Source organism: Neofelis nebulosa, chromosome 15 (genome assembly GCF_028018385.1).
Source record: "Neofelis nebulosa isolate mNeoNeb1 chromosome 15, mNeoNeb1.pri, whole genome shotgun sequence".
Taxonomy (NCBI): domain Eukaryota; kingdom Metazoa; phylum Chordata; class Mammalia; order Carnivora; family Felidae; genus Neofelis; species Neofelis nebulosa.
Window position 1 is genome coordinate 73,862,020 of NC_080796.1, and position 249,553 is coordinate 74,111,572.

At 58.4% G+C, this 249,553-nt stretch overlaps 15 protein-coding genes, 5 long non-coding RNA genes, 1 other non-coding gene and 1 pseudogene across 48 annotated transcripts; 9 read left to right on the plus strand and 13 right to left on the minus strand.

Annotated features, from left to right (window-relative positions):
* Positions 1 to 12,507: 12,507 nt before the first annotated feature.
* RHBG (Rh family B glycoprotein) lies at positions 12,508 to 23,130 on the minus strand. The gene is made up of 10 exons (XM_058699999.1): positions 22,852 to 23,130; positions 17,378 to 17,564; positions 16,902 to 17,052; positions 16,621 to 16,768; positions 15,061 to 15,227; positions 14,652 to 14,789; positions 14,395 to 14,528; positions 13,953 to 14,074; positions 13,082 to 13,155; positions 12,508 to 12,883 (listed from the first exon to the last, which is right to left on the minus strand). Exons 1-10 carry the CDS (start codon positions 23,036 to 23,038, stop codon positions 12,815 to 12,817), a joined length of 1,377 nt encoding a protein of 458 aa, XP_058555982.1. The 5' UTR covers positions 23,039 to 23,130; the 3' UTR covers positions 12,508 to 12,814.
* Positions 23,131 to 27,902: 4,772 nt separating this feature from the next.
* Positions 27,903 to 30,971, minus strand: LOC131495249 (uncharacterized). Of its 2 annotated transcripts, XR_009253856.1 has the most exons (3): positions 30,800 to 30,971; positions 28,313 to 28,403; positions 27,903 to 28,214 (listed from the first exon to the last, which is right to left on the minus strand). It is a non-coding gene; the product is annotated as an uncharacterized LOC131495249 (long non-coding RNA). The 2 variants fall into 2 exon arrangements; XR_009253855.1 differs by lacking the exon at positions 28,313 to 28,403.
* Positions 30,972 to 32,234: 1,263 nt separating this feature from the next.
* TSACC (TSSK6 activating cochaperone) lies at positions 32,235 to 38,894 on the minus strand. 3 transcript variants are annotated; one of them, XM_058700003.1, is made up of 4 exons: positions 38,828 to 38,894; positions 38,017 to 38,067; positions 33,753 to 33,875; positions 32,235 to 32,506 (listed from the first exon to the last, which is right to left on the minus strand). In XM_058700003.1, the coding sequence occupies exons 1-4, from the start codon at positions 38,844 to 38,846 to the stop codon at positions 32,283 to 32,285; spliced, it is 417 nt and encodes a 138-aa protein (XP_058555986.1). In that variant the 5' UTR covers positions 38,847 to 38,894; the 3' UTR covers positions 32,235 to 32,282. The 3 variants fall into 3 exon arrangements, with proteins under 3 accessions (XP_058555986.1, XP_058555985.1, XP_058555983.1); XM_058700002.1 differs by having other exon boundaries at positions 32,235 to 32,463; positions 38,741 to 38,893; XM_058700000.1 differs by having other exon boundaries at positions 38,741 to 38,893.
* On the plus strand, positions 33,231 to 33,315 carry TRNAQ-UUG (transfer RNA glutamine (anticodon UUG)). The gene has a single exon. It is a non-coding gene; the product is annotated as a tRNA-Gln (tRNA).
* Positions 36,416 to 36,511, minus strand: LOC131496655 (U6 spliceosomal RNA; annotated as a pseudogene).
* A 189-nt stretch (positions 38,895 to 39,083) lies between the features above and the next one.
* CCT3 (chaperonin containing TCP1 subunit 3) lies at positions 39,084 to 54,562 on the plus strand. 2 transcript variants are annotated; one of them, XM_058699997.1, is made up of 14 exons: positions 39,084 to 39,241; positions 41,003 to 41,064; positions 42,097 to 42,147; positions 42,235 to 42,297; positions 43,059 to 43,155; positions 45,876 to 45,993; positions 47,534 to 47,720; positions 48,594 to 48,743; positions 49,726 to 49,858; positions 50,026 to 50,107; positions 50,953 to 51,133; positions 53,230 to 53,475; positions 53,762 to 53,893; positions 54,232 to 54,562. In XM_058699997.1, the coding sequence occupies exons 1-14, from the start codon at positions 39,211 to 39,213 to the stop codon at positions 54,334 to 54,336; spliced, it is 1,638 nt and encodes a 545-aa protein (XP_058555980.1). In that variant the 5' UTR covers positions 39,084 to 39,210; the 3' UTR covers positions 54,337 to 54,562. The 2 variants fall into 2 exon arrangements, with proteins under 2 accessions (XP_058555980.1, XP_058555981.1); XM_058699998.1 differs by lacking the exon at positions 39,084 to 39,241 and adding an exon at positions 39,513 to 39,620.
* Positions 54,563 to 58,188: 3,626 nt separating this feature from the next.
* On the plus strand, positions 58,189 to 61,050 carry GLMP (glycosylated lysosomal membrane protein). 2 transcript variants are annotated; one of them, XM_058700458.1, is made up of 6 exons: positions 58,189 to 58,365; positions 58,780 to 59,037; positions 59,233 to 59,430; positions 59,546 to 59,764; positions 60,177 to 60,430; positions 60,555 to 61,050. In XM_058700458.1, exons 1-6 carry the CDS (start codon positions 58,204 to 58,206, stop codon positions 60,718 to 60,720), a joined length of 1,257 nt encoding a protein of 418 aa, XP_058556441.1. In that variant the 5' UTR covers positions 58,189 to 58,203; the 3' UTR covers positions 60,721 to 61,050. The 2 variants fall into 2 exon arrangements, with proteins under 2 accessions (XP_058556441.1, XP_058556442.1); XM_058700459.1 differs by lacking the exon at positions 60,177 to 60,430.
* Positions 61,051 to 61,300: 250 nt separating this feature from the next.
* TMEM79 (transmembrane protein 79) lies at positions 61,301 to 67,903 on the minus strand. Of its 4 annotated transcripts, XM_058700464.1 has the most exons (5): positions 66,544 to 66,717; positions 64,948 to 65,750; positions 64,547 to 64,760; positions 63,552 to 63,676; positions 62,153 to 62,267 (listed from the first exon to the last, which is right to left on the minus strand). In XM_058700464.1, exons 2-4 carry the CDS (start codon positions 65,705 to 65,707, stop codon positions 63,577 to 63,579), a joined length of 1,074 nt encoding a protein of 357 aa, XP_058556447.1. In that variant the 5' UTR covers positions 65,708 to 65,750; positions 66,544 to 66,717; the 3' UTR covers positions 62,153 to 62,267; positions 63,552 to 63,576. The 4 variants fall into 4 exon arrangements, with proteins under 4 accessions (XP_058556444.1, XP_058556443.1, XP_058556447.1 ...); XM_058700461.1 differs by lacking the exons at positions 63,552 to 63,676; positions 66,544 to 66,717 and adding an exon at positions 67,649 to 67,903 and having other exon boundaries at positions 61,301 to 62,267; XM_058700460.1 differs by lacking the exon at positions 63,552 to 63,676 and having other exon boundaries at positions 61,301 to 62,267; positions 66,544 to 66,688.
* A 100-nt stretch (positions 67,904 to 68,003) lies between these two features.
* On the plus strand, positions 68,004 to 93,249 carry SMG5 (SMG5 nonsense mediated mRNA decay factor). 3 transcript variants are annotated; one of them, XM_058702457.1, is made up of 22 exons: positions 68,004 to 68,250; positions 71,903 to 72,001; positions 72,513 to 72,636; positions 73,039 to 73,157; positions 75,189 to 75,278; positions 76,119 to 76,303; positions 76,975 to 77,053; positions 79,139 to 79,264; positions 79,336 to 79,404; positions 79,550 to 79,758; positions 80,415 to 80,552; positions 80,687 to 81,271; positions 82,947 to 83,122; positions 84,092 to 84,167; positions 84,738 to 84,913; positions 85,953 to 86,111; positions 89,278 to 89,337; positions 89,767 to 89,926; positions 90,343 to 90,433; positions 91,262 to 91,336; positions 91,645 to 91,783; positions 91,974 to 93,249. In XM_058702457.1, exons 1-22 carry the CDS (start codon positions 68,177 to 68,179, stop codon positions 92,055 to 92,057), a joined length of 3,093 nt encoding a protein of 1,030 aa, XP_058558440.1. In that variant the 5' UTR covers positions 68,004 to 68,176; the 3' UTR covers positions 92,058 to 93,249. The 3 variants fall into 3 exon arrangements, with proteins under 3 accessions (XP_058558440.1, XP_058558441.1, XP_058558442.1); XM_058702458.1 differs by having other exon boundaries at positions 68,005 to 68,250; positions 73,001 to 73,157; positions 76,214 to 76,303; XM_058702459.1 differs by lacking the exons at positions 68,004 to 68,250; positions 71,903 to 72,001 and having other exon boundaries at positions 73,001 to 73,157.
* Positions 93,250 to 94,144: 895 nt separating this feature from the next.
* On the plus strand, positions 94,145 to 98,851 carry PAQR6 (progestin and adipoQ receptor family member 6). 6 transcript variants are annotated; one of them, XM_058702312.1, is made up of 8 exons: positions 94,274 to 94,376; positions 95,559 to 95,634; positions 96,061 to 96,188; positions 96,264 to 96,469; positions 96,698 to 96,824; positions 97,195 to 97,291; positions 97,371 to 97,521; positions 97,825 to 98,781. In XM_058702312.1, exons 2-8 carry the CDS (start codon positions 95,584 to 95,586, stop codon positions 98,097 to 98,099), a joined length of 1,035 nt encoding a protein of 344 aa, XP_058558295.1. In that variant the 5' UTR covers positions 94,274 to 94,376; positions 95,559 to 95,583; the 3' UTR covers positions 98,100 to 98,781. The 6 variants fall into 6 exon arrangements, with proteins under 6 accessions (XP_058558293.1, XP_058558298.1, XP_058558295.1 ...); XM_058702311.1 differs by lacking the exon at positions 94,274 to 94,376 and adding an exon at positions 94,843 to 94,964; XM_058702314.1 differs by lacking the exon at positions 95,559 to 95,634 and having other exon boundaries at positions 94,275 to 94,376.
* A 26-nt stretch (positions 98,852 to 98,877) lies between these two features.
* On the minus strand, positions 98,878 to 99,784 carry BGLAP (bone gamma-carboxyglutamate protein). Its single transcript, XM_058702316.1, has 4 exons — positions 99,648 to 99,784; positions 99,450 to 99,488; positions 99,284 to 99,353; positions 98,878 to 99,144 (listed from the first exon to the last, which is right to left on the minus strand). The coding sequence occupies exons 1-4, from the start codon at positions 99,715 to 99,717 to the stop codon at positions 99,015 to 99,017; spliced, it is 309 nt and encodes a 102-aa protein (XP_058558299.1). The 5' UTR covers positions 99,718 to 99,784; the 3' UTR covers positions 98,878 to 99,014.
* A 1,367-nt stretch (positions 99,785 to 101,151) lies between these two features.
* On the minus strand, positions 101,152 to 133,576 carry SLC25A44 (solute carrier family 25 member 44). 3 transcript variants are annotated; one of them, XM_058702307.1, is made up of 8 exons: positions 133,413 to 133,574; positions 128,435 to 129,072; positions 122,876 to 123,003; positions 121,157 to 121,344; positions 104,547 to 104,652; positions 103,820 to 103,920; positions 102,737 to 102,932; positions 101,152 to 101,611 (listed from the first exon to the last, which is right to left on the minus strand). In XM_058702307.1, the coding sequence occupies exons 2-8, from the start codon at positions 129,057 to 129,059 to the stop codon at positions 101,558 to 101,560; spliced, it is 1,398 nt and encodes a 465-aa protein (XP_058558290.1). In that variant the 5' UTR covers positions 129,060 to 129,072; positions 133,413 to 133,574; the 3' UTR covers positions 101,152 to 101,557. The 3 variants fall into 3 exon arrangements, with proteins under 3 accessions (XP_058558290.1, XP_058558292.1, XP_058558291.1); XM_058702309.1 differs by lacking the exons at positions 121,157 to 121,344; positions 122,876 to 123,003; positions 128,435 to 129,072; positions 133,413 to 133,574 and adding an exon at positions 118,527 to 118,723; XM_058702308.1 differs by lacking the exons at positions 101,152 to 101,611; positions 102,737 to 102,932; positions 103,820 to 103,920; positions 104,547 to 104,652; positions 121,157 to 121,344 and adding an exon at positions 122,080 to 122,605 and having other exon boundaries at positions 133,413 to 133,576.
* LOC131496569 (uncharacterized) lies at positions 101,611 to 105,511 on the plus strand. The gene is made up of 2 exons (XR_009254552.1): positions 101,611 to 102,430; positions 103,281 to 105,511. It is a non-coding gene; the product is annotated as an uncharacterized LOC131496569 (long non-coding RNA).
* On the minus strand, positions 105,104 to 108,891 carry LOC131496570 (uncharacterized). Its single transcript, XR_009254553.1, has 3 exons — positions 108,006 to 108,891; positions 106,164 to 107,963; positions 105,104 to 105,212 (listed from the first exon to the last, which is right to left on the minus strand). It is a non-coding gene; the product is annotated as an uncharacterized LOC131496570 (long non-coding RNA).
* Positions 133,577 to 138,673: 5,097 nt separating the features above from the next.
* SEMA4A (semaphorin 4A) lies at positions 138,674 to 161,395 on the minus strand. Of its 4 annotated transcripts, none has more exons than XM_058701844.1 (15): positions 161,327 to 161,395; positions 153,547 to 153,711; positions 151,862 to 152,022; positions 150,898 to 150,960; positions 150,590 to 150,688; positions 150,263 to 150,368; positions 149,382 to 149,498; positions 148,691 to 148,815; positions 148,344 to 148,516; positions 147,153 to 147,303; positions 142,340 to 142,520; positions 140,849 to 140,967; positions 140,601 to 140,758; positions 140,285 to 140,385; positions 138,674 to 139,893 (listed from the first exon to the last, which is right to left on the minus strand). In XM_058701844.1, exons 2-15 carry the CDS (start codon positions 153,680 to 153,682, stop codon positions 139,301 to 139,303), a joined length of 2,283 nt encoding a protein of 760 aa, XP_058557827.1. In that variant the 5' UTR covers positions 153,683 to 153,711; positions 161,327 to 161,395; the 3' UTR covers positions 138,674 to 139,300. The 4 variants fall into 4 exon arrangements, with proteins under 4 accessions (XP_058557827.1, XP_058557826.1, XP_058557825.1 ...); XM_058701843.1 differs by lacking the exon at positions 161,327 to 161,395 and adding an exon at positions 159,052 to 159,130; XM_058701842.1 differs by lacking the exon at positions 161,327 to 161,395 and adding an exon at positions 154,406 to 154,639.
* LOC131496359 (uncharacterized) lies at positions 158,417 to 164,528 on the plus strand. 3 transcript variants are annotated; one of them, XR_009254456.1, is made up of 4 exons: positions 158,417 to 158,615; positions 160,147 to 160,202; positions 160,403 to 160,546; positions 164,350 to 164,528. It is a non-coding gene; the product is annotated as an uncharacterized LOC131496359 (long non-coding RNA). The 3 variants fall into 3 exon arrangements; XR_009254455.1 differs by lacking the exon at positions 158,417 to 158,615 and having other exon boundaries at positions 159,321 to 160,202; XR_009254454.1 differs by lacking the exons at positions 158,417 to 158,615; positions 160,147 to 160,202 and having other exon boundaries at positions 160,211 to 160,546.
* Positions 164,529 to 166,628: 2,100 nt separating this feature from the next.
* Positions 166,629 to 192,353, minus strand: LMNA (lamin A/C). The gene is made up of 13 exons (XM_058701846.1): positions 192,167 to 192,353; positions 183,535 to 184,125; positions 173,422 to 173,578; positions 172,035 to 172,160; positions 171,602 to 171,772; positions 171,387 to 171,512; positions 170,377 to 170,597; positions 170,056 to 170,278; positions 169,537 to 169,644; positions 169,310 to 169,429; positions 168,792 to 168,881; positions 167,850 to 168,119; positions 166,629 to 167,559 (listed from the first exon to the last, which is right to left on the minus strand). Exons 2-13 carry the CDS (start codon positions 183,888 to 183,890, stop codon positions 167,533 to 167,535), a joined length of 1,995 nt encoding a protein of 664 aa, XP_058557829.1. The 5' UTR covers positions 183,891 to 184,125; positions 192,167 to 192,353; the 3' UTR covers positions 166,629 to 167,532.
* A 10,405-nt stretch (positions 192,354 to 202,758) lies between these two features.
* LOC131496360 (uncharacterized) lies at positions 202,759 to 206,523 on the minus strand. 2 transcript variants are annotated; one of them, XR_009254458.1, is made up of 3 exons: positions 205,651 to 206,523; positions 204,972 to 205,111; positions 202,759 to 204,577 (listed from the first exon to the last, which is right to left on the minus strand). It is a non-coding gene; the product is annotated as an uncharacterized LOC131496360 (long non-coding RNA). The 2 variants fall into 2 exon arrangements; XR_009254457.1 differs by having other exon boundaries at positions 204,934 to 205,111.
* Positions 206,524 to 206,820: 297 nt separating this feature from the next.
* MEX3A (mex-3 RNA binding family member A) lies at positions 206,821 to 217,450 on the plus strand. Its single transcript, XM_058701847.1, has 2 exons — positions 206,821 to 208,236; positions 211,825 to 217,450. The coding sequence occupies exons 1-2, from the start codon at positions 207,783 to 207,785 to the stop codon at positions 212,931 to 212,933; spliced, it is 1,563 nt and encodes a 520-aa protein (XP_058557830.1). The 5' UTR covers positions 206,821 to 207,782; the 3' UTR covers positions 212,934 to 217,450.
* A 783-nt stretch (positions 217,451 to 218,233) lies between these two features.
* Positions 218,234 to 224,510, minus strand: RAB25 (RAB25, member RAS oncogene family). Its single transcript, XM_058700807.1, has 5 exons — positions 224,196 to 224,510; positions 221,334 to 221,529; positions 219,932 to 220,125; positions 219,020 to 219,100; positions 218,234 to 218,592 (listed from the first exon to the last, which is right to left on the minus strand). The coding sequence occupies exons 1-5, from the start codon at positions 224,236 to 224,238 to the stop codon at positions 218,465 to 218,467; spliced, it is 642 nt and encodes a 213-aa protein (XP_058556790.1). The 5' UTR covers positions 224,239 to 224,510; the 3' UTR covers positions 218,234 to 218,464.
* Positions 224,511 to 225,611: 1,101 nt separating this feature from the next.
* Positions 225,612 to 228,520, minus strand: LAMTOR2 (late endosomal/lysosomal adaptor, MAPK and MTOR activator 2). The gene is made up of 4 exons (XM_058702482.1): positions 228,302 to 228,520; positions 227,892 to 228,054; positions 226,005 to 226,094; positions 225,612 to 225,800 (listed from the first exon to the last, which is right to left on the minus strand). Exons 1-4 carry the CDS (start codon positions 228,367 to 228,369, stop codon positions 225,744 to 225,746), a joined length of 378 nt encoding a protein of 125 aa, XP_058558465.1. The 5' UTR covers positions 228,370 to 228,520; the 3' UTR covers positions 225,612 to 225,743.
* Positions 228,521 to 229,274: 754 nt separating this feature from the next.
* On the plus strand, positions 229,275 to 243,224 carry UBQLN4 (ubiquilin 4). Of its 5 annotated transcripts, XR_009254588.1 has the most exons (12): positions 229,275 to 229,447; positions 230,873 to 231,024; positions 231,345 to 231,562; positions 232,136 to 232,398; positions 233,970 to 234,128; positions 237,548 to 237,773; positions 238,782 to 238,921; positions 239,371 to 239,454; positions 239,575 to 239,690; positions 239,835 to 240,058; positions 241,453 to 242,562; positions 242,927 to 243,224. XR_009254588.1 is itself a non-coding variant. In XM_058702478.1 (11 exons), exons 1-11 carry the CDS (start codon positions 229,340 to 229,342, stop codon positions 241,602 to 241,604), a joined length of 1,842 nt encoding a protein of 613 aa, XP_058558461.1. In that variant the 5' UTR covers positions 229,275 to 229,339; the 3' UTR covers positions 241,605 to 243,224. The 5 variants fall into 5 exon arrangements, 4 of the variants coding, with proteins under 4 accessions (XP_058558461.1, XP_058558464.1, XP_058558463.1 ...); XM_058702478.1 differs by having other exon boundaries at positions 241,453 to 243,224; XM_058702481.1 differs by having other exon boundaries at positions 229,277 to 229,447; positions 241,511 to 243,224.
* Positions 243,225 to 249,553: the final 6,329 nt, after the last annotated feature.

The following is a 249,553-nucleotide window of genomic DNA, read 5'->3' on the forward strand; positions in this document are numbered from 1 at the left end:
GGGGAGGAGGGGTGAACGGGGACAGAGTCTGGCCTGGGGTCAGCATGATGTGCCCAGTTCCGGCCTGAGCACCAGTCTTCACAGCCTCCTTCTCCTCTGGGTATTGGGGACCCTGTGCGGGGAGAGGCAGCCAGTGGCCTCCCGGCTCGCAAAGGAGGTTCCCGGTGAAGGCAAGGCGCTGGGACAGACCGGGTGGGCTGCCTTTTGGAAACAGAAAGACCCAGACCAGACAGGGGCAGAGCGGGTGGGGGCTCTCCTTCGACAGGGATGCCAGCACTGGGGTGGGAGGGTCCAGGCGGGACACTTCGGAATGTGCTCTCAGAGTCCCACCGAGCTATGCAGATGAGGCCTGTCTGTATGCAGATGAGACCGTCTGTATGCAGATGAGGAGAAAGGGCATTCTCTTCTCAGGGTTACCATAGAGCCCAGCCCACCCCCGGCCCTCCGGGCCCCAGCTGCAGGGCAGCCTGGGAAGAGGCCAGGCTGGGGAGAGACAACCTGTGGTAGGTTAGACTTCGGGAAGGACTGACCCAAGGAAAATGGGCTGTTCTGGGGAAGGAGCTGGTGATAGAACTGAGAAGGCAAGAGGGACGGCTGGGAGAGCCGGGCCGAGATGATGGGACGAGCCATGACAGAACCCGGCAGACAGCTGCGAGCAGGACAGGAAGGAAGGACCCTGGGCTGATCTTCCACTCCACGCCAGGTCCGCTGGGTCTCCTGGGGTCCTGGCGATGCTCCTGTGAGCCTTTCACAGACAGAGAGGCCCCGACAGGCTGACGGACGTGTCTAGGACACAGTTTGCAATGGCGGGGCCCTGGCCTGTCCAGCTCCGTGGCGGGCAGCCATAGCCTGGAACCCTCCTACTCCTTCCGGGCTGGCAGGCAGGCACTCAGACGGTTCCCTCTGCCCCGGGGGAAGGGGACAGTGCTCAGGGTTAGGGGGCTGTGCCCGGCCCAGCCCAGGGGCGCTGACTGGGTCTCGGGCCCAGGGAGGGCCTGTGGGGGGCTGGAGGGGGTAGCTGAGGGCAGATACCAGGAAGGGGACAGCAGGTTGAGGAAAGATGCCAGGGATAACCCAGTGGGGGAAACTGAGGCCAGAGAGATTGGGAGGGTTGCCGTCCTCACTGAGCAGATCCAAGCCCGAGCTGGGCCTGGACCCAGGGCCCCTTCCTGGGGGTGCAGAGGCCCAGAGTGGGGGTGTCTTTGAGAACGGCCTCTCCTCTTCCTCCGGCGGCCCCCGGCCCCTCCACCCCCACCCAACGGGGTAGCCAAGGCCTTTGTGGGGAAGCGGCAGGGAAGAGAGGCCCCTTGTAGGCCCTTCATCTCGCCGGAGGTTCCGCCGATGCCAGCCCCCCGGCACCGGCTGGGCTCTCTTTCCTGGGGGTGCCAGCCGCCCCCCGCCCGCTGCCACTGCCCGCTCCCCAGCCCTGCCGTTTCCTGGAGCCTCAGGGCTTTGGCCCCGGGCCCGGCTGAAGGATGGCGGCGGGTGCCCCGGCCCCAGCGCCTCCCGCGTCTCCCCTTTCACACGCTGGCACCAGAGCCGTGGGAACGACGGGCGGCAGCTGGGCACCGGTGCCCAGCTCTGCCCACCCCCAGCCCAGCCGACCTCGGAGAGGGGAGAGCAGAGCGGCAGGCAGGCTGCCCCAAACAGCCCCTTCAGGACGGGCCCTAGAAATCCTTCGCACTAATTATGAATCTGGGGACAAACAAGGCATTTGCAAGTCAATTAGTGACAGAACTTTCCCAGGAAAGAGTTTCGTCCAGGCTCTGCTTCAGACAGGGCCACATGCTGGGTCATCTTGTCCCTCCTCCTGTCTCTGCCCTGCTCAAAGCTCAGGGAGAGAGGCCGCCCCTCTGCGGCCGAGGGTGCCAGAGCCCAAGTGGGCAGGAGGCTGGAGGGCAGCTGGAGGTCACTCGAGGGCTGCCGCAGGGAGGCGTCCTGTCAGGGTCCACCTGCCTGGACAGGGTGACGTGGGTGGGTTGACAGGAAAGTGGACGTCATTGTGAAAAGGCGGGGGGGGGGGGGGGGGATCTTCCCTGAGCACAGAGACACCAGGACAAGAGGAGGCTGAAGCAGGAGGCACGCAGCCCAAGGGGGCTCAGCCGCATCCATGGGAACTTCAGGTGGGCCTAGGGCCATCTGGGGCCACTTGTCACAGAGAGGGAGGTAGGGCGTGGTGTTGCTCTCCGAGGCCTGGGAAAGGCGCTCTCTCTGCCTTCGGGACCCCTTAATTGGGGGACGAGGGGGAGGGAAGGGCTGCTGGGGCAAACGCCCCTAGAGCCGCCCCGCTAGCCATCTGAGGGAGATTAAGGGATTACAATTAAAAGGCGTTTGCAGCCGAGCAGGTGGGTTGGGGCTGTGCTAACGATCTAATTGCGCAATTGCTGTGCCTGGGCTCTAATGAGTGGGGGTGGGCTTTTCGGGGAGGGGAGGGCGGGGCCTGGGGGGTGGGGCCTCACCTCGAACACACCTCGGCTCACGGGGGGTCACGCCCACAGGCTCCCCTGCTGCCCTCCCTGAGGACTCTAGAGGAAGCAGCCTGACGGGGCTTCCCGGGCTGGAGAAGGGTTTTCGGGCCAGAAATGAGCAAAGAGGGTGCTGAGCTCCCGACCAGAGGCGCCCTTAACACGGGGGATGGTTAGGGCGGACTCTGTCGAGCACTGTGCTAAATACTCTGTAAGCGTAGGTAATCCCCGCGACCACAGTAGAGCCTGTCTGCGCCTCTGCGGGGTTCCCGCTGACCGGGGGCGGCTCCCTTCACACCCACCCTTGCCAGGAAGGGACAGATGGACAAACCCTCCCTAGACTCTGAAAGGCCCCAGGCTGAGGCTCCAAGCACGCCCGGTTCCGCGAGGGCCACCCCTTCCGCTCCTGTCCTGCCCCTCGGAGAAGCCTTCTGCTCCCCGCCATCCGGGGCTCCCCGCTCTTGAGGGTTATCTCTGGCGAGGGGGTGCCTAGCACGCATTTAGGAATTACATGAGTGGCCCGCAGGCCGGCAGCCCTTCACGTTTAGACACTAAAGGCCCTGATGGAGAGCAGCTTGGGGATCCCCCCCAAAGCTCTCTCCATCAGGGCCTTTAGTGTCTGGGGGGGATCCCCAAGCAACCGGGATGTGAACTGTCTCTGGCAGGGACCTGGGGGTGGACCCTGAGGCACGAGGGGGGACTGCCTACTGTGCGCCGTGGCTCCCGAGTGTGGTGAAGAGATTACTTATTCAGAAACAATTACATTTAATTTAAAATAGTAATGATTGCAGCTTTTTAAAAGGTTTATTTATTTTGAGACAGAGAGAGAGCACAAGAGGGGAGGGGCAGAGAGGAGGAGAGACAGGATCCCAAGCACACGCCGCACCATCAGTGTGGAGCCCGACTTGGGGCTCGAACTCACGGAACCTCGAGATCATGACCGGAGCCACACTCAGGAGCCGGACCCTTAGCCAAGTGAGCCACCAGGCACCCCAACTATTGCATCGTTTTTCAAGGCTGGGGAAAAACGTTTTGGCGTCGTTTACCCCAAAGGCCAGGGCAAGAGCAAACCTCAAGACTCCTCATTTGGGAGGAAAGACTGGGATTTCAGTTCCTCCTGTCCCCCTCTTCCTTCCTTTGGCCCGCCCTTGCTTCCCCACCCAGGCCATCTGGGTCTGGTCCTTGTGCCCCACACTCTGCCCAGGCCTTTCGAGACCGGCCCGGAGCAGAAGCAGCGTCTCCACGCACGCGGGCTGGCTGCCGCCCCTGTGAGGGGCCAGTGGTGGCCTGGTCACTCCCCTACTGAGGGCACGTGCCCAAGGGACTCTTGCTGCCCGGCCCGCGTGGGTCTGCCAACTTGCTGTGTGCCCACTTGCCCTCTCTGTGCATCGGGCCCCGGGTGCCTCCCTGCCCGTCCTCCCCCTGCACGGCCGCGCTGAGCGTAAAGGACGTCTGGCGGTGGGGTCTTAGCATCTCACCTGGGACATGGGGCTACAAACGGTAATGATTTGCCGGAGCTGCGGGGGGATCAGCTGCGATGACGTCTGTGGGGTGCTTGGCACCCCACGGGCGTGAAGCGGGGCTCATAAATGGTAGCTGTTCTTACAGTTATTAAATGGGAGGGCCCCGCAAACGGCCCGAGCCTGCGGCAAGGGCTCCTCATTACTGCTCTGGCTGGGGGTAATGAGGCCTGTGGTAATGGCCCCTCACACTCCCAGGCCCACTGACAAAAGGCCCAACAAAGTGGGAAGTGAATGCCTAATGGGACCCTTGGGGGCTCCGCCCAGGGCTGGGGGGCGTCGGGAAGGACCCTCTGGCTGCAGCTCCAGGTGCCGAAGAACCCCGCAGGCCAGAGACCCTGCCAACAGGCCGCCCCTTCTCTGACCCAGGTCTGCTCACCATCGGGGCCTTGGCTGAGCGGGGTGTGCACCCCAGCACCCCTGACCTCTCGAGGCTAGCCTGGGAGACCGACAAGAACCCAAACGAATAAGTGAAGTGCACCTGATGTCAGCTGGTCACGAGTGATCTGGAGAGAAATAGAACAGGAAAAGCGGACAGGAAGGGCAGGGGTCAGAAGGTGAGTTGCAGGGGCGCCTGGGTGGCTCAGTCGGTGGAGCATCTGACTTCGGCTCAGGTCACGATCTCACGGTTCATGCGTTCGAGCCCCGCGTTGGGCTCTGTGCCGACAGCTCGGAGCCTGGAGCCTGCTTCACAGTCTGTGTCTCCCTCTCTCTCTGCTTCCCGCATCCCCCCCACCCCTGCTCACACTCTGTCTCTCAAAAATAAATAAATGTTAAAAAAATTAAAAAAAAAAAAGTGAGTTGCAGTATCAGATAAGGTGCTTAGGGACAGCCAGATTTTGTTCAACGGCTTCTTGTGAAAAATTGTAAATAGACACAACACCGGTCAGGACAGTAGAGCGAGCCTCGGCCTCCATGGCTCCTGGAGGCTCCTGGCCACAGCCTCCCCTACTCCCTCCCCGCCACCTGCCTCCTTTGGTAGGCCCAGAGTTGTTTTCAGCAAATCCCACACCTCTCCTTTGGCAGAGGGTGCGGTCTGAGCGGGGACAGAGGGACGGACGGGCAAGGCAACACTTGGTCACTTGGGAGGCGGGCTCCCAGGCAGACAGACTGCTACGGTATGTGGACGGGTGGCCTCCAGTCTCATCTTTATAACTGGCCGTGTGACATTTCATGAGTCTCCTAACTGCTCTGAACCTCAGGCTTGCCGTCTGTGAAATGAGGCTGGTCCTTTATCCCACAGGGAGTTTGTAGGAGGGGAATGAGTATCCCTGTGTGTGTTTCATAAAAGTACAGCAACACAGCAGAGCCAGGGTCTGGCCCCAGAGAGACTCAGTGACTTGGAGGTGAGACAAGGCCCCAGGGGACCCAAGACCAGGTGGGGGCTGGGAAGTCTTCTGCAGGAGGTTACCCCTGAAGGGAACTCAGTTCAGCAGGCCTCCTCGAAGGGTGAAGGGGAGGGGGCTGAGCCCAAGCTTGGCCATGTGTGCTGGTCTGCCTTTCAGCCCCACCCCCCATGGATGGGCCACAGGATTCCAGGCTGCTGGAGACAAGGAGGGCCGGAAGGCCTGAATGGCCACTGTTCTCTGAAGAGGCTTCATCCCCTTTAAAGACCCTTATCACCACCTCCACCTCCCTCCCAGGGTGATTATCACCCAGAGGGGCCTTTCCTAGGGGACATAAAGAGACCCTCAACTCCCATCAGTTAGGCAGGATAATGGGCCATTCACTCAGAGGGGACCCCAGCCCCACACCTGGCCCTCTCGGGCAGCCCTACTCGACCGCCCCATTGTCCCAGGCTGCCTCGCACGCACACATGGGCGTCAGTGGCAGGGGGAGCCCGAGTCCCCAGCTGGAGCCATCCTGGCCCTTCCCCCACCTCTCCAGCCGCCTGGACTCTGGGCTCGATTTGGGGGAGGTGGGCCTGCCATTCATCACACCCCCCCACTCGGAATTTCACTGCTCTCGAAAGCCCTTACAGAGTGATGGGAAAATGGGAGGGAATAATTAGGAAAATCATTAGCGTCTCAAGGCCCATCTGAGAGGGATTAAGGGATTAAAAGCCTTGCAGCCAATCTCTCCTACTTTAAGGTTGTTGTAGGGGTTTTGTTTTCAGGACTTTCTTTTTCCTCTTTTCTTCTGAGTTGGGGCAGACTGAAGTCTCGGTGGATTCTTCCTTCAAAAGCTATAGGAAAAAGTCAAGACATTGAAGTCCCGGTGGGGAAGAATGGGGGAGGCAGGTGTCTGGGGAAGGGTCCTCCCCAAGCTCTCCTGGGCCGCCTTGGGCCCCTTCTCAGGGCCTGAGTGGTCGGGGAGGGGGTGCTGAGGTCATGTTTGCTGGTCTGCCTCTCAGCGCCACCCCCCATGGAGGAGCGCCCAGCCCTGCCTGTGGGCCACCTTCCACCTGCCCCGAGTGCTGGCTGAGGGTTCAGCAGGCCCCCCTGCCCCCCACTGGGTCCGTCCTGTTCTGGTGGCCTGAGGCTGGAGGTCCAGGGGGAGACAGTGAGGCAGGAAGATCGGGCTGTAAGCACCACGCAGCGCTATCCTCGGGCGGCCCAGGATCCAGTTGGGGCCAGCAGATAGACGGCTCCTTACAGCACGCTGTGAGGGGGACTGAGATGTAAAGGGGGGCGGGGGGTCTACAGAGGAGGCAGGCCCCGTGCAGTCTGGAAGGGTTAGGGACAATCCCCTGGAAGAGGTGGCTGTATTTATTTATGGGCATTCGGTCATTGTGAGGTAGGTGTTCTACTCGAACACATCATCCGCTTTCACCGTGTGTCACTGTCTGCCTGAAAGGGTCCCTGTGTCCCCCGGCCACAGGAGGAGGAATTCAAATCCCACACCACCTGGCTTAAGGCAAACAGGGACGCTGAGGCCTAAGGGTTGCTGGGGTGCGGAGGCACGCGTCAGGTGGACACCCAAGCTCGCTAGAGTCTTTCTGCCTCCAACCCAAGCCATCCCCCCCCCAGAATGTTCCAGAGAAGAAAGATACAGGCCTCACGTGGCTCCCACAGCTCCCTCCCCCGATACACACAGCGGCCTCCCTGGTTCCAGTTCTGGGGCTCCCTCCACTTCTCAGGAAGCTACCCGCCCGCCCCCCCCCACCCCCAGCCTCTGTGCCCACTGACACTTGCCTGGAAGGGCCTGGGGCCAGGCAAGGCGGGCTTCCGAGCGGCCCAAGACGGGGGCGGCCAGAAGCCTCCCGCAGCCAGCGCCTTGCCAGGGGTGCGGGGGGTAGACGCTGGCGGCTGTAGCCTGCCGCAACATCAATAATCGCGTTTATTAATGGTCTTAATTAGCAACTGCCGACAAGAAGCCCGGTGCTAATTCCACCAATAATCTAGGCTCGCGGGGCGTGGACAGAAGGGCGGGTGCAGGATGGATGGCAGGCGGCCACCGCGTACGGTCGGTCCGGCTACGGCGGAGCCTGCCTGAGAGGCGAGAGGGACGGGGAGGAAGGGGGACCCTGCCCCCCACCACCTCCCACACCAGGGGTCCGTAGCCCCCCGTGGCGGAGCCTCCTCAGATGGTGTTGGGACAAAATGAAGCGTGAGGAATGGGGGTGGGGGGAGGGGAGACCTCTGTCTGCGCCTCCAGGGCCAGAACCAGACAACAGCCCGTGGGATGAAGGCAAGTCTATAAAAGCCTGAGTGAAATGAGCTAGAAGGCGATTGGGAACAAGCCCCACAGTGTCCTGGAGCCACATTCCTCGCTCTGGGGAGGCGGAGATGGTTGATGCGAGCAGGGACACTGGGGGGGCCGCCTCTCCAGCTGAGCCCTCTCCTGCCAAGAGGAGCAGGGTGGGAAAGGCAAGTTGAAGAATCTAGACGATGTCCTGGCACAACAAGGCCACTTCCTCTCTCAGCCCCCGAGCCAAGCTGGGCCCGCTTGGGGCCCCAAAGACCAGCGAGCGGCCCCGAGAGCCCTGGAGGCCCAAGCCAAAGAGAGAGGGCCGTTTGGGGGGGGCGAGGAGCTCCGGTCACGCCTCTTCCGGGGACCGCCTGCCCCAAGGGTGCCTCCTGCAGGTGCCCACGCGGAGGGAGGGTGTACCCGGGGTTCGGGGGGTGGACGCTCCAGCCACGTGTGGACTTGTGTTGAGGATGTGGGGCCAGAGGAGTTTCCCTGGGGCTGGGCAGCCCGGGTCAGAATGTTCTAGAGGGGTTCTGGGTGGGGCCGGAGGCCTGGACGGAAGATCGGCTGGCTGAGGAGTTGCAGCAGGGCCCATGTCCAGAGGTGGGGGTCTGGGGGCAGGCACCTCGGCTCCCAGCCCTGGTCCCCCACCCCCAAGCCTGACTTTCCAGAGGCCAGGCTCCCTCCCTCCCCCCTCACGACGGGGTTACTGCACCTGCATCCCCAGGGGAGCCAGGGGGCTGGAAGGGAAGAGCTCCATCTGAGATGGGGGGCCGCCCCCCCCAGAGGAACAGGCCTATGACGTGGCGGTAGGACCCCCCCCTCCAGGAATACCAGCGTTTCCACCAGCCTCCTCTCCCTCCTCCTCCTTACTGGGACGGGGATCTGGGCTTCCTGGGACAGTTCTTTTGGGTGTTGCCCGATAGATCGTGCCCTGAGAACATGATGAGTCGCGGAAGCGTCACTGTTTCAAGGGCCCAAACACCATCTCTATACAGCTTCTCACCTGAGCGGCGTCAGCCCCTGGTCAGGAATCTTCGTAGAAGTTTGGGGAAGACGAACTCAGGAGGCCCTGTGCCTTGCCGGGCTCAAGCCCAGGTACTGCGCGCGCCCAAGAGCAGGGCTCCAGGCTCCTCGCCAGGATGGACTCTGCTCCTAACAGAGCTCCCGTGCCCACTATTTTTTTTTTTTTTAAGTGAACTCTGTACCCATCATGGGGCTCGAACGCAGGACCCTGTGATCAGGAGTCACATGCTCTACCATCAAAGCCAGCCAGCCATCCTCACTGAGCATTTCTGTCCAGGGTTTGACCCGTTCCATCTGTTAGCCCGACACAGGCCCCTGGGCTGGGGTGGAGGGTCGTACCGCTTTCACTTGTGGGAGGGGACTTTATGTGGGACCCCTATGCCTACATCCCTGGAGAAGCTATTTTAGTCCTGCCTTGGTGAGCCCTTCTCCCAGGCAGAGGCGGGGCCCCTAACTGTGGCAACAGCAGAAAGAGGCAGGAAGGGAGGCCTGCACTAGGCCTGGGGCTCCCTGGGCAGAGAGGATCCCTTGGGGAGTCTCTGTCCAGTAAGCTGCTTTGGGGAAACCATGAGCACTTCCCCCATGGCTCTGGACGGGAACGGGCTCCAGGAACACCTGTAAGAGTCCACTGGGTCAATGCAGTGTGAGGAAATGGACGCAGATGGGGACTGGGGTTTGGCTAACACGTAGGGAGGGTAGGAAGGACAGCGACCGCAGCCAGGTTTAACCCCCCAGAGACAGGTTCAGAGACAGGGACGGACTCCTGCAGACCACGGAGCTAGTGAGAGGGGGAGGTCAGCTAGGTGCCCACCGCGGTCTGACCCCTAAGTCAAGCCTCTTTGGGGCAAGGGGTAGGTATGGACGGGACCGTTTTGGCCAAGGCTGGTGATCAGACAGTGCCGTGGAGACAATGGCGCTCTGTCCCAGGGCGCTGGGGACGCCAGCTCATCCCTATGCAGTGACTGCCGGCCCCTTTCAGGCGGTGGAAGCCGGCGGCGGCGGAGGGGAATTCTCACAGGCCGGTGGCATTTGCATAGCCGGCTCGCCCGCCTGCCGGAGACATTGGCCCGCATTGTTCCCACCGGCGGTGGTGGCGCACGGGCCGGGACGCGCAGGGCGCAGGCGGCAGGGCCAGACAAAGGGGCCGGGGCGCAGAGCCGGGAGGCGGCGGGTAGGGGTCCTGACGGTGGGAGAGAAATATCGGGGTGAGGCGGGGCGCCCGCCGAGCCCGTCTGCCCCGGTACGGCCACCGGCCCCCACTTTGGACACCCAGGCCGTGTCTAATTCCTCCCTGAGCCGGTGCCTCGCGCCGTGATGTGAATCCCAATGGCGCAGCTCAGGCCTTTCCCAGGCTGCGTGGTTCAGGCCAGGTCCTCCAGAGGTCAGAGGAGCCACTGTGGCCAAAGGGTTCCAGCCCCACAGACACAGAAGCATGGGGCAGAGGGGGATCTTGCAGACACCTTTGTCACAGACACACAGTTACCCGAAGCCAGATCAGTGGCCACTTCCCAAAGCCCGTCCCTCAATGCCCCGGCTCTGCTGTCTTCCACGCTGACCCCAGTGCGGCCCGTCTCTCCCATCAGTGGGGCCCTGGAGGAGAGCGAGGCCCCAGTGTCCTTGTCCATCATTGTCCCCAGAGCTCAGGCACTGGGGCCGGACAGAGTTCATGAGTGGACAAGTGTCTGATTGTCCTGCATTGAGAGTAATAATGATGGTGATCAGAGGGGCTGTCCCTGAGGGGCAGGGGCCTCATTGTCCTCAAGGGGTAAGGAAGGTGCCCCCTTGGCCCCTGTCCCTGCCATCTCCTTGACCTGCTCATTGTCACCCTGTTGACCCAGCCTGAATGGATGGGCCACCGTGCAGAGGACCAATGGGGCTGAGCCGGCTGTAGGGAAGATGGGGGAGGGGCTCCATGTTGGTTCAGCAGAGGGGCTCCAGGGACACCTGTATTTCCTGCCCTCTGAGCTCCCTCCCTGAAAGCAGTGATGAGACCGTGATCCCCGTCCCCCCATCCCCAAACCACAAGGGACGGCTTGCTTCAATCAGGGCGCGGTCTCTGGGGTGCCCACCAGCTTGCTGGCACCCAGGCACCGGTGGGGAAGGGAGAGGAGGGAATGTGTGACAAACCAGGCAGCGGGTTCAGGAAATCTCGGCCCCGGACAGAGTCCCCTGAGCCCAGGTGTTGGGTCCTGTAGCAGAGCTCAGCACCGTCTCCAGGCCACAGGGGACTTTGCGGGGATGATGGAGCTTGGAACGAGTTGCAGGACCTGTAAGGCCGTGTGTTGTGGGGCAGCCCACGCCCTGCCCTCCTTTCTCAGGGGCCTGGGGTGGGCGTCCCACGTCTCCTCCCTTGGAAGCATGTCCCTTCTCCGCTGAGGTGGGAGCAGTGGCCAGCCTGGGCTGGGGCTGTTCATGTGCTCGCGCCGGGAGGAGATCTGGCTGTGGTCAGTCAAGGAGGGACAGGAAGCACAGGAGAGGAGCCGGCATCAATGACTCCCCAGACCGGGCCAGGGCAGGGAGGGTCTCCTCCCACCGCGGAGTCTCCCTTTCCTGGCAGCCTTTCAGATCCCTGTAAGGACTGCTGGGGACTCTAGTTCAGCACAGGGGCTGGGAGCTGAGGCCCCAGAGGGGGAGGGGGAGGTAGCCTCGGCTCTCCCAAGCCCCCTCCCTCCCCACAGGGGCTGACAGGACAGGGGGCCCTGTTGCAAACTGGGCGGTCATCCTCTGCTGGGCACAGGGTCTCCCCATAGCACTCCCGTCCCAGCCAGCAATGGGGGGGGGGGGCGCCGCAGCAGGAGGAGGAAGCCGATGGGCTGGGGCATAGTGGGGCCCTAGGGGCAGGGATGGGTCCCAGGGAGCGCCTGTGCCTCAGTGGCCCTCTTCGTTCCTCCCCTTCCCCTCAGCTCCGTGCTTGGCCTCCTTCCCCAGCCAAACTCAGGGCCTCCAAACACAGTGAGGATGAAGCCTGTTCCAGGGTCAGGCCCCAGGAACCTCTCCCCAGTGGCTGGCTCCCTAGGTCCCAACGGGCTTGGTCTTGAGGGAGAGGTCCGTGGACAGACAGGCCCGGCTCCCACCAGAAGCCTGGAGGGAGGGCAGGACAGGGCCACGGGGTCCCAGCTCTTCCGGGAGGGGAGAGGCCCTCCGGTCTGCTGCAGGGGTGGTGTCTCTGATGCGTGAGATCGGAAAGCCCTAGAACCAGCCTGACATATAGTGGGGACTAAGAACTGGGAAGCAGTGTCTCCCAGAACGGTGAGGAACAGAGCAGAAGCAGACAGGAAGGCAGGAAGGCAGGAAGGCCGTCAGCCTGCAGGAAGGACGTGGGAGCCGTGGAGGGTGGAGGGTGCAGGGTGGAGGCTGGGAGGCCACAGAGGCCTGTGCCGGGTCTGGAGCGCCCTCTGGTGGCCAGAAGACCTCAGGCGACCGAGGCGCCGCCTGCTTTCCCTGTTCTCTGCAGCCCCTCTCCTGAGACTCTGGTGGGGGGGGCGGGGTGGGAGTGGGGGAAGAAGGGGTTCCTGGGTGCTGGCTGCTTCCAGCTTCTGAAGACTCGGTGGCAAAGCAGTCCCTGTTTACCTTCGTTCAGAGACCGCTCAAGTCAGGATGGGAGTGGCGGCCACTCAGCAGCAAGACCTCTCCAGCCCGATTTTCTGGGAGAGAACGAGCTGCCCGTCCCTGCCGGCAGGCAAGCCCAGGCTGGGCACCCACCTCGTAGAAGCTGGCATCCTAGAGGGGGCTCCGTGGGCCCAGGGGGACAGGACCTTGCTGGCACTGAGGTCCTCCCCACCCGAGTCTCCAACATGGTGCGTTAGAGCGAGAGAGCGAGAGACGAGCTCGCCACATTCCCAGCGCACAAAAACAAGGCGTCTGAATCCTTGGTGCCAGTGGTGTTTATCACCAGGTCAGCCGGGCTGGCGCACACCTCTCTGTGACCGTGTGGCCTTGGGCGGTGGGCTGGCAGTGGGTTGGGCACCTCGCTCACGGGCCACGGGGTGGGGCTGGGGGTGCTGAGGGGTCTCCCCCCGCCGGGTGCAGCAGGCTCCCCCATACCCCCACCTTCCGCGGCCCTGTCCCCAGTGCCAGCTTCGCTCCTGCAGCAGGAGAATGGACCCAGAAAAGACCTTCCCTGCGGTCACCATCTTCTAAAAGGAGAGTGTCCTCTCATGGGCTGGAAGCAAGTTAGGCCCGGGTGTCTGTCTCCTCTGCCCTCAGAGATCCCTGGGCTTCGTCCTCACGTTCCCCAGGCACCTGGAAGGTTGGGTGGGGGGGAGCAGGTGAAGGGGAAGCTCCAGGGGGCTGGAGACCGGAGCTGGGGGGAGGGTGTCCCCCAGCAGAGAAGAGCCAGCCAAGAAGGAAAGAGGCAGGTGGGATCATAGGAGGTGCGGCAGGGTGGGAGCTTTGGAGGAAGAGATGGCCATCGGTCCAAGGGGCTGGGGACACGCTCACCTCCCAGTAAATCCGGTCCTCGTAGCACTGGGAGTCTGGAGGGGGGTCCAGGAAGGGCAGCCTCAGCAGGAGCCCTGGTGGTGGGAGGGGAGGGTGGGTGGGGCTCCTGGCACTCCTGTGGAGGAGGTGGCCACCCCAGGCCTGAGGGCACGGGGTGGGGGGGCTGAGCAGCCTGACACGCCTGTCCCAGACGAACTGCAGCTGTATTTGGGGAGCCCCTACTGTAGCCAGGCCCCCACAGGTGCTCGTCACCACAGCAGCCCTGCTGGGCGCGACCCTCACGGTACAGTGAAGGCAGCGAGCCTCAGAGAAGTCCTGGGCACCTCATTCGTTCGGACAGTTGGCAATGGGCCGGATCGTGATTCTGTCCCGAACACGGCTCCTGAGCTTCCTGGGGCCCCCTGTCCGGGAGGGGTGCTGCACGAGTTTATTGAGCAAATAAGTAAATAAACGAGGGGATGGAATCGAACCAGTTCGAGAATGAAAATCTCAACATGATACTGAATCAGAAGGAGTAAAGCCAGACATCAGGGAGGACTGTCTGATGGGCATCGGCGGGCAGTCGGTCTCTGTGGAGGTTTGGTGTTCCGGCCCCTCCCTGCCCCTGCCTCTGCTCCAGGACCTGCCCCTGCCCCTGCCCGGGAAAGACCGCTCAGCTTCCCCTTCAGGGCCTCAGCCTGAGGTCGGGCTGCCCTCTGGTGGGTAGAATAAGCAGTACAGGGAAGCCAGAAAACTGGAGAGGGACCCCACTCTGCCCCTAGCCCACTCCCCATCTTCTCTTAGCCCCAGGAGGGAGCAAGTACCCACTTCTGGGGAAGGTTACCCTTGAATTCTGCAACCACACCCCCCACCCCCAGTCAAGGTCACTCACCTCCAAGGCCCCCGCCCACAGAGGCAAACGTCAGTGTGACAAGGAGCCCGAAGAGTTGGTACATGGCCTGAGACGTGGCGGAGCGCTGGCCCTCGGCTACGAGCGGAAACACACTGCCTAGGCTGCAGGGAGAGGAGGTCGGGGAGAAACAGGGCTCCTCAGTGCGTCACGCAGCGGCCAAAAGGGCCTCGCGGGAGCCTGGGACACCCACACACTTTTCAAGACTCAGTTTAGGATCACTTTTGCTTGCTCTCTCCTCTGACCCCTGACGGTGCAAGAATTGAGCCTAAGGGTCATTACATCCTTCTGTCGTTATTCACGAATGAATGCATGAAAATAGACACAGCTTTTTGTGCTGGTCCACAGGAGGAGGAAGAGAGTGAGGGAGGTCACCCCAGGGGGGTAAGGACCTGGGTGAGGGTCAGGGGTGGGGAGGACTCACCCATCTCCATAAGCTTCGTGGGTGGCCAGCCCGGCCACAAGGACCCCCAGGAGGGCTCCCAGGACCCCAGGCATCCCGTGGAGGTTGTGGACGCCACACGTGTCTTGGAGTTTGAATTTCGCCTCGAGGATGGGCTGGAGGATGGGACACCAATAATGAGTCCTGTGCACCGCCCCCCCGCCAGGCTGCTGGAGACATGGGGGGAACAGGTGCTGGGGGACCCCCTGTTCTGCCCGGGGCCCGAGAAGCATCTATACCGTGAAGAACTTGTACCCCAGAGTGGAGACCGTCCCAGCCAGGAAGCCGGCTGCCAGGGCCCCAAAGGGCGTCAGCATCATTTCACCTGATGTCCCCACTACGACCCCTCCGGCCAGCGCTGCGTTCTGGATGTGAACCTGGGGAAGCACAGGGGAGCGGGGCATCGGGGGCCGGTCCAGGTCGACGCCCCCATCCAACCCCACCCCGTCCACCGCAGTGGCATCTAGGGCTTCTGGAAGTCCCTCTGCCGTCTGATCGCAAACTCTCCTGCTGTTGTGTGGTCGCCTCTTGCCCCTGCCCCGTGCCTGCGCCCTCTCCTGTTCCCCTGCAGACCGGGCCTCGCAGGGTCTCGGCCCCTTCCCCCCCCCCCCGCCCGTCCCTCTGCCCCCCCAGCGCCCTCTCCCGCACCATGTCCAGCCGGCCGTGCTCCCCGACGAGGGCTGACAAGGCAAAGGTGCTGAGGGTGCTCGCGGTCATGGAGTAGTACGTGTTCAGGGTTGTTCGGTGCTGGCCATCCCCCAGCATGGTGGGTGCAGAGTTGAAGCTGGGCCAGAAGGTCCACAGGAAGATGGTCCCTAAATGACGGGCAGACCGGCAGAGTGAGAGGAAGCAAGTAGCCCCTGGGTAGCCTGGGTGTCCTCGCTCGCAAAGCGGGGGCCAGAGCACCTCCAGAGCGCGGGCCGTGCGTGGTGGCTCAGAAGGAGCGCGCAGCCCAGGCCTAGCAGCCACTGGGTGGTGCACAGCCAAGGGCCGGCTACCAAAGGGCACGGACACAGAGCCACTCGGCTGAGAACCACAGACGGTTGAGATCGGGGTATTTTTAAGCATCAGAAAAGGAAAGAAAAACAGGCAAAGGGCCGTGCATGTCAGGCACTGAACTGAGCTCGGTATTCGTATCAGGGAAACAATATGCTTTAAAACCTCAACCGCCTCCTGGAGACCTGGGCCCAGCAAGGTGCAGGTGAGGCCTCCGCCTCCCGGGCACCTGATGGGCTCCCGGCCAGTCCTGGAGGGTGGGGAGGGGCAGAGGGACAAGGTGAGGGGAAGGCTGGGGATCCTGTAGGCTCGGGCCACCAAGGCAAGGAGGCTTGAGGGACTGCCCCTCGTCCTGAGCGGTCTCAGGGTGCGTTGTGACTTCTCCCTGCAACCCTGCAGTCTGCTGTGGAACCCAGCACGCTCACACGTGTGTCCTCAGAGGGCAGAGCAGGGGGACCCAGGAAGAGGCAGGGCTCCCTGCCTGGAAGGAGGGGACAGAGGAGAGCTGGTGTGTCAGGCTCCCGGGGAAGCACGCCTTCTTGGGGAAGCCCCTGGACTTCTAGCCAAAGCATCCACCTCATTTCACAACAAATACGAATACAATACAAAGCCAGCCTCTCTTTTTAGCATGGGAAGAGGCATGGACCCACGGCAAAAGAAGGTATCAATCTCCTTTCCTGCCTCATTTGCGAAGGCAGAGAGAGGAGCTGAGGCCAAGGTAGAGATAGGTGCTTGGAGGAAACAGGTGGTGGTGATGGTGCTCGAAGGTCAGACCCTACGGTGCCCAGGGCTGACCCGCTACCTCTCCCCCTGCTCCTGGGCGTGCAGGGGCCTCTGGGAAATCGCCTGGGAGGCATGTGAAGGGCAGAGTCTTGGAGGCAGCAGGTGGAGAGACTGCAGGGGGGCAAGACCTTGCTGTGCCAGGCTGGCCTGGCTTCTGAAGGGGGAAGGGGGCGGCCACAGAGTTTTAAGCAGGGATCCGTGCAGTCAGACTCGATTTAGAAAGGCCCCCGGAAATGGGTCTGGGGCAGGCGCGTACTCCGGGGCTGAGTTCTAAGAACCTGTCAAAGAAACTGTTGGGAATGATGAGCCCAGATCCCGGGCTCTCACCAGGGACTTCCCAGCAGGGACCCCAAGGACCGTAGGCGGCCTGACATCTTGCCCGGGGTCCTCCCTGGCCCCCCCACCCCGGCCCACCCCGGCAGACCTCACCAATCATGGCAAAGAGGTCCGAATGGTAGACGGAGCCCAGACGATGCTGGCTCTTCTCCAGCTGGGGCCTGTAGAGGACCCGGGACAGGACCAGCCCGAAGTAGGCCCCAAAAGTGTGGATGGTCATGGACCCTCCTGCATCCTTCACCTGGGGAGGGGACGCGGAGGTGGGCGGCCGGCCCTCCGCGCCCCCCCCCCCCCCCCCCACTGACCCGTGCTCTCCCTGCCCAGGGCCTGACCCTGGCCCTCGCCATCCCTCACCCCTGCCCCACCCGACTCACCCCCAGGAGACTAAGGAGCACGAACTCGTTGACGCCAAATAGCAGCACCTCCAGCAGGGCCATGAGCAGCAGCTGGGCCGGCCCCGTCTTGCCCAGGACGGCACCGAAGGAGATGAGCACAGCAGCGGCACAGAAGTCCGCGTTGATCATGCTGGGGACCGGGGGTGTGATGCAAGGGTGAGAGGGGTGGGGAGGGCAGCCCCACGGCCGGGGCGGGGTGTGGGGGGGGGGGGAAGGGGTCTCGACGCAGCCTGGGGAGGTTCTGTGCCGTGGACCGCACGGCCCGCGAGGGGTGCAAGAACCAGATCCCGAGCCCTGCCCTGGGGGTGGCAGTGCGGACGGGCAGGGCGCTGGACGCGAGTCTACTGCGGGTCAGGCAGCAGACGGGAGGCAGGCCCGGGGCTGGAGGGCTGGCTCCCCCCGGGGGCAGGGGATGGGGCGGGGAGGGGGGAGCCGGGGAGGCCGCCGCTGCCCACCTCTGCACGCCAACATGGATGTGGCCGCCGTGCAAGGAGTGAAAGAAGCCCTGGATGAGTGTGGACCACTGCAGGGCAAAGGCGGCCAGGAGGAAGGTGAAGCCGAGGCTGCTGAAGCCGTACCGCTGCAGGAAGGCCATGAGGAAGCCGAAGCCCACACACACCATGACGTGCACATCCTGGAAACCTGCGGGGGCATCCGGGCCGCTCGGCCACCGCCGTCCAAGCAGCCGTCCGGCCGGTGCCCCTGGTTCTCGCCAGCCAGGGCCGCCGCCTCCGGGCTGGAGCCAGGCCTGGGAAACTCCCCAGGTGTGGCGGGGCCTCCCAGCCTGGGGCGCCCGGGCAGAGCTGGCCGGCTGGGGGCAGCGGGACCCACGCCGGTCCCGCTGTCCCCGTGTCTCCCGCCCTGTCCTTGGGTCTCCTACAACCGACCGGCGGGACGTCCTGCCCGCGCTCCCCCCGGCTGCAGTCCCTGCCCCTCCGTGCTCAAAATCATCTTCTTCGGGCTCCTTTCAAGTTTCCCTTTCTGCTGGGAAGTCCTTCCTGATGTCTAACCTCCATCCCTCATACTTCAGAATCTATACCTCTCCGTTTTGAGGATTTTAAGGGTTTGGGGGTTTTTTGGTTATGTTTATTTTTGAGAGAGAAAGAAACAGTGCATGAGCAGGAGACGGGCAGGGAAAGAGAGAGAGGGAGAGAGAGAGACAGAGAGAGAGAGGGAGAATCCAAAGCAGACTCCAGGCTCCAAGCTGTCAGCACAGAGTCTGATGTGGGGCTCGAACTCACGAACCGCGAGATCATGAGCTAAGCGGAAGTCAGACGCTTAACCAATTGAGCCGCCCAGGTGCCCCGAGAATTTTAAGGTTTTTAAAAATAACTTATGAAATAGCCTTAATTTTTTTTATCAAAACTTTTTCTTTATTTTTAGAAAGGGAGAGAGAGTGAGCACACAAACTAGGAGAGGGGTAGAAGGAGAGAGAATCTTTTTTTAAAACATTTATTTATTTTTGAGAGAGACAGAGAGACAGAGAGACAGAGCATGAGCAGGGGAGGGGCAGAGAGAGAGGGAGACACAGAATCCGAAGCAGGATCCAGGCTCTGAGCTGTCAGCACAGAGCCGGATGCGGGGCTCGAACCCACGAACCGGGAGATCATGACCTGAGCAGAAGTCAGAAGTTTAACCCACTGAGCCACCCAGGAGTCCCGAGAGACAGAATCTTAAGCAGGCTCCACGCCCAGCACAAGGCCCAATGTGGGGCTCGATCCCATGATCCTGGGATCATGACCTGAGCCTAAATCAAGAGTCGGCCATTCAACCCACTGAGCCACCCAGACGCCCCTAATTTTGTCTTAAATAGCTTCAATTGTTAACAGAGATGACCTCAGGGAAAGGAGCCGAAGGGAGGCGCAGGGCTGCAGGGGCACAGCTGAGCCGCAAACCACGCCCCCTGGAGTTGCAAAGGCGGCTCTGGGAAGGGGGATTTCGCTTTTGCATTTGTTTCTTTCTATAATTTGAATATGCTAATTTTATAGATGCATTAGTTGAAGTTTTTTGTGTGTCAGTGAGGTTTCTGGGCAGGGAGATTGGAGCCTTTCTGTTTGCTTTCTATTGTGTATGCATAAAAGACCAAGCTAATGCTCATACAAACGATACATAGTAATATTGAGAGTGAGACACATACAAATACCTGCTTCAGTATCAGTTTGTTCCACACGCCTCCCCCGATCTTGCAAAAAAGGCTTGAAACATAACCTAGTGTGACAATTCAGCCAGCGCATCTGACCCTGTTCTCTCAGCCTCGGGTCTATGTATAGAGTAAGTCCATGCTCTGTCTTTGGCTTTAATTCAGAAATGCTGGAGAAAGAGTATCGTGAGTGCTGTTAGAAATCGGGCAGGGCAAATAAGTTATTGGGAAACAGGCTCAACTCTGACCCTAAATTCACTCCCCTTTTACAGCTCCACGTGAGAAATTTCTCTTGGAGCTTAATGCTAGCATGTGTCACTTCTCCCAGGGAACCCATCTGAGGTTTACTAAGAGCTCAGGCACCAGGCTCTGGGGAGGGTGCCGGCACCACAGCAGCCACACGCCTGCCCTCACGGAGCCTGGCGGGCAGACGGCAAAGAATCGGAGAATCACTCATGTGAGCCTTCCTTGCCTCTGATGAGAACATGTAACCGGCCGCATTTCCCTTTTCTTCTTGGCTGCCTGGAAGCTCAGAGCTACCCTGGCATCGCAACCGAAAGAACTGGGGAGGCACTCCCAGTGTCCATTATCTCTATCCCGCCCTCCTGCTTTTATTTTTGCAGACTCATGTTCTTGTTGCAAACACACACCTCAAATCTCTTGTAGAAAGGGGCAGATCATAAAGAAAAAGGTCATGGTGCCTTTTTTGTTTAATCTGAAGAAGCACCTAGCAAGCCAAAAATTTATTCTTGAACTTTAGAATGCCATCAGTAATTTTGAGAGGACCAAACGTTTTTTGCCCTTTTTGTGCTGGGTACTGGCTGACAGGAGGTGAGTTTGCAAGCCCCTGGCAGAGACTTGGGTGGGTACTGGGACTGCGGGTCGGCACCTCAGCTGCCGGCCCCAGCTGCCAAAGCGGGGTAAGGGTCTAAAGGTCCACTGGCTTTGCTCCGTGTCCCGACACTGTGCCATTTCTCCAGCCCTGTGCACTCCCAAATCACCCAGATCTCCCTTCCCTCAGATCCTAACACCCAACAGAAAAGGAGGAGGAGCACTTCTATCTCAGCCCGCGGCCTCAGTTCTTCGAGACCTCTCTGCCTGGCTTCTTTCCTCCTCGTGCCAACAGTAAAGGGGATGCCGCGTCTGTCCTTTTGTCCAAGGGCAGCAGGGTGGCAAAGGGGGCTGGGTGGCAGGGCTCCCTGTCCCGGACATGCACAACTGCTCCAGAGCTGGTCATAACTGGCAGTAACATTTACGTCTCCCACCCCGGGTTTGTTTGGCATCACAACTCAGTCCCTTGACCTTTCAAATGGAGGCTAAACATTAAGAAATCTCCTTCACTGGGGAGCATTCCACAGACTCTCCATTGGCTGTGGCCACCGACCATGCAGCCTCGGTTGAAGAGAAGACAACAGCCCTGTAGCGACGCCTACTGCCTCCCCAACCCCCCTGGCTAGCTCCCGAACAAGATAACACGGGGCAAGCGGACAGTTAAGGCTGGATTGTGTGATGGCTGACAAGCCATTTCGCCTCTGTGAGCCTCGGTTTCCTCATCTGTAAAGTGGGGCTATAAAACGTAAGGAGCAGAGAGTGGTGAGCTGAGGAGGCCCCCTCCCCCCTCCCCCACCACACTCTACCCACCCCTGCCTTATGAGGGAGGTGGGCCACATTCTCCCAGAAGAGGTCACCGACCACTCTGGTCCCTGTCACGTCCCCCTTCCCTGCTTCTTCCAAGAAGATCCTGATTCCAGCTATCCTAAATCCCTCTCACCAAAAGTAAGGTCTCAGAGGTATGTGACCCAGGACCTGTCCACACTGTTTTCTTAGAACCCTTTCTCATGCTTGCTTCTGTGTCCCCTGTCACCCTGTCTTTTCTCCTCTTTCTTTCTTTCCATGACTTGCCTTGGGAGGCTTGTAATGTGGGGAAAGGCCACAGCTGGGCAGCCAAGAGACCTGGCTAACTTGCTGTGTGCTCTTGGGCAGCCCCGTGGCCTCTCTGGCTCTCTCTCTCTCCACATCTGAGGGGCTCTGAGGGCCCTGCCTGCAGCAACGACAGACCGACCCCGGGAGCAGCCGTGTCCCGGGCACCAGCTGCGCTCCCTTTCATCTCCCGAACCAAAGGGCAGTGGCTACGCCTCCCTCTGACCCTGACCCCTTCCCTGGACACAAGGGCAGGGGAAGACCCGGCTCATCAAAGCCCCAGACTCCAGAGACCTCACGCTTCCCTCCACTCCAACCTTCCCCCACACCAGGGTCCCAAGTCCACGGGGATAGAAACCTAGGGCAGCGGAGAGGTAGGATCCCCACTCCCCTCCCCTTACCACAGCCCAGGGAGAGCTGAATGCCCAAGGAGAGCCCCCCCCCCCCGCAGCAGAGGGGCGACAGGTGGGGGCGTTGCAGGGAGATGAGCAGGGCGCGGAGGCTTGAGTGGGGCCCTTGGAAGAAGCAAACGGAGGACGTGGCAGGCAGCCAGGTCACACCGTGGACAAGAGCTTGCTTCCCTCAGCCTCTGGGCTATTCCCTCTCAACTCCCTGGCTCTCTGGGCAAATGCAGGACCCAGGGGCCTGCTGTCCCAGCTCCCGGGGCTCACCTTGTGCAGACAGGGCTGAGGTGGAACACAAGAGGGAGGAGCTGGAGCCCCTCTGCCGAGGACAGCTGGGGGGCTGGGGGTCTAGCATTTCTTGCTCAGACCCAAGCCTGCATCTCACTCCCTGTGTCCTCAGCACTGTGTTGGAGTTGGGACTGGGAGACGGTCGGTTGGGGACAGCCTGCTGCCAGCTCGGTATAGGAAAAGCAGGGTAATAACAGCCTGGGATTTTATAGGAGACTCTCACACTGTAGGTCTTGTTGGAATGTGCATCCTTCAAACTGAAGCATCCTTCTCCCCATTGCCCAGATGGGAAAAACTGAGGCTGACATAAGCCCTACCCAAGCCGTGGTGATGAAATGAGGAGCTGTAGTATCCTGGGTCCCAGCTGCTCAGGGCCTGAGTACCAAGGTAGGCCCCCAACCTTAGAGGGAGAGCCTAAGGTCCCCCAGCAGGCGGCAGGGGGTCGGCCCTCTCCTTCCTGGGCCTCACCAGCAGACAGGAGAGCTGTGTTGCTTGGGATGTCTGAGTCCTAGTTCCTTCTCTGCCACTTACCCGATGGGCAATCGTGAGCAAGTCACAAGCGTTCTGAGCCTCAGCTTCCTCCCCTATGAAATGGGCCAATGACCCTGCCATGCTTCCTGCCCAGAGCTGGGGGCAGCTGCTCTGGGCTGTGGTGGGTGGTTGTGTGATCCTCTCTCGGACTCTGGAAGGGCCAGTTTTGAGTGACTGGGACAGGAATGCCTGAGCCCCACCCGCCTTGGCTGCCTTCATAGCTGATACCTGCACTACCACTCCTGCACAGCCCTCCCTACCTCCCCTGCCCAGGAGGACTGTCTTTGCCATGATCAGGGTGGAGCCCCTAGGAAAAGCAGTCGCCCTACGAAGCCCAATGAGGCCAACTGGGGGGGTGAGACAAAGGAAGCAATTAAAGCTCAGATCTGGGCTTGAGTCCCAGCTCCCTCAATTCTGACAGCTCGAACCTGAACCAGCCACTTCGAGTCTCAGTTTCCCCATCTTTGTCTGCCTGATAGACGAGATGAGACCTGGGACACCGCGGACACCAGCGACAGGGTGTTATTATAAATCTGGGGCACCTTCCTCTCAAAGCCAGAGGGTTGCTCTCCTAGGAGTAAACGTGGACACCCAAGACACCGCGGAGCCTGGGCTCTTCGCTCCCCGCGCCCTCACCCGCACTCACTTGGGTAGCGAAAGTAAAATTCATTGTCCGAGCTACTGCGGTTGCCCGAGTGCCAGACGGCGGCGTCGGTTTCGGGGTTGTAGCGAACAAAGACCGCAAAGAGGATGGCGGTGGCGCCCTGGAGGAGGAGGCACAGCAGGGGCAGCTGCAGTCGCCGGCCCGCGGCGCGGCGGGGAGACCCGGCCATGGACGAGGGCTTCGATACCCTGGCTCCGTCCGGCTCCGGCTCCGGGCGCGCGGGACACACGCTCCCGGGCAGGGTCGGCAGGTTCCACCGGCGCCAGGGCCCGCCCACCGGCGCCAGGGCCCGCCCACCGGCGCCAGGGCCCGCCCACGCCTAGGCTCAGCGACCCTCCCCCCCCCCCGCCCCTCCCTCCCCCGCCCCTCAGCCCCGCGCAGCTGGGAGCCCCAACCCGGTCCCGCGGGTGTGGAACAGGGGCGCCGAGGGCGTGGGCCCGTGGCCTGAGGCGGGCCAAGAGCCGGCGGAGAGGGGGCGTCCGGACCCCCTTGTCCTGTCTCCCTTCACCTGGCTGCCCCTGGCTGTCTTCGGGTTGGGACAGGTCCGTGGAAATGGCCCTGGAAAGGCTCCCTGTGTTCTGCCCTGATGGGGCACAACCGAGGGACCCGGGGTGGCGGGGTTGGGGAAAGGAGAGGCCCCCTCCCCCTCAAACGTAGTGTTAGTTTACAGAATGTGTCCCAAGAAATAAGAGGCTCTTTAAGACCCCCGGCCTGGCCGTCCAGCGTAAACACCAGAGAGAGAGAGTTGAGCGGTTACTCAATCTTTTCCCAAGCCAGATGCAAAACGGAGGTGCTGTCCAGGCATCGATGATTAACCTGACTGGGGGGAGGGGGGGTTCTGAGCCCTCACCTCCCCCCAAGCCTCCTGAGCCTCCCAGCTGGGTCTGCACCCCAGCCAAGCAGCAGCTGGCCACGCTGACAGCTAGGTTCCCTGCACACTTGCACCTGGATAAGGGGCCCGGGGCAGCCTGAACAGCTAGATGGAGGAGGGTCTTCTCCCCCAGGAGTCAGGAGCCACTGGTAACACAAGCAAGGCCTACATCCACGGAGGGGGTGGGGGTCCTGGGAGACAGTAAGGAGACAGACTCACTGACATCTACTGTGAGCCAGGCTTTGGAGATGAACCACACAACCCCTCCCTCCAGGAGCCACCGTCCTGTGGGGAGACAGACACCTGGGAGGAAACTGAACGCCCACCGGAGTGAATGTGTGACCCTAGCAGTTGCAGAGGCCCTAGGGGCCCAGGAGGAGAGCCCACTGTGGTGAGGGTGAGCGCAGGCACAGACGTGGACAACCGCTCCTGGGAGGTATGTCTGCAGGTGGTCTAGAAGGACCGCCTAGAAATGGGGCAAGTGAAGAAGAAAGAGGGGATATTTCTAGAAGGGACCTGTGGAGACAGAAGCCTGGCCCTGTGAGTGTCCAGTGTGTTCAGGGACTGGAGCTGGGGGTGGGGAGTCTAGAAAGGCCTCGAAGGCCCTGCTGAGGCATGCGGCCTCTACCCCGTGGGGGCCGGGTGGCTGGAGGACTCTCACAGGGGGGCGACCCCACTGCTATGAGTTCTGACACCTGCGTGCCACAGGGGCTTCAAGGAAGAAAAGCTGAAGGCCGGTCTCTGTGGAGCTGGTGGAAGGGGAGGCTCTCCGTCCACCCTGCTGCCCAGCCCAGTCTGAGGGGGCTACTGTGTGGGAGGGGCTTCTGTGTGGGAGGGGCTTGTCTGTGTTAGCAAAGGAGTCCCGACCCCTGCCGTTCCCAGAAGACGTGGTCTAGGCTCAGAGGGGCCAGCCTCTCCCCCAGAGCAGATTCGAAGTGAGCGCCTCCTAGGAATGGCGCTTGCCGGGTCTCACGAAGGGGCGGGGGGTGGGGAGTGATGGTGGAATCCCTGACCCTCCTCCTTGCTTCCCCGGCTGCCCTTTCTGCAGCCCCTCCCCTCCTCCTCCCCTCCCGCAGTCGGCTTGAGCCTCCAGCCCAGTGCGAACCCTGCGGGACAGCTGGATTCTAGGTGTCCAGCTTCCTGACTTAAGTAAGCGCCCAGCCAAGCGGGCCCGGGAGGGCAGGGGTCACCTCGATAGCACTGCTCCCAGCCGACCAAGCAGGCTCTCTGGCCCTCAGTGGCCCCTGGCCCCTGGCCCAGAGGCTGTCACTACTTGGTCAGCAAGAAGGCTGTTTTTTAGCTCCTTCTGCAGGGGCAGGGGGTGGGGGTGGGAGATATCTGGTCAGCAGCCTTTGGATAATGATTCTTGGACAATTCATCTGGGGTATCCTAGGCCCAGCCTTCTGCCCCAGGACACAGCTTGCTTCCTGGGCCCTGTCTGGGAGGGGGAGGCAGGGTCTGGACAGGCTCTGCCAGGGGAAGAGCCTTCACAAGCTGCAGAACCAGAGAGAGCGTCTTCTGGGAGCCTCCTCGCTGATTCCAGCCTCTTTGACCTCTGTCTCACCTGTTGTCTCTCTTAGTCTCTGAATGCCTCTGGATCTCTGATTTCTCGCTCCTCTGTTGTTCATTCATTCATTCGACAACTGTTTGTTTAGTACCAACTCTGGGCCAGGTCCTGGGGCCGTGACCTGAGATTCTCATCAAAATGTGTAACACAGTTGGGTCCTGGAGGCCCCTGGGCCAGGCAGGGGTTAACCCTTTATCTACTGGATGTCAAGAAGTCAAGAGGGGGCCCCTGGAAAGGCCAGAATACCTGGGCCAGTTTGTGGAGGGTAGGTATTTGGGCAACATCTATTTACCAACCTGCATGGAAAGATCGTTCTATTTCAACAACTTCGTGGTACCAGCTCATGTCACCCCTCGTCTGGCAGAGGGCATGACCCTGACAGTCCTCCCCTTCTGAAGGTACCCCCCCCAGCCCACCCCCTCTTCCAAGGGCTCTCCTGGCGGGCCTCCACCTGTGAGGACTCCTCTGGCCCACCACCTACAATGAAGAGGCTCCATCCATGGTTTTCTTCTGGAACTCCAAGTGATGTCAGGGCCCTTGTCTGTTCCCTCTTCCTCCTCTGGCTCTGACTCTGGTGGAATGGGGTGCTTTCTTCCTCCTCCCTCTGCCCCAGACTCCCCCAAGAGGCTCCTGACTCTGTTACCAGCTCCCATCCTGCTGGCTTGGGGTCTGCCCAATCCCTGACCTTCCTTGTCCAGTCTCCAGCTGGGATCAGCAGGCCGCCTGAAGGGTGGCCACGGGGAACTGCAGTCTGCCGCCTGCACTGGCCCGGCGTGGTCAAGCTGTCCGTGGGGACCGGGGTTCGGGTTACTGAGTAACTCAGGGTTGCTGGAAGCTGCTCGGCCCTGGGTCACCTCCTCCCTACTCCCTGCTCTCTTGCCTCAGGAATCCTCAAAAGAGCCACCTGGTTCCTTTAGTTCCACTGAGCTATCCCCAGGGTTATGGGAACAAAGGAGAGAAGTGACAAAGCGCCAGAGTCTTTAAGACTCTCGTTCGTTCGTTCGTTCGTTCATTCACTACATCTTCATGGAGGGACTTCGGGCAAGTTACTGAGCCCTCTTTGAGTTCGTTTCCTCACCTCTATGAACTGTTTTAAGGATTCTGCACAGTGAATGTAGAGAGTGCTGGGAGCTTCTTTTAAAAAAAAATTTTTTTTAATGTTTATTTATTTTTGAGACAGAGAGAGACAGAGCATGAACAGGGGAGGGTCACAGAGAGAAGGAGACACAGAATCTGAAACAGGCTCCAGGCTCTGAGCTGTCAGCACAGAGCCTGACGCGGGGCTCGAACCCATGAACCATGAGATCATGACCTGAGCCGAAGTCGGACGCTTAACCGACTGAGCCACCCAGGCGCCCCGAGAGTGCTGGGAGCTTCTAAGCCGTCAACAGATGTGATGATTGTTATGGTTCTGAGTGGCTGAGCACAGAGAAGAAATGACCGTGTCTGGCACACTGTGGGGCACGTGGTGCCTCTGAGGACAGGACCAGGCAGAGGGGCAGATAGTCTCCATGCATTCTCCTGTCATAGCTGGAGGGGCCAGGGGCCCGGGACAAGCACACCGGGGAAGGGCCATGAGACCAGCAGCCCCAGCGACACAACAGCTCTCGAACCGAGGAGATTTGGGGAAAGGCAGAGCCTTCCTTCATTCAGCAGACATGCCGAGCACCTGCTGCCTACCGGGCACTGTGCTTGGGCCAGACAGCCAGCGGAACAAGACAGCCCCTGCCCTCAGGAGGATGTATATGCATAGGTGGTCAGGCTGCAGAGGGCTGTGATGGGGACAGAGCCTGGGCTCACCCGTGGTGGCGGTGGTCAGGGAGGGCTTCCCGGAGGAAGCAATGCTCTCTCTGAGATTTGGCCTGATTTCACAGCTTGGGTGGAGGAGGATCCCTTTCTGGCCAGCCCTCTGGTGCGAAGAGAAAAGGGGCTGTGCTAGAGGGCCCCCTCGATGCCCTTGTTCTGGGGCTGCGCAAGCCCCAGGCCTCAGTCTCTCCTGAAGCCACAGGCGCCATGGGCACCATGCAGAACACTGTGCTCACAGTCAGGGCTTTCTCCCCCCGGGACTTCGCCGTGTTGGTGTCCACGCGAAAGATGGTCAGATCACTCGTGTTTAAGGTTACTTCGTTTGTAAAATAAACATCAGGGGCTCCTGGTGGCTCAGTCTCCCGCTCTTGATTTTGGCTCAGGTCATGACCTCATAGTTAGTGGGTTTGAGCCCGGAGTCTGGCTTTGCCCTATCAGCACAGAGCCTGCATGGGATTCGCCCTCTCCTCTCTCTCTGCCCCTGCCCTGCTCTCACGTGTGCGCTCTCTCTCTCTCTCTCTCTCTCTCTCTCTCTCAAAATAAGTAAACTTTACAAAATGTGTACTTAAGACAGATTTTTTAGGGACACCTGGGTGGCTCAGTCAGTTAAGTGACGGACTCTGGATTTTGGCTCAGGTCGTGATCTCACAGTTTGTGAGTTCGTGCCCCACGTGGGGCTCTGTGCTGACAGCGTGGAGCCTGCTTGGGCTTCTCACTCTCCCTCTCTCTCTGTGCCCCTCCCCCTGCTCATGCACATGTGCGCTCTCTATCAAAATAAATACAGAAGCATTAAAAATATAAAAAAAATTAAAGCGACAGTACTTAGAAGTTTGTCAAGAGGCAACGATCTCAAACCCCCAGTTTTTTTCATTCACGAAACTCTCTCCGCGTTCCTGCTGTGTGCCGGGGCTGTGCCGGGCTCCGGGGACTGTCCTCCACACTCCATCGCCACCGCATGGGACAGAACGGCACTCTGTTCTCCGCCAAGTCAGAGGAGATGCTGTCCCAGCTGCTAAGGCCTCACGGCAGCCCTGATTCTAAAGTTTAATCCTTGCCTGTGCTGTTGCAGGTCTGTAGGTCAACCCCCCATCAGTGAAAGTTCTGGAAGACAACAAAATGCAGAAGGAAAGGGCTCTGTCCGAGCTGCTTACCAAGCCTCGAACCTCCGCGTCCTCCCCTGTTACAGGGAGAGGACTCACCTCATCGGGGTTATGGTGAGGACTGACGTCCACAAAGCATGTGACACCCAGTATGTCTGCAGCAGCGGGAGTCGTGTCCTTACCGCTGTTACTAAGGAAACGTAAATAAACCATTCGGCCATTTCTTTTCCTCGGGCTAGCGGCCTAGGGGAGATTTGTTTACGGGAAACCGGCCCTCAGTCCCGTTACAAAGGACAGGGTGAACATAAAAGGAGGGCTGTTCTGTGAACTCTCACGTGCCTGGGTGGGGCCTCTTAAGAGAAAAGCCAGAAGGAACGTGGGGTGCAGGGGGCTCACTCGGGGCGGCGGCTCACGGGGATGTGACCGCAGCGAAAGGGGGCGGGGGGCAGAACATCATCCCCACCCCAGTTGCTCTTCCTCAGTTGGCCCAAGGACTCCACCAGCGCCACGGAACCAACCAGAACCGCACTCCACCCTGGACCAGCCAGGAAAGCTGGCTCGGGTCCCACCACTTCCCTCTGCCAGGAGCCGTTCCGGGGACCGTACCCTCGCTCCCCACTCCTGGGCCGGCCCCATCCTCCCAGCCTGTCTTCCCCAACGTGAGGCTGTCGGATGAACACCTCTCTTCTCTGGATAGGGAGCAACTGAGTAGAAATATTCTTTGCATATGGCCCAGGAAAGAACAGTAATAAAGCAGGTTTCTGCCCCGGGCCTGGTGAGACGCCTGACCCAGGGCAGGGGGCAGCCTGGAGAACGTGGGGAGGTGGGCGCTACAGTCCCGACAAGGGCTCATGGCCAGAGAGGGGCTGGATGGGGCCGGGGGCACAGGAGAACTTGGCCCCATCTAGGACACATTGAGGACGAGGACTGCGTGCTCTGGGTCTCCCTCCTGCAGCCCCAGCCACGTACTGAGCCCCTGACTCACAGGGGGGCCCTGAAATCTGGGGCTCTTACTGTTGCTAAGCAAAGTCATAGCCACTCAGCCCCTCATTTCATAGTTGTTGATTGAGCCGCACATTGCAAGGTCAAGCAGGCCCTGCTTTGACCCTGAGGACACTGGCAGTGAACAAATAGACACCGACTTTGCCCTCAAGGAGATGCTTTTCTAGTGGGGGCGTCTCAATAAACACACACACATAGCTATATAGAATGCCGTGAGAGGTTTGATGTAAACAAGGCTGAGAGAGAGGACAGAGTGATGGAAGGGGGTGGGGTGGGCATGAGACTGGCTGGCTGGGGTACGCCTCAGGAGACTCGCATTCCTCCGAGGTGGAACAGCATGGAGGGCAGGGTGGGTAGGGTGGTGAGCAAGGGGGCAGGGCAGGGAAGGGCGGGCGGCACACGTAGGGATCAAGGCCCTGGGAAGGAGTGTGGCTTTGTTGTGAGGATAATGGGGAAAAGCTGAGGAGTTAAAAACAGAGAAGTAATATGATCTGATTTATTATTTTAAAGGATCCTTCTGGCTGCCTGGGAGGCATGAGCTGTAGGGATCAGTGGAAGCAGGCAGCCAGTTGAGAGGCCACCACAACAATCCAGGCAAGAGCCGGTGGTAGTGGTCCCAGAGGAGAAGGCAGAAGCAATCGGGCTCTGGATCTGTCTGGAAGCTAGAACTGATTGGGTTTACTGAAGGATTGGACAGGGGGTGAGAAAGAAAGGAGCCTAGATTTACATTTTTGCTTGTGAATGTCCGGTTGTCCAACACTGTTGAAAAGACTATCCTTGGGGCGCCTGGGTGGCTCAGTCAGTTGACTTCGGCCCAGGTCATGATCTCATGGCTCATGAGTTCGAGCCCCACGTCAGGCTCTGTGCTGACAGCTTGGAGCCTGGAGCCTGGAGCCTGCTTTGGATTCTGTGTCTCCCTCTCTCTCTGCCCTTCCCCCGCTCGTACTCTGTTTCCCTCTGTCAAAAATAAATAAACAATAAAAAAGAAAAAAAAGGGGCGCCTGGGTGGCGCAGTCGGTTAAGCGTCCGACTTCAGCCAGGTCATGATCTCGCGGTCCGTGAGTTCGAGCCCCGCGTCAGGCTCTGGGCCGATGGCTCGGAGCCTGGAGCCTGTTTCCGATTCTGTGTCTCCCTCTCTCTCTGCCCCTCCCCCGTTCATGCTCTGTCTCTCTCTGTCCCAAAAATAAATAAAAAACGTTGAAAAAAAAAATTAAAAAAAAAAAAGAAAAAAAAAAGGAAAGACTATCGTTTCTCCGTTGGATTGCCTTTACTCCTTTGTCAAAGAGGAGTTGCCTATATTTATATGGGTCTATTTCTGGGCTCTCCATTCTGTTCCATCGGTCTATTTGTCTAGCCTTTCACGGATACCACACTGTCTTGACTAGTGTAGCTTTATATTAGTAAGTCTTGAAGTCAGGGAGCATCAGTCCTCCAACTCCGTTCTTCAATATCGTGTTGATTATTCTGGGTCTTTTGCCTCTCCATGGAAACTTTAGAATCAGTCTGTCAATATCAACAAAATAATTTGCTGGGATTTTGACTGACATTACGTTTAACCTCTAGATCAGGTTGGTGACATCTTACCAATATTGAGTCTTCCTATCCATGGACCTGGAATATCTTCCATCGAGCATGACCTAAAAACAAATTTATTGAATATATTAGACAAATAATATTGTCTAAATTTAAGGCGAACAATGTTACTTTGGTACATTTATATACTGCATTATGAGTGTCTTTGTAACTATGTCTCATTACAAACTTATAGTGTGATATTATTGTCTATATTCATTACACTGTGATTAGATAACTGTGGCTTATTTAACACTCGTTTGCCCCCAACTCCCCGTCCGCTGGTAACCACTATCTTACTGTCTTGTTTTGTTTTTTTAGGTTCTGCATTAAGTGATAATATATAGTACTTGTCTTTCTCTGACTTACCTCACTTGGCATAATGTGCTCAAAGTCCATCCATGTCTTTGCAAATGGCCGGATATCCTTCCTCCTCGTGGCTAAACTCCACTGTGTATATGTACCATAACTTTTTTATCCTTTTGTCATTTGAGGCGCGCTTAGGTTGTTTCCCTGCACTAGCTACAGTGAATGTGCTGCAGTCAACATGGGAGTGTAGATCTCTCTTCAAAATCTTGTTTTCATTTCCTTTGGGTAAGTGAACTTCTGCATGCCCCGCTCCTATTTGAAAGCTTCCAATGGCTCTCTAGTGCCTCAAATAAAATCAGGGCTTCTAATGGCTGACATTTGTACAACTGCCCAGGGAAAACTGTCTTGTGAGTTCTCAGCTGCTCTATATTCAACCTCACATCCTATTTGGGGAGGGGGGAGTCTCTTCTCTCAATTTTTTTTTCTTTTTTTTTAATAATTGTATTTATTTTTGAGACAGAGACAGAGCATGAGCAGGGGAAGGGCAGAGAGAGAGGGAGACAAAGAATCTGAAGCAGGCTCCAGGCTCTGAGCTATCAGCACAGAGCCCGACGCGGGGCTCGAACTCACAGACTGTGAGATCATGACCTGAGCTGAAGTCGGATGCTCAACGGAATGAGCCACTCAGGCGCCCCTCTTCTCTCAATTTCTAATGACTTATTCTCCTACGCCTAGGTCTTTGTCCAAGCCTCCCAAGTGACATGAAACCAGCTGACTTCATCTATCTATGGCACCCACCCCGCCCCTCCATCGCAGGTCATCATAAGCTCACCTCCTGCAGCCAGAGTCCAAGGATGACCCAGCGGCATCCTCCTCGAGGCCTCACCCCACTTCCAGTCCCCGTTTCGGTACCACTACATTTTGCAATGGATTACCTGTCTTCATTGCTTTGTTGGACAGTAAATCCCCCGAGACTGACTCTTCTGTGAGATGTATCCCCAAGTGCCTTGTCCAGCACTTTGTACCCGGTGAGCCCTTATTGTGAACATGTGAACTAACCAACCGTGGACGGGATGCATATGCCCAGGTTCCACCAGGAGTTTGCTGGGGATAAAGGAAAAAACATGCACAAGAACTTTGTTCCACAAGTCATTTACTGGATGGGGGGAAGCGATTTTGCAACAGATTACGGGGTAAGGCCGGGAGGGCAGAGTTCTTGCTTCCCCTCCCAGGAGCCAGATGTGTCATAGATGCTTGTAAATTTTCCAAAATAGCCATCTGTTGTTGGGCGAGCTGGGTCTGAAGATGGAGATTGGCATACATACGTTCCAGAAGTCCCAGGCATTCCTTGGGCTTGGGGTCGACTCCTGAAGGGAGAGCAACAGAGGTGCAAGGGGCACAGAAGAGATCCTGTAATTGTATGAGGTAGGAAGGGCTCTAGCAGGATGACCATCTAATCTTTCCAGGCACAACTCGACCCACACACACCTTTGCTTGGCTGTCACCTTCTCAGGGCCGGGGGTGGGGGGTGTGTGTGGCTACCTGGCTACCCTATTTTAATTTGCAGACAATCACAGGACTTTGTTAACCTTCTCCCTTGCCTTATTTTTTCCATACTATTTAGGATCATACAGCATATTTGGTAATTACTTATTTAATTGCTAAGTTCCCCTCTAAGCTCCGGGAAGGCAGGGGTTTTTGTCCTGATTTGCTCACTATTGTATCCCCAGCACCTGGTGCATAAGTATGAAAAAATATTTGATGGGTGAATGAAATGACCTGAGAGTGAGGCCTAACTCCCCTTTTCAGCCTCCTTCTCTTGCCTGACACAGCATCTCATCAGCAGTGACCTGCGGTCCTCCTGTGGTATCATTTCCTCCAGCCTTGCTGCATTGGCCCAGTTTTTTCTAATGTTTTCAACTATGTTACATGCAGTCGGCTCCTAGGTAACCTTGGTGGTTATTTACCTATTGTTCATGTATTTATTGGTCTTGACTTCTTTGCTAAACTCTGAGGTCCTCAAAAATTGGTGTCATGACTGTCTAGTGCCCGGGTAGGCTCCCCACAGGCACCCTAAGTACCCACCAATCTCCCCCATGGGAGGATGAATATAACTGAAATTCAAGAAACGGGCGCCTGGGTGGCTCAGTCGGTTGAGTGTCTGACTTTGGCTCAGGTCATGATCTCATGGTTTGTGGGTTCGAGCCCCATGTCAGGCTCTGTGCTGACAGCCTGGATCCTGCATCGGATTCCGTGTCTCCCTCTCTCTCAGCCCCTCCCCTTCTTGTGTATGTGCTCTCTCTCTCTCTCTCTCACTGTCTCTCAAAAATAAACATTTAAAAAGAGAGAGAGAAAGAAACTGAGCTAATAACTACCATTTCCTTCCCTGGCCCCTTTTGAACTAACATTCCTAGCAAGCAATAAAATTTTCCTCTCGGTCCTCCCTAGCCCTAGTAAAGGTGCCCGTATGCAAGGAAACCACACAACTTGTAGAATCGGGAAGAAAATGACACCAGTAGACAACCTATGGGCGAAAAACCTAGAAGTGGCTTGAGCCAGAGCTGGCACCAGATCCAGGGGAGAAGGCTGGGGCCCCTTCCTCCGTGCAACCCCTCCCGCACTGAGCCCACTTGGGAAGCCTGGCCTGCAGCCTTACCTGAGGGCAGCTTTGCTGTCCGGACGTTCAGGAATGTGGCCAGTGGGGAACTTGCTTGAAGATTAATAAAGCTAGGGGAGGGTTTGGCTCGACGAAGAGGCACAGCATTACTTTCCTCTTTGGCTGAAACAAAATCAGAGGGAACTAATCAGAGCTATTTCCAACAAGGGATGGCCATTCTAGCTAGATCCCTGCAGTTGGTCTATGAACACAAGTGCCGAGGCCCTGCCCTGAATAGCTCTGGAGAAAGTCAGGTGAGACAAACAAAAAAGAAACCACAGTGGACTAAGGGAAAGCAAGCAGGGATGGGTTCAGCTAAAATCTAGTTCGCTTCCATTTGACAAGTTCTCATGGCCCCGTGCTGCACACTTACTAGTGTGCTAGGCGACAGGGCATCACGAGATACCTAACACACGGTTCTCTCATTGGGAGACAACTGGGGCACCGATGAAACGTGACATAACAACCGAAGGACGTAAACAATGCGTCAGACAGTCTGGGTGAAAATGAGGCCTTTCATCTCGTGGCTATGCCGAGTGTGTGATTAATGTCGAAATGGATGTTTCTGGAAAAGTGCAAGAGCTCAGTAGGAGCACTGTAGTCATAGAAAACTCCGGGCAGGTAGAGGATGCTTATTGGACCTTGAACACAGGATGCTTTCGGTGAGTGGAAAAGATGCTTCGAATGGGAAAAAAGAGGGCAGGAGCGCAGGAGCACACGGTGGGCCACAGAAGACCCTTCACAATAGCGAATCTGAGACTTTAGGCTTTCTCTTGAATAGGACAATGCCATTGAGCCTTTTAGGATTAGAAAATTGTATAAAAACTGTATCTTATTAATGCATAGGTATTAAAATGGGCTGGACGTGAAAGAAGGTTCTGAATGGGAAAATAAATAAATAAGCTTTGGCAAAAACAGTTAAGTTAGAAGGAAAAATTGATTTGTAGGGAGAAGGTAATGAGTCCTATACGGACGGACGTTATCTTTGTCTAGTGAGCAACACTTCCTCTGGGAAACTATTCCTTCCCCAGACCCCAGGCCACACAGGTGGGACCACATCAGGCCCTGTTGCCCAATGGAAAACGGTGTGACCCAATCCAGGCCAACCACGGTATCTCATCCTCCGTGGCAACTGTGATTGATCCCGGGGGTAAGTGCAATGGGCAAGTTGGGCCAGGCTCATTCTCTGGGGTCGACATATGCATTCTGTAGTCAAAGAAGCTTGCTTTCTTGTGATTTGCTACGCTGGGAAAATGCAAAGCTGGGGCAGGTGAGAGCTACTGAATTCGGCCGGCATGCCGTAAGGAGCAGACACAAGCAAGACAGGAGAAAAGAGTACAGGAGGGAGGTGGATGGACGGACACCGCTCGGCACAGAATTCCGCAGTTCGGTCCCTGAGGCTCTGGCTTTTACAGGCCGTCTTCCTATTCTGTGACCATCTCGACACCCCTCCCCACTGCACGAGCCTCTGAATCTCCTTTTTTACTCAAGGGAGTCTGAGTTGGGTCCCATCCGACTAACACAACCCACACTGTGGACACACAGTCCAGACAGAAATGCCTAGAGAAACAGTCGGAGGTGGCACCGAGCCCAGGTGAAAGGTGAAACTGCCAAGCTAGCCACAAAGCGGCGATAAAGAAGCTGCAAAACTGGGGCGCCTGGGTGGCGCAGTCGGTTGAGCGTCCGACTTCAGCCAGGTCACGATCTCGCGGTCCGTGAGTTCGAGCCCCGCTTCGGGCTCTGGGCTGATGGCTCGGAGCCTGGAGCCTGTTTCCGATTCTGTGTCTCCCTCTCTCTCTGCCCCTCCCCCGTTCATGCTCTGTCTCTCTCTGTCCCAAAAATAAATAAAAAACGTTTAAAAAAAAAAAAAAAAAAAAGAAGCTGCAAAACTAAATTAGCTCTCCAAAGTAAAAGACTGAGAGGGAAAACTGGACGCTGGGGAGCCCCTCCTCGGCAGTTTGGGAGATGAGAAGGAAATGGCAAAGCAGAGAAGCGACAGGCGGAGGCGAGCGGCCAGCCCTCCAAAGGAGCCCAGGATTCACCGCCAGACTGAGGTCAAAAAGGACAGAGAAAGTTCACCCACTCGCTCATTTATACTTACGAGACAGCCGAGTGCCTGTGAAGCGCCCACCGCTGACCCCACAGCAAGCTAAACACACACGTGCTCGCGACCCTCACGCAACTGACGGTATTGCAGTGTAGACAGTCACTAAGTGATCGAGCACGCACCTTATCGCATCCCGTAAGTGCTAGAAGGGCGCCTAACCTATAACCTCGTCTGTGCAGCTGGGGAACGTGTTCCCCAGAGGCGATCCTGTCTAGGCTGGGATCCGAAGGAGGAGGGTACGGGACCTCTTCATGGACAACAGGCCTGGGGGCAGAGGTGTGGCAAGCAGGTCGTATGAAGGAAGATGTATTCTTGTCCTGAACTCTGACTGCAACAGAGCAATGGCCTGCTAAGGGGAAGAGGTAGTCACACATGTGGGGGCCGGGCCGAGGCTTTCTATTTGGAAGCTCACTGAGCCTATCGAAATTGAAATGTTTTATTCCCGATTACTCCTGGCGAGGGAAATTGGGGTTTGTTTTTGTTTTTGATGCTGGGTTTGTGGATTTTCCAAGCCCCACTGAAGGTCCTCCTTCTCCTCCTTTTTTTTAAGAGAAGTAAAAATATGCAACAATGAATTCATGTGTCATCTCATGCAGGGGCCATGCTAGTCTGTATCATTCCAGCTTTAGTGTATGTGCTGCCTGAGGAGCACGACCCTCCACTTCCTTTTCCCTTGGTCTCCTCAGCCCTTTGACGGCTCATGCAGAACGGTAAGGAGACAGAAGCTGAAATTCAGGTCTCAAAATTATTCTCACCACGGGGCACCTGGTGGCTCAGTCGGGTTAAACGTCTGACTTTGGCTCAGGTCACGATCTCACGGTTCTGAGTTAGAGCCCCGTGTCGGGCTTGTCAGCACAGTGCTCATTTCCGATCCTTTGTCCTCCTCTCTCTCTGCCTGCCCCCTGCTCATGCCCTCAAAAATGAGTAAACATTAAAAAAAAATAGTTTAGGGGTGCCTGGGTGGCTCAGTCGGTTAAGCATCTGACTCTCGACTTTGGCTCAGGTGTTGATTTCACAGTTCATGGGTTTGAGCCCCACATCGGGCTCTGCATTGACAGTGCAGAGCCTGCTTGGGATTCTCTCTCCTCTCTCTCAAAATAAATAAATAAAAACTTAAAAAAAAAAAGTTAAAAAAAGATTATTCTCACCATTGGAAAAATATAACTTCAGCTTCCATGCAAATACACTTCCCAATAATTCAGGCCCTTCCTAGGTATATGAGGACAAATTTTCTACCAGGCTGTGAGGTTTGGAGAGCACTTACAATCCATACCACAGGAACCAGATTTCTGACTACACAGTAACGGAGAATGAGGTTGGGGAGCAGTAAAAGGAAGCAGAACATAGAAAATCATAGTAAAAAGTGTTACCTACATTGTGTCGTTCTCACAATGACCCTAAGAAGTAGGTAGCGTTAGCCACATTTTATTTGAGAAAACCTAAGTTAGGAAATTTGCTTGACATCCCACAACTAGCCGTGTGGCAGTGCTGGGGTTAAATCCAGGCCTGTGGGCTCAAAGTCGTGCTCTTCATCAATGCACAACATACTCTGTGAAAAGAGCTGGTCCGTTACATGTAAGCTATGACGTAGTAGGCCTCTCGGATAGGGTCATCTACTCCACTCACAGCCAAGTGGATGGGCTCTGGAGTCAGATGGCCCCAGGCCATTTCCCTGGCCACTAGTTGGAACCTCCCACTTAAACAGAGTATCTGTTTACTCTAGTTAACACGATGTCTCCTGGGATCCCTGCGCTTCAAGTCCTGTTCTAAGTATTAAGAGGGGAAACAAAGGAAGAATAATATATTCATTCAGCATACAGTCACTGAGCATCTATTATCTAACAGACCCGGTTCTTGGCACTGGGAACACAGCAATGTTCCCATTTATTTTTTATGCAAGCTCAACTCTGAACATGGGGCTCGAACTCACGACCCTGAGATGGAGAGTCACATGATCCTCCGACTGAGCCAGCCGGGCACCGTCCCAGCAATGTTTCCATTTGATGGGCAAGTGCAGGACAGATACAAATCTTTTCCAATTAACCGAGAAAAAGGAAAAAACAAAACAAAACCATACGTAGAATCACTTCCCAAATTTCTGAGTAATTTAGGAGGTCTGCTGTTTAAGGGAAGGGGAGCAAGGCCTCCGACACACACCTTTTCTGTTAGGGTGACTAGCACGCTGCTCCATCTGAACAGGTGTGGCGCCTGGGGAAGAATCATAGCGTTACATGATCAACAACCCATGCTATTATGTTACTATTGACGGCACGTCTCCGGCTGTTCCAGTTTGGGGAGGAAAAAGTGTGAAAAATGTATGGTTCCATTTCACGGCCAAACATAAGCGCTTGGGTTACAGGTCCCTTCAGTAGTGTGGAAATCAGTTCTATTATTATCACTGCTTCCTTTTTTTTTTCTGGACAAAATAGTAATTTAACCAAACCCAGACCTTAAAAGAGTCCCGCACTAACGGGCGACTCCTGTCTGCGTCCTCTCCACGGTCTCCTTCGGCAGCATCAGCCCCTATCCTGTCCTAGGAGGCAGGTTGGAAACCTGACTCCCATCACGTCTAAAAGGCCACCGTGGCCTAGACGGGGGGCGGGGACAGAAGTCGCAAGGCTCCACGGGGAGCCCCTGGGACCACGCTTTGGGTGGGAGACCCGGAAGCCGCAGCCTGCCTCAGCAGAAAGCACCTGCGTGAGAAGGGAGAGGGCACGCTCGGCCAGGAGCCCAAGGGCAGCTAAGCACGACTCGCAGTGCGCCCCAAGGAGGGCTCGGCCAGCCGGCCAGCTCCTGGGACCAAGCTCCCGAGTCGGCCCGCGCCGCTATTCCTCCCGCAGCTCAGGCTGGAAAGGGTGGAGACGGTCACGCTTCTCCTGACCTTCGCGGCCCCAGAAGACCCGAGGCGCCGGCCAGCTCAGCGACCTCACCCTCTCTGTTACTCGAACGCCTCCTGGCCGGCACCCACCCGTGTAGTTGATACACATGCGCAATGGCGGGCCGGCCAACCGCCCCAGCCTCCGCGCTTGCGCCGACGTGCGCGCCGCACGCGGCCGGGAGCGGCCTCTCTACTGCGCAAGCGCCGGCGCCCTCCCATTTCCAACATCGCGCGCTCTCTATCTAGCTTGCCCTGCCGTTCCTGCGTAGGGAGCGGGGCTAAGAATGTCGATTGGCCAGTTTTGGTGCCGGTCACTGAGCTCGGTGCGGTGATTGGCGGCGACCCGGAGGGTAGCGGGTTAAGGTGTCAGCCCTGAGGAGGCAGCGTTTTCTGGGCTTCTCTCTGGTACTCTCTCTCCAGAAGGTTCTGCCGGTTCCCGCAGCTGTGGGTACCCGGCTCCGCATCGCGCCGCCATGATGGGCCATCGTCCGGTGCTCGTGCTCAGTGAGTTGGGGGGAAGCCGAGGCAGGGGCCCCCTTTTCGCCCCTTCCCTCCACACTTGGCCGTGTTGCCCCAGCCCAGCCCCGTCCTGGTCGGCCGCGGAGGCTTCCAGTCCTCGTCCCTTTCGAAAGCCCCTTCTGCCTCTTTTCTCTGTGCGCCTGAGCCCTTCCCTTGCCCCCGCCGAGCCCCTGGTGTGCGGGGACGCGGCGCCGCCCCGCCCCCTCCTCGCGTGGCTTCAGGGTGCGGAGGAGCAGCTTTTCCGTTTGGCCCGTCGCGGAGCGGTGTGTCCCCGGCCGACGGGGTGGATCGTGGCGCTTCCGTCTTTAGTACCGGGGTTGACAGTGTTCCCCGGAGGATTGGGAGGGTTCAGTGGCCCAAGTAGGTAAGCTGCTGAGACGGGGGCCTGGCGGACAGCCAGTGGGGTCCTTGGTCGCTTTTCAGAAGCAGCCCTCCAGGATTTCCCTTGAGCGACCCCGGTTGGTGAAGCAGCCCCGTTCCCTCGCTGGCCTGGCTTAGATGCAGCGAGCCCCTCCGTGTCCCCCGCGTGGTGGTCTTTCCCACGGAGTTGCCCCTGGTTTCTGGCTAAGGAGTACCACCTCCCTTGTCCTCCCCTGGCTTGTTTCCGTTTTAACTTCTGGACCGCATGTGCGAGCCCGCCCTGGGCGCCTTTCTCCCTCTACCTTACCGTTTTCTGTATACGAAATGCAGTAAAGCGATTTGATCCATTTTCTTCATACCTGGGAGATAACTAATACCAAAAAAAAAAAAAAAAATGCACTTAAGGGAGAAAAGGCGCCGTTCCTTCTGGTGCAGGATTTGAGTTACCACTGCCCCACACAGGAATCTAAATTCCGAGGGTTGTGAGTGTAGACTTGGTGGGACTGCATTGAAAACTTTGCCGATTTAAGTTGTACGGAGTGTGTGATTCAGAGAGAGGAGCGGAATAAGCATCGTGTCGGTTTGGTTATAGCCACTGGCCGGTCTCACCGAGAGGCCCCCAGGGGTGCGTTGTGCACTGTGAAACCCTTTTTAGGTCTGCATTAATCCCTGGCACTGGTTGGATATAACCCATTAGGCCGCGTGTTAAAATACGTGGTCGGCTCTGACCGAGCATTGTTATGATGTCCAAGCATGGAGTGACCGTATCTGGAGAACGGAGACCCTCTGAGAGGATCTTCTCACTGCACAGCACGCTGTGGGGCGCTGGCAGTAATTCCGCTGGGACTGCCTCCTGTGATTCCCCCTGTCCGAGTAGGAAAATAGGAGCCCAAACTCCTCTCTCGGGTATTTTTTTTGAGGGTCACCAGCCCTCTGAGCATCTGTAGATCCTCTTTCTGGACAGAACTGCAGTATCTCCCATTTTCTCGTATAATCTCTGCGAGTTCACCATTCCACCGAGGCCCATTCATGGATCTCAGGTTATGAGTCCTTCTGTAAATATGTGAATGTTTGATTAGTGGGAAAATGATGACCAGGGATTGTCATGGGTCGTACGTGTATCAAGTTGACGTAAAGAAATAGCTGTAAGTACGTGTACTTTTTTTGTGTTAACAGTTTTTTAAGGCATATTGGTATATAATAAGCTACACATATTTGGAGTGTACAATTTGATGAGGTTTGAAGGTATGTTACATCTGTGAGGTGTGTGTGTGTGTGTGTGTGTGTGTGTGTGTGTGTGTGGTTTGCTTTCAAAGGTCAGGGGATAAATAGTATCTATACAACGGGCCACTCCTGGTCTATTGCATTTTATTTTCTCTATTCCAGGCCAGAACACAAAGCGTGAATCTGGAAGAAAAGTTCAATCTGGAAACATCAATGCCGCCAAGGTAGGATATCTTTGTTTAAAATCTCTACACCCAGGGGCGCCTGGGTGGCTTAGTTGGTTAAGCGGACAACTTCAGCTCAGGTCATGATCTCGTGGTTCGTGAGTTCACACCCCGAGTCAGGCTCTGTGCTAACAGCTCAGAGCCTGGAACCTGCTTCAGATTCTGTGTCTCCCTCTTTCTCTGCCCCTCTGCTGCTCACACTGTCTTTCAAAAATAAATAAATGTTACAAATTTAAAGAAAAAAAAATCTCCACACCCAATGTGGGGCTCAAACTCATGACCCCAAGATCAAGTGTCTCATGCTCTTCTGACTGAGCCAGCCAGGCGCCCCTAAAGTAGCTTGTCTTTTAAGTAGTTTAGAGTATTATTTTGTCTCTAGCTGCCTTCCTTAGGATTTCTGTATCTATTCGCAAATACGCAGAGGAAATGTTGACTTCCCTTTCAGTACATGTCTCTGATGGTGGTAGGTGGAAGGAAGCCCTCCCTCAATGAGGCAGACCTAACAGTCTTCCCATATTCACTTGTGCATAATTCTGTTATTGTGTATAAGTTTTAGAGTCTTTTTGTGTTTGTCTCGCATGCTAGACTGAGTTACTTGAGGAGAAGGACCATGTTCCCGTTTGTATTCCTAGTGCCCACTGTAGAGCCTGGTTAGGTAGTCAGTACATATCTTGGGATGAAGGAACGCAACAGCCCTAGACCGGAGTCAGTGGCGTGGAGGCCAACATCGTGGAAAGAAGTATTCACGGGTAGATTTCCAGTTACCTGAGCTACTGAGAAACTGAAATTCTGGAAGGCATGTCCCCCTCTTTTCCTGGGAAAAATTATTTCTGTATACACCACGCTGAAGTCATTTCTTAAGGGGAGAGACAGCAGAATGGAGCCACACGGTGCCCTGTGTCTAATGTGGTTATCAGCCTGGCTTTAGAGGGTTAAACACTGGCTCTGCAGGTTCCTCGTGTCCCTTCTCACACACGTGTTTGCACCGTCTCCTGATTGGTGGTTGCATGTTTTATGTTTTCCTTTCGACAGACCATTGCAGATATCATCCGAACATGTCTGGGACCCAAATCCATGATGAAGGTAGGCCTCTCATTGAAACTTTGTGACTACAGATTTTCCTTTTCCGTAATCTGGAACAATTAGGTAAAACTTTTGCTTTTCTCCTAGATGCTTTTGGACCCAATGGGAGGCATTGTGATGACCAACGATGGCAATGCCATCCTTCGAGAGGTTTGACTTTTCGTTTTGCTTTCTGATAATTTTATAAGGGGCCCGTAAGTCATATATACACGATGATTAGTTTCTTAGGGCTGGTATAACAAGTTACCACAAAGCGGGTGTCCGTGAAGAACAGAAATTTGTTCTCTCGTAAACTGGAGACTAGAAGTCCAAAATCAACTTGTCATCGGGGCCCTACTCCTTCTGAAGGCTCTCGGGAAGAATCTTTGCTGCTCCTGGCATCTAGTGGTTGACCACAACCCCTGGCATTCCTTGGCTCGCTAGACTCTTGTCTCCTCAGTTGTTACATGCCATTGTTCTCTGTGTCTCTTGTTATAAGGACACTGGTGGTCAGATATAGGACCTATTTTCATATCCTGTATGATCTAATCTTAACTTGATTATATTTGCAAAGACCCAGTTTCAAAAACATCCATGTTCACAGTTTCAGAGGGTAGGACCAACACATCCTTTTGGAAAACAATCCAGCCACAACAGTGGTGCTCCCGGTAAATAAGCTGAAAGAATACCACTCCGTGTCTTCAAGAAACTTTAATAGTCAAGCTGGCAAATGCGTTTTTCCCCAAAAAGAAAGGGACTTGGGAAGAGGATTTACTTAGATATTTTGGGGGCCACTTTTACTCTTTCAAGCTGTAGTAGATAAAAGATAAGGGAGGAGGTATGGGAGTAAGAAGCCCGAGAGGACCAAGCAAGTGGGTTAAGAGGTCTTTGAGTAGTGTTGATTCAGTGGCAACCTACATTTTTATTTTAAGATTCAAGTCCAGCATCCAGCAGCCAAATCCATGATTGAAATCAGCCGGACACAGGATGAAGAGGTTGGAGATGGGACCACATCAGTGATTATTCTTGGTAAGAGGAGAACAGAAGGTTCATAAGGAAAGCTGGAGTGAAACATGAAGATTTTTGCCCAGAATAGTATTTGTGTCCTATTTTAAGGAAACTGGTACCAATCCACTGGTTATAAATATTTAAATAATTTGTTGCTAATTTTCTATGTGTTTTCTCCAATTGAGTGTAAAACATTCATCATAGTATAGGGTGAACTGTAAAGATCTGCTTGAACAAGATACAGAGCAGGTTCTTGTCATTCGAGGTAGGTTGTATTCTATAAAGTCACCACAGACACTGAATTAGCAAATGCCATTACTCCTGGGGGAAACAGGTTAGGCTGCTGTGAGCCTCTGTTCAGATACTCTTCAATTGATGAATATATCTTGTTATATGAGGCTTTTTGTGTTATTCATTTGTCTGTTTTTAATATATATATTTTTTAACGTTAGTTATTTACTTTTGGGAGAGGGAGACAGCGCAAGCAACGGAGGGGCAGAGAGAGGGAGACACAGAATCCGAAGCAGGCTCCGGGCTCTGAGCTATCAGCACAGAGCCCCATGTGGGACTCAAACCCACGAGCCATGACATCGTGACTTGAGCCAAAGTCGGATGCTTAACCGACTGAGCCGCCCAGGAGCCCCTGTTTTATTCGTTTATTTTTCAAGTAATCTCCACCCCCAGCATGGGCCTGGAATTCACGACCCCGAGATCAGCACTTGCATGCACAATCAGCTGAGCTGTCCAGTTGCCTCCTTTCTGTTTGTTTTAAAGACACCTTATGTGGTACGTGTTGCTGATTCCTTACCGTTGAATTGACAGCAAGTAGCATTATTAACTCCGGCCAGAATGGAGCTTGTCTAATGTGGTTTCTCTGTAAGGCCCATCACAGCCTTCCTGCGCTTAGGAAAACTAGGCTGTACTTCAGTGCCATACCTAGGGGTCATTTTAAACAGTGAAGTCACCAACGAAATGTGTAAAAATGTGAAATTAAATGTACTACGTAAAGTATGAGAGCTGAAACAAGGCAGAGCGTTGCCTTGGTTGACCTCAATCTGAAAATTAATGAGTCAGGTGACAAAAATTTTTCACCTGTGCACCTGTGTGTGAGTGACCAGGAAAGTGCCCCAAGTGAGTGCTGATTTGCAGCTTGCAGGTAACATTGTAGCCAGTGGTTAGGTTGACAAATGCAGAACTTTGACAACACGTCTTGACCATACAAGTTGGTAATGGTCAATCTTCACCTTTCTATAGGATTATAAAAGATCACTTCTGAAAACTTGATATGCTGCCTTTATTTGCCGTGAACAATTTATGTTGATGGTAGAAGTTTCTGATAGAGGTGTTCGGGGCTGCCTGGGTGGCTCAGTCAGTTCAAGCATCCAACTCTTGATTGTGGCCCAGGTCATGGTCTCAAGGTTCATGCATTTGAGCATGGGCTCCCAGTTGGGCTCTGTGCTGACAGCTTGGGATTCTCTTTCTCCCTCCCTCTCTCTCTCCCCCTTTCTCTCTCTCTCCCCAAACAAACTTCAAGAAATTTTATAATACAGGCATTTGTTGTGTAAAATCTGATTGCAGCAACACATTGTCAGGAAATGAGAGCTATGTTAAGGGGTGCCAGTTTATACTGTTGGCCCACATGCCTAAAGATGGAGTCCATACAACAAAATTACTATAGGAACTTTTTAAAAAGTGACACTTTGAATTAGTTTTGGAATGTGTTGATGGAGATGGACTTGAGTCATCACCAGCTAAGCACTTCAGACCCAATTCTTTTGAGGATTGAAAAGTACATGTGGCTGGTTCTGTGCTTTGAAGAAAAACTTGGAGGATGAAAGAGAGAGGACAGACGTGGTGGGATTCTGGGATTCTTTGGGTTGTTGAGGAGCACTAGATATCAGGCCAGATTTTCTAGCTAATAATCTTAGTTGAATCTCCTGGTGAGATTAGGCAGGTTAGGTATGTATTAATTTGTGTGTGTACGAAAAAGGAAAGACAAATTTTTAAGTAGGGGGACATTCCACGAATAATCTCTCATCCAGAGGATAAATTTTGTACAGTCTTATGGCTGTGTTTCTAGATATAAGGAAACCTGTGTTTTTGTTTTTAGTACCAGCAGTTGGACTGTATCCTAGGTGTTTAGATGATGGTAAACAAGTCTGTTTTCCTTTATACGTTTTTCCTTGTTTAGAGACTTTGAAACACAAGTGTTTCCTTTTGTTTAGAAAACTGGTGACAAACATTAGTTAGATCAAGAGATTAAAACAGCTTCAGTCTTCGATCATTTGAAATGTGTCTGGCAAGGGTACTTTCTTCATGAATCGCCTTGTAGAAAGTGTGAAGTTCGGGGCGCCTGGGTGGCGCAGTCGGTTAAGCGTCCGACTTCAGCCAGGTCACGATCTCGCGGTCCGGTCCGTGAGTTCGAGCCCCGCGTCAGGCTCTGGGCTGATGGCTCGGAGCCTGGAGCCTGTTTCCGATTCTGTGTCTCCCTCTCTCTCTGCCCCTCCCCCGTTCATGCTCTGTCTCTCTCTGTCCCAAAAATAAAAATAAAAAACGTTGAAAAAAAAAAAATTTTTAAAAAAAAAAAAAGAAAGTGTGAAGTTCGGCATGGTTATCAACAGCCAAATGGCATGGCTTTTGGGAGAGTCTATTTAGGAAAAAGGTATTTTTAGAAGCTTGACGAAGTTGCCTTGAAGTCTAGGTATTTGTAAGTAACCTCACGGCATCTGCGCCTTTTTCAGCGGGGGAGATGCTGTCTGTGGCCGAGCACTTCCTGGAGCAGCAGATGCACCCGACGGTGGTGATCAGCGCTTACCGCAAGGCCCTGGACGACATGATCAGCACCCTCAAGAAAATCAGGTACTGAGGACACCAGCAGTGGACCATCAGACGTGGGAGGCCTGGAAGAGCCATCTCTTCTGAGGTGACGAAGGCAGGCCAGGCACGTCCCACGGTGGTTTGTTTGTGAGGGAGACACAGAGGAGAGCAAAACGAAGAGAGGATAAGGGAAGTAAATGTTTTAGAAAATGACAAAGGGGACAGGGCAGACAGAAGGAGCTAGTTCAGTGCTTCAGGGTATCTTGTGGCTCCACGCCGTTTGCTTATTTCCGTGTTAGGCACTGCCACGGAAAATGTGTAGCAAAACCTACCCTTCCAGAATTTTTGCTGCTGCCGTGGGGAATAAACTGAAGAGTTAGATGAGTGTAATTATTCAGGACCGAATGTAAAAATGTCCCACCATCAAGTATGATTATAACTAATACCATAACTAGAGATCGCAGTCCGATCTGATAAAGTGCCGCCCTGGTGGCAGCCAGCAGTTTTCCGTTCAGATCACAAGGAGTGGGACTGGAGATGCTGTGAGAACCCCATGTGGGAATCCAGGCACTTGCTGTCCGTGCAGAGCGCCGACAGGGTCTCGAATGCGGCATAGAAACTCAGGCTTCTAATGTCAGAGGATGTTAGGTCATGACCATGCAGAATGCAAAATGTCTTCCACGAAAAATTTTTGTTTAAAAAGGGAAAGCTGTGATCGACTCTCCTGTGGTTGGGTCGTTGGGTACGTAGGGATCAAGTAGTTCGGTGAGCTTTGTCCCGTACTGCCTGTCGTCAGGATAAAAAAGCGTGTGGTAGTGTGTGTGGCAGTCCGAGGGAATGCCGTGTTTGCCTTGAATTGTTTTTACGAAAGAAGCTGTGTAAGAATGTAGGGATAACCAAAGGGTGTATTGAGTTTGTGGAGCTGAATTGCTAGAAAAGTTTGCCTTCTCATCAAGCAGTAATGGTCTAAATCCCTTAGATGATACTTGGGGAGCCCTTGCTTCTCCTCTAAAACCCATAATGCAACTGTGCAACGATTGCAATGTGTGAAAATTTGGGCAAGATGGCATCCAAGGCCTCTTACAACTTCATTTTAGGGTTCTAAGTAGACTTCTGTACAAATTTACGATCTGGTGAGGGAAAACTAAACGCGAACACGGCACTATGGCACAGCATGAAGTAAGATGCTGGATAGACTAGAATGCGGATGTTCAGGTGGATAGTACAGACTGATGGTGAGTGTCAGATGAGCTCTCAGAATTTGCTGGTTGTGGGATGAGGCTTCAAAGACCAAATGTGTCTTGACCCGAGTTAGACAAGTCGAGTATATTTGGTTGAAGCAGAAGATAAAGAACAAATTATTTTCTGTAAACTCTGCAGGGTGGTCAGCCGTGGGAACCCATGACACAGGGGTTTGAGACAGCTTCCAGGGATGGGTTAGTTATCTAACCCATCTTGCTGAAGGGCAGAGGGATGGACGGTTCTGACTCGTGGCCCACTATGGTCCCCGAGCTGTAGATCAGGCACTTCCTTAAATATCCAAGGTCTCTGCTGAGCATAGCACCTGTTTTCTTTTCTCCAGTACCCCTGTTGACACCAATAACCGAGATACGATGCTGAACATCATCAACAGTTCTATCACTACCAAAGCAATCAGTCGATGGTCCTCTCTGGCTTGCAACATTGCCCTAGATGCCGTGAAAACTGTGCAGTTTGAGGAGAACGGTCGCAAAGAGATAGACATCAAGAAATACGCAAGGGTAGAAAAGGTAAACTCTTTCGATGTGTGTGTTTTTTTAATGTTATTTTAGAGCGAGTAGGGGAGGGACAGAGAGAGGGCGAGACAGGATCTGAGCAGGCCCTGTGCTGACAGCAGAGGGACAGTTGTGGGGCTCAGACTCAACAGACCGTGAGATCGTGACCTGAGCCAAAGTTGGAGGCGTAACTGAGCCTCCCAGGCGCCCTTCGATGTGTATTTAGAAGACGTTATTCCCTAGTAGGAGCCTTCCCACTTGTGGAGGAAATGTGTTTAAATCAGCACAAGATGTCATTGTAGTTAGAACAACACTTATTTGCTGCCTTGAAAACAGAAACTTGAGAGTCCTAGGGAGGTATTCCCAAAATAGTTCTGTTCCCTTCAGTGCTGTTCTGAACGAGGTTTCCAGGGACTAGAGAAGCGCTTAGTGGTGTCTCCTTGTTTGTGCCTTTACATATGTCCGACACTTGGTGGGGATGGGACACAAAGGCTCTGCACTGTCTAAGCTTCAGAAAGCCTTCTCTACTCCTTTAAGGTCCAAAAGTAGCATTAACAGTGTGGCCTGTAGATGGAGCCCCAAGCCTGGAAATTCTGTGGGAATCTCTTTCAGGAAGTAGGAGAGATCTGAAGCCCTTTAAATCTTCGTCAGTCACTGAATTTCTTTTGAGTCTCAGCTGATCTTGAGAGTGGCTGTCATGGTCCGAGATTGGTATGCTTCCTAGAGGGGAAAAAAATGTGATTGCAACCATATTTGTTGTTGAGGTTCAAGGAAGAAAGCGATGTTGGAAACCTAGAATAGTGGTCATTTGGGGAAGATAAATGTCTGGGAAGGGAGTTGAGAAATTGTCTCCTCCTGGTCATGGATGGAAGTGGATCTTTTGCTCAGATACCTGGGGGCATCATTGAAGACTCGTGTGTCTTACGGGGAGTCATGATTAACAAAGATGTGACCCATCCACGAATGCGGCGTTATATCAAGAACCCTCGCATTGTGCTGCTGGATTCCTCTCTGGAATACAAGAAAGGAGAAAGCCAGGTAAGGTTCCTGGTCTTTTTCCTTAAAGTCGGTATGAGAATCTGACTGCTGATAGGGATAAGGGAAATAAAAGATGTGTCTGTTACGTTGTAGACTCTGTCAATTACTGACCTTTACGCATGATCTCTGATTTTACAAGAACTTTTTGTTGTTGTTGTTGTTGGTTTTGAGAGAATGAGAGTGCATCCGTGTGAGCAGGGGGAGGAGCAGAGGGACAGAAAGAGAGAGAATCTTGAGCAGGTTCCATTCCCAGCACAGAGCCTGACAGGGCTCCGTCTCACAACCCTGAGATATGACCTGAGCTGAAACCAAGGGTCGGATGCTTAGCCCATCGAGCCACCCAGACGCCCCTTTTATGAGGACTCTTGGACACAGTTAATGTTGACCCCAGTGTTACAGATGAGGGATCTAAAGCTCAGAGGAGTTTGGGTAATTGTTTGGGGAATACTACTGGTATCGACCAAGTCAGTCTTTGAACCCAGCTCTGTTGGCTTCAGTTCCACACTACCACACCACCTTTCCCAGTGCCTGAGTGGAATACCGAGTGGGAACTAATGGAGCTGGGAAACGCTGAAGAAGAATTTCCAGAGGGCAGGAGGGTCACAGGGCTCTATCATTCTCGGATAGGATAAAAGTGAGTGGAGCTTGTTAACACGAGAATTGGGGAGAAGATTCAGTTCATTGGTGGCAAGAATTAAGACCCAGAGTTACCATGCAGGGCAGATGCAACGTCGTACCGAGTGGTCAGAGACCTTGGGCCAAAATCTCCACTGGCGGCCTTTGACGTTGAATCCTAGTTGAGGAGTACTTCGGTGAAGGAGTTCAGCCGGAGTTCTTGAGCTAAACCAGCTTACAGAGGCGTGGGCTCCTGGCTTCAGCGGGACTCTGGCTCACTTCTGGGGTGCATGAGACGACTCGGTAGAGGGGCCTGGTACTGGGCACGTCTGAGATTTGAAGTCCGTGACTTTCCTTCACCACGCAGACGGACATCGAGATCACACGAGAGGAAGACTTCACCCGGATCCTCCAAATGGAAGAAGAGTACATCCAGCAGCTGTGTGAGGACATCATCCATCTGAAGCCCGACGTGGTCGTCACCGAAAAGGGCATCTCGGGTAGGACTCCGTTTGTTCTTCCAACCTCCTACTGAGGTAGAAGAGGGTGGACAGGTTGGCAGAGGCGGCAGGGTGAGCGTGGGAGTCAGTGTGCATTGAGGGCGCAGCCAGGTCGGAGCCCAGGAGTTCTGGCCTCCCTCTTGACCCCTCCGCCCTTGGATTTACAGATTTAGCTCAGCACTACCTCATGCGGGCCAACATCACGGCAATCCGCAGGGTTCGGAAGACAGACAACAATCGCATTGCTAGGTGAGTAGGCCACGTAAAGATAAGATTCTTCCTTCCCGTGGGCTCGCCTTGTGCAGCTTTATGATGTCGTCGCTGTCTCTGAGAAAGTTCAGCGCCGGATACGGTCAGCCGTGTCAGCTACAGGTGGAACCAACCTGGTTTTGCTGTGTGGTCCCTGAGAAGTTCTCTAGTCTGGCAATTATCTACTGCAGGAATCTTTTTTATACTGCTGCTAACCAGTAGGGCACAGCTTATGCTCAGACGCCTGTGGTCTCTACCTTGGGGTCCGTGACTGTCTGTCTAAACTAGCTCAGAATACAGCAGAAACATCAGTTTCCTTGAGGGGATCTTCAGCTGCTGTTAATGCAACTTAAGATTGTGGTTCCTACTTTTGCACTGATGTCTATGGTCACATATCATTCATTCTTAATATTAATTGATATTTTAAAGAGAGAGGTCTACCCCAATATCACCTACCCAATCCAGATCAAGTTTTATACTTCTGCTAACTCTGAAATGGCTCTGGGCACACATAGTTGACGACGTGCCCAGGAGTGGGTACATGTCAGGTGTACCTGAGAACTCCCTTGTCTAAATTTTATTATCACAAAATATACTTAAACTGCATCTGGTTATAACAGTTGTCTTAGGTGCATACGCTTTTATTTGTAAACCCTCGTTAGTTTAAGGAAACTTTGCCTGCATACGTGCGAAAACCAACTTGCTAGGCAGCCAAGACCTCTCTAGTTATATAGCAGCGTTTCCAGCAATCCATGTTTGGCCTTGTCCCCAGCCACAGACCCTAGGGACTAGGAAGATGAGTAAAAAGTACCTGAAATCCCCTCCCCTTCCCATCTAATCACTAGAGCCTGCGGGGCCCGGATAGTCAGCCGGCCAGAGGAGCTGAGAGAAGAAGATGTTGGGACAGGAGCGGGCGTGTTGGAAATCAAGAAAATTGGAGATGAGTATTTTACATTCATCACTGAGTGCAAAGACCCCAAGGCCTGTACTATTCTCCTCCGTGGGGCCAGCAAAGAGATTCTCTCGGTGAGTCCGCCTTCGAGGTCATTCTGTTTCTTGAGAGATTCCTAGAAGGCCTGAAATTTTCCTGTTACCCTTTCATAGCTGTTTAATTTTTGACACGTGGCCAAAACTTTAACTTCTTTTAAAATTAAAGCAATTTTGGGGCGCCTGGGTGGCTCAGTCGGTTGAGCGGCTGACTTCAGCTCAGGTCATGATCTCGCGGTCCGGTCCGTGAGTTCGAGCCCTGCGTCGGGCTCTGTGCTGACAGCTCAGAGCCTGGAGCCTGCTTCAGATTCTGTGTCTCCCTCTCTCTGACCCTCCCCTGTTCATGCTCTGTCTCTCCCTGTCTCAAAAATAAATAAACATTAAAAAAAAAAAAACTAAAATTAAATTAAATTAAAGCAATTTTGGGGGCACCTGGCTGGCTTAGTCGGTAGAATGTGTGACTTTTTTTTTTTTTTTTTAATGTTTATTTACTTTTGAGACAGAGAGAGACAGAGCATGAACAGGGGAGGGGCAGAGAGAGAGGGAGACACAGAATCGGAAACAGGCTCCAGGCTCTGAGCTGTCAGCACAGAGCCCGACGCAGGGCTCGAACTCACGGACAGTGAGATCATGACCTGAGCCAAAGTCGGACGCTTAACCGACTGAGCCACCCAGGTGCCCCTATCTTAACCATTTTTAGGTGTATAGTTCAGTATACATTCACATTCTTGGGCAATAGATCTTCAGAACTTTGTCGTCTTGCAAAACTGAGACATTACATCCACTGAACAATGACTCATCATTTCTCCATCCCCCCAGCAACCACTGCTTCCTCGTTTATAAAAGATTGTTTTTCAGGGTTTTTTTGTTTATTCATTTATTTTTTTATTATTATTTTTTTAACGTTTATTTATTTTTGAGACAGAGAGACAGAGCATGAACGGGGGAGGGTCAGAGAGAGGGAGACACAGAATCTGAAACAGGCTCCAGGCTCCGAGCTGTCAGCACAGAGCCCGACGCGGGGCTCGAACTCACGGACCGCGAGATCATGACCTGAGCTGAAGTCGGCCGCTCAACCGACTGAGCCACCCAGGCGCCCCATGTTTATTTATTTTTGAGAGAGAGAGAGAGACAAAGAGCATGAGCAGAGGAGGGGCAGAGAGAGAGGGAGACTCAGAATCCGAAGAAGGCTTCAGTCCCCGAGCCGTCAGCACAGAGCCTGACGCGGGGCTTGAACTCACAAACTGCAAGATCATGACCCGAGCCGAAGTCAGATGCTTAACCGACTGAGCCACCCAGGCGCCCTGTAAAAGATTTTTTTTTTTTTTTTTTTTAAATTTTTTTTTTCAACGTTTTTTATTTATTTTTGGGACAGAGAGAGACAGAGCATGAACAGGGGAGGGGCAGAGAGAGAGGGAGACACAGAATCGGAAACAGGCTCCAGGCTCCGAGCCATCAGCCCAGAGCCTGACGCGGGGCTCGAACTCACGGACCGCGAGATCGTGACCTGGCTGAAGTCGGACGCTTAACCGACTGCGCCACCCAGGCGCCCCAGTAAAAGATTTTTTTAATGCTTATTTATTTTTGAGAGAGAGAGAGAGACAGAGCATGGGGGTGGGGGAGGGGCAGAGAGAGGGAAACACTGAATCGGAAGCAGGCTCCAGGCTCCGAGCTGTCAGCACAGAGCCCGACGCGGGGCTTGAACTCAGGAACTGAGAAATAATGACCTGAGCCGAAGTCAGACACTTCACTGACTGAGCCACCCGGGCGCTCCTCCTTAATTTTTAAGTTAAAATGACAATTCTCGCTTTTTTTCCTCAGGTTAAGTAACTCACCCAAGGGTGCACGGCTAGTAACCGCACCACGCAGCCTCCCAGGGACACAGCTAGGGTGGCAGAATGGGCACTGCGCTGGCGAGCGTAGTGGGCGTGGCCCAACGTCGCCGTGACACGCCCACTTCTTGGCTCTCTTGCAGTTGTCATTCATGCGTTTTTCCAAACCATTGGCGGCTGCCCTGCCCAGCAGGGGTTCCGAGGAACTTTCTTATCTGCCCTGTTAGTGGGAAGCCCTCCAGTGCCTCCTACGCATTCCTGAGTCCTCGCGCTTTCTACATGCTGTGTGTTCGCTCTCCGCAGGAAGTGGAGCGCAACCTCCAGGACGCCATGCAGGTGTGCCGCAACGTCCTCCTGGATCCCCAGCTGGTCCCCGGGGGCGGGGCCTCTGAGATGGCCGTGGCCCAGGCTTTGACAGAAAAGTCCAAGGCCATGACCGGTGTGGAGCAGTGGCCGTACAGGGCTGTGGCCCAGGCCCTAGAGGTCATTCCTCGTACCCTCATCCAGAACTGTGGGGCCAGCACCATTCGTCTGCTTACCTCCCTTCGGGTGAGTCCCTCCCCTGCTTTCTCCTGACGGGGTAGGGGCACCTGCCTGGCCCGAGAGGCTGGTTCACATCTGTCCACCGGCTTCTCCTGACCTCAGGCTCGTTCCCTTAAAGTGTCTTCTCTCGGCGTTGGACTCGTTTGCCGTCATTGCCATTTCCGTTTGTCATTTCGGTCTTTTGGGTTTAGTGTTCGGTTGGTTTCGTTTTGTTTCGTTACCTAATGTTCCCTGCCAGCTCGCTTGTTCCTGGTGTTTCCCCTTTAACTGGTGATGCTCCTTCCAACCACAGGCCAAGCACACCCAGGAGGGCTGTGAGACCTGGGGCGTGAACGGGGAGACCGGCACTCTGGTGGACATGAGGGAGCTGGGCATCTGGGAGCCCCTGGCTGTCAAGCTGCAGACCTACAAGACGGCAGTGGAGGTGAGGCGCCCTAAGACCTAGACTGCGCCGTTTCTTTGCAGAGAAGCAGAAGCCAGGGTGCTTGGTGCAGTCTGGAAGGGAGGGGTATAGTATGGAAGGCAGAGTATTCTCCAGAGATCAAGGAATTCGCCCCCTGCTTCGCCCATGCGGAAAGCAAGGTGACCTAGCATAAGCCGCATCCCCTGCTGAGGGGAGGGCATCTTGCAGGCAAGTCTCTGCAAAGGTGGATTTCAGATAAAAAGCTAATTACGTAGGAGGAGCTAAGTGTTGCCTTTAGAAGAAAACAGGTGTCCCTCCGCTCTCTGCTGACCTCTGTGGCGCTGTGGTGTTTCTCCTAGACGGCAGTTCTGCTACTGCGGATTGATGACATCGTCTCCGGGCACAAGAAGAAGGGTGACGACCAGAGCCGGCAGGGCGGGGCCCCCGATGGCGGCCAGGAGTGAGTGGTGGGCAAGGCGGCCTCAACGCCAGAGCCAGCAGAGGCTCCCTCTTCCCTGAGCCAGACTGCCAGGGACACTGGATGTCTTTGTTTGGAGGGGATCAGGTTGAGGGGCGGCCCCGGCCCCTTTCTGTCCCAGCTCGGTTCGCAAAAGGCGCTGACACGTAATTCCTCTCTATTGTAAGCTTTCCACTTAGTTTGCTTCCGATGATTAAATCTAAGTCATTTGAGATGGTTGTTATGTGTTTTTCAATCTGGGTCGTATCTCTGCCTCCTGGCAAAGAGGGAGGAGGCAGAAGACTGTCCTGGGGAGGGAGGGGAGGGAGGGGAGGGATGGGAATGAGGTAAGTGCCTCCTTGAAGGTATTTTTCAGACCTTCTCAGAGATGCTGGTTGGGAAGACTCTGGGAGTTCAAGGGATCGTACCTTATTTTAAATTTTTCAATGTTTATTTACTGTCGAGAGAGAGAGCATGAGCGGGGGAGGGGCAGAGAGCGAGGGAGACACGGAATCGGAACCAGGCTCCAGGCTCCGAGCTGTCAGCACAGAGCCTGACGCGGGGCTCAGACTCACGAATCCTGAGATCACGACCTGAGCTGAAGCCGGACGCTTAACGACTGAGCCCCCCAGGCGCCCCAGAGGGTCATACGTTAAAGCTTGAAGAAGCACCGCTTTGTGTTCACCACCCCAAGAACAGGAGGAACCTGTCCAGACCGTGGGTGTTGCCCACGTGTGGCTGTGTGTAGAGCAACACCCAGTACGTGCCAGGGCTCAGGCACTTGTCCTAAAAAACAACTTGCGTTTTTTCTATCGTGTCCTATAACTTTTCAGAATCCCTCCTATCTTACCTGGAATTCTCTGCCGCTGTTCTTTCTGGCGGCAGTCTATTCTCTGTTCTCCTTGTGTCACAGGAGGGCCTCCGCTTCCCCTGCCGGCAGAAACAGAGGGTTTCGTCTCACTTCGTGCTTTGTTTTTATCCAGGGAAAAAGTGGTGGCCGTGGGATGCTGGAGGCTAGGTGGGGCTAGCCTTTGGTTTCTTCGCTGCCCTTCCTCTTGGCCACTGGGCCTTCCACATCCCCTTTGTCCTTATGATTCATACAGTCAGCCTTTATCTCCTCCCTGATCGCAGGACTTAGTCACGTTAGGTTGAATACTAGGTAGAATAATGGCACATAGTCCCTCCCGTGTGATAAACGTTCTAGCCAGTTTGCACATATCGGCTGATCCTCACAAGACTAAGACTGGCAACATCCCCATTTTACAATGGAGAATCTGCCTGACAGAAAGCCGGTGAGTGGAAGACGGAATTGCTGCGTGGGGAGTCTGGCTCCAGAGCCGTGTCCTCAGCCGGCTGTGCTCCCCGCATAGGAGGCGCGATGGGGCTCTGGAGGCCTCTTGTCTGTTCACACCCGGGTCTGGCTTCCTGCTCAGCCCACTAGGAGGTCGTTGGCTTTTCCTCTCCTCTGAGGGGATCGGAGATAAGCCTGTTTTTTCCTGAAATCCCTGCCTCTTTCTTATTTATTTATTTATTTATTTATTTTTGAAGTTTTTGCTTAAAATTTTTTTATTTTAGAGGGACAGCCCAAGTAGAGGAGAGGGGTAGAGTGGGGGGGGAGAGAGAATCAGAGCCTGCCTGACCTGGGCCTCGATCCCACATCCCTGGGATGGTGACCCGAACCGAAATCGAGAGTCAGACGCCCAACCAGCTGAGCTACCTGGGCGCCCTCCCTGCCTCTGTACTTGGAGTGCTTGTCATTCTGTCTTAGAGAAAGACAATGGATTAATCTCAAATAAGTGAATAGAAGTTGACAAAGTAGTGCTCACGGGACCTGAGAAGTTACAGAGGAAGGTAGTCACACCGTGAGGATCCCTCCCTCCCATTTGTGATTGGCCCTGACGTCCACTCTGGTTGCAGCTCTGACTTGGGTGACTGCTGGGTAAACGGGGGCTTTCTGGCTGCTGTCGGGGCCTCTCCTCTGGGAGCAGCTGTGCGTCCTGGGCCCGTGGAAATCCCTTCTGGCAAGTTCGATCTGGCAAGTCGGTTCTCCCATCTGGCTTTCAAAGGCCCTTAGTGCTGCCCGGGCCGAAACTGAACATTGGGATTGCGGGCTGCCCACACCGTGTTCTGTATTGCCTGGCGTGAGTCTCTATCGCTAAACTGTTCCGTGAACACAGCTTTGCCGCCTCCTTGACTTTGCGCATGGTCCTCCCTACTGTCAGACTCCTAGACTCCACCAAATCCTGTTCTCCCATTAAGCAACATTTCTTTGGGTGGTGGGGAGGCTTGGATTCCAGACTACTCCGGCCCTCCGTACTCAGCCAGCACTCTTGTTTTCGCTTGCCCCTGTCAGGTCCTGGAGTTGATACTCAGAAGATACAAGTTACTTGTCTCAAAAATGAGTTTTTTGAGAAAACTTGAGTTCACCGTAGAGTAGCCATTTTGGGTGAAAATGAAATTGGATTCCTACTTCATTGTTTGCAAAATTAATTCGAGGCAGCTGAAAGATTTAAATACAAGCAAGTGAAACTAGAAGAAAACAGGAGATTTTTAAACGTATTTATCACAGTGGGGAGAAATAAGGGCAAAAAAACTTACGTGCTGAGAACAAGGTGTGGGGGGGTGTGATATTTGTACCAATACAAAGGTGAATTTCTTCACAGAATTTTCAGAATGTGGCAGTCAAGACGATTGGGACTACAGAAAAATAGGCAAACAACAGCTCCAGAGTGACTGTAGAACAGGAGGTGTTCCACCTAATTCAGCGGGAAATGCCAAGAAGCCTGGTAAAGACTCAGCGAGGCTGGGGGAAAACAGGCCCTCTGGTCTCAGGCAGAGGTCAGCTCCACCTGGCAGCTCGAACCCTGACTTGATCTTACGGATTCGGGTTCAAATATATATGAAATGCAGTACATACAGGGACATTCATTTCAATGTTCGCCGTAGCCAAATGTTGGAAACGCGAGGTTCTGGTCAAACATATCCATGGGACGTCCCCCTGCAGTGTCACTGAAAGACCAGTGGACAAAGGCAGTGCCAGGCGCATCGATACAGAACAGTCCTCCATGTGCAATTGAGAATGAGAAAGCAAGCTGCAGAGCGGTGTCTGCATGCCAATGTGTGGTATCGCCTGTATGTACACACATGCAAGATGTGTATATATGTGGCAAGTAAGCTCTAGGCCCAGCCTGGCGCTTGAACTCACAACCCCGAGATCAAGAGTCCTGGCATCCCTGCATAGAATGTCTTCGGAAGGACTCCAAAGTAACAGTGGTTGTTTGAGGGAAAGACCCAAGTCACTGGGGAATGAAGATGATACCTTTTGGTACCTTATGAATTTTGTGTCCTATGCATTTATTATTAGCCAAAATAATTTTAAGCAGAAACACCAAAGAACAACAACAAGCGGGTTTGTTCAGCCAGACAGGAGCTCCTTTGCAAATACTACGTGCTGTTCTCACATCCTATTTACTGACGTCTCTCTTCTCCACAATAAAACCGTAAGCTCTTCTAGGACAGGAACCGGCGTACCCGGGGGCTCCATAAATATTAATAATTGACAAAAAGAACTATCTGGGGTCTGCCGTCTTCGCCCCGGAAGTCCTTCAAATCCCTCTGCCTTCCTCACTGGACCCAGTTTATTGGGATCCGTTCGGATCTTGAATGCAGACACCCTGGCCACTTGTAGGCAAGAGCGGGGCCAGTCGGGTAGGAGGGGCCGCGAGTGTGGCTGTGCACCTGTGCAGGCTGGGACGCCTCGCAGCCCCAGGGGACGAGTTGCTCAAGCCGGAATCTGGGTGGAAGGAGGCGGTCTCTTTAAGAGCTGCTGGCTTGGCCCCGCCCTGCAGAGAGATCAGCTGCATCTGGGAGTCACATGACTGCCGGTGGGTCTTCCGCCCTCGGAGGCTGGGGCCGCATGTGCGGCTCTGAGGGGCCCCGCCGGGGCTGGGGGCGCTGTGCCCCCAGCCCCGTGCTCCTCCTGAGTTTGCTTGCGTCTGCAGCCCCGCTTGGCCTGCTGGGGGAGGACACCCGCCAGGTGAGGGGCTAGAGCAGTAGATGTTTCGGGAAACGCAGCCCTGGGAGGGAGCTTGGAATCTGGGGCACCCGAGGCGCAGGGGTGGGGTGGCTGCTTGGAGACGAGTTCTTCAGCCAGGGCTCCTGGGACAGGACTGTGGAGGAGGGCGGGTGTGAGGGTTCCCTGTCTTCCAGTGGAAGCTGGGCCCTGACTCGGCCCTGAGCGACCCAGGTCCAGGCGAGCGTTGGGCTGCTTCTCCCCCTGCCCCTGCCCTGCGCCCTCATCCGTCCGCTGGGGGCGGGCAGTTGTGGCTCTGCCCTCCTCTCCCCCAGCCCTCAACACTCCTCCTGCCTTTCCCCATCACGTCCAAGCTGCTTTGCCCTGTGTCTCTCCCCCGACCCTGTTCCCTTGACCCTCCACTGCTCCGTGTTCTAGGTGTCTCTGGAGGTCATCCCTCCCGGGCTGGACGCCCCCCAGAACCTCCTGCACATCCGGGCGGTGGGAACCAACTCCACACTGCACTACGTGTGGAGCAGCGTGGGGCCTCTGGCAGTGCTACTCGTGGCCACCGACACCCCCCACAGCACCCTGAGTGTCAACTGGAGCCTCCTGCTGTCCCCTGAGCCTGACGGGGGCCTGGTGGTGCTCCCCAAGGACAGCATCCAGTTCTCTTCTGCCCTTGTCTTTACCAGGGTGAGGAGGTTGGGGGAGAACCAAGGGGGAGCGTGTGCGGAGCAGAGGGTTCATCCGGATTCGAGGGAGGGACTGAAGACGGGGTACGGGAAGCAGTCAGGTACGGGAGCCTGCAGGTGGGGGCCCATGGGTGGGGGTGGTTCCGGGGACAGCTGGACTCAGGCAAGCCCTGCCCCACCTCACCCCACCCGCCAGCTCTTTGAATTTGATGGCGCCAACACATCCGAGGGGGCCAAGCCTCCGGGAGAACCGTATCCCCCGTATTCCCTGGCCAAGTTCTCCTGGAACAATATCACGGACTCATTGGATCCTGCCACCCTGAGCGCCACATTTCGAGGCCGCCCCACTGACGACCCCACCGGGGCTTTTGCCAATGGCAGCCTCGCCTTCAGGGTAAGGGTGTGGGGAAGCAGAGGAACTCAGAAGGCTGGTTTATGAGGGTGGGGGTGCCCTTCAAAGCCAGGCCTGCCCCCCTGCTTCCCGTCCTCCCCCACCTCCCCCATCCCAGGTGCAGGCCTTCTCTGGATCCGGCAGACCAGACCAGCCCCCGCGCCTCCTGCATTCGGCCGACACCTGCCAGCTAGAGGTGGCCCTCGTCGGGGCCTCTCCCCGGGGAAACCGCTCCCTGTTTGGGCTGGAGGTAGCCACCCTGGGCCAGGGCCCCGACTGCCCCTTGATGCAGGAGCAACATTCCATCGACGATGAATATGCACCTGCTGTCTTCCAGGTCAGGCCTTCAGCAGAGAGGCAGGTGGGTGGGGGGATGCGGGAGAGAACCATGGAACCGTTTATCTTTTTAGCGACATAGTTCAGCTCCTTTAAGTGACGGTCACTGTGCTGACAAATCTCTGCCTTCAGTGGAGAAGACGGAAGGCGGCCCTGGGGGCCTGGGGGTCTGGGGGCAGGAGCTGAGTACAGGTTTGCAGAGGGTTGGGGCTGGAAAAGGACCCAGTGCCCGTGGCCCAACTCCCCTTCCGACAGAGGAGAGATTAAGGCTCTGTGCCAATAGCCTGTGAGTCCTTGAAGCAGACCCAGGACTCAGGACACCTAGTGACAGTTGGAGGCCGGGAAGGGTGGGGGAACAGAAGGGTTGGGCACAGACTGGTCCTCCTCAGCCTGTGGCTTGTCTTTCTCCCCAGGTGAACCAGCTGCTGTGGGGCTCCCTCCCATCCGGCTTCGTGCAGTGGCGACCAGTGGCTTTCTCCCAGAGGCAGAGGGGCCGGGAATCAACCCTGCCCTGCCAAGCTTCCCCTCTTCACCCCTCCTTGGCATACCTCCCCCAGTCACCCATAGTCAGAGCCTTCTTTGAGTCCCACAATAACTTCTGTGCCTTCAATTTGACATTTGGGGCTTCCACAGGCCCTGGCTACTGGGACGCACACTACCTCAGTTGGTGAGAGCCTGGGGCAGGGTGGGGGTGCTGAGCCGGGGCTTTGGGAGGGGACGTGGGGGAGCCTGGCCTCCCAGCGTATTCGTCTAATGTGCTCACCTCTGTTTCTCACTTGTGCTTGCCTCAGGTCGACGCTCCTGGGTGTGGGCACCCCTCCATTGGACACCTTGTCCCCACTAGTCCTAGGCATCATGGCGGTGGCCCTGGGGGCCCCGGGGCTCATGCTGCTGGCTGGAGGCGTGTTTCTGCTGCTGGGCCACAGGCAGTGCTCAGAATACCAGCGCATAAACTGAGGCCCGCTCTCTGGAGGGCTGGACGTTGATCCCCGGACTTGCCCTGCTGGTCTGCCAGACGGGGGGTCAGCTGCTCCCTTCTCCCACCTGGCTTTTCTGCAGAACATCAGGGACACCTCCACCTTTCCGGAGAACCCCCAGATGGGGCTGCCCTCATACTCTGGGGAGGGCCAGGGGCAGGGCGATGGCTGGAGGGAGGGTCCCTTGGCGATGCCTTACTGCCCCTCTTCCCCCATTTCCCTTAAATGGGACTCACAGGCCTAAACGAGAGGCCTTCTGACTGACTGGCTGCCCTGGAGGGCACGAAATAGACTCATTTTCTGCCCTGGGCTCCTCTCTCAGTGTGTGGGTGTCGCGGGCTGCTGTGTGGCCGGTCCTGGGAATGGGGGGCGGTGGGAGGGGCGCGGGAGGCACTGCTCCAGTGCGGCCCCTTCTCACCAGACATAGCTTCCCTCCCTGCATGGGACCAGGCTGCCTCCAGCCTCACTCCGTCATGTGGGGAGAGTCTGATGCAGCTTGGGTCTGACGAGGAAGGGATGCTTGAGAGCGGGGGGCAACCACAAAGAAGAGCCGAGGAAGCTGTGGCAGCCATTTATTGTCAGACACATGGTCAGACGGCGTCGACGTCGGCCACTGTGCCTTGCAGCTGCTCCCCAGCCAGCACACACGTGGGTGCTGGCGCACACATACCCCTGCCCTCTGGGGAGGCAGGCCTCCCCCTCCGCACCTCTTCCCATGGGAGGGGCGTGGCAGCTTCTGGGCAGTTTGGAGGCTGGAGGTTCGAGGGGCCTAAATAGGTTGGAAGACCGGAGGCCGCAGCTCTGGCGGGGGCAGTTTTGATCATCTCGACGGAGGCTAAAGATCCTACAAAGGCCAATCGTGGAGCCCAGGGCCCCAGGGCCCCAGGAAGGTTTTCACCAAATGTGGAAGTCCAGTTTGGTGGGATGCCCAGCCTTTATCTTGGGCACGGGCAACACTTCCAGTCTCCCCGAGGCCCTCTGCTTGGACAGTGGCGCAGAAACGGTCAGTTTGGCTGTGGCTCTGGCCACTGGGTGCCTCATGGGAGGCTGGAGGCTGGAGGCCGGGGCGGGGAGGGGGGGTGGCCACTGTGGGCACGTGGGCTAGTGGCGGTGCTGGGGGCTGCTCCTGGCCCTGGGCCCTCAGCTTCCGTAAGGGGCGTAGCTGTCCACTTCGTTCCCTGCCAGAAACCAAAGTCCCTCCCTCACGATTGCCCCAGGCCCCCAAGGTGGAGGGCAATACCGACGGAGGGCAGAGGACAGTCAGGGCAGTAGTGGGGCTCGGCCTGGGGTGGGGGCGGTGAGAGGGCGGGCACTCAGCCCCAGGGCCGGGGCCTGTGGTCCGAGGCCGAGCGGGCGTGGTCGGGGTAGTCGAGGCGGCTCTCGGCCGCGGTGAGCATGCGCTCGGGCTCCACCACGAACATGTAGTACAGGTTCCACACCAGCATGGACAGCAGGGGCAGGAACGTGAGGCCGTAGCCGAAGCCTCGGAAGGAGCGGCCCACGGCGAAGGTCAGCCAGTATATCAGCCTGGGGGGCGGGGTGGGGGGGGGCAAGAGGAAGTCAGGCCCCCGGAGAGGAGTGCACGGGCTAGCTGGCGTACAGGCTGGGGGAGGGGAGCACAGGCAGGGGGGCCCACGCGGGTCGGTGCCTACAACTGACACTTCTCAACCCCTGGCGGTTACGTGCTTACTATGTACTAGGCGCCGCACTGATTCCTCCAGGGGCCTATTTAGACTTCCCCACGTGTCTGAGAGGCCGAGGCGTCATTCCCCTCCCTCTGTCTCCTTTTTAAACTTAAGTGTAAAACTTTGGCGTAGGCACCATACAGCCACATGGTTGGAAACGCCAAGGCCGCGGTGAGTGCGGTAAAATGTCTTCCTGTCCTGACTCGCAGCCACCCTGTTCTCTCCACCTCCACTCCACCCCCTCCTCGGACGTCCAGTGTCACGGTGGCTGGCACGTCAAGGGCTGTTGTACGTGTAGATGAGTGAGCAAAAGATTTATGTTTTCCTTTTCTCAAGTTTGGTAGCATGCCGTGTAGACTGCTCTGCACGCTTTTCCCCATTGACCGTGTCTTGAGTGCAGCTCCATCGGTACAGAGACAGCCTCCTCATTCTTTTACGGCTGTAGTATGCTTCACTGTATTTATCTCTCCTTTTGAAGAAGAAACTCAGATTCCAAAGGGGTTAAGTAAAACTGGCCCAAGGTCACACATCAGGGGAATAGTAGAACCGTGATTTGAACACAAGCCCGTTCATCGCCCTCTCTCCTGCCATTTTAGAGGGGCGGGGGGGAAAGAGGGTAAGGAAGCCAGCTTTGAGAGGGCCTGAAGCCCAGAGGCATGGGACCTTCCCCTCTCGGAAGATGTACTCCAAATCCACACCCCTCAGCTTCCTCTCAATATGGGAAGGACCCCTTACTACAGAAGTGACGTGCCTCGCTCTTTTCCCGGAGCAGGGGAAAGTACCTGCTGCTTCTGTACTGCCCTGGGGGGCAGCAAAGCAGAATGAAGGAAAGGTTCCCCTGGTGAGCCCTTATCAGGCCGACTCTGGCAAGCAGGCTACGTGAATTAACTCGCTAATCCCCACAGCTCCATTTCACAGATGGAGAAGTGGAGGCCCGAGCGTGTGAGTAACTTGCCCCGTGGTAGGGAAGAAAGGGCCCTGGTGACAGACGGAGGGGCCTGTATTCCAGGCCCCACCACTGCTGAGCGGCCTGAGCCGCTGGTCTGCTGTGCCTTCCCCACGGTGAAGTGGGTGAGGCAGGCTGGACAGCCCCGGGGGTGCTCTTTGGCCCCCTGACGATTCTTACTGCTCAAGCCGACTTCTGTCTGAGATCAGCACTCCCCAAGACGCACACGGGAGGGTGAGTCACACGGGGAGGAGAAACCAGGCTGCACGCTGGTCAGGAGGCCGGTGGGACAGACAACCACTACACTACAATCAGAAGCGGCAGAGGAGACAGATTCCAGCTCAAGAGAAAGAATGTTCTAGCAGCTAAAGTGACCGGGAATCCCGTATCAAAAGTTAACAACAGGAAATACGTTAGGGGAAAAAATGGGAAGATCTCCGTGTGCCTCCAGAAATTCAGAAGTACTTTCTGGGTCAGCAGCAGTTCACGTGAAAGCAGCCCCAAGGGTTCAGGTGACTTCCAAATGAGAGCAGAGGAGTGGGGCTGCCATGAGAGCCACTGTGGCCTCGCGTCTGTAGGAACAGGAGGCCAATGCCTGTGACAACGGACAAGCAGGAGACTCCCCTGGCCAGAGGGAAGGTCACAGGAGCCCGAGGGACCCTGGGGGAGCAGGGTGTTGCAGTGCGGGGACTGGGAGCTGTGGTCAAGTGTCTGAATGGTCTTAGGCAACTCCAGAGTCAAAGTCAGGGGCGCACTTTTCAGCACAATATAAATAAAAACTTTCTAGTGATGGGACTTGAAAAATGAAACAGACACTCTTACAAAGAACTGGACACTTGGTCACAGGGAGTGTTCAGCTAGAGGCCAGTGGCCAGCTGACCAGAGGGTCACGGAAGAGCGCTCCCAGCAATGAGCAGGAGGTTGATCGAGATGACACCGGAAAGCCCTTCCAGTGTTAGGCTGGTACCTGGGTCTCTGAACTCAACTTCCTTTGGGAAGACACACCTGCTACCAGGTGAGGCAAGGTGCAAGGGGGACAGTGGAGGCACCGATGCAGGACGCACGTGTGGGCTAATGCAGTCCAGAAGGCTCCCTGCCCCCATCTCCCCAGGCCAGACGCCTGGGCCCCTCCAGCACCATCATCTCCCCCGGGCCCCACCCGCAACCCCACTCACCGGGAGACGGCAAAGAGGCCAGTGAGCAGAGGGAGCAGCTTGAGGGTCTCTTGGGGCAGGTAGGTGGCGAGCACGGCCAGGTTGAAAAAGTACAGGATGAAGAGCTGGACCGACTGGGCCACATAGCGCCGGTGGATCTCCACCTCCCGCCGCGGCTCCCCAAAGGGCCGCAGCGCCGAGAAGCACAAGAGGCTGAGCCCGTACACCAGGAGCCCTGGGGCAGGGGGGAGGGGGGGAAGGGCGCACAGGGGGTCAGCGCCCAGCGGCCACGGGAGGCGGGGGAGGGTTCGCGGTGGGGCTCCCACCCCGGCACCGGCTGGGCACACCGGGCGGTGCGGGGGAGGCCCAGGGAAGGGGATCTCCGCCCCCGGCCCCGCTCCCTTCTCCCCTGCCCGGCTCACCCAGTACGATGGGGAAGGTGGCAAAGACCCCGCAGCGCAGCGTGTAGATGAGGCGGGAGCTCATGGTAGGCAGCCGCGGGGCGTCGAAGGGCAGGAAGGCGTAGGCCCCGTACAGCAGGCAGGGGAAGAGAACGAGGGCGGCTCCCACCGAGGCCACGGCCCGCACCCCGTCCCGGCCCCCGCAGCCCCCGCAGGCCCCGCAGGAGCGGCCTGGCGGCCTCACCACGGCCTCGGCCCACTTGCGCTCGGGGGGCTCGGGCTGGGTGGCCCGGGCAGGCGGGCGGGTCCGGTGGCGCTCGCCCTCACCCGCCTCGCAGCGCACAACCAGGTCCTCCTGGGGCCGCCGCTCGATGCACTGCAGGTCGATGGGCACAAAGGCCCGGGCCGCCTTCTCGGGCAGCAGGTTGGCATCATCTTCGGACAACTCCTCTAGCTTGGTGGGTGGCTCTGAGCGGAGGGGTGCGGGCTCGATGTCCCGCCATCCGGGGGGGTCTGGGAACGGGGCACTGGGCTGAGGGCCAGTCCCCCAGGGCAGGGTGGCAGCTTCGCTTACCGTGCTGTCGAGAGCATCCTCAGTCCCCTCTTCGGCTGTGGGAGACCCAGCAGAAGACCCCGCCCTGGAGGACTCGGCTCCACAGGACTCAGCCCCACCTTCCCCTTCCGGCTGCCGGCCATTGGGGACCAAGGCCTGGGGCGGGCTCTTCTCCGGGGCCTCAGACCCCTTCACTTCCAGCAGGGCCAGGGTCTCGGGTTCTGTCATCCTGGGGCCTCAGTTCCGGGGTGTACCATGAGGTCCTATCACCCTAGAGGGAGCAGAAGAAAGCTCTGTCAAAAGTTCCTGGCTTCTGGCCCTTGGGACAGGGGGATAGACTTGGAACTCTCTGGGGCAGCTGGTCTCACGGGCTTTAGCCCCTTCTGGGGCCTTAGGAAGAACACGGTACCAAGGAAGGTGTTGAAACAGAAGGAGGTGGGAGGGAAGGGAGCGGCTGAAATGGAGACACCCTTTCGACGTCAGACGCCATCCAGCAGGAGAGGGTGAGTCAGGGGGCACAGGCGTTGGCAGTTGTGGCCTCAGCCGGCTCCCGCCCGTGCCTTCTACCAGCCCCCTCCGAAACCCCCGGGGTCACGCCCACCCTAGTGCAGAAACCAGAGGAAGGTGGGGTGTCCAGAACTTTGCCTGGAGCTCCCTTCCCACTAGGGGCCTCTTGTGGCCAGAGGCTGCGCCTTTACCCTCAAACCTCCCCTTCTTGTAGATCCTTGTTTGAAACTCTCCTGGAAACCGATACCAGTGATTTGCTAATAAATCTGTCCCAAGGAGCCCGCAACGGCAGTGCGCCCTGTTCTTTCGTCCGCAGTGTGGGTACCTGGGTGGTTTCCATGCTCTTCGCTAGTCCGTGCCCTCCATCCTCCCTCTCCAGAGGGCCTGGGGCTGTCCATTCTGGCTTCTAGGTCTAATTATGGCCGTTCCCCATGCCTCCCCTCCTGTTTTTCTCCGTTTCCCCCATCTCACTGCTTCTGGATGGGGCAGAGTCCCCTCCCTCCACCTCCTCGAGGGCCTTCTACCCCTTGCCATGTGAACCCATGACACCCTCTTACTTTCCATCTGCAGAGGCGGAGGGTCCCCAACGTTTGGGAAGGAGCTGCCCAGCTCCCTGCTGGCTCTGCAAGTATCCCTCCCAGTCTCTCTCCCTTTACCTGTGTCTCCAAACCTGTCTGACCAGAGCAGGTGGGGCCCAGATTAAAGGGGCAGGCCCTGCCCTGCTGAATCTGCCGACAGAAAAAGCATTGGAGGACGTCACCCTTTCCAAAAGTGGGGGTGCAGCTGGGCACAAGGGTAAGTGTGTGCTCTAGGCAGATGGGATGTGTAGGAGCTTGAAGCTCAGGAAAGCAGAGGGCACATCAAAGGGTGCTCGGAGTAGGTAGAAAAGGTGGAACTTCTACACTTACTCGTGCAGTATTTGGTGAGCACCTGTTATTGGCTAGGCACTATTCTAGGCACAGACATAGGAGAGAAGAGTGCAGGCAAGGTCCCTGCCCTCGAGTAGCCTGTTCTATTGCGGTAACAGGTAATAAAGAGCCTAATCAATAGGACAGTTTGAGTAGAGAAAACCTCTTTGCCAAGACAACATCTGAGCTGAGACCTGACAGGAAATGAGGAGGGCTCCAGAGCAAGTAAAAGACCCACTTAGGCTGGTTCAGGAACAGAAGAAAGGTTGGTGGCTGGAACCAGGAGCACCGAGGTGGAAGGGAATTTATGTTCCTATCACAACTTCCCCAGACTTCCCAAGATACCTTGCTTTTTTAGCCTAGGTTCAATGCCAAGAAAGCAATAGGAATCCAAGGTAATCTTTCCAAGGCAGAAACCTGAGAGAGGGGCTTCTCATTCCTGTCCGAAGTCCGAAGTCATGTCCACTCCGAAGTCACTTGAGCTTTGTGAGGGCGGGACAGGGTCTGGATCGCTCTTCGCCCGTGTCTCCAGAACCCAAGGCTGGAAGACAGCAGGCGTTCAATAAATGTTTGCTGGGCTGCTGAGAGACAGCAAGTGGAAGGCTGTGGGGTAGGGGAGCTGAGGGCGAGGCGCCTGCACGAGGGTCACGTCTTGGAGGGGCCTCACTCTTACGGTCCTCCTCTCCCCGGGAAACTCTCACATACACTTTCGTTTGTTCTTTTAAGCAACGGGGGAAAGGGAGAACTGGATCACCTGCAACCTGAGAGAGACGCGACTCAAATGGGGGGACAGGTGTAGGGTCGGCAGAGCGGACCAAATGGCCACCGCAGCACAAAACAAAGTCTCGCTCCTGGCCGTGGGCCCATCTGCCGCGACCCTTAGTTGAGCCCCAGCCCCTCGCCGGGTCCACTGTCCGTTCTCTGGCAGGTTTGTCAATAAAGTTTTTCGCAAGGACTTGGAGAGGCCGGAAAGAAGCCGCGCTGCCCAGAGTTAGTTCTGGCAACTTCCCGGGAGGGAAAACGAGCCTCGCGAGACTTGGTAGCATGCACCATTCCCCCCCGCCCCCTTCTCCCCCGCCGCCGCCGGCCCGCCGCTGAGCCGCCACTATCGCGAGATTTGGCAGGCGGAGGAGGAGCTGTCGCGGGCAGCCGCCTCACAGCGATGGCGGCCGAGCAGGGCCGGCGGCGGTGGCGGCTGCGGCTCCGGCCGAACGCGGCAGTGGTGACGGTAGCGGCGGGCGGCGGGGGCCTGTGACCGGGAGCCGCCCCGGACCCGGCCACCATGAGCCAAGGCCCCCCCCCAGGGGAGAGCAGCGAGCCCGAGGCGAAGGTCCTCCACACCAAGCGGCTTTACCGGTGAGGGGCCGGGGCGTGCGTGCGGCCGCCGGGGGAAGTGGGCGCCGCGGGGGCGGGGCCGCGGCGGGCGGGGCCCGGGTGCGGGCCGGGGCGGGGGTGGGCGCCGGGGCCGGGCCGGGGCCGGGGCCGGGCGGCCTGGGGAAGCACGTGGGCTGGGCCCCTGGCCGGGAGCCTCGGGCTGGCCCCGGCTGTGCGGCGGGCGGGCGGGTCGGGAGGTGAGGGAGGGGCGCAGACGGAGCAAACCCGGAAGGGAGTGGCGCCCCGAACCCCGCAGGACGCGGAGGGGACAGCCCTGGGCTGCGGTCCGCGGGGCCGGGCGCTTCGCCGCTCGCCGTGTGACCTTGGGCCTCCTGAAGAGGACGGGCCGGGGTGGGATGCGCTCTGAAGCCCCTCGTGGCTCTAATTTTGGGGGGAGTTTGAATGAAGAGACGGGGAGAGACTGAAGGCTCGTTGTGTTGGCTTGGACGGGCCACGAAAGGCTTTGAGTCCAGAGTGTCCTTAGGTCATGGGAGCCCATTTCAGGGCACCCGGGGACTCCTGATCCTGAGTCCTCTGCTTCCTCCCAGCCTCATGACTACGGTGTCTTGCCAGACAGCTTCCATTCCTGGTTTCTGATTTCCACAGAGCCACTGGCACTCCTCAGGACACCGCCAGCCCCCGTCCCTCTGTTGGGAACAGGCCCGCATGAGGTCTTCCCACCCAGGGTCAAGGATTGGGGGGGGGGGAGGGGAGGGGAGGCGGGGCGTTGGTGTGTGTGTTTGGGGGGGGGGGTGCAGCCGGAACATGGGCTCCAGCACTGGGTCAGAACGGGGTGAAGTTTGAGACCAAGTTGAATTTTGTGCTTTCCGCTGGGGAGTAGGGCTTGGGCTGTTGGCTGGGCTCAGGCTCTGTAGAACAGGGGTGTTTGCAGAAGACCCCCCTCAGAGCAGGGGGCCCCCTCCTGGCAGTGAAAGAGGCCAGAGCACGTTGTCTTCTCCCTGGAGTGGGCATCCTGCCTGCCGGGGCTTTGTCAGGCAGAGGCACAGGGGAGTATAGGCTGCTCCAAAAATAGAAGAGTGATCCGATCCAGCAGCCCCCGGGGCTCCCACTGCGGGCTGCCCCCCCGCCGTCTCAGGGCCAGCGCGGACTTGGCTGGGGCTGGCACGTGTGCCTCGTCATGCTGCCGAATGTCACGCTGCCTGTCAGAGCGTGGGCCCTGCCTGCAAGATTCCTTTCTGGTCTCCAGCTTCGGGTAATAGCTCTGATCATCCTGATCCTTCTCAGATCTGGTTCTTTTCTCGAGCCGCCACCCTCACAGCTCGGACTGACCGGAGGTGATGCGTTTGCACAGGCGGCCTACATCTGTGCCCCTGGGTACCCCTGCCTGGGATTGTACGCTCTTGGCTCCGAGCGGGGTGGAAATAAACGTGAGGCAGCAGGTATCTGTTTTTGTCCTTTATTAAAGCCGCGGTGATGGTTGGAAGGAACTGGGGGAGGAAGGTCTGACTGCCGTGCCCAAGATAAATGTGTTGGTAGACTATGAAACTGTCTCTCTGAGCGTCAGTAAATTTGGGAAATTCCCACAGTCTGCTTACAGAAATGAAATTCTGAAATGTTTTAAAGCCCTTCCGAAGAAAAGGCAGCAGCAGAAGGAATGCTGGAAGGGCCGCAAATACCAGTTAATTAGGCCAGTTAACGGACTTTACAAAAGATGATTTTCGGGGCACCTGGCTGGCTCAGTCAGTAGAGCGTGCAACTCTTGATCTTGGGGTCGGGAGTTGGAGCCCCACGTTGGGCCTAGAGATTACTTTTTAAAAAAGGAATTTGCAATTAGAACTTCCTAAAGTAATGGTTATTAACCTTTTATCTGGATCAAGAATCTAAGGAGAACTCTGAAGCCTGTCCATAAAGACGTATGCGCACACTCCTTACGTTGGTGCACAGCACTGACATGAAAAAGCCCCGCCCTGGGGAACTAGGCTGGCACAGAGTAAGTCACACTCCTGCCATCAAGGGCCAGGCTGGCTAAAAGGGCTCGGCCCCCCTCTCCAGGCCCAGAGGGTGTTTGGAGAAATGCTGAGCGCTCGGGTTTGCCTGTGAGAAGGCCTAGGTCACCGTGCCGCCCACTCTGGGTGCTGGCGGTCACCGTGCCGTGTACAAGGTAGCCGTGAGTGGTGAGCCACCTGAGCCCGCACAGGGTGCCATCCTGCGGTGGCCCACTTCCCCCGCCCAGGAGCACATGTTTCAGGATTCCGAAACAACCTTGGATTGTTTGGGGGATCATCACTCTCCCCTTTTTGGTAGCTTTTGTGCCCAGAGCTGTGTCTGATTTCACCTGTTCTCACGGCGGCTGTCCGTCACCCTCTGGGTTTCGCCCTTCTAGAGATGACACCTCCCTTTGGCGCTTCTTAGCCATCCATTGTAGACTTTCCTTTGTCTTCGGGTCTGTAGTCTCTTCCTTAGCCTTATAGCAGGAAAGATGGAAACTAACACTTACTGAACACTTCCCATGTATGAGGCACTGTTCTGAGTGCTTTGTGTAGTAGCTAATTTAACTCTCACAAAGTAGGTGATGATATTATTTCCATTTTGCAGATGGGAGAACTGGGACATGAGCTAGATATTTTACCCAGCACCCAGAGCCTACACCCTAATATCAAAGAATTCCTTCAGCAGAATCCAGGAGACCTTACGCCTAAACAGCTCAGTCCCTACCCCCCGCTGCCATTTTCCCATTTCCCACTATTTCAAAAACAGAATTTTATGCTACGAATGCATTTCTTTTATATCAGAGGTAATAAACCCTTGCATAATTAATTCATTCCATTGTTTATTGAATGCTTACCATATATCAATGTCCTATATAAATTCTTTCCTTGAATCCTGACAGCCCTCTGAGGTAGCTGCTACTGTTCTCTCCATTTTTATGGATGTGGCAACTAAGACTTAAAGAGGTTAGGTACTTTACCCAAAGTTACAGAGTTAGAAAGACACAGCCAGGGATCAAACTCTAGATTTTCTGCCTATCACAGTGTAGGCTCTTTGCATTAAGAGAGCCTACCTCCTAGGGCGCCTGGGTGTCTCAGTTGATTAAGCGTCGGACTTCAGCTCAGGTCATGATCTCGAGGTCCGTGGGTTCGAGCCCCGTGTCAGGCTCTGTGCTGACAGCTGGGAGCCTGGAGCCTGCTTTGGATTCTGTGTCGTCTTCTCTCTCTGCCCCCTCCCCTGCTCACACTCTGTCTCTCTCTGCCTCTCAAAAATGAATAAATGTTAAAAAAAAAAAAAAAAAAAAAAAAGAAGAGTCTACCTTCTTATGTCACAAGATTTCTCTACTTTGAGGCTGTTGATGTTTGGGGCTGGAGAGTTATTGTGGTGGGCTGTCCTGTGCATTGTGGGGTGTCTCGCAGCACCCACTAAATGTCAGTAGCACCTCCTCCCACACCCTCAAGCCCCTGCGGCAAGTGGAGACAATAAGAAACGTCTGTTGTTGCCAAACGTCCCCTGGGATGGAGAGCTGTTACATTCGGAGGGAGACTGTGTTCGGCTTGTTTTGCTCAGCCTGCAGCCCGCCCACTTCCCCTAATTCTGTAGCTCCTCCTCCAGGATCGGGGGCCCCCCAGCCTGCGTGAACACGTTCATGGCTCAGGGACTGCGTGCCTGTGTTTCCCTCCAGGGCTGTGGTGGAGGCCGTGCATCGACTTGACCTCATCCTTTGCAACAAAACCGCTTATCAAGAAGTGTTCAAACCAGAGAACATTAGCCTGAGGAACAAGTAAGCTGGAGACTGCAGAACCGCAGATCCTTACGGTTTCTCTACCCCCTCTCCGCCTGAAACTCTGTCGCATATAGACACCTGTTCTCTCTCACCTCCTGGCCTCGTGGTACAATAACGGGCTGTGAACGCTGGCCTTCCTGAGAGAAGAGATGGGGACCCCTCGTTCTCTCTGAAGCTCCTGCATCTAACGGACTGGAGCCACACGAATGGCACTGGAGCCGGGGGGCTGGCCATGCTGCTCCATGACAGGGAAGAAAGATGGGGTAAAGAGGCAGAAAAAAAGGAGAGAAATGTGCAGGGGAAGAAGAAGACTATTACAGTTCTTACTGTTCCTGCCTCTATCCTCTGGGGCTCCCACTGTCCCCCCAGAACTGCTCTTTGTCCTGGGTCGTGCCGACTGACCCTGGACGTCTCTCGGGAGGCACAGGGACTTCTCGGCCGGGTATTGGCAGATGCCTCCTTGCTCCGCTCAGGACGGTCAGTCTCTTGTGCTCCTCTGTGCCCGCAGGCTGCGTGAGCTCTGTGTCAAGCTCATGTTCCTGCACCCGGTGGACTATGGGAGGAAGGCTGAGGAGCTGCTGTGGAGAAAGGTGTACTATGAAGTTATTCAGCTTATCAAGACTAACAAAAAGGTAAGGGGAGGTCCCGGGTCCTGAGAAGAAATGCGCCTAAAGAGGGAGGCTAAGAAAGGAGGAGACAGCGAGGAAAGTGGGCCAGGACACGGCTGGAGAAAGGGGAGCCGCGGAAACGATGGCAGAAAGGAGGGAGGGGGGCAGGGGGACTTCGGATCGGGGCAGGAAAGGAGCCTCATCCCAGATGGGGAGGCCGGAGAAGTGGATCTGCGGGTGTGGGGATGACTCATGAGTGCGAAGAGGTGTGGGCGCAGTTCAGAGCCAAGAAGACAAGTTACGTTCCTCCCGGAGGAAGGGGCTAGGGAGGGGGAACCGTCCTCTGAGCATCTTGCTCAGCCGGCCCCTTCCCTTTCCCGACGCCCAGCACATCCACAGCCGCAGCACCTTGGAATGTGCCTACAGGACGCATCTGGTGGCTGGGATTGGCTTCTACCAGCACCTGCTGCTCTACATCCAGTCCCACTACCAGCTGGAGCTTCAGTGCTGCATCGACTGGACCCACGTCAGCGACCCCCTCACAGGTCGGTGAAGTCTGAAAGGTGGGCTTGAGGAGCAACAGTCTGTGCCTCCACGTCTGGCCCTCTTACTCTTCTGGGTCGGCGTAGCCTGTGACCCGGCCGGGCCGGAGGATGCTAGCGGGACCTGCACGCGGCTCGTGGAGTGTGGTTCATCCAAGCAAGCGCGTGACGTAGGGTGAAGATGCTCAGGGAAGAGGAGGGTTTCTTTTGTTCTGGGACTGTAGACTGAGGTGTAGTCGGAGGGAGGGATGGAATGATCTAGAGCGGGGCTGGCTCTGGAAGACAGTATTAATAACATTTATTGGCTTCTCCCAGTTGAGTTTGGCTGGCACTGTTTCTTTTTCTTTTCTTTGTTTTTTTAAAGTTTGTACTTCAGTAATTACCATGCCCGACATGGGGCTCAAACTCAGGACCCCGGCATCAAGAGCTGCACGCCCTACTGCCTGAGCCAGCCCGGCACCCCTGGCACTGTTTCTTTTAACTTCAGAGATTGTTTCCCAGTGTTTTTGTAAGCACCGAAGGTCTTGGAAACGTCCAGGGATTCCAGACGCTTCTGCACGGTAGCACGTGGCTCCGTGCACCTGCCCCAGGGTCGGTGGCCGTGCTGTACCTCCGTCTCTCATTGGCGGTTTTCTTTTTAGTCCGGCCACCCTCTGGCACTCCTCCCCTCCACCCCTGAGCCCCTTGCTTCTCACCTCCGTGCCCCTGCCCTGCTGCACCCTCTGGGTCCTGGTTTGTGACCCCGCCACCACACGGTAGCATTCTCCCGTCAGAAGCACAGCACTGCGTTTCGTGCATTTACAAAAAATTATTTAAAAACGAAACGGGGGGCACTTGGGTGGCTCAGTTCGTTAAGCGTACAGCTGTTGATTTCAGCTCAGTTCCTGATCTCGTGGTTCATGGGTTCAAACCCTGTGTCAGGCTCCTAGCTGACAGTGTTTGGGATTCTCTCTCTCTCCCTCCTCTCTCTCTGCCCCTCCCTTGCCTGCTCTCTCTCACAGAATAAACTTTTAAAAATAAAAACAAAACAACCTAACCTAAGACCGCCCTCACAGGCCTTGTACCAGATGGCCAGTGGGGTCCACAGTCCAAAAACAGGTGAAGAACCCTTACCTCAAAGAATCAGTTCCCCAGACTCCCGTTTTCCTCTTCATCGATGTTTTCTCATGCAGCCAGCTAAGAGGTGTCTGTAGAAAACACTAGGAAGGGCTTTTCAGAGTGGGAGTCACACAGCCAGCAGAGTGGCTGCAAGGTGGCATGGACAAGGGGACGGGCTCTGGAGCCGGTCTGCCTTTTGAATCCTGGCTCTGCCGCTTACCCGCTGTGTGACAGCTCTCCATGATGAGAGCGGCCACCTCATGGGGTTGCTGGAGGGTCGGTGAAGTTGACACTGAACAGCGCTCGGACTGGTCCCTGTCACGTGAGGAAACTGCCTCCCAAAGAGCTCAGGCTCTCTGAGGTTACACAGCTGCTGGGGGGAGGGGGGATGAGAGCCCGGCACATGGGGCTCTGGCCACGCCTGTCCTCATGCAAGGCAAGCTCACCCGTCTCCCTCGTGGGCGGACTGTCCAGTGGGCGGCCTTCTCGCGGGGGGCCTCCGCCCCCAGGTGGAAGCCAGGAGCGCTTACCTTGGCCTCATTCAGGCCATTCTTCCTGGGCGGGTCTCGTCTGTACCCAAACCTTTCAGCTTTGGTCCCCCTCACCACTCAGGCAGGACACCCAAGACTGTCCTGACACCGGAGCTTCTCCTCTTCGTCCTTTCTAGAAGCCTTCTGTGATGACCTTTCACATAGCCATTCCCCAGGGCACCGTCCTGGGTCCGGGACCCTAGCCTATCTCCTCTGGTTTGTGGAAGGACTCCTACCTGCGAGCCTCTGTCGACCTGTGTCCTGGAGGAGTGTCTTCTGTGCCCCGTAACACAGTCTTTTCAAGACTAGCGGTGGATTTCTGATCTCCTTTCTCCACCTAGGAAAGGTGTTTCCCCTCAGGTAGGAGGCAGGGGGATGCACTTCTAGGTTTCTCTGTCTTTTTCAGGATGCAAGAAGCCAGTATCTGCCTCGGGGAAGGAGATGGACTGGGCACAGATGGCGTGCCACCGGTGTCTCATGTACCTGGGGGATTTGTGTAAGAATCTGAACTCTTTGTTTTCTGTTCGGGGCTCCGGGACAGGCGGAAAGCTGCTTCGTTTGTTGGTACCGCCCTTTAGGTGCTGGGAGAGCAGGGGGACGTTTGGCCGCTGTGACTCTTTCCTTCAGTCATTCGATGTTCCCTTCTTCTCGCTGCCTTTCCGTTAGCAGAAAGGTTCAGTGAACACAGAAGAAGGCAAATGAGCTTTGAGAAAGTCTGAGTGGTAACTCGGTTTCAGTGGTGGGTTAGGAAGGTTTTAATTCGGTGCTTTTCTCCTTTGGAGTTTTCTCTTGATGGACTCCTAGAGGAGTAGAAGTTAGACTTCGTGGAGGACCTACCTGCCCAACAGATGTTTCTCAGAGTGAAAAAGTGCTCCCTTGCTTGATGGCCCCTGGGTCTCTAGTCCTGGCAGCCAAAGGTTCCTCATTAGGCTGTTGGTGGGGGGCTGTAGGATTATTTTTTATTTCCTGAGGCTCCTCTCCTTGGCCCCAGCCCACTTCTGGACCTCTGATAAGCAGTACGCACAGGGAGAGGCAAGCTGCTTCGTGTTAGACGGACCAGGTGTCCGTAGTAAGGTCTGGACGTTACAGGACGGTAATGTCCAGTTGCGTTCTGGATCCAAACACCAGAGGTCTTTGCAAGCAGTTACGTCTGCCGTGGGTCCCCTTCCTTGGGGAGAGAGAACCAAGAACCTGTTATCAACACCAAATAGTCTCTACGTTTCGAAGCTACCCACAAGCAAGAGAGAGTCCAACGATTTGTTCATGGTCACGCAGAGTTAAGATTGTGCCAGAGACCCAAGCAGCCTGCCTCCTAGCTCAGCTATCTTCCTCCCAGGCTCTTACTACAGCTGCACAGAGTGGACTCCCAGACGAGGGGACGTTTTTCTGAAACGCGGCATCACGGAGTTTTCTTCCTCCTCTCTCCTGCAGCACGGTATCAGAATGAATTAGCTGGCGTAGACACCGAGCTGCTAGCTGAGAGATTTTACTATCAAGCCCTGTCAGTAGCCCCCCAGATTGGTAAGTGGCACCCCCGCTTGGGCCTCCCTCCCCAGCCGCATTTTCCAAGAGGAAGACCACGTTGAGACAGCAGGCAGGCCGCGCCGGCTCCCTAGGTCCCCCCGCGCTCGGTCCCGCCACACTTCACCTCGGTTGTGCGTTGTCCCCCTCGTAACGCACGCTCGAGAGAAATGCAGTCTTGACCTAAGGAGGGAGGCAGAGGGGAAGGACGAGAAGATGGCTTCCCTGTCCCCGAGGTCTCTGTGGGAGGAGGAAACTCCACTTCAGCTGTTTTTCCCGTAGGAGGCACAGAGAGAAGAGCTAAGGCTCCATTATAGGGAGAGGTGAGGATTATTAGCCCGTAGGCAGGAGAGCTCAGAGGGGAGAAACCGAGCCGGGGTAGAGGAGAGGGCTCCGTGACGTACCATCACCCCTGCGAGAGCCACAGCCACCAGTGAGGGGGTGACACCCCCGCGGGCTGAAATCCCCGGTAGGCCAGGCCGGGCAGGACTAGACTGATAGGAAGGGAGTCTGCGATCGGCGATCCCCTGGAGACGCGGCAGAGTCCGCTGCTCGTCACCCGAGGCCCCGTCGTTCTCCCCCCGGGTTCGCCGCCGCTTGGCACCCGTTGGTCCTGGCAGCTCCGGGTGCGTATCGGGTCCGCAGACCGCGTGACGTCTCTCTCCCTCCAGGAATGCCCTTCAACCAGCTGGGCACGCTCGCGGGCAGCAAGTACTACCACGTGGAAGCTATGTACTGCTACCTCCGCTGGTGAGCATTCGCCCGCCCCTTCCCCGGCCCAGCTGTCACGTCCGTGCTGCTCCTGCTCGGGTTTCTCGCCTCCCTTTCTAGCTCCTGGCTGAAATAGGGGAAGCGGAGACTGAGGGGTCCCTCCCGTCAGGGGCGCTCTGGCACAGCCCTGCTGCTTCTCACAAGTCCACCTGGATGTGTAGGAACTGGGGCAGCCGGGAACACTGCCCACCGTCTTGAAGAAAGTAAATTCGATCTAGTCAGTAAAATGTTACTGAAGTAGCAGATGACGAGAACTGCAGAACTGTAGATCTTCAGTGTTTTGAGGTGACCTGATGACAGGGTGGGCTAGGGCTAGGGTGGCTCGCTGCCTCCCTGGTGCTGACGTTCCGCTCTCAGAATCAGGGACATCGTTTTCGGAGGCCTGGACTCGGGTGGGCAGTCTGCTGAGTCAGCATGCCCGAGTGGGGCCGGGTAGGTGGGGGTGCCACCGACCGGGCTGTCGTCGGCATAAACTGGCTGGGACTCACCTGCTGCCGCCTAGTCAGGGCCACCTTAAACTTGAGCAGCCAGTCACGTGCGGGACAGGCTGATATAAACCCGGCTTCAAGGCAGAGGGAATAAGCTGGTCTTCGTAACTTTGCTGATCAAATACTAAAGTATAAAATATGGTCCCGCCTCATAATTCCATGTGCCACGTTCCTTGGTTCACCTGGTCCAGGAAAGCTCTTCCTTGTATCAACAGAGTATTTGCTCTTGAGGTGCCTGTCTCCTTTTCTGAATCCGTGCAGGACACCCCCCAACCCTCACCCCCACGGATGCCACTGTATTCGTTCTTAAATATAGTTATCAGGTTTGTAGCCTTCCACTGTATCTTCTCTATGCCTCACGTGCCTTCCAGGGAATGCCCTCTTGTCCTTGGTCCCTCATCACACTCATGGTTGTGATTTAGGGTGAATCATTTCCAGAGAGCCCAGCACATCCAGGTTTGGAAGGTGCCCGCTAAGGTCCTGCCCTGCTGTGTGTGCTAAGCACATCTCGTCGTTCCTGGGTCAGGCATTTGGGTAGGGCTCAGTTGGGCGGTTCTTTTCCCCTGGTGGCCTTGTCTAGGATCAGTCGCTGGTGTTCAGCTGACCTGGGGGGCCGATAGGTCTGAAGCGAGGCTCATCTGCCCCCCTCCCCCCCCCCCCCCCCCCCCCCGCCGCCATGTGGTCTTTCTTGCAGAGAGATAGATGTGTTACATGGGAGCTCAGAGCTCCCAACAATGAAGAATGACCCAAGAGATGTGGAAATAGAATGTCAGTCCTTTATGGCCTAAGCCTGGAAGCTGGCCGAGTCACTTCCACAGTGTTCTGTGGGTCAGAGCACTTGCACTGCGTCGTCCTCTCCCCCTGGCCCTCTATTAAAGGGGAGCAGGCAGAAGACCCACATGTGGATGGAAGGAGGGTCAAAAAATTTGTGGCTACCTTTTACTCGCAAGCAGATATCCTTTTCTGTACCTTGTTCTTTATGATGAAGAGGTTTCTTCCCCCAGGAAAGACATTAGAAACAGTACAGTGCTGGTGACGTAGACGCCGTAGTGAGACAGGTTTGGGTTGGGGACTCCTCTCCAACCGTGCGTTGGCCGTGTGGCCTTGGCCGCATTCTTGTCCTCCCGGGCTCCATCTTCTCGTGCGTATATGCCGACAGGGTCAGGTGCAGTGCCTGACATGTGGGGGCCACTCCGTACACACTCCTCCTATTCAGAAGAGTGTTGTAAGGACACTCAGTTGTGTGTGTAAATACCCTTGTACATGGTCGGCCCTTGTTGACTGCTACCTGTTAAGTGCTCTATACTGTAAAAAAGACAAAGGGTATCTTAGGGACGGTGATGAACTTGAGTTTGTGAATATAGAGGAAGCGAAGGCATTAATTATATTTGGATTGATCTAGAAGTCGTGTCTGTATTTTATCTGGAAAGATGGCCTTCGCTCTGAGTGTGTCCGTGGGAGGGGAGGCTGGGGGTAGCTTGTACTGCTAGAAGCATTGCTCCCTAAAACAGAGCGGAGCACCGTCCCCCTCCCCCCGCCGCCAAGAGCCCGTAGCTTCCCTCTGCGTCTCCCACAGCATCCAGTCGGAGGTGTCCTTTGAGGGGGCCTACGGGAATCTCAAGCGGTTGTATGACAAGGCTGCCAAAATGTACCACCAGCTAAAGAAGTGTGAGACTCGGAAACTCTCCCCCAGCAGGAAGCGGTGAGTAGGGCCTGTGGGGCGCAGGGGCCCTGCGGCTGCCGGCCTTTTACCTGGGGCTCCTCTCCTTCCAGATGTAAAGACATTAAGAGGTTGCTGGTGAACTTCATGTACCTGCAAAGCCTCCTGCAGCCCAGAAGCAGGTGAGCGGAAGAGGGCCGGCACACGGAGCGCGTCCTGCCAGCCCCCGGCGGGGCGGTTCTCTCCGAAGTCTCCCTGTGTCCCCCGCTCTTGGTGCCCGCCCCAGGCCGCATCTCTGACCTCCCTGCCGCTCCTGCCCTTCCGCAGCCCGGTGGACGCGGAGCTCACGTCCCTCTGCCAGTCGGTCCTGGAGGACTTCAACCTGTGCCTCTTCTACCTGCCCTCCTCACCCACCCTCAGCCTGGCCAGCGAGGGCGAGGAGGACTACGAGGGCGGCTACGCTTTCCTCCCGGACCTTCTCATCTTCCAGATGCTCATCGTCTGTCTCATGGGTGTGCACAGCTTGAAGAGAGCAGGTGACTCCCTGTGTGCCCTGCCCTCTCCCCCCGGCATCCGGGGTCCTCGGTGCTCTTCCCGTAGCTCCTTATCCCCGAACTTCCTCCCGTGAGCAGTGCCGTCGCCACCTGTGTCACTGCTTGGCTGTGGGAGCGCGAGGGACGAGGAACCCCACCCTGAAGTTGCTCTGGTGAACGAACGAGGGCGACTGCATATCTTCACCCCTTCCAGTCCCACAGACACAGTCTTGGCCGTGACCCAGGCGGACGAGAGGGCAGGATAGTGAGCTGAGGGTGCAGACCGAGTTTAGACCTTGCTATTGGGGGCAGTCAGGCAGTTCTGCGGGCCTTCCCGGCAGAGGTGTGTGTGGGGCCGGCCTGGGAGGGCGGGAGAGGCCGGGCTGGGTGTGCAGGTGCTTGGGCTGCGAGGAGGAGCCGGTGTGAAGGCATCAGAGCCAGGGAGGACGGCGTGGCACAAGAGGGTATGCTTGCCCGAGGAGGCACAGAGCGAGCTGGCACATTCTAGATGCAGAGACCTGAGGAGTCTGTTTTCCTTAGAGGAGGCCTCGAGGGGTAGTTGGATCCTTGGAAGGGTTGAGAACACGAGATGGGATTGGAGCCGCGGGCGCCCGCTCGTCGGAGCCCTGGGCCCTAACGCCTGGCTCCCCTGGCTTTAGGATCCAAGCAGTACAGCGCGGCCATCGCCTTCACCCTGGCCCTCTTCTCCCATCTCGTCAATCACGTCAACATACGGCTACAGGCTGAGCTGGAGGAGGGCGAGAACCCCGTGCCGGCGTTCCAGAGTGATGGCACAGGTGCGGGAATGGGGGCGTGGCTGGGGAAGGGTCGCCTGGGGCGCTGCGTCGTCGAGGAGGGGGAACAAGCAGGTGTGCTTAGAGGTGGTACCAGAGAGCGCCTAGAACTTCTGGGCTCTGCTGTGTCCGCCCAGATGAGCCCTTGGAGAAGGAGGAGGCGCCAGGCCCTGAGCCCCCTCCCGCAGCACCTCAAGCTGGTGAGGTCAGAAAGAGCCGGAAGTTCTCCCGCCTCTCCTGCCTCCGCCGCCGTCGCCATCCACCCAGAGCTGGGGATGACAGTGACCTGAGTGAAGGTTTTGAGTCGGACTCCAGCCATGACTCGGCCAGGGCCAGCGAGGGCTCGGACAGCGGCTCCGACAAGAGTCTGGAAGGTGGGGGAACGGCCTTTGATGCGGAGACAGACTCGGAAATGAACAGCCAAGAGTCCCGATCAGACCTGGAAGATATTGAGGATGAGGAGGGGACACGGTCCCCAGCCCTGGAGCCCCCTCGGCCCAGGTCAGAGGCTCCCGAGTCCCTCAATGGCCCACTGGGCCCCAGCGAGGCCAGCATTGCCAGCAATCTACAAGCCATGTCCACCCAGATGTTCCAGACCAAGCGCTGCTTCCGACTGGCCCCCACCTTCAGCAACCTGCTCCTCCAGCCCCCTGCCGAAGCCCCCACCGCGGCCAGCCGCAGGCCCTGTGTCAACGGAGATGCGGACAAGCCCTCGGAGCCAGGTATTTGGGCCTCTGGTCCTCGCCCTGCTCGGGTCCACGCCATCTCCGCCGCAGTGCCTCCATCCCCGCGCTCGCTGCCGTACCTTCGGCCCTCTGCCCGTGGTGCTGTCCGGGAGCGTTTTCCCCGATTCCGCACTCCTGCTGGCTCCTCACTCCCAGCACCTGTGCCGCCCCGCCTGTTTCGTGGTCTTCCCCTCCTCCCACCCCCCCGCCCTGCGGGTGTGGGGCTTTGCTCCCCGAACGACCACTGCCATCTCCCCCTGGTGCCAGCCCATGTCTCACCGGGGCAGGTGGCTCCAGGGACCCCCGCTCTCTCCTAGGGTCTTCCCTGCATGGGGGGCACCCAGTTGGCACAGCGAGTGTTTCCTGAGCCTGTTGTCTGCCAGGCACTGGGCTGGACTGTTGTCGGTTGTTGTCTTGTTAAAATTTTTTTATTATTTTTTTATCATTATTATTTTTTTTTAACGTTTATTTACTTTTGAGACAGAGACAGAGCGTGAACGGGGGAGGGTCAGAGAGAGGGAGACACAGAATCCGAAGCAGGCTGTCAGCACAGAGCCCGACGCGGGGTTCAAACTCATGGACCGTGAAATCACAACCTGAGCCGAAGTCGGCTGCTTAACCGACTGAGCCACCCAGGCGCCCCTTAAAATTTTTTTTGAGAGGGAGTGAGCAAATGTGGGGGAGGGGCAGACAGGGAGGGAGACAGAATCCGAAGCAGGCTCCGGGCTCTGAGCTGTCAGCACAGAGCCCGACACGGGGCTCGAACCCATGAACCACGATATCATGAACTGAACTGGAGTCTGACGCTTAGCCAACTGGGCCACCCAGGTGCCCTGGGTGTTGTCTTGTTTAATTTTCACAGCAGCCCTTGTGGTGGAGGAGTTGTCCTCCCTGTGCTGTCCCTTGACCCTAGGCATCTGTGGCCCGTGCTCCTTTAGTCTGAAATGTACTTCCCCCCCCCACCCCCCACTTGCCCAGAGCCTGTTGGCTTGGCTAATTCTTACCTGCCCTCTGGCTTCTCCCTCAAATCGCTTGGTCTGGGATTCTTCCAAGGTTAGGTTAGATTTTCTCCCGTGGGTTCCTGTAGCCTCCGCCCCTCCACGGTTTCCAGGCCTTTAGTACTCAGGTGAGGCCGTCTGTGGACTGGGAGTCTCTGAGGGCAGGGCAGTCTGTGCTTGGTCTGTTGTGTCCTCAGAACCTAACGCTGTGCCTGTGTGGTTGGGACTCAGGGAATGAATCCGAGAAGCGAGGAGGCTGATGTGCGGAGGCGAAGGGGCCTGCCCGGGGCTCTGACCTGCACAGGTGGACAGCTGGGGGCTGCGTACTTCAGTTCTGTGTGCCTTGGCTCCCCCCCAGTGGCCCCCTCCTGAGTGTCGGCCCTGCTTTCTAGCACAGAGCAGGTCCTTCATAAGTACCACTCGAGCGACCAGCTACGGACTCTTCACAGATTTGCCGGGATCAGGAAGAAGCATGTTTTAAAAGGCACCAGGGTCCTTGCTTGAAAGCAGCCCGTTAGCGGGTATAGAGAAATGAGGCAGAGTGCGTAGCGAATTCCCCATCCGTCACATCAGAATTCTTCCGAAGAGTCCGGGCGAGCATGCCTCCCACCCCTGGGGCTGAAGCCTGATGCCGCCTGCCTGCGGCTCACCCCGTTCTCTGTTGCCCGCCACAGCCTCTGAGGACGGCTCCGAGTCGGAGGGCAGCGAGTCCAGCGGGCGCTCCTGTCGGAACGAGCGCAGTGTCCAGGAGAAGCTGCAGGTGCTGGCGGCTGAAGGCCTGCTTCCTGCGGTCAAGGTCTTCCTGGACTGGCTGCGGGCCAACCCGGAGCTCATCGTCGTGTGTGCGCAGGTGCGGCTCCGGGGGTGTTGGGAGGTGGGGGGAGGGGCCCCCTCACATGGTTCCAGCACGTCAGGCGCCTGCTTTGTGCTGGGCCCTTAGGCTTTTTATGGGGAAAGGGTTAGATGTGACCTCTGCTTCAAGAGCCTGTGGCCTGGGCTGAGACACAAATTCTCTGAACGGGGAAAGCAAGAGCTGCCTATTCTGCTTTGTGTCCATAGCGCTGGGCATTATGCCTGTGGTTGGGATCAGGCTTGATGAATGCGGGACGGGGCGGGGGGGTGGGGGGGGGGTGGGGACTGGTCTCTGATCCCGGGCCCAGAGTCCAGAGGGAGGAGAGCACACCGAGTGGGGCCGCGGAGACAGGATCCGGGGGCGGAGGTGTTGGGGTGGGGAAGCAGCAGAGTCAGGTGTCAGGCTGGCGCCGTGGAGGACAGCGGGGCAGCGGCGCCTTCTCAGGTCCAGGCTGTCTTGAGCCTCGATGGCCCTGCGGCCTTGGCCCGGAGGTGTTTTATCACAGCAGCGCTCCGCTCCACCGCGAAGACCCTTGGGTCAAGGCCAGGCACGCCCTTGGGTGTGTGCTTATGTCTGCTGGCAGCTGGTTACTCACCGTCCTTGGTCATCAAGGGAGGTGTGGTGAAGGCGGGGATGCGGGGTCATGTCTCCACACGGGTGCCCCACAATGGGCACGTGGGGGCTCGGAGGGGTGCCTTCCCCGCACTCGAGCTCTTCCCGCTCCCAAGATCCAGAGGGTCCTTCCTGTGGTCTCGCCCCTGCCCACGAAAGCTGCAGCTGGTGATGAAGTTCAGCTGGGCCCATGGGCCCCCTTCATTCCTCATGGGACCAGCTCCCTATTTTGCAAGTCTTCCATGAGCCCGTCCCCGGCCTCTCTCGTAAACTTTCCCGTCAGCTCCCTCCTGGCCATCGCCCCAGACCCCAGGTGTAGCACTTTCCTCTCGCTCCTGTCCGCTCCCCCCCCAGAGCTCTCAGAGCCTGTGGAATCGCCTGTCTGTGTTGCTGAACCTGTTGCCAGCTGCCGGTGAACTCCAGGAGTCTGGTGAGTGAGGCCCTGGCACCACCCTCCCTTCCCCTCTCCCTCCGCAGTGGCCCCACAAAGCCCATCCCCCCCCCTTCCTGGTAACCCAGCCTGGGGGTAAGGAGCTTAATGGGCCTCGCTGCCCAGCCACCCTGACACACAGCGGCCATTGTGGTGTCTGCGTCTCCGGTTTCCCCCGACACTGCCCTGCCGGTCGGCCAGGGAGTGTGCTCCCCGGGGAAGGCAAGGGATGGGCGGGAGCAGCGAGGGGAGCCTGGGAGCCAGCGCCGGCTGCTGGTGCCCGTGCCCGTCCCTGAGTCAGCCTCCGCCTCCAGAGCTCATTCTCTCCTGTCGCCTTCTAGCTTTCCCCACCTCTGGCCTCGCCTGAGAGACGTGCCCTCCTCGTTTCCACCTGCTGTCGGGGAGCCTTCCCCATCCGAGCCATTGTTGCCCCTGCCCAACCAGCTCTGGTCTTTCCGAGCCGGGCGGATGGCCCTGTGTGTCCACCTCTCTGTTCTCAAGGGGAAGAAGGGCCGTGTCCTCCGGGGGCTTCCATAGGGCAGGTGGTCTCACGTGTCTTCTTTCTCCCAGGCCTGGCCCTGTGTCCCGAGGTCCAGGACCTTCTCGAAGGTGGTGAACTGCCTGACCTGCCCTCTAGCCTGCTGCTCCCAGAGGACACGGCCCTTCGTAACCTGCCTCCCCTCCGGGCCGCCCATAGACGCTTTAACTTTGACACAGATCGGCCCCTGCTCAGCGCCTTAGAAGAGGTGAGGATGGGTTTTCTCATGCCACAGCTTCCGTTGTTAGTCTCACCTGGCAGCAAAGCAGGTAGCCCTACCGTCCAGGCAGGGAGAGTGTCCTTGGGCTGGGCTGGGCTGGGCGGGCTTCCTCCTGAGAGCCACGCAGCTCGCTTTCCTCTTGGCAGGATGCTCGTCTACAGGCGAGTTGGTGTAGGACAGGCCTTGCTCCACTGTATCCACCTTTTATAGAGGGCGGAACAGGGACTCTCAGGGCTGGAAGAGATAGTGCTGCTCATCTAGGCCAGTTACTCTTTTTATACACACACATATGTGTGTTTACTTGACATTAGAGAGAGCGTGCGCGTCCACAGAGGTGCGCAAGCCGGGGGGGGCGGGGACAGAGAGAGGGAGGCACATAATCCTAGGCAGGCTCCGAGCCGTCCGTGCAGATCCTGATGAGGGGTTCGAACTCATGAACCGCGAGATCATGACCTAATCTGAAGTCGCATGCTTCAGTGACTGAGCCACCCAGGTGCCCCAGGCCGGTCACCCGTGAATCTGCGTCACCACAGGGGCCATCTGGGGACAGCTGGGGAAAGCCAGGCGAGCCAGCCTCCCAGCACACACACACGAGCCTCTTGGTTGCTTCTCTCCAGCCAGAGAAGCCTGGCTTTAGTCTTTTACGTTTTAGGATCCTAGAGAAGGGTTTTGTCTGAGGGGAAGGAGTCGTCGTGCCCACCAAAAAAATAGATTGGAAATGTCAGTGTAGCTTAATGCCCTCGTGTCACGCACGAGGTCCTGAGGAGGGAGGTGGCATTAGTGCCCGGTTTTCTCGCTCCCAGTGCGGCGCCCTGCCTCCCGTCTTCACCCGAGTTCTGGTTCTCCCAGGAGTCCCTGTTCTGGCACCAGAGGCTCTGGGCCTCGGTGCTCCCCTCTCCTACCCCGCGGAACGCAGGCCCTTCCCAGGAGCCCCTGTGGGCTGAGGGGCTGGGCTGCAGGGGCCGGGGGTGGGGTGGGGCTGGGGGGCCCTGCTCAGCCCCTCCCCCCCACCACTGTGTCCCCTCAGTCGGTCGTGCGCATCTGCTGCATCCGCAGCTTTGGCCACTTCGTCGCCCGCCTGCAAGGCGGCATCCTGCAGTTCAGCGCGGAGGCCGGCATCTTCGTCAGCATCGCCCAGTCTGAGCAGGAGGGCGTGTTGCCGCAGGCCCAGGCCCAGATCCGCATGGTGAGTCGGCCCGCCTCCCTCCCTGCCTGCTCTGCTCCCTGCCAGGCTCACGGAGAAGCCAGCCCGAGGGGCCCAGACAGATGGGGGTGCCCTGGGTGGAAGAGTGTGCCGAGTGGGGTTGGGACGCCGAGCCCGGGGAGAGGGGGTGCAGGGAGGGCAGTGGCGGGCGGACCAGGGGGTGGGGAGTGAGAGGTGCCTGCGTCCAGACCGCCTGGGGGTCGAGGGCCGTGTCTGTCTGTCTGCTCCGGGTCTGAGCTGGGCACGTCACCTGACCTCGCTAAGCCTGTTTGCCTAGCAGTTACATGGCGTCGGCGGGGTTGACCTGGGGCTGTTGTGTGGCACAGGATGGCCGTGTGTCTCAGGCACCCTGCCCACTGCAGGGTGTATGCCCGGCAGGTGCTCCCAACCCTTCTTCCTCTCTAGGGGATGAAGACTGGGACCTGGGGGCGGGGGGGGGGGGGGGGTTGTCTGGCTACCAGAGGCCGTGTAGGGTCACTCCCACCTCCAGCAGCCCCATAGAGTAGGACAGTCCTGGGGTTACAGCCTCCTCTGCGTTGGGTAGTTCAGTCCCCGAATTCTGACTGAGCGTCTGCGCCGTGCCAGACGTCCTGTCCCAGTCGGTCCTGTAGGCAGTGGGGCTATGGCGGCGAACAAGGTGGTCCTTTCTGTGTGAGGCTGGCTGATGCTCCGCGAGCAACCTTCGGGGTTCTACGGTCAGGCCCGCATTGCCCCGAGCTGGAGGGGGCCAGGGCCCTGGCACTGCAGCCTGGCCCACACGTCGCGGCCAAAGCCTGGGGGCTCCTGCTTGTCCCAAGCCGGTCCCCTCCCCTGTGCCCTTCCTTTCCCCAGCCCCGGGCCTCCCCGCGTCTCTGAGCACCCCGTTCCTGCAGATGCTCTGCTTGGCTGGGAAGGGGCACAGGCTCCCAGAAACTCCCTTCGCTGTGTTCAAAGCAGGCACGTTCTGTTAAAAACAAACCTTTCGTATTGAGGCTTTTACTGTTCTGTAGAGAAAAACACAGAGTTACAAAAATAATTCTGGGGAAATTACACAGCTTTAAAAAAATGTTAGTTTTTGTAGGCATTTCCTTTAGCCTGAAGCTCCCAAAGACTGTTCCGAGGGGAGAGGGCGTTCCTGGAAGCCCCGCTCGCTCGGGTGGTTCCGGACACCAGGTCACATCGCCTGCTGGGGGCCGCGCCCGGCCCTGCCTCGGCCGCGGATGTGCGCCCTGAGGGGTGTCTCCCTCGGCACCGTGGTCTGGCCACACCGTTCTCCTCCAGCCGTGGCAAGGGCTGTGTGCAAAGCCCGCTTCGCCTGCGGCCGCTCGGTCAACCCTTGGCGCGGCTCCGTGAGGCGCGTGCTTGCGCTCTCCTGCCCTGGACGAGGAGGCACCGTGAGCCGAGAGGGAGCGACCGCGGCAGAGCCGGGGCTGGGGGTAGACAGACTGGCTCTGCCCTGAGGCTCCAGCATCGACTCGGGTTAGGGACCCATGTCTCCCCGAGGGGCTCGGAAGCCCCGCCTCTGCCTCTCCGAGCTGCCTGGCCCCGGGTGGACCCCCGCCCCCTGCGCTGCGCCTCAGGCGCCCCCCAGCCCCCTCTGGAACGTGGTGCGTCCCGATTCCAATTCCAGCCTGAGCGTTCATTTCCTGCGCTCGACTTCTACGGTGACCGCGTTAGCCGTTCTCACCGACGGGGCCTGTCGGAAGGTGGCCATCACACAGGCTTGCGCGTCTCCCTCGCTTCCGCCACCGGTGTTTCTCCAAGGGGCTGTTCTTTGTTGTGCAGGACTCTGCGGGGGGGGGGGGGGGGGGGGGGTAGGTGCGTACCGCGGAACCGTAGTGTGATTGTCAGGACAGGGTGTTGGGACCGGACAACACCGTTAACGGTAGATTTCGTTCATTTTCACTAGTTCTCCCGCTGATGTCTGTTTCCTTTTCTGGGCTCCCACATCACGTTGGGTTCTTACGTGTCCTTGTTCTGCTGCAGTCTGTGACAGTTCCTCAGTCTTCCTTTCAGGACCTTGGTGGTTCTGAAGAGTATCGGTCGCTTATGTTGTAGAATGTTGCTCACTTGACTTTGTCCAGATCCGTGTTAGCCGTGTATTCTGATGGTTGGAGTGGGATTGTGTGTTCCAGGTTAATGTGTTTTTTTTAAATGTTTGTTTTTGAGAGAGAGAGAGAGAGCGAGCGAGCGGGGAAGGGGTAGAGGATCCAAAGCAGGCTCTGCACTGACGGCCCAATGTGGGACTCGAACTCACAACCTGTGAGATCATCACCTGAGCTGAAGTCAGATGTTTAGCCGACTGAGCCACCCAGCCTTCCCCCCACTGAGGTTAATGTCTTAAAGCACGCTCTGAGGACACCCCTTTGCTCATCAGAGAGCCTTCAGTGGCTCCCCCCCCCCCCCCCCCCCCCCAGTATCTTTTAGGATAAGTCTCCATCCTTAACCTCATCTTCTAGACCCCAGTAAGGAATTGGGACATCCTCCGGAAGACCAAGGAAAGCCACCAGAGGGTTTTAGTCAGGACCACGGTGGGCACCAGACGGCGTCGGCAGCATTGCTTTGGTTGCAGGCAGGGAAAGTGGATTGGGGTGGAGGCGGGGACCAGTGAGGCTGTGCTCGGCAGGGCGGGAGGAACCGGCCTAGACCGCGATCGTGCAGGGGGTGACGAAGGAGGTGCGGTCACCGGACTGGAAAGCGGTGACTTCAGGAGCTGAGAGAGGGAAGGAACAGTCACGGCCAGCTCAGCCTCCTGACTTGGGCAGGCGGTGGCCTGTTACCAAGCTTGGGGGGCGGCAGGTTGTGAGGAGAGGAAGGGGCCGTCTGGGCTGGAGCTGGTGCTTTGGGGAAGTTGGCAGGTGGGCGGTGATGGAGGCAGCCCCGGAGGGGGGTCGGGCGGAGCAGAGATGAACAGTCCCGTGCAGCCGGCCGCCGTCCTGCTCCCTCCCGGGGTGTCTGCTCACAAGTTGCCCGTCGGAGAAACCGATTTTCTCCCAAGCCTCCCTTTCCCTCACCACCAGGAGCAAGAGCTGACTCTGTATGAGGCCCCACCCGTTTCCGACCCTGGCGGTTCCTCTTGGATGATCTCTTAAACCTCTCGATGGCTGCGGAAAGGGTTATGGGCCCAGCTCTTGGCCCCAAGCTTAGCACGTGGTGTTTTGCCTCGTAGGCTCAGGAGGAAGCGCGTCGGAACAGGCTGATGCGGGACATGGCCCAGCTACGACTCCAGGTGAGTGGTCAGGGCTCGGGTGCTCCTGCCCTGTCCTCCTATCCCCCGCACTCCCACCCCGTCCTTCTGTCACCCCCCACCCCGTCCTGCTGTCCCCCCCACCCCCACCCCTGCTCTGATCCATGCCTCCCACCCCCCATCCTGCTTTGTTCTGCCTCCCCATTCCATAGTGGCCTTTACTTTGACCCAGATCACTTCTCAGACCACCTTCCCTTTCTCGTTTCCTGAGTCTTAATGCCCTTTTCGGCCTTCATTGGTCTGTTCCGTGTCTTTCTCTTTACCTTACCCTTCTTTCTGTCTCCTTTTTCTCCAAGGCCCTTGGTACAGGAGTCCCCCCCCGTCCGCACAAGAACCCTCTTGGGTTCCATTTCCCCCTGCCTGCCCCAGGCTGCAGGCCCACGCAGCCCCACACTCTGCCTCTCTCCCCAGCTCGAGGTCTCTCAGCTAGAAGGGAGCCTGCAGCAGCCCAAGGCCCAGTCGGCAATGTCTCCCTACCTCGTCCCCGACACCCAGGCCCTCTGCCACCACCTCCCGGTTATCCGCCAGCTGGCCACCAGTGGCCGCTTCATTGTCATCATCCCAAGGACAGGTAGGCATACTGGGCAGGTGGTGGGACAGGGTGTGGCCACGAGAGGCTTTGGGTTTACAGTTGAGGGACCCTCATGGGGGCCCAGGTTACACACAGCGGCCTCAGTCAAGTCATGCCACCTTTCTAAAGCTCAGTCTCTTCAGCTATGAAGTGTGTGTGACAATCTCTATTTAACTCTGACTTATGAGACAGTTGGGAGAAACAGAAAAGTCTAAGTGAACTCACTTGGTAAATCGCTAGGTACATTGCTCGCAGCTTGTACTCTGAAAGGCCTCGGGAGCCCCATAGGAGCCACAGTCCCCGCTTTCCCTGCAGCACGTGCTAGAATGGGCTCAGATGGCCTCCTGCAGGGCCCCACGCCACCAAGGCACGGGCTCATGTGTTTTGTCCTTCCCCACCTCCACCTCCCCCACCAGTGATCGACGGCCTGGATTTGCTGAAGAAGGAACACCCAGGGGCCCGGGATGGGATCCGATACCTGGAGGCAGAGTTTAAAAAAGGAAACAGGTGAGTGGGGCCCCGGCAGGGTGACTCCTGTGCCCCGTGTCGGTCTCCCAGTCGACAGACGCATGTTTGCTCTCGCTCCCTTGGGTGAGACACACGCTTGTAATCCTGCTCACTGCGCGGGAAGGCAGGCCGGAGACTGGATGGAGGGTGGTGGTCGGTGGGCCTGGAGCCCCGTGGGGCGTTCTGACCTGCAGTGTGTCTGCCTCTGGGCAGCCGGGAGAGAGCATCACCAGGGAGATGGGGGCAGACCTCTGACTGCAGGCTGCGGGCTCCTCTGCAGGAGTCGCTCCTGCTCTAGGGTCGGGCCGGTGGCAGAGTTTCCCGGGCTGGGAGTGCCTCCTCTGGCCTGCGCACATCCCGCCGGAGCTGTGCAGGGACGAGCAGGTGGCGGTGGGTCGGCGCTCTGTCCAGTACAGGCCCTTCTTTCTGGGCTTTGGGGCCAGAAGAGCAGCAGGCGGCGGGTGCAGAAGAGGGAGAGGCCGGCCCCTGCTCCCCCCGCCTCTGCCTCTGCCTGCCCAGGAAGCTGCACAAAGCCCGCTTGTCTGGGCCTGGTCTCCAGAAGCCCTGACTTGAAAAGCATCCGCCCGCTTCTCCTCTTCCAGCTCCTCCCCTGGGAGGAACCAAACGCTCCGCTCGCTCCGTGTTATCGGGAGGAAAAGCAAGCTGGGCTCAGCCGCCAGGAAGCCACTTTGAAATGGCTCCGAACAGAGCTGCGAAGGGAGAGAGGCGCCCCTCCCCCTCCCCGGGGCCACAATGAGGTGCTTTGTGTGAGGCGCCCGCCCGCCCTCTCCTCTGACCCCCCACCTCCCTCTGCCGCCTCCTTCCCAGGTATATTCGCTGCCAGAAAGAGGTGGGAAAGAGCTTCGAGAGGCACAAGCTGAAGAGGCAGGATGCAGATGCCTGGTAAGACGTCAGCCCGGCGCTCCTGGGCCTCAGGTCGCTGCTGCCTCGCTGCTCTCTGAGCAGGGCCAGCCCAGGGCCACCTGTTCGTGTCCCCTCAGAGGGAGTAAGAAGTTGCAGCCCCAGACCCCCTGTCGCCCTGAGAGTCTTGGTGTCCTTGCTCAGTGTACGTGGGCCCGCTGGACACCTTCCAGAAACACTGCCCCTGACTGCCTGTTGCCCTCCCTGTCCCCAGCTTCCCCCGTGCCCTGGTGATCATGGAGTCCAGGTTCTAATGCGGGGCTCGACCCTCTTCCTCCTCCTCCTACCAGGACCCTCTATAAGATCCTGGACAGCTGCAAACAGCTGACCCTGGCCCAGGGGGCAGGTGAGGAGGATCCAAGCGGCATGGTGACCATTGTCACGGGCCTCCCACTGGATGACCCCAGTGCGCTGTCAGGCCCTATGCAGGTGGGTCACAGGGGGACCTGGGGGGCGGGGGTGAACGGGGAAGGGGTGCCAGGGTAGAACCCCCCCCCCCCCCCCAGACTACTCTATACGGGTACTTTTTCCTCCTCTGCCGCCCCTCCCCTCACCCTGCGAATGGTCCTGGAGTTCAGGAGGTCAGGCCCCCACCATCAGCCCCCCTCCCGTTCCTCAGGCAGCCCTGCAGGCCGCTGCACATGCCAGTGTGGACATCAAGAATGTTCTGGATTTCTACAAGCAGTGGAAGGAGATTGGTTGAGATGGACCCCCAGGCCCTGCAGTGGGGCTGACTCCAGATCTCTCCTGCCCTCCCTGGCAGCCAGGACCGCCACCTGTAGTCACCCCACCACACGCAGACTTCACTCACGCACGCACGCAGAAAGGAGGCCGCAGGGAGGGCCCGGGAGCCGCAGGGAGGGCCCGGAGCCGGCCGGGAGGGCGGGTCCCCTTGTCAAGACGTCAGGAAAGCAAGGGAAGTGCTTGGAGCAGGAGAGGCCTGTGGGCCCCCAGCCCGCCCTTCTGCCTCGGCCCCCTGCTGTCCCTGGGGGCAGGCGGCAGGCACGGGCGTCTGTGTTCCACGGGAGTGGTCTGTGGACCTCCGAGGGGGAGGGGCGGCAGGGCCCCTCTTCCTCACGGTGCAGGGTGGTCGGGGCCGGGGCGGACCCTCCGGCACTGGGGGAAGAATTGGGTAACACCAGACATCTGACTGGTTCTGTGCGGACCCTTTCCTCCTCAAGGACCTCCCGTTCTCCCTCTGCGCAGGCTGGGCAGCTCTGGAGCCTTGGGGACTCTTCGAGAAGAGGGGCCTGGAGCTGCCCGCACCGTTAGCAGAGCCAGGGCTTGCGACCCCCCTGCCGCCGCAGGGGCCCGCCCACCCAGTTGCCCCGCGTCTGCTTTCTCTCCATCTGTCCGGTTCCAGGGCAGGGAGCAGGCCCGTGTGCCAGTGAGGGCTCCTGGGCCCACCCGCCCAGTGGGCGTGTGCGGGGCCGAGTGGGATGCCAGTACGAGGAGAGGGTGCGGTGTGAGGCCGCCGGCCCCCTTACTGTCTTGGCGAGGCCCTTAAAGCTGCCCGGTCAGGGGCCCGCTGTCCTGGAGGGGCTGAGCCGGGGCTCTCGGGGCCAGTGGCAGGTGAAGTGGGAGCTGAGATCATGAAGAGCTCAGGGCGGTGGGTGGAGCATCGAGTGCAGGTTGTGGGGGGGCCCCGGCCAGGACCCCCTAGGGTCCCTTTCCCTGGGGCTGGCCAAGGGGGCCTGGGGGTCTTGGCTCTGTTGCCGCCTCCCCCAGCACTAGCCTCTCCTCCCAGGCTGTTCTCAGAGGAAAGCAGGTTTCTTGTCTCCTTCCTCTAAGACCGCGTGTCTGGGACAACCAGGGGGAGTGGGGTCACCCCCATTCCCAGTCCCTGGCAGAGACTGAGACTAAGGCATCACTTAATAAAGACCCCTCGGAGCCCACTCCCTGTCTCCTGGTGCCATTCTGTACACTTTTAATTTAAATACATATTTTTTATTTTTTATTTATTTTTGAGAGAGAGTGGGGGGGGGGGGGCAGAGAGAGAGGAGACACAGACTCCGAAGCAGGCTCCAGGCTCCAAGCTGTCAGCACAGAGCCCGATGTGGGGCTTGAACTCACAAATGGCGAGATCACGACCTGAGCCGAAATCCGTGGCTTAATTGACTGAGCCACCCAGGCACCCCTGTTCTGCACGGTTGTATTGGGATGTTGGAGGTTTCTTGCTGAAGTGGCTTTTCAAGATGCCGGCAACTCAGGAGAAAGCTCCGGAGATGCTCTTGTGAAGGACGTCGTCCAGTTCGTTGGCCCCGTGAGCTGAGCTGGCGCCTTTGCTGGGGTGCTGGCTGTGTGAAAACCAGTGAGCCCCCCCCCCCCCCCCCCGCCTGGGGCAATTCGCTGCTCCTGCTGGCCCTTCTAAGTCAGACACATGCTCTTCCTCAAGGGGGACGTGGGGGTGAGCCTGGAGAGCAGCCTCCGGGCCCTCAGTCCCCGATCCTCTGCAGGGACAGGCACCTCAACGTGTGTCTGGGGAGTGAACGTGCTGGGCAGTTCCCTTGTGCTTGAACCAGCGTTCCGTAAAGTCTTTTGCTCTAGTCTCTGCCCGGCCCTGGCCGCTGAGAGGTGCTCTCTGAAGTCACAAGTCAGGAGTGGGGTTCCGGTGCCTGGCCTCAGGCAGAGCCACCCGCTCCTGGGAGGACCTGGCACCCGGTGTAGCCTGGTCTGAGAAGATCGCGTCGCCCTGGCGGGGTCCCGGCTGGGGCTCCAGCCGGTTGTGGCCGCTTTGGTCTCAGTGGGCTTGGGTCGAGCTGGAGGGGCTGGCTGTGTCCAGGAGGCCGAGTGAGCTGCCTGCTAATGGGCCCCCCCCCCCCCCCCCCCGAGCTGCTCCCTGGGGGCTGGACAAGGCTGGGATTGTTCCCTGGCTCCCTTTTGTTTCACTCGCCGCCCAGGCCTGGCCCGCCTGCCACTCTCCCTCGCGGCAGCCTGGCTGGCGGAGCCTGGGACTCTGCCGGAGCGGCCCTGGGCCCGTGGACCCACAGGCTTGGGAGCGCCCCCTCCCCCCGAGCTCTGGGTAAGGACGCTCCCCTGAGGCTGTGACACCCGTTCTGGGGACCGGAGCTAAGGCGACTGCTCCCGCCCCTCCTCTGTCTCCACGCCTCCGGTACAAACTACTCCAGAGACCCTAGGCCCTCCCGCAAAGGGGGAAAGGGACTCAGGGGACATAGGCCCCGGCGTGTTCCGTGTTCGCTGCCACCCGTCCCCCCGGGGGAGGTGGGGAGGTGGGCGGCGTGCAGGATAGGCCACACCACCCCCATCCCACTCCTGGGGGCGCGGGGGTGCCCTCGGGGGCCTCACCTAAAAGCTCGGCCAGGGCACAGGGATCGGAGACCAGGCACCCGGCTCAGGGGCAGAGGGCCGGGCAGCAGTGGAGGCTGGGGGGGGGGGGGGGGCGGGGGCCCGGCTGGCGGCAGGAAGACGGGCGGGGCTGGGCCGTATTGTTGCAGGGAAGTTGGGGCCTGGGGAGGGAGGGTCTTACTCTCTCTCCCCCGGGGCGACTCCACCCGCCCGGCTGGCCCAGCCCCTCCACTGGTGCCAAGGAATGTGCCTGGGAGAGGCCGGCGGGGCGGCAGAGCCGCGGCCACCCGGAGGCGGCGCGCAGGTCTGGAGCCGAGGGGTACGGGGCTCAGGAGGGTCGGGGACCCCGGGGTACGAGCGTAGTGTTCAGAAGAGAGCCAGGCATCCCGGTTCCTCGCCCCTCCCGCGGCCATCTGGCCTCTCCAGGAACCTTCTCCGCCAGCGCGGAGTTTCCTCTGTTCAGCCAGGCTCTGCGGGCCGAGGGGCTTTCTGGTGGTGGCACGGGGGTGCCGGGGCCCTCCCTGCGCTGACCTCCACGAATCCGGGTTCTCCGGGGACAAAAAAACTGGGGGCTGGGGGCCTAGATCCAGGGTCTGGGGCCACTCACCGAGGCAGCCTTCCAAATGGGGAGGATCCTGCGCTCGCTCTGTCCTGGGCTGAGGCTGAGCAGCCCCTCTGGGGAACCGAGTGCTCCCGGCTGGGATGCAGAGTCGGGGAAGCGGGGCCGCCCCCCCTCCCCGGCCCGCGGGAAGCAGCTCAGTGGCCAGCTCCCACCCGCACGCGCGTAGGTGCCCACAGCCCACCCCGGGGCCCGGTGACCAGGCCCGGCCTGGATCTGGGTGAGAGGGGCCTGCGGATGCGGAGACCTGATCCCCCTCAACCCGCACTTTGTCTCCAGGTCAGCGTGAAGGTGCCGGGTCACCATGCTCAGTCTCAAGCTGCCCCAACTCCTTCGCATCCACCAGGTCCCTCGGGTGAGGGGCTTGACCCGTCGACTCCCCCTCCCCAGTGCCGACTGGGGCAGAGGCTCTACTCTTTGAGCCGCTGGGGAAGTCCTTCCTGCTGGCCGGCTCGTCCCTGCCGTCCCGCTGCTGAGGACCTGGCTGGCAACCCCTCCCGGAGCCCAGGACGCTCCTCCCTCCAGAATCCCCTCCTTCCTCAGGGCGCCCAGTCTGTGCCGCCCCCCCTCCCGCCCCCTCCTATCTGGTCCCCTCCACCGGCTCTACTGTTTCTCATCTGCTTTCTGGGTATCGGCCCGTGGTGAGATGGGGGACGGTCGGTTTGGCTTTGAGGCCTTTGCGACCTCCAGCCCATTCTCTTGAACGCTGCTTCCGAGAGCTCTCGGCGAGAGAAAGGGTCGGACACAATGACGCCCCTCTGTCCCACCCGCCGCCGCACAGGTGTTCTGGGAAGACGGCATCATGTCTGGGTACCGCCGCCCCAGCAGCTCCGCCCGGGACTGTGTCCTCAGCTCCTTCCAGATGACCAACGAGACGGTCAACATCTGGACTCATTTCCTGCCCACCTGGTGAGGGGTGGCCCGAGGGGGTGCGGGGCGGGCGGGCCGGCGGGCCGGGCGGCGGCCTGAGCACCTGCCCCGCAGGTACTTCCTGTGGCGCCTGCTGGCGCTGGCGGGGGGCCCGGGCTTCCGCGCGGAGCCCTACCACCGGCCGCTGCTCGTCTTCCTGCTGCCCGCCTGCCTGTACCCCTTCGCGTCGTGCTGCGCGCACACCTTCAGCTCCATGTCGCCGCGCGCGCGCCACATCTGCTACTTCCTGGACTACGGCGCGCTCAGCCTCTACAGCCTGGGTGAGCCCCGCGGGGCCGGGGTCGCTCCGGGGGCGGGGGCGGCGCTCCCGGGCGCGGCGGGGGGGGGCCCCCCCCTTCGGGCCTCAGCAGCTGCCCCGCCCCCCCCCCCCCCCCCCCCCCCCCCCCCCCCCCCCCCCCCCCCCCCCCCCCCCCCCCCCCCCCCCCCCCCCCCCCCCCCCCCCCCCCCCCCCCCCCCCCCCCCTCCCCCCCCCCCCCCCTCCTCCCCAGGCTGCGCCTTCCCCTACGCCGCCTACTCCATGCCGGCCTCCTGGCTGCACGGCCGCCTGCACCAGCTCTTTGTGCCCGCCGCCGCGCTCAATTCCTTCCTGTGCACAGGCCTCTCCTGCTACTCCCGGTGGGTTCTCGGCCGGTGCGGAAGGGGAAGGCGGAGGGACGGGACAGGGCACCCCGAACACACCGGGGGCGAGCGACGGGGTACCCGCGCCTCGGGGTGGCCGACGTGAGTAACAGAGCCTGTGCTTGCTGAGGATGCCACGGAGGGGGGCGGGGCGCACCCCTCGCCAGCGCCGCCCCCTCGAATTCTCGCTACCCCGCCAGAGGAGGCAGGCGTCCGTCCCCCCCACCCCCCCCCCCACAGGTGTGGCCGGTTCCAGAGGGGTCACGTGCCCTAACAGCACTGACATTCCATCCTGTCCCTCTGTGACCGCCACCCCCGCCCCCGCCCGGAGAAAGGATGGCGACCGCCTCTCCCTCCCGCCCCCCAGGTTCCCCGAGCTGGAAAGCCCGCGGCTCAGTAAGATCCTCCGCACGGCCGCCTTCGCCTACCCCTTCCTGTTCGACAACCTGCCTCTCTTCTACCGGGTAAGCGGGCCTGGGGCTCGGACCTCCCCGGAGCCCCTCCCAAAGGCCGTCCCCACCAGCTCCGCTCTCCCTTTGCCAGCTTGGCCTGTGCTGGGACCGGGGCCACAGCTGCGGGCGGGAGGCGCTGAGCTCCAGCCACACCTACCACCTGCTCTGCGCGCTGCTCACCGGCTTCCTTTTCGCCTCGCACCTGCCCGAGCGGCTGGCCCCCGGGCGCTTCGACTACATCGGTGAGAGGGGCGGCCGCCCCGGGAGGGGCGCGGGGACCGAGGGATCGAACCGAGGGGCGAGGGACGGAGGAGTGCTCCTGGAAGGGGCCCTGGTCCCGGCGCTCCCCTCCCCCTCAGGTGACCCCGGTAGCAAGGACACGAGGGGCCTCGTGCAGACCAGCTCGTTCACTGCTTCGTGAAGGTTTTCATATTCCCACTTTGGGGGAGCAGCAGGCCCGGAGGACGAGGTGACGGGTCCCAGGGTGAGTCCGGGCCGCCCCGGGAATGGGCCGTGTGCCCTGACCTGCTGCACCCTCCCCGCAGGCCACAGCCACCAGCTGTTCCACATCTGCGCGGTGCTGGGCACCCACTTCCAGCTGGAGGCGGTGCTGGCTGACATGGGGTCTCGCCGCGCCTGGCTAGCCGCGCAGGAGCCCCCCTTGGGCCTGGTGGGCACGCTGGCCACGCTGGGCCTGGCGGTGGCCGGGAACCTGCTCATCATTGCCGCCTTCACGACCTCCCTATTTCGGGCCCCCAGCACGTGCCCCCTGCTGCAGGGTGGCCCGCCGGAGGGGGGAACGAAGGCCAAACAGCAATGAGCCTGCCCTGGGGAAAGGCAGAGGCCAGGCCCCCCTCCCCTCCCCATGCCGGGGAGGAGCCCAGAAGGGGCACATCGGAGCCTGGGGCCAAGAGTGACTGAGGGGAGGGGGCACAGGAGAGGAGGGCAGGGGGCAGGGGGTGCTGGCCATGAGCAGGAGGGGTCAGTGACGGTGCTCTCAGGGGGCTGGGGCAAGTGCCGAGGGTCTGAGAAGGGCAGTGCAAGCGTCCGGGGCCGTAGCGCCCCGGCTGGAGGCTGGGAGGGGGAGGCGCTGGGCCCCGACACCTGGTCCCTTCCTGCCTGCGAGTCTCTGCTGAGCCCAGGGGGGGTCACTAACACGACTAACCTAGGCCTGCCTCGCGTGCTTGTTGCGCCGAGGCCCGCTGGCGCCCTCGCCTCCCAAACGGGCTGTTTGCCCACAGGGATGTGGTCTGTCGGTGCTGGTCACAGCCGTGTGCTCAAGGTGTCCAGGACCTTGGGTCTAAATTTGGGCGTCGTGGCTGGTGCAGGGGCTTGTGGGGGGAGGGGTGCTGGGCTCCAGGGGGGAATCCTAATAAGACTTTTAGGAAGCTGCTTTCGACGCTTCCAGATGAGGCGAGTACAGTACAAATAAATAAGTCAACAGCGGACTTTGGGAAGCACTTTCTGGGACCAAAGAGCTCATACCGCCCCTCTACTCCCGTCCCCGCCCGCACCTTCCCTTCCCTCCCCTCCCTCCACTCCCACGCCACGGAAGCCACGGACGTCCACGGGCGGACAGAGACTCGCAGCCCCACCGATTCCTCTTCTGGAGTTTATTTTGGAGCAGCGGGGATGCTGGGGGCCCCACACGTGCCGGGCAGGGAGGTCAGGGCGCCGGGAGGGGAGGGGTCCTGGGTGGGGAGCGGCAGACGGAGGAGGTGGGGGGGCGCCTGCTCTAGACCGTGCCGTAGAAGCTCCTGTAAGCGTCCTGGAAGCCGATGTGGTCAGCCAGCTCGTCACAGTCGGGGTTGAGCTCACATATTTCCCTCTTGGGCTCCAGGGGGTCCGGGTAGGGGGCTGGGGCACTGACGGCCCAAGAGAGTGGCATCAGCCTCCAAGAAACATGCCCACCCCCTCCGCCCACGGCCCTGGCAGACCCGGGTCCTGGCCTTCGCCCCCCACCCCAGCCCGGATCCACGGCCACGGCCACGGCCCAGCACTCACCCCAGCCCAGGGGCCAGGTAGCGCCGGAGCCTCCTCACCACCTCACTGCCCTCCTGCTTGGACACGAAGGCTGTGGAACAGAAAGGCAGAGGTCAGATGGCTCTGGGTCTGGGGGCACAGTGGGCAGCCCCGCAGGCACGGCCCCCCAGCAGGCCCTGCCACATACCTGCGCCTCGGCCTGCCTCTGCACGGCTGGGCTTTGCATCTGCAAAGGAGAGGGCCCAGTTCACCCCTGCTCACCCCCCCCCCCCCCCGGGCCTCCCCTCCTCTCCCTGCACTGGGACTGAGCCTGCAGGAGGTGGTTAGACCGGGAGGGCGGGAGGGCGGCGGGAGGGGAGGCGGGGGCAGAGGTGGGGGCACTCACCTGCCGGGCCAGCTGGGCAGAGGCAGAGCACAGCCAGGGCCAACAGGGCGAGGATCGTCAGGGGCCTCATGGCGTGGCTGTCAGTGGCCGCCCGGGCTGCTGCTGGACTTCAGCTGGCCTGCCTCTCCCGCCAGCACCATTTTATACCCTGGGCTGCGCCCTGGAGGCGAGGGTGGGTCAGGGGGAATCTGCCAGGGCTATTTGGGGGTCATCCGCCCCGGCTCTGTAGGCCAAACCCCAAAGGATGTTGTGGTTGGAGCTGAGCTGCCTGGCCAGGCCCCTGGAAGTGATGGAGGAGGGTGTGGGCCTCCAGCCTCTGGACAGGCTGGGCCCCTCCCCACGGGGGTCACCTCAAGTCCCCCAGCCTCAGTTTGAGCACCAGCTGGGTGGAGTAGGAGGGGCAGGAGGGGAGAAAGGGGGGCTCGAGGTCTAAAATAGACTCAAGTAGAGCTGGACTGTCGCTCTAAGACTGTGATTTCCACTGACGGCCTGTGGGCAGGAGCCAAACCCCAGGGAGGGAGGGGCCCAAGGCAGCGATGCCCTCGTTCACCCGGAGGCACCCTGCCCCGGCCAGACACCAGGGGGAGGCCTGGTGTGGGAGCTGCTCGGCTCTGCTCAGGCCTCGTGTGTCGGGACCGGAACCCAAAGCCAAGAGAGGTGGGCCGGGAGTGAGAGCAGGACAGCTCTTCTGTCTGGGGCGGTGGGGACCCTCTCCCCTGCGCCTCTGGCACATGGGGAGGCAGAGCCAGTGAGGAGCAGGGAGAGGGCCCCTCTGCCTGGCCGTACAGCCTCCCCAGTGTTAGCAACTGTGGGGACCTGTCTCCCAAGAGGCAGACATCCAGCCTGAAAAGGCCCATCCCGGCACACCTGGGAGCCAAGTTCTGCTCGGCCCAGCCTGGAGAGGAGGGAGGGTGTTCTCACGCCCGGCCCACCGCAGGTGGGGACCTGACCAGGCACTCCCCGCCCACCCCACTGCCCCGTGTTTGGATGCTGCGGCTCCACTGAGCTTAATTCAGGGCAGCAGGTGGCCAGCAAGGGCCACCCTGATGTCCGAGTGTTCCCAGTGCTCCCAGACAGACTGCACCTGGCCTCTCTGGGGTGAGGCCCTCTCTGGGGCCCTGCCTTGTACCCGTCCCCTCACCGCTGGCCAGAGGAAGCACCCATCCCACCCGTGGCCGAGCCCCTCCTGATGCCTGGCTGAGCCCTGGCCAGGGAAGGGGGCAGAGCACCAGCTACTTGGAGGGCCCACCCGCTGGCGCACATGCTCACCATGTGCACACCCCCGGGGGGAGGTGGGGGCGGCACAGAGCCTTTCTCACAATGAACCCAGACAGCAAAGAGGGGTGGAACCCAGGGGTCCAGCCTTCTGTGACAAGGTCTTCGCTGCCCTCCTGCACCTGATGGTCAGGTACGGCCTCCCCCCACCCCCACCCCAGCCAGGGCTCTGAGAGCCAAAAGGGGTCTTGGTCTGGGAGAGGCCCCGCAGAGGAAGCATCCTCACAGATTACAGTGTAGGAAGTGCAGGAAGTTTATTTACGGATGTGGGGAGAACATGGCACGGGTCCTCAGGCTGGCCAGCAAGGGGGCAATCAGTGGAGAATGAACACAGACTCCCCGAGCGGGGGGCGGGGCGGGGCGGGGGGAGGGGAGGGGCTCAGGAGCAGGCAGGGAACGACTCCTGGGATTGGAGCTGCCCAACCGTCCTAGTTACAAGAAAACAGGGAAGAATCTGAAGTGTGTGTGTGTGTGTGTGTGTGTGTGTTGGGGGGGAGCCCCCAAAGGAGGACAGACAAGCCTCATCCTCCAGCTAATTCCATCCCCACTCAGGGACTGGGCACCATGCCAGTGGTTCTCGGAGGCCAGGCCCTCGACCTCGACGGCCCTCTGCTCCTGGTCCGGCCGTCGCCTCCTCACTCCGGCTCCCCCAGCACAGCCACCAGCTCCTTCTGTTCTCTGTGCAGGGCCTGGCAGCGGTAGGAGGGAACAGACAGATGAGAAAATCCAAACCCTCTGCCTCCACTGTGCTGGACTCCGGGCCTATGTCCCCCAGGACAACACAGAGGGGGTCTTGGCTCATGTCACAGGCCCAGCAGGGGCCCCCCTATTCAGCAGGTGTTCACGGCAGGCTGGGCGCCATGGCCACTGACGCTGGGCCTCCCCAGAGCAGCGCCCATCTTGAATAAGGGTCCCCAAAGTGTCCCTGTGATCCTTTGACCTCCATCAGTGATTTCTAGTGGAGGAACTTTCTTGACCTGACTGTGCTAGTGGCTGGGCCCAGGCTGAGCTCAGGCAGGGACCAGCTTCACACACGCCTCGGGCCCGCAGCGGCACCGGGTGAGGTGGGTTATGAGCAGGGCCCAGAGAGAAGAGTGACTGGCGGCCTCGTGGTGACAGAGGGGGATGGTGGGGCAGCACCTTGCCTGAGGACTCAGCAGGGTGGCCCCAAAGTGCCCCTACACAGTGCCAGGCTGTGGGCCCTGGTCACGAGCACGCTGGGGCCTGCTTCCCCAGGGACCCCGGAGCCAAAGAGGGGGTGATGTCAAGAGGGAAAAGGCCAGCTTCTGGCCTTCGTCCTGCTACGGGCCCTCCAGGGCTCAGGGTCTTGGCAGCCAGGGATCTGGGGACCCGCTGCCCTCCGCCGCAGGAAGGCCCGCCCCAGGAGGGGAGCCATCGGGTGGGAGAGAGGACACAAGGTGGACACCTGGACAGCGGAAGGAGCCCAACGGTGTGGCCACCGCTCAAGCCCTGCTGGCAACCCTTGACCAGAGCCACCTCTCGAGCCGGTAAGAAAACCCATGTTGTCTCTACGGCCGTGCCCGCTCCCTGGATCCTCAGCCAGGTCACCCACTCACCCGCTTAGCCCCAGGGGACGTGGGCCACTCTCAAAGATTCCCTTCACCCTCAGAGAACACAGTTGTTGCACAGAGCATGTTTTATGTGTGCCGAAGGCTCTAGACGTCATCCTGAGGTACATGTTTTAAAGCTACTGGGGAGCAGTTGTGTGGGGAACCCCATGTCACCCCGACTAACACGAGGTCGTGGCCCCCTGGGCCGGGAGCCTGTGCCCGAGGGTAGGGCCGGGCACTCACCTGCCAGGCCTGCTGCCGGGCCTGGCCCCTCCGCTGGAGCTCCTGCACCTGCTGGCGCCCGGCCACCACGGCCTCCGCCAGCCGCCTGTTCTCCGCCTCCTGTTTGCGCACGTGCCGCTGCAAGGCGTCCCGCTGCTGCCGGAAGTAGGGCACCAGGGCACTGCGCAGGTCCGCCTCCGGGTTCCCGCTCGGGCGCCTGCGAGGCCACAGGGGGCACGGGGATGGGGCGAGTGGTGACCCTTTCCCCGGCACGCCACGCCCCCCACCCCGACACCCGGCCCCACGGCCGCCTCTGTCCCCAGAACCACGTGCGCCCACTCCCCAGACACGGGGCTGGAGGGTGGCATGGGCTGGGGCAGGATGACAGGAAAGGCCCCAGCAAGGGTTGGGTAACAGAGGAAGTTGAGGAAGACAGGCCTGGAGGCAAGAGTGGGGGGCGAGGCCTCTGAAGACCCCAAGTCGGGGGGGGGGGGGAGGGGGGGGGCGGGTCTGATGAGCAGCCGGGTGAAAGACACTGCAAGTTCCTCAAAAATGTCTTTTTCAGTTCTATAACGTCATTCTCTTAAGTATTCCGGTCACAAAGCATAAAAAAATTGGAAAGCACAAGAAAGGTGTTTTGTCGCTCTGGCCTAACGTGCTGTTCAGGCGGGGAGGGCGGGAGGAGGCAGGAGCTAAGGGCGCCTCCACCTTGCGCGGGACACCCCGGGAATGCGGCCCCAGGGGCAGGTCTCTTGGGTCCAGTTCACTGCTGATCTCGGGGCGTGTGGTGGGTACTCCCTAAACATTTAAGTGGACGAGCGAATAAAACCCGGATGCCCGGGGCCAGCCGGCCGGAAGATCGCCAATCTGCCCTTCCGCCTCCCGCCGGCTATGTGCCCCGCGGGCCAGAGGGGTCCCGAAACGAGTCCCCCCAGGAAGGCTTTCGTCAGCCCGCCCGCGCCTGCATTGGGGCTCCCCTTCCCGGAGGGCACCACACGGGTGGCTGCGCCCCGAGTCTCAGGTGTGTGAGCTCTTGGCGGAAGCCCCGTCGGGATGCTGGGGGGCGGCCTCTTCCCGCGTGAGCCTCGCGGACCACCTTCTCACCAGGCCGGCTCCTCCTGGTCCTTGCGGTCTTCCACGATCTTGTCCAAGGCATTCAAGATGGCTTCCAGGTTCCCCTCTGCTTTGATTTCGGAGATTTCCTCCTGAAGAGAGAGCAGCAAAGGGCTGTAAGGACACCACACAAGCCCACAGTGAAAGTACAGGACTCAGTAACATTCTGGCGAATTCCTGTTCTGTGCCTTTGTACCCACACGCCCTCTTCTCTCCAGGGGACTTTAGTAACGAAGAACAGAAAGTGTAAGATGGAAAACATCTGAAAAGAGCCTGCCCATCACCCTGGGTGCCGCAGCCCCAGGCCCAGAGCACCCCGTGCCGGTGGCACAGATGCGTCTGGGTGCTTCCGGGCCCCCCTGGCGCGTGCCGGCAGGGAGACAGAGCCCTCAAGAGGGATCACGGTCACTGAAAGACCTGAATGCAGCGGCCTCTCTTGGGCTCCCTGTCGTATGCGGTTCCACTGAATTCAACGCTTTGTTAAGTGCCCTGTCCGTGCCAGGCCCTGCACCAGGTGCCGGAGGTACGAAGACGAGACCACCCAGCGGACAGTCATGATGCAGGAGGACAAGAGCAGGGGTGTCGAGGTGCCCGTCCTTGGGAAGGAAGGGACGGCGGCCACCGTGGCCTGACCACTGGGGACCGGCAGGGGCTGAGCGTACGGCCCCTGCCTGCAGGACCCGAACCAGCACTGCCTGCCGGGCTCCCTGCCACTCACCCGGACAGACGTCTGCAACTGGGTGATAAACTTGTCGTAGACTCGTTGCGTCATCTCAGGCTGCAGCTGGGAGAGGCGCTTGTAACAGTCGGTGAATCTCTGGTAGCTGGTGGGAAGGAGAGCCAGCCCTCAGCAGCTGCCGGGGCGCCCCCCCGCCCCACCCCCCCCGCCTCCCACGGCAGGGCTCTGGGCCAGGTCAGCCTCACCGCGCTGGTTAAAGGCGGTGGGTGCAAAGCGTCTCGCCTGCACCTCCGGTCACTGCAGACGGCTCAGCCCCACCTGACCACTCACTGCCTCTCCGCAGAGCCGCAGGGGAGCCCAGGGGTTACCCTCAAGGGTGGGTCACGATGGTCCAGCCACTCAAACCACCGGGGTGGAGGGCTCGCTAAGGCTCAGCGCCAGCCGCCTCCCCGGTTTCCAACCAGCTCCCAGGTGACACTGCTGCTGGTGTGGGTAGGGGTCCCGGAGAAACTCTGGTCGCTCCAGGCCCCTTGCTGGGCTGGATTAGGACAGGACATGTGGCCTCTGGGAGAGTTTTCCTGCCTCCTCAAAGGAGCCACAGAGGAAGGAACTGATGCCCTTTCTGGAGGACGTGACCGTATCCAGATGATGCGTCCGGCTCCCGGCCACCGCAGGGGTCTCTGGCCTGAGGGCAGAGTTTATACCCTAAGGAGGCAGAACGGAAGGAGGGAAAGAACTGGGGTCTCTGAGGACATCGTCAAGCTGCCGAAGACGCCAAGCTAGAGGCCGCGCCTCTCGGGGCTGCTCGCTAGTGAAGTGATGGATGCCTCTTGTTGTTCCAGCCATTTCTAATCAGGTCTCCGGCAGCGGCGGCCGAGAGCATCTCGCTGCTACAGCCCTTATAGCTGGAAAGACCGGGGTACCCGGGACACTTCTGATGGCTGGCCGTCTTGCACAAAGACATGCCAGTAAGTTAAAGAAGTCTCTTGCCTTTTCTCTCCCCACTCCTTGCTTGCTTGTCTCTCTCTACCTTCCCCCTCAGGCCCTTCCCCTTCTGCCTATGTCCATGCTGGCCACCCACGGGCTACTGGCCACTGGGCGGGAGGGAGGCCACACGGCCCTCCTGGAGCTTCTGGCAGGGAGATGGCAGCAATCGCAGACACTCATGAGAACGTGGTGATGACCACTGTGGAGGGCACTTAGAAGGAAAAGGGCCACGGGCTTCAGAGTGTCACGGGGATCGCCATTAAGCTGGGGGCGGGTGGGGTGGGGGTTCAGTGACAGCCTGTCTGATGAAGCAGCGTTCAAATGACCTGCTGGAAGTGTCCAAGGCAGCGAGCGCTCAACCACACAGAAGCCCACGTCTGTGCTCGGCTGTGGGTCCGGATGTTCCTCAGCTGTGTGGCCAGGCTGGGATCGGGTCCCTGGAAGCCCGTGCGCAGCCCGCCCCCGCCCCCGCCACTGGGACTCACTGCTGGCCCTCGGCCGCCCCACCCCCCCATTCCTGCCCCTGAACAGGGGCTGTGAAACAGGTGACAAGGGAGAGCACACAGAGGCTTGCGAGGGACAGCCGTTACATCTTCAGGAGACACAGCCAGCACGGAACACTGAATTATATAATCTGGCAGTAAGTTATGTTAAAAACAAGGTACTAACTATTCAAAACACACGGCTTCCTAATCCTTCCAGCACATTTTCCTTGCGCGAGGCTGTTGGCGGCGTCCCCGTGGAAGCACTCTGTGCCGGTGCCCAACCACCCATCTTTCCGCAGCTCTAGTGAGTATTTACGCCTCGGAAGCTGGCAAACACAGTCAGCCGGGGCTTTGTTTTCGGAGGGCCGGCTGCAAGCCTCTGCCGCCCGGCCCCTCTGCAGGAGGGACAGTCTCTCCCTGCTGGAGGGTACACATCGGACACTGGTGCAGCTGGGGGCAAGGAATGGACGACCGGCACCCTTTGCCCTCGGCGGAGCCCTGGGCATCCTGTGGTGCTGCCGGCCCCCCTCGCCACGCAGTCTGTGGCTCATGAGGGACGTGGAGGGACGCAGGACGCCTGGCCAAGCTGTCGTGCTGGAACTGAACCGGGTAATTGTGGCTTGAAACGGGCGCGGCCTGGACACTGGAGATCCTGCTCCTCCTGCCAGCAGCCCGCTGGACGGCAGAGGGTCTGAGCTGAGCCAGACCCCCTCTCCTGGGGGAGCCTCCAGTGCCGCCGGGGAGGCTTTCCCGAGGCCCCGCTGGGCTCAGAGCTCAGCGAGAGCAAAGCACATTCGCACACATCCCTGGACACGGAGCGCAGGCGGCCACACTGGAGGCCAGCGTCAGGGGACAGGAGGACAGGGATCCTTGCTTTGTATTTTTCCAGCTTGACTGTAGAAGTTGAAGGCCGCGGCACGAAGGGCCTGGCTCACGTGTGCAGTGAAACGATGGCCGCCAGAAGTGCACTAAACATCCATCATCGTCTGGTAGAGACACAAAGTTTTCCCCTCGTGCTGAGGACGCTCCGACCCCCTCCCCACAGAGCAGCGTGAACCGTGGGCACCACGTGGTACACCTTGGGGTACTCCCTCGTCCTCCAGCCGGACCCTCGGGCCTGTGTCCCCCTTCATCCAACCCCTCCCCGCCGCCAGGAGCTCTTTTCTTGAGAGCAGGTGCGGGCCTGGGAATGGTGTGAATGCCCTTGTGAATTTCTGGGAAAAATACTCTCAGGGAGAAGCAGGAAAAGTGATGCATTTCCATGTGGCCCCCTACCGCAAAGTCAAGTTTTGTCTTGTCAGGTAAACTAATATCCCTGTGGGTGGGGACGCCATCTGCAACATCACTGGGATCTCCAGGCTGTCCAGAGCTGTGACCACCCTGCAGACCAGGGGCTGGGGCTGAGGGGAGGCCTGCCCCACCGCTCCCAGCCATCTCTCCACCCTGGACCCCAGGCTACTGGGCCCGGGCTACTTGGGCGGAGGAGTACTCCCTCGTGAGCTTCCCCGGTGGCCTCTCTGCCAAGCCCCCCTTTGCCCTCTGCTGGAGTGGTCTCCCGGCCTTGGCCTTCCAAGGGGACACAAGGGGCCACCCAGCTATGGGCTGGGCACTGCACACTGGTTCTGAGGACTCCCGGCCTGTCCTTTTGTCTGGGTCCAAATCCTGCCTCTACCACTCATCTGATGAGTGATCTCTGACAAGTTCTTCACCTTTATAAGCCTCAGTTGCTGCCTCTCTCAAATGGGAATAATAACTATATGTACCGCGCCTAGCACATTGAAAAGCTCCATGTTAGCCACAGTTATTATTTTTTTAATTAAAAAAAAAAAGTTTATTTATTTTTGAGAGAAAGAGAGAGGGTGCGCACGAGCAGGGGAGGGGCAGAAAGAGAGGGAGACACAGAATCCAAAACAGGCTCCAGGTTCTGAGCTGTCAGCACAGAGCCCGACGCGGGGCTCGAACTCACGAACCACGAGATCATGACCTGAGCCGAAGTCGTATATGTGCTGCCGAAGCGAGCACCGACCTGAGCCGAAGTCGGATGCTCAATCGACTGAGCCACCCGGGCACCCCTAGCCACAGTTGTTACTATTAATTTCAAAAGAACGGCCCCCACTTCCCCCTCAGAAGTGTCCAACAGTAAGTTGGCTTCCCGAGTCAAGACGTCTCCTCCCCCACAGAAGGCAGGCGCTTGGCAAATGCATCCTGGTGGCAACCCTGTGGCAGAACAACACACTGGCCCCACTACAGAGAAAAGGCTAAACTGTGCCCTCCCAAAGGGTTACTTTTGTTATCAATGGAAGTTTCTTCTTCAAAACAAACATGACTATATTAACTGGTTTTAATCTATTTTTTCTCTTATACTTAAAAAAATTTTTTTAAGCTTTTTTTTCCATTTATTTATTTTTGATAGAGAGAGACAGAGCACAAGTGGGGGAGGGGCAGAGAGAGAAGGAGACGCAGAATCCGAAGCAGGATCCAGGCTCTGAGCTGTCGGCACAGAGCCCAACGCGGGGCTCAAACCCACAAACCGTGAGATCATGACCTGAGCCGAAGTCAGACACTTAGCCGACTGAGCCACCCAGGTGCCCTTAAGTTAATTTTTAAGTAATCTCTATGCCCAACGTGGGTCTTGACCTTACAACCCGAGACCAACAGTTGCTCGTTCCACTGACTGAGCCGGCTGGGCACCCCTCTCTCTTAAATTCTTACTCTGCAACATCTGAGGCACCTTCACTGGTTTTGAAATGCTTCACGGAAAAAGCATTGCACTTACTGCACTAAAAACTCACTGCAGATTGAGTTATCACATAAGTTTAACTTTTAAAAACAATTGACTGCAAAATATTTAAGCCCAGCGTCCAGCCCTCCGTGGTGTGTTAACCTGCCCGCCAGCGCCTGTTCGCGGAGTGGCCAGCAGAGGGCGCTCTGTCCCAGCCCCGCCCCCCCCCCACCCCCGCCCTCCGGAGCGCGCGATACGGAGGGAGTGCCCACCCCCTCGCCCAGGTGCTTCTCTGCGTGCTTCTGCACCGCCCTGTCCTTGGTCCCCGGGCTGCCACCCGAGAAAAGCTTCCTGGTGACAGCACCGGTCCATGATTGGTGATAACTGCGGCAGAAAATTATCCTGTAAAAATTAATCTTAAGGCTGCCGCTGGCTCAGTCGGGGGAGCATGCTTCATCTCGACCCTTCATCTCCAGGTGAGTTCGAGGCCCACCTTGGGTGTAAAGATGACTGTAAAAAAATCTTAAAAAAAAAAAAAATCCTAATTTTAATTAGGTCTTTAGGTTTTTAGGCCCCTTGGGCTAACCTAACTTTTTATTACTTGGATTCTTTGGCAACTGCTAGAAGCTTAATAGTGAGAATCTGAAATTGGGATACTTTTTCTGAAAAAGACTTTTTTTTCCAATATGATTTTTACTTGTTTATTTTAGACAGAGCATGCACAGAGGGAGAGAGGGAGAGGGGTGGGAAGGGGGGGCGAGACAGAGAGAGAGAGAGAGAGAGAGAGAGAGAGAGAGAGAGAGAGAGAGAATCTTAAGCAGAATCCACACTCAGTGGGGAGCCCAACCTGGGGTTCCATCCCATGACCCTGAGATCATGACCTGAGTTGAAATCAAGAGCCAGATGCTCAACCCACCAAGTCACCCAGGTGTCCCTGAAAAAGACTTCTGATCTGGGGCGCCTGGGTGGCTCAGTCGGTTGAGCGTCCGACTTCAGCCAGGTCATGATCTCGCGGTCTGTGAGTTCGAGCCCCGCGTCAGGCTCTGGGCTGATGGCTCAGAGCCTGGAGCCTGTTTCCGATTCTGTGTCTCCCTCTCTCTCTGCCCCTCCCCATTCATGCTCTGTCTCTCTCTGTCTCAAAAATAAATAAACATTAAAAAAAAAAAAAAAAAGACTTCTGATCTGATAAATATTTGCATGCAGATAAAAATGTCCATCAAGGTAACTCTACAGTAGTCCCCCTTATCCACAGGGGGACATGTTCCAAGGCCCCCAGTGGATTCCCGAGGCTGCAGAGGGTACTGAACCCTACATACACTATGTTCTCCTCCTATGCATACATACATACCTGTGATAAAGTTTAACTTATAAATTAGGCACCATAAGAGATGAACACCAGCACAAAAATAATTGTTCTATATAACATCCCTATAACAGCATACTGTAATAAAAGTTACATGAATGTAGTCTTTCTCTCTCTCTGAATACCTTATTATTATTATTATTATTATTTATTATTATTATTATTATTATTATTATTATTATTATTATTTTGGTGGGGCAGAGAGGGATTTATTGGGGTCTCCTGGATGGAGCTGGGATGGCTGGGGTCTGGAACTACTCATCGGATGCCACCCAAGGACTGCATGGACCGTGATAAAGCCAGGAGCAGCATCTGGGGCATGGGGGAGGGTGTTCCCATTGGTGAGGGCGACCTGAGCGGTAAGGCGTGGGTGGAGAGATTATGACCTACTACTGTGGCCAGGACTTTGGTCACCAGATGGAGGTGGGGGGAGTCCTATGACACACCAGGCTCACACATCACTTGTCAAGGATCTCAGCCACCCAGAGCCTCAGGGAGCAGGTGCATGCCTCCCTGAGGAGAGAGGACGCTGTCAATGGTGGTGTCGGGGTCACTAGGAGGTCTCTCTCTGAATATGTGACTGTACTATATTCACTTTCCTCCTGTTGATGAGGTCCAGTGATGAAATGCCCACGTGACAGGTGAAGGAGGTGAAGGATGGAGGCATGTGACAAGCTGCTCTCTACTCCTGACAGTGAGCAGATGTCAGAGGGAGGAACCTCTGCTTCGGGACCGTGGCTGACAATGAGTAACTGACACTGCGGAACGCAACTCTGGATAAGGGGACTGCTGTATTCGTTCATTCATTCGACAAACACCAAGCACTGAGCACGTGCCAGGCCCAGCCATGGTACAGACCCAAACGTGCCCCAGCGTGGTCCCCGCCCTCAGAGGGGACACTGTTTAAAAGACAGATCAATCCCAAGAAAATGAGGCTGGGGTAGCCGGCGGGTGGGGGGAAGGGGTGGCTTGCAGGGAGCTCAGGGAAGATTCCCTGGAGGAAGCAGCATTTGAAGCCTAAGAGGGAGGCAGGAGTCGAAGACCCAGGCAGCACAGCTGAAGAGGATGCGCAACAAAGTAGCACCGGGCGACATTTGCTGGGCGTGGGCCGAGCACTCACACGCAGCCACTCTAACCGCCTCGATAACGCTCTGGGGCAGGTTCTGCTCTCACCATCCCCAGTTTTCAGATGAGGGAGCTGGCCCAAGCTTGCACGGCTGGGACCTGCTGGGGCCACCCGGATCGGGATCAGGTGCCTCGGGCCCACAGCCGGTGGGGAAGGCAGGGAAGGGCAGACACAGGAGCCAGAAAAGGGTTTAAGCGGGATGCAGTCTGCGCTGTAGGCAGCTCCCGCAGGCTGCTGCGGGGCACGGCGGGGTGATGACAAGACACAGGGGGGACAGAGGGCTGTGGGAAGAGCATGGGCTGAAGCCGCAGTCAGAGTCACACGTGCTTCAGGGACAAGTCACTGCCAGCAGCACGGCATGTGCACAAAGAGGGGGGGATAGTCGGGAGGCATTTATTTTGTGGGAACGCTTGATCTGTTAAATCACACTCTTTCCCTCCAGGAGCCGGTTCCTAAGAACAACACTGGGGCCGGCTCCCGCCCAGGGGCAGGCGGTCAGCTCTGCAGAAGTCAGGATCCACAGACCCGACAGGCATAGCACACCACTGGGCCAGCCAGCACTCAACCACTTTGGACCCCCGACGGACACCGCCCGTGGCATGGCACCTGCAGCAGACCCCGCTTTCTGCCAAATGGGGCCAACCGGTCTTCCCCCGGGTCCCCCACTGCCTCTAGCCGGTGGCCCCTCTCAGTGCACGGAAGGGGAACGGCCTCATCTGCCTGCTTTAGCTAAACAGGAGAAGGGTGGTTCTCAGCAGGTCCAGGAACCTGTGAGGACAGAAGAGAACCCTTCCTTTTTGACAAGGCACAGGTCACAAATGGTAAGCTCCAACAGAGCCGTGTTTCTGTGTTCTGATGCCCAAGACAGGAGAGGTGGGGTCTTTGCCATGGCCGGCCCAAGGAAAGGAAGACAGTGGCAGGGGGTCCGTCTAATCCGATGGCCCAGTGAGGCCCATAACCTTCCAGGCATTCTGGGGTGCATCATGTAACTTGCCTCTTTGTCAAGCTAATACGTACATGAAAAATACACTGAGTTGTAGGGAAAATCAATCTAGGGTTTAAAATATCCTTTTGGATACCCGACATGTGAATAAACTAGCTTGCACTATGTAGAGACTCCTGTCCCGGGAGAAGTACTTGGTCTTTGAGAATGAGGACTTTTAACTTAACGGCTTGGGAGAGGGTCAAGTATTTGCATACGTGACCTTTGTCTAGCCCTTTCTGTGTGGAAAGCAGCTGCAAGTTTCTATTTAAGCACACAGAGGGATGGAGGTCCTGGCTAGGCGAAGCGGCGGGGGAGAGCAGGTCGAGGCAGAGGAGCTCCTGTGCACGTGTGCCCGCAAGAGTGCACGTGCTGCCCTGACTGCGCTGGAGACACAGGGAGGGGCCGAGGGGTGCACGGCCTTGTGTGCTGAGCTAAGGAGCTTATGTTTGATTCTGGAAGCAGCCCTGAGCCAAATAACCTTTTTTGTTTGTTTGTTTAATGTTTATTTTTTTTGAGAGAGACCGTGAGCTGGGGAGGGGAGGAAAAAGAGGGAGACACAGAATCCGAAGCAGGCTCCAGGCTCTGAGCTGTCAGCACAGAGCCCGATGCGGGACTTGAACTCACTGACTGCGAGATCATGACCTGAGCTGAAGTCCTACACTTAACTGACTGAGCCACTCAGGCGCCCCACCAATTAACCCTTTGAAGCAGAAGGACCTCCAGTCTGAGCAGTAAGGGAGGGACAGGACTGAGGCTGGAGGGCCAGGGTGGAGGCTGCCACATCAGTCTAGGCAGGTGGCCCTGAAGCTAAGCACTGGTACACAGGTGGAAAATGAGGAGACTGGGGAGGGCGGTGCGAGCCCATGGGGCTGTGGCTGACGGGGACAAGGGACGGGTGAGGACCCTCAAACCTCTGGCCCAGACAATGGGCACACAGTAGTATCTTCAACCCAGTTAGGGAGCAGCCATCCTGTCTCCACCATGCTGAGCTTGATGGCTGTGTGGACACCAAGGGGCCATCTCCAGTGTAGACTGTGGAGACAGAGGTCTGGAGCTTGGCAGAGAGATGCAGCTTGGGAATCCTCGTGCATTCCAAAAGCACCTACTGAGCGTCTCCCATGGGCCAGGCACCGTGATAAGCAACGAGTGGAGAGTGGCCAGTGGAATAGACCAGAACCTGTGCTCAGGACCTTACATTTAATGTGGGGAAGACAGACCCTGGAGCTGTGTCCTGGGGTAAGTGCTGTGAAGAAATAACATCAGGTGTTGTGACCAAGAATAACCGGGGAGAAAGAAGGCTTTAGAGAAGGTCTGGGAAGAAATGGAGGAAACCATCCCTGGGGAGCCTATGTCAAATGCAAATGCCCTGACCTCACAGGAAAGGAGGAGGTCTGATTATGGGTGAGGGGGTGACAAGAGGCAGGCAAGGACCAGAGCGTGCGGGGTCTTGGGAGCGAACGTAAGGAGCAGTGGACACTGAAGCATCTGGACATCAGACGGGACGCAGAGGTGACAGGAGGAAAGTCCAATGCTCACATCTAAGGTCAAGGAGAGGAAGAGGAGCCCAGGAAGGGGCAGAGCCTGGTGTGGAAACCAAGGGACCAATGTCAAGGACAGGGAAGTGGTTAACGGGGTCAACTACTACAAGGAGAGCAAGGAGGATCAGGATGAGAAAATAGCCACAGGACTTACCGACAAAGAATTACACATGACCTTGAAAGGAACAGTTTCCAGGGAGTGGCGGCAAAGTGCTTCCGAGGGAGACAAACCTGGAGGTGGGACTAGAGCCTGGAAGGTGGATCTGCAGCTGCAGCCGTGGGTGTAAAGGGAGGGACGCTGCTGGTGGGGCTGGGGGGACGCGCAACCAGGTCTCTCTCAGCCAGATCCACAGTCAGAGCAACTCCTTCTGCTGACCTCAACTGTCTCTACAAACCGGGTGCCAGGGGTCATTCTCCCTGCGAGGGGCTGGGGCGGGAGGGGGGGCGCAGGGGAAGGGCCTGAGGGACGTCATGGAGATTTACAACAGCTGCCCTGAGAAGGCACCAGAACTGGCCGGGGCCCAGCCTGGGCTCCTTGGAGGCTGGCAGTGAGGAGCTTGTTTGGGATTCTCTCTCTCTCTGTCTGCCCCTCCCCAACCCCTCACACCCTCTCGATCAAAATAAAGAAAAACTCAAAAGTTTTTTTAATTAAAAAAATGGAGTGGCTTCAAAACGAAAAGTTCAGGGGCGCCTGGGTGGCGCAGTCGGTTAAGCGTCCGACTTCAGCCAGGTCACGATCTCGCGGTCCGTGAGTTCGAGCCCCGCGTCAGGCTCTGGGCTGATGGCTCGGAGCCTGGAGCCTGTTTCCGATTCTGTGTCTCCCTCTCTCTCTGCCCCTCCCCCGTTCATGCTATGTCTCTCTCTGTCCCAAAAATAAAAAAAAAAAATTAAAAAAACGTTGAAAAACGAAAAGTTCAGATAAGCTAATATTGTAATTGTTATTTTTCAATGACTATAAAATGTAACATGTCAACTACTCAACTGCAATTTTTTTAATGCTTATTTTAAAAAAAATTTTTAATGTTTATTTTTATTTTTGAGAGAGAGAGACCGAAAGAGAGAGCGTGAGTGGGGCAGGGGCAGAGAGAGAGGGAGACACAGAATTCCAAGCAGGCTCCAGGCTCCGAGCTGTCAGCCCAGAGCCCCCCTGGGCGCTTCACCTCCTGAACCACCAGATCATGACCTGAGCCAAAGTTGGCCTCTTAACCAACTCAACCACCCAGGCGCCCCTAAATGTTTATTTATTCATTTTGAGAGAGAGTGGGGAAGGGGTAGAGAGAGAGGAGAGAGAATCCCAAGCAGGGTCCACACTGTCAGTGCAGAGCCTGATGCGGGGCTCGCTCTGAAAAACCAGGAGATCATGACCCGAGCTGAGATCAAGAGTTGAACACTCGGGGCGCCTGGGTGGCGCAGTCGGTTAAGCGTCCGACTTCAGCCAGGTCACAATCTCGCGGTCCGTGAGTTCGAGCCCCGCGTCAGGCTCTGGGCTGATGGCTCGGAGCCTGGAGCCTGTTTCCGATTCTGTGTCTCCCTCTCTCTCTGCCCCTCCCCCGTTCATGCTCTGTCTCTCTCTGTCCCAAAAATAAATAAAAAACGTTGAAAAAAAAATTTTTTAAAAAAAGAGTTGAACACTCAACCGACTGAGCCACCCAGGTGCCCCTATTTATTTAAGATCTTATTCTTATAAGCAAATTCTAAACCTAACATTGGGCTTGAACCTACAACCCCGAGATCAAGAGTCACACACTCGACTGACTGAGCCAGCCAGGTGCCCCTAGTCAACTGCAATTTTAATACAATTAGATAAAAAGTATATTCAATGTGGGATATGGATGCTTCCTCCCATAACCTGATTTTAAAATTTACCATTACAATGTGATAATTTTCCCATGATTCAGTATTATTCAAAATGGAATTTTAAAGCAGCAGAGTACTTTATTCGTCATTATACTTGAGCGACCACCATTCTTCAAATGTTGGATGTTTTAGGTGGTTTTCAATTAGTTTCCACTGAACACTGTCCTATCCTTTGCAGATAAGCTTTTTTTGAACTCATTATTTTGAAATAGTTAGAGATTTGTAAGAAGTTGCAAAGAAATGGACCTTCCACAATGTGACATCTTGCACAACTATAGCACAATATCAAACCACAACCCCACACTGGCTCATTCAGACCTCAACAGTTAGGGTACCTTTGTGTGTGTGGACATCTCTGTAACTTTATCACACGTGTAACCTTGTAGACCTACTTACCACCTCAGTCAAGATACTGGACGCTTCTTAAAGACTTGACGTGAGTTGGAGTCTCAAAAAAAATCACCCTCGAGGGGCGCCTGGGTGTCACTTAAGCGTCCGGCTCTCGATTCTGGCTCGGGTCGGGATCTCATGGTTTGTGAGTTTGAGCCCCGCGTCAGGCTCTGCCGGTGTGTGGAGCCTGCTTGAGATTCTCTGCCCCTCTCTCTCTGCCCTTCCCGTGACCTCTCTCTCAAAATAAATTAACTTAAAAAAAGTAAACAAATGCATAAATAAGGAAAACGAGTCTGAGAAAAAAAAAAAAGCTGGAGGAAGTGAGCAGGCTGTTCACAAGAGAAGCCAAAGGCCTCAGGAGGATACGAGGAGACGTCTGCAGCTGTGAGGGAGCAGGGGTGTGCAAACCACGATGGCGAGATGCCCCTTTGACACCTTCAGAACGGCGGGTATTACGATGGAGGACGCTCGGCGCCGCTGAGGATGTAGGCAACGGGACAGCTTTTCTGGAAGGCAGTCTGACAGAACATGGGCAGGTGTGAACCTCGGAATCCAGGGACCCCTCTCCATTACCTGCCCGCCAGAGCTGCTAGCTAGCGCTAGCACAAGGGCATCGGCCGTGGCCTGACCCGTGGAGGAGGGACCTGGAGGCAAGCAGGTGTCCGCGACGGGCCCGGGTAAGTGCGTGATGCACATCGCGGAACGAAAGGCGGCAAGAGAAGACCCGAACCATACGCCCTCCCAGAACAGGGCTAGGGGAAGAAAAGAAAGAAAAAAAAGAAAGAAAAGGAAGGAAGGAAGGAAGGAAGGAAGGAAGGAAGGAAGGAAGGAAGGAAGGAAGGAAGGAAGGAAGGAAGGAAGGAAGGAAGGAAGGAAGGAAGGAAGGAAGGAAGAAAGAAAAAGATAGAAAGATAGATAGATAGATAGATAGATAGATAGATAGATAGATAGATAGATATTGGGTGAAAAAAGACAGATGTAGCTCAACACCACGCACGGGAACTTCGAACGTGCACGGACAAAACAACGGACTTTACAAGGATACAAACAGACTCAAAAGTCGCTTCCGTGCACTCACGCGAACCCAGGCCCCCCACCCCCATCCCACTGCTCTCTTCCTTTAGCCTGATTTATTTTTCTTTCTGGCACTAGAATGCCTGCCTACTCCATGAGAGCAGGGACCTTTCTGTCTCGATCGCCTATCTCCAGCTCCGAGAACAGAGCCTGGGACACTGTCGATGCTCAGTATGCATCTGTACACGAATAAATGGAGGAAGCGGGGCCTATGGAGAGGGGAGGGGAAGACAAGAATGAGCTGGGGGGCTGGGGGGTATCTAAGCAAACAAGGGAGGAACCCTGCCTGGACATTTCGTGGTGGCGTGTCATGACGGGCCCATAAAAATAATTACAAATTGGGGGCGCCTGGGTGGCTCAGTCGGTGAAACATCTGACTTTGACTCAGGTCATGATCTTGCTGCTGGTGGCTTCAAGCCCCGTGACCGGCTCTGTGCTGACAGCGCAGAGCCTGGAGCCTCTGCCTCGGATTGTGTCTCCCTCTCTCTCTGCCCCTCCCCCACTCGTGCTCTCTCTCAAAAATAAACATTACATTTTTTTTAACCACAAATCACTTTATCAAATTCATTACTCCATAAACTACATCTGGCATGAACAGGCCCTCACTTGCCCTCCTAGAAGCCCTCTGCCAGCTCCTAGAAGGCCCTGGCCACCTCAGGGCCTTTGCACAAGCTGTCTCCTCTGCCAAGGAGCTTTCCCCCTAGCTCTTCAAGAGCTGGTTCCTTCTCATTCTTCCAGTTTCTGCTCAGCGTCACCTGGTCAGAGCGGGCTCCCTTTCCCCACGCCGCCCTCTGTCACATCACCTGTTCAGTACCTCCTCAAGCCCAGTGATTATTTTGTTTCCCCTCAAGGGGTGCAGGCCCCGAGCCAGGCCCTCGTCTGCTCTGCCGCCTCCCCAGCTCCTGCCACCGTTCCCGGCACACGGCGGGCACCCGAGCGTTCGCTGAGTGAACCGGTGAACTGAGGGGCGATCTCAAGGGCAGGGCCAAGGCGCGGCGCCAGGGGACGGGGCGAGGACGGGGGTCTTGCAGGGATCCGAGCGCGGGCAACCCCCGCCCCCCCCCCCCCCCGAACACCCGCCAGCCTCAGCCCTGTCCGCCCAGGACACCGAGCGAGGTGGGCGGGGGGGCACCACCCGGGGAGGAAGGCAGCGCCCCTCCCGCAGTGACAGCTCCGCACTCCCGCGCCCCCCTTATTTCCGCATCCGGCCGCCCACGGGACCGCGCGAGAAGGGCGCCCCCACCGGGCCGGTTTGAGCGCGCCCGGGACCCCCCCCCCACCCCAACCCCGCCACCGGCACCTCCGGCCCGGACCACCGCGCGGTCCCGCCCCAAGGCGGCTGCGCGATCACGCGACTGCCAACGGGCGACGCCAGGCCACGTGAACAGGCCGCCGCCGCCGCGCCCTCGGGGTCTCGCGGGGTCGAGACGCGGCCGGCCCGCACGAGCCCTCCCCGGTCGGCCGGTCGGCCGTCGGGCTCCCTCCGCCTTACCTCCCGGCGGCGACCAGCTTCTGGAGGAAGGTATCCACCAGAGTGTCGAGGAGCTTCACCCTGGGCACGGTGGTGCCGGGGGGCACGGATTCCCGGGGCGGCCCCTCAGGCCCCTCTCCCTCACAGCCGCCGCCTGCGTCGCTGCTGCGCGCTTCGGCCATGTTGAAGTCGCCGCGCGAAACCAAACTGGCTCGGCCGGCCCGCCCCCCGGGGCCGGCTATTGGCCGGCCCCGGCCCCGGGCGCTCCCGATTGGAAGCGGCGGGCGTCCGTCGCCGAGCCGCGCTGGGGCGCGCACCCGCGGGAGCCCGAGGGCGGTGCGGAGCTGGGAAGGGGCGCGCCTCGCACCCGGATCCTGGCTGGGCGGGCGGGCCGCAGAGTCGCAAGGCGAGGCTGAGGGGCTCGACAAAAACTTTTAATTACGGTTCAGAGACCTTGTACAGTGCAACAGGGAGTGTCCGATCTTAATGTCTGTATCTTGGGCCCACTGCGCGCGCGTTCCCGCCCCTTCCACCTCGGGCTGCCGACCAGCCCGCCGGGGACCAGCGCGTGCGGCCGGCCGGCCACGGCCCCTGGGCTCTTCGATGGGAAGGTCACGGCCGAGGTCCCTTCCACCAGATGCGCGTCCTTTCACAACGCGCGCGCGCGCATATGTCGGTGTGTATGAGACCGTGCGTGTGAATGTCAGTGTGTGTGTGTTGTGTTTGCGTGAGTGAAGGCCAGTTGTGCGTGTGTGTGCGGGAGACCGGCGGGCAGATCCGAGGGCGGGAAGGGGGCAGGGGGGCAGGGCCGCCCGCAGACGGGCCACTGGGGAGAAGGTGGGGCGCTGAGCTGAGCCACAAGGGCCTCACTAGGATGGGCTCAAAGAGACGAGGGGTCCCCGGCCTCCATTACGTTGGTGATCCTTGGGGGATAAATGGGTGACTGCGGTGCAGGGAGGTTGAGGGTCATCTGAGGACCCTTGGGGTGACCGTCTGTGGATAGAAACTGGGAGACTCCCGACAAAGGGAAAGAAGGACAAACAAAAGTGGAGAGAGGTGAAAGGGGAAATAACCCTGGGGGGTAAGAGACGGATGGGCGCTGGTGGCGGTGCACGTAGGAACGGGGCCTCCGGGCTCTGACCTGGGCGACAACGTAGGGCAGCCGTGAGAAGCAGCGAGGCTTCAGGGAGCTAGCACCTTTCAGAAGGGCACCAGGGCCTTTCCCAGGGGCGGGACCCAAAAGACGTGTGCAGGGTCATCCCGCCAGCCGTCTCAAGTACAAGGGCAGGGTAGGGTCTGCCCTGCCTTCTCCTCGCTTGGGGGCTGCACCTGTCTGCCCACCACACAGGTGCGGGGGAGGAGGACTCGCTGTCCGCCCCTGAAGAGCCTCAACAGAGTCTCGGCAGTATCGGGCTGGTAAACGCAGTGGTCCTGGTATCGGGGGACTTCCTGACCTGCTCCTTACTCTCCCCCAGGCACCCCTCGGGAGAGCCACGACCGGGATGACTCTTCACGTGGAGGAGGAGAAAACCACAACCAGTCCCACGTCTCAGAGATTCCCACTGGGACACCTCTGTTTCTGTGAGTCCCGGTGATGGGTACGGACACGCAAGTCATGACCGCCCCAGGGCGGAGAACCTCCCCCGCCCTCTCCTAGGCCTCACCCGGTCGGCCTGGGGACATGCGCCGGGGCACAGGCACACGCACCCTGTCCTCACTTTCCAACCTGTTCTCTCCACCTCGCTCTGCAGGGTAGTTCTCCCAGTCCAGCCCGGACGGCCTGATCTACTCAGGACTGGGCCCGCCCCTGCAGTCACCTGGCCGAGGGAGCCAACAGCTCGCATGTCCTGGGGCTGCTGGTTCTGAAGGAACGTGGGGTAGGTAACTGGGATTGAGGGAAAGCTACGTTTTCCACCTGAGGAAGGGGTGGGCTCTGACTGCAGGATTGGCGCTTCAGCAGGACTGACAGTACCTAGTTCACAGATGTTAAAAAAAAAAATACACACACAAAGTAAAGTATCGACATTTGTCCCCAACCTAATAACTCTCCGAAGAGAGGACACGTGCTCTGGAGAACCAGAGGTTTTCGCTGCTCCTGCTCCCTGTGCAGAAGTACCTGGCACCTGGCCCCCAGTGGCAGGGAAAACAGAACAGTCGGGTGGCGGCTCAGTCCCAAAGCAAAACGAAGCAAGCCTACGAGATGAAGCAGGAGAGGGCTGACGACAGCTGCTGGAAATCCGGGCTGAGAGGCCGGGGGGAGGACCGGCAGTAGGAAACCAGCGCCCTGTACAGCTCTCGTCAGGGTCTCAGGGGCACAGATGGCGGGGGAGGCCAGGAGAAGGTTCCGCAGGGGACGGGGGAGTGGGATCGCTGGGGATGGGGGTTCCTTGGATCAGGATGGAGTACCGGGACTGAGCAGAGAGCCCAGTTTGGCAAGAAAATAAAAAAATACCAGGGGCAGGGGGTCCAGGTGTGGAGCCTCTTCAGCAAGAGCAGTTCGGAGTCTCTGCCCTGTCCCAGACAGGCCACCTGGCCCCGGGCAGGGCTGTGAGTGTGGCGGGGGCACCTGGAGAGGGTGCTATCCTCCCCACGCCACCCCCGCCCCAAAGTAGTGTGGGAAACAGCAGGGTTCTCGCCCTGCCGCTGGTTACCAGTGTCTTGAGTCCACCAGCTCAGGCCGGAGGCTGAGTTTCTTGAGGCTCTCGTAGCCCACCACGATGACAATGCTGGAGGGCGTGGCTGAGATGATTCTGGCAGAGAGGCCCTTCATGAGGCCCCAAGGCCCCTCTTCTGCCATCAGCTGTCTGAAGGTCAGGATGATGGAGCTCTTGCCTTCAACCTGGAAATGCAACATGGCGGAAGGCCACGGGCCACAGTCAGGGCGGCACAGCGGTTCATGTGGGCTCTGGTATCGGCCTGCCTGGGTCGAACTCTGCTCCCCAACTTGCTAACAGGGTAGCCTCAGGTAACGTACCTCAGTTTCCTCAGATGTACAACAGAAACGAAGTAGACCTAAGCCATGCAGTTGCTCTGGGCACCAGAACCGTAACTGTGAGCTGCCGTTCCTGTCATTAGCTAAGCTCCTGAGCTAGGGCTCCTTGCCGTGGGGGCTCCTCTCTGGCCTCAGGGAGCCCAGGGACTGAAGGCCCTGCTGGTCTGTCATTTCCATTCCCGTGTGTCAGTCCCTCTGAGTCCCCGAGGCTGGGCCCACCCCCGGCCCTGTCGCCCCCACACACCCCGGGACCCGTCCTCCCTACTACACTGGAAATTGGGCTGAGGCAGAAATCTCCTCTCTTCCTTCTCAACAGTCCTGCCCCCTGCCCCGGCCCCCCACACTCTGCCACCCAGGTGCACGTTTAGACACCACCCCCCTCGGACCCTCAGCCAGCGCAGGACAGATGTACTGCTTGTTGCACACCCCCGTACCGTGCGACAGTCACAGGGTGACCTCTGGCTGAGAATATTGCCCACTCATCCCCACCCCCACCCTCCTCCACGCTCCCCTCTTCCTCTCCGGTACTCTCTTCTGACCACCTCTGCTCCCCTGCCCTCCCCTGTCCACAGCCGCGTCAAGGGCTGTTCCAGCTCTGCTCTGGTCCTCACGCGCGCTTGGTCTCCTCCAGCCTGGGAGCGCTCAGAACAAGGCTCAGGAGAGAATGAGAAGGGAACCTGTGCACGTTGTGGTCTGCACACCAATCAGATGTCAATTTATTCATTTTCAAAAGCGGGGGTGGAAAGGGCATTCTTTCCTACAGACAAATACACCTAGATTTGCCAGCCATCTCCATCCAACATCCTCGGATCAGGGAAGCCGGCTTCACCCCCAACCTGGTGAGGTTCTTTTCTTTCCCTCTCCTCCTCACCACAGCCGTGACCCCGCTCTCCTGCACAGCTGTCCTCTTCAGCTACCCACATCAGATGTTCAAGCCCCCGTTCTCATACAGCAGAACCTGCCATTTGTATGTTACACATCCATTCAGATTCCATTTCCTTGGATTAGGTGCTGGGGAAGCATCTTTGAGCTGAGTGGAGACAGGGACTACGAGCTCTGGACAGCACCGCCAAGGGCTCCGTCTCGGTAGAGAAAAGCATCGGCTGTGCTAACGGGATGAGAGGCAGGGAGGAGCCAGTGAGGCATGGCGGGGACAGGTGCGGGGGCGTGCAAGGGGGCACACGTGGTGAGGGGAACGCTCTAGGCGTTTCAGAGCGCTCCGCTGCCTGCTGCACATGGTAAGTCGTAAGCACAAGGAAGGGGCCTGGCTGACCAGGACGAGGCTGGCTGGACTAGAAGGCCGTGACACAGAGAGGTCGCGGGAGCACTGGGGAGCACAGGTGACCCTTCTTACCAGGGGCAGGGAGGCCGGTCTTACCTGCACTCGGGTTCGGATGACGTCCATGGGATTGGTCAGGACGGAAGCGGTGGCCGCGGCCAGGGGCCCCGAGACGGCTTGAAAGACAATGTGCGGGCACTCCTTAGGACAGAGGTACGAGATCTGCTCTGGAAGCGAGGGAGAGACAACGGGAGAGACGTGAGGTGCCGTCCCGTCTGCCCTCACACTGCTTCTGCTCATTGGCCCAACGTGGACGGACCCTCTCCAGCATCAGCCACCTTAGATCCTGTCACTCCCATCCTCTTTTCTTTGCTGCCTTCTGAACCAAGAAAAAATGAGGACCCTCAGGCCCCTTCCGGAAGCCATGTTGGGTACATTACCCGCTGTGAACAGAGGATTCCTCTGGAGAAGGGGTTTCAGAACCTCTCTGCCTGCCAACTCCCCTCCTCTGATGAACAGAAATCCTTCCTGACATAACAACCTTACACGTGTGCTCTACTCCTCCCGACTCCCAGGCCAGGCAAGCACACGCCACGGGTTTTCTCACACGGGCACCCCATCGCTGGTAGGAAAGATTAAAGCTGGTCTCGCCCACTGTCTCTAAGGAAGGGAGCAGGGTGACCGTGGTGGGTGAGGAGTCTTTTCACCGCGTCCCTGTCTTTCTTTTTGAATTTTGAGCCGTGAGAAGATTTTTTTAAATTGTAGTTCGTTAGCATACGGTATCGTGTTAGTTTCAGATGTACAGTACAGTGATCCGACACGTCTATACGGCACTCCGTGCTCTCACAGTAAGTGGACTCCTCATCCCCTTCACCTGTTTCCCCCGCCCACCTCCCCTCTGGTGGCCAGCAGTGTGTTCTCTGTAGTCAAGAGTCTGTTTTTTGGTTTGTCTCTTCTTTGTGTGTCCTGTTTCTTAAATTCCACATATGAGTGAGATCAGATGCTATTTGTCTTTCTGTGACTGACCTGTTTCACTTAGCATAATACAGTCTAGATCCAACCATGTTGTTGCAAGTCGCAAGTTGTTTTTTTTTTTTATGGCTGGGTCACCTTCCACCGTATGTATACGCCCATGTGAATGTTTTTAAAAATAAAAACAATCGCAGCTGAAAGAGAAGGTCGTACCCTGCAGTGAGATGTTTTCTGCAGGCTCTATTAACAAAGAAGAACTCCGTTTCCAAAATGCTAATGAAGACAAGGGCATAGTGCCCAGATTCGCCCACTCCCAGCATCACTGGGAAGCTGACTGCAGTTGAATTTTTTGCTGTAGCCTCCCTAGAAGCGAGAATCAGGAGTTCACTCATTGGTTCGACCAGAGTTGACTCAGTGACTGCCGTGCACCAGCCACCTGGCTCTTGAGGATGGAATGGTGAATAAAAGAGTCTCAAATCCCTGCCCTTAGGAAATGGGAACACAGGCAATACATAAATAAAAAGCAAAATCGATAGCTATATCAGAAGGTGATGTGTGCTACCTAGAGATAAAAATAAAGCAGGGAAGGGAGACAGGGAATGCCAGGTGTTGGGAGGGAAGGGGTTGCCTTTTAAACAAGGTGGTCATGGAAGCTCTCTCCCAGGAGGTGAAGTCTGAGCAAAGGCCTGAGGAAGAGTGCACGGATCTGTGGAAAGAACTTTCCAAGGAGAGGTGACATCCAATGCAAAGGACAGGGGCAGCAAGGCCCGTATGAATGAGCGAGGGAAAGAACACTACACAAGGCCTGAGAGGTAAGTCATTAGGGCCTTGAAGCCACTCTGAGGCTCTGGCTTTCATTCTGAGGGAGGCTGGGTGTAGCGTGGGTCATCTCGAAGACTCCCTCTCCGTCCACTCTCTACAGTCCAGTTCCCATAGTACCTTCGAGAGTTTTTCCCTCGTGCCCCTAGTTTTCGTAATCTGTGGCCACCTAAATAAAGATGAGGGGCAGTGGGACGGTGGGGGCTGGCACTGAGCGTCTCTTGACGCAACGGCCTGGCGGGACTCCTGAAGCCACAACCCCCGGCCCCCTCCCTCCCCGGGGTCACACGACCCGAGACAGAGCGGCCTGCCGGCACCTCCTCAGCCATGTCCCGGCTCTCCTGAGAAGGTGGCATCTGGACGGGCGCTGCCAGCCTCCGTGGGCCTGTCGGCACTGGCCCCCAGGTCTGCCGGCCACAGCAGGATTCAGATTCCAATTGTAATCACACACACGTGCCCTTTTCCTGTGACTTAGGGACAGGATGAAAAACCAAAGCCAGGCAGTGGGGGAGAAAGCCCCATGTTTTTGCTCTGTTATTCATTCAACAAGTGCTTTCTGGGCACCTGTTATCTGCAAAGCAGAAGATAAACCCAGGCTGACTTGGGTTAAGTCCCTCCTGGCTACATGTCTGTGGACAGTAATATAAATGCATATTTATTTAATGCTACTGGATGCCACGCACTGTGGTGAGCACAGGACATACAACAGGGGAATGAACGGTGTCTTCATGGGACTCACAGCCTAATTAAGGAGCTGTGAGTGAGGGATAAAATGGTCACAAATGGTGACAAGCGCTATGAAGGAAACAAGCTGAAAAGAACAGAAAGAGCCCTCTTTCCAACTGGGTGAAGAAGTCTGTGCAAAGGTGGCAATGTCAGCCGAGGCCTGGAGCACGAGAAGGGCAGGGGGTGGGGCGTTTCCAGGCTGAAAAGAACATCATCTGCAAAAGCGGAGAGGTGGGGACAGAGCGTGGTGTATTTCAGGAACCGAGAGAAAGACAGGACGGAGCTGAGCGAGGCAAGAGAGGCCGGCAGTGAGGCTGGCCCAGCAGACGGGCCAGATCGCGTGCACTTGCACGGACCAAGAGCACGTTCCGTTTTATTCTAAGTGCCCAGACGGCAGCATGGGTTGATTTTAAGCAAAAGGGAATGACAAGAACCAATCTCCTCACTCAACAAATATTTACTAAGCACACGTGTCACAGAGCCTGGCACACGGTGCATATTCATAAATGGTAGTTTCCTCCCACTTCCAAGAAACTTCCCGGTTTTATCTCAATAAAACTAGGAAGAAATGCATTTTAAAAAAGGAACCTTGGGGCACTGGAGTGGCTCCATCAGTTAAGTGTTTGACTCTTGGCTCGGGTCATGCTCTCATGGTTTGTGAGATCGAGCCCCGTGTCGGGCTCTGCGCTAACAAGTGCAGAGCCTGCTTGGGATTCTCTCTCTTCCCCTCGCTCTCTCTCTACTCCTCCCCTGCTAGCTCGTGCGCTCTCTCATGTGCACTCTCTCTCTCTCTGAAATAAACTTAAAAAAAAAAAAAAAAAAAAGGAACCTTTCCACGTAGTCGAAAAAATAATAACATCAGGCAAGCAACACAGGTGCCCCCCAAAAGATTCAAGCACTGCCCCAGGGGCTGTAAGGAGGGAAAGATCACCTGTTGAAGGTTAAGGGCTACGTAGGGAGATGTGACAGGGGCAGCAAGGAGCACTTCAGGAAAGTCATGATTTCACCAGGGTAAGTGGGCCTGGAGGGCACCCAGGCAGAGGGGTGGGAAGAACAAAGCAGGGGTGAGGGAAACGGTGCACAGTGGAGGCAGTGTGGGTTATCTGGCTGCAGCAGACTGCACGAGGGGAGGCTTCACTGTGAAGGGAGGCTGAAGAGACAGGGTTGTACTCAGTGAGCAGTGGAGCCCCAGAGCATCACAACCAGGGAGTAAATCGTGAATGTTCGGAGCGTGTGATAGGTGGGAAGGGAGAGCAGCTAGAGGGCTGGTGCAGCACCCAGCAGAGTGAAAACTGAGGCATGGTTTCCAGGAAAGGCAGGAGGAATGGAGAGAGAGTAGGAAAGACATTCTGGGGTCACCAGGACGAGATGTGGGGACAAGGAAGAGGGGATGGCAAGCACAGTCCCTAGGGCTTTGGTCTCAGTACTGTGGAGAATGATGAGGCCACTAAGGGAAGGAAGAGGGTCAGAAGGGAAAGCCAGCTTGGGATGAAAAACAGTTAACTATGTAACATCTCAGACAGAAATGCACGCATCCAAGTCCAGAGGGTCCGACAGTCAGAGTGTCTGTCCAGAACTCTGAAAGTTAGTCTGGGGATGGAAAGAGATTTTCTGACATGTTAGAAAAGTACAACTCAATTATAAATAAAATCAAGTGAGGAGAGAAGGGTGAAGACAGATGCTAGAGAAAATGCTCCCGTTTCCTAGAGGTTTGTGGGGGTTTTTTGTTGTTGTTTTTAAGTGTTGATTTATTTTGAGAGAGAGAGAGACAGAGAGAGAGAGAGACAGAGAGAGAGAGACAGAGAGAGAGAGACAGAGAGAGAGAGACGGACAATCCCAAGCAGGCTCCATGTTCAGCACAGAGTCCAATGCGAGGCTCAACCTCACAACCATGAGATCATGACCTGAGCCAAAATCAAGAGTCAGACGCTTAACTGACTGAGCCACCTAGGTACCCAGAGTTGTTGTTTTTTCTTTTTTCTTTTTTTTAACATTAAGATGACCAGGATCCACTCCCAAAGAATCTGATGCAGAATCAGGGGTGAAATCCAGGTATGTGAACTTTACCAAATACTCTAGAAAGACTGTGTTAAACAGAAGAGAGAAACAGAACGAGCAATAAACAAGGCGCAATCAGGAAAGTAGTGGCATAGGGACAGAATGATTTTTTTTTAATGTTTTTTTTTTTTTTTTTAATACTTATTTATTTTTGAGAGACAGAACGTGAGCAGGGGAAGGGCAGACACAGAATCCGAAGCAGGCTCCAGGCTCTGAGCTGTTAGTACAGAGCCTGACGTAGGGCTCGAACCCACGGACCGTGACATCATGACCTGAGCCGAAGTCGGACGCCCAACCGACTGAGCCACCCAGGCGCCCCAGGACAGAATGATTATAGGTGAGGAAGTCATTATGAAATCTGGTTAGAAAGGTCCCAAATGGGTTGGATAGAATGTCCGTTGCCAGCAGCAGGGATCAGGGAGGTTACAAGCACAGACTGTCGTCACGGGAGTTTGGTGGCCACCTAAAGCTGTGGGTGTCGAGGGTGGCAGGCACACTCAGGTCCTGCTCTGGGCAGTGTGGTCTGACCTTTCAGAAGGAAATCTGGTATTATGTTTATCGAGGGCCTCAAAAATGTCAACCTTGGGCCCAGTAATCCGTTCGGGGAAATACTCAAAAAGAAGTAAAATGTCTTATGAACAAAAATACATCACAGGAGTGGAGAGGTTCAAGGCCCTCCACCACCTTGAACTTAACAATGCTGAGGAAAGGCATGCAAGTCAAATGCTCATCTGAAACCTGAAATTTCATGTTCAGATCCCAAGTATCCCATGAGTCTTGTGCTTCCTCGTCTTCCACTTCTCTGCCAATATTCCACTAACCCTTGTTGACTCTGATGCGCCCAGAATGTACTTTATGTCCTACAGTCATCGACTTTACTTGTGTGATTCCCCCACGATGATGTAAGCTCCCGGGAGGAAGAACCAGGTATTATGATCCGCGAACCCTCCTGGAGTCAAACGTTTGCTGGATGAACAGCCCACTCTCCCATTAAATCCTCCACCGCAGCGAGCGCAAAACCTCAGCAGCTTAGCCCCGTCAGCAGGCCCACCCTCTGCGCCGACTCTCCTGGGCCCCACTTACCTGCATAGAAGTGATAGAAGGGCCACCAGACGGCGCTATTTGGGATGTAGGTAAGCAGTGAAGCCACGTAGCCTCGGTAGAAGCCTCGAAGCCCATCAGCCCGCAAGATCTGTCTGATGATGTCCTTGGTCTGGCCGAAGGCAACCACCCCTCGTCCCTCCGGGCTCCCTCGCACTTGGAAGCGGCCCATTCTCTCGCCCTTGCGCTGCATCATCAGGTGCTGGGACACCACATCAATGGGCACCGTGATGCTCTGGGCCACCAGGGAGGCCGAGCCACCGGCCACCAGCGATTTGACCGTGTTGCTCTGGCTGTAGTCGGCGACAAACTTCCGGGTGAGCTCGTACGTGGTGACATAGCACTGGCCAGAGATGAGGGTGAAGGTATTGACCAGGAACCCCCGGTAGAGGCCAGTCACGCCATCTGCTCGCAGGATCTTGATGAAGGCGTCAAAAGTCCCGTGGTAGAGGCTCTTGCCTTTCTGAACCTGCAGCCGGGTGCGGATGAGGGTAAAGGGGTAGACGCTGACACGGATCATCATCGTCATTGCCACACCAAACACGTAGAACTTCTTCTTGTCCAGGTGTTCCCACTCGATGATCTGGATGTTGCGTTTGTCCTCCATGGTGCCTGAAGACCTGGAGATGTGAGCGGGTGGGTAGATGCGGGAAAGGAGGCCAGAACCTCGCACTCGGTCCTCCTGGCCGGGCTCTGACCACCCTCCCCCCCAGTTTCATCTCCTGGGGTACTCACGTCCCCAGAGCTTAGATTCCACCCAGTCTAGCTTGGCCAACTCTCGCCTGAGTCTTCCTTCACGGATCAGGGTGCTGCCCCTTCTCTCTCCTTTATCAGCCCTGTCCTCACTTCAGTGACTCCCTAGGCTCCATGCCCGCCTAGGCTCCCTGCCCTGGGCTCCTCAAACGGCCCATTCCGGTCTCTGCCTCTGCCTGGGCCCCGGTGTCATGGTCCGTTCTCCTCCTTCTCTGCGCACCCAGGCAGAGCTCAGGATGCTGAGGACAAACCACCTGGCCAGATGCAAGGCCTTCAAGTGGGCTAAGGGGACGTCACTGAGTGACACAGCAGGTTCCCAGTGATGAAGGGAAGTGCTCCATTTCAGGTGAGGAGGCAAGGCCTTGACCTTTCACCCTCAGCAGGGTGCCTCTTTTGTCACCATTACTAGCTGCCTCGCCTTAATCTCTGGTCCCCAACACCCCCCCCCCATCCTGACCCCACACGCACTACCCTTACATTGCTTCCAGTCCACATTAGAAGAAAGTGTGGCACCCCCCCCCCCCACCTCTCCCCTCCCTCCGATGAAAGGAGTTAGAAAGTTAGGAACAAGCCAAAGGTCGGAGTCCTCTTTGGTTATTAGATAACTCACTCTAGAGAAAGAAAAAAACCAGCAGAGAGCTGAGTAGTTTCCCTGAAGAGCCTTGAGAACGACACGGTAGAGAACGTGTCTGCCCCTTTCACCCCCAAGCATATAAATAATAACCTCCGTCCTGTATAATGAGGGGACATTTCAAAGTGACAGGGAAGATACAGATTCTGCCTTCGAGAAACTCACAGTCTATTCGAGATGACACGGTATCCCTCCGGGAATGAATGTAAGATACAGAAAGAAACCAGGGCAAATCACTGCACATGTGGCTCTCATGTCAAGTGTATCCTTCGCCTGAGTTTCCAAATAAAAGTAATACTAATAATTGTATAAAATTAGGAGCCTCCAACTCAAGAACTGTCAAATAAGAGGTCATGATATATTGGACATATTCTTCGTGACAATGCAGTGTGTTCCTGCGTAAGAAACTGGACATTTTCAGCCAGAGGGGAAACTGGGAAGTGAAACTGGTAGTGAACAGTCAGGCTGCCCAGGCTTTGAGAGAAATCCCTACAGGCTGGGAACGGAGGTGGCCACCTTAAAGGGACAAGTCTAGAAGCTGAAGTGCTCCCGCAGCCAGTGCCTTGGCAAACCTCATGTCAAGTGTCTAAACAGAATCCATCCTAAACCACCTTCTGCAACCCAAGGTCCCAGCCTAAGGAGCCTCCCGCCTTCCCATGGAAGTCAGTGGAGAAGCAAGGTTGGCTCTCTGGAATGCACCGAGCTGGACAGTGTGAATGGCGTCACCTTCACTATGTACAGGCTACCTGCGGAGCAAGCTGGCCATGCGTGGGCTGCTGAACAAGCGAGAAGATCCCCCGGAGGACAGAGGTATTTGAATGGAGGCCGAGCAGGTAGACAATGAAACAGGAGAACGATGGCTTAGAACAATGAGGTTGCCAGAATGGAGAGTCTAGGCTGTGGGAAATGAGTGAAAGGAACACTACCGTGTCACCTGCTGGGGACAAAAGTGGCCCTTCCTCCCCAGCCTCAGACTGGGACACCCACCAAGTCCAGCAGGGCAGTCTTCTCCTTTGAGGCCTTCAGGAGAAGGTGGTCACCGTCTGCCTTGCCCAGAGTGTGATCCAGGGTCCCAAGGTCATGTTTCCCAAATCACTGAGCAATGAGGAGAGAGAGAGAGAGACTCTAGGATTTACCGAATACCTATCACCTCATATAATCCGTACAGCCTAGCCTGTGCACAGTTAGACACTTCGGCTAAATGAGAAAACAGAGCATCAGATAAGTTAAAAGGAACAGGTCCAAGGTCACCCAGCTGGTCAGCAGTGAGGGCAGTGATGAGCCAAGATCTTCTACCTACACTACCACGCCTTCGACCCCACGGGAACTGAGGCTCCAGCACAAATCACACTGCTCAGTCTAAAGCCAAGTCACCCCTACCTGTGCGAGGCGGAATTACTGCCCTCATGACTGCCAGTCACCCAAGGGTTCAGCATAAGCTCCTGGCCCTGCAGATGACCAGGGCTTTCTCTCAGCTTTGTTCCAGAGAAACCAAGATCTGCCCATGTTTTCCCAGCGTGCCGGTGGAGAGAGCTGAGTGGCCAGTGGGCACATTGCTGTCACAGGACAAACACGGCTGGGCTCAAGCAGGAGGGCCTCCTGCCGGGCTTGTGCAAGCTGTGTGCTAAGCCGGGCAGAAAGGAGGAGCAGCGAAGGATTCTGTTCCAGGACCTGGTTTTGTGGGCACCTTCTCAACTCATCAAGCTGAATCACACAGTACCAGTACCTCCCGCCGAGAAACCCTAAGGCAGGACCCGTGCCCCATTTCTGCTTTCCTCCGTCTCTTACATGAGCCAGTTGATTTTAAATTCCCAAAAGGAAGGAGGACTCTCCCCTCCGAGGCCAAAGCAGATAACTCCTACCATCGCCGTGGTGACAGGAGGAGCCACTAAGGGTCATGCCTCAGAGGAATAAGCCTCTAAGTTGAAGGGGAGAGGGCACTGCACTCACTCCCTCGACCCCTTCCAAAGGTGGGGCTGTTCTGCAAAGGTGGGATCTCAACCTGCTCTTTGTTACATAACTTCCAAACCTCCTGCTGAAATATCAAAACCAGTTGCCCTCCGGAAAATCCTCTTTACAGACTCCTGCACGCCTTCCAGCCTTCCCCTCTCCCAACTCAATCCGCCCCGGTTCTTTATGGCCCTTTCCTGGCTATTTGTGCACACAGCTCCAATTCTGAATTTCCTCCCACCTTTCAGCCCTGCTCAGATAACCCAGAGCATCCCGGAATCATCACATGAGATGTCAGAGGCAGAGCCACCAGCGCAAAGGGACAAACTGGTGGTCTCGGTACACCTCCCTTCCTTCCACTTCCGCTCTTCCTGAACCAGAAACATCACGCCAGACTATTCACTAGGTTCTGACAGAAGATTCTGGTTAGAGACCAGGCAGTGTCACCTGGAAGGCCAGGTCACGAGGTGGAAAGAACACTAGTACTCAGGAGATCCAGGTTTGAGTTCTACTTCCGTTACTTACTGGTAGGGTTGGAACCAAGTCGCTTCATTGAAACTCGGTTTCCTCATCGGCGAGAGGGGGCTAGTGAAGCCTGCCACGGCTATATAAAAGTGTGGTGCAACTCATGTGAGGTAATAAGTGTGAAAGCATTTTGTAACAGCAAAGCATTTCTATCATTGCAGAAAGCCCTATTAGACAATGCTGCACAGACCACATGCACACAGACCACAGCATGGGCATTACCTGGGAGCTTGTTAGAAATACAGAATATCAGGATGCATGCTTAGACCTTTTGAGTAAGAGCCAACATTTTAACAAGTTCTCTGGGTGACCAGTGTGACCAGTGTGTGTCAGCGGTTGGACAACAGTGCTTTACATATAAAGGGCCGTCAGTATTACAACAACGATGAAAACGACTCTAAGGGTCCAGGACCATGATGGCTCCATCCTGACTCGTCACCAGAACTGGGCCCAATGATGACTAGCGGACGCATTCAGATCTTTCCGCCAACCACCCCACCAAAGCAAAAATCCCGGACACCACACCCGTGCGGTTGGGTCTCGGATTCTCAGCTGGAAACAGGATCTTTGCTTCCCCCTTCTGTTCGTCTGCTCTCCCTCTGCATGTGCATCAGATTCCGCTTCCCGGGAGCGACCCGCGACGTGAACGCGAATATATATACATCCTGGCCCACGTGTCCTCACGAATATGCCTGTCCCTAGGGGAGGTCCCTGGCGTTGCCTCCGACCCCTCCTTTGAGGGAATCTCCTCCCTCGGTCGCCGTGAGTTCCCACCCAGCCCTCCTTTGGTCTTCCACCCACGTGACCCCTCATCCTAGACACCACATGACACCCCTTTATGCAGCCTCTGTCCTGCTCCCCGCACAGCCACCCTCGGCTGGGTCTTCAGACGTGGCCCCCGCCACGCCTCTCGCCCTGCTTCTGTCGCTGGCGGCGAGCCTCACGCCCCTCCGACTGGAAGAGATGCTTCGCTGGAGTCGCCCTGCACCTCCAGAGCTGCGTGGCGGGCTCCCGTGGACCTGCAGGCAGCCCTGCCTCCCTGACAGGCCCAGGTCCTCGGAGACCTTAGTCGCCAGGCACCCCACGCCGGTGCTTTCTTACCTTCTCGGATCACGGCGGTTCCGCCGCGTCCGAGGCGAACTCCAAGCCCGGACCTCTAGGCCACAGCTCCCACTCTAGCCTCCATGCCCGGCGACCGCCGGGCTCCGCTCGCATCTTCCCCCATCTCGACCCGGCTCCTGGTACTGCCGGAACCGGAAATTGGGACACTGTCATGCCCGCCCCCTGGCGGGGATGCCCTGTGAGGCAACTCCACCAATGGAGTACTGAGCCTTGAGCCTCTGCCCCCGCCCCCGAAGAGTGGATGGGCGGGTCCTGTGGCCATGTTGATTTCGGGCAGAAGCCATGCCTCCACTGGCTTCGTTCTGCCCTCAGCTCTACGGCGCGTGCGTGTCCTTTCTCCTTCGCCGAAACCGAGTCGCCGGGCGCTTCTGGGAGATAGTGATGAAAGTGGGTCACCTTGTGTTTTGGGTCTGTTGGATATCTTAAATTCAATGTAATCTGTAATTTTTGCGTAACTTTTCTCATCTGTAAGGCCAAAATAGTAGAGGCCAGTGTGCAGGAGGAAGGACTCAAATGGGTTAGAATAACCCGTTTTGAGGTTTAAGGACTCAAAACATTGCAGGGATGGGGGACATCCTGGAGGTGCAGTAAATGACATTAGGGTCTCTTCTGGCTCTGACATTATTTGCCCATACTTGGATTTAAAAGAAGAGGGCACCCGGTTGGCTTAGTGTTGAGTGTCTGGCTGTGGCTCAGGTCATGGTCTTGGGGTTCCTGAGGTCCAGACCCGCATAGGGCACTTAGCTGTCAGCGCAGAGCCTGCTTTGGATCCTCTTTCTCTGCACCTCCCCGGATCGTGCTCTCTCCAGGAAAAAAAAAAAAAAATTTTTTTTAAATAAAAGGAGGAGATGAGGGACTGGGGGGCCAGAGTGGAGAATCAGTTCACTTCAAGAGATATTTCTAGGGGCGCCTGGGTGGCGCAGTCGGTTAAGCGGCCGACTTCAGCCAGGTCACGATCTCGCGGTCCGTGAGTTTGAGCCCCGCGTCAGGCTCTGGGCTGATGGCTCGGAGCCTGGAGCCTGTTTCCGATTCTGTGTCTCCCTCTCTCTCTGCCCCTCCCCCGTTCATGCTCTGTCTCTCTCTCTGTCCCAAAAATAAATAAAAATAAATAAAAAAGAGATATTTCTACAAGTCAGCAACAAAGACCAACAACCCAATTTAAAAATGAATAGAAGGCAGGCTGCCTCGGTGGCTCAGTCGGTTAAGTGACTGACTTCGGCTCAGGTTATGATCTCACAGTTTTTGAGTTCCAGCCCGCGTTCGCCTCTGTGCTGACAGCATGGAGCCTGCTTCAGATTCTGTCTCTCTCTCTCTCTGCCCCTCCCCAACTCGCTTGCTCTCTGTCTCTCTCTCTCAAAAGTAAATATTAAAAATACTTTTTAAAAAATAGACAAAGGGCTTGAATAGACATTCTTTTCCTTACCTCGGTTCATTAATAAGTATATTCTTCCATTTGCCCAGACCAAAAATCTGGGGGCCATCGCTGAATGTTCTCTTTTTCTCACTCATCACATGCAGTCTATCCTCAGACACCATTGGTTTTATCTTAAAAATATACCCCGGGGGACCTGGATGACTCAGTCCCTTAAGCGACTGACTCTTGGTTTTCGCTCAGGTCATGATCTCACATTTGTGAGATGGAACCCCACATCAGACTCTGTGCTGACAGCACGGAGCCTGCTTGGGATCTTCTCTCTCTCTCTCTTTCTCTCAAAATAAACTTAAAAAAAATTTAAATAAATCTATATCTATATCTATATCTATATCTATATCTATATCTATATCTATATCTATATCTCCAGAGCTTGGCCACTTCCCATCTCCCTACTGCCACACCGCTCCCAGACACCATCCTTTCCACCCGGATTATCCCAGCGGCTACCTCACAGATTTCTTTGTTGATGCCTGCTCCTGCTATGCTCTAATCACAAAAAAGCAGCCAGAATGATGCCTTTGAATTCTAAGTCAGATCATTTTCCCTCCCCTTTTCGAAACACTCCGGTGGTTCCCCATTTATTCAGAATAAAAACCAACATCTACGTGGCAATGGCCTACAGGGTCCTACAATCTCTCTCATACCCACCCCCAGTATCTTTCTCCTTTCATCTACCTCTATCACTCCTGCCTCAGGACCTTTGCATGGGCTTCTGCTTAAGTCTGGAGGCATTTCCTCTGCCATCCACATAGCCCATGCTTTCATTTACTTCATGTTCCATTGTTCAAACTCTGCCCTATCAGTGAGACCTACTCTGAATCTCCTATTTAAAATTGTACAGGGACGCCTGGGTGGCGCAGTCAGTTAAGCATCCAACTTGGCTCAGGTCATGTTATGGTTTGCGGGTTTGAGCGGGTGATGTGCTGACAGCTCAGAGCCTGGAGCCTGTTTCCGATTCTGTGTCTCCCTCTCTCTCTGACCCTCCCCCGTTCATGCTCTGTCTCTCTCTGTCTCAAAAATAAATAAACGTTAAAAAATAAAAATAAAAATAAATAAAAAAAAAAAAAAGAAGGGATTGCAGTGAAGGGGGGGCGGGAGCGCTAATTCTGCATGGTAGGTTAGAGAAGAATCTGGAGGGGATGATGTTCTAGGTGGGAGAAGAACCTCACTGTTCGTTCCTTGAGGCAGGATGGCTGTTCATCTCTGTGTGACCAAGACGTGGAATAATGCCAGGCACTCGGGAAAGGTTTCCACAAAACTGCTCAGAAGCTATAAGTAGCACCAGGGCATGTTCGGAGGAGCTGGAGGGAAGGCGCGCTGTTCCGAGGTTTTCGTTTCTTTATTCTGGATCTAGCGAAAAGCCATCTCAAGTGTTAGGAAGAATTTTTTTTTTTTTTTTCTTTTAAGCTTCTCTTGACCTTGACCAGAGAATGGAGACTGGAGGAGAGCGGCAGAAAGGTGGAAGAGACTGGTGCGGGGTCGGCTCCGGTTGTCTCGGTGAAGTGGTCGGGACCCGGTGGGACTGCAGAGGTGCCGAGGAGCTCGAGGGCGAGCGAGGGGGAGGGGGGGGGCTGGGGACCCACCCAGTGGTGTGGAGGGGTGGCAGAGAGGAAGCGTAGGGTGAGTTCCAAGCCTCCCCTCGTAGGGGGACATTGGAGGGGAGCAGGTCTGGAGGGGTTGACAAACTGGACCTGGGAGATGGTGCGTTAGAGACGCCTGGGGTTGGTCTAGTTACAGGTAAGCAGTAGCTAGAGGGGCGGGCAATGCCCTGTCCCCCACGATACCTCTTCCCGGTGGCCGGCCCTGTTGCTGCGTAGTGAGCCCTGTGAGGACAGGAAGCAGACCTGACTCCTGTGTCTCCCGCCGTCTAGGCCAAGTTCTGAGCCATAGCAGGTGCCGAGTGCATGTTCGCCAGATGGATGGGCAGATGCGCGTCCTTGGTTAAGAGGCAGGAGTGGAAGCAGCAGGCCTGGAGACCTCAGAGGGAGGGAACCCCTGTCCGAGGGAACCCCTCGGAGAACCCCTGTCCCTGTCCGAGGGAACCCTCAGAGGGAGAGAACAGAGCTCGCGGGAACGAGATGCAGAGGCAGACAGGGAGGGAGGTGAGCGCGAGGGCACCGCAGCCGGAGACCAAAGGACAGGTGTTGCAGGAAGGAACTGTCGCCGAAGTCTGCAGAGAGGTCACATCGGGTGAGACTGACCAAGGCTGTGCTCTCACAAACGGTAAGCACCCCCGAGGCCTCGGTCGCTCGAGCATAGCGCCCCACACTGCAGGCTGTGGACCTTCTTTCCGACAGGTGAGGAGCTGGGGGGGCGGGGGGGGGCAGACAGGGGAGGCTTCTGCACTGACAGCAGGTGCCGCCCCGGAGGCGTGTCCTGCCCGAGGCCCCACAGTCCCGGGGTCTCCAGGCCAGCAGGGGAGCCGCGGGAGAAGGCTTGCGGGTCCTTGGAAGAGTGGAAGCCAGGCCCGCGGTAAAAGTGCACTGGGCGGCGGAGGAAGAGGAGTCAGGAGGGGAGAGAGAAAGCCCTAGAGAAGCCACGTAAGGCCAGCAACGAAGACACGGCAGGCGGGATCTAGAGGGGACCCTTGTGCATCGAGTTCACAACAGCCAAGAGGTGCAGCCAACCGGGCGTCCGCCCACAGATGAGCAGGTGAGGACATCGAGGCCAGCGCCCCAGGCGGAGCACGCGTCAGCCTCCAGAGAGGAGGGAACGCATCCTGGGCCTGGGCTACGCCACAGTGACCCTGGAGGATACTATGGTGAGTGGAAAAAGCCAGTCGTGGAAGGCCAGACGCTGTACAATTCCCCCTGAAGCCCCTGAAGTGGTCAGACTCGTAGCGAGTGGAACGGTGGCTGCCAGGGCTGCAGGGAAGGGGGCTGTAAGACGAAAACGCCCTAGAGATGTTACACAGCAACGTGAATATCATTGACACTACTGAGCTTAAAAGTGGTTAAGAGGGTAAATGTTACGGTATTTGCTTTGTACCACGATTAAAAATAAATACGTAAATAAAAACAGTAAACCATAGGGGAAGAGAGTTATGGGAAAAGGGTGGCCAGGTGCGAAGGTGACACAGAGGTAGTCTCAGAGAGTCATTTGTGCGGAGAAAGCCAGACCACAGGGCATCGGAGAGGGCGAGGGCCTCCCTGGGGTGGGGAGGGGCAGCCAGAAAGGCCCCTCTCTGGCGTTTGGTGGGGAGGGTGGGGGGGGGGGCAGCGTTCTCATGTGTTTGGTTCCCGCAGAGAACACCTAGCACACCTGGGTGGGGAGGGGGGGAGACGGAAGGCAGGGGTCGTGGAGTGAGAGGGCAATGCCGGGGGTCTTGGCAGACAGAGGGAAGGGGCTTGGTTAGCCCGAGGGAGGTGGCACGGGGGTGTGGACAGAGCGCCGCATGTCAGATTTGGGACATAAATCCAGTCCACGAGAGTTGACACCAACTGGGGCAGTGGGGAAGGGGTGCCGAATCGGCGTCACGGGAAGCTGGGACAGCAGGGAACAGTAGCTGCGGGGATCAGAAGTGGCGGGGGTCAGCGACAGGTGAGGCACGGCCCGGTGGGTCCCGGCTGAGGCTGCCGCCCCCCAGCTGCGCTGGCCTGACAACGGGGTTTGAGCCACTCTCCTGCAGCGCCTGAGCAGAGGAGAGGGCTGGGGGGCAGGTCCCCGGTGGGGAGCCGGCAGCGCAGGAGAGACCAGTCACCCCACAAACCCAGAGCCCCTCCCTGCTGACGTCGTGGGACTGCCTGCTCACCCCACCCCCAGGGTCCTCGGCTACGGCATGCTGCTCGGACAAAAGCACCACTCATAAGCTTTGTGTTTTTAATAAAAAATAAACTGTCTGTGACAAGCAGTTTTCTGAATCCCAAAATAAAGGAGGGGAGAGGACAAAGATCAAGGGGTCAGCCACAGCAAAGGAGTGAACAAGGCTCAGATGACCCCTGTTACTCCAGCCAGGCCAGCAGAGATCACAGTCTCCCCAACCGAAGCAAGAAGGAAGGTGGTCAGACTTCCGGAAAGACTTCCCGGGAGTCAGCGGTGCATGGTTGACAAGGGAGGGGGAGGGCGCGCCTCCCTGCAGATCCCCGGGAGGGGGGCGCTGGCGTCTGAGGTGAGGTGGCGGCTGCGACCAGAGTGGGGTCGCCAGGGGTACGGGCGTGCTGTCCCGTTTGGTGTTTATTACCACAGGGTCCTGGACCACCCCCACCCCCCTAGAGGGTTCTGAAACAGCCAAGCTGGAGAGCCTGTGTGCGTGGTGGAAGGAAGGCCCACAGGGGGTCAGGCCGCTGTGTCCAGCCCCGCCGAGGGCTCCTGGTGGCACACAGTGGCAGGAAAAGGTGGTCTTTTGTGGTACTCCCCCACCAAGTCCCAGGTCCCCACAGCCGGCATGGCCAGGCGCCCTGCCCACCCTACAGCCCCGGTCTGTGCCCAGAGTTTAAGCCACCTCGGAGCCCAGACGGTTGTTGTCCGCGTCCACCTCGCCGGCCGAGGTCGTGTGGTCCTTGGGAGGTTGGAGGTGCTGCTTTCTGCTCAGGGGGGCCTTCTCCCCGGGAGGCAGGGTCTCACAGCCCCGCACCTTGCCCCGGGCTCGGAGCGCCCCCAGCGGGGAGGCAAGGAGAAGGAGGAGGGCTCCAGAAAGCACGAAGGCCAGGAGCACAGTGACCGTGAGGAAGTGAGGCCAGTAGGACCGCTGGGCGGCCAGGGCGGCCCCGCCCCCGACCCTGGTCAACGGGGCCTCCACACGCTCCCGGGGGATGCCCGCCAGTTCGGGGTCCAGGGCCAGGGGCTGATCCTGGCTGTGCACCCAGTAGGAGACCACAGGGTAGGAAAAGTCGTTCTCCGTGGCCCAGCACTGGTACAGGCCCCCCGCCCCGTCCTGCAGCAGCAGCAGCAGGGAGCCATTGTAGACCGCCGCAGAGGCCTCTGGGACCGCCGCTTTGCCGTGACTCCAGCGGTAAGACGCCAGGGCTGACAGGCGGGGGCAGGGGAGCTCCACGATGGAGTTGGGGACAGACAGGACTTCTTTAACTGGAGGTGAAGGAAGGCGAGCGGTTCAGGGAGGGGAGAGGAGGGCAGGAAAGCTGTGCCAACATTTGGACCCTGACTCCCCTCTCCCGCTTCCATTTCGACTCCCCAACTCGACTCTGACCCCTCCCCTATCTCCAGTCTGGACCCCAAACTGACCTCAGTCCCTCTGACTCCAGCTCTGCACCAAAAACAGACTGCGGCCTCAATCCTGAATCCCAGCTTAGAGCTCCTAACCTTCCTCCCTAAGCCAGGACCCAAATCCGTCCCAAATCTGGGCGTTCAGGTCTCCAGCCGGGCAGGTGCTGGGGGAAGAGACTGAGGCAGAAAGGCCCATCCCTGCCCAGAAGTCCCTGAGCCTCCCCCGCCCTCCGCCCCCTGGTTTCGCACTCACTGATTTCGGGGCGGCTCTGAGGCTGGCGGCTTCTGCCCACGGGGCCAGTGGCACAGGCGAACCGTGGGTTCCCTTGCTCCATGTCCTGCCTCCAGGACTTCCTGAGAAGGTGGGAGAGCACACTCATCCCTTGAAACAGACCAAAGTGGGAAGAGGAGGAGGAAGAGGGGAGGTGAACCCAGGATGGCTTGCTGTGACCCCTCCCCAGGAGGGACGCTGTTGGAGGGAGTAGCCCCTGGAGAGAGGAAGAACCCCGCATGATGGGGAAGAAGGTCTTGGCGGGCCAGCCTCACTGCCATCCGGGACAGGCACTCACGGGATGGGGGTGGGCAGGAGGCGGCAGGTCCGGGACTCTGGATCCCAGGCACAGTGGGGGTCCCGGGCAAGGACACAGTCCACACAGCTCTCATAGACGCTACAGTTGGCTCGTGGGACCCGCCAGATGCCCCTTGAGGAGCCCGCAAACACTGCACCCTGCAAAAGAGAGGGAGAGTGACGGGGTCACCCTGCCCAGTGAGGACCCGGCACCCAAGCCCCCCACCTCATCGGAGGGCCCCTTGCCACCTGTGCGGGGGCCAGCAGCAGGTTGCGGACAGGTTCAGGTTCAGGGAACAGCTGGATCTCCTCCACCAGATGGACACTGTTGTTTCCACTCCCCACAGCCTTGTGGAGGGACCCCGTGGCTGTGGGGAGAGAGCAGAGACTGTCACGGGTCCACAGACCCTTCTAACTCCAGATGGCCTCCCAGCTGTCAGAACGTTCCTGCTGAGTGCAAAGTGCACAGACACGGATCTGTCAGGCTGTTGCCTTCGATGCTGCGGAGATCACGTAAGTCCCGTCGTAAGTGGCTCACACCCCTGCCCCTCTGCCCCTCCTGTGCTGGAACCCAGCCCACTTTCCCCACGGACTTGGGGCCGAGGACAGCTGAGTGCTTTCCGGAGAAAACCATGTCACCAGCCACCCTCAGCTCCACCAAGTGTCCCTGCTCCGAGGCACTTCAGTGAAGTCCACCCTGACCACCCTTTTAAAAACTGCCATTTCCTTAACTGGCATTCCTCAACTGCCCTCGTGCTGAATCACTTTCTAATCTCCTAACACGCCGAGTAGTGACTCATGTGCCGTGTTTATCGGCTGTCTCCGTGCATTCCACACGGACCGAGCTCTGGGGGCGTTCTGCTCTCTGCTGGGACCCAGGGTGGGCACAGCTGACAGTGGCTGGAAACATGTCCTAAAAGAAGGAAGGAACCTGCAGGTTTCTTCCACTGAAGCTCAAGGTCACCCCCGCCCGGCCCTCCATAGACGCGCCTGGCAATCTTCCACATTCCCCGCGGGCTCTCTCTCCTCCTTTCCACAACGACTTTTGAATCTACCCCCTTTCTCTCCAAACCCCCCACCTTCTCTACCCCTCACCCCCAGCCCAAGACCCTGCGTCCTCCAGCTGCACGGAGGGGCCTGCACATAACCTGCCAGCCAGCCACCCAATCCTGCCTGTTCTATTCACTCACCACCAACCCAGCACGGGTGCTGGCCCCCACCCGTGTCCCAGGCTCCGGCTTCCTGCTCTCTCTGCAACTGTACCTGCCAGTGACCCCCTGGCCTGCCCCTTTCTTCACCACCTGCCCCTCTCCTGGATCCCACTGACCTTTCCTTCTTTAAAAAAAAGCATGCAAGCTGCCGCCCCCCCCCCCCAGTGTCCCCTCCCTGCTTCCCCTCACAGCAGACTTCCTAAGGAGGGAAGTCTGTCCTGGTTGCTCCCAGTTGCCCTCCACCTGCCCGCTCTTCACCTCTCTCCATGGCTCCTCCATGAGAGAAACAGCTCCTGCGAAGGCCCCCAAAGCCCTCTGTGTTTGTCACCCCCTCCAGCACTAAAGCTCAGAAGGCACGGGTAACCCCGCTGTATTTTTAGAGCCTAGCAGGGCACCAGGCACATAGCCAGTATTGAGAAAGCATTTGTCGAATGAAAGCATGAGCGAATGAACTCCAGGGCTTCCCTCCTCAGCCTGAAACGCAGCCCCTACGTGGTCGCCGAGGGAGGTCCCGGAGCCCTTTACTCACTGGTGCCCAGGTACATGACCAGATGGCTGTGCCCATCGACGCCCTGGACTGTCTCCACCGCGAGTCTCGTGTACTCCACGCCAGACTTCACCAGCACGGGGGTCCCCACCACCTGCTCGTCCATCAGGAAATGGTCCTTCATGAAGGTCAAGGCTTTATCAGAGGAGGGGCCCACGGAGCACTAGAGCGGGGAGGAGGAAGATCAGGTCGGCTCTCTCCTTCCCGTGAGCTCACCACTGCCTCTTCCCTCCCTCCCAGCTTCAAGCCTGCTGCGCCTCCCTCCCTCCACGCAGTCCTCATCTTAGGAGGTGGTTAAACTCCGGAGCTGCCTGGCCTTGAATTCCAGCCTCTGAACACCGCGCCGCGTATACCGCAGGCTTGCGGCGCGCACGAGATGCACGAACACGCGAAAAGTAACTAGAGCAGGTGTGACATGAAGAAGGTGCTCAGTAAGTCTCAGCGGTTATTACTTTCCTCCCCCTCGTCACCTTCATCCAGGGTGCCCGGCAGGAAGTAGGGTGACAGCTACCTGCTGCGGGGACCACGTCTCACTCGTATCGGGAGCCCCAGGCATAGCCAGCGCAAGACTGGCACACAGCTGGTGCCCAAGGTGTTTGCGGAGCCAGTGACTGCATGACGGATGCGACAGAAAGGGGTGGTGCAGCAGGAAGCGCTTGTCACCACGGTGTGGCATGAACTTGCCACCTGAGTCTGGCACAGCCCCTGCTCCATCCGGGGCCTCCTTTTTCTCACCCATAAAGCGAGGGGGACGGCGGACGCGGTGGGCCGGCTGTTCTCCAGAGGCCCTGCCAACACCAGCACGCTGTGTGTCCCGATCTCAGTCAGGATCCTTGTCCTCCACACCCAAAAGCACTATGTTGGGGCCAGCCCAACTCTGTCCCCTGCAAGCTGTGTCCTCAGGTAGGTTTCCCCACCCCGCCCCGCTATGAGCCCCCATTTCCTTGTCTGTGAGTGAGGTAATAACATCCATGTTTCATTCTGATGCCAGAATGAGCACACACACCTATTCTCACTTCCTCCCCCGAAAACGTGGGGGGTGGGTTAAGGCAGAAAGCTACAGGGACTGGGAGAACAGGAGGGGAAGCGAAGGCAGCCACAGTTTGGAAGCTGGAAAGCAAATGAACAAACAGTAAAAGACTTAGCAGGAAAAAAAGAAAGGACTTTTCTTAAGCCAGCCCTGGGGTAGCCAAAGCTGTCTGATTTACAAGGCAGAATTCCTAAAGGTCATGAGTGAGTGGCCCCAGCCACCTCCAGAAGGGAGGCAAGGGAGGCACGGAGTCAGAAGAGTATTTGGAAGTCTGTCCAGGACGGAGGCTGGTCTCCTGCAGCTCCCGTGGCTGGGGGACTGGCCCTGGCAGGGCCTGGCCCAGGTCTGGAGGCTCACTCTCTGGAGAGGGTAAAGTAGAGGGTCTCTGGGCGGAGGGCACGGGCACACCATGGAAGCAGGGGTGAAGGCAGGGAGGCTCAGTGCATGCTGAGACTCCGCCCTCACCCCCTCTCCCCCAACGCCAGCAGCCAGGCCGTCCCCCTCCGAGCAGAAGGCTAGAAGAGGGCTCCGGAAAACTGACTGGAGGTCAAAGGTAAGACTTGATGCTATTCATGTTGAGGGTCCCCAAGAAAACCGCCCAGCCAGGCCACCTCCAGGGGACAACAGTGGAGCCAAGTCCCATCCACCGGTGCAGTTTCCAAACAGCTGCATGGTCCCCACCCTCAAGTACAGCAAAGAGCCCAGGGCTACCGGACCAAAACAAACAAATGGAAAACAAACAAACAACACAGCTAAATGATTCAGAGAAAAGAGACCTTCACGCAAAGTAGTATTACCATTTTCAGAGAGCTAAGTGAAGAGAGTGTATCCACGAAACAAGAACATGATGCTACAAAAGAGGACTCTACTGCAAAGAGGGAGCCAGACACCACGTGTGTCCTGAAGGAAGACACACGACCACGGTGAAGGGATCAAATCAAACTCATGTTACTGAGTCTCTAGACCCGACCTCCAATGAATTTACAGGAATTCCTTAAACTCCACCACAGAGAGACATGGTCACCAAGATCTAGACAGTGAAAAATTCTACATGACAAGTAAATGGCAAGGGAAAATAAGAAGATGGAAAGGGAATGTATAGATTAAAAGAGACTTAAAAGAACAACGCCTGGGGGCGCCTGGGTGGCTCAGTCAGTTGAGCATCTGACTCTTGATTTCGGCTCAGGTCATGATCTCATAGTTTGTGAGATGGAGCCCCACGTCAGGCTCTGTGCTGACAGTGCAGAGCCTGCTTGGGATTCTCTCTCTCCCTCTCCCTCTGCCCCTCCCCTTCGTGTGTGCTCTCTCTCTCTCTCTCTGAAAAGAAACATTTCAAAAAAAAAAAAAAAAAAGAAGACAAAATTGAGACACTCTCCCAGAACGTAGGGCCAAACTGAAGTCTTGGAAAGCTGGACAGGATTTAAAAATGGAGAGGACCAGGGGCGCCTGGGTGGCCCAGTCGGTTAAGCGTCCGACTTCAGCCAGGTCACGATCTCACGGTCCGTGAGTTCGAGCCCCGCGTCAGGCTCTGGGCTGATGGCTCGGAGCCTGGAGCCTGTTTCCGATTCTGTGTCTCCCTCTCTCTCTCTGCCCCTCCCCCGTTCATGCTCTGTCTCTCTCTGTCCCAAAAATAAATAATAAAAAAAAAAAAATGGAGAGGACCAGTCCAGGAGGGCCAGAAAGAAGCAAGAAAACATTCTAAATTCTAACATGAACGTGTCCACTCCATGAGGGAAGGGACTTCTGTCTGCTCTCTTCACTGGTATATCCATCCCCTAGTGCTTACAACAGTGGCAGGAGGCCTCAAAAACTGTCTGTTCATTAAAAAGAAAATAGGGGGAAATAGTTCAAGAAAACTTCAAACTGCAGGAACAACTTCCCAGGCTGAAGGGGCAGCCTGAATGTCCAGCGCAATAAATGAACAGAGTCCCGTCAAAGCACAACACTGTGAAATTTCAGAACTGGGGACAAAGAAAAGGCACTACATGATTCCAGTCAGAAAAAAACAGGACATTCAGAGACTTAAGAATCAGAATGGCTCTGGGTAGCTCAGTAACCCCCTGGGGAATAACAGGGCAAGCCTTCCAAGTTTTGCAGGAAGCTTAGTTCCAGTCTAGAATTACCTGCACACATCAAACTACCAAATGTGAAAGTCGAATAAAGACATTTTCAGACACTCACAGTCTCAAAAAGTTTACCTCCCCTGTATCCCTTTCCAGGAATCTATGGAGGCCACGTTCATGAAATAAGATAGTAAAACAAGAAAGAAAAAAAAAAAAAAAAGAGGAAGTCACAGGTTGCAAGAAACACGAGAATGTCACGGACAGATACAAAGGGAAAGCCCAGAACGATGAGCAGGGAAATTCCAGGAGGGCAGCGGTGCCCTGGCCCCGGACGGCCAGCCGCTGGTCCAGGCCGCAGTGGATAGGAGCCGTTTCCAGGAACGTGAAACTGTTTGAATGCCTAACGGCTGTGTCTTCAGAAGAAATGCAGATAATTGAGGAGAGTCTGAGGTTGAATTAATGATAAGAGCTTAGAAAACAAAGCAAGCAAAAAAAAAAAAAAAAAAAGTGAGAGAGAGATAATTACTAACCCCAGGGAAAAATTTTAATTATGTAAAAAGGAAAGGTAATCATGGCCTTCTACGTGGCTCAGTGGTGCAGAAGAGTCCGATATAAATATTGATCTAACCAAAATTGTGACAAAACTGCCCTGGGAGATGAGGGGTGGGTGCAGTGGTGTGCTGGCAAAGCAGTTCCGGTGTGGGCGTCGGGGATCCCCGTCTCCTGACTCATCAGGTTTGCCAGCTGCCGTGACCTATACTCCCCCCGCGGCTGACCTCAAGCTACCAGCGTAATGTCAGTGCCCATGAATTTGGAAAGAGACGCACAAAAACAGTTCTTGCTAGCTGCTGCAGGCCACACACAACTGGGGGGGGGGGGAGGGGGTGGGGTGGCAGGGGGGAGGGGGAGGAACACAGTTAAATCCTCACCATCCAGAACGGGGAATTCAATAGATCCTGCCTGAAACCGAAGCATCAAGAGGCGGCAATAAAAGTATGTTAGAGACGGGGCGGGGCGCCTGGCGGGCTCAGTCGGTTAAGCATCTGACTCTTGATTTCGGCTCCGGTCACGATCTCACGGTTCGTGGGATGGACCCCCGCATCGGGCTCTGCGCTGACGGCACCCAGCCCGCTTGGGATTCTCTCTCTCCCTCTCTCTCTCTGCCCCTCCCCTGCTCGCACTCTCTCTCTCTCAAAATAAGTAAGTGAACATTTGAAAATAAAAGTACGTTAGAGATCTGGAGATAAATACACAAAGTATCGGCTAAGAGAGTTGAAGGTGGTTGTCCCTCTAGAGAGGGAAAAGCGTAGGGCAGGGAATAAGGCAGATTTTTACAACCGACCGTGTAGCTCTCTCTGATTCTTTAGATGGTGACCGTATAGCACTCGGATCAAAAAACAAGAGTTGAATAACAAACGCACATGAAGATGCCAGGCAGTCCTTGGCACAGCCCGTGCCCCCTTGTCTGCTCAGTGATGTACTCAGGTAAGCGGTGTGCACTTGGCGGACGGGGTGCTGCTCTGTGAGTAGGATGGGGTTGGAGCAGCGGGGCCGAGTGTGTATCTGAGCAAACAGGGCCGGTCAGGGCAGGAAGCACCAACGATTGGACACTCACTGCGCCACGACAGGTCCTTTGACGTGGGGGAAGCGTGTGTGTGTGTATCTGTGGAGGGCGGTCGCTCGGTGTCGGGGTGGTACTCACGCTGCCTGGCCGGGGACTGATCTCGGGAACCCCGTAAGTAGTCCAGCGTGAAGTCTCTTTGTTCAGCTCCTTGTACTTCCCCTCAAAGACACGTCTGAAGTCCTTGAGAGAGAAGGCACAGACAGCAGAGCTCCTGGTCCCACCGATCTGCCTGGGGACAGCCAGAGGGGACACTGTTATCCCCTCTGCTATACCAGGAAGCTCCCCCTGTAGCCCTGGCCCACCCTGGTCAGAAAGCCCAGGAGGGAAGGGGTGTGGAGGGTGGGGCTGGCCTACCGATGCCTAGTCTCCCCGAGCTGTGGTGATAAGGCTGGGGAGTCCCTTGTGGACCGTCTTGGGACCTGAAGTGTGATTATCCTTAAGGAGAAGTGATTGGGGCTCAGGCCGTGGGGGTGGCTGCTGCCTGTCTTGCCCAGGCTGGGCTGTACCCATGGGAGGGGCAGTGTAAACAGTTCCCAACAGGCTCCAGATGAAGCCCTGCTCCTTTTGGCCCTACTGATTCCTGATCCTCAGGGAACCAACCAGAGCCTGACTATGAGAATATTTGTATTCCTTCAGCCCTGGCCTGTGGACAACAGGTTTCTCTTGTTCTCTTTAACCTGATTGTGGCACACATCCTGTTCTCGGTTCTGGATGTCGTCATTGATACCAGCCTCTGCTTACAGCAGGTATTTTTGGTACCGGACACATGGTCAGGAAGTACCTAAACACCGTGTGACCAGATCACAGCAAATCAACTGACTTTTCTCAGCCTCCAAGCAATGACTATTTTAACTTTAGTGATACTGATGGTGTTTCCCTTTTTGTTTTGGCTATTAGGAAGCTCAGAGCTAAATTGTGATCAGCACCTGGCACTGCATAAATGACAAACATCTGTAATGCGTCGCCCCAGTCCCTGCCTTGTCTTATTTTTCTTTTACTCCTGTTTCCTTATCAGTTTTATCGTATCTTGTCTCAATGTTTGCCTTTGGTAAGCTGGCTCCTATTTTTTTTTTTTTTGGAACCAGGCAGGCTATAAACTAGTAAGAACCTGAGTTTTCTTTTTCCATCTACATGAAGGGGGTGGGTCTGATCCGTGGGACGTGGTGGCGATGACACGCCTTCCTAGGTGAGGTGCGCGGAGTGACAGCTCCAACCCGCCGGCCCCACGACCCGCGCGCGCAGCCCCCGCGTTCCCGCCGCTCTGCTCACCACTGGGAGCTGAAGGTGGCGTAGACGCGGGCGTCTGCGGAGGCAGTGGCGGGCAGCAACACCGCGTGGCGGACGACGTTGAAAGGCAGCTGCCCCGGCTGCGCGCAGAGCAGCTGCGCCTTCAGGAAGGTGGTCCACTTCTTCTGCAGCAGCTTGTCTCCCCCCACGTCGTTCTAGGGCCGCGTGGGCGGAGTCAGTGGCGCCCCGCCCCGCTCCGCGCGAGCCCTGCGCCCCGCCTCCCGCGCGCCCGCCCCGCTCCCATTGGGTCCTGGGCGCTCGGCCCCGCCTCTGCCATCTCCCCATTGGCTGCCCCGCGGCCAGCGCCGCCTCCCGCCCGGGCCGCACACCTTGCAGACTCTGGCCACGCGGGACGTGTGGAGCTTCTCGAAGAACTCGAACTCGCTGGCCGTCTCCTCGAAGAAGAAGTAGACGAAGTGGGTCGAGGGGATGGCTGCCACGAAGGAGGCGTCCGCTGCGGGGCGGGGCAGATAGGCTTAAGGCTGGGACTACCCCCGCCCCCACCCCCCCAAGCGCTGGTCCGCAGGCTGGATGCCTAGAGGCCGGCCGAGGGTGGCCCTGGGGGGGTGTGTGTGGGGGGGGAACACCTGGTCCCTTTTGTGTTTACTGACGCTTCGCGGGGCTGAGAACTGCATCCCCAGCAACAGTACTGCCTCGCACGGAGGAGGCCCCCTTCAAGAAGGGCACAAGGGGAGGGGCGCCTGGGTGGCGCAGTCGGTTAAGCGTCCGACTTCAGCCAGGTCACGATCTCGCGGTCTGTGAGTTCGAGCCCCGCGTCAGGCTCTGGGCCGATGGCTCGGAGCCTGGAGCCTGTTTCCGATTCTGTGTCTCCCTCTCTCTCTGCCCCTCCCCCGTTCATGCTCTGTCTCTCTCTGTCCCAAAAATAAATAAAAAATGTTGAAAAAAAAAAAAAAAAAAAAGAAGGGCACAAGGGGGAACAGCGGGTCTCAGGTTCTCAGGCCTGGCCTCCGCGCTTGCTCTGGGACGGGCCAGACCTGTGCTGGGGACTGGGGTCCTTACGCTGCAGCCAGCGGAGGAAATTGTCGGTCTTGAGGACAGGCTGGGGTCCCAGCGTGCGGATCAGGATGGGCTCGCTGCCCAGGAAGTTGTTCATGGTGCCAGAATAGAGCATCCCATCTAGGGCGGGGAGAGGGCAGGAGGCCTCCTGGTTGGAGGGGGTCCCTGCTCTCTTCAGACCTGCCTCTGCCTGGGGCCAGCATTCACATCGGTCTCTGGCCCCCTTCTGTGTTCTACACCTTCCTGTGGTGCCCAGAGCCCAGCTCACAGACCCCGCTGAGCCCCCTTCTTAGGGAATACTGCCTCAGGGGATAGTCATGCCTTGTGTCCCTCTGTGCACTGGCCTTGTCCAGCCTTCCTCTGGCTGCTCCCTCACAGGCCCAGCAGAACCACTTGGCAAGTAGAATCACTCCTGGTTCCCCAAAGGTGGCCGTGTTTTCCTCCTCCACCCCTTGGCCCTGCCCTTCTCTTCCTGGAACATCTTCGTTGCCCATCTACGTATCTTTCAAGGTCCAACTCAAAAGCCAAAGGCCACCTCTTCCAGGAAACCAGGGCGGGGAATCTGTTATGGTCTGTGTCTGGGAGGGCACAGGCCGTGATTTCTCATAAACTCCACAGAAAAAATGGCTGAGCCTCAGGCCTCTCTTCTGCCCAAGACCCTTCCCGGACCCTCTTGCCTGCGTGAACCTCTCTATACCTACCTCCCTCCACCTCCTTTGGGGCAGCTTCAGCGGGATTGGTTGGGGTGCCCAAGTCTCTCTCTGACCTGGTGCCCTGAGGCTCCTGGCTTCCCCTCCCTCCATCCCCTGCCTTTCAGAAAACTGTCAGATTCCATATTTCCCAGAGTGACCTGGGAAGGCAGATACTGGAAACCTGCTACTCACCTGCCAAGACAGCTGTGTGCTTATGGGCGGGGTCGAAGGGGCTTTGGCCTTTCCCCTCCACAACTTTGTCCTGGGAGATGGGCATCAGGTAGGAATCTTGGAGTTCCTAAAGGGGGGGGGAGAGGCTGGGGGCCAGAACGCCAGGGTCTCATGTCTGGGAAATGCAGGGCTTGAGGGAAGGAGAGGAACATGAGGGAGGGTGGGGCCAGGAAGCTCACGAGGGTCCTGCATCTGGAAGAGCAGAGTTTTCCAGAGCTCCAGAGGATGGGCCGGGAGTAGGTGTGGAAGGGATGCTTGGGTCCGAGAGCTGGGTGCCCAATAACTCACGATGAAGGTACAAGCGGGGCTGAAGGCGAAGGTGCCACATGTATATAGGTGGGTGGCGTTGAGAGAGACCAGGACACGGATAAAGTTGAAGCACTGTGTCTGGGGAGACAGAGAATTCAGGCTGCCCCTCCCTTGCTGGGGGGGGAGAGGGCGGGGCACCCCCCGACGCAGTCTCAGTACGTTTTCACAGAGGGTGATGCAGGCGTCATAGTGGAAACAAGCATCCTCTGCTGCCTGTCCAACCTGAGGTCTTCCGGTGGCGGTCTGGGGGCTCTGCCCAGAGCCCCTGCTCCCCCACTTCGGCTTACCTCATTACTCTTCTTCTTAAAGGCACATTCTCTCTTTTTTTGGTCACTGGCCGGCCAGGGTATCTGCGGTGGGGAGTGGGGAGGGAGACGAACGAAAGTGAGGTCTTCGGCTCTAGCTTTGACCTGCTGCCGTCTCCTTGGGCCAGGTGTGAAGTCACCGGAAGGCATGGTGGCCAGTGACATGCTAATGAGCTATAATAACATCAGCTTGTGACTGTGGCCACTGCTCTGATGATGCTGGCGTTCCTTGGGACACAGCTCTATGGTAGAACACGGCCTGCAGAATCAGACCTGAGTTTGAATCCAGAATCGGCCGCTTGGTGGTTAAGTGATCTCAGTCAATTGCACCAGCTCCTGGAGGGCACCCACCAGGAACATATGCAAAGTACCCTTAGGGCAATGCCTGGTGTACAGAGCAGCTGTTGTCAAACCACACGTTTCCTGGAGAAATTGTTTAAAATGTCGGTTCCTGTCTGCCACCTCAGAGAAGCTACATCTTCACCCGGCAACCCATACGCGCAGGTGGCCCACAGGCCACACGCCGAGGGGCACAACCGGGAGATGCTCAGAAATTGCTCCCTCTCTCCCTCCTTCCTTCCTTCCCCCTCTCTTCCTCACACCATTCCCGTTAGGAGGCTGACTGTAATTTAATACACAGGCTTCAGTGATTTCTGCCAGTGGGTGGATGTCATGTTACTGATATCATCGGAGTCAATGTTTCTGTCGTATGTCAATGATTTCCATTTCAGCCATCGTAGCAGTTAGCATCGTTCAAGCAGAATGCAGGGTACCAGCAAGTAGTGAGACCACTATGGTATCTCTTCTCTGTTCTGCAGACCGGGTACATCCGACCCGGTAGGATGGGTAGTCGGTCACGCGTAGGCAGACCAGGCACAGGGGTGGGGAGGCACTGTCAGCCCCCTCCCCACCCCCAGCCCATGCCCTTCACCCCTGGCCTGCTCACCATGTTCTTCAGCTTTGGCATCCCCGGATCCTGGATGTTCAAGGCCAGGATGGCCTCCCGAGCCCCCACGTAGAGAGTGCCTCCATCACCACTCAAAAGCAGAGTGTCGAAATCCTGGAGGCCCTTCTGGTGGAAGAGGCTGAGAACCCTGCGTCCGTCCCCTGTTGGGAGTTGAGGAGAAGGGGTGAGTGATGAGGGCTGGCTGGGCACAGAGCTGACTTCCGAGATTGAGGTGGGGAGGGGAAGTGTTGGCAGAGTGTGCCCCCCCCAGGCCCTGGCAGCCAGACCTACACTCCACCAGCAGCCGCCCCCCCTTCACCCACCCTGCTGGGAGGGCAGGAGTTTTGTGTTGATCCCACAGCGAAGAGAAGAGGCAGCCAGAGACAGGGTAACGACAGCCCGGGGCTGGGGAAGGGTGGCCTGAACCCAAGAGACACACAAAGGGCCAGCAAATAAAGTGAGCCACAATGGACATGCTTCCAGGCCTGGTGGGGGTGCGGGGCTGTGGGGGGCAGGGGGAGGAGCAGGGGGAGCAGAAGGCAGACAGACAGATAGGACTGTGTGTCAGGGTGGCTGTGGGCTGTGGGGTCACACTCACCAACCCCCCTTCCCTTCTCTAGCAGGACATTTCTACCACTAGAATCACCACTATGAGCTGAACAGAGAGGAAACATTCATCCCCAAAGGCCCCCGTGGGCGTGCCTGGCTGGCACCTGTGTGGGGGCAGCGAGCCGGCCACGGGAGGCAAGCGAGGCCCTCATGGTCACCTCGGGGTGGCGGTGGTGCTGGGGGGATGCTCCTGTCCCGCTGGTACATCGGCAAGGGGACAGGCTCCCCACCCCCCCCCACCCCCCCCCGCTCCCTCCGCCAGGGCTGTGTTTGCACGTCAGCCCTAGAGGCCTGTCCTGTCTAGCTGAGTGTTCCCTTTGGAAGCTGTGAGAATCTCAGGGCCAAAAGGAGAAGTCGGCAAGGTGCTGGAAGGGGTGGCCTCCCCCAGACCTGCGTGAACCCCTCGGTTACTGGACGCCCCATCCTGCGGCATGACCTCGGGCCTCGCATCCGCTTCCCGCGCAGAACCCGGAGGGCGGGCTGAGTACCAGCGTTGCTTATGTTGGGGATGCCAGCACTGGACACAGAGGAGTCCTCGCCAACAGCGGCCAGCGTGCGTGTCCTTTACCAGGTTGCCCCAGACAGATACCAGAGACACAGCCGTGCCCAGGAGACCCTGCGCCTACAACTCCTGGCCTATCCCTTCCTGAGCCTTCTGCCTGCAGCTGAGAGGGCGGGCGGCAGAGCGTCAGGGCCTGCACCCCAGCGGGCCACCCCGAGGTCTCTTATTCCTGGCGTCTGGACGTGGCGGACCATCTGTGTGGTTGTTGCAGGCCTGGTGTGTGCGGGGCCACCGGGTCCACGGATGATCTTCTGGCGTGGCTGTGGCCTTGCGGGCACGTGGGGGTGTGAAAGCAGTTAGGGGTTGGAAGTGCCCGGCTTGAGGACAGTGACATGTAAGGAGGGAAAGAAAAACCACCAGCCCTGGAGAACCACCCCGGCCCCTTCCTCTCTTCCCTTGGTCTTCCCCCTTAGTCTTCCGGCCGTGGCACATAGTTTCCTCATCCACCCCTTCCTCTGCCCCTCCCCTCCAGCTCAGCTTGCCGCCCTGCGCTACCTGGCCGTCGGACACTTACCTGCGTGGTATATGACCCTGGGTAGGGGCCCCTGCCCAGCGGCCCCCGCGGTCAGCAGCCGTGGCAGCAGAAACAGCCAGAAGAGGAAAAGGCCCGGGAGGCTCCAGGGGTCCGGGCCCGGGGGTAGGAGGGCCATGCTCAGCCAGAGGCTGTCACCAGATGGCTCTGCGGAAACAGACACCCAGACACCCTCTGGGTGAGCAGGCCTCACCACATCCCCCCCGGGGAGCCAATAGGAGAGCCCCAGGCAGCAGAAGTGCGTATGGGGGTGGGGGGTGCCGGGGAGGGGACAGTTTCCTTTCCAGAGTGCCTTCTGAGTCTCACTTCCATCATCCACGGGCACCAGCCTGCTGCCTCGAGCTCCCCTGTGGGTCGGAGTCCGGCTTCCTGCCTGCCCTTCTGATCTTTGGCCCCCAGCAGCCCTGCTCTGCCCTCTCTCACCTGAGTCTCAGGAAGTCCTTCTTGCTGTCTACCCTTTGCCTTCCCTCCCCGTCGCCCAGAGCCCAGACCTTTCCCTTCCCCGGGCCCAAGCAGGGGACTTTGTGGGGAGCAGCTTCCTACGCTCAAAATGTAGGTTAATCAGACCCATCTCTGCTGGGACTTTCAGATCTGTGGCCGACCTCTCCCCTGCCCTCAGAGGACCCAGGCAGGCCTGATTCTGCCTATGCTGACCTCTCCCCTTCCCCTGCTGGGTGCAGGTCTTGACACTCTGGCCTACCTGGCCCTCCCTTGTAGGGAGGTAATGAGGGGCCGCCAGGCAGCTCTGCGGCTGCCCCTCCCCCTGCTCTCTGACTCCCTGGGTCGCTGCATCAAGGTCCCCAGGATCATCACCCCCAGCCGCCCACCTCATCGCACATACCCTCGAGCCAGCCACAGTGCAGAACCCCAGGTGTCCAGAGTCTTGGGTAGGGGTGCATCCAAGGGAAAGAAGAAGGGGCTTCCTAGGCCCCAGAGGCAGGGGACAGGGGATGGAAGGTCAGCCCGGCTGGGCCGGGAGTGCGGCCCGCCAGGTACCCATAGCGCCAGAGCCGGCACTGAGAGCTCTGGAAAACCAGAATTTCCACCTCTGGAGTCGAGTTGTGACAGATCCCTGGCTCAGGCGGAAGTGGGGGGGGGGGGAACGCTGGGAGGGCAAGAAAGGAGACACGCCTCTGCCCCCCCCCCTCCGTCTATCCAGAAAGTTTCTGGGCCATGCCAGCCACCCCACTGCCCTCTGTCGTGCCACCTCTAGTCCAACCAGCCCGGGAGTGGCTTCTTCTCTTGCTCAAGATTTCTCAGATAGGACGTGACCCTGTCCTCTCTGTTCCTCTTTTCGCTCACCCACAAGGCGGGGTCTCTCCACGGCTGTGTGCTCAGAAGTGCCTGCGGTGGTCTCCCCTTGGGACCCCCGCTTCAGGGGGGCCGCAGTCTTGAAAGACTAAGAGGGCTGCGTTGGGCTCTCCCCCGTGGCTTGTTCCCTCCCACGGCCTGGCGTCCATCCTTCCCCGGGGCAGCATCAGGCCAGGGGGAGCCCAGAAAACTTTCCCATCTGAGCTCACACCCAACCCCCCAGTGTCTGCTCACCTCTCCCTGGAGGCCCCGGGGCGGGGGGAACCTCCTAATGCAGGGTTAACGAGGCATCTCCAGCCGGGGCGCACAACCTATAAAGTGGGTAGCTTCCGCCGCCGGCTGGCTGCTGGTTTAAGAGCACGGCCATCCCAGGGCTAACCTGACTCGAGCTGGTGACCCAGCTCCTTCTCACACTGCCGTTGCTCAGGCAGGATGGCCTTCCTGCCGTGTCACTGCCATCCTTCTGGTCGCGGTGCAGCCCGTCATTCCCTAGAATTCCCGGTCAGGGCCCACTCATCTTCCCTCAGTTTCTCTGGGGGCTGGTCCCAGCCGGAGCCCTCCTGACAACTGTTTCGTGGCGACTAGCCTAAGACTCTCCCAGACTTTCATGGAGGCTGGTGGCCAAGTCCTGGGGAGAAGCCAGGGGCCACGCCACTCAGAGAAAGTCTTCCAGACTCAGAATCCAGGGAAGGGAAGATCCCTCCTGGACTCCGCCTTCTGCGCCTCCCCAACCCCTAGTCCAGATCTGGGACCTGCTCTGCCCCTTGGCCTCTCTGCTTGAACAGATTGGCTTATCTGGGTCACAGGGAGGGGTTCTGACTGCGGGGGAGACGGGGGAGGCAGCCCAGCTCCAAACTCCCAGCCCGACGCCCTGCGTCTGCCCTCTAGAAGTGCTCAGTTCACCGGGCTGGCCCTAGTGCCTCCTGCCCCAGAGACCCGGGGATTCTCCTTCCCCAGCCCCTCCCGCCAATACGAGTAGTTCGCGTTATTAGGCCTTGGTCTCCCCAACAGTTTTAGCAGATGGGCACCACCATAGTCCCATTTCGCAGATGAGGAAAGTGATGTTACGCAGTGAGAAGCCAAGTTAGACTCAGATGGGCCTCGTTCGGAAGCCAACCCCTTGGCCACCCAGTGTGGTCCCTTCTCAGCTCTGAGCCACTTGGATGGGGAAGACACCTCCGAGGGAGGGGGTGGCCAGCTCTGGCTCTTCTGGGCTGAGAAACTGTACCTCAGGGACTCCCGACTCCGGAGGGGACAGAGACCTCTCTGGCCATCAGGTACGGACACCAGCCCCACACGCAGCAGGGCCACCCGCTTCCGCGGGAGAGCCTGCCGGGGGGAGGACACCCTGCCCACCACCGTCCCTCTTGCGTGGGGGGCTCTGGAGTTGGAGGCAAAGTCACACGGCCATCACCCCCGTGCGGCTGGGGAGCCCACGGCCAGGGTGGCTTCAGGGGCACATGACCCGGGCAGTCACGGGGGCCCCCCATTCGGAAGGGCCCACACGTGACGTAGTGCTCTCCTGCTGCCGTCCTGAAGGTGCCTGATCGCTGCTGAACGCGGGACCCCACGTCTTCACTCTGCGTCAGGCCCGCAAGTGACGGAGCAGGTCCTGCCCCGGCATCAAGCAAGCTCGTGACTGCCAGGGCTCCTCAGCTGACCTTCCTCATTGTCCACACAAGAAGCCAAGGCCAGCAGGGAAGTGTCTTGGCGGGGGCTGGGGTCTGCAGGGTTCAGGTGGGGCGGTGGCGAGAAGGGGCCAGGTGTTCAGGGCCCAGCCTTAGGGGCTGTGACATTTCATGGCACCGATGTGGGGGCTCCCCAGCTTCTCTCTCCCCAGCCTGGGGACCCTCACCCCCCCCACCCCACCCGCAAAACAACAATGTCTAGTTCCACCCTGTCACCCACCTCTTCTGGGGACTCCTCCCCTCTGGCCCCTAGACCACATCGAACAGTAGCCCCTTCCTGCCAGGCTTTCTGGCCTTTGGTAGAGATGTAGCTGTGGGGGTTGGAGTGGGGACGGGAGATGGAGACATCGTCCTCGTTCTCCACCCTACTATGTGCTCACCCCCCTGCGACCCTACCCCATGCTCACTCCCCTGCCCCCTACGCTATGCTCACCCCCCTGCACCCCTACCCTGTCCTCACCCCCTGAACCCTACCCTATGCTTATCCCCCCGCAACGCTACCCTATGCTCATCCCCCTGCCCCCTATCCTATGCTCATCCCCTCTGCACCCCTACCCCATTCTCATCCCCCCTCGACCCCTACCCTATGCTCACGCCCCCTGAACCCTACCCTATGCTTAACCTCCTGCATCCTACCCTATGCTCATCCCCCCTGCACCCCTACCCCATGCTCACTCCCTTGCACTCCTAACTGGTACGCACCCCCCTGCACCCTATCCTATGCTTATCCCCTCTGCACCCTACCCTATGCTCATCCCCCTGCTGCCTACCCTGTGCTCATCCCCCCTGCACCCCTAACCTATGCTCATTCCCCCTCTACCCCTACCCCATGCTCACCCTTCTGCACCCCTACCCTCTACTAACCCCCCTGCACCCTGCCCTATGCTCACGCCCCTGCATCCTACCCTATGCTCACCCCTTGCACCTCTACCCCATGCTCATCCCCCCTCCACCCCTACCCCATGCTCAACCCCCTGCACCATACCCTGTACTCACCCCCCTGTACCCTACCCTATGCACATCCCCCCTGCACCCCTACCCCATGCTCACCCCCTTGCACCCCTACCCTGTACTCACCCCCTGTACCCTACCCTATGCACATCCCCCCTCCACCCCTACCCCATGCTCATCCCCCCTCCACCCCTACCCCATGCTCATCCCCTTGCACCCCTACCCTGTACTCACCCCCTGTACCCTACCCTATGCACATCCCCCCTGCACCCCTACCCCATGCTCATCCCCCCTCCACCCCTACCCCATGCTCATCCCCTGGACCCCTACCCTATGCTCAGCCCCCTGCACCTCAACCCTGTACTCACTCCCCTGTATCCTACCCTATGCTCATCCCCCTGCCCCCTACCCTATGCTCATCCCTCCTGCACCCCTACCCCATGCTCATCCCCCTCCGCCCCTACCCTGTAATCACCCCCCTGCACCCTACCTTATGCTCACCCCCCTGTACCCCTACCCTGTACTCACTCCCCCTGAAGCCTACCCTATGCTCACCTCTCTCCACCCCTACCCCATGCTCACTTCCCTACACCCTACTCTGTGCTCTCCCCACCTGCACCCCTACCCTGCACTCACCCACCTCCACCCCTACCCTATGTTCACTCCCCTGCATCCCTACCCTATGCTCATCCCCCCTCCACCCCTACTCCATGCTCACTCCCCTGCCCCCTACCCTATGCTCACCCCCCACCCCCTACCCTATGCTCATCCCCCCCAACTCTACCCCATGCTCATCCCCCCTCCACCCCTACCCCATGCTCACTCCCCTGCACCCCTACCTTATGCTCATCCCCCCTGCATCCTACCCTATGCTCACCCCACCTGCACCCAACCCCATGCTCACCTCCCTTCATCCCTACCCTGTGTTCACTCCACACACACACCCTACCCTGTGCTCACCCCTCTCTACCCCTACCCTGTGCTCGCCCACAGAACTCTGGGGAACTCTGTCCCTTTGGGGCTCCTGGCAACATGGATACCTCACTGGAAGGGGCTCCAGGAGCTGGGAGAAAAGCCACTCCGGGCTTCATCAATGACCAGGTCCAGCTCCCCTTACCCCCTCTCCCTCCCAGCCTCAGGGGTAGCCCTAGAAGAGCGCAGTCCTGGGGTACATCTGCTTCCTGGCTCCCCTTCCTCAGCCCTACCTGCCCTGCCCCGTCTTGCCCTGTTTTTATGATCCAATCAACTTATATTTAGGTGCCTACTGTGTGTGAGGCGCTTCCTTAGCCTCTACTCCCCCGGCATCCCCGCACCTCTTCCCACCCACACTGTCTCTCAGCATTCTCACCACCCGCCAAGCCCAATCCCCCCAACCCTTTCCCCAGGGCCTCCTAGGCCTCCTGGATCTGAGCTGGAAGGCTGAGCTGAGTGCCGCACACAATGGCCCGACCCCTCTGTCTGCCCCCTTCTCAAGGCAGAGCCAGCACCAGACAATGGCCCGCCCCCCCTCCCCCCTTCAGCCCTCCGGCTCCCTTACCTGGAGCTTGGGGATGCACCGAGCTTCCCTCCCCCTGGAATGCCAGGCAGTTCCTGTCTCCCAGTGCCTTCGTCCGTCCGTGCCACACCCCCGCCCCCCATCCCCAACCCCATCCCGCCTCACTGGTCCTCAGTCACCATGGCGACCGCATCTCTAAGTGGGAGGGACTAGAATCTCCCCATATTCTTCCTCCTCCTACCCGTGTCCCCCTGCGCCCCACCTTCTGCTGCTCGTGGATCCACAGTGTGGGGGAGGTGGGACTCCAGATATGGGGGGAGCCCCTGGGGGTCCTTGCTCAGCTCCCTCTCCCCCTGTCAGGCAGGCACCACCTCGTAGATGTCCCCTAGCTGGGTTCAGGGGTCACGTGGGGCCAATTCTCTTTTATGGTCAATTTCTCAGGGTTTCCCTCTTCCCTGGGAACTGTGTATATGCACGGGGACAGGGGGTCATAACTGGATGCCAGCTGGCCGGACCCCGTGCAAACGGAGTTTGCCAAGGAGGAGGTGAATCCACATACAGAGATCTGTGCAAACAGGCCGAGGGACAGGGGCTCCGTCAAGCAGGCTAAGAGGCCCTCTTCCATCCTCACTATCCTGGCTTCCGGGTTGAGGTTCTGCCATTTCTTCCCAAGCCACTGTGCCAGAAGCCTTCTTTGGCCAACCCCCTGAGACCCGTTAGGAGAAGTCTTATGCTCTAAGAGGAAGGATGAGGGCAGACTTCAGAAGGGACTTTCCAAAGGTCGAGGCCAGATAGGGATAAAACAGAGCCAGGCTGAGCTATTATTGCTCCCCAGCTATGAAGGAGCAAGCAGGGGCTCTGGGGGCAGTGTTGAAGCTGGGCCTGTGTCCTCTCCCAGCCCTGACCCTGGGCACCTACTCAGCAGAGCGCCCTCCTGTCCCCGCTGGACCTCAGCTTTCTCGCTGCTAACAGGAGGAGGTGGAAAAGCCCCTTCAGGGTTGGCCCCTCTCTCGGCCTATGGGGAGACTGGGAAACAGACAGCCCGGGGCCAGGGCGCAGAAGGCCTGGGTCCCAGGCACGGCTGCCTGTAACTTGCTGTGTGACCCTGGGCAGCTTGCTTGTCCTCTCTGATTCCAGCCTACCTGGGAGCAGCTCAGCTCATTTCGAGACTTCATAGTATTTTTAAGAAGGAAGTAAGTGTGCTGGGACCAGCCCCAGGCTCAGGGGTTCAGAGGCCAAGCCTGGTTCCCTTTCAGGTCTGGGTCGGGGTGGTGGGTGAGCGTTTCCGTCTGGAGTGGGGTGGCGAGGGCAAGGCCTGGGCCAAAAGCAGAAGTGGACTCTGAGCGGAGCTCTGTCACCACCCCCACCGCCACCATCTCTTCACTGCCGCCAGCACCCAGGCCTCGGGGCTTCGGAGGGCACCCGCAGGCTCCTCTCCCCCTGGACAGGGCTGTGGTAGCGGGGGAGGAACCGATTGGAAATCCAGGTGGCCAGGCCCAGAGGGAACTGGGCTAGCGGTGGAACAGGAAGGAAGAAGGTAAGACTATGGAAAGACTTCCCGCCCGCCGGGGAGTGTCCTGGGTCCTTCCCCTCTCCTTCCCTCCTTCCAGGGGAATTGGGTGCAGTCTCTGAACGGAACTGTAAGGGCCACATCTCTGAAATACTCCAAGGGAGCAAGGTAGAGGCAGCCTGCAAGCTTCGCCCGCATCCAGGGTTACCCGGGTGAGCTTCGGGGAGCCTCTCCCAGCCTCGATGTATGGAATCAGGGCTTCCAGGAAGGAGCCCAGACGTCCTGTGAGGCAGCAGGGACCCAGTCTCGGGCAGCGGCTGTGGCTGCGGCTAGAAATGTGCCGGGGTCGAGTTGGACACCCAGTGCCCTGTATCTTCTTGTTCCAGGTGGGGGAAGAGGGAGAGGCTTTCTGCAGCCTAACCTCCACTTCCCCTGCACCTGCTCATACACTTCCCTTTCCTGTGGCTGGCCTGGCCTCAGTTTCCCCACCTGTCAGGGCCCCATGTCTTTATTGCAGGAAGGGCAGCGAGTGGGTGATGGAGTTGATCAAAGGAGAGTCCCAGGAAGACAAAACAGGGGAGTGGAGGGTGAGGAGCCACAGGCGCCCTGCCCCATGGTCCCTGCCCCTCCAGACCCCCGGAGCTGCCCTTCCCCCAGTCCGAGGCCGCGGACCACCCAGAAGGACCCCCTGGGTTGTCCACTGAAATTGGCACAGACACCCGGGGTATGAGGAAACTGGCATCCCCCCCTCCCCTCCCCCTCCCCCGGGGACCACGGTTCCCCTTCCCCACCACTTCTCAGCCTTACCCCCAGCCCAGCAGTGGAGACCCTAACCCAGGCGTCCAAGACTTCCAGCAGAGTCCGGCCAGGGCAGGGGGCGGAGCAGAGGCGGGCTTGGCAGGGGAAGGGGGTGGGCCCCCCCCCCCCCCCCGCCAGCCCCCTCCAGTGCCCCAGTTCCCAGGCAGCTCTTAAAGGAACCAAGACGAATTAGCTAGGGACAGCTTCAGGGGGTGGGTGTAGAGGAAAGTGGGTGGCGGGGAGAGGATTAGACCTGTCAGGGGCAGGAGGGCCAGAGCGGGGGTGCTGACACCCCCTCCAGGGCCCGGAAGCCCTCCAACTCCTCAGTCTAGCCGTTCCCTCATCCCATGTGACCCCCACGGTGGCCACCCAGCTTCTGACTGCCACCCCCTCGGATCCTGGCCCCTATTCCCCTTGGGCCTCTGCCCACTTCCTCCCCCTCCCCCATATTCGTGCCACCTCAGTCTCCGGTGAGAGCTGCCAGCTGGCACGGACTGGTACTAAGCGCGGAGATCTGGCCCAAGGATTGTAAGGGCCTGAGGCCTGGCCCCAGAGGCGCGGGGGGGGGGGGGGGGGGGAGGTGGGCGGGGGGAGGCCAGCACCTCAAGGTCACTGCAGGGGGCCGGGGACAGGAGGCACCCTCCCCTCCCAATCCCCCTCCAAGTCTGTCCCTCTGGCTGTGGGATAAGGGGCTCCGAGGGAGCTGAGGATTCAGAGTCCTGGCCTGTGGGTTGTTAGGGCGGGGACAGCGAAAAAGCAAATGACTTGGTGGGTTACTTGTGGCCACGGAGGGGCCGGGCAGCCAGAGAAGCGTTCAGCAGAGGGAGACAGAAATGGAGACGGAAAGACAGCAGCCAGTTTTCAGCCCTGGCCCCCCAGCGTCCACAGCATGAATTTCAGTCTCTGGAGTGTGGGAAGGCTCTGCCCCAGTCCTCCTGGGCCCCGGCTTTCCCCCAGCTTCAGGGTATGCTAAGTCTGCGACCTGCAGCGGGTTTCCTTCCATTTCTACCTGATAGAATATTCTGAAAGTCATCTCTACACCCAACGTGGGGCTCGAACTCACGACCCCGAGATCAAGGGTCGCAGGCTCCTCTGAGCCAGCCAGGCCCCCCGCCCCCATAAAACTCTTCCTGTCCTTCCCTGCCCCCCCAAAAGAACCCCTTCATCCAGAAAGCCCTCTGGCGTCCCCACAGTGTTCTGAGTTGCCACCGTGTTTCGTGAGAGTCAGGAGCCCCGCGCCCCACCACCAGCAAGCTGGGTGACTTTGTGGCCGACCCTGTCTCCTCGCTGGCTTTGGGGTGCTTCACCCAAAGCGAGGACTAGCCCCCACCCCACCCCCCGCCCGCCCAGCAGTGGCTCTGCAGGAAGTGCTCACACTGAGCGGTCCCATTCCTGCACTTACGGGTACTGACCAAGTACCTGCTCTGGGGTCAGGCCCTGCGCTAGGTGCTGGGGGGTCAGCGTGAATAAAACATGAAAACGCCTGTCCGGGGTGGAGGACAGAACATGAGGAGATACAGAAATGAGATACGTCCGGTGGTGCTAAGTGTAGGGACAGGCGCACAGTATTTGATGGGAAAAGTGGTCCAGGCTAGGGAAGCACTCAAGGCGGGCAGGCGCTTGGGGGGTTCCAGGAACACCAAGGCGGTCAGTGCGGCCTCAGGGGCTGGTGAGGGACGCGCTGTCCCCTAGGTTGTCACGCAGGGCTTCACACGGCGTTCGTGCCTGCTGTCTGGCCTCTCACTGCTTTGGGAAGGCTCTGGAGAGTTTTGAGCAGAGGAGTGGCCGGAGCGGTAAAGGGTCACTCTGCCCCTGCGTGGAGAGCAACGCGTGGGGGGCGGGGGCAGGAGACCAGCCAGGAGGGACTGCCACAGTCCCGACAAGAGGCGGAGGCGGGGCGGGGGTTGTAGAATGAACTGGATTCCAGATCCATGCTAAAGACGGAGGTGACAGAACGTGCCGGTGGACTGAGTGTGGGGCTCGAGAGGGCTTGAGGAGTTACGGGTGGACTCCAGCCTGAGCAGCTGGGGAGAAGGACGGTCAGCAGGTGCCCCGGGGAAGACGACAGGCAGAGCAGGTCGAGGGTGGGGGGCAGTCAGGCTATCCGCTCCGGACATGCTAACTTGGACAAGCATCAGGTTTGGGGTTCAGGGCAAAGGAATGAGTTGAAGGTGTCAGCCTGGGAGTCAGCCGTGTGTGGATGGTGTCGAAGGCCGTGAGCCTGGAGGAGATGTCTCCAGGCCCCAGTGTAGACAGAGAGGGGTCGGGTCCGGGCACTCAGTCTGTCAGAGGTGGGGGAGAAGAGGAAGACCCAGCAGTGTGGGCTGAGAGGGACCAGAGTCATCGTCCGTGACCAGCAAGGTCAAGGAAGGTGAGGACGGAGCAGGGACCAGTGGGTCAGCCACTTGCAGGGCCCATGGACGTCAGCGACAGCAGTGTCTCTGGAATGAAGCCAGAAACGGGACGGCAGCTGAGCGTGAGGAGGGGAATCTGAAGAGACAGGAGGAGGTGTGATGTGGTCATCTGGAGAAAGGGGGTGACGGGGCTAGGGACAGGAGGGGCAGGGGGCAACGCTAGGGATGTGTGGTCATGACTTTAAAGTCGGCCTAGTCAGAAGGGGAACCACCCAAACTCCACCGTAAGAAATTACCTGGAATACTTAAAAGGTATTCTCTGCCGCATTATTTATAATCACAGAAGTGAGAACAAATTCAAATACCCAGAGACGATTGTGAAATGAGGTGTTACATATACACTTAGCCATTTTTAAGTAGTTCTATATGATAAACATCCTTTATAAAATATTTGCAAAAAAAATATGGTTTAATACCTATAGATAAAGCCAAGAGGGCTTTCTCCCCTAATCTTAAGAACCAATATGAAAAAGATAATCCTCCCAATAAAAAAATGAGCAAAGGATAGAAACATTATTCGCACCAGGAGAAATGCAAATAACCATTATACACGAATGAAAAAACAATTTCAACTTCTTTTTTAACAAGTATATTTTTTACTGTTTATTCATTTTTGAGAGAGAGACAGAATGCGAGCAGGACAGGAGCAGAGAGAGAGGGAGACGCAGAATCTGAAGCAGGCTCCAGGCTCCGAGCTGTCAGCACAGAGCCCGACGCGGGGCTCGGACCCACAAACCGTGAGATCGTGACCTGAGCCGAAGTCGGACACTCAAGCGACTGAGCCACCCAGGCGCCCCTGATTTCAATTTCTTTTCAAAGAAACGCAGTTGGGAAACAATGACGTGTGATCACTTTCCTATCAAGTTGGCAAGGATTAAAACCAGCAAAAGCTTGGTGTCAGGAGCTGCTCGTGGAAAAGTGAGCTCAGCAGCAGGTCAGGACAGGAAGGTCTAGTTTCTCTGGAAGGTGGTTGGCAACATCATCAACAGCTTTTGCGACGTACACAGCCCTGACGCAGCCAGTCCTGTTCCTGGAGTTCACTTCGTGGAAATGCCCAGAGATGCCTGGGCAGATGTCTGTCCCAGGAAACGTTATTTGCAACGAGCCGCGGAACATGGCAGACGTATGGACGTATTTGAAAATCGAAACCGCACAGAACGGTTGGAGGCCTCCCCCCGCAACTGTTGACGGTGGCCGTGGGGCAGTAGTGAAAGTGCCGATAAGGAGGGTGGGCCTCTCTCCCCTTTTCTACCCACTCTGGGACGACCAAGTATCACTTACATGAGCCAGTGGAGAAAGAATCCATGTTATTTAAAAATCACGTTTATAAACTTAGAAAGAACCTGGGAAAGGGCTCACGCATGTAAACTGGAAAGCAGAATCAAAATTTAAGCCGCAGCGAGATCTTAACTGTGTAAAGCATGTGTTCAAGGACGACGTCTGCGAAGAAACCCGTCAGTGGCTGTCTCGGGATGACTGCAAACGGATGACTTTCTCCCCTGTTTACTTACCTGCGTTTTCAGTTTTACTGCAGACTTATCACTACGTGATGCCAAAAAAAAAACACGTTTTAAAAATTAACCTCTTTGGTGTGCCACGCGCGCGGGGCTGCGTCGCGGCGCGGCGACAGGCGTGGGAGCCGAGGCACCTGGGCGCGAGTCCCCCGCGCCGTCGCCTGGGTCCCCGGGGCCGCGCCCGCAGCCACCGCCCGGGCGGCGCTCTGGCGCCCTCGGGTGCCCGGCCCGGGGAGTGCACGGGACGGACCCCTCGGCCGCCGCCCAGGGGCCCAAACCCGTCGGCCCGCGGGCGGCCCGCGGGCGCCATCGCCGGGCCGGGAGGGGGTTTCCTTCTCGGAAGCTGCCCACCTCCGGCAGGGACCCTTTCCTCAAGCTCACACCCCTCCCTCTCAGCATCCCTCTTCCAGGGGCACCTGGCCGCAGCCCCCTTAACACTTTTTCTAGAATGTCCCCCATCATCCCAGACCTTGCTTTTTCTCACTGACTTGTCACTGTGGCCCAGCTCCTTCGCCCCAGGGAACATATACTTTAACATCTCTGCTTTCCCTTCAGAGGGGAGAGTGATGTCACAGGAGCAGGGGCGCCTACTGGCCGTGTGGCAGTTCACTTAGAGCCCCCGTTTCCAGGGGCAGAGGGGATGATCCCTCTCAAGACTACGGGGGGTCAAATGAAATAGGGCAGAGATGCTTCGGGATCTAGAAAGGGCCAGGGGAGTGGTTGCTCTCCGTGGCTCCTGTTCCCTGTGTGGGGCCCTCCCCTCACCCCAGACCCCTGGCTCCTGGCTTATAAAGTCATCTCCCCCTCCGAGGCTCCTGCTCCCCCGAAAAGTCCCCTCGTCTGCAGCCGCACGCACATGCTGGGACGTCAGCTGGGGTGGAGTTTCTCCGAGGACGCGGAGTGTGCGGTCCTGTCTGTCTCCCTGTCCCCAAGCTGAGCACAAAGGGACCTCGGCTGCTGGCTTGCAAAGTCAGACCGAATGCTGTCCTGCTGCCCTCACTCTCTCCTACACCCTCCCCCGTTTGTCCTTGCCCCAGGTCCCGAGGCAGCTCGGGGCCTGGCAGACAGAAGGCTCTCAGGTGGGTGCTGACCGGATGAAGGAGGTTAGGAAGGCGGGGCCCTCCATCAGGCTCTACCCCTCTGTCCTTGGGGACAGGGCCCTGCTGATGTCAAAGCCTCTCCCCACCAGGCACCGGAGGACCCAGGTGTGGATCCGAAGCTCTGAGGGCTTCAGCTCGCGTCCCCCAGAGCAGGGGTGAGGCTGGACGGTCCCGAGCACGAGGATGCGGGTGACCACGCGACATGTGTGTGTGCGTGTGTGTCTGCCCCTCTAAACTCTCGGTGACGCCCATCAACAGAGACAGATACCACAGCAGCCAGGGATAGAAACAACTAGTGTATTGATTTGGGGAGAGAGAAGGGTGCAGATGGGAAAGGGGGGGCAAGGGGCTCTTTAGTGTTTGCAAAACCACAGATGCACATCCTCCACCGCTTGTCACCTTCCTCCTCCGGGGTGGGGCCACGGCAGGCTCCCACCCTTCCTCGAACCCTCCCCTCTCCCTGCTCCCCTGCACCCACTTGACCTTGACCTCCAGTAACAGGGCAGAGCCCTCCCTTCTGGCTTCCAGGTGAGGCAGGCTCAAAGAACCTTCCTTCCCCTCTTTCCCACCTCATTCCCATCTCTTGTCTAAATAAAATACAGAAAAAGCAAGTGCGGCTGGTACCTGGCAGGATGAGTCGCCCCCGGGGCTGGGGCAGGGGTGGGACTGGGACGGGGCGGGCAAGGAGCCTCAGCCAGGTGTAGTGGACCGACGGGGGCTGGCCGAGGGGCCCGGCTCGGCCCCCTCTCCCTTGGAGGCCGGCCCAGAAGGCTCCACACCCGCCTCGCAGGCACCATGTTCGTGGGGTCCCCGGGGTGGGGGCAGCAGCAGGGCGCAGAAGCAGAAACTAGGCTCTGTAAAAAGCATCCCTTTCCCTCGGCTTCTGGAGGAAGCCCTCTTTGGTTTTAAGGCAGATGTGAGTTTCCTGGAAGCAGGGAAAGGACGGGGGTGGAGATAGAGCTTTTTTTTTTTTTTTTTTTTTTTTTTTTGCTTGTGTCTCTCCTTCAGTATAAAACCACTGTAGAAAATAAGTTCTCTTAGAAAAAAACGAAACATAGAAGACAAAACCAAAGGGGTATTTTCTTTGGCTTCAAGCCCCCTCCCCTGAGGTGCAGGGTGGGGGGTGGCCATGAGGTGAGGAGGACTCAGGAGGTCTCCACCCTCACCCGGGCCTGGCAGGTCCCAGATTACATGATGCTGCAGTTCTGGGGGCTCTGAGAGAGAAGAGAGAGGGGACGGGTGTGAGCCACGGTGTGGGGGGGGGGGACTCCCCCGGAAGCCCTCCCGGTGCCCCCGGCCCCGCCCCTGCCCTCCAGTCTGGGGCTCAGACGGGAGGGGCAGGACGCGGGAGCCGACTGCCTAGGATCTGGGGCTGAGGGGAGGAGGCTCCCGCTCTCCCGGGCTGCGGAAGAGAAGGCCTCCCCCCCGACAGGGCCCCCTCGTCTTAACCCTCAAGGACCAGGGTCCTCTGCTTGCAGGGGTGGAGGCGAAGGGACAAACTCACCTGGGTTCGAGGGCTGGAGTTGCCCAGGAGGTAGGAGCGGGTGACCAGGCTGTCCCCGAAGCCGCTCCCCCCACTGCCCCCCACACTGCGGTAGCTTCGGGTGACCGTGACACTGGAGGCGGAAGAGCCAGAGGAGATGGTTCCGCCCACCTGGGCTCCCGAGCCGCTGGCGGAAGCCTTGTCCGCAGGCTGCCCGCACGTCCCGCACAGCACGGTGCGTGAGCGCAGGTTGTACTCGGCGGGGTCCCCCGAGCTGCTGCAGTGGGAGCCCTGAGGAGGAAGACAAGGCTCAGGCGGGACGGCGGGTCTGGGACAGCGCTCAGGCCCGGCACCCGGCTCTGCGCTCCTGCGGCACCGCCACCAGGCAGGAAGGCGGGTTCTGTGCTCAGGGCCCCCCGGAGCAGGGCCCGGCTGGGAGGAGGGCAAGGCGTGGAAAGGCAGAGATGGGGTCAGGAAGACGTGGGGACAGGGAACTGGGGTTCTGGCTGGGCTCCGCCCCGGCCTCTCTGAGCTTACAGGAGAGGGCCAGTGAGCAAGCTTGTTGGGTGGCAGGCATGCAAAATAAATGGGGGGGGGGGGGGGACGGTCCTGCAGGAAAATCCGTGGTATGAGGGACAGGGATGGGGGGGTGGGGGGAGGAGGTGCATGCAGCAGGGGCTGGGGAGAGAGGCAGGCTGGGTGCCCCACTTCTGTCCTCCCATCCCCGTCCCGGGAGACAAATCCACAGCCCCGTCCACTGCTCCCGTGGGAAGACGCCGTGGCGTCAGGAAGTCCCTCCTCCCAGACACCTGGGCTCCCTGCTCGAGGAACAGGGAGGAGAGAAGAAAAGCCAGGGCAGCGCGTGAAGTTCCAGAACGTTCTTTAATGAAAAGACCTTTGGCAAGGGGAGGCCTGGCTGGGAGCCCCGGCGGGGGCTCGGCCTCAGCGGCGGCTGCCACTCACATGGTGGTGATGGAGCAGATCGTCTCCCTCCTCGTCCTCGTCGTCCTCGACCACGGTCACTGAGCGCACCAGCTTGCGCATGGCCACCTCCTGCGGGGACACGGGGCCAGGCCCCAGGGTTAGCGGGTCGGGGCAGGAGCGGGCTCGTGTGTCCTCTCACAGTGGCCACCAAAGAGCCTTTCCCACGGCGTGCCCTTTGTCCGGCCTGCTGCCGACCTCTGTGGGGTGCCAGCCAAGGAGCTATTCTCCCCCAGAGGGCACTGCCAGGCTCTCTGGGTAGGAGTGTGCTTCTGCCTGTGATGACCCTCGCTGCCCACCTTCCTTCCCTCGTGCTGCTGGGGGAGGCATCTTCGGGTGTGAGCACTGGGTGGAGAGTTTGGCGCCTGGGGTTGCAGCAGAGGGAGACTTAGGGCGAAGTGGCCTTGAACTGGCTCCCTGGGGTTGGGTGCCCCCGGCTCCAGTACTGCCCACCAAGGGGGGGCCCTGTGCAGCCCTGTGCCGGCCCGCGGCACACTCACCTCCCCCGTGGAGTTGATGAGAGCCGTGCGCAGGCTGTTCCCGCAGCCCCAGGTGTTCTGTGCCTTCCACACCAGGTCGGTAGGGGGGCTGTGGGTGGCCCCGGCTCCTGCAGCCCAGATCTGGAGCGGGACAGGGTTAGAGAAGGTGCTCAGTCCGGCGTGCCCATCCTCAGGCCTACCCCTCCCCCACCCAACCTGCCCCAGGATCCCAAACGCCTGCCACTCACCGTCACCACCTGCCCGGCCTTCAGGGTGAACTTTGGTGGGAAGCGGTAGGTCAGTAAGGGGTCATCTCCATTCTGGCGCTTGATCTGCCAATTGCCCATGGATTGGTCCTGCCAGGAAGGAAGGGAAGGGGGAGGCGGGGGGAGGCTCATTCAGACTCCTGGTCCGTCTTGCTCAAGGGCCCAGGCAGGGCCCGGTCGCGGAAAACAGCCGAGGTCTGCGGACGCCCAGGCGGGACCGCGCACGCTGGACACTCAACTTCCAGCAACTCAAAGACCGAGGGGCTGTTATTCATCTCGGGCGCTCAGAGGGGTCAGACAGCTCACGGGGGGGGGGCTGGCCGCCAGGGGCGAGTCTGGAGCCGCTCCCCACCGTGGAGGGACACACCGCCCCCGAGTGCCTCTGGGAGGGGCGCCGCTCTCTTTCTCGGGGTCTGCTCCCTCCCCGGGCTGGAGCCCCTGGGCCTGGGGCTGGGGGGGGGGGGTGTGACGGGGAGGCGGGGGCGGGGGGGGGGCACCTACCTCACTGGACTTGTTGCGCAGCCGCACGAACTTGCCCTCCTCGTCCACCTCCTCCACGGCCACGCGCCCGCTGGTGCGAGCGTGCTGTGAGAAGCTGCTCCTGCTCTCGGCGGCCTCCAGCTTGCGCTTCTTGGTGACGCTGCCCGAGCCCTGCGTCTGGGAGGAGTGGGAGGAGGCGCGGCCGCGGCTGCGCTGCGAGGTGGGGCTGGGGGACAGGCGCAGCCTGGCGAGGGGGACAGAGGGGCCCCGTCAAGGCGGGCGGCTGGTGGGCGGGGCGCTCCTCCGCCAGCCCCGCCCCCGCCCCGCCCCACCCGGCCCCACCTCTCCTCCTCGCCCTCCAGGAGCTTGCGGTAGGCGTGGATCTCCATGTCCAGGGCCAGCTTGATGTCCAGCAGCTCCTGGTACTCGTCCAGCTGCTGCTGCATTCTCGCCCGCATCTCCGCCATCTCCCGCTCCTTCTCCGCCAGCAGCCGCCGGCTGGTGTCGCGCTCCCGGGCCAGCGAGTCTTCCAGGTCCCGCAGCTTCGCCTCCTTGGCGGCCAGCTGGGCGAGGGAGCCGGGGTCTGGTGAGCGCCCGCGGCCCCCGGGCGGGCGGGCCCCCCCCCCCCTCCCCAGGTTCTCGAGGCACCGGAGCCCGCAGGGGGCTGTCACGTGGCGCGGCTGGTGGCCGGGAAGCCCTTCCCCGCATGGAAGCGACACCCCTGTGCCGAGCCCGGAACCTGTCTCCCGTGGCCACACGCACGGCCGGCCGGGAGGAGGCGGATGCTTGACCGCACACTGAGCCTCGTGCAGGGCAAATACAGCCCCCGTTTTCAAACGGAAAACCAAGGCTCTCGGGACTGAGGGTCACACGGGGATGTAAGAGGCCTGGAGGAGCAGCCAGGTCGTCTCAGTCCGTGGTCCGGGGGGCACATTCTGTCCCTCGCCTCTACCCTCCCCTCCTCCGGGCCCTACATCCCGCCCGACCACTGCCACTGGCTCCCGGCGGCAGGATAGAGGTGAGATGGGACAGAGGTGAGGCGGAGCGGGGTAGAGGCGAGGCAGGAGAGAGGCGAAGTGGGGTCGAGGCGAGGCGGGGTCGAGGCAGGAGAGAGGCGAGGCGGTACAGAGGTGAGGCAAGTAGAAGCGAGGTCGAGGCAAGGAGGGATAGAGGCGAGGCGGGGTCGAGGCGAGGCGGGGTCGAGGCAGGAGAGAGGCGAGGCGGTACAGAGGTGAGGCAAGTAGAAGCGAGGCGAGGTCGAGGCAAGGAGGGATAGAGGCAGGAGAGAGGCGAGGCGGTATAGAAGTGAGGCGGGCAGAGGTGAGGGGGTGGAGAGGCGAGGCGGGCGGCACCTGCTTCTGCAGCTGGCTGAGCTGGGCCGACAGGCTGTCGATGCGGATACGAGACTGCTGCAGCTCCTCGTGCGCGGCCCCCACCAGGTTGCTGTTCCTCTCGGCCGACTGCCTGGCGTTATCCAGCTTCGGGGGGAGGACGCAGGGTTAGGGCCGCGGGGACCCGAGAGGGACCCAGGGGGCGCAGGGCGGGCGCCCGGGGGGCGGGCAGGCACCTTGGCAGAATAGGTCTTCTCCAGCTCCTTCTTGTACTGCTCCACCTGGTCCTCGTGCTGGGCCCGCAGCTCCTGCAGGGCGTCCGCCAGCCGGCTCTCGAACTCACGCTGCTTGCCGTTGTCGATCTCCACCAGCCGGGTCTCGTGGCGGCGCTTGGTCTCTCGCAGCTCCTGGGAGCCGGGGGACAGGGAACCAAGATCAGAGCTCGTCCTCAGAGGATGAGGCGGCCCGGGTGGCCGGCCCACCCCGTCCCCATCCCCGTCCCGTCCTACCCCCGATGGGGCCACCGTCACCCCGCCGTAACCTGGGGGCCGGGCGCCAGACACCCCGCACTCCCCGTCCGGCAGCACGAGGCAGGCGGGGCGAGCTCTGCCCACAGCTGCCCCCAGCCCTGCCCCCCTGCCCCTCCGGCGGGCGGGGCACGGTCCCCACCTCGCTGTAGATGTTCTTCTGGAAGTCCAGCTCCTCCTTCAGGGTCTGCAGCCTGTTCTCCGCGTCCACCCGCCGCAGCATCTCGTCCTGGAGCTGTTTCTTGGCCTCACCCAGGGCGGCCTCGAGCTGGGAGGGGGGAGGCAGAGGTGAGGGACAGGCCCGGGGGACGGACAGCCTCCGCTGTCACGGAGAGAACGGGGTCCCCTTACCCGCCCGCTAAGAAACGAGAGGAGGCACCACACACAGCAAGTCCAGAGTACGCTGGAACCACAGTCCGCCTGGGGTGGTAGAGGGGGTCTGGGAAGGCCTCCGGGGGGCTGAGGCCTGCAGGACAGGCTCTTGGGACGTGCCCAGGGCAGAGGGGGACACTGCCTGAGCACAGGAGCAAAGGCCCGTGTAAAGGCCTGGAGGCGCAGAGGCACAGCGAGCTTCAGGGTCCCCGGTTCTGCCAGAGCCGGCAGGGCTCAGGGGTGGCGACATGGACAGCGGCTGCGCGGGAAGGCAGGGGCTGGACCGTGAAGAGATGCCCCCTTCTCTGCCACAGAAAGATCTCTGAAGTTTGAGTGGCAGAGAACCCCTCCCAGATTCTGGTCTCCGAGAGGCCCGCTGGCCAGCGCAGGGGCCGGCAGGAGGCCTGGAGGAGAAGGCTCCAGCCCAGCCTCAGTGCTCAACCCACTGGCGTCTCCCGTGTGCTGGGCGCACTCTGGTGGCGGGGCCTGGGAGAGGGCCGAGCCCAGAGAGCCTGGCCCCTGACCCTGGTCCTGGCCCTGCTCTGAGCAGTGAGGCGACAGAACCGGGAGCCAGTCGGCTTCTTTGATTCTGTTCTGAGCTTGCGATGTAAGAGACAAGAGCCCAGGACAGACAGCAATGTGCCTTGGAAGGAAAGACAGCCATATACATGCCAAGCATCGAGAACACCCGTCCCGTCTGTGATAGACCATCCACTGCCGACTTCAGGCTGGCTCGGTCTTCCAGAGACCTCCGCTCTCTTACAGGACAGCCACACCAGGAGGGATCCAAGGCCAGGCACGGTTTGTTGCAGACTTACGTGCAAACGTCTGCGTACTACTTTATTTATTAACGTAAGCTGGATGCCTAACATGAGGCTCTGACTCGTGACTCCGAGATCAAGAGTCGCACGTTCTCCCAGCCAGGCGCCCCAGCTGTGGACGACCGTAAACGCGCTGTGCCAGATGCACGGGCAGGACGCAGCGAGGTGGGGACGGCTGAAATGGCACCAGGGCGGGCAGATGGCTGTGGTGCCCTGTCCGTGTAACGGGACAGACAGGTGCCTCGGAGAGCAAGTGGGGTGAAAGGGTGGGTAGGGCGAGCCTGCACTTCTCTGGGGGGAGGAGGGGTCATGGCGGGCCCTGGCGGGTGGCCTCACCTTGGCCACCTGACCCCGCAGGTCATGGAGCTCGCCCTCCAGGGTGCGCTTCTCGCTGAGCGCGGTGCTCAGGGCGGCCTCCTTGGAGTTGAGCAGGGCCTCCAGGTCCTTGAGGCGGGCCTGGGCGGCCATCAAGTCGCCCTCCTTCTTGGTATTGCTAAGGAAGCAAAGGAAGAGTAGCTTTAGAATCCCTAGAGAGAGCCGGGTCCCCCACAGAGAGACAGAAGCCACCTCCTAGGCGGCCAGCCCAGCCGGGGCCTGGCTTGGCTGTCCCTCAAACTGCCAGGAGAGGGCATCCTTGCTTGTGGTTTGTTAGCATCTGCCCGCCTCTGGGACTGGACTCCCACTTCCCCCAAGGTCCCCAAAACCCCCTTCCTGCTTCTCCACCCTTCCCATGACTCAGTGCTCAGGAACGTGCCCGGGGCCAAGGGGAAAGCGCAATCCCGTGAGATCAATGCTTTCCCTCCCTCTCCTCCCATTCCTTCCCAAAGAGACAGGGCCACCTTTGTCTCCTGCCCCTTCCCACACAGGGCCTTAACCTCCTCCTCCCTGACTCCACCTCCCTCCCATTGGGCCAGGCCTCCCTCCCTGCAGGGACCCAGACAACCAGGCTCCCAGTGTTGGGGTCCATGCATCCCTATAGCTTCTCAGTTTGGGCCCCCAAGGTACTGGTCACCTCTCCTGGCCCCTTTTACACACGGAGACTGTGCAGAGGGAAAGTCCGGTTAAAAGTCAGGGATAAGGACAACTAGGCTCGGTACTGGCCCTTCCCTTTCCAGACCCAGGCTGAGTCCCCTGACCGGGGCCAAGCACGGGGGTCCAGCTGCCTTCCTCCCAGGCCTTACAGAGCTTGAGAGAACACTAAACCCTACCCTTCGGCCACAAGCCTCAGCATCTGACTCCAGATGTGGCCTGAGCCTCCAGGCCCATCTGGGCTCCAGCCCTGAAAGTGGGTGAAGCTTTAGCCAAATAAACACATAAACAGGGGATGCCTCTGCCATTTCCTTCCGTTTTCTGGGCCCCAAAGATACTGAACTGGAGAAGGAGAGGGGTCCAAACTTCTGGGGAACCCAAGAACTTTCCAGATGTTATTATCACCTCACCAGCATCTGGTGAGAGAAAGCAGGAGACCCAGGGAGTGCAGGGAAAGACCCAGGGGGCCTGGCCCCGGCTGCCATCCGTAACTCCTGAGTCGTAAGCGTGGGCCCACGTGGCAGAAGGGAAAAAAGGAACCAAATGTGGGCAGGAGGGGACATTTCCGTCCTGGGAAGAAGCAAAGTGACCGTGCCAGCATTTTTCGCCTCTGCAAAAGCCCTAAGCTCCCAGGGGCCCAGCGGTGACGGTGACACGGGTGATGGTGACAAGGTGCAGTGGCAGAGGCCAGCCTTGAGGAGGCTCTGCAGGGAGGGGCCCGGACAGGCAGCACTCTCCTGCCACCAGCTCAGGACTTTTCAAACAGGCTCCACCAGGAGGGGGACACAGAGACACGCTCGGAGGTGGGGGGAAGATGGGAAGACCTGGAGGGGGCCCTCACCTCCCCCACAATCTTGCTGCTCCCGGCCTCTGGCCACACCTCGGAACAAGCAACAGTGTCTGTCTCCCGTGAAAAGAGGCCCTTCCAGAACTGGAGGATGTCTCCCCTCCTCCGTCTCAGCCAGAAAAGCTAAAAATAAAGTCAAAACCCAGCTCAGGTTTTGGCTGCCATCCGGCCCAGCCCCTGGCTGGGAGCACAGCCCCAACTTTCCATGACTTCAGAACTTTTCCGAAGCTGAGCCAGCTGCAGGGGGGGTGGGGGGGGATGAAAAAGAAGAAACCGCTGGTAAAGTGAAGCTCTGCGGCGGCCGCAGGCTCCCGCTCCTTGGGCCGGCTCCAGGTGCAGGGCCTGCCCCACAGAGGCCTCCTCTGCCTGCAGGCTGATGGCCACGGCCACGGCCACGGCGGGCTCTCAGCACCTGGGAGAGCTGCAGGGAGCTCAGGGTGGGGCCAGCTCAAGCCCTCCTTGAACAGATGAGGAAACTGAGGCCCGTGTGCAGTGCCGCACACGGTGGCAGCAGGGACAGGGTCACAGTCCACGCTGCCGCTGGGGGCTCCTCCCCTCCGCCGCACCGCCCTCCTTGGCCACAGGAGGAAGAGGGGTGGCCTGGGCCGGGGGAGGCGGGAAGGAGCCCCCCGCTCCGGAGGCTTCAGGTGGCATCTCTGAGGACACGCCTTCCCAGACCTCGAGAACAGAGGAGCGGGTGCCGGCCCTCTGCCAGGCTCGGTCGGCCAACCACCCTCAGCCTCGGGCCGTGGGGTACAACGGCAGTAATCCTAACAACACGACGGCAGCAAACGCCCCGGCGGGGCTGGTCACGGAGCAGGCACCGCTCTCAACGTTAGCGCTCGGTCTGCACAGCTGCCTACAAGTCGGGCCATCACCGTGTGACCAGGGACGCTGAGGCACAGAGCACGTCCGGGGGGCCCGCAGCAAGTCGGTAGCCCAGCAGCCAGGGGGGCTGCGGAGCCCTCGGCCCCGCCACCAGGGCGGCCTCCCGAGCAGCAAGGGGTCTAGTTGCCTATCCGTCCTAGAGGCTGGACTGGCTTTGGCCGCAGGGGGAAACCGCCAGCACCCGGGGAGGGGAGGGGGGGCCCCCGCGGTTTTCTCAGTCGGGCTGGGGAGCTCCCATCTGTGGGGAAGAAGCCACTATCACCCACAGGCTCATGACTCAGCCCTCAGGAGTTGTGGCCGGGGAGCCACACGCACACCCCAAGAGAGGGTGCAGGGCCCGGCGCCTCCCCCGTCCCCCACCTCCCTGCGCCAGCAGGGACCGCAAGCAGAGCCTGGCCAGGCGGTCAGCGCGTCAGGTGCCAGGGCCACTGGGGCGGCGGGTGGGGTTGGGCCGCGGAGCTGGGCGGCAGGTGACTCATCCTGGGGCAGAAAATACCCCGGTGGGGTCAGGAAATCCTCTAGCGCTCACAGGGGAGACCCTGACTCTGCCCCTGTCCTGCCCCAGCCCTCACGTCCAGGCTCCTCCATCCCAGGGGCCTCGTGGGGTGAGGAGGGCTGGGCATCCTGTTTCTGCCTCTTCCCACGGCAGGCAGCTCCCATCTCGGGAGGGGGGAGGGGGGAGGGGGCGGGGAGGGCAGGGTGCGGAGAACCCGGGCCCAGGGCGGGGCCGGGGGGTCTGCCGGGCCTCCGGGGCAGCAAAGGGGTCGGCTGGGCACGGGGCCAGGAGCTGGCCCGCTCGCTGACTCACCCCCACTTCAGCCCTGCTCGGATGCCAGATATGGAAGCCAGGCAGCCCAGGCCTGTTTGGGCCCCGTTGCTGGGGACAACTTGCAAGGCCCTCGTTTCCTCTCCCACTGGGCTGAGGAAGAGATACGGGGACAGAGACCTGGGGCTGAACATACGAGGGGGAGGGGAAGATGGCCACGGGGCTTCTAGGAGCTGGCCCAGCCCTGCAGGGGCTCCCGCCCCAGTCCCCTCCAGCCTCAGCCCCTCAGCCTCACCGGCACACAGAGTTCCCCATGGCGAGACCCCAGGACCGGAGAGAGGGGTGGGCGGGGCGGGGCGGGGAGAGCCAGTCTCGGAGGGCCCGCAGGGAAGGGCGCCCCCTGTGGCGGGGCGGGGCGCCCCCTGTGGCAGGACAGGGCCGTGCAGGGCAGGCGCCCCTTGTGGCAGGACAGGGCCGTGCAGGGCGGGGCGTCCCAGTGTCAGGATGGGCGGGCGGGTAGGCACCAGCGCCAGGACTGTCCCCTCTTTTCCCTGGACGGCAGAACTCGGCCCAAGCCTACTTCCTGCCAGTGTGGGGCGGCTCCTGTTGGCCACCCTTCCCTTTGTTCCTGCAGCTCCTCCCCCTGCAATCTATCTGCCTCCACCTCCCTGGGCTGCGGGGGCCCTCAGCCCTGCAGCTCTTGTCCCCACCCCTGACATGTGCTCAGCTGTTGTTTTCATCTGCCAGTTTATTATCTGTCCACTAATGTCTGGGGCTTTTCCAGTCTGTGCCTGGAATGCCTGGGGGCTAGGAGTCCACACAATCCTGGCTTCCAGGGGGCCTCCTCCCGGGCCAGCCTCTGCACCTTTACTAGTGGGGAAACCAAGGCCTAGACAGGAAAAGGCTCAGGCACTGAAAACCTGCCCGCCGGGTCACCTGAGGACACTCACACGGCAGACAGGGACAGGGCGCTGAGAATGGCAGGGTGCACGGCAGGGTGGGGGGAGGGGAGGTGCGAGGAGGGTGGCACCCAGGCACCCAGGAAGACAGCCTGGGAGAGGCCTCGACCTCCGGCTCCCAGTCCAAGAGTGATGCGGCCCAAACGCACACACTCCCACAGCTGCGGGTGGAGCGGGTTGGACACCCCCCACCCCGAAAGGGAACCACTGCTTGGTCTCTTGGCTGGTCTGTGGGTCGGCCAACACCTTCTGGTAAGGGCAGGATGTGGGAAGGCGGGGACATCTGGCGCTCCAGGCACCAGCCCCGTCTGGAAAAGAGACCTTCAACAGAGGAACTGAGGGGAACAGCTTTCTTCAAATCCCACCCGCTGACGTTCTGAGGGTCTTACAGCTGGAAAGCGCAGGTAGGCCCCTCGGGGCGGACCCCACCCCGACCTCCCCACACAGGCCTGGCCCTGCTTCCACCTGCCGCACACGCCTGGGGTCCGGGGCCCTCAGATCCCCGTCCAGAGGCGCTCGGCCCCAGCTGTCCTCCCCCTAGACAAAGCCAGGTGGCAACTGTAGACAGAGGGAGGGCTGGAGGAGAGGGGCCGGGGGCGAGAAGGGGACGGGAGGCCTGTGGACATGTTCAGACTCAACTCCGGCAGAGGCGCTGGGGCTGGCAGGGGGCCAGGCCTGAGTCACAGCTGCCGGGTGTATCAACGTGGCGTTGTTCGCAGGCAGGAGGAGCCTACGGCTAGGAGCCGGGCCCGGGGTCCTGGACGACAGGCAGCCGGCTTCCTGACCAACTGCTCTCTTACGGTCCCTGCCAACTCCGCTTTCCTTCTTCTTGGCCTGACTCTCAAGAAGTCACTCTTGACTTCTGTGCAACAATGAAGCGCTGAGGCCTGGGGACAGACCAAAAGAAGGAGGGGCCTGGGTCACAGCCTAGGAAGAGGCAGACTGTCCTGAGGGGAGAGAGAGGGAGGCGCCGGCCAGAGTAGGGACATTTAGGGGATCCCCACAAGAAGCTGACTCAGGAGTTCCTTCTTTGGGATGCATTAACCCTCTATCTGGATTATCAACCTTGATGATGGCAAGAGGGGGTGGGAGCCGCACCCCAAGCTCGGCAAAGGAAGTGGGAGGGCCTAGGAGTTCTAGTCCCGCCGCATTCCAGCCCCAGCCTGGGAAGGTGCAGCCTTAGAGCCTCGCACCAGGGGGGCCTTGGCGATCCGTCTCCCCTCAGCTGCCCAGAAACCGGGCTCCTTGATATGAGGGTCTCTAGCTCCCCCGATCCAGCCCTAAACGGACACACGTGCTCTGCCCCTCCCTCTGTCCCCCATGCAGGGGCCACCTGGAGCCATCTCTTGTCTGACGGAACAGCTCAGGGTCTCCCGTCCACTCTGCACTCCGCCCTCTGCCGTGACTCAGCTCCTCTGTCGGGCCTGGGATCCCAGCCAGAATTAATCCCGGCTTCCTCTCCCGCCAAGGGACAGGGAGCACCCCTTCCCCGCCCGGCTCCTCCTTCCCAAACTCTGTCCTCTTGCAAGACCCCCTCACAGCCCGGCCCCAGGTTGGGGGAGCCCGAAGGGTGCAGGAAGGGAAACGGGTAGGCCACCCAAGGTCAGCGTGCGCCTCCCTCCGGCTGCAAACACGTGTGTCAGGCCTTGGCCAACTCTGAGGTAACAGCCCTGTCTTTCCCAGGGCCTCCCCGCGCCCCCAGCACAGGCCTTCTCCCCAACACAGCCCTCGCCACTGTCCTCAAAGGGGAGGCGTCCCAACAAAGTGTCCTTTCTTACTAGCAATAAAAACGGCAGAGGCCAAGAGCGTATTGTCATAATTACCTGCTCCTAACTTTCTTTGAGAAAGAGAGAAGCGTGTCCGCACGTTTAACTCCACGGCTTGTGGCAGATTTCTATTGAGCATAGCACTGGCTACTAATTATATTCACGTTAAGTATATTTGTTTCTCACGTTATAGCTGGGTATTGTGGAGGACTGACGTCTCACGCCGTGGGTCACGGTTCTACTTCGTGAGGGCTCTCTGCAGACCTTCTGCTCTAACCGCTTTATTTCACAGCTAGGGAAATCCAGAGAGGGGACGTGGCTTGTTCAGGGTCACACAGCCATTTAGTGGCAGGACCCAGCCTAGGACACCGAGGGCCAGGGCTGTTTCCACTACCTCATGCAACCTGTCGCTTGGCTAGTGGACCACCTCGTGTCTTGTTAAGGGACAGGAGACCTGCGACCTCTCTCCAGACATTTCCAAGAACATGAGAGGTTGGCCTGCATCACCTTCAGGGGCACTGGGGCTCCAGGAGGTGGGAATGGGGTGAAGCTGCTGGGGCCAGGCCTCTGAGCCGACCTGGTGGGGGGGTGCGGGGAGGCAGGCTGGGGGAGGGGAGCGGAGGCACAGCTGGTGGGTGAAGGCGTCCCCTCCCAGTTGTTCCCCCAGCTGTCCCTGGCTTCAGCCCTGACACTGAACTACTGAATCCCTGGGGGGTAGGACTGAGGCATGGGCCTATCCTGTGCAAGAGTAAATCTCAGAATGGAGGCCAGGGGAAGTGCCAGCCAGGGGCCTCGATCACAGGAAAGCAGTCAGGGGCTGAGTAGGAATTACCGTCTCTTCTGTTTTCTCTCGGGCTCCCTAAGCGGTGCTCAGTCCCCGAGTTTAGCTGCACCTTCTTTCCCTTTGGATCAGAATGTAGACTTCAGGGCCGGGGGGGCCGTGGCGGGGACAGACAACACCAGGGGCTCCCTCAGGTGAGGCCACGAGCCCGGGTACCCTCAAAGGCTCCACCCCCGTCATCCCCAGGTCTCTGCCGAAGGGCACAGCCTTCGTCAGAGCCAGGTAGACACTTCCCACGACAGGTCCCAAGACAGTCTCAAGACAGGAATCCCCAGCCTCCCAGAGCTGTGTCTCACGACCCATGTCTTGGCAGGGTCTTGGGTCTTTCCAGGGACAGGGTAGAACAAAGGATGGGTATTAACAGGACAGCAGACCGTTCGGGTATCACTGGTCCCACTGGTCTCAGACCAGAATCTTCAGGCTGCCGGAGCCTCGGCTACCCCATCCTACCCTCAGGGCCCTCCAACCTGTCCTCTAAGCTAAAGAAGTAAGGCTTAATGATATAGGCACACAACTGGAAGTCAGAAGGCCCGTGCTCAAGTCCTGACCTGTCGCTCTCTCGCTGTGTGACACAGGACAAGGCTTTGCGCCTCTCTGGCCTTTGCTGTTCCTGTCTCAGTGAGAGCTGGGATAAGCCTGGGCCCGCACTTCCCTGTCCTTCCCCACTGGGGCTGCGCAAGGCAGACAATACAGGAAGTCGTCAAGCACCCAGCCTCGTCCGGGGGGGAAGAAGTGCTTCTGCTTTGTGGGCCCAGGATCTCCCCACTTCTGACTCAGGCTTCCTCCACCAGTTCCACATGGGAAGACACAGACCTCGGTCCTATGCTGCAGCCCCGTAACTGGACTCTGCTCTAGAACCACCTGCTACATACTGGCCACGCGGGTCCCTGCTCCAGACCACCACCGGAGGTCCTAAGGAGGGAGGCGGGAAAGGCTCCCAGGATGCACTGGGAAGCAGGGGCAGAGGATGCAGATATTCAGGCCCCCATCCCTCCCTTTAAGACATGTGCCGTCTCCACCCTGTCTCCTGCTGGCTCTCATAAAGCCACCAGGGTGGAAGGGAGGGGGCAGCATCTGAGTCATCTACCCAGCTGTCATGCCTGGGATGGGGCCCAGCTCCAAGCCTGGACCTCAATGGGGCCCTGCCTGGTGCTCAGCTCCTCATTCTTGCCACACTTAGGTGTCCAAATGTTTCAGACTCCAGAACAGACAGAGTGTGTGTGTGGGGGGAGGGGGGGGACTTGGGGGTGTTGTTTTTGCTTGGAGCCTATAACCCAGCCCAGTGAGAGGGCACCCCAAGCCCCTGGGTGTGGTCAAGGTACCAGGCTGGGCCAGGGATTGCCACAGGATCTTACAGACAGCTTTGCATCCCAACCGGAAGCCTGGCCCTGAACTCTGAGCTCTAATTAAACATTAATCCAGACAACACCTTCTCTCTCGGCTTTAGTGGGGAGGAGTTAGGACAATGCCTTTCTTCCAATCCCGAATTCCTCATTCTACTCTCCTCCACTTCACCCTGAGCACAGCAGACACAAAAAGAAGCCACAAATCCCGGGTCCTCCGGCTGGGGACACGGAAGGGGACAGACAGCCCAGCCTGAGCCCCCTCTGACTCCAGCCTGCCTCCCATCAGCCTGAGATCCAGGTGTGCAAGCCCACCCCCCTTTTCCGGAAGCCCAGCCTCCCCAGCCAGGATCAGTGGGGGAGAAAGAGAGGCAGGTGGCTAAATATAACAAGTACACACACCACCCCCGCCCCTGCCCCACGTGTGCGCACACCCGCCTGGTGTCCCAGGCCCGGACAGCTGCACCAGGAGGCAGAGGAGACAGACTGGCGTGGCTGGGCTAGTAAGGGATCACAGACTCTGCTCATCCTGATTCCCGATCAATGTCTTCCCCACAGAAAGGCCTGCTGAGAACGCCTGCACAAGAATCCATAAGGGGGGCTTTGCTGAGTGGACTAATTTCGTTCTCTGGCCACCCCCCAGCTTGCCTGTCTGTCCGGCTAGCTAAGTCGGTCATATCACCAGGAATGACCTCTGTCAACAGTCTCCCCCAGAAGTCAACCTGTCTCTGCAGTTTCCAGTCACCCTTCACCGGGGCATAGCAGAACGAGCACGGGATACAGAGAGGCTCTGAAGAGAGCAGTTGTTCGGAGAATAGGATCAAAAGGGAGGTAAAGAGAGGAAGTCAAGCCAGGGGGCCCCCGGCCCAGGGACCTCAAGCACCTTTAGGGCCCTTTGGCTCGGGGCTCCTCGGAGAAAAGGGGAGGAAAGAGGAGGAAAGCAAGTTCTCAGGGGCTAGGGAAAGAGGGCCTACACTCCCAGGCTCCAAAGGCCTTTTTAGACAGGAGGGTGGAGTCAAGCAGGGTGGGGTAGGGTGGGGCAGTGATGGGTGCGGTAGGAGTGGCCTGCAGCTTCCAACGGCTGGATTTCAAAAATGTCACCGTACTCCAGCAGTTTCATAAGGCAAAGATCAAGAAAACGTCAGTGGCCCAGCGGATAGGCCAGAGCAAAGACTACTGGGCTTGGCCGGGAAATGAAAGCGGCTCACCCCAAGCAGGGAGGCAGGGAGGGGCAGAGCCCCGAACCTCCGGGACTCCAGGCAGAGGGCCGAGGCGGGTGCGGCCGACCTGGGCATAGCACGACCTCCTGAGCCTGCGCGGGGGCCCCCTGTCCTCCGTCTCCCTCCCTCTCTTGCATTCCCGGGCCAAGCAGGCCAAGGGCTGTGGGAGCTGCGGGGGAGCTGAGCTCCTGGAGCTGTTCCGTGGGCCTGTCAGGGCCCAGAGAAGGTCCCAGACGCGAGGTGGCGAGGGGAGAGCTTCCCGACTCTTAGAAACAATGCCGCAAAGAGCTGTGCCCCGGGGTCACCTCCGTGTCCCTGACTTGGTAGCCTCTCTCCAGCACCACTGGATATCTGCCAGCACGGGTGCTCGGTCTTAGTGGGCATCATGTGTCCAGAGCCGGTCTGGGCAGAGTTGGCACAGTGCCAAGCCCATCAAGAAAGTTCTAACAGGACCCTTTCACCCACTCCGGTGTGTCCCGAGGAGCCCGATTTCTTAGACCAGCAGGGCCAGCTGTCCTTTGCCCAAGCCCCGGCCCCTGGCTCCAAACGGCCGGCAACCCCCAACCGCACTGAACGTGGGCCTGCCGCCCGCCCTGACGCCCCCGCCATTCCCTACACACGCCACCCTCTCCCCGAGACCCCTCCCTTCTCTGTCCGGTCCCGACGGTTTCCCTCGGCACTGCCAGTCACCGCTGGGGCAGTTCCGGGGACGGAGGGGGCGGTACAGCCTAGTTACCAGCCGCCCGCCCCCTCGGCTCCCGCCCGCGCGCCGCCACCTGGGCGCACTCACCGCGCTTTGAGCTCCTTGAACTCCTCGCGCACTTTGCTCAGCTCCAGCTGCAGGCGGGCGCGCTCCTTGGCCACCGAGTCGAGGGTCTTGCGGGCATCCCCGAGCTCGGCCTCGTAGGCGGCCTTGATGCCGGACACCTCGCGGCTGACCACCTCCTCGGACTCGGTGATGCGGAGGCGCAGCCCCGCGTTCTCCGTCTCCAGCGAGCGCACACGGTCGATGTAGACCGCCAGGCGGTCATTGAGCTCCTGCAGGTCCTCCTTCTCCTGCAGCCGGGTGATGCGCGTAGGCGACAGCGGGGTGGAGCTGGCCTGCGCCCCGCTGCGGGTGGCGCGCCGCTGGGACGGGGTCTCCATGGCCGGCAGGGTGGCAACGCTGCCCGCGGGGCAGAGGTCCCGGGAAGGGCGCGGGGCTCGGGCCGAAGGGCAGAGACTGCTGGGGTCGGAGCGCGCCGGCCGGCTGGCTCGCTCCTGGCAGGCGTGGGGTCTGGGCCGGGTGCTGTCGGACCTCGGAATTCGGGTGCGCGGCTGTGGCTGCGGCGCTCCCGCGGACACTCTGAGTCACCGACGCCGGGCCGAGGCTCTAATAGGTCTAGGGAGTGGGAGGAGGGGCCGCCGCTCTTAAAGGGGCCGCCGCACACCCGCAGCGGGAGGTGAGGGGGCGGCGCGGAGGGGCGAGGGCCGCCGGGCGGTGGCCGAGCGGGGCTCCACCCTGTCCCGCGCACCCGGTGGGCCTGGGGCTCCTCCCGTCTTGATTCTGCCTGCTCAGGGCTGTCGGCTTCAAGCTTGCCCCCACCCCACCGTCTCGGGCCTTCGTGGGTAGGAGGCAGAGCCAAAGGGCGAGAGTGGGTGGGCAAAGAGCCGGGGGGGGGGGGGGGGGGGGGAGGGCGGGGGGGGGAGGGAAAGCGGGTGTAAAGCAGGGGAAGGAACCAGGCAGGCAGATCCAGGAAAGTGGGGGGTGTGGGGGGGTGCTGAGGCTGGTGCCCATCAGGGTGACTCACTCTTCTTCCACAAGTGGCTCCCCCTCTCCTCCCCATAGTAATAGTGAGTCACCCCAACCCCCCCCCCACACACACACGTGGGCAGCCCATTCAAAGCTGCATTTCTGTATGCCAGGGTGGGGTGGGGAAGGAATGCCTGGGTTCCCCGGGGAGCTGGGCTGCAGGGAAGTTCTGGATCCTGAGATCCTTTAACTCTCAACTTTGGGGTCCCTCTTTTCCTATCTTGTGCCCCAACCTCTCCCTTCAAAATCAAGCATTGGGTCTTAGACCCAAGCACCAAGCCACTGGCCCCCTCAGAAAGTCAGAGGAGGACCCAGGCACTACCCCCATCCCCTGCCCCCTTCCTTCGGACCCAAGCAATTGGAAATTGGAAAAAGAGACTGCCTAGCGCCCCGCCCCCCCACCACCACTTCAGTCCCTTTCTACTCCTTCTATCCCACCCCGCCAACTCCAAGACTGTACTTATTTTTTTTTCCAGGACTGTACTTATTTTAACGGATAATTTAAAACAGATACCAGAGCTGTGCATTCATCACGTTGCCAGGACACCAGGTCCCAGATTTTTGTGGTTCCCAGAGGGGCCTGAAAGGGGGAGCAGGGCAGGGAGCCGGACAGCCAGTGGTGGCTCTCCATCCTGGTTTGAGCCAGAAAGCAGGTGATGGGGGGCAGGACAGCAAAGACCCCACCACCTTCCTGGTGCACCACACTTACTGTTCCATCCCTCTCTGACCGGGTCTGCTCCCCCATGGGCTCAGGGAGGGGCCAGGCCCCCTCGCAAAGCAGGACCACCCAGGCCCCCCACGCCAGGTCTCACCAACCACCCCTCTGATCAGTCTTCTGCTCCCCTCCCCTAATCCTGGCCCTGGCCCCACCGGCCACCTCATCCTCTCTAAGACTTAGGTGGCCCTGCTGAGGCTCCAGAACCCATGCGCCTCCCTGCCCTGCCCCTGTGCCTCCCACAGTGGATTCTCTGGTGGAGAACCCAGAAGACTAAATTACGTTGCTAACTCCCGCAGCCCCAGGACATCAGGGTTTCTGTAATGCGAAAGGGAAGCCTGGCTGGACAGGTCCTGTGCCAGGCCTGAGTCCTCAGGGGTTGGACTGGGGTTAAGACAAGGACTCTGAGTGTTTACAGAGGGGAACCGTGGAGGGGGGATGCTCAGGGCCCTGGGTCTAGGAGGGTGGCTGGGCATTGTGGTGAGAATCCACATGCACCCAGGTGAGGGACCCATGGTATGGCCTCCCCTCCCTGCAGCCCTCTCCCCCAGGGCGTGGCGCCCACTCTCCGCTTTTCAGACAAAACAAAAAGTCTTGTTCTGCTTCTGCTTCCCAAACTAGAGCAGAGGCGGGGTGGGTTACCCTGAAACGTGAGGGACAGGGCTCATGCTGTTCCCACTGCCCCAGCAACACCCCCCCCCCCCCCCCCCCCCCGCACTGCCCCACCCGGTCCTAGACAGGCCCCGGCTTCCCTTCCTGGCTGGGGAAGCAAAACCACACTTAACCCTTCCTATCCCAGACCTCCCCATCTCTGCAGAAAAGAGGCAGGAGAAGGGAGGGGGGGGGACTTAACCACAAATTTCACTCTAGGCTCTTTCCAAAGCCCCCCCCAACCTGCACCACCACCCTCAAAGGCCTCAATCCTAAATCTGAACTTCAAAGTGGGCCTGTATCCTGAATATTCCATCCTCACTCTGGACTCCAAATGCCATCAGTCTGCTCTTCCCCTGCCAGGGCATAGATCCCCAGGCCCAGAAGAAGCTGGAGAAAGCAGAGGAAGCCAGGTCCAGAGGAGGGAGCCTGCTGGGGTTGTGGCCGGAGGTAGCTGGCTGGTGACCAGGCTCCAGTCCTGCCTCTCCCTTGCAGTGTGATGACAGATCTGCTCCTGAAGGCCCTGGGCCTCCGTTCCTTATCTATAACATGGGTAGAATGTCTAGAAGAGGCACAGGACTGAGCCACCGTGCCTGCCCACAGGGGACTTGCCCACTGTAGGGACACAGAGGGAGAGGCAAAGCCAAGCACAGCGGCTGAAGAGCAGCACAGGACTCTGGACTGGATAATGAGTTCCAGATGGAATCCAGAGGCCCGAGAGCTGGAGCATGAATGAGTCATATCAGAATATAGGGGTTCAGTCCGAGGGTTGGTTTGGACAGTGGAAGTGCCACTTGCCTTGATGACTAATGACCCCAGAGGGGGGCGCAAAGCATCCTGGGCCTGCCTCCGTGACCCTTCCTCCCAAAAGTGCTGTGAGAGACAGGAGGGACCAGGTCTCGGTCATCTGTGTCCCTAACAAATGCATCTGGCCCTGCCACTTTTCAGGGGAGTGACCCCGGGCAAGTGCCTCAGTTTCCTTAGCTATAAAATAAGGGTGCTGCGGTGATTAAGTAATATGCACGTGGGTGCACTGGGCTGGCTCAGTCGGCGGAGCACGTGACTTGCTCTCGGGGCCCTGAGTTTGAGCCCCATGTTGGCGTAGGACTTACTTTAAAAAAACTCTGGGGCGCCTGGGTGGCTCAGTTGGTTAAGTGTCTGACTCTTGCTTCTGGCTCAGGTCATGGTCTCATAGTTCGTGAGATTGAGCCCTGTGTCAGGCTCTGTGCTGACAGTGTGGAGCCTGCCTGGGATTCTCTCTTTCTTTCTGCCCCATGCACTCTCTGTCATAAATAAATGAACTTTAAAAAAAAAAAAAATCTATGCATTTGAAGGGAGGCTTTTCGAAGGAGGTAGATTTAGGAGCTTTAGAGAAATACCCTCTACATAAATAGTGAAGTCACTCACCCAATAAATATTTAGTGGACAACTACGATGGGCCAGGCACTGCTGTAGACACTAGGGATACAGCAGTGAATAAAACAGACAAAAATCCCAGCCCTTACGAAGCTGACATTCTAGTGGAGGGAGACAGTTAATAAACAAAAGAGAAAATTATGGTTTGTTAGAAGATGGTAAGCGCTATGGAAATAAAGTTATAAAGAGAGGCAACGCTCCACAGTGAATCGCTTCTATGTTTCCACACGATTTCATAGCTGTGCGTTTTCACACACCTTCTCAGCTTGGTCCAGAGAACCACCTCACAGCTGGAAGATTATTTCCCTGTTTTACAGGTGAGACTGGCTTCCCCCAAACTAGATAGTAATAGGCTGAGCTCAGGATTGGACCAAGCAGCCAGGACATGCTTCACTCTCTTATGCCGCTTTGACGGGACGCGTGGGAGGTACGCCGTGGCCTGGTGCCCGAGAGGAAGTGTGTGCAGAGGTGCTGGAGTACGAAAGAGCAGAGGAGGGTTGCAGCCTGGCCCGCTGGCCCGAGCAGGGCCACCGGATGCAAAGTGGGAAAGGGTGGGCCAAGAGGGGCACGGAGGCAGCGGCCTGCTGTGGGAATAAGGCTGGGGTCGAGAGGGACAGCAGGGAGGCACTGAGCCCGGCAAGGGAAGAAAGAGGTGGTGGCCCCGGCCTCGACACCAGGTAAGCCAGAGGGAGTGGGCTCAGAAGCATGAAGCCAGGAGGGATTCCGGAGGCATTCAATAACGAGCGGGGTGGGGATGTTTATGGAGTACTTGCTATTATGAGGCACTGAGCATCCGCGCTACCTTGTTGAACCACCACAATAGCTCTATAAGGGCTATCATTAGCCTATTTTACAGATGAGGAAACTGAGGCCCTGGAAGGTAAAATTATTCACTTAAGGCAGGGTCTCTGAACCGTGGCACCGTTGGCATTTGGGGCCAGTTATTTCTCTGTCTTGGGTGGGGTTCTGTGCCCTGTGGGGTGTCTGGCCTCTACCCACTAAATGCCAGGGGCATCTCCACTGCCAGCTGTGACAAGCAAAAATGTCTTTGACGTTGCCAAATGTTCCCCGTGAGGCAAAATCTCCCCCAGTTGAGAACTACTTGTCTAAGATCATGTGCTTAGTAGCACGACTGGAATTTTAACACAGGTTAAAATCTGAAAAGCTAGGGAGTGGCGAAGGGTGGGGGGAATGATTTGGAGATTCAAGGCCATGGTCTGGGAATCCTTTAGTGAGTTCTTCATGGAAGGCTGGGGTCCTGCAACCTTGGCTCACAGGGGCTCGTACTCAACCCCCGTTGAAGTGCTGAATCAATCGTGCACAGGTGATCAATGTAACCTTGAGACTGGAAGGACTCCAGGCGCTGGACTAGGGGCTGAGTGGAGGGGGTCCCATTTAATCTTCAGCTCAGCTTTAGGAGGAATGGGGCCAGGGGTCAGCCATCCTCCCTCACCGCTCCAGCCAGGCCAGGGGGGTGGCGGGTAAATGAGTAGAGAGCCAACCCCTCACTCTCACACCCAAGTGATGTCTCTGGGGTGACGAGTTCACAACGAAGATGGCTATCGTAACCCTCCACATCTCCCGGAGGTGCACAGAGCAAGCACCATGATCCCCACCATACAGATGAGGAGACTGAGGTTTGGGCGGGTTAACTGACTTGTTCAAGGCTCCATAGCTGAAAGGTGACAGAGGCAGGCCCCAAACCCCAGGTGTCTGCCTCCAGGTTAACTACATCCTACTGGACCCCAAGAAGACCAATCCAAAAGCAAGATCCCGGAACCGCCCCGGAGCTCCTTCCCAACATTCCAAACCACTCCCTTCCCCCCACCCCCAGCAAACTGGGCCCAGGTAGTCGTCCCACCCTCGAGTCTCAGGCTCCCGGAACCGTCAAAATACACGCGGCAGTGCACCTTACAGCCACACGCACACCAGACCAGAGCCAGTCCAACAAAAGTCCCACACCGCCCTCTCCCTCCCTCCTCCCCACACAGCCCCCGGCCCCGGGCCCCGCCCCTGCTGGAGGTGGGGGAGGCGGGTGGGCGGAGAGGGGCGGGCCCCGGGACGGGGATGGGGCTGCAATTGGCCCGGGCGCCTCCGGCCCCGCCCCCCGGCCGCGCCCGGCCCCGCCCCCAGCCCCGAGGCGCGGCCGGCGGGCTGTGCTGACGCAGGGCCTGCGCGTAGGCGGCTGCGCGTGAGGCTGTGTGCGTCTGTGGGCGCGGTTGCCGGGGCCTCCCCGGGCTCGCGAGCGGGGGTTTCCTCTCCCTGTTGCCAAGGAAACAAACAAGCGCCACAAGCCCGGGGCTGGGGCTGGAGCACAGGGTCCCCAGGCCCCGTACCGCTACACGCTTCCGGGAAGTGAGGCAGAAGAGGATTCCCTCTCACCCGCCCCTCGCCCCGCAGCCGGCCAATCGCTGCTGGGGCCCGAAACTGGGGGGCCAGCGGCCGGCAGCAGTGACTGGGGCGGGGGGCTTTCGGTGCTAGCACCAGGCCGACCGGGCAGTCGGTCTCCCTACATGCTCCTCTTGTTGTTGCGGGGAGGCCCTATTTTGAAAAGTGTGAAAATACCTTTTACAAATTGTCCGCAACTATGTGACCACCTGGGCAGGCCCCTCCAAGCGTCTTGGAAGCTCCACCTTCCTGCCAGTCCCAGCCCCCAAGCCCCTCCAGGTCCCCTCGGAAGGCTCCCCAGGGCCCTTTAAGCGGGGGAGGGGTGGGGGGGGGGGTCTACTGGTCAAGTGAACTGTGGCAGGGAGGATGTTGGTTAAAGTGCAGATTTCCTTATGGGTGGGGCAGAGCAAGGGGCACTCGCTGCAGAAGTGGTGGGGCTGCAGGTGGGGCAGGTGAACCGGGCGGAGACCAGGAGCTCCAGGAGGGAGGCCCCTAGGGATTGGGAATGGACTGTCTTGGGCCCGTGCTTCCCCACTCACGGCCTAGAAGCCAGAACTTCAGAGCTGGGAGGAGTCTTAGGGCATCATCCAGGCCAACCCCTCTTTTCTAGCCCTGCCTTGGTCCAAGTGCCCAGATTCCCCCATGGCGCTCTCCCTAAGCTAGCCCACGGGCCTGCCGCGCAGCGCGGTACGGGCCTCTATACCCAGTAAGTCCACAGATTTCAGGGCACCCTGAGAGCCCACCTCATTTTGGCCCTGGACCCTCCCCCCAGGGGCTCTTCATCACAGGGACAGGTAATGGGGAAACCACTGGAGGAGGGGGTAGGGCAGCAGGGTGCCGCCTGGGACAGGATGCAAGGGCTCAGGCTGGAGCACTGTCACGCTGCCCAGGGAGGGGCTGAGGGGGCATCTGTTTCCTCTTGGCCATGGTTTTCCCTCAACTCTGTCCCCAGAGGAGGTGAAAATGGTGCTGGCTTCCTGAAGCAGAGCTTCCTGGGGATGGTGGGTGGAGGATGGACAGGTATCCATCAAAACATCCCGCATCCCTTCTCTCTCCCCTTGGAGCCTTGGGGAGCTGAGCTAAGGCTTAAGGCATGGGGGCATATTCCTGTTGAAGCAGAGAGGTGAGGTCCTGGGACTCAGCACCAAGATCTAGCAGAAGGGAAAGCCAGGCTGGGCTCCCAGTGGGATGTGGCAGGGACCTATCCAGCTCAGGGGTGAGGTCTCCCCCAGGTACCTTTGTGGATCAGGAGCAGAAGGTGGATTCAGAGAGGTGAGCACAGACGGAAAGTGGGAATGAAGGGAGAGATCAGAGAGGGTGAAGGGAGGAGCCTGGGAACAGGTCTACTGTGAGGGGGGAGGAGGAATGGAGCTTTGGGACAAGGCAGTGGGGGTCACGTCTTGAATCCAGGCCAGAGGGCTTTGGAAAGGAGAGCTGGACAGAGGAGAGGACCAGGAATTGAGGAGAGGGGCCGCTGCCTAGGCTGACACCCACGCTCCAGCCCCAGATCCTGGTGGGGCAAATATTTACCCAGCAACAACGGTTGCTAAGCACAGAGGAAGGAGGAGGGAGGCCAGTAGCTGGAGGGCCTTCCAGGCTCCTCCCTATCCCTCACAAAAGACTGCAGGGAGAGGGGGAGCCAAACCGCTCCCCTCAGCCCTCCCTCCTCCCGCCCAGGCTCACTCCTACCCCTCCATGCACGCAGATCTTGGGGTCACCTCTATCCACCCCCACCCCAGGCTGGCCACAGGCCAGGGGGCTGGGCTCAAGGGATTTAATCCCTCGGCTGCCAGGCTTTCCCCCACCCTAGGACAGTCCTGGGGGCTCAAACCTTGCAAAAGGCCCCCTTCCCAATGGGCTGTTCAGTAGGAGCTGGAAAGGGGGGTGATCCAAGGAGTCAGGATATGGTGAGAGAGGGGTCACTGAAGGATGGAGTCCAGATGTCCAGGACTGAGGAGGTGGAAAGGAGGGGAAGGAGCCAGTCTGCCACTGTGAGGGGGCAGGACAGCAAAGAGGGGTCCTCAGGGGCACTCCCTGCTCAGGCCCCCAGGCAGAGAAGGGGGAGGGACAAAGGCGGGGAGGATGTGCTCAAAGGGAGCCAGATGTGGCCCATGTGATGTGGGCTGTTGCTGGCATGGGCACAGGGGGGCAGGATGTGCTGCCCTGCCAGGAAAGATTAGTCAGACGCCGGGAGGGAGAAGGGAGGGGGACAGCTAGTCCCAGACCCCCGTGAAGCAGACGGGCACTTTCAGGAAGAGCAGGAGGGCTCAGAACCTTCGAGGAGGCACTGGCAGGGCAGGGCCGCCCTCCTCATCCCTCTGTCCACCACCCTCAGGGCTCCCACACACTGTCATGGCTGAGTTTAGGAGTCTGTGCAGGACAGGAATTGACACCCCTTCCCAGGGCACAAGACCTGTGCTGCGCACAGGACAGACACGGAGCACGTTCTTTCTTACCCACCTCCTTGGGGTGAGGTCTCTGTTCTGCAGGCTTCTCCCTGGGAGTCGGTGGGTTCTTACCCCCAGCCACAGGCCCCGTGGAAACTGGGGTACGGAAGTGGGAGGAGGGCACCGACAGGAAGCCGCTGGGGTAGAGAGGAGGTTCCTGGAGCCCACGCTCCCTGGTGCTGATGGTGGCTCCCAAGGGTCGCAGGGCTGGCCAGAGTGACTACAGGCCCCATGGGTCCGCCCTGAAATGGGGTAGATGGAAGGCTGTTACTGTGCAATGGCAGCAGAGGACAGACTGAAGTCGCCCCAGGAGAGACTTCTCTGGGCCCCTCCAACAGGGATAGCATGGGCCCGGAGGGAGAGAGGGAAGGGATCCCCGGAGATGAAGCAGACCCGAAGGACTGGCCTGGGTGCAGTGGCAGTCAAGGTGAAACCTACAGACACAGAACCAGGAACCCCTGGAGAGCCAGGTCTAAGTTGGCAACCAAAAGGCTGTTGTTTCCCAAACTCCCATCGGAAAGTTTGAAAAATACACATGGAAACATGACTCACTGCCCCCTGCCCAGGCCCCCCTTTCCTGGTTTCTGTGATTTTTCTCCCAGGAGTTAATTCAAATCACATTCTCCCAGAAACCAAGTTTCACGAGGGAGGGCACAGAGCAGGCTAGGGAGGAAGCAGAGAGGCGTGCAGGAGGAGCCTGGAAAGGGAGTGGCCAGGGCTGGGGCAGACAAGGACACAGTGACCGGCCGCTGCAGACCCCCGGACTGGGGCAGAACTCAAATGCAAGTGGGAACATTCACGTTTCCACCATCGAACTGCCCTTCGGCCCAGAGAGCTTGCCTTCTGGCCTCCCCTTTGCAACCTGTTCCCCAGGGCCACAACTGAGTTCCCCAGGGCCAGAGGCCGGAAGGTGGGAGTGGAGCTCCTGGGAACTCCCCTGCCCGCACCTCTTTTGGGTCAGAAACACGCATTCCCAGAGCAGGCACCCCGCACATCCTGCTCTGTGGGCTGGGGAGGATCCAGATAGGCCTGCCCCAACAGGGTGTCTCTGGGCCAGGGATTCCCAGCCTGTCCCGGGAAGGCCAGGGAAAAGCCCTTCCCTGCAAGCATCCCCACCCGGGAGTGACCCGAGCCTCCGTACTGGCCATCCCCCCACCCCCTGCATGTACCAGATGGAGTTCTTTGCATCTCCCTTGGCCACCGAGCCCCCATGTCCTGTGGACCCTGCCTCTAGAATCGCTCCCCATTCTAGGTAACTGCTGGAGCCCCCGGGCCAGTCTCCCTGCCTCCACCCCTGCCTCTACACGACCCTTTCTTCTCCCCACACCACAGCCATCTTCCCAAAATGTAAACCTTGGCATGTTTCCACAAAACTTCAAGTTACAGTGCACCCAATGTATCAGGGATAAAGTCCAAATTCCTTGAGCTGGCTCATTAACACCCTGGGTTCCCAGAGCCTCCTCACTTGCCCTCTAGATTCTAACAATCCTGACCTCTCTGCTGCTTCTAGGCTAACCTGCCTGAACTTGGCACAGGCTTTGCCCTCTGACCAACTCCTCCTCACCCTCTAGGCTCAGCTGAAAGTGCCACTGAGGCCGGGTTAGTTGTCCCGGCTAAGCCCCCAGCATCTCTTGTCACACATAGTGACACTGTGGATGCCTCTGTTTATCCCCCAATGAGGGGAATTCCTCGAGGGGAGGGCTGGAGGGGTCCTGCCCCCCCCCCCGTACCCTCAGGCCCTGGCACAGTGGCTGACGCATGCTCCACCCACACTTGAGCCCAGCATGTCACCATACTCCTTCCTGAACCTGCACACCCCCTCTTTACCGCATGCCCTGCAGCGAGGCGCCTCCCCACCCCCAGCCTGGCAGGTGTCGCTGTTTATAGAGCACTCACTGCGTCCGGGCCTGTTCTAGGTTCTTTCTGTTCATTGGCTAATTTGATTCCAAGCAAGAGCTAACGAAAGACATTAGCCCGAGACCCTGACTTGTCCGATGCGTCAGGACCAGTCGCTCTGGGAGCTTAGGACTCAGTAGTCACTGTGTGTAAAGGAGATGGGGTACATGCTAGGTGCTCAATAAATGCCTAGAGCAGGAGGAAATGCTAGGTGCTCAGTAAATGCCTAGAGCAGGAGGAACAGTATAATTGCCCACCTTTCGACCAGGCTCTATCACTACTGACATTATCTCCAGGGAGGTGAGCACAGCAGGTTACTATTCTCATTTTATAGAGGAGGACTCTGTCCGAGTGAGCGGGGAGGGACCTGCTTCCGGTGTGCACAGGTGCACGTCCTGGGGCCTGCGTTGCTGCGGTGCAGGGCGGCGGGCGGGGGGTGGGGGGGTGCATTACTTGAGAGCGAGTGTTCAGGGGTCAGGGCTGCGGGGGAACCTTCCATCCAGTGCTCTCCACCCTCACTGGGCGTCAGAATCACAAGACTGCCAGCACCCGACGTCTCAGATGTTTTGATTCCACACTCTGGGAATGGTCTGGGGTGGGACCTGGGGGCACGTCTCAGGAAACACCACTTCAGTCTGTCATTTTACAGATGAGGAAGCCGAGGTTGTGGATGGGGACTGTGCCAGCGGCTGACAGTGCTTTCGCGGCTGGGCCCTGTTCTAAGTAGCACAGGTGCCTTATTTACCTGGCCCTCCGCAGAGCGGGCTGAGTGAGGGGTTGTTATTATCAGCTCCGTTTTAATTTTTTTTTTCAACGTTTTTAATTTATTTTTGGGACAGAGAGAGACAGAGCATGAACGGGGAGGGGCAGAGAGAGAGGGAGACACAGAATCGGAAACAGGCTCTAGGCTCCGAGCCATCGGCCCAGAGCCTGACGCGGGGCTCGAACTCACGGACCGCGAGATCGTGACCTGGCTGAAGTCGGACGCTTAACCGACTGCGCCACCCAGGCGCCCCTCAGCTCCGTTTTAAAGATGAGCAAACAAAGCCCCACGGGTTCAAGGTCACATAACCAGTTAAGCGGTGCAGCTGGAATTCAGACCCCAGAGACCCAGGTGAAGCCCACTCTCTGAACCGTGACCCCACCGCAGAGGAGCCAGGGGTGGGTCCAGGCCCAGATTCCACATCTCCTCTGGGCAGAAAAATGAGAAAGCCCCCAAGAGTGGGGAAACTGAGGCCAGAGGCACCAGATGGGAGGCCGAGAGGCTCCCGGCCCCCTCCCCCACAGGAGCAGAAAGGCTGGGCACGGGCCCACCCACGGGCCGCCTGCCTCCCTCCCTTCCCCAAGGGGAGCCCTGACCACCCCCCGCTGAGTTGTCACCCTTCCCCTGCTAAGTGATGCAGTGTCTTAAATGCTGAGCACAAGGAGGCAATTAAGTCCAATTAGGGAGGGAGAGCTAATTAGTGCTCAGCTTCCCACAGCCTCTGGGTACCTCCCCGGGTCTGGGGAACCTGCTACCCACCCCCCACCCCCAGGGGAGGAGACTGCTGCTCCTATAGAACACAGCAAAAATTCATACGCCCTCCTTGCTCTCCTGAGGGGCAGGGGGCAGGCACCTTGCTCGTCCCCAGCCTCGGCCCTGCAGGGCGGCTCTGTCTCCCGGTCCCACAGGACATGACTTGCCTTCCCTGACGACCAAGAACATTCAAGGCACCCCGTAATTCCTAAGTGCTCCCCTGCCACCTCATCCACCCTCCCTGCAACCCTGGAGGTGGGTTAGCCCTGGGGCCCAAGGTCACACAGTCCACTTAGCTCCCCGACACTGACACCCCTGATGTGCACGCGATGGTCTCCCCTCCGTCATCCTGAGGTAACAAGGTAGAGAGCTGGGGCTAGGTTATGCCAACTAATCTGCCCTCTCTCCCTCTGTTCATCCATCCTCCTGACTCCGTTCTGAGACCCCAGTGCCATGTTCAAGAATATTCTTCCTGGGATCACAGAATGTAGTGTCAGGAGTTAGGGGATCTAGTTTTCTCTTCCAGGGATTCACTCCGTGACCTTGGAAGAACTGCTTTCCTTCCATGGGCCTCCGTTTTCTCTTCTGCAAGACAAGAGGAGGCCTGGAATGGAAGAGGCCCAAGGCCCTAACAACCTCTGTCCCTCCCACTGCAGGTGGAGAGATGGGGACTGGCTGAGCTTCCCTCTTGCGTGCCATCAGGGCCTGAGGGCAGGAGAGGATACCCCTTTCATACTGAAATTGTGGGGGCCCCCGTGGCTTAACAAGAATGAAACTGTCCTGCCAGCAACAGAGAGGCCAGGAACTCCCAGGCTGTAGCAGGGGCCCGGAGGGTAGAATAGGGGACAGATATGATGCCCTCCCAACTGTCCCTCTTGTCCCCAGAACCAGGGAACAGGGAAAGTGATGGGGGACGCTGGCTCGACCAGACCTGGGCACTGCTTTCTTGGGCTTGGAGGAGAGGGAGGGAGGCAGGATGCCCAGTCTCTGGCCCACATCCAGCCAAGCACTGTGCCAGCCTCCCTCCCTATCAGTGTTGGGCTCACACAGGGCAGGGCAGGCAGGAAGGCCAAGGGAGCTGAAGGGCCCTCTCCCGTCTCGTCCTGGGTCTTAGCCACACTCTATCTTCCATGCCTCTGTTCCTCTTTTTCTGCTTTCTGGGTCGTCACAAGCACGGTCAGGGTGACACTAGTCTGGGTTCTAATCCTCATGTCCCACCCATGTCATCCTGGCCAAGGTGACTGCTTCCTTTTCTCTAAAATGGGGTAACAATAGGGGAACCTGGGTGGCTCAGTCAGTTAAGCATCCGACTTCGGCTCAGGTCATGATCTCACAGTTCGTGAGTTCGAGCCCCGTGTCAGGCTCTGTGCTGACAGCTCCGAGCCTGGAACCTGCTTCGGATTCTGTCTCTCCCTGTCTCTCCCTCTCTCTCTGCTCCTCCCCTGCTCACATGCTGTCTCTCTCTCAAAAATAAATAAAGATTAAAAAAAAATTTTTTTTTAATGGGGTAACAATAATTCCAGAGGGCCGCTGTGACCATCAGTGAGCTGTGCAAGTGCAGTGAGGAGCAGGGGCTCAGTTCCCCACCTGGCATCTTCCAGAGCCCAGGTCCTGGGGCCGCGCTCGGGTGCGTGCGCTGAGCACCGAGAAGAAGCCACAGGGCATCCGGGCTGCAGCACCCAGTCCCTCCGAAACCTTCCCTTTCCTGTACTGAATCACTGCTCACAAGCCTGGGGACCCGGGCGTCCCCGGCTTGCCACAAACACTACCGTTGCCATAGAAACCGGGCCTCCCCTTCCTCTCACTGATTGATTTCACCACATCGTCCCCCAAGCTGTGTCTGGTTCCTGGATCTCAGCTTTTGACTCACCGACTGAATGGCCTCTCATTTCATGTCCCCACCGCACGGTCTGTGCCCTGAACCCCTCAGCCAGGCCCCTTTCCCCAGCATTCCCCCCCCCCCCCCCACCGCTAAGTGAGGCTGGACACCCCGACGGAAATGTCTGTCCCTGAGCCCGCCAGCCGGGGCTCCTCAGCAAGGGCAGGGAGGTGGCCCCGGGCAGAGCCCCGCGGGCGCTGGCGCCACCTGCTGGCCTCCCGACTGGTGCGCCACGTCCTCCGGGCAGCCGGTGTCCACTCCCTCCCTCGCTCCTTCACCGGCGTTACCACCTGTGCCCCGGCGGGCTCGTGCCCTCGGGGACCACGCACGTGCAGTGAGCGCCCCGAGCCAGGCCCCCCCTCCCCCCAGGCTGCATTCGGGAGGAAGGGATGACTAAGGTGAGCCCTGAGCATTTAGGAAGCACCTTCTGTGCACTAGACGCCTTGGGAGTTTACATGCCTCCTCCCACCGACCACGCAACAACCCCGGGAGGTAACTGCTGCTATTATCTTCATTTTATAGATGGGGAAACAGGTTGGGAGAGAGAAGGAATTTGCAGAGGGCCCGCAGGCAGTAGGCACCTAGAGCCCGGCTTGGGGACAGCCACACCCAGGGCTTCCGCTGGGACAGCTGGGCAGAAAGGGAGCCGGAAGCGTGTGACAGAGGAAGCGACTGCAGGCAGGGGATCCACTGGCCGGTGACACAGGAGGAGAGGTGGGCAGAGGAGACGGGAAAGGGGCACCCAGTGGCGGGGGGAGGGAATAAAGAGTTTGGAGGAGGAGGGTGGGACCAGCAGGGTCAGGGGTTAGAGGTCAAGCAAGAGCAAAACTGAGCCTGGACACAGCCCCTGCTTCCAGGCAGCCTGGGTCAGGTCAGCGCAGTCGGGAAAGTGGGGCACACAAACACGGGGACCCGGCACAGTCTGATGTCAGGGCCTGGGCCAAGCAACCGGCCTTAAATCGTCTGCAAAGGCTGCTGGGGAGAGTCACAGAGAGCTGTCCGCCCGGAGGGCACGGAAGTGCCCTAGGATACTGGCAACAAGGGCACCGGGCGGCCCGGGTGCAAGCGTCCGGATCCCGGGACTGGATCTAAGAGATAATTGGGGGTGCTGGGGGTGGCGACGAGGGCGGGGAGCAGCCTGGCCCCCCTCCCCCCAGGCTCCCAACAGGGGCCCTCGTGCAAGGACGCGGACCCAGTGAGCGCCGTGGAGGCTCGGGCCCTTCCAGGTCGGCCTGCAGTGGTGAGCCAGACGCGGCTTGCACCTGCTGGTGAGAGCCCATTGTTCACACCGCAGTCGGCCACGGCGACACAATTTACACCATGGGAATTGGCAGTTGCCACAAACACAGGCTCTTTCTCCCCTTGGTTGTTAAACATGTGCAGGCACGTCCTTGTTCCCTCGTTCTACGCTCTCTCGCCCCCACTTTACAGAAAACGGAACTGAGGCCCAAAGATGGAGACTGGCTTGTTCAGTAGCATAAAGTAACGTTCTTCCTTTTATTCGCTCAGTCATTCACTCAACAAATCTTTACTGGATTTGTTGTCTCCGCTCCCCCACCCCCCGCCCCACACTAGGCTTTGGAGAGACGCGTCCCATCCTGGGGGTGGGGGGTGGCGCTTTCGGTCTGGGCAGACTCCAGAACATGCTCTACGTGCGCTACGTTAACTAACGCTAAGGAAGGAGTAAGTCCTGGGCGCACAGCTGACTCTGGAGGAACGGCGAAGCAGTCAGCGTGGTCGGGAAGGCTGACCGGGGCACAACGCCTCGGCTCAGCTCTGAAGGATGAGTGGGAGATGGCCGCAGGGAGTGGGGGAGAGGGGGCCCCAGGCAGAGGGAGCAGCAGCCACAGAGGCCTCGGGGGAGGACAGGAGCCTGGCAGGAGGATACGACCCACGCATACCTGGCACTCTCACAGCCTACTGTGCGAGACTCCTTTTACCAGCGGTGACCGAGGGGGTTACGTGATCAGAGGTCCGTTCTGAGCCAGCGTCTGAAGCCACACTGGTGGGTCAGTGCCATGACTGAGCTCCTGCCGTGTGTGAGCTCCAGGCTAGGTGCCAGAGGGCAGACCGGTGAAGGCACATCCCAAAGCCCGTGTAGACAGCACCCCCTTGGAGATCAGATGAGGGAGGGCTGTGAGGGCCCCAGTGTGTGTGGCGGTGGGGGGGCGGGGGTAGAGCCGGGTATGGAGGGTGACAGGTAAGACGGAAAAGACGGAGACAGGTCGAATCTTTGGTGGGGGTGGAGGGGCGTGTGAATGAGCATGCCCAGCTTCCAAACAGCAGGCATTGAGAACCTACTGTGTGCCAGGCACTGGGCCCGGAGCTGGGAAACAGGAGTGGGCTAGATGCAGTCCCTGTCCTCAGTGAGCGCCCAGTGGGCTGGGGAGCCATTATAATAGTGTGTGACAGGTGAGGGAGCCCCAAAGGGCCCCGAGGGAGATTCCCCAGGGAAAGTGACACTGCATTCCAGTCCTGCAAGATGAGCCAGCATTAGGGCTGCGAAGGGCGAGGGGATCATAGGTGGCTCAGCACAGGCTGGCTGACCAGCAGAACGCCCCTGAAGCAAGGCCAGTCTGTGGCTGGAGCGGAGAATGGAGAGAGGGCAGGGCCGGATCGTGGACGGCGTTCTAAACACACGGAGGAGTTTGGTCTTGGGTCTAATGGCCGTGGGGAGCTACTTCAGGGTTTAAAGGAGTTTCAGGATCGGATTCATTTTTAAAATCTCTCCGGCCACCATGTGGCGAGCGGTTGGGGGGCACCGAGGAGGCAGGAGTGGAGGAGGGAGAGCAGTGGGAGGCGGCTGCAGGCGGGGGTGAGGGGTTGGGTGGGGGGGCGCCAGCTTCGTCAGGAGGGTGGCAGCAGGGACAGGAAGTCAGTGGGCTTGGGAAATGTCCAGAGGTGTCCGGGGAGGTCTGGTTGATGGGCTGGATGGGAGGAAGTCCAGGGAAGGTGGGAATCACAGCCAGCTCCAGATTTCCAGCCTGAACCACCCGGTGGGTTTACCGGAAGCAGGGGGCTGGCCGGGAGGGGCAGGTTGGGCCGTGTGGCAGGACCCAGTCCGAACGCTCTAGGACTCCCGGCTCCCGGCCAGCACCTGTTTCCCCCCATGGGGGCTGCCAGGAGAAGGCACGGAGAACGTGGGCCACAGGAAGGGAGCAGGGGGCAGAGCGGGCTGGAGCACGGGGAGCAAAATGATAGCAGCGAGGGCTACACAGCGTCAGTGTTGATGACGTGCCGTTAAGTTCTCACGACATGACCGCCTCTTCCGAAGGAGCCGCCTCACGCCTTCCTACCCCATCTCCCGCTGGACGTGTCTACTGTCTGTCTGTCTCCCTCCCCCACAGCGCTCCGCGACGGTAAGGCCTCTGTCTGTCTTGCTCAGCGTTGTATCTCCAGTGCCCAGAACAGTGCCTGACACAGCCAGTGTCCGGTATATATTAACTGGATTCAAAAAAATAATAATTAACTCCTTGGTGGCTCAATCGTTTAGGCGTCTGACTCTTGATTTCAGCTCAGGTCACGATCTCACGGTCGTGGCTTCGAGCCCCGCGTCGGGTTCTGTGCTGACAGTGCGGAGCCTGCTTGGGATTCTCTCCTTCTCTCCCTCTCTCTCTGTCCCTCCCTCATGCTCTCTCTCTCAAAAATAAGTATATCAGGGGCGCCTGGGTGGCGCAGTCGGTTAAGCGTCCGACTTCAGCCAGGTCACGATCTCACGGTCCGTGAGTTCGAGCCCCGCGTCAGGCTCTGGGCGGATGGCTCGGAGCCTGGAGCCTGTTTCCGATTCTGTGTCTCCCTCTCTCTCTGCCCCTCCCCCGTTCATGCTCTGTCTCTCTCTGTCCCAAAAATAAATAAACGTTGAAAAAAAAAAATTAAAAAAAAAAAAGAAAAAAGAAAAATAAGTATATCAACTTAAAAAGAAAGAAAGAAAACCTCCTTATTAGGTACATATTATTATTATTTTTCCCCTTCAGAGCGAGGCCAGTTGGAGGCAAATGTCGGTTTCCTTGGCCTGTTCCTTGAACCGTGTCTCCCAGGGGCTCAGGAGGGCAGGTGGACACGGGGCCAGTTTTATAAGCAGCTGGAGGGGGGTCAGGACAACCTGAGGAGCTGGTCTGACCAGCCTCAGCCACCTGGGTTTTCACCTTGAGTCGGGAACAGACTGGTCTCCCCTGTGCTGGATGCCCCGCCAGAAAAGGGCAGAGTGGAAGCCCCAGGTGACACCTGAGGAGGCGGGGCTGGGCACCGAGCCCCAGCGGGCAGGGAAGAAACATCTGGGCCCCGTGTCCAAGTCCAGACCGGAGCGGCTCCCAGCAGTCGGCCTGCAGCGCCACCTCGTGGTCAAGGTTCAAAGACGCGTCTCCTCCACCTGCGTGCCCCACTCAAGACCCAGGCAAGCTGGCCACCTGCCCAACCAGCAGGCCTCCCTGGGCACCTCCGGCACCAACCTCCGGGCATCCCTCCAGTCCTCTCCCTTCAGATTAACCTCCCTCATCCCTCTGGGACTCCGGATCCTGTTCATCCAGGAAGCCTCTCCAAACTTCTCCAGCTTCAGTGATCACTCCCTGCTCAGTCTCCAGACACTCACTGGGTGTCACTCTCTTACTCCTGGGGTCCTAAGCTCTGGGGTCAGATAGATGTAGCTCTGAACACCGGAGGGTCCACTTACCAGCTGTGTGACCTGAGCAAATTATTTGACCTCTCTGAGCCTTAGGTCCTAATGTTAGGCAGAGGTGTGTTCCCAGCCTCACAGAGCCGTGAAGAGGGTTGAACGAGATCAAGTCTGCACAGGCCAAGAAGAGGGCCCAGCAGTAAACAGGCAGTCAGCAAAGGGCAAGTCCATTCCCACCCCTCTCTCTGACTTCCTCTTCCCTTTCCTAAAAAAGAGAGCATGACAGGACAGAAGGCACAAGACAGTCATAGGACCTGGGTTCTCCTTCTCTGTAAAATGAGGCCATCGGATAATTGATGAATCTATTCGAATACTGATTGATTGATTGATTCATTCATTCATTCCACTTCCATTCCACCTGTGACATTCTACAGGATGAGTACGCCTTTTATGTCCATTCATTCATCCGTGCCAAGCTGTGTCTAATGCTCCAGTGTCCCCTGTTAGTATCTAGCACAGTTCCCGGCATGGAGAGGGCACTGGAAAAGTCCTTCCTCGATAACCTACCAAGGGCATGCTTGCTGTCGCACCCCCCCCCCCCCCGCCCCGGCCCCAAGAGAGCAATCAGCCCAGCCTGGCACCAGGCGCCCCTCCCCCTCCCTCTCCCCAGCCCGAAACCAGAGCTGGCGCCACTGGGTGAGGAATCTGGGGACCAACTGTCACAGCTCCGGTGTCACCCGCCTCCCGGACGCCGGGGTCCAGCCCTGAGTCCCAGAGGGGCCCTGTCAGCCAGCTGTCCTGGGGGACCCTGGCTGCACCCCAGCCCCTCTGAGTTGCTCTCCCTAGGGAAATCAGAGAGTGCAGGGGACCTGGTGGGGGGTGCTGGAGTGGGCGCTGGGGAAGGGCAGGGGCCTCTGTCCAGGCCAAACCTCAAGCTGGGCGTCAGAGCCCGTGGAGACGGGTCCACGACAGCGGACGGACCTGTAGTGGCCTCCTCTCTTCTCCATCCCCATAGCCCTCCAAGGCCCAAAGACCGTTCTGCCCTCACATGCAATCCTGTTTGACCATGTTCTCTGAGTCACATAGGCTAGTTTCTGTGTCTTGCTGAGAGCAGAGATCAAATCTGGTATTTCTTTTGTGTGTCCTACAGAATTTTACTTAATACATTCTCACTGAGGGAAATTAATTCATTGTTCCAGCAACAGAGGGAAAACTGGCTGCACTGTCAGCAGGAAACACGGTGTTTAGATAGGTTCCCAGGAGGAGGGGTGTTAGGAAAAGAAAATGGAGACCCCGTAACACATAGGAGAGGAGGCTCCTCTGATGAGGACAGATGGAGAGGACGGGGGAGATGGCTAAGAGGACCTCCATAAGGGCCAGCCAACTTGGTGGGGCAGCCTCCCTGGGGCTCCGGGACTAGGGCATGGGGTGGGGGGGTGCACAAGAGCTAGGTATGTGCCCCATCCCTTGGTACTTGGACAGGTGGTGACAAAGGGTGCCCACGTTTGCCCAGAAAAGAGAAGGGAGGTGCCTGGGTGGCTCGGTTAGTTAAGCGTCCGACTCTTGATTTCAGCTCAGGTCACGATCTCATGGTTCATGAGTTCGAGCTCCACAGCAGGCTCCACACTGACAGTGCAGAGCCTGCTTGGGATTCTCTCTCTCTCCCTCTCTCTCTGCCACCCCAGCCCCACTGGCACTCTCTATCTCTCTCTCTCAAAATAAATAAATACACTTATAAAAAAAAAAGAGAGAGAGAGAGAGAAAAGAGAAGAGAAGGGACAGAGCTCCACACACAGACGAGCACGGTCTGGATCACCCTACCCCACTGCTGTCCTGAGCCGCCACACAAACCCTGGGCCACTCTGCTGTCCTGCCGGGTTTCGTAGCCAGGCCTGTGTGCACACAGGGAGACGCACACAGATACACCTGGACTGAGCCACGCACTGCACACCCAGACAACTCAACGGCTCCACGGAGGCCTTTGTTCCTCAGGCCCGGGGCTAGAAGCCTGCCCGTGCCAGCCACGGAGACAGAATTTGCTTGCATCCCAGCACTCGACAGGAATTATTTTTGGAATTATCTGCTGGTTGTTTGGGATAATCTTTTTTTCTACGAGGCCAGATCTAGAACTGGCTTTGAGTGACTCACAGTGGGTCAGGATCTCCTCCAGGGCCTGGCACATCCTAAGAGCTCAAAAGGAACCAGTTAGCTGAAAGAAGGAATGAATGAAAATTAATTAACGAAGAGCGCAATCTAGCCAAAGTCCACTGCGAGGAGAGAACAACAGGGCCAGAGCGCTAACATCGACCGAACACTTATCTTGAGTCAGGCACTGTGCTGGGGGCTTGTTTTTCCATTTCAGAGACGAGGAAACCAAGGCTCGGCGGCACCCGACTACTCAGGAAGCATGTCTGCCTCCAGAGGATTGCTCCTTCCTCTCACACCATGAAACTTCGAATATGCAGTTAACTGGACGCCCTCTTACTGAGCTTCTGCTCTGGGCAGGGCTGCGTGCTGGGCACTGGGGGGCCAGGGAGGGGGACAATGACAAAGAGGAAAGACAGCGCTGTCCTTTAAGGCCTTGGAGTGGAGAGATACGCCATGCACACACCTTTCTGGTCATAGGCAGACAGTGAGGGGTGGGGTGGGGTCGGCACGGTCGTCTATTTCCAAGCAAAACTGTTTAAGTTAAGGCCTTCGGCCTGAATTCAGGAGCTGGCAGGCAGGCGGAAAGAGGAAGAGAAAGGCCCTGGACAGAAACCTAGCTTGTCCAATACAAGTGTCAGTGGAGGGGAGTCCCCTGAACAAAGGAGGCCATCAGCCTCTGGGAGCAAGAGAAGGACTCAGCAAAACCCCGCCCCATGAAAACTCTGTCACCTGGGCAGTCTGGTGGTCCCCACTGTGGGTGGACATACCCCAGACCATCTGCAGGCACACGCTCCTGCACGTGACCCAAGTGCCACTCACGCACGCACCCTGCCCTCCAGGGGCACACGGTCACGTTGGCTTTTCCTGCCTCGGTTTTCTGTTTTCTGTCTGGAGTCTCAGTGGGACCCTGAGGGCGACACGTGGCGCATTAACACACCCAGGGCGGCGGAGGGGGGAGGGGGGGGGGGGAGGGGGAAGCTGACTTTGTCTTTGTCGGCTCAGTGAGGTGGGTCCAGCAGGGGCCTCCGTCTCCCCTGCCCCACTCCTTACTCTACCCTTCTTGTTCAGCGGCTGCCCCCTCCCCGCACACACACACTTGTTTCTGTCCTTTGTTTTCCACCCGGGCCAAATCCCCGGGGCTTCTTTGGTCATTAACCTCCTGCTTTAATTAGCTTAGCGGGGAAGCAGAGCAAATTCAGGGGTGGGTGTCAAGGGGGAATCTCATTTCGGTGGGGACAGGAAGGCTCGGAGCAGCTGGTGACAAAAATGCCTGGCACACAATAAGTCCTATACAAGTGTGTGCTATTTCTATTAATGTGAAAAACAGTCACCTGGTCCACAGAGCAGGAGCCTCCCCCCACGAGAGGGCCCCACGGGCCCCCAGGAGCACAGGTGGCCCAATCCACGTTCCTGGGGCAGAAGGAGAGGGGACAAGAGCCTACCTACCTCTCCACTCCCTCTGCCGCTCAAGCCCTAAAACTTGCTGTTAATGTTCGCTCAAATCCCCAGTGCAGGGGGCACCAACTCTGGGGCCCTCCAGGGGTGCCTGGCCATGGTTCCCCTCCCTTTGATCTTCTGCTGATCGGGAGCAAGAGCCCTGCCCCTCCTGGGATCCTGCACTCTGGCCCCCAGCCTCCTGCTGTTCAAATCTCCTCTTTCCAAGAACCAGCTGAGGGAACTGGGCTTCACCGGCCCGGCCCTCAAGGCCTCACAGTGGCAGCTCTGTGAGGTCACCTCATCTCTCTGTTCCCCGCCTCCAGGCAGGACTTTACCTCACAACCCAGTTCAGAGTTTGGGTTTCCAAGGCCCTGCAGAAAAGGACACCTTCCCACTGTAGCTCACCCCCACCCATTCTCACGAAACGATTTTGGGAAGTTCTTCTGAAAGTCCAACCTCAAGCCCTCGGGCCGCAGTGCACCCTCTCTCCCCTTGGGAAGGGCCCAGGCATAAGAAGGGAGACAAAAATGCTGGAGAGGCGGCGTAGGGAGGGAAAAGGTCGCAGTACACCCCGACTTGCCCCAACTCCCTCTACAAGTACCCAGCTGTCCAATTCACGCCTTAAAAACTTATTTTTACTTCCACCGAACGTCCAGAGTGCAAGGAGCCGAATTAACGGGCTCGGGGGTGGGGGTGGGGGCAAGTGCAATGACGGTGGAGGCCCGCGAACAGATCACCCCCAAGGCGTCTGCGGGGCCCGGGCCCGAAGGAAGTTCGGGTCCCGAGCGCTCCCCGTCTCTCCTCCCTCCTTGGGTCGCGCCCGAAGCCCGGGGCTCTCCCCCGAAACTGTTAAGTCACCTCTCGCGTCCAAGCCTTCGCCTGCCTCCCCGCTCGCTGCCCTCCGCCCCCCCTCTCCCGCCCCGCGCCCCGCCGCCGCTCGGAAGGACCAGAACTAACTCACCTCCCAGTCGCCGCCGCTCAGATCTCCGAGCCTGGGGGGGGGGGGGGGGGGAACGGGAGGGCACGGGGGGGGGGGGTGGCTGGCCGCTCGGCGGGGCGGGGGGGGGTGGGGGCGGTGAGCGGACCCCGGCTTTGGCCAGGGGGTCCCGCCCTCCGGCCCATCCCGGCCTCCTCGGCGCGCACGGCCCGGCGGCGCCCGCATCGCGTTGCGGGCTTTGTCTGCTCTGCGGAGAGGCTGTCCCCGCGGCCCGCAGCCGGGACGACTCCGCGGGAGGGAGGGGCGCCGAGGCAGCGCGCGGGGAGGGGGCGCGGCCAGGGAGGGGGCCGCGGCGACCCGGCCGGGCCGCTCCCGCCCCCTCGCCCCCCTCATTACCATAAGAAAGGGGGACACCCCCCCCCCCCCCACCGCCGGCCCGGACGAGGCGGGGGCGGGTGGCGAGCCCGTCTGGGGAGGGGGCGCTCCGTCAGCCTTTTCCGACCCGCTCCGGTTCCGTCCCCCGCGCCCGCCCCTCCCTCGGGGAAACCGGGGACCTCGACTTCCACCACCCCCAGCCCCCACCCCGCTGCGCCCCGGAGCCGGGCTGCAGACCGGAGGCACGTCCCCAGCCTCCGCGGGGCGAGGAGCCCGAGCCCGCGCCCCCGAGGGCGGGAAACTACAACTCCCGGCATGCCCCGGGCGCCCCCGCGCCCCCCCCCGCAGTTCCATGCTGCTCCATCCAGTTCATTTAAAACAAAAGAGTTTGAGCGCTGGAAGGGGCTGGGCTCGACTGGGGGCCACTGGGCGCCGCTCCCGGACTGGGGCTCGGTGCGGGAGCCTAAGGGGGGCGTCTGGACGGCGGGGTCTAGAGCCGCCCGGGTCGGAGGCGGGAGGGGTGGGGGCAGAGATCCCGCAGCCCCCCGCCCCCCGTCACCCCCGGAGCGGAGACGCGAGCGGCTTCCTCGGTTTTGCTTCTCTTTCCCCCCACCCCCACCCCGGGGGCTGGGGCGAGGGGAGTCGGGTTACAGGGTGTTTGGGGAGGGGGGCTTAGGGGGAGGGTCTATCTTTCTATCTCGCTTTCTTCCCCCCTCCCCAGTTCTTTGTTCCCCCCTCCCCACACGCCCCCCTCCTCTCCCCTCCCCTCCTCTCTCCTCTTTTCCCTTCCACCACCTCTCTCCCTCTCTCCCCCAGCTTTTGTTTCGCCATGCCTAGTCTAGTGGTATCTGGAATAATGGAAAGAAATGGGGGCTTTGGAGAACTAGGATGTTTCGGGGGAAGCGCTAAGGACCGAGGGCTGCTGGAAGACGAGCGCGCCCTTCAGCTGGCTCTCGATCAACTCTGCCTCCTGGGTTTGGGGGAGCCCCCCGCCCCCACGGCGGGCGAGGACGGGGGAGGTGGGGGGGGCGGCGCCCCCGCGCAGCCGGCCGCCCCCCCGCAGCCGGCCCCGCCGCCGCCGCCCGCGGCGCCCCCGGCCGCCCCGCCGGCGGCCCCCGCGGCGCAGACGCCCCAGCCCCCCACCGCCCCCAAAGGGGCCAGCGACGCCAAGCTCTGCGCTCTCTACAAAGAGGCCGAGCTGCGCCTGAAGGGCAGCAGCAACACCACCGAGTGTGTCCCCGTGCCCACCTCCGAGCACGTGGCCGAGATCGTGGGCAGGCAAGGTAAGCGGGCGCCGGGACCGCGGAGACGGACTGGAGTGGGGGGCACCCCATCCCAGCACGGAAAGTTCATTTCCTCTCTCCTTGCCCGCCTCTGGCTCTGTCCCTTCCCCACAAAGGGGGACCCGCCCCCTACCCCGATTTCCAAGTGCCACAAAGTTCCCTGCCACCCCCAGTCGGGACTGTTCTTCGGATCCTTCCTTCCCCAGGGCTCTGCCTTTAGACAAAGAAATAGCCTCTCACAGAGAGAGGGAAAAGGGAGGGGGATCGGTCTCCCAATCCTGGGAGGCTGTCCGGAGGGGATGTCCACTCCTAGCCAGAAAAACTGGAGGAATGCGCAAAGAGTTGCTCAGAAGCCCCTGCTCCGGGATCTGCTCGTGGGCTGGGGAGGGGGCACCCCTGGGACCCCCTACAGCTGGAGTTAGACTTTGGGGGAGACCTGGCCCGGGAAGCCAGACTGAGTATCTGTCTCTTTGTTGGGCTGAGTGCAGGAATGGAAGGGGGTGTGGCTCATGGGAGGGTCCCAGCCCAGGGGAGAAGTGGGGAGGGGGGCTGCTGGGAGGAGGGAGTCCTGTGGTCACCCACACACCAGAGTTGAAGGATCTGTGGGGTTTTGGAAGGGGCGCCTCCAACGAAGTGCCACGTCCTGGCGTGGACCTGTCCTCATCCCTCTCAGGCTTTTGTTCTGGGCTGGCCACGGCCAGGGGCCAGAGGCCTGGAGAGGGGTCTCTGGTAGTGTGAGAGTAGGACAGGGCAGGAGGGGGCCTGCAGGGGGGGTGGTGAGAAACCTTCGGGCGGAGGTTCGGCTGGAGGGCGTGCGCCTGGGTGTGTTGTTGGGGTGGGGGGTGTAGAATTAATCCAGTGTGGTGTGTCTGATACCACACCCTCCTCAGCTCCAGCATCCCTGGGCGGGTGGGGGTGGGAGTGTTGGTGAGGGTCCAGACTGAGCAGACGGGATCTTGGGGACCCTTCCCTCTCCCGGTTTCCCAAAGGGGAGTGGGGGGGGCGGGATTTGGAAATTGCAAGGGGGCTGGGCTGGGAGGTAGGGGTGGGGGAGGAGCAGGGGAGGAGCTGTCCCACAGTGGGGAACAATAGAGGAGCTGCTTTCCGGCTGGGAGTGAGGGAGGAGGCCGGCTGCGGGCAGGGGAGGAGGGGAGACCAGCCTGGGGGGGGGGGGTGCCTACCGTACACCCCACCTCATCCACCCGAGCTGCTTGGGGGTTGGGGGCATTTTGCAGGGCGATCCAGAATGGAGGAGGGAAGATGCCACTCCCCTGCACAGCCCTCACCCCCCCTGGGGCGCTCCATCTCGAGATTCCTGGTTCAAAAAGTTGGATTTCCTCTTGTTGCCAGAAACTAGGGACCCCGAGCCCTGGAATTGGGTGGGGACACTGATAGCTCTCCCTGGATGCGGGGGTGGTCTTGGGAGGGCCCAGGATTTCATGGAGTCATCTGCCTCTGCAGCAGACGGATGGACCTGTCTCTCAGAAAAGTAGGGGGATCTCTCGCATTCGGGGAAGAGAAGCCCCCCTCACCCCTGAAGCACGTGGAAGTCCTCGCTCTTGTCTAGCCCCCCTCCCTGGGCCGCAGCGCCAGGACTCCTCTTTTTGACCTCTAGAAAGGTGAAGCCCCGTGGTCTTCCCTTCCAGAGATGGCTTCTTCGGTGTTCCAAAACCCGGGATCCCGTCCACCAGCTCCGCACCTCCGGGCCCCCAGCTTTTCTTCTTACTCTCCTGCCCTGGCCTGTCTGCCCCACCCCCACCCCCCACCCCCAAAGATACCCCGCTCTTGCTTCAGCTAATGGACCTAGAACTTAGAGCCCCCCGGGTGCCCAGCAGACGCCATGTGAGCGGAAGTTGTAGGAGAGGGAGTCACTGCTCCTCACACCTCCAGGCCTCACAGAAAGGAGGACCAGCATTTACTGATATTAGAGCAGCAAGGATGTGGGCTTGACAACAGGTAGGACTTCTCAACTGCCAAGAGGCCTGAAGACAAGAAGGGAGGAGCCAGTTCTCCTTCCTGAGGTCTCTTGAAGGTGAGGAGCACTGCCCTCAACTCACCCCACCCTCCCCCCTGCCCAATCTGGTGGGGCTGGAGAAGAAGCCACCTGGAGAGAAGGAAGGAGAGAAGCCCCCCCCCCCCCCCCCCGCCCCAGCTGCCCTCAGGCCCGTGGCTGGAGGGCTGGGACCCAATGGGAGAGCTAGGACCGCTGGCATGGGTTTTGGGGGGAATAGGTCACGTGGTGGGGGCTGGAAGAAAGAGCACAGTGTGTGCCTGCAGAGCGGTGGGAACGTGTCTCCACGTGCGCGGGGGGCAAAAGTTGTGGGCGTGCAGAGGAATGTGCGGGTGATGGAGATGGGAGAGCAGGGTGTGCGAGAGGTTCAGACACAAGCAGTCCGTGTGTGAGTGTGAGTGTGCACTACGTTTGCACCACGAGTCGTGTTTAGATAAAGGCACACGGTGCATCACGGCTCTTAGGTCCATGCGTGTGCAAACTCACACGCGTGTGGCATGTGTGCTTCGAGAAAGCACGTGAGCCCGGCTGCGTGTGAAGCCAGGGGGCAGAGAGACAGAACTTGGGAAAGAGGAGAGAGGCTTGGCCTGTCAGCCATCAGGGGGCCGCGGCCTTCAGAGATGCTGTGTCCACGCCAGCCTCCTGGACCCTTCTCTTCCCCTTCGCTGTCTTTGTCTCTCTTTGTCTCGGCTCTCCTCTTTCTCTTCCTGCCTCTCCCCCCAATCTCTCAGCTTTAACCCCCTCTACTTCAGAGCGTCAGTGTGGGTGCAGAATACCTTGTCTGTCACCTCCTCAGCGCCCAGCCCATCTCAGCGCTCCTGCCCCCAGGGGACAGTGTGGCTGGAGTGTCCATGGGCTCGGGTGCTGTCCCTCACGCGTCATTATTTTATCTTCATACTTCTTTCCCTCTTGAAACTGATTCTCAGACCCTTCCCAGTCTCCCACACTCCACTGGTTGCTGCAGACGTGCTATGAATTTGGGACCCTGTGAGACGCACTAATGGGTGGAAGGCAAGGTCGGGGGTGGGGGGGTGATCATAGATCACAGAGCAAATGGGTGTCAGTGGTCCCTGAGTAGACTGGAGGACACGTTTAATGAATGGAGGTCAAGTCAGGAGATTGTGGGGTTACTGAGCACTTCGGGGCCCTACAAGGTCAGTGTCAGCCTTGGGGGGGGGGGCGGCGGTGTGATTAAGTGACCTGGAAGTTTGTGAGCAGTCAGGAATCAGTGGAGACATGGAGGGAACAGTACGTGGTTGGGCGGAGTTAGCAGATTTGAGGTTAGCAGCTTGTCCCGGAGGGTCCCTGATTATCTCCCGGTTTCAAGAAGTGATTGAATTTGGAGGGTCCTGGCTGGAATCCGAGCGAAAGTTGGTACATTTTGAAATCTGTGGTTGATAGAGGCGTTGGGGAGACCCGAGACGGGGGACGGTGGAAGGCAGGGGGCATTCGCACCTGGGGGCCTGGGTCTGAGTAAAGATCAGGAGCCCAGCGCAGACCTTCTTGCCCTGTGAGTTTCCTTCTCTCTCCCCTCCCCCTCCCCCCCCCCCCCCCCCCCCCCCCCCCCACCATCCCAGGCTGCAAGATTAAGGCTCTGAGGGCCAAGACCAACACGTACATCAAGACCCCGGTGCGCGGCGAAGAGCCCGTGTTCATGGTGACCGGGCGGCGGGAGGACGTGGCCACAGCCCGACGGGAAATCATCTCGGCGGCCGAGCACTTCTCCATGATCCGCGCCTCCCGCAACAAGTCGGGCGCCGCCTTCGGCGTGGCGCCGGCCCTGCCGGGCCAGGTGACCATTCGCGTGCGGGTGCCCTACCGCGTGGTGGGGCTGGTGGTGGGCCCCAAGGGGGCAACCATCAAGCGCATCCAGCAGCAGACCAACACGTACATCATCACGCCGAGCCGCGACCGCGACCCGGTGTTCGAGATCACGGGCGCCCCGGGGAACGTGGAGCGCGCGCGCGAGGAGATCGAGACGCACATCGCGGTGCGCACGGGCAAGATCCTCGAGTACAACAACGAGAACGACTTCCTGGCGGGGAGCCCCGACGCCGGCCTGGACAGCCGCTACTCCGAGGCCTGGCGGGTGCACCCGCCCGGCTGCAAGCCGCTCTCCACCTTCCGCCAGAACAGCCTGGGCTGCATCGGCGAGTGCGCGGTGGACTCCGGCTTCGAGGCCCCGCGCCTGGGCGAGCAGGGCGGGGACTTCGGCTATGGCGGCTACCTGTTCCCGGGCTACGGCGTGGGCAAGCAGGACGTGTACTACGGCGTGGCGGAGACCAGCCCCCCGCTCTGGGCGGGCCAGGAGAACGCCACGCCCACCTCGGTGCTCTTCTCCTCCGCCTCCTCGTCGTCGTCGTCGTCCGCCAAGGCCCGCGCCGCGCCGCCGGGGGCGCACCGCTCGCCCGCCGCCTCCTCCGCGGGGCCCGAGCTGGCCGGACTGCCCAGACGCCCGCCGGGAGAGCCGCTGCAGGGCTTCTCCAAACTGGGGGGCGGCCTGCGGAGCCCCGGCGGCGGGCGGGACTGCATGGTGTGCTTCGAGAGCGAGGTGACTGCCGCCCTCGTGCCCTGCGGACACAACCTGTTCTGCATGGAGTGTGCAGTACGCATCTGCGAGAGGACGGACCCGGAGTGTCCCGTCTGCCACATCACGGCCACGCAAGCCATCCGAATATTCTCCTAAGCCCCCTGCCCCAGGCCTCCTGCGTCCCTCCCCAGGGGCCCGCCCTGGATCTGTTTTCCACCGGGGCCTTTTGGAAATCAGTGGTCTGAGGGGCAAGGTGCTTAGAGATACTCGCTCCGTGGGGAGGGGGAGGGGGAGGGGGAGGGGAGGCGATGGTGGCTGAGGAGGGGTAGGCCACTTTCAGAGCCTCTGGTCACCCCAGTCCTGGAATGGTGGGGAGGGGGCCAGGCAGGAGATTTTACTAGAGTTACAACTCTGATACCTCAACACACCCTTCAATCTGGAAGCAGCTAAGAGAAACTTTTGTTTTGCCAGAGGTGACCGTTAAGGCACCCTGACCCCCTCTGTCCACCTCCCCATCTGCATCACACTGCCCCTCCCTCTGTGGAGGGGATGGGGAAAGGGAGGGGGACAGGTTCCATCTGTATCTAGAGGTGCTCTTTCCAATCCTCAAGCCCTCTCTGGCCCTGACCTTTGACCTCCCAACATGACCCTCTAGACCCTCCACTGCCATATCCTGTTTGGGAATCTGTTCCTGGGTTTCCGATGGTACAAGGGGGTTGGGACCCTTTCAGAAGTCTGCACAGATATTCCGGGCGGGGGGTGGGGGGAAGCATGTCAATCTAGAAAGGGCTCAGAGCTCATCTCCCCGACAGAGCTGGGTGCAGGGGTCTGGAGAGAGAGCTCCTCTCTGCCCCTCCGGCTCCCCGCCCCCATCTTCCCTCCATTGGGCTCTCCCTTCCCTTTACTGTTTCCACCGGCTCTCCTCTTTGCTTCCCCTTGATGGCTGCCCTTCCCAGCCCTGTCCTCCTCCCCTCTCTTCCCTTCTCCCCCTCCCTCCTGCCCCTTCTAGTCCAGCTTTGGGTTCACCATCTCCCCTGGGGAGAAATAGGGGAGAAGAGCATTTGGATGGACCCCCCCCCCATTTAATTCCTCTTCTGGCATTCGGAGGCCCTCCCCACTCCAAAGAAACACCTCTAATTCTTGATGGAATGTATCCCCATTCTCAGTGACAATTTGAGGAGGGAACGAATACTGGGGTACATCAAGGGTCGAACCTCCGCCTCTACCGTCTTTGGGCATTGCATTTGGGGAGCAGTTCTCGGGCTGGATTTTCTAGCGGCCGGCAGTGGTGGAGAGCCAGGGTCGTGTGTGTGTCTGCTGTTCAAGGGGACAGGAAGGAGCCTGAGGCTGGTGGATGGAAGGGCCCCCCCCTCCCCCTGCAGCTCCCACCCCTGTGCCCCTCTCTGGGCCTTACCCAAACCCCTATCAGCGGGCAAATCATGAAGTCTCTGTCCCACCCATTGTGTCTGAGGAGAGAGGCTGGGTCTTCAGAGAGAGCTCAGTCCCAGGCCGGTCGGGATTGTGGTGCCGCAGGGCCCCATATTGCTAACAGGCCTTGCATCCCCCCTCCACTGCTTCCTTGAGGCTCACTTGGGGCTGCCACCAGCCTGCCACCCTCCTGGTTCCGCTGGCCGGGCCAGGAGAGGGTGGAGGATGGGAGTCCCAGGAGATTCTTGTATATAGTGGGGTGGGACTCTTCCAAGTGATCTCTGAGCACTTAGCTCGGGAACCCCGTTCTATCTGATGGAGAGGGAGTGCAGGGATGGAGGTACAGGGGGGATTTCCTCCTCTCCTTCCTCCTGTTGTGAATTAACTCACCTCTCCTCGGCCTACCCCTCCAGACCACCAGCCAGGGAGGGGAGAGGAAGGAGGTCACAGTCAGGAAAACTGGCCGCTGACAACTTCCCTCCTTCCCGCCAACGTGAGCCATCCTGAGATGTCTGTACAATAGAAACCAAACCAAATGGGCACCCCCGGTCGCCGAGGGGGGTGGGGAGGGGGGTGGGAAGAAGGGATGTCTGTCTGTCGATCCCCCTCCCCCTCTCCACCTCTTACCCACAAAGGCAGAAGACTGTTACTCTAGGGGGCTCGGAAAATTCGATCCCACCCTTACTAATTGAGCCAAACCTAGAAACCAACGCAAAAACACATAGTGAGAGACAAAACAGAGGAGAGAAAGCGTGAGAGGGAGCGAGATAGGCGACCAACGCAAAGGAGAGAAAACAAAAATAGCAAAAAAAAAAAAAAAAAAAAGCAGTTCTTTATAATTTAATATTCTATTTTAATAAAGGCGTTTATTACCGTATAAATGTAGCAAAGAACCTGGGCTAATATGAAAAAAAAAAGACTTTTTATTAGGTAATTTATTATATGAAAAGGATATTTTATTTTATGATAAAGTGATCCTTAAAAAAAATAAAAAAACTTTAGAAGGTTTAGAATATATGTAGGGAGAGAAGAAGAAAAAAAATACATTTGTATTCAGAGTTAAATCTTAAAAAAAAAAGTGTTTTTAATATATGTTCGGGTTTACGTTCCTTTTTTCCCCCACTTTTTTTTGGGGAGGAATGTCATTTGCTTTTCGTGGGGAGCATCCTGGGATGTGTGGTGGAGACAGGGGCTGGGGGAACCTGGTCCTTCTGGGGCCCCGCAAGTAGATTGGATTTCACTCCATGGGCCCCCTCCCCGCTCCCCTCCCCCTCGGGGGAGCCGGCAGAGCCAAACAAAGAAAGGGATTAACAAGAAAGGAAGGCGCACTAGGACTGAGGATCCTGGGCTGCCCCCCCCCCTTCCCCTGCCCTGTCCCAGGGGCGAGTGAGGAGGGGGAAGTCCAGAGCTGAGGCCTTGCAGGCCTGCGGGAACCCTCAGAGAGGTACAAGATTTAAGAGAAATAGTTTTGTTTTGTTTTGTTTAACCAAAAATGAGAGAGAGAGAGAGAGAGAAGAAAAAGAAAGAAACCGAGGGGTTTAAAAGAAAAGAATACTACAAAATAATAATTATTAATAATAATAATTCAAATTTATTTCATATAATCCTAGAGAAAAAGAAAGAATTACTAGTTACTTAGTAGACAATATTCAGATAGCTTAAAGTTTAGTAGCATTGAGGGCCCCTGGGTCCAGTAGAATGTATAAAAGTTGTAACGAAAAAGGAAAGTAGGTGAGGGAAGCGGTCAATTCCACCCTGCATGTGAGAACTCGCCCATGTCCAGGTATCCGGGTGCGAGCAGGTTGCTAGTTCAGGTGGGGAGCTTCCAGTCTGCTGGGGTTGATTCTGAGAATCCTTGGATTTTTAAATTGTAGGACAAATAGATGAGGGGCTCGGTCCCCAGGGTCTTTGAAAGATGGCATTGATCATTTCAACCGTGTGGGAGCTGGGCGGGGCGGCAGAGAAGGTGAGCACATTTCTCCTGCTCTGTGCCCTTGCACCTGGGGGCCCGCCATCAGGCGCATCCCTGGTCTCTGCAGAGCAGTCCTTACTCCAAAGTGGGGTGTCCTCTCGGGGTCTCAGGGAGGGTGGAGCCTGCTTCTCCCAGGCCCAAGGAAGTCCTTCTTGAAGAGTAGCCTCCATCCACCCCGCTACGGATTGATTCAAGAGCCTGGTAGGTCATTCTAGAAACAGATTCGCACACGCTTCCCACGGTCATAGAGCTTCGAGAGGACTGAGGGGGTCGGCACCCCCGTCCTCATTCCTATCCAATATTCCACATAGCTTTTGGCCTCCGAGGCGGTGGTGGAGGTCACAATCTCAGTAATGGTTCTTTACAGCTGCACTGTGCCCCTTTTCTCCACAGGTTTGCTGTATTGTCTCAAAGAAGTTAGACTCCAAGAAGGACTTCCCACCCCTGGGGTACAGGGGAGATGCTGTCCTTGAAGGCCTGGGAGAACAGGGCTCCCAGGGGTATGAAGGCAGGGGGAGGGCAGCAGGGACTTCGGGGGACCCTGCCCCTACCCCTGTGTTTCAGCCCACCCCCAGCTGTGAGCGGTCAGGTAGAGGCCACCCGCCGAGCCCTGGCCTGGGGGACAGCACCCTCCCCACAGAAGACTGGGGAGCTTGGCTTTTGCATGTAAGAAATCTGCGAATCTTTCTTAGCACTTGCCTTCTAGCGGCCCCAGCTCAGGGTGGGCCCTCCTGTCCGAGGGGGGGCGGGGGCCCCTCAGCTCTGCTTTGGGCACGTGGAGGCTGCTCCTTGACATCAGTGACTCCGTCATGCCCCTCCCTGGCCCTAGGCCCCCCCCATCACATCTCCCTCTCCCCAATTTACTCTTCTCACCCCACCTAGGGAGATCCCCCCCTGCTCTTTTTGTCCTAGAAACCCCGCTAGTTCGGGAAGGTAGTCTGGGGTGGGGAGGGCTTCCCCTTCCCACTGGAGGGTGCGGGTGGGGTAGGGTGGGGGGGGGAGACGGCCCTGGGGCAGGGGGATGGTCTCTCCACTGTAGAAAGTAGCATAGGATTGTGGTCAGACTTAATTTGAGGCATCTAGCGAAGACACATACAAACCCACCGAGGAAAAAGATTTCAAAAGCAAAATAAAGGCGGGAAATGAAACGGACCCATGAATAATCAAGTCAAAGTAATGTTGCACAAAATGCAGAGAAACCAAGAAGGGGGAGGGTTAATGTATTAAATGTGCTATTAAGAACTTAATTTTATTAAAAGTATTATTAATTAAGGCTCTGGCCTCTTTCTCTGCATCAGAGTCTGACCCACTGTGGGCTGGGTGAGAGGGTTTTCTCAGGGGTGACTGGGTGCCCTTCCCCCCCCCCCCCCCCCCGTGCAGTGCAGGGGAGGGACAGCTCCCACTGCTGTCCACAGCTCCCTGCTTGAGTCTCCAGGTGCTCAATCCCCTCCTGGGGGGGGGGTAGGGGGGGTGCGTGCACCCTGTCCTGCAGAACGGGAAGGTGAGGCTGAGTGACAGAGACCCTGCTTGGACAGCTTGGACTCCCCCTCCCACCCTGCCAGGTTGGACACCCCCTTTCCTCTGCAGGTCTGGGGGGGGCCGTCAGGCGGCAACCTGGATGTGAGACTTGGACCTTCCACCTCCCAGGCTTCAATCTTGCCCAGCACATGCAGGCTGGCCCTGCCTCTCCCTTCCCTCCAACCCCTCCCCTGCCTCCTCCCCTCACCCCTGGCATTGGAGCGACCTCAGTTCTTGGCATCAGGGCCCTGGGCACCAGATGGTACCTGCCGGTGATTTCCTTTGTCTCTCCTTCCAGATACCCCATCTTGGCCCTGCTGTCCTCCCTCCCCCACCTGCCCTGGGGGTTGGCACAGGGAAGGCTGGGCACCTCCCGCCCCCTTGGCACTGTCCCCAGACCACAGGACTCTAGAGGCAGCTGGCCCCGGGGGGGGGGGGGGGCATTGGGTGTGGTGGGGAGGGGAAGGAGGGGGAGGGAAGCCCAGAGGGGACAGAGGTGAAGGGGAGGCAGGGATGGGAGCAGCAGGATGGCCAGACGTTGGTACAAAACACAGCTTTATTGGAAGACTGAGTGTGTGTGGGGGGGGGAGCAGGCAATGGAGACATGCCAGGTGGGGGGACCGTGCTGACCTCAGGGCCCTGTGGTCTGTGGGGCTGGGAGCAGGGAAGCATCCGCTCTGACATCTGGAACCACCACGGGGCAGGGGCAGGTCCCGGGGCCGGGTGGCGGTGGGGTAAGCCTTGGGGGCAGGGTTGGTGTGAGCCCAGGTCAGAGGCTAATGCAGCAGGCCCTCTTCTCACCAGGGCTCGGCTCCTGTCCAGCCTGGGCACCGCCCAGGGTGATGGCGTTGGTCCGGGCGCTGTTCTGCCTCTGCTTGGACACTTTTGCGAAGATCTCTGAGGGGGCGGAGGGCAGTGATCGGGTCAGAAGACTGAGAACCCATGCTACACACACACACACACACACACACACACACACACACACTCCGCACTGGCCTTACTGAGCACTGGGTGTGGCCACACAAGGAGGTTTTGCTGGAAGGAAATGGAGTTTGGGCAGCTGGGTCCCTTCTACTTACCTGGGTGAAGGGCTAATGCTTAGCTCCCTGCGAAGTGTAGCGTTCTGGTTCCTTCCCCAAGCCTCAGGCTTGGAGAGGAGAGGGCACTAGGGAGGCTCTGAGGAGGCTGGGGGGCCCCCAGAGGGGCTGAGGGATCATCTGGGGTGGGCAAGGGCTGGGTGTCTGCATTCCCACTCCTGCCCACAGGAGCCTCAGGGACAGGATGGGGGGGGGGGGCGTTGCCAAATGCAGGCAGGGGCTCTAACCTTTGAGGACAGTCTCAAATGCCAGCTCAACATTGGTGGAGTCCAGGGCTGAGGTCTCCAGGAATAGCAGTCCATTGTTTTCTGGCAGGAAAAGAAACACAATAATAATAATATTTACTTAATGTTTACTATGTACATTCGCAATGTGCTAAACCCTTGGCACGTGTTGCTCATTTAACACTTAAAACAACCTGTGAGGTGGGTTTGAATATCATCCCTTTTTTACAGAAGAGGACGGAAGACCAGAAACACCGAGAGCGTCAACAAAGGACTTGCTCACTGTCCCCTATCTAGTGAGGCTGGGCCATGGGACGCCAGAGCCTACACCCTTAACCGCTGCGTCCTGCTGCCTCTGACCCCATAAGACTCCTGGGGAGGGCGTGACTGGAGATGGCCATGGAGATCTCACCTGCCACACACTGTGGATCCCTGAGTGGCCTGGCCTTTAACACCAATGACAAAATTATTGCCCATAAAGACAATCTTGGGGGCGGGGGCGGGCTCATGGGGAGCTCAGTTGGTTAAGCATCCAACTCATGGTTCGTGAGTCCAAGCCCAGAGTCAGGCTCTGTGCTGACGGCTCGGAGCCTGGAGCCTGCTTCGGATTCTGTGTCTCCTTCGCTCTCTCTGCCCCTCCCCCACTTGTGTCCTGTCTGTCTGTCTCTCTCTCAAAAAATAAATAAATAAATAAGTAAATAAAGACAACGTTGGGGCAAGCGGTGAAGCATAATGAGGGACGCAGGGTCCAGAGAAGGGGAGTGCTGAGAGACTGGGAGAGAGGTGATGGAGGTAGGGGAGCCCACGGAGGAAGTCCAGGCTGGGGCCCTAGGGTGGGAGCAGGGGCTGGGAGGCAGGAGCTGGATGGCACTGGCCAGACTGGGGGGGCCGGACTGGGTGGTGGAGGGCTCTCACCAGCGAACATTCGGGCCTCTTCAGTGGGCACCTCCCGGGCCTGGCTGAGGTCACTCTTGTTGCCCACGAGCATGACGACGATGGTGGCCTCAGCGTGGTCATAGAGCTCCTTCAGCCAGCGCTCCACCACGGCATAGGTCTGGTGCTTGGTCAGGTCAAACACCAGTAGGGCCCCCACCGCACCTCGATAGTACCTGCATGGGGGGCGGCAGGAGCGACAGAGGCAAGGTCAGAGCACAGCCCTCAAGCAGAAAGGTCAGAGACGAGACCAGAGGTGGGGTCATATGAAAGCTGAGGTCCAGGGACCCAAACCTAGACAGGGCAACTCCAGGGTCCTGTGTCTGATGCCGAGAGCCCTCCGGGTCACCAGTATTGCAGCCTCCAGAGTCACCTTCCTTCCTTCCTCCCGCTTTTTCTAGCCCACTGTTTCCTTGGGTCCTCTGTTCTTTTTTAAAAGTTTATTTATTTACTGGGGGGGGGGGGGAGAGGAGCAGGGAGAGAGAGGGAGACCGAGAATCCCAAGAAGGCTCGGCACGATCAGGACGGAGCCCCGTGTAAGCTCGAACTTACAAATTGTGAGATCATGACCTGAGCCACCCAGGCGCCCCTGGGGTCCTTTGTTCTGATGTTAGCCCTGGATGGCCACCAAAGAGCACCTGCGCCCCACTCGGCCTCCTGGATGCCCCTTTCGGTGGGCACGTTCCTCACATGGCTCCTGCACCCGCACCGTCCTCTTCTCGCTCACGGCCACCTTTCTAGGACCGGCTACAAGCCCACCCCCTGCAGCAGTCCCTGAGGTGACCACCTGAGGCACCCCTGCAGGCAGCCAGCCTCACTCCTGGGGTGAGATGGGGCTTTTTCAGCCTGTGATACCTGATTCTTCCGTTTTACTCATGTGTCAACTGAGGCTCAGGAGAGGCCAGGGGACCAGCCCAGGAGTGGCGAGCGTGCGTGTGACCGAAGCCCTGGACTCCTGCTTCCTGCCTCTTGGCAGGTGCCGTCCTCTGTCACGCCCACAGACCACCCCCCTCACGTCCAGCCGGACACTGGCAAATGTCCTGCATGGGCGTCCGGAGGCGGAAGGTCCTCCGTATCCCGAATGTTTGTAAAATGCAGCTAAAGGGTCCAGCCCTTCAGGTCTGTGATGAAACGGCAGCGGTTGCTGAGTGTGAAGCAGAAGGGAGTCAGGAAGAGCTCAGGGGCGGCTGCTTCCCCTGCCACTAGCAGCCGGGGTCACTGCGTCCTGCCCCCGGCTGCGTGGCTCACGGCATCCACCCGTGTCTCGCCGGGGCCACGGCGTCCCGGGATCCCCCCGGTGCGCACGGGGCCCGTGGCCTCTGCTCCACAGGCCCTCCCTGACTTCCCCAGCGCGCCCCCCCCAGCCCCCAGCCCCCAGGCTCACGCGGAGGTGATGGCCCGGTACCGCTCCAGGCCGGCCGTGTCCCAGATCTGAGCCTTAATGGCAGCGGTGCCCAGCATGACCGTGCGGGTGGAGAACTCAACCCCGATGGTGGTGCGGCTGTCGTGGCTGAACTCATTCCGTGTGAATCGGGACAGCAGATTGGTCTTCCCCACGCCTGACTCACCGATCAGCACCACTGAGGGGGCAGAGAGACAAGGGCTGAGCTCGGGGGTCTGTCCATCCGGAAAGGGGGCTGAGCTCGGGAAACTGAGGGGGACCCAGGCCTCCTGGCAGAGACCGGGGACTGCAACTCTGCAGTCCAAATTGAGGGGGACCCATCCTCCCCGGGTGAAGGGCCGAGAGTCTGAAATGGGCTGCGGGCCCGTAAGGCTTCTTGGCCTGGCCCGTGGAGACACGATCGCACGGTCAGCCCCCATTTCTGTGATGGGGTGCCGTCTGTCTGTGGGGGTCAGTGTTCAGGGGCCGTGAGGCTGGCAGGGTGTGTGAATGCGGACAGAGACGTAGGCAGTCTGGGGAGCGTGACATCGCCGTGCCTGTGTCTGCGTGTGAGCTGTGAGGATGAGGAGGAGGCTGGGCGTGCACGTGCGCACACGCGTGTGGGAAGCCGTCCTGTGAACGGAAATGTGGGGAGAAGAATGTTCGGCGGGTGAGCCTCACGGAGGGACACGGGTAAGGACATGGGGCTGGGTGTTGGACCGGCCCACCCTGACCTCTGTCGTATGACAACTGGGAATAGTGATACTATTTTACCGGTTGTTGCAAGAAATAAGTGAGATATTGCCTAGGCTGGAGTGAGTGTGCAAAAACCCATCACCATCGTGATCGTTGTCGGCAGGCCAGTGTTATGACCGTCAGGTTTCCAGGGCCCAGGATCCACCGGTGGGGCCACAAAGAGCCTCGGGGCCGGTGGACAGCATCCAGGGCCCAGGTTTACCCACTGCGGGTGAGTGAGGGGCTGGAGGAGGGCGAGGGGGCCGATGCAAGCATGACCCGCTAATTGCGCAACACTGAGCACGCATCCAGGGTGACAGGAGGCCCCCCCAGGTTCTGGAAAAGCAGGCTGGCGCCTTGGGAGCCACACGCTCTGGGCGCTGCTCCCCACTCGGCCTCTCACTAGCTAGTGACCTCGAACAGGTGGCTCAGTTTTTCTGGCTTTCGGTTTCCTTGTTTATAAAATGGGTCAAAGCCCCTCAGACTTGGGCAGGGCAGGAAAGAGCTGGGAGCAGGGTGGGGGTGTGTCCCTGCCTCCTCCCCATCTCCCCGCTCCCAGTGGGAGCGGCTCAGTCCTGTCCTCAGGCCCAAAAGGTGCTCAGGGCAAGGGCTTTGGGGTCCGACAGACCCGGCTTCGAGTACGGGCTGGGAAACCATTTGTCTCGTCCTCGGCTGTGAAACGGAGACGCTGGCTGTTCACACCGACAGAGTGCCTACTACGTGCCGGACGCCATCCTAAAAGCTTTACACACGTTAACTCGTATAATTCTCGTGTTGGTGCCATGAGGCAAGCCCAGTATTATTATGACCCCATGTTTACAGATGAGGAAACGGAGGCACTTGGGCTTCGGTGGCTGGCACCAGATGCCACCGCTGGTGTGGCAAACGCAGAGGTGCACTGCGGGGGGCGCTGGTTGGCCTCGCTTGGGGCCCTGGCGGTCCTGGGCCGCCTGCACCCAGCGTCCGGGCAAGGCCAGGGGCACAGCGCTCCCCGCCCTTGGCCAAGGCTTTGTGACCCTGGGCCGCACAGAGCTTCTCCCCGCTGCTCAGTCTTGCTTCCTCTCCCTTCCTTGCACCGGTGTTGATCCACAATAGACGTCTTATACCCCAGACTTCTTAGAGTCAGCTTCCGGAGACCCCAACCCACACTAACTAGTGACCGACAGAGCTGCCCTCTCACAGTCGATCTGGCCCCTGACCGCTTTCAGAAAGAGAGATGCATTTTGGGGTTGTTACGGTGGCCAACGAGCCAGAGCGGGCACACGCTGAGGGCTCAGTAAAGGGCAGTTTCTAGTAGCACCGTTTGTCCCAGCCTCCCCTTCCTGGGAGAGAGGCCGGGACAGCATGGGTCCCCGGCCCCAGCAGCCCGAGTCCCAGCTTGAGCGAGGGTGGGGCTGAGGCCGGGAGAGGCGGTGGGGTGGGGTGGCTGGGCCGGGAACGACGGCTCTGCCAGTGAACCCCGCCCTGGAGGAGGGGTGCGTGGGGGCTGGGGACACCAGAGGGTCCAATGTAGGGGCTGAGGTAAAGGAGCGGGAAAGGTCATGCTCCCAGGGCCAGCCAGGTTGAACCCAGGCGCCTGCTATTGGGCCCACGGGGGCTGCCGAGGGACGGCCGACGGGGCCCCAGCCCTCAGTCTTCCAGGTTCTATTAGACCCTGCTCTCAATTTATGAGATCTTCCCTGTTTTCACCCCAAAATGGACAAAGCTCTCCTTTTCTTTTCTTTTCTTTCCTGCACATGCACCCAGAGACAGGACTTTCTTCCTCTGGAGGTTGTTTCCTCTTTCTCAGGAGGGAAGTCCTCCCTGAAATCTGACCTCCACCTCCTACGCTGTGGTGGCTGACGACTCTTAGGGATGTGGGCTTCCTCTACCAAAGGAGCAGAGGGGCCTAACTCGGCCCTAGGCAGGCTTGCTCAACATCCTTATTTACAGCAGCAGAGCCTTCCCGCAGCCCCAGGACTTTTGCCCTAGTAATCGGACCCTCCCCAACTCCCTGCAGCTTTCTTTCTAATCCAAAACGAATGAGGAGCCCTCAGGGGTCCAGGTGAGAGATTAAAAACAAAAACAAAAACAGAACGGGCGGGCGCTTTCAGGCTCTGCTGGTCTCTTTTTTTATAGACCCCAACTCACCCTTGAAGACAAAGTTATAATCTTCCTCGGTTCTGTTCCCCATCTTGGCTCCACATGGAGGGTACGAGTGTCTTCAGGGACAGAGGTGACGGGACTATGCGTTGGCGCAGTGCCCTCAACCCTCAGCTCTCCAGAGACCTGGGTCCGTGCCTCCTCTCATTGGGGGTGAAGAAACTTCTGCAGGCAGAGGGACTGAGGGCGGCTTCAGGCTGGGCAGGGCCCTGGAGGCTCAGCGCTGGCAGGTGGGGTGCTGCGAGGAAGCCAAGGGGACGGAAGCTGAGAACAGGAAGAGCAGGCGGCAGGAGACCTGGGGCCCAGGTGGGTGGAGAGAGGATGACGTCAGACAGGTTAGGCAGGTTGGGTGTCTGCTCCCAGCCTGGGCTCCCGCAGCGGGGCGGGCCGGCAGGGGGTGTGGGGGGGAGGGGGGCTGGGGTTGGGGGTGGGGAAGCTGGGGCCCGCACGGCACCTGCAGAGAGCCATGCTGCTAGGCTCCTGGGACCGGGGACCCACTTGGGTGGCCACCAATGAGTGAGAAATAGCCTCTCAGGGAACGGAAACCTATTGGCCTCCTGCATTTCCTTCGGACCTTCCGGGAGGGGTAACTGGGGGCACGAGGGGAAGGGCTGTTGGGGCGAGGGGCTGGGGCTGACGGGTGCCCATTGCTCCCAGAGTTCTGGCAGCTGCTCCTCCCGAAGGCCCAGGGCCTGGGATGGGCGGTGTTCCCCACCCTGGGTGGAGCTGAAACTCACCACCTACCTCTCCCCTGGGATAGGTCCCTTCCTAAGGCCCTGGGCTAGGGGCTGGTGGTTCCCTGTCCACGCCTGCTCTAGAGACCCAGGGTAGGGGGGAGACCCGGAGAAGTACATGGAGCGAGGAGTTTGAGTGCCAGGCAGGATCTGGAGATGAAGGGCTTTGAGAGCTTCTGGATTGCTTATACTCCCGCCCCGGGATCTCAGGCCTCACAAGGAAGCCATGCCGTCTGCAAAGGGCCCTGATGTCTGGAGGGTCTGTGTGAGCCCTTGCAGGTGGCTAGCAAGCACTCTTCCAACTCCAAGAGCAGAAAAGGCATTCCACCCCCCACCCCCCACCGCCAAGGTGGGACTGGAGGACACTGGATTTGCAGAGCCCCATAATCTTGCAGATAAGACCCCCACCGGCGCCCCGCTCCTCCAAGATCACTTGCAACGGTGTGACAGTCGGATGGGTAAACTCACTCCCAGCGGCAGGGCCGATGATACGTCCTGTTGCTGGAAAGGCCAAGGCAGCTAAGGCATCACTGCGGGAGCCACTTGGCTGCCAGAGGGCAAGGTGAGGGGCCGGCAGGAGTCACAGGCCCTCAGGGGTCTCCAGAGCACTCCGTGCTCCTTCCCACCTCTTTGGACTCCTCCCATTCAAGAAAGCAGCCATCACGCAAGATAGATAGGAGTTCAAGTTTATTCTTGGAAAAAAGTCTCAGCCTCCGGAACCGTCCTGAAAGGTTTCCCCAGGGAGCCCCGCCCCTCCAAATGATCATTGATCTTTTCTGACCCCAGCTCCGACCGAGGCTCGCTATGATGCCGCCACTTGGGTAAGGGGCTCCTCCAGGTACTGCACCAAAGCCTGGGCCTGCAAGAGGGGAGGAGTGATCAGGCCCACACAGGTCTGCCACCAGAGGGGTCCCAGTGTACGTGTGCTCTTCTGCTGGGCGCCCCGCCCCCACCACACACAGGCTGGGTGACAGGAGGACTCCGGGAAGGCGATGGGGTGGGAGCGGACAGTGAAAAGCCCAGGCCTCGGCCCAGGGCTGCAGACAGAGGGGCACGTACACACCTTGGCCTTGAGCATCCCGAAGCCCACGGTCTCCTTGGCGTACATACACAGCAGGAGGTTGGCCACCCGCGTGATGGCTACACGGCCCTCCTGGTGGGGCGAGATCACGGGATGTAATGTTCTGCCTGGCACCTTTAGCCCTTTCCCCAAGGGCTCCTCTTCAGAAAGGTTATCTTCCTTCCATGCCCTGGGCATGGCAGGAGCTCCAGACCAAGGGCTCTGGCCACAGCCCTGGACATGGGATCCTGAGTTCAGATTCCAGCTTCAGCACAGCCCTCTACGACTTACTATGGGAAACTCAATCTCCCAGCCGCTTGGTTTCTCTTTCTGTGACCCCCCCACCTCATCCCAGCTGGTAAGGGTACACAGGAGGGGGTTTTGAATCTGCAAAGGGCTGTCCACATGGGTGATGTTTTTACTATGGGTTCACCCCAACCAAAGACACTGCGAGGAGCTAGGGAGCAGTAGCCTAAGGTAGAGTTCTCTTTTCCCATGGTAATGTTTCTCAAATAGCAGGTCTGACTCTAGGGTTAGATCAGTTAAGGAGGTGGATTAGCATTTAAAGGAAGAGAAATGGAGTGCGTTGCATGCGGTGAGGGAAGTACTGTTTCGTGAAACTTTTGTTTTAGTGTGTGTGTGGGGGGGGGGCGTGCATTGGGCTCTGACTTAAAAGGCATTTCTTACAGCTGGGGTGTGGACAAGATGTTGGAAAACCACTGCTCGACAGCACCAACCCCAGGTTAGGCACGAAGAAGGAGTCATCAGCTGAACTGAAATGGCGTCCTTGGTTGGGCATGGGGCGAGGATGAGGCAGAGAGCCCGGTTACAGTGGGTTACAGCCCAAATCCTTGGGGGAGACGTCACTCTTGGGCCTTTTCAGTTTGGTTCGCAAACTTTCCCTGGCCATCTGCTGTGTGCTGGGAGCCAGGCGCTTCACCCCCTGCCTCTCTGGCCTCACCTCTACTCACCTCCCCCACTCCCATGCTGTACCAGCTACATCAACCTTGTCCATCCTTGACCAGATGCTACTCTGCCTCAGGGCCTTTGCGCTTGCCTTTGTCAAAAATGTTCTTCCCCCAGACAGCCACAGGGCTTGCCAACTTCCTTCAGATCTCTAATGAAATGTCACTTTTCCAGTGAGATGGTCCCTGACATATGCCCCACCTCACTTCCTTTCCCATCGCATTTTCAATACCTAACATCCTAGTTTTTCAACTTAGACGCGTTTTACAGCACACACAAAACCGTGAGCTTCTGTGAGGAGTTAGAGCTGCAGTTTTTCGTTCCTTTGCTACTTTTTCCCTAGTCCTTAGAACACTGCAGGGACCTAAACATTTGTTGGCCCAACAAACACAAAGGTGAGCGAAACAGTTTCTGTCTCCCGGAAATTCGCCATCTAATGGCTACTTCCCCTTTCTAGACTGCAGCTGTTTTCTGTAAACGGAAGGAACAGGCCCAGGGTCTGGAGACTCTGCTGTGCTTCTGTGAGTCTGCGAATCTGGGGTGACAACACTGCACAGCTTACGTCCTTTCTTTTGGTCTTCACGACAACCTGTGTGCATGTGTGCACGCACGCGTGTTCGGACGGATTACCGCTTCCACCTTAGAGATGTACTAGGGAAGCTTAACGAGGTTGAGTGACTTACCCGAGGTTCCACAAACGACAGGTGGCTGGCTGACACCAGACGCCCAGTCAGACCCTGGGTCCCTGGCTCCTTCCTCACCACCACTTGAGGCACAGGGTCCTGCCCTACCATAATGCAGCAGCAGACCAACTCTTAGCCCTCAGAGATCCTGTCCCTGCCCCTCCAACCATCCAGGATGGGGTCCAGGTCGCCCCATGGGGATCCCCTTGGGGGACAGAGGAAGTGGCTCTCCTCTCCATACCATGCAGTCCATGAGGATGAATTTGAGATTGTCTTCATTAAACGCTTGGTTCCCGTTCCGGTCGTAGGCGGCCCAGATGTTGCTGGCGATGGCCGCGGTGACCCGGGCGTCCGTATCCCCGTAACCGGAGTAAGCCAGCAGAGAGCCCTCGTTATTCAGCAGCCTGGCGAGTGGCGGCAAGGGGTTCGGACGTGCCCGCGGCGGCGACAAAAACGTCCCAGCTCCCGCCGGGGCGCTTGCAGAAAGCAGGGGTCTGGGCAGAGCCTGTCCAGAACGTGCCCCGGGATCCACGCTCCGGTCTCCCCCCACCCCCACCCCTCCGGCCGCGGCCGCCCCGCCTTCCTCCCCTCCCCGAGACCCTTCCCCAGCGCGCCCCGGGCTCGCCGCTCGCCTGCTCCGTCCGCACTCACAGCGTGCTCTGGACACCGCCGGTGTTGGCCTGGCTTAACACCTGGGTCAAAGCCTTGGGACGCAGCATACCTGCGGCTCCCAAGCCCCCGCTTCCGCGCCAGCCCCCGAGCCGTCTCCCGCGGGCCTCCGCGGGCACCTCCCCGAGCTCCGGGCCGCTCCGGAACGCCGCGCGACCCGGAGGTCCCGGCCGCGCTCCGCGGTGACGACGCAACACCGCCCCCGCCGCAGGGGGCGCCGGGAGTTGTAGTTCCGTGCGGCCTTGCGGCGCACCCTGGGAACTGTAGTTCGCCTTTCCCCGGGGACCACGCGGTGGAGGGGGGGCGGAAAGAGCGGGAGCGAAAAGGACAGTGGCAGTACTGAAAGGACGTTTAACCCCTCCCCGGGGACAGAAGCGTCATCATGCCCGCTTGACAACCCACGACCAGTTACTGAAAACAGCAATCCCCGTATTTGTCAGGCACACGTTTGTTACTTTTGTAAGCAGTTTCCTACGTTATGCACGGCCCTGTGGGATGAGAAAGGCTCAGAAAGGCCGCGCCTGCCGAACCCAGGCTCCTGGAGCCGTACTTAGTAACGTCGTGCAGGCCACGACCTTCGGGGGCATAGTCAGTCCTAGAGGTGAGATCTTGGGTGGACGTCCAGAAGTGGGCGAACTCAGCCTCCGAGGCGGGAGGGGCCCGGGAACGGAGCCAACGCGGTGACGGGGACAGCGTTTTGTCCGCGAGCGGGAGTCCCCGCGGAGGCGGCCGGCCTGGGCTGGCTGCCGGCTGTCGTGGGGAGCCCGCCCCGCCCCGTGAGGCCCGGTGCGGCGGCGCGGCCCCGGCTGCAGTGCCCCCCCAGGCCGCCCGGGGCGCTGTGGGCGCCGCTGGTCCGGAGGGCGGCGCGGCCGCGGGGAGGGGAGGGCAGGGCAGGGGGGGGTGCGGAGGGGCGGAGGCCGGAGTCGAGCCGGCCGGCCGGGCGGGGAGGAGGAGGAGGAGGAGGAGGAGGAGGAGGAGCAGCCGGGGCGGGCTGGCGGGCGGCCGGGTGGCGGCGGCGGCATGGCGGAGCCGAGCGGGGCCGAGGCCAGGCCCCCCATTCGGGTCACCGTCAAGACCCCCAAGGACAAGGAGGAAATCGTGATCTGCGACCGAGCCTCCGTCAAGGAGGTAGTACGCGCGGCGAGGGTCGCGGAGGAGGGGTCTGCGAAGAGAGGGGTGGCCCCGAGGCGCTGGGGCGGCGGGCGGGGGCCCCGCAGGCTCTCGGAGGGGCGGGAGGCGCGGAGCGGGGCTGGGGGCGTCCGGCGAGAGGGAGCCGGCGAGCGCGGCGCGTGCGGCGGACGCGAGGCCGGGGCGCGCCTTGTGGCCTGGGCTGGGGGCGTGGCGGAGAGTGGGGAGGGGGGCACCTGGCACCGCGCAGGGGAAGGACCAGGGCCTTGAGGGCAGCGTGCGCCGCGGGGAATGGCCGGGGGCGGGGGGGGCCGGGGCGCCGAGGCCGGGCGGGCTCCGGGCACGGCGCTGCGCCAGGAGAGCGGGCGGGGGGCGCCTCCGGGTTCTGGGACGCGGGGCGCCGGGGGAGCATTTCCCCGGGCCCGGATCCTTCCGACGCTCCCAAATCGAGGGGGTTACGGTGGGCCCTCGGCCTCTCTGGGACTTACGGTGTGCAGTAGGTGCTCAATAAAAGTGTGTTGAATGAGTGAATGAGGGAGCTTTTCCTGTGTTCGCACCTCCTGTGGCTGCTCCACAATTTCACGCAGGCGGGGCTTAACACAGGCCATCTGGTTGGAAGGAAGGGCTCTGGAAGCTGCGTTTGCTTAGCAAGTGCACTCTTTACTGAGAGTGTCTGTTTTGGTTTAAGTTTGTTTTGGAGGGGAGAGCTGATAGTTTTGGGGAGTCTCACTCTCCCAAGCCAGTGTTTAGTGCCATCACTGCTCCCTCTCCCCCCTTGTAAAGTGACTGCATTCCAGAACTTACATTCTCTGCCCTGCAAAGCTGAATTTGAAGTCAGCTTGAATTGAGAGACAGTGTGTTTGGTCAAGAGCTGGGGCTTTGGGGTCAAGTCCTGCGTTTCAGTGCAGTTATGTAACTGCTCTGAGCCTCAGTTTTCTCATCTTTAAAATGGAGATAATGACTCATACGTATCTCATGGGACTGAGACTCTTAACTCCTGAGGAGTCACTGCTGGGATGCGTTTGTCCTAGTTGTTGCAAGATGGCTGGGCGTGAGGAAAGTTGGGGTCTGAGAACGGAGGCGGGGTGGGGTGGGGTGGGGTGGACAGGGCCTGGGTGGAAGGCTGTTGCAGGAGTTGGGATGGGCAGGAGCCAGCAGGGCAGGGCCCTCACAGGGAGCTGGGCAGAGGGACTGCGGAGGGGGTGGCAGGAAGCAGCAAGGGCCTTATGGGGTGGGAGACCCCAGGGGTTGAGCTGAGAGGGGACGTCACCGGTCCTTCTCTTTGGTTAACAAAGGGGCCTGCTTATCGCAGCAGGCTGGATGGAGTTGAGACTACAGAAGGGACCTCCCCGGGGGGCTAGAGGCAGGGTCCCTGGTGGGTGGAGCCCAGGAGCCTCCGAAGTGACTTCTGCCTCCTGACCACAGTTCAAAGAGGAGATCTCCAGGAGGTTTAAGGCTCAGCAGGATCAGCTGGTCCTGATCTTCGCAGGCAAGATCCTCAAGGATGGGGACACCCTGAACCAGCATGGGATCAAGGATGGGCTCACTGTCCATCTGGTCATCAAGACCCCTCAGAAGTAAGTCCAGGAGAGGAGCACATCCAACTTCTGATCAGGCCTCCCCCCCCCCCGTGTCTCACCCATCACTCACCTGTACCTGGAGGGCCCTGCAAGGTCCTGGAAGAATTGGCAAGCCCTACCAGGGGAGGGGACGGGACTCACCTCTCCCAGAATGCCCCGGAATTACTAACTGCCCCCAGCGTTACTGCACCCCCGCCTGAGGGCTGCTCAGGAGGTGGCTTGTGATAGGGTAGTAGAGGCACGGAAAGTCCTCCTCTGAGATCACCGTCTTCCCTCTGGAGCTCACCTCAGCTGGGACTTCATTTCTCTGTCCTCAGGGCTCCAGATCCAGCTGCCACCACTGCTTCCTCCCCCTCCACTCCAGACCCTGCCTCGGCACCCTCCACCACGCCTGCTTCACCCGCCGCCCCTGCCCAGCCCTCCACCTCTGGCAGCGCCACTTCGGATGCTGGCAGCGGAAGCCGGAGGAGCAGTGGGGGGGGGCCCTCCCCAGGGGCTGGGGAGGGACCCCCCAGCGCTACTGCATCCATACTCTGTAAGCCCTGAGGGAGGAGGTCACAGTCCTGCTTTGGGCTAGGGCGCGGGGGAGAGCCAAGAGGAGGCAGAAACATGGTCCCTGCTCCTGGTCTGATGGGGACAGGGAACCCCTGGACGTAGGGTTCCAGACATTGCTGCTTGAGCGGATCAGGGGAGGACATCCGTCTATGAGGGCCTCCCGGAGGAGGGGAGCATGGGTGAACGTTAAGGGGACGGGAGAAATGAGGTGGCGGACGTGGGGAATGTGGGGTGAGGATATTGGAGTTTGGGGACAGAGTGGGTCCAGCAGCAGCCAGCTGGGGAGTGTCTAGGCTCATTCAGCAGGCCATCGCTGGTCGCCGTCTCCTTGCTCAGTGCCGTGCCCGGCTCTCGGCCTCGGCTTCCGGAGAATGCTCGGTCTGCTAGGCTCCCGTCTCTGCCGGCAGCGGGCCAGGGCTTGGGCCCGGGGAAGGGTTGGAAAGGGGAGATGCCAGAAGCAGACAGGGCCCGTCGCGGAGGCCTGCATTGGGCGGCTGTGGCCAGGTGGGGGCAGGGTTTTGCGGCAGGCCGTGACCCTGGCCCCTCCCCGCAGCTGGCTTTGGGGGCCTCCTGGGCCTGGGCAGCCTGGGCCTGGGCTCCGCCAACTTCATGGAGCTGCAGCAGCAAATGCAGAGACAGCTGATGTCCAACCCCGAGATGCTGTCGCAGATCATGGAGAACCCCCTGGTCCAGGACATGATGTCTAACCCCGACCTGATGCGCCACATGATCATGGCCAACCCCCAGATGCAGCAGTTGATGGAGCGGAACCCTGAGATCAGCCACATGCTCAACAACCCGGAGCTCATGAGGCAGGTGGGTGTGAGAGAAGGTTGGGGTGGGGACGGGCAAGACAGCGGTGGGACTTTTCCCACCTCGCCCTGCCTTGGCTTATTTGGTGACTTACTCATCCGGCGGCCCTGTTTGGAGCACTGGGGGTGTAGTGACAAGGCACAGGCCTAGCTTTCCAGGAACTTCTGGTCTTAAAAGGAAATGGGACAAGCGAGCGCACAGTAGTAACGTGGCGTGGTTGGTGATGTAGTAGTCGCGGGATCCCCTAAGAGAAGGGCTCCTGGCCCCGGGGAGGGGGGGAGCGCTCAGAGGAGGCTCTGAAGTGTCAGCCACGCTGAGACCCAGAGGAGGAATCATGAGCCGGAGGAAGAAAAAGAGGAGAGTGTTCAGGCCTGAGGGACAACACGTGCAAAGGCCTGGGTGTAGGGTGTTCGGGGAGCGTCGCGGCTGGGCCGGGCAGGGCTGGTGGCTGAAGGACGCCCGGCAGCGGCAGCGTGTCAGGCTTCGGGAGCCCTGTCTCATGGCCCAGTCCCCCCGGGGGAAGAGGAGAGATGATGTCAGCGGAGCCGTGGGCACCGGTGCTGGGTTCCCCTGGAGATAAGTGGCTTCGGAGCAGGGACTTGCGGGTGTTTTCCTCCCTGCCTAGAATGGCTCCTGTGCGTGGAAGTCACTCTGGAAACAGAGAATGAGTGAATTATAGGGTAAGGAGTCAGGGTCCCATCTTAGACGTAAAGGTGCTTTAGTGAGCACTTGTGGAGGGACTTGGGAGTAGGGACAGGGAAGGCATCCCAGGCAGGGTGCCCTTTGTCCCCCGTCATGCACTGCTGTCCCCTGGAGTTGACACAGGCCAGCCCGTATTGAGAGTGAGCCCCTATCCCGTCCACGGGTTTCTCAAGGTTTGGCCAGGCCGGAGACCTGGGGGTGGGGTTAGAGGGTGCTGGTCGTGTCGCCCCAGCGTGACTCCTTTCCCTCCCCAACTTATGGTCATCTTCTGGGAACCGCAGTGTGGTCTTGGACAGACAGAGTGATCTGGCCTCAAAACCTGGCCCCACCACTAACCGGCTGTGTGTCCCCAGTGAGTCTCAGCCTATTTCCTCATCTGCAGAATAGGGACAGAAATATCTCCTTGGGACAATTATCATGGGGAGCACGTGACTTCCGTTGTGTGAATTACTTAGCTGGGTGCCTGTGTATCATAGGTGCTCAGATGTTACTCTCCTCTGCTTCCTCCTCCTCCTCCTCCTCCTCCTCCTCCTCATGTCCTTTCCTACCAGTTTCCTTTTGCTCCCTGTACTTCCGAGGGCCTCAGGTTCGAGGGCCTCCTGAACCTGAGGGAGAGAAGCTGCTGTCCTCACCCCCCCACCCCTGGGTCATTGTACCGCAGCACAAAGCCAGGCAGACTACCCTTGCAGGCAGGGACAGAGCCAAGATGACAGTAGAGGGAGGAATTTACCTGCCACCCTGCCGCTGTGGGGCAGTTCCTGAGCCCTGGACCCTAGTCCTGGGACAGACCTCCTCCTCAGGGCCCACCCCCGTCCAAGCCTGGTGCCCCCCCGGTTCTGGGGTTCTTCCTGTCTCTCTCCCTTCTCCACCAGACCATGGAGCTTGCTCGAAATCCAGCCATGATGCAAGAAATGATGCGGAACCAGGACCGGGCCCTGAGCAACCTGGAGAGCATCCCCGGAGGGTATAACGCCCTCCGCCGCATGTACACGGACATCCAAGAGCCGATGTTCAGTGCTGCCCGGGAACAGGTGGGACCAGGGGCTGGGCTGTGGGAGGGCTGTTTGGGCTCAGGATTCCCTATCCCCGGATCCAAGTCAGCCTCTTTGCCTACGCAGCCCTCCGACAGTGGGCCTTGGCTTGAGAGCTGTTCTCACAGCACAGGCGGGGGTGGTCCAGCCTGGCATGGGGCGGGGCAGCAGGGTGGAAGGTAGCAGAATTCCCCAGGGAAGCGGGCGGGGTGTAGCGTGCAAAGCGTCCGACAACTTCTTGCCCCGGGGGCTCAGGGGCCGTGGGGCCGGCAGTGTGTCTCAAGTGTGGTCCTTGGATCACCTGCATCAGAATCACCCAGGGGGGCTCGCCGATCGTCAGATTCCTGGTTCCCACCTTCGAGCCTCTTACTGACTCAATCTCTGGAATCAGGCCCTGGGAATATGCACTCTGAAAAGTACCTTATGGATTCTTCCAAATATGTAAGAAGTATACACAAAAGTACAACATCCTTTCACGTCCCTGAATGTAGTGTCAGTGCCTTTTGGGTTCTTTTTTTCCTTTTTTAAGTTTAATTTACACTAAATACGTGATACAAATATTTACACACCTCAAAGTTCCGAAGTTATACAAAGTAAACAATAAGGGATCCGTCCTTCTGGTTCCATCTCCCAGCCACCTCTTTTCTACCTCAGAGGTGACTACTGTTAGTGTTTTTTATAATTTCCTGGGCGTATTTTATACTTGCAAATAAGGCTTTACAGAAAGAAGTGTAGCTTCGTGCAGCCCTGCCCCAGTTTACAGCTCCTTCCCTCTCCAGAGCTAACTGCCACCGAGAAGTTGGTGTTTACCGCCTTGATTCTTTTATGGCCTATGTTTGTATCCGTAAATTATGTAGAGTATTGTTTTGCATATTTTTAAACCTCCTAGAAGTGGCATGCTGCCGTTCATATAATTTTAACCTGCTTTTTAAAAACCTTTCTTACGAATACTTTTCTTGGAGAATAACATGGCTTCAGAAAGGGACACATCATAAGCGTGCAGCTTGATGGAGTGTCACGAACGGAACACACACACACACCCCAAACCAGGGCCCAGGCGGGAGGGTGGGATCTCATGTTCCTTTTTCCTTGTGGACGAGAGCACCACGTCCTGCGTGCTCTGTGCTGTCCCAACAGATTTCCTTGTTCACGCCGCCTCCGTCCCACACCAAATCTCCACAAATAAGTGTGAGTCTAGCTGACTGTGCGCGGGCCCACTGGTCGGTCTGTCTGTCCTTGCAGTGATACCACATTGTCCTAATTAAGCCTGGGCTTCTGGTAGAGCAAACCCCTCACCTTACTCTCCTGCGTCTTCTTGGTTATTCTTGGCAGTGCTGTTGCAAATCTTAGAACGTGCTCGTCGGGATCAACTATGAGTTTTTAAAGGAATTTGTTTAAGTTTTATTTAAGTATTTAATTAAAAACGTATATCCAAGTAATGCATGCATCTGGTTAAAAAAACAAACAAACAAACAAAAAAAAAACAAGTTGCTGAGAAAGGCTTATAACAAGCCCTCCGGCTAACTCTGATGCAGGCTAAATTGTAAGAACCATTGGAATAACTAAAAGAACAGACTTTTGGCGTCAGCAAACCTGGGTTCAAATACCTAATGCGCCACTTTTGGTGGTGCAGTTTTAAGTTAGCTGCTTAACCTTTCTGAGTCTTAGTGTCCATGTTTTCAAAATGGAAGTGATATAATACAGCCGTGATTCTTGACCCTTTTGGCCTCAGGACCCCTTTATACCCTTAAGAATTATTGAGGACCTCAAAAAGGTTTTCTTTTTGTGGGTTGGGTCTCTTGATAGCCACTGTATCTGAAATTAAGACCGAGAAGCTTACAGAAGGTCGATTAATTCGTTTTAAAATGACAGTAAATACCCTACACGTTAATATAAAAAGCGCATTCGCTTAAAAAATAACTTAATTTTCCAAAACAAAACTTTAGAGGAGAGCGGCCTTGTTCTAACTTTTGCAGACTCCCTTGCCATCTGGCTTGCTGTGGGACCCAGTTCTGCTTCCGTGCTCGGTCTGGTGCAGCATCACATGTCACATAGCCTCTGGAAAACGCCACTGAACACTCATGAAAACAATAAGAGTGAAAAAGGGCAAATAGCATCCCAGAATTCTAAAACCAGGGTTAAGCCTTGCAAGGGTCCCAGGACCACACTTTGAGAACTGGTACATTGGAGGGCTACTGTAAACATTAGAAGAAACATGCCTGGTACATAGTAGGTGCTCAATAAATGGCAGCTGTGATTGCCCGAGGGTGGTCAGAAAGAGATTCCGTCCATAGACAGCATGGGGAAAACTAGGGGGCCCAGAACTCAGCGGTGGTGGGTGCCAGGTGAGTTACCAGGACAGGAAGTGTGAAATAGGGACAGAGCCTGAGGCTGGGGTACACAGACCCTGGCCTACTGGCTGTCATCCCAGCAGGCATCTGGTAAGGCGGAGGAAGCCCGGCTCAGAGCTGGAGGGCCTTGGCTGCTCTGGTCCCCACGACCTGCTCTGAATGAGCAGGAGACCCCGCGGTGACAAGGGGCTGAAGCTGTGCAGCTGAGGACCACCCAGGACCTCAGGATGGGGGGGGCTGGAGCAGGGAAATAGGGCACAGACTCCCTCAGCGAGCACAGCGCTGGACAGAGCTCTTGCCTGGGTGCCGGGGGATCCAGAGGAAGTTCCATTGCCACCTTGGGCAGCACGCCATGTGATGGGGTGCCGACCCTGAGGCCATCCTGGGGGACAGCAGGCAGCCTGGTGCTGAGGAGGCCTATGTAGCTGAAGGAAGGAGGCCGAGGAGAAGGCTGTGCGGGGGAAGCAGCGGAAGGAGGGCACGCTCAGCCGGAGATGAGTGCCCCTGAGGGGCTCCCCTGCGTGTGCTTGGAGGGACAGAATGCCATGAAGAAGACCTGGGCTTCTGGGGAGGTCCTATTGGACCAAGACGGCTGGACAGGGGAACGCCTAGAGGCAGCCCAGGGCTGAAGCAGAGAGCCAGCTCCCCTCAAGCCAACAATTATTTATTGAGCACCTACTAGTGTCAGGGGAAGGGTGGGGCGCAAAGGTGACCTTGCCTGTGCCCCTGAAGACCTGAGGAAGACCTATGTGTCCTTACGCGATGAGGAGGTGTGTGTAAAGTACCACAGGGCACAAAGGAGACTAGAGACCAAGTCTTTGGAGCCCTCGGGGAAGGCGGGAAGTTTCCAGTTACCTGAGGGGTTTCCTCATCCCCTGGCCGCCTCCCACCCTGCAAGGTGAGGTGTGGCTGCCCGTCTCCAGGCCAGAACTGGAGCTGAGGGCCTCCGGGACCTCCCACCCCCTCCCTCTCCCAGGGAGGGGAGGCTGTTAGGTGAGAGGCGCGGGGGGCCTAGCCCTAACCCTGGTTTGTTTCGGTCCTTAACCCAGAACCTTTCCCTCCTCCCAGTTTGGCAACAACCCCTTCTCTTCCCTGGCCGGGAACTCCGACAGCTCGTCCTCCCAGCCTCTGCGGACTGAGAACCGAGAGCCCCTCCCTAACCCCTGGAGCCCCTCGCCCCCCACCTCCCAGGCCCCCGGGTCCGGGGGGGAGGGCACCGGAGGATCGGGGACCAGCCAGGTGCACCCGACAGTCTCCAACCCCTTTGGGATCAATGCGGCTAGCCTGGGGTCAGGTATGTCCTGGGCTGGAAGGAGCTTAGTGGGGTCACCAGGGTAGTCCCTCTGCCCCAGGACTGAATGGGGCTCGCACTGCTGCAGCCTCCTGAAGACAGGTGAGCCTGTACTGAAGCCCCGGAGGGGGGGTCTGCAGCCTGAGGCAGAAACTCTGCCCCCTTGGGATGAGGGGTGGTTTGGGCTGTGTCCTGACGTCCCTGGAGCAGCCTGAGTGACGGCACAGAGTAAAGCAGGCCCCACTCCGAAGCGCTCAGCACTGCTGGTACCATCCAGGCAAATGGGTCAACCTGGGCAAGTGGGTGTGGGAGGAACCGGGCGCTCCCAGGGACAGGCAGGTGTGAGGCTGGGGGAGAAGGATGTGTGGACTTGCCATGGACAGACAGGGGCGGGCTGTGCACAACCCTTGGGGAGGCCCCACTATCTGGACTGTGACTGTACATGTGACCCCGGGGACGTCTCTGGTAGATGCCCTGGTTCGGGGGGGGGAGGGGGGGTGGCACCTTGATCAGGAGAGTCCCTTCCCCTCCGTGTGCTCCAGTCCCCTTATGACCCATGGCTTTCAAATTGTACTCCTGAGTCCGGGGGTCCGGACTTTCCCCAGAAGGAGAAAGGACTGAGTGGGAGGGGCTCCAGCCAGTCCGTTGTCACACTTGGTTCGGAGTGACATCTGGTTTGAGGAAAGGGCCTCTGCCACTAAGAAAGACTGCCAACCACGAGCCTATGTGACCTCTGTCAGACCCTTTCCTGGAACGGCCCCGGTGGGGGGTGGGGGGTGGGGAGGAATGAGACCCAGTTTCCAACCTGCTTGTCCGTAGAGCAGCTGGGAGAGGAGCCCGGCCGAAGCAAGGCCAGAGCTGGGGCCCACGCCCCTGAACTGGGGTCGGCTTTTCGCCGCCCCTCTGAGCTCCCTAACGGCTCAACGTTGGAAGTAAGGGAGATGGAAGAGGGGCAGGCATCTGGTTTCCATCTGGACCCTTTTGTCCTTGTCGTCTTCCTCCTCGTGCTAGGAGTGTTCAACAGCCCCGAGATGCAGGCTCTCCTCCAGCAGATCTCTGAAAACCCGCAGCTGATGCAGAACGTTATCTCTGCCCCCTACATGCGCAGCATGATGCAGACGCTGGCCCAGAACCCCGACTTTGCTGCTCAGGTACGCGGTGTGGGGGCAGGTCCTGCGCAGTGGGCGGGAGCCGCGGGAGCCAGACGGCCCGGGCTCCTGTCTCTGGTCCCGCCCCACCAGCTGCGTGAGCTCAGCCCCTCCCGAGCCTCCAAGTTTGCTCACCTGTACGTGGCCGTGGCCGTGGCCCCTCCCTCACAGCGTCCCGGGGGGCGCAGTGAGCTCAACGAGTAGAGCGCCCGGAACGTGGCGTGGTGCCCAGTGCGCCCTGTACTTGGGGACACCACCAACGCCAGGCGCAGGGCTGCAAGCCCTGGCCCGAGGCCCGGAGCACGGTTCCGTCTCCTCTCACTGCCCCCGGGAGGCCTTCGGGATGCACGGGGACCCAGATCTCCCACGGCGGTGGGGGTGCCGAGGGAGACAGGCCGCCGGGATTGTGAGGGCGGGTGGGCCCAGGCCTCCCTCCCGCCTTCACCCCTCAGATGATGGTGAACGTGCCGCTCTTTGCGGGGAACCCCCAGCTGCAGGAGCAGCTACGCCTCCAGCTCCCCGTCTTCCTGCAGCAGGTGGGTGAGGCTCTCGGGGCCAGGGACACGGGGCGTGGGGTGGGGGGGGAGGCAGAGCAGAGCTCCGGGTGGCCGCCTGCGTCCTGCCACCACTGCCTTCCTTTGCCTGTTTCCCGCCAGATGCAGAACCCGGAGTCCCTGTCCGTGCTCACCAACCCCCGCGCCATGCAGGCCCTGCTGCAGATCCAGCAGGGCCTGCAGACCCTGCAGACCGAGGCCCCTGGGCTGGTACCCAGGTGAGGGCGGGGCCGGGGGCGGGGGGGAGGGGCACAAGGCTCTGGCTCCGCCTCCGCGCCAGGCCCCGCCCCGCCGCTCTGAGGGTCTGCTCTCCTGCTTGTGCGCTCCGCCTTCTGGACCTCACGTTCCCATCCCTTTCTCAGAGGCTGCCTCCCACCTCTTGGTCTCTCCTGCCTGCAGCCTTGGCTCCTTCGGGATGTCCCGGACCCCGGCGGCCCCGGCAGGCAGCGACACTGGGTCTGCGCCCGAGGCCCCCACCTCCTCGCCAGCGCCCCCCGCCACGCCTTCTCCAGCGGGGGCTCCCAGTGCTCCCCAGCACCTCATGCAGCAGATGGTCCAGCTGTTGGCAGGGGGCGGGAACTCCCAGGTACGCGAGGCTGCGGGGCCGGCGGTGTCGGGCAGCCTGGAGAGGCAGAGCGGGTTTGGAGCCAGCCGGACCGCCGCCCGCAGGGCTTGGTCTGCCCCTTGCTGGCCTTGGGCCGGTTGCCGCCTTCTCCACGTTGGCTTTTGCGGCTGTGCGATGGAGACGAGAGTAATGATAGAACTTACCGGGCTCTGGGGGCCGTTCTCATGCCTCGTGTGCGAGAGCACCTTCGCTCCACTCCTCACAACGGCCTTGGAAAGAAGCTGCTATCTCTGTGTTATAAAAGGGGGAAACTGAGGCCCAGAGAGGGTAAGTGGCTTGCTCAGAGTCACGCAGCCAGTAAGTAATGAGGCCAAGGTATGCTGGCTCCTGAGTTTACACACCTTAACCACCACGTCCTACCGCTGCTTCCTTCTATCACAGGGTCCTTTGGTGATTAAATCAGCCTCCGCCTCCAAGACTAGCGCGGAGGGTTCTGGGGGACGAGGTAACTAGAACCCTGTGTTGCAAAGTCAAGGCTAGGGGATTGGGTGAGGAGTAGGGTTGACCTCAGGTGAGGCCCTTAACCTTTCTCTGGCTTCCCTAACTCGTCTGGGAGGACCCTTTTGACAGAAACGTAAGTGTGCCCAGCTCTGCAGAAGGTTCTGTTCTACAGAACCCTGTAGAAGGGTTGGACCAAGAGTCACCAGGGAAGGTCCAGTCCGGCTTAGATCCTGCGGACCGTGAGGAGAAGCAGCACCCAACCCTGGAGAAGGCTCTCGTGCTGCACGTTAGGGGGCTTCTGTGACCCTCGGCACAACCTTTCCTTCTGGGGACAGTGCGTTCACCCTATCAGAGGCTGGGCGGCCTGTCACTGCTGGGCTCCTTCACGGCCAAGGCTAGTGCTTCCTGCACATCCTTTGGGAAAGCATTTCCAGGAGATGTATATAGGAGTGTCAGACACGAAAAGCCTTCTCTTCTGTAAATAATGGTGTTTGTTGATTGGCTAACCGTGATCGAACAGGTTCCTTCTTTCCTGGGGCCCTTCCCTGGCCTTTCCCCTGGCTCCCTGCTTGAAGACTGCCGGGGGCAGGGCTGGGGGTGGACTTTGTGCAGACCGTGCGTCTGTCTTACCGAGCACACACCATTTGGCTTCTGGAGCGCCGTTAACCTCTCCAGGGACAGAAAGTGGTTAGGAATATAGGCTGCTCTAGGCCCGTCTGTTACTTCGAAATGTTCAGGAAGACACCCCCCACCTTCTGTTACACAGTCGTTGACTGATGTGGGGTGCAGGCTCCGTGACCCCTGAGGCTCACCCTTCCCTGCCCTCTGGTTGGTTCTGAGGATGCTGGAGAAGACCTACTGGTCATCTGCTCTGCGCCGTAAACCTCGGACTCAGAGAGGCCCGTCCTCTGCAGGTGCAGACGCCAGAAGGGGGTGGCCCTGCGCCCCCTTCACGAGGCCCGTCCTCTGCAGGTGCAGACGACGCCGGAAGTACGGTTCCAGCAGCAGCTGGAGCAGCTCAACTCCATGGGCTTCATCAACCGTGAAGCTAACCTGCAGGCCCTGATTGCCACAGGAGGGGACGTCAACGCAGCCATCGAGAGACTCCTGGGCTCGCAACTCTCCTAACCCCCCGGCCGCGCCTCCTGCCTCTCCCTTCCCTGGGCGCCAGCGCCTGGCTCCTCTGTCGGCCCCTGCCCTTTGCCTGCCGCCCCATCTCCCCGCCCCGTCCTCTCCAGACAGCAGGGTGACTTTAGGGGCACGGGCCTCGCCCCAGTGCCCTGCGCATTTTGGGTTTACTTGTACATCTCTTATGGAGTCTTTGCTCTGGGCCCTGCTCCAGCAGGGCTGTTGAAGTGGTTTTCACAGTGTCGCCGGTCGGCCCCAGCTCCTGGCCCCACCGCCTCCTGGCACAGCCTGTAGACCTCTGGTGGCGGTGGCCTGGCCATGCTGGGTGGGAGGAGGGACTGGGGCGGGGTCTTCGTGTGTGCCTCTAGGGCTCTGCTTGTTGTCTGGTTACTTGTGGCGACTCCTCTGTCTCTCTCTCTCTCCACCTGCAGCCTGACCCCTGCTGGGGCCACACACTGAAGCAGGGCTGGCGGTTGGGGGGGTGGGGACAGGCTCTCTTTTCCATCCCCCCCGCCACCCCCCCCATCCTGGTCCCTTCATCCAGGCTTTGTTGGGATGTCCCGTCCGAAGGGGGAGACCAGACACCACACTCTGTGTGAGGAACCGAGCCCTGGACCGGCCCGATGGAGTTGGGTGCAAAGGAGGGAGGAGATTTTCTGGAGGAGGGGGATGGGAAAACGAACTGAGTCACAGGCTCAGCGGCTGGAACTTGGAATGGACATTTTGGGAGTGGAGGCCCCACGGAGCTCCCTTAGGCGGGGTCCAGGCTCAGGCCTGGCAGAGGGCCCTGGAGATGCTAACGGGGTCTGAGCCGCAGGAAGGGCTCAGGAAGCCAAGCGACACGGTTCTCGGGGGCTCCTGCCGGCTCCGTTTCCAGGACCCGCCTGCATCCCCAGGTACCAGGGTCTCAGTCCCCCTCACGAGACACGAAGGGATTGGGGTCTGTCTCAGCAGCGGGTGTGTATGCGGTGGGTACTCTACACACACACACACACACACACACACACACACACACACACACTCGAGCGGCATAGGACAGCAGATTCCTTGTTGGTTTCTGGTTCCGAGCTGTCTCCCACCAGAGAGGTAGGCAGGAGGGCTGGTCCAGGGCAGGAGTGCACACAGTCCAGGGAGCTAGGTCCTGGGCCTCTGGGCACCGGGCACCCCAAGGGCAGTGTGGTCCTGAAGCTGTCGGGGAACAGTAGAGGGGTCTCTACCCCTGCAGCCCCGGCCTTTGGATCCTTCACCGTTTCCTTCCAGGCCAGAGAGTTCTATTTGAGGAAGGGAAGGAGAGGGCAGCGGCGACGCCTTTGGTGTGGAATTGGACGTTGCTGTGTCGAGCGCAGGGGAGGCTCCTGTCGCCTCTTCTCTCTGCGGCTTCGCGCAGCTGCTCGGAGGACCCGTGGCTGAGAATATGGAGGCGCGAGGGGCACAATTGTCTCCCGAGCGGGAAAGCGTCCTGAGCAATCCGGAGAGGGTGTGTGTGGCTCTCCCTCCTGACCTCCCCAACCTCCACACTGGCCTTTGTAAATAAACGACATGGTCTTTGTTGTCGGGATGTCTTGGTGTTTGCTTTCTGGGGGAGAGGAGGCCGGCCGAAGAAAACTCGGTTTTAGGGGGTTTAATAAAGCGGGACCCGAGGACGTTGAAGGGCGTTCAGTTGCCACAGGTGTTAAAGGATGCCGCCACCCCCACCCCATCAGGGCTGGGAGGCGGGGCGCAGGAAGGTCATTACTGCCCTCTTCTGCCGATACGTCAAGACTCTTACCTCAGGTAAAAAGGCCAAGACAGGGGCGCCTGGGTGGCGCAGTCGGTTAAGCGTCCGACTTCAGCCAGGTCACGATCTCGCGGTCCGTGAGTTCGAGCCCCGCGTCAGGCTCTGGGCTGATGGCTCGGAGCCTGGAGCCTGTTTCCGCTTCTGTGCCTCCCTCTCTCTCTGCCCCTCCCCCGTTCATGCTCTGTCTCTCTCTGTCCCAAAAATAAATAAAAAACGTTGAAAAAAAAAATTAAAAAAAAAAAAAAAAAAGGCCAAGACAAAGCAAACTATTGCATCCAGACCTTCTGCAAGTGAAGTCAGGAGGTTTAGCCTTGAACTCCGAGACTAAGCCTGGCCGGTTCTCCCGCTGGAAGCCACAAAAACAGACCTGGCAGGATCGGAAAAGGGCCAAGTGGAGTGAGCGGCGTCAGGGTGTCCGCGGGCGGACTCACCGGGCTGGCAGCTCCCACGGCTGGGGGAGGGGAGGACACAGCGGGGGGTGGGGGGCAAGTGGTGGAAACTGCAGGAATGAGAACAGCAGTCTGCAGAAAGGCGCAAGCGAAGAGAAAATGTTTGGAAGCAACCGGACAATCAAGACAGCGGGCTCTCGAGGGAGCGGCAGACCAGCGCCCACGTCCCACCCGCGACGCGGAAGCCCACGGGGTGGATGCTGCCTCCCCCCAGTCTGGGATGCGGCGCCGGGCGAGAACGTCTTTCCAACGTGAAGGTTAAGATAAAGGTATCTTCAGACAAACCCAAATTGAGACCACCACCGGCCGACTCACGTGTGGGGTGATCTTGGGTCATAAGAAAAAGAAAAAACAAAGAACAATGGTAAACGTGTGTGTAAACTCCATAAAACAAAAGTGATGATGTCTCATGGTGGGGTGTTCTGTTTTGTTTTAGAGAGAGCGAGCGCGTGCACAAGCTGGGGAGAAGGGTGCCGAGGGAGCGAGAGGGAGAGAATCTTAAGCGGGCTCCACACGCAGCACAGAGCCCAATGCGGGGCTCGAGCCCACGACTCTAGGATCATGACCTCAGCTGAAATCAAGACTCAGACGCTCAACCGACTGAGCCGCCCCGGGGCTTCTTTCTCGTGGTGTTTAAAATACAGGAATTGGGACTTGTGACTCGGCGGCTCCAGAGTCAGAGACAGTGGGGTTGGGGTTAGCCTGCACCGCGCGGCCTTCGCGTTGTGCTGGTAAAGGACAGGGTGCCAGCTCGTGGTAGCTGCCACTAAGTCAAGGACAAATGTTTTGTAAGCCACCAAAGAGAAAAACCGTGTAACAGCTGCCAAGTGACCGGAAGGACAAAACGAAACGAAGGCGACGACTCCAAACCAAGGCAAGAGAGAAGACGTGGTCAAGACGTTACCCTAGGAGGCATTTCGGGGTGTGAACCGATGCTGTGTGGCACTGTAATGGTGGACGCGTGGCACTTAGAGCAGAGCGAACCTTCGTGCAGGCAAACTGAAAACCACGTGTCATCTCGGAGGTCAGGGGACCCCAGGACGGGATGAGGAACGTGACCAGAGACTGTAACTACGTTTTGAATGTATGTAATCACTGCACTTGCAGGACGGGGGTAGATCCTGACAGAAGTAACTCGGAAACTAGCGGAATCTTTACAACTCAAGGCAGAAGAAACATAGCGCGCATTCTTGTTGATTGCGTCCCACGGATGTACTGTTAACGGTTCCGAGACCACCGTGCACGTCTGCTACAATTGACAATGTAAGCAAGTGGGGGACGGCCAGGGGGGTGCGGTTTCTCTCTGTTGGGGTGGGGAGTGCACAGATGAGCGGGGGAGTGAGGCCGGAAGGACTCATGTGGTCACGGATTAGAACACGAGCCCATGTTCAGCTTAATACGGATCCAGCTAAAAGTATTTTGTAGATGCGTGTGAGTTAGCACACACGCCTGTGTCCTTGCTGTCCGTGGAGAGGACCCAGGGGTCATGACACCCAGTGGCAGCAAGCACCCTGGTGCCCAGAGATTGCTCATCTGTAGACCCCCCACTCCCACAGTGAGCAAGCAGCCACGCCGGGAGCAGCCTCCCAGGGGCCGTGCTGGTGACTCCCAGGCCAGCTGCCCCGTGGGGACGATCGGCCTCCCCACCGCCTGGACCACATCCCTGCCTGCAGAGCAGTCGGGGAGGAGGGATAGGGCGAAGACTCCAGGAGAAGCTGGTGTCCCAGAGAGTCATGGCAAGGGGCTGGTTTTAATCACTCCCTTTTAAGCGAAACATTCCGAATTCCCTGCGGGAGGGGCTGGGGGTGACCACAAGACATTTATAGAACATAAGAAAACAGAAAGATTGAAAGTAAAAGTCTGGGAAAAGATACACTACAAACGCAAGCCAGAAGAAAACAAGGGGACTGTACTAATAATAGATCAGACAGAATTTCAGGCCGAAAGAAACACTAAGAGGTAAAGGGGGTTCATTCATAATGATAAAAGGTAACATTCACTGGGAAAACAGACTAATCCTAAGTATTTATGCATCTAATGACCTGCCCTCGATATATAAAAAGAAAAAAAAATTGAGAGCGCTACAAAGAGAATCAGAAAAGCCCTCAGTCATAGATTTGAATACCCCTCTGTTTGTAATCAGGAGGCTAGGCAGGGAGACAATAGCTATAGGGACCAACATATATCATTAATTCTAAGATAGAGATTTTTTGGGGGGTGCCAGGCTGGCTCAGTCAGTGGAGCACGTGACTCCTGATCTCAGGGTTGTGAATTTGAGCCCCGCATTGGGTGTAGAGATTACCCAAAAATAAAATCTTAACAAAAAATAAGATACATGGGACACCCGGGTGGCTCAGTTGGTTAAGCATCCGACTTCAGCTCAGGTTGTGACCTGAGGGTTGGTGAGTTCCAGCCCCGTGTCGGGCTCTGCTTAGGATTCTCTCTCTCTCTCTCTCTGCCCCTCCCCAACTTGCGCATGCACAGCACACTCGCTCTCCCTCTCAGATTAAAACAGAGAGGCAACATTTTGAATTTATAAAATATTTAAAAATTTTTTTTTCAACGTTTTTTATTTATTTTTGGGACAGAGAGAGACAGAGCACGAACGGGGAAGGGGCAGAGAGAGAGGGAGACACAGAATCGGAAACAGGCTCCAGGCTCTGAGCCATCAACCCAGAGCCTGACGCGGGGCTCGAACTCACGGACCGCGAGATCGTGACCTGGTTGAAGTCGGATGCTTAACCGACTGCGCCACCCAGGCGCCCCATAAAATATTTTAAAACCAAACTATAACAAAGAGTTACCTATCAACACTGATGGAATGCAGTTAAAGCGGTATGTAGAAGAAAGTTCATAGCCTTAAATATATACATTAGAAAAGAAGAAAAATTGAAAAGCAATGAGTTAAGTAGCTATCTGAAGAAGTTAAAAAAAAAAAAAAAAAAAGAATAGCAAAATATACCCAAAGAATGGAGAAGGGTAGAAAAACCAAGAGTAGAGGAAAAATTAATGAAATAAAAAAATAAACAATAAATGATATATCTGATAAGGGGTTAATATATATCAAAATTACAGTGAGGGATACCTGGTTGGCTGGGTGGGCGGAACATGTGACTCTTGATCTCGAGATTGTGAGTTCGAGCCCCGCAGTAGGTGCAGAGAGGGCTTAAATAATAAAATCTGAATAAAAAAAGAACATTCATGGGAATGCAAGCTGGTGCAGCCACTCTGGAAAACATTATGGAGGTTCCTCAAAAAACTCAAAACAGAACTACTCTACGACCCAGCAATTACACTACCACGGGATACAGGTGGGCTGTTTCGAAGGGACACATGCACCCCCATGTTTACAGCAGCGCTGTCGACAACAGCCAAAGGATGGAAAGAGCCCAATGTCCCTCGATGGATGAGTGGAAAAAGAAGATGTGGTCTATATATACAAGGGAGTATTACTCGGCAATCAAAAAGAACGAAATCTTGCCATTTGCAGCTACGTCGATGGAACTGGAGGGTATGATGCTAAGTGAAATTAGTCAGAGAAAGACAAAAATCCTATGACTTCACTCATAGGAGGACTTTAAGAGCCAAAACAGATGAACATAAGGGAAGGAAAACAAAAATGATATAAAAACAGGGAGGGGGACAAAACAGAAGAGACTCTTAAATATGGAGAACAAACTGTGGGTTACGGGAGGGGTGGTGGGAGGGGGGGATGGGCTAAATGGGGGAGGGGCACTAAGGAATCTACTCCTCAAATCATTGTTTCGCTATAGGCTAACTAATTTGGATGTAAATTGTAAAAAATAAAAATAAAAAAAATAAAAATAATAAAAAAGAACGTGCAGCGAGATTTTCCTCACACCAATTATAACGGCTACTATTAGGAAAAAAAAAACAGAAAACAAGAAGTATCGTTGAAGATGTGAAATGGGAAAGCGTCTGTGGAAAACAGTGTGGTTGGGGGCAGTTTCCGAAAAAATGAAAAATAGAGTTGTCACATGATTTAGCAATTCCACGTGTGGGTACAGACTCAAAGGACTGAAAGCAGGGTGTTACGGAGATATTTGTAGACCCATGTTCATAACATCATTACTCACGGGACCTAAAACATGGAAGCAACCCAGCCGCCCACTGATGGATGGACAGACAAGCAGGCTGTGGTATAGACGCACAGTGGGATATTACTCAGCTTTGGAAAGGTGCTATAACACAGATGGACCCTGAGGACATCATACTAAGTGAAATAAGCCAGTCACAACAAAGACAAATACTATATGATTACATGAGATACTTAGCGTGGTCAAAATCACAGAGACAGAAAGTAGGTGGTGATCACCAGGGTTGGGAGGAGGGGAACGGAGAGTTAGCGTTTGCTGGGGACAGAGTTTCAGTTTTGCGGGATGAAGGGTTCTGGAGACGGAGGGTGGTAGTCGTACAACAACGTGAATGTATTTTTCTTTAATGTTTATTTATTTATTTTGAAAGAGAGAGAGCAAGGGAGGGGCGGAGAGAGAGGGACACACAGAATCCGAAGCAGGCTCCAGGCTCTGAGCTGTCAGCACAGAGCCCGACGCGGGGCTCGAACCCACGAACTGTGAGATGATGAGCTGAGCTGCAGTGAGACGCTTAACGGACTGAGCCTCCAGGAGCCCCTACTGGTCAATTATTTTAGACAGGGTCCCTCAGTCTGGGTTTGTGGGAAGTTTCTTGTGCCCGGATGGTTATGCATTCTGATGAGCCCACCACGAAAGCCACGGGCCTTCTCCACACATCACGGCAGGTTGCGTGATGTCAGAGCTTCTTACTGTCGGTCTCGGTAGCCTTGACAACTTAATTGAAAGGGTGTGGTTCCCGCTGGGTTTCCCTCTGTAAAGTTACTATTTTACCCATGTAATTAATAAACATCGTGAGGCAGGGGTGCCTGGGTGGCTCAGTCGGTTGAGCATACGACTTCAGTTCAGGTCATGATCTTACGGTTTGTGGGTTCGAGCCCCACGTCGGGCTCTGTGCTGACAGCTGGGAGCCTGGAGCCTGCTTCGGATTCTGCGTCTCCCTCTCTCTCTGCCCCTAACCCCCTCGCATTGTCTCTGTCTCTCACAAAAATAAATATTCAAATTTTTTAAATAAAAAATAAAAAAATAACTATTGTGAGGGAGAGACTTGGAAACTATGCAAATTTCCTGTTTCTCCTCAAATTTTCATCCATAATTTCACCTCGATTGCCGGTCCCGCTGCAGCAGTGATCGCTCTGGTTTGAGCGCCCGTTTCCGACTTGTTCCTTGGTTGGTTGGTTGGTTGCAGTTTTTCTGGACGGAAGGGCCGTCCTTTCTCCCTTATTTGTGTTTTTATTTTATGCACTTCGCCATAATGCACTTTGCTGTAATGCACGCGTGCGGCATTTACTGAAGGTAAATCTGTACTGGGAAATACCACAGAGCTCAGTGATTGCTAGAGGTCGCTGTCTGGTCCCCGGGCAGATCCCGCGGCCGGCCAGCACCCACTCCCGGCTCCTTCGGGGCTGCCTGCTCACAGCTCGCAGCCAGCGACCCTGCATCAACCTGGAGCTGCCTTGCTGGGGAAGGTACCCACGCCCCCCAACCTCGGGCAGCCCGCAGTGCTGATATGCCTCAAAAGTGCTGCCAATCTTGTGGGCTGACTCTC

What these genes read in the sequence shown, in the direction of transcription:
- RHBG (XM_058699999.1), bottom strand. Translation starts at nt 23,038, where the DNA reads ATGGCCGGGTCTCCCCGCCGCGCCGCGGGCCGGCGACTGCAGCTGCCC. An exon ending in ATTTTACTTTCGCTACCCAA is followed by an intron (nt 17,565 to 22,851) that starts GTGAGTGCGGGT and finishes ATGCCCCCGCAG; the next exon opens with GTTTCCAGGATGTGCACGTC. An exon ending in TGTGGGCGGGGGCCTTGGAG is followed by an intron (nt 13,156 to 13,952) that starts GTGAGTGACCTT and finishes TCCCACCACCAG; the next exon opens with GGCTCCTGCTGAGGCTGCCC.
- TSACC (XM_058700000.1), bottom strand. Translation starts at nt 38,846, where the DNA reads ATGTGTATCAACTACACGGGTGGGTGCCGGCCAGGAGGCGTTCGAGTA. An exon ending in TAGTCACCCTAACAGAAAAG is followed by an intron (nt 33,876 to 38,016) that starts GTGTGTGTCGGA and finishes ATTTTGTTTCAG; the next exon opens with CCAAAGAGGAAAGTAATGCT. An exon ending in GACAGCAAAGCTGCCCTCAG is followed by an intron (nt 32,507 to 33,752) that starts GTAAGGCTGCAG and finishes ATACAATTACAG; the next exon opens with GATCTCTTCTGTGCCCCTTG.
- CCT3 (XM_058699997.1), top strand. Translation starts at nt 39,211, where the DNA reads ATGATGGGCCATCGTCCGGTGCTCGTGCTCA. An exon ending in TCGTCCGGTGCTCGTGCTCA is followed by an intron (nt 39,242 to 41,002) that starts GTGAGTTGGGGG and finishes TCTCTATTCCAG; the next exon opens with GCCAGAACACAAAGCGTGAA. An exon ending in CACCGAAAAGGGCATCTCGG is followed by an intron (nt 49,859 to 50,025) that starts GTAGGACTCCGT and finishes TTGGATTTACAG; the next exon opens with ATTTAGCTCAGCACTACCTC.
- GLMP (XM_058700458.1), top strand. Translation starts at nt 58,204, where the DNA reads ATGACTGCCGGTGGGTCTTCCGCCCTCGGAGGCTGGGGCCGCATGTGC. An exon ending in ATGCACCTGCTGTCTTCCAG is followed by an intron (nt 59,765 to 60,176) that starts GTCAGGCCTTCA and finishes CTTTCTCCCCAG; the next exon opens with GTGAACCAGCTGCTGTGGGG. An exon ending in GACGCACACTACCTCAGTTG is followed by an intron (nt 60,431 to 60,554) that starts GTGAGAGCCTGG and finishes TGCTTGCCTCAG; the next exon opens with GTCGACGCTCCTGGGTGTGG.
- TMEM79 (XM_058700461.1), bottom strand. Translation starts at nt 65,707, where the DNA reads ATGACAGAACCCGAGACCCTGGCCCTGCTGGAAGTGAAGGGGTCTGAG. An exon ending in CACCTTCCCCATCGTACTGG is followed by an intron (nt 64,761 to 64,947) that starts GTGAGCCGGGCA and finishes CCCCTGCCCCAG; the next exon opens with GGCTCCTGGTGTACGGGCTC. An exon ending in GGCCTCTTTGCCGTCTCCCG is followed by an intron (nt 62,268 to 64,546) that starts GTGAGTGGGGTT and finishes CCCGCCCCCCAG; the next exon opens with GCTGATATACTGGCTGACCT.
- SMG5 (XM_058702457.1), top strand. Translation starts at nt 68,177, where the DNA reads ATGAGCCAAGGCCCCCCCCCAGGGGAGAGCAGCGAGCCCGAGGCGAAG. An exon ending in CGTCAGCGACCCCCTCACAG is followed by an intron (nt 73,158 to 75,188) that starts GTCGGTGAAGTC and finishes TGTCTTTTTCAG; the next exon opens with GATGCAAGAAGCCAGTATCT. An exon ending in GGACAAGCCCTCGGAGCCAG is followed by an intron (nt 81,272 to 82,946) that starts GTATTTGGGCCT and finishes TGCCCGCCACAG; the next exon opens with CCTCTGAGGACGGCTCCGAG.
- PAQR6 (XM_058702310.1), top strand. Translation starts at nt 94,160, where the DNA reads ATGGGCCCCCCCCCCCCCCCCCCCGAGCTGCTCCCTGGGGGCTGGACA. An exon ending in GCTCAGCCTCTACAGCCTGG is followed by an intron (nt 96,470 to 96,697) that starts GTGAGCCCCGCG and finishes CCTCCTCCCCAG; the next exon opens with GCTGCGCCTTCCCCTACGCC. An exon ending in GGCCTCTCCTGCTACTCCCG is followed by an intron (nt 96,825 to 97,370) that starts GTGGGTTCTCGG and finishes TCCCTTTGCCAG; the next exon opens with CTTGGCCTGTGCTGGGACCG.
- BGLAP (XM_058702316.1), bottom strand. Translation starts at nt 99,717, where the DNA reads ATGAGGCCCCTGACGATCCTCGCCCTGTTGGCCCTGGCTGTGCTCTGC. An exon ending in AGAGGCAGGCCGAGGCGCAG is followed by an intron (nt 99,354 to 99,449) that starts GTATGTGGCAGG and finishes TCTGTTCCACAG; the next exon opens with CCTTCGTGTCCAAGCAGGAG. An exon ending in TACCTGGCCCCTGGGCTGGG is followed by an intron (nt 99,145 to 99,283) that starts GTGAGTGCTGGG and finishes TTGGGCCGTCAG; the next exon opens with TGCCCCAGCCCCCTACCCGG.
- SLC25A44 (XM_058702307.1), bottom strand. Translation starts at nt 129,059, where the DNA reads ATGGAGGACAAACGCAACATCCAGATCATCGAGTGGGAACACCTGGAC. An exon ending in TCATCCGAACCCGAGTGCAG is followed by an intron (nt 121,345 to 122,875) that starts GTAAGACCGGCC and finishes TTGCATTTCCAG; the next exon opens with GTTGAAGGCAAGAGCTCCAT. An exon ending in CTGGTGGACTCAAGACACTG is followed by an intron (nt 104,653 to 121,156) that starts GTAACCAGCGGC and finishes CCTTCCCACCAG; the next exon opens with CTACCAGAGATTCACCGACT.
- SEMA4A (XM_058701842.1), bottom strand. Translation starts at nt 154,463, where the DNA reads ATGCACCCCTACCCAAGACTCTGGACACCTGGGGTTCTGCACTGTGGC. An exon ending in GCCCCGCTTGTACCTTCATC is followed by an intron (nt 150,369 to 150,589) that starts GTGAGTTATTGG and finishes CCCCCCCTTTAG; the next exon opens with GAACTCCAAGATTCCTACCT. An exon ending in TCAGTCCCCGGCCAGGCAGC is followed by an intron (nt 142,521 to 147,152) that starts GTGAGTACCACC and finishes TCCCCGCTCTAG; the next exon opens with TGCTCCGTGGGCCCCTCCTC.
- LMNA (XM_058701846.1), bottom strand. Translation starts at nt 183,890, where the DNA reads ATGGAGACCCCGTCCCAGCGGCGCGCCACCCGCAGCGGGGCGCAGGCC. An exon ending in AGAAGACCTATTCTGCCAAG is followed by an intron (nt 171,513 to 171,601) that starts GTGCCTGCCCGC and finishes CTCCCCCCGAAG; the next exon opens with CTGGATAACGCCAGGCAGTC. An exon ending in ACTCCAGCCCTCGAACCCAG is followed by an intron (nt 167,560 to 167,849) that starts GTGAGTTTGTCC and finishes CTTCTCTCTCAG; the next exon opens with AGCCCCCAGAACTGCAGCAT.
- MEX3A (XM_058701847.1), top strand. Translation starts at nt 207,783, where the DNA reads ATGCCTAGTCTAGTGGTATCTGGAATAATGGAAAGAAATGGGGGCTTT. An exon ending in CGAGATCGTGGGCAGGCAAG is followed by an intron (nt 208,237 to 211,824) that starts GTAAGCGGGCGC and finishes CCACCATCCCAG; the next exon opens with GCTGCAAGATTAAGGCTCTG.
- RAB25 (XM_058700807.1), bottom strand. Translation starts at nt 224,238, where the DNA reads ATGGGGAACAGAACCGAGGAAGATTATAACTTTGTCTTCAAGG. An exon ending in TTATAACTTTGTCTTCAAGG is followed by an intron (nt 221,530 to 224,195) that starts GTGAGTTGGGGT and finishes CTGCCCCCTCAG; the next exon opens with TGGTGCTGATCGGTGAGTCA. An exon ending in TACCGGGCCATCACCTCCGC is followed by an intron (nt 220,126 to 221,333) that starts GTGAGCCTGGGG and finishes CCCCCCATGCAG; the next exon opens with GTACTATCGAGGTGCGGTGG.
- LAMTOR2 (XM_058702482.1), bottom strand. Translation starts at nt 228,369, where the DNA reads ATGCTGCGTCCCAAGGCTTTGACCCAGGTGTTAAGCCAGGCCAACACC. An exon ending in TCATCCTCATGGACTGCATG is followed by an intron (nt 226,095 to 227,891) that starts GTATGGAGAGGA and finishes TCGCCCCACCAG; the next exon opens with GAGGGCCGTGTAGCCATCAC. An exon ending in TCGGGATGCTCAAGGCCAAG is followed by an intron (nt 225,801 to 226,004) that starts GTGTGTACGTGC and finishes CCCCTCTTGCAG; the next exon opens with GCCCAGGCTTTGGTGCAGTA.
- UBQLN4 (XM_058702478.1), top strand. Translation starts at nt 229,340, where the DNA reads ATGGCGGAGCCGAGCGGGGCCGAGGCCAGGCCCCCCATTCGGGTCACC. An exon ending in TCAGTGCTGCCCGGGAACAG is followed by an intron (nt 234,129 to 237,547) that starts GTGGGACCAGGG and finishes CCCTCCTCCCAG; the next exon opens with TTTGGCAACAACCCCTTCTC. An exon ending in GCCCCTGGGCTGGTACCCAG is followed by an intron (nt 239,691 to 239,834) that starts GTGAGGGCGGGG and finishes TCCCTTTCTCAG; the next exon opens with AGGCTGCCTCCCACCTCTTG.